The following is a 288,358-nucleotide window of genomic DNA, read 5'->3' on the forward strand; positions in this document are numbered from 1 at the left end:
CAATTTCATGATGGCAAACTAAGAAGAACCTAAGAGTTGCACCATCATTAACTAAAATACAAGAATGTTACATGAGAAGCAATTTAGCAAACAAGACTACTTATTACGCTGAAGATTCAACATGAAAACTCAACTATTATGTTTTTAGGTAACCAGAGTAAAATTCAACTGATTTTTTATGCAAGGACCAAGTACATCAAAGTTCATCATCTTTGTTTGAGAGAAGGTATAAGCAAGCCGTTGAAGACACTTTTACCAAGCCATCGAGTCAAGAAAGTTCACAATCTTCATGAATCTAGATTCTAGATTAATACCAAAGTCATTTGAATGACTTCAAATCTAAAATAGATTTGGGCACATTTATTTAATTAAACATGATATTGGAGTCAAATGAAGCCCGATTGACTAAAGAAACACCACTGTGCATTGCAAGACTAGTCAATGCCCTTAGATCGGACAATCCACGTGTCGTGGGGGATTTCAATGATTTCATCATGATCATGATCATACTTGAACGATGAAAACCTACTTTTAAAAAAAGTGTTCTTTTTAGTAAGGTAAAACTTAAGCAAATGAGGCTTTCATATTTAAGAGGGGAGGATATCGAAAATTAAGTTGCACCCTTGTGAATTCTCAAGTGAGCTATTCTCTTTTAAGACTTAACCCTAGATTCCAAGAATATTTTAATTATTACACTCATATATAAAATACCATTTGTGAATAAAATACAATATATATAGGATAACTTTGTGTGCAAATACATGTCACTCCCACCACATAAAGCCCCCCTAGAACATATTTTTGATTTAAAATCAAAATAGATTGGGTACTTTTCTTTCCAGAAAAATCAAAATAGATTGGATACTTTTGTTTAAAAGAGGAGGTGGATCCTTCAATCGACCTATAACCCCAAAAAAGGATTTTTTTGCATCGGCTACTCTGTGCCAGAGGAACCGATGCAAAAAAGGCTAGGAGACCTTGTTTTGGAGTACAATTTCTCGAATTGGGAATCGGTTGCCGCTGTGCTTTGAGTCTCTAATTTACCAAATTGGGACCTGATTAGAATACAATAATAATGCACAAAATCAATGATTCGTTAGTTGTTCCATGTAAGACAACAACACGCAACTGAGTAATGGCTATAATATATATTTCCATTGAAAAAACACATACAATTTCCATGGGTGCAGGTGTATGCTTGTGTGCATGTGCAAGTTTGTATTCTTGGAGAAATCTAATGTTTAAAAAACATTAATACACGTGCATTTCCATAAGGTTTTTCCTCACCAACCAGCGAGAGAGTGAATCGTTGCTCATGGGAGTGCAGAGGAGCACAGAGCATTTGGGTATCTTTACTCAACCTCTTGGGTAGATTGACAATTGATCCACTTGGGATGCTGTTGCATGGTTCACCCACGGCTTCTTTTTGAGGGCAGATCTTGTTATTATGGGGGAGTTGTCGTATGTGGATTTCAGTGGCTTGGATGTGCTTTTTGAGTATCTCGGTCTTGGGCGGACACAGAGGTAAGAGGACATCACCCTTCGATAGTCCCTCCGTCCTCTCCAGTCACTTCTCACTGGCTCCAGACAGGACATCGGGCAGCCACTTAGAGCTTTATCTTCTCATGATGGCAATATTATATTTTTAATACCCATCTTCTTTCATGATATATATATATATATATATATATATTCAATGTTAACGTGAATCAGTAAAGTCATCAATTCTGTTGCTGAATTATTGAGAGGGAGCCAGGTGTAGGCGAGGAAGCCGAGGATATAAATAGGGCCTGGAATTTATTTTTTGTTTTTCAAAAACGTCGATTACGGCAGTCAATAGATTTTTTTGCTATTGCTACTACTTCCAAGTACAAATAACTTGTTTGTTCATAATTGTTTTTACAATATGACTAATAACAAAAATCAAAAGGGAGGAGAACGCCTGTCGTCATAAATGGGATGACAAACATACCCTGTCTCCACATCGGATCAAGAACGGGATCGGATGTGTGTGTATATATATATATATATATATATATATATATATATATAGTGAAGATGTATTTTTATTAATAATAAGAAAAGAGTACATGTAAACTCTGGGATAGTCTTCTCAAACAATCAAGAGAAGAACTACCCACAGAAACTGCTCAATCCAAAATCCTCTCAGTGAGTAGTTTCATTGCAACTGACTCCAGTCTGTTTATACTCACCAGACTAGCAATGTTAGCTTTCACTAAACAAATAACTTTCTTAGGATCTACACTTTGCATGCCATCATTAACAAAGACCAGAGTGTTCCTCGTAGACCATATCTCCCACAGGCATGTAAATCTTGCAAATCCAAAAAGGCTATTACTCTCCTCTGCTGGACCAATCTTTTTACCCAAAACCCAATGGGACCATGTACATTGCAGCCCAACAATGTTCCGCCCCCATTTAGAGCTGTGTCCAAAAGAATCTTAATGCCGGGCAATCCCAAAAGGCATGCTTGAAATCCTCGATGGTTGTTTTGCATCTTGGGCATATCCCTGAGGCCATACTTCTGATCATCAGCTTACAGCCTAACGGAAGAGCCCCAACCATGATTCTCCACAAAAAAGTCTGAGCATGTGTTGGCAGTTTGGATCCCCAAATTCTTTTGCATCTGGATTCCCAACATTTGTCCGGCCAAGCTACTTTCCATATTGTATTGAAATGTTTAAAATCTCTCTCCTCTTGCATTAACATCTGATAAAACTTGGCGGTTGATTCCCGACCAAGGGGAAGTCCATCTGTCCACCCCCAATCTTTGATCCACCTTTCCGTAAGCTTAGAAGTATTGATAGTTAGCGTCTTGAGCTTACCAATAATTACATCCAGATGATTCTTATCAAATCTTGAGAGACCATACATGACAGATAGCTGATCCTCCTCTCGCCACCCTAGAAGAGGACCATCCCAGAAATCCTCAAATCTGCTTATCCCTTTGTTGTTGAGTCTTTTGCTCACTTTGGGCTCAATGAGGGCTAATGAGGGAAAAAAAACTGGGGACCACCAAACATTATACATGAATAATGAATTTCCTGTGATTCTGGGAGATCCCTGCCATTGAATGAGGGGAATGATCCTCTTCCATTTCTTAATCAGAAATTCAGCAAAGGGCATATTTTTAAAGACAAGTGGGAAAAGATCTTATCAATCCAAGAGAGTCCCCTCCATTTGCCTTGCCAACTCACAGTCATATTCAGAGAAAGCTCTTTAAGCATCCTAGTCCAAGGTTGACTCTGCTATAGAAAGGAGGTCAACATTTTTGGCATTCTCGCCATTGCATGTGTTTCCATGTCTAGGATGCCAATTCCCCCATCCTTCTTGGGTTTACACTCCTTCTGCCATGCCAAGAAGGAACATGGTCTCTTGCCCTGCTTATTCTTCCATAGAAAAGCTTTAGCATAGCTTAAAGCTCTCTTCCAAAGGCATGCTGTAAAATCTATACGAAAACATGCCAACAACACCATGTTTACTATTACTACCCTTGAATGAAAGGGAAGAAATACGTTGTCCCAAGCTCTAAATTTGGCTATGAATTTGTCCATAAGCCAGTCTGCTATGTCTTTACCTGAAACATCCACTCCCATGGGGCATCCCAAATGTCTAAAGATCTGGCCTTTGTTCACAACTTGGCATCCCCATCTGGTTACATCGAAGGATTCATCCTCGGTTAAACTGATTAACATTCGGAGCCAGAAGCATCTGCAAAGACTTGTACAATTGCCAAAGCCTTGCTAACATTATCATTGGATGCATCCAAGAAGAGAAGTGAGTCATCAGCAAAGCATTGAATCACCATCTGCAGTTCATCATTCACTAGTAAACCTTTTATTTGATTTTCAGCAGCTGCCAACTCAAGAGCTAGAATCAAAGGATAAGAAATTACAGCAAATAACAATGGAGCAAGAGGGCAGCCCTGTCTGATCGACCTTTTCAGGTTGAATGAGCCAACCACAAAGCCATTGAGCATAAGACTTGACTTAGCACCAAAGCTGAGCACATAAATAATGTTTGAGATTAAGGGTCCAAAACCCAACTTGGCAAGCACTCTGCTGAGAAATGACCAATGGACTCTGTCATATGCTTTCTCTAGGTCCAGTTGCAGCATGATGCATTTTTGCTTCTTCTTCTCTGCCAGCTGTCATGACCCTGTGAAAATGGAACAGCACGAGTGTGGGCATGGTGGTTGCTGAGCAAAATAAATATTAAATGATTCATATTTGGGTGCCCGGACAAATGGTATGATGTGTGGACATCCTCAAGTGTGAAGGGGGGACCAAGGACATTATTATTTGTAATGTTTGAACCTTGGGGTGGCCCCTAGGCCTAAGTGGCCCCTAGGAACTTTAATGAATATTAAAGTAAGGGGCCTAGGATATTTTTAGAGAGACGAAACTCCACTTTTGGAGTTACACGTTTCTCTCTCTCTTGCTTTTGGGAAAGCGTGCAAGCTGCATGCGTGGAGAAGGAGAAGAAAAGAACGCTGTCGATTGGTTGCTACTGGTGTTTGGCTACGTACAGAAGTGCCCGTACAGACAGGCCGTACAGTCCACGTGGAGGCTGCCCGTACAGTCGGCTGCTGCAAGTACAAGGTACGGCTGCTGCAAGTTCAGGCGGCGCTGACAGGGACTGAAAGTAGGTACAGACCGTGCTGCAGGTTTTGGCGTCGGCTGCTGTAGGTACAGGTGTACGGACAGGTACAAGTTCAGGCGGCGTTGGTTCAGGCTGCGCTGGCAGGAACAGACAGCAGGCGGCTACTGTGCAAGTGCTGATCTGTACAGTACAGGTGGCTGCAAAGATTGTACGGACTGGTACATTAGGGTTTTACTGACCTGTACGGACAGGTACAGCTGGCTTCCGTACTGTTCAGTCTAGACTGCAGTCTGTTCGGAAGTCCTGAACAAACTGCAAGTGGTGCATCTCCAGTAACAGGCGGTGTTTTATCAGAGCATAGTTGGTATATCAGTCAGGTGGTTGCAAGGAGGAAAGTACAGGCAGTCTTTGGCAAGTACAGACTGGTACATTCAGTTCCTCCGTTGCAAAATCACGCACTGAATCGGTAAGCTTTGAACTTGTCCATCTTTCTTTCTTTCCATTGGCTTATGTTTGTTGCAGAGTTGTGTTATCTGGCGCCTTGTGAGAGGAGGGGTATGGCAGTTTGAAAGGGTGGAAACAAAGATTGGATAGTGGATGTGTATGTGAACTGAGTTGTGGAACCATGTACATGGGATATGCCAGATGTGTGCTCAAGGCTGCCCTGCTAAATTGTCTTGGTTGATCAGAGGGAAGCACAGTGTGTTGCTTTTGTAGGACACAGATCTGTGTGTGAATCCTCTGTGCTAAGAGGTCTTGAGGGCTGCCAGATTGGACATACAGGTTTATTCTCCTGGCTGGTTTTGTTGTACTCAGCTTTACATCTCATTGAATTTGAATAAAGAAATACCGAAAGGGGCGCCAAGCTTTGGGGCCAACAGGTGTCGATTTCATTTCAGTTTTTGGGACATTCTAGCTCCAGTTAAATTTGTTATTTATTTGGACTACAAGTGGAAGGGTGACTGCTAGTCTACCGCACTTTCGTTTCTACCAGAGGCCGGTTTCAAGGTTCCGTTGCCGGGACCCATCATCAACTTTCTTAAGGGGGTGAGCTCGTGGTTGACTCGAGGAAAGTCATTGCTGAAAAATTCAACAACATGTCTGATACAGAAGACGAATATTTTTATAATGAAGAGGAAGAGCAAGAGACCTCTCCTGAGAGAAATGAATCTGAGGATACTCTTGCAGGAGAACAGGCTACAGATGATGAACAATATGAGGATGTAACACAGCCAGAAGATATGCCTAGTAAAGAGCAAGATGATGCTCAGTTTAAAAATCGTTTGGCCGGTGTAATGGATGTGTTTATGCAGCTCACACAAAGTGAGAAGTTTGCTGAATTTATGAGATCCCGTTCTGAGCCTGAAAAGAAGAAGAAGAAGGTGCGTTCTAAGAACCTTCCTCAGGGTCATAGTGGTGCCTTCCCACAGGATCCATCTTTGCCCTTTGGTTTGACAAATGCACCTGCCACATTTAACAGAATGATGGACAAGATTTTCCGGCCTCATAGAGCGTTTGTGGGCACATTCTTTGATGATATGATTGTGCATTCACAAATTGAGGAGGAGCATAGAAGACATTTGGCCATTGTGTTTGCAGAACTCCGGAACCATAGGCTGGTTATTAATGGCAAGAAGAGTGAATACACTTCTTGGGGCATATTGTGTCTAAGTATGGAGTCTGTATGGATCCATCGAAGGTGGAAGCAATTCTTAATTGGCCAAATTTGAGGACCGTGCATGATGTACGCAGCTTTTTGGGATTGTGTTCCTATTACAGGCGGTACATACGGTATTTTGCTGAAATTGCTTCGCCCCTTCATGCCTTAACAAAGAAGGCAACTCAGTTTAGATGGGCTGATCAGGAAATTACAGCCTTCAAAAAGCTTAAAGAAAAGCTTACTTCGGATCCAGTATTGGTATTACCGGACCTCCGAAAGGCTTTTGTTGTCCAATGTGATGCATGTGGAAATAGCATTGGGGCAGTTCTCATGCAGGAAGGACATGTGATAGCCTATGAGAGTCGAATATTGCAAGATGCCGAGAAGCATTTACAGGTTTATGAGAAAGAGATGTTGGCTATAATTCATGCTCTTTCTACTTGGAAACACTATTTGCTTGGGGCTGATTCACTGTGCAGACAGATCATCAGACTTTGCGTTATTTCAAGCTTTCAGAGAAGCATATGCGATGGGCAAACTTTTTGTCTATGTTCCACTTCCAGATTGTGCATGTGGAAGGCAAAAAGAATGTAGTGGCAGATGCTTTGTCACGCAAGCCACAGGTCTCAGCAGTTTCACTTGCTTATCATCATGAGCTTGATGAAATGAAAGAGCAGTATGCCCATGATGAGGATTTTGAAAGGTTGTATGATCAGATGTCTGAGGGTCAGCGGCATGATCATTATACTCTCAGAGATGGGTTTTTGTTGATGCATGGTAGACTGTGTGTTACCAGGCAATTGCGCCTCAAGGTTATGATTGAAAGTCATGCTCCACCGTATGCAGGTCATAGAGGTATTGACGCCACGGTAAAAGCAGTGGAGACTTTCTTTTATTGGCCAACCTTGAGAAGAGATGTTGATGCTTTTGTTAGGCAATGCATCGTATGTCAGAAGGTAAAGTTTGACCGTCAAAAGACACCAGGGTTACTTCAGCCTTTACCTATTCCTGATAGACCATGGGAGAGCATTGCCATGGATTTTATATTTGATCTTCCACGGACACAAACGGGAAATGATGGCATCTGGACTATCATATGCAGGTTCAGCAAACAGGCTTCATTCCCGTGCGTAAGACGATCAAAGTTGATCATATGGTGAAGTTGTTCATGGCGAACATCTTCAAGTATCATGGCTTGCCTACATCTATCATTAGTGACCGTGATCCACGGATGACGAGTTTATTCTAGAGAGGGTTGTTTGACAACATGGGTACAACTCTCAAGTTTTCATCTTCATTTCATCCACAAACAGATGGTCAATCGGAAGAGGCTAACTCCACAGTGTTAGATCTTCTTAAGTGTTATGTGTCAGAGCACAAGCAACAATGGGAAAAGTATCTTCCTTTGGTGGAGTTTGCATATAACAACACTGTCCATACCTCGACGGGCAAGGCGCCTTTTGAGATTGTGGAAGGCGGGAAGAAGGTACCACCCATTTTGCATACAAAGGATAAGATCTTTGAGGCTGATCAGTATGTGGAGAATATGGATGAAGCTTATCGGAGAGTTAAGTTGGCACTCCAGAAAACTCAGCAAAAGCAAAAGAAAGCAGCAGACCGTCACAGACGTGCATTAGAGTTTGCATTGCGTGATTGGGTTCTTTTGCGATTTGAAAAGGCTAGGCTCAAGAAGATGAAGGGTAAAGAGCGCTTATTCCCTAAGTTGAGCATGCACTATTATGGGCCTTTTCAGGTATTGGAAAAGATTGGTGAGGTGGCCTATCGCTTGAAGCTACCAGATCACTGGAGGATTCACAATGCATTTCATGTGAGTCTCCTTAGACCTTTCCATGGGGATGTGCCTGAGGATGTATCAGATGAGGCTTAGCCGGAAGTTGAGGAACTTGATGAGGTTCTTATTCCAGAGCAGATACTGGCACATAAGGAAAGAAAGGTACGAGGTAAAGTTTCCTGTCGCTATCTTGTGAAGTTCAAGAACTATTCACCGATGGATGCGAAGTGGATGGAGGAAGGTGACTTAACAGATTCACCTCAAGTTTTGCAGCTTTATCTCGATGCCTTTGAGTTGGAGCCGACTCTTGTTATGGCTGACTCAGGTTCAGCAGAGCATGGGTCTCGAGCATTACCTGATGCTCAAGAGGGGGGTAGCACCTCCACTCCCTTGATATAGACAGGCTCAGGTCGCTTGGTGCAGTTTTTATCTCACCCGAAGGTACTGATGGCTGACAGTACATCTGCTTATGGGACTTCTATGATATTTGTGTACTAGTCACATTGGATGTTGTGGTTGTGTATGGTTCACAGTGGTATACAACTTGGACTACTACTACGCCATTGGTTTGCAGTGAATGTTGTTACATGTGCATGGCTTAGAGAGATTGGGACGCTGATCTTGCCATATTATACATTTCACTTTGGCTATTTTGCTGTATCACCAGAATGCAATCGAGGACGCTTGCCATTTTTCAAGAGGGGGGTATGTCATGACCCTGTGAAAATGGAACAGCACAAGTGTGGGCATGGTGGTTGCTGAGCAAAATAAATATTAAATGATTCATATTTGGGGTGCCCGGACAAATGGTATGATGTGTGGACATCCTCAAGTGTGAAGGGGGGGACCAAGGACATTAATATTTGTAATGTTTGAACCTTGGGGTGGCCCCTAGGAACTTTAATGAATATTAAAGTAAGGGGCCTAGGATATTTTTAGAGAGAGGAAACTCCACTTTTGGAGTTACACGTTTCTCTCTCTCTCTCTCTCTCTCTCTCTCTCTCTCTCTTTTGGGAAAGCGTGCAAGCTGCATGCGTGGAGAAGGAGAAGAAAAGAACGCTGTTGACTGGTTGCTGCTGGTGTTTGGCTGCGTACAGAAGTGCCCGTACAGACAGGCCGTACAGTCCACGTGGAGGCTGCCCGTTCAGTCGGCTGCTGCAAGTACAGGGTACGGCTGCTGCAGGTTCAGGCGGCGCTGACAGGGACTGAAAGTAGGTACAGACCGTGCTGCAGGTTTTGGCGTCGGCTGCTGTAGGTACAGGTGTACGGACAGGTACAAGTTCAGGCGGCGCTGGTTCAGGCTGCGCTGGCAGGAACAGACAGCAGGCTGCTGCTGTGCAAGTGCTGACTTGTACGGTACAGGTGGCTGTAGAGACTGTATAGGGTTTTACTGACCTGTACGGACAAGTACAGCTGGCTTCCGTACTGTTCAGTCCTGAACAGACTGCAAGTGGTGCATCTCCAGTAACAGGCGGTGTTTTATCAGAGCATAGTTGGTATATCAGTCAGGTGGTTGCAGGGAGGAAAGTACGGACAGTCTTTGGCAAGTACAGACTGGTACATTCAGTTCCTCGGGTGCAGAACCACGCACTGAATTGGTAAGCTGTGAACTTGTCCATCTTTCTTTCTTTCCATTGGCTTATGTCTGCTGCAGAGTTGTGTTATCTGGCCCCTTGTGAGAGGAGGGGTATGGCAGTTTGAAAGGGTGGAAACAGAGATCGGACAGTGGATGTATATGTGAACTGAGTTGTGGAACCATGTACATGGGATATGCCAGATGTGTGCTGAAGGCTGCCCTACTAAATTGTCTTGGTTGATCAGAGGGAAGCACAGTGTGTTGCTTTTGTAGGACACAGATCTGTATGTGAATCCTCTATGCTAAGAGGTCTTGAGGGCTGCCAGATTGGACATACAGGTTTATTCTCCTGGCTGGTTTTGTTGTACTGAGCTTTACATCTCATTGAATTTGAATAAAGAAATACCGAAAGGCGCGCCAAGCTTTGGGGCCAACAGGTGTCAATTTCATTTCAGTTTTTGGGGCATTGTAGCTCCAGTTAAATTTGTTATTTATTTGGACTACAAGTGGAAGGGTGAGTGCTAGTCTACCGCACTTTGGTTTCTACCAGAGGCCGGTTTCACTAGCTCTTTCCCTAATAGAGCTGCATATATGTTGTCCATTATGGATCTCCCCTTAATAAAGCCATGTTGTCTGGGGGAAATCACCTTTTGCAATAATGGAGTCATTCTTGTTGCCACAACTTTAGCTATGATTTTATACAAGACTGTAAGCATGGTGATTGGCCTCCAATGTGAAAAACATTCGCAGGCCACCTGTTTAGGAATCAGTTTGATTAGCCCTTCCTTCACACTACTCTCCAATTGTTGATGCTTGAAGGCCTTATTCACAATGAAGGTGACTGGAACCTTGAGATATGACCAAAACTCAAGGAAAAACTCCACAGTAAGGCCATCCTAGCCAGGGGATTTATCCTTCCCCATTACTTTCAAAGCATTCAAGCATTCATCTTCCTGGATGTTCCTCTCAATCCATTTGGCTTGGTCCAGCTCCACTGCCTGAGGGATAATGTCAAGAAGCCAATTTTCAGCACGGAATCTTTCCGTGGACTCATCCTCCTTCAGGCTTAGAGTATCCCCAAGGAATGCGGTCCAGGCCGCAGCCAAGTCCTTGGGGTCTGAGATCATTTTACCATTGCTATCCCCAAGAAATGCGGTCCAGGCCGCAGCCAATTCTTAGAGTATCCCCAAGGAATGCGATCCAGGCCGCAGCCAAATCCTTGGGGTCTGAATCTCTAGCCTTGGAGATGTATTCTCTATCCCTCTTCTCTTTGAGAGCTTTGAAGAAGAATTTCGAAGGGGTTTGAGCTTGACCAAAGTACAGCTTTCTTGACAATAATCTCCCTTTTTGAGCTCTCCTGTTTTCTATCTCCTCCCACATACTTTTACATTTGATAAAATCTCTCAACTCTACTTGTGACAAGTGTCTGGACTGTCTAATCAAAATCAAAGCATCCCATTCCTCCTGCAGTGCTTCTTGTTCTTTTCTCCTCTTTGCTGCCATGTCCTTTCCCACTTTTCTGATTAAGCATTGCATCTCTCCCACAAATTTCACCCATGCTTGGACATCGTGATAAACCCTTACTTCCAACCTTGCAATTGCAGCTCTAGTTCCATCCACAAAGGCATCTTCCCTGATGAGAGAATTATTTACAATGAGTTTCCTCTTATGAAAAGGCAATCTATCCTCAGCCTAGCAATTATTGCTCTCCCAAACCCACCTCAGGGGAAAGTGATTAGAAGAAGTGGTTGCGTGGTCAACCCATGCCTTAAAGGTGTGAGGGATCCATTCCGCATCCTTGTTGAAATAAACTCTGTCAATCCTGGAAGAGCTAGAAATATACTGCAAGCTGAAATATGTATGTCCTGGTGTAGAACTCCAATCCCCAAGGTCCCAAGCATCCACCAGCCTCTTTTGCATAATAAGCTCTTCCCATTTGGTTTTCTCCGAACCCATAACTACATTGTTAGACCCTACCGATCCCTCTGTCTGACCACCATGTTAAAGTCCCCAGCCATGATCCATGCTTTCTGATTATCAAGACCACAAATCCATTCCCACATCTCCTTTCTTTCTTTAGATGAGTGTGTTCCGTACACATTAATCAGCCAGAATTGTTCATCTCCCTTGGACACTTCAATAACCAAGATTCTGCCCGAGGGATGGTTAGCTATCATTGTGGGCTTCCTGAATTATGTACAACTGTCATCACCCCACTGTAACCATACTCCAACCCCCCGTAAAAAATCTTTATTCTCTTGAATCTCTGCTTCCTCTTAGCTTTCTTACCATAGAGTTTATGCTCCTGCAACATACAAGCATCCAGCCCCCATTCATTTATGTGATCCCAAAATGCATCCCGCTTATGTCTAGCATTCAATCCTTTAACATTCCAAGACCATCCTGAAAGTCCCATACACTTTATTGTGGTTGAGAGTCCAGTACTCTCTCCTTTCCCTCCTATGAATCTCTCAGGACCTCCGTGCTATGCAGAACCTTTCTTGACATCTGAACATCAAGATTTGAGGGCATGTCCTGCATATCAGACTCCTCCTGACCAAGGATTTCAAATGCATTCCTCACATATATAGGGGAGGCAGAGTCGGTTCTATTTTTTATACTTCCCCTGTTGAAGATCTCATGCCATCTATCTTCTTGACTCTCCTGGACCATTTCCTCTAAGTGGGGCTGAAACTTATCCACCATCTTTGCTTTGCCTTTCTGTTCTCCTATCTTGCCAATATCCCTGCTGGATGATGGAACCTCAGAGGTAAGCAAAGAGGTCTCTCTTCTGCTGTAGTACGTTTGCTCTAATGTCGGAGATTGTGCTGTTTTATGTTGATCAGAGTTTTTCCTTTCCTTGTTCATTTGTCCTTGCTCTGGGGTTAAGTGCTTGCTTTGCGCAGCCTGCACTTGCCCAGTCTGCAATTGTTCTTTTGCTTTCATGTAGTCCCTGGCAAAATGACCAAATTTCCCACAATGGAAACAAGCCCTTGCAAATGAACCAAAATGTAAGCTAATTCTTAGCTTACCATATTGACCCAGGTTTATATTCATTTCTGAGGGGGTGGGAACCTCTGTATCCCAAGTAATGCAAACCTTGTTTGAGCCCTTTCCAAGGAATGGATTAGAGGGAACAAACAGGGGTCTGTCAAAACATGCAGCGGAAGTGATAACCAAACTTGCGTTCACAAGAGCAAGTAGAGTGCAAAAAATAGACAGCACAAGAGACAGAGAAATAGGCGTGTAAACTCTTCTCTATACACAAGATCCCGCACAAAACTGAATGATACAATGGTGAGGAGCATGGGGCCTATTTATATGCCCCATGGATGCAGTTGGCCAGTGCAGGAGGGCTCCACGACTGAAGAAAGCAGGTCAGCCAGCATAGAACATCTCCACGATTGTGTAAACAGGTCGGCCAGCCCCCAACCTTGGAGTCTGACTCCATCCCCTCCTGTGTTAAAGAGTTCTTGATCCTTCGTACTCTGCAGATACCGCAAGATCCGCAATCCTGCATCCCAATGAGACTTCAATGGTGTATGCATAAAAGAGCTCAACAGCCCCACGGAGAAGCTCAAGTCCAATCTGGTGTTCAGCAACCAGATCAATGAACCAACTAACTTCCGATACTGCGAGGCATCAACTGGCTCACAAGGATCAGTAACGGTTAACTTCGTGTTTGGGTCCATCGGCGAAGTAATAGGCTTGCAGTTCTCCATCCCAACGGCCTCAAGCAACTCATGAACATACCGCTGCTGAGAGATGAAAAACCCCCTTTGGGTCTGCCAGATCTCCAATCCCAAAAAGAAGTGGAGTAAGCCTAAGTCGGTCATCTCAAACTCTTTTGACAAGGCAGCCTTTGTTACGCCAATGTGCTCCACATGACCGCCGGTGAGAATGAGATCATCCACATAAAGGATGATAATCGTGACCATGCTGCGTTCCCGAAAGAGATACAGGTTAGGATCTGCAACCGATCTCTGAAATCCAATCCGAACAAAGGAATCAATCTTCTGATTCCAAGCCCTGGGAGCCTGTTTAAGACCATACAAGGCCTTACGTAACCTGTAAACCATCCCTTCTGATCCTGGAACAATAATGCCTGGAGGCTGCTCAACATACACCTCCTCCTGCAGGTCACCATTAAGGAACGCAGATTTTACATCCATTTGATACACGGGCCACCTCTGAGAAGAAGCAAGGGCAAGAATGGTCCGAATCGTGGACATCCGTGGTGTTGGTGCAAAGGTATCTTCGTAGTCGATGCCTGGCCGCTGAGCATAACCTTTAGCCACAAGTCTGGCTTTGTGTGTCATGTGCTTTACATGATTGATCACTTGTGGTGTGCCGTTGAGGAAAATAAATGACCAGATTCTGGCGTTGACACGATCCTACATGTGTGCCTGTGCCTCTCGGTCCTTCTTCATTGACAGTAACTCCCCTTCCTCTGCTTCCGGCCGTGGAACCCCAATGACGATGAAATCAGCAAGGTCATATGACTCCAGCACAGACTCCATCATAACCTTCCAGATGCCGTAATTGTTCCCGTCCAACTGACGGTCCACAGGGAACGTGGGGGGGAGAGTCGGAATCTTCACGTGCTTCTCAGCCATCTCTAGTAAATCTGCCATCTTGGGGATGAAACTGAAAAGGGTGGGTGGGTGGGAAAAAAAAAACTAAAACCTGCAAGTGGCTGTCCAGCACCTTAGCCCGCCTTCCTCTTGCACCTTCTCTTCCCGAACAGTCCAAAACAGTCCACCAATCAGCAATCTAACTAGTCCCCCTCTTGCTCAGAAAACTCCCAAGATCTATCACGAGCCTAGGGCTCTGATACCATGTCAAAATATGCAGCGAAAGTGATAACCAAACTTGCATCTGACTCGCCCAAAAACCTGCTCATATAATGCATAGATGCCCCATGTCATATTTGCTGGTATGCCAAGAGACTGCAGGCGCTGAAAAAGCCTCTCGTGGTACTGTGTCAAATGCCTTGCGAAAATCCACAAAGCAGCAATAGAGCTTTCTCTTCCTCACTTTGGCTTGATCAATCATACATCTCAAAGTGAATACATGGTCAGTGGTAGAGAAAGCTCTCCTGAAGCCTGCCTGCCCTACTGAGCGTAAACCTGCTTGCTCAGCATATAAGCTAAGCTCTTGCTCCAACACTGCACCATAGAGTTTGGCCAACACGTGGCCAACCATAACCGTCCTGTAGTTGCTCGAATCGAGCATATCCCCTGTTTTGTGGATCAGCACAATGGTGTGCATCGTCCACTCCGTAGGCAAACCCTCTGCTAGTGCCCTGTTAAACAGGTGTGCAAGAAAAGGAGCCAAAGAATCTACTGCATAAATGAGATGCTCACCCTGTAGGCCCATATGGTTGGCCGCCCGTCCATGCTGTAGGCAGCGGATAGCTTCCTTTACCATCGAGTGGGTAAAGAAGCTAGCTGTGGTAGGTCAAGGTTCCTGTGGCTGAGGTATAGGTGGCTGCTGTGGGGCGTGGTATAGGCCCTCTACAGATGTGTGCCATGTCTGTGGGTCTGCAATGGGTGTCAGTGTCCGGGGCTCTCTGAAGTGCTGCCATGAGATAGGGCTATCTCTACTCATGAAGAAATGGAAGATCTCTAGCTCCTGTATCTCTGCGAAGGCCCGCCGCAGTGTGGACTTGGAGCAAGGGCATGGAAGGCATCGGAGCTACTTTCATCTGCTTACACAAGGCGTCGGTTGTACCAGATAGCAAGGCGGCTGAAAGCGCATCAAGATATAGCAAGAAGACCAGGCGGCGCAGCTTTATGGATTTATGTGACGAGTCGGTTGGCCAGCACTCCAAGATGTCCAAAGGGGCTATAAAAGGGGCATGTGCTCATTGTAGGATTCATTCATTCCTTTAAGGAACGGGTCCAAGTTAGGGACTGTTTTGTGTGATGTTCACCTTTTTAGCAAGGCAGCCTAGGGCTGTAGACTAGAGTACCTTTTTGTACTATATGAAATATACTGAATTTCCAGCATCTCTCTCTCTCTCTCTCTCTCTACTCTCCCTTTTGTCTGCGTTTTTGCATCAGCATGTTCTAAGTGGTGTTTAGGGCTGAAAGAAGACTCCCAGAGCTTCCGCATGTTACAATATGATTCACACTCCATGCAATGGGTCTCTAGGTAACGAGACCAACCAATTTTTGTGTCCAGATGGCCAACACCCCCCCATAGACCTAGTGGAAGGCGTCACTATAGTAATCCAGGGAATCCCATTCTTGCTCAACTTTGTGGTGATCAAGCTCCCCTACTCATTACTCATTGGTCGATTGTGGCTTAGAGTACAGGAGTACTACATGACTGGGTTCTCACCATTTGTGGATTCCCCAAGAGCACAGATCACAGGAGCTGAAATTAGGAGGTCTACACCAAGGGATCTGTGGTGCCACAGTAGCCCCCACTTCATCTCCCAACCCTCAGCCGACCACGTCTCGGCCCATGTCTAAATAAGGCCTTGTCCCCATGGTGATGAGTCGGAACTACTTGACTGGCTCCAAGTGGCGGAAGGCCTGACATCCTACATGACATTACTGAGGTACCAAAGTGACTCAACCAACTCTCAATCAGAGCACTAAGAGGCAGTAGGTCTAGGGGAACTTGTCACGGGCCATCACAGAGGGCGCAAGGTGGTCAAAACCCCCTAAAATAAGGTCGAAAAGCACCCAACCGCAGGCCCTACCGCTCTCCCAATGCCCCAGGACAGAGGGCGCAGGGTGATCAAAACCGTCTCAAATAAGGTCGACAAGCACCCAACCGCAGCCCCTACCGATCTCCCAATGCCCCAACACAGAATCTACACTTGGAAGAACCTGCCACCCCCTGGGGGAGTGTCCTGAGTCTTGGATGGAAGAACAATACGGCACTTTTCCAATTTATCAACAACTGGCTCACAATCCCAATCTCCTCTCCAAAGCAACTAAGACAGGGAAACCCCTCTCCCTTCCCTCTTGCCAAAACCCTGTCCAGAACATATTGAAGACCTACATGTTAGGCTTGTGCATAACTCCTCCAGTGAGATGGGCTTGTTGATTGAGCTTCCTGGGAAGCAGGTCAGGCTCCCTTTCATCCAATCTAAATGGGTGGCCTTCTCTTCTCTACTAGACTTAGATTTCAGTTGGGAGGCTATTTGAGAGGGGTTTTTCAGCAGAACTGCAGAGGTGTTATGGAAGGCCTTGCACAGTCATGAGATGTATATTCATAAATAAGCATGTGGTGTACTCCTCTCTCGAATACTGTGCAGCTGGATAGATGCACATGGCCCTTGGCACGTTGGGTTTGTGGGATGCTTTGATTAAGATGTTGTAATCCAGTTCTGAAAGACATATTTATTATCTCCCGAAAACAAAACGGCTAGTGTTAATGCATCCTTGTTATAATCAATCATAAAGAGCCACATATAATTCAACCACCTGAATTTCATTTCTATTAGAGTAGAGACCCAGATAGTATGGCAGAGGATTGCATCAAAGAGAGCCATTTTATCTCCTTTGGGACACAGTAGCTTGGCTCATGGGAGATGGAGCCTCATGTCTTTTATAAAGGAAAACCCAAAAATCAAAGGAATAATGCAGATTGTTTCCTTAGATTTTGTACCAAAGTCATTCCAACCACATCAATCCAGACTGGACACTTACTGGGAGAGCATTGTTTGCAGATCTAGAGATCTTCCTATCTAGGGGGCAATGATTGCACTCGAAACTTCCATATCCAATAATTCTCAATTATGTGGTCAGATACTGTTCAATCCATCTGAAGTAGTGTTTAAGATACATCCAAAGAGGCTTTTAAGCATGTTTTGAGAGAGAGCTCCTTCTTGTCTACAGTCTAACACAGTAATGAGCATTCTTTGGAATAATTACATCCTAGAGGTGTGTATATCAGCCCCACCAAACCATTTGCACCTGTTTTGGAGAGTATCAGAAAGAAGTTGGTGTATTGCAACTCTATGAAGCTAGATCTAGTTTTTATGGTAGTTGTAGTAAATCAGGTCCTACTTGGTACAGCTTGGTGAATCACTTCTTACTGGTACTTTTCAATCTCGTGTTAGACAACTTAGGGGGCTGCTTCAATTATCTATGTTCTGGACTCTGGTTCTGATGGCCACACACGACTCCAGAGTGAGGATTACTTGGAGAATAGATCACTGTTAGCTAAACCAGTAGTTCACTGCCTTCTTTCAGGTGATCACTGATCATCCACGTTCCATTATGCATGGAGGATACTTAAAGAGTGGGGGTCTAGCTTGAGGACTTATATTATACCAGTATAAGTCTTTACCTCAATTGTTAAAGGTGTGGCACAGATTGAGGTGAGGACTTTGACATCTTGCTGCTACTCATAATTAAACATATGGACAACTTTTAATGAGTCTATCAAGGATGAGCATGGACAGCAGCTTGAAGAGAGTGGCTGTATGCAAGTGGTCCAGATATACAGATTTTCTTTTGGTGGAAAAATTATAGTCTGGTAAAAGTCCGAAAGTCACAAATTTCTTCTACTTCATAGCTAATGATGCTGCCAATTCATAGCCGTCATAGGTTCCGAACCATATTTCTTTAGATGTGGCGCCCCACATGGACTATGTGGTGCTCCACACAGTCCATTTAACAGTGGACTGGGGGATTAGTCAAATAGATACTGAGTAAGAAATTATTGGGGCCTGACTGCATTGCAGGGTTGGGATGTCCTTGTATGTATGCCATTGACAGAAACCACACCTTCCACACACAAGCATTATCACTATTTTCTCACTTATAAGCCATTTGGAAGAGTTCAGGAGTCTTCTAGGACCCCTTTTATAGACAAGAGGCATTCATGTGCCTATGTGGAGATATGGCCCCTTGCTGTCTGGTACAAGGTTTGGTTTTGTATTGAACCATCACATTCTTGATTAACCAGCAATGATCTTATTATTTGAGTGCATCCCTCCAGAAAGACCTTGGTTGTATGTGTTTTCTATTTCTTATGAAAAAGCTTCCTACTTTGGGAAAGTAGAACGTCATACAGTTAAAGTAAAGAATTATTGTTGGATAAGTGAAACATTACTTAGAAGTGATGTCTCAACTTGGAGACTTGAAGAATTTTTGTGTACCTGTCAAACTGTTGACATAGAAATCAAAAGGACCCCCGTCACCTTGGTACCCATCGATCATCTAAAAACCATAAAAATACACTTTAGTTCATACGACATTTTATGAATTTTTTTAAACAAGAATTAAAGTCTTTGCATTTGAGTTAAAGCACAAACATTGACTAAGAATGACGAATGAACAAAGCTCCACCTCTAGCGCCATGCATATCCAGTGGGCTGCCTGGGCGGTTCTTCTCCCTTTAGTGTTGGATTGGAAGAGGTTCATGAGTCTCATGGAGGATGAGAGAATGCTTCGCACCTAGCACTCGAGAGGCACTAGTTAGAGCATTATGCAAATGAATGTAGCCATACCCAACCACTGGATCACAGGGAACTTCGTGGAAGGGCCTCATCACTTATGGTTTGGGGTATTTTCAGGGATAGGGGTACCTCTTCAGGTCATGTGCCTTCACACTTCAGGTGAGGATGATGTACCGGTTTTTTACTCCATTCAGGATAGATGGCTCTTGGAGAGAAGTCTTGGGCAGGATATCATTGAGGGTCCGATGGTCCGGCCGGTGAGAGTGGTGGTGGGCAGGGCAGGGAAGCACATCTATATTGATCCCTCTCAAGGGATGATTACGGACTCTTGGAGCCTCTGACTATATGATGGGTATCTTATCAGAGATACCTGCACTGGGACCCCGGTGAGTGGGAGTGGAGGGATGCTTTTAGCCCCATAAAAAAAACATGCCCTTCTTCAGTTACACTGTGTGGAATGCCAGACACCTGGTTGTGGGACAAATCCAGGGAGTCCCTACTTTTAGACCTCATTGGGAGGCTTATGGGATCACCCTTGACATTCAGAGATTTTGGGTGGTGCTTGTGGCACGCGTACAGGGAAACAAAGATTTCCTCTTTTATTTAGCTTTCTCTATATGGTGGCCTTGCCACCAACCAGTGGAGATTGGTCATTGGTGCTAGCCCAGCTTGTCCGAGATGTGCACGAGCTTTAGAGACACTCTACCATTGCTTATGGGGGTGCAGGCATGCACAGAGCATTTGGATTGTAATAGCACACCTTTTTGGGAGGATGAGGAGGGATGCCTACATTTTTTGGGGTGCTATTTCTTGGTTGAAACAGTCGGGCCCACAACTCAGGTTTGAAGGGAACACGATAGAGATATGGTCATGCGGGTTACCCAGGGGGTGGGTCGGCGGTGCCGTCTTCAAGACATGACAGAGTCAGGCTACGTACCACCAGCACAAAGATTGGACACTGCATGGGAGATCATTGCTAGCATCATAGCTTGGCACATCTGCAAGGCTCGATGCACTGAGACCATGGAGGGCACTTTGGCTTATGATACACAGTGCATTTGTAGGATTCGGTATGATATTATCCACACGCTCATGGCCACTTTGGGCCAGGATTCATGGATCTTCGAGGGCTGTAGAGAGAAAACGTACCAATTCATGAGAGAATGGGATCATGGCATCTTTTTCACTCTCTCTCATATGGGACCTTGCTGGCAGGACATGGCAGAAGATTGGTTGAGATTTCCCCCTTGCTTGGTCTGAAATCTCCCTTCTTGTGAACTTTTTCATACTTAATAGAAGTCTCTTTTCCAGAAAAAAGTTACCAACCACCCCTCTTGGCAGCTCTGGGAGCACGGCCCAAAACTAAGACACAAAAAAAACTCCAATTCCCCTGAAGCAACATTACAAACACTTAAGGAGGCTTTGAAGAAAGACATGCTTAAGCCTATTGTTGTCCTATATTTACTTTGTTTTGAAAAAACTAAAAAATAACATAAATTCAGAATATAAGACCACTTTTGAGCTGAAAACGATGCTCACAAGAGATCCATAAAGTTGTCATGGTTGGTTGCACTCACAAATATATAAACATGACCTTTAAGGAGTGTAATCATAGACAGGGCAGATGCAGCCATGCAAAAGTCGTCGTTGCAAGCCACTTTTACAAGGTTTATTGAGCTTCCGCTTGTGGAGAGTTTCTTCTCATAAACAGCTAGCATTGAGTCGAATTGTGTATTTTCCCCACATAATGATACATTGACTATCTGTTCAAGGAAGCCATGTTAAGATTCAATAATAATGTTTTAAAAAAAGTCTAATAGCTATTCTTCCCAAGGTAAGAGCTTTGAAGTCATTTCAAGCCCATAAGTTCGTTACTTTTTACAATTAAGAGACTCGGTCTCATTGAAAGTTTAATTTAGTTAATGACTTCTAGTACAAATTATGATAAATATAGATGCTATATGATTTGAAAGAAAAAAGGCCACTAGAAATCTAAGGTATTGTGACAACCAGGGCTGTAATCAAGTATATAACCTCACATTAAGGTATGCATGCATAAGGTACTTTGACACCCATGGGTGTAATTGAGTGTATAACCTCATGTAACTTTACAAACTCTTTGCTAAATTCTGGTGCACCGTTTTCACCAAGTGCTTTATGAGGGTCTGCATCCCTTGCAATATGGCTTTGTTCCTAGGCGGCAGATCCATGATAATATTGGCAATGCTCTCATGGCTATTGAATATGCAAAATATTCTGACTAGGATGTTTTTATTATGCAAGTGGACTTTGCTAAAGCTTTTGACACGGTCAACTGGGATTTTATCTCACAGACAATGGCTCAGATGGGATTTGGGCCAAAAATGGCTAATGTCATCTACTGCTTGTATGCTGACTCTACAACCCAATGCATCCTTGGCAATCATCTTTCTCAATCTTGGTCCTTGGGTCGTTCGGTCAGACAAGGGTGTCCACTCAGTGCCCTCTTATATGCCATTGCCACTCACCCACTTCTCAGATACTTGGATCATCTTACCGCACAGGACCTTCTCATTGGTCTTCAGATTCCTGGAGCCCCTCCCTTTATGGCTCAGGCATATGCAGATGACTCCTTCTTTATGCAGCATAATTCTCCACAGCAGTTGAAGACTCTTATGGACACTCTCTCTATATATGGCATGGCTGCTGACCTGCATGTCAATTTTGACAAATCCAGCCTCATACCTCTGCATTTATATGATTGGCATGTTCTTTTATGGCCCGGACACATTATGCAGCCCTATGATGTGGTCCGCCATCTTGGTTACCCTATTGGCTGGTACATCACTAGGAAACAACAGTTAAAGTGGATTTTTGACAAACTTCATGCCAAGCTCCACTACTGGAAGCTCTCCACCTGGCCACTCCATGTTAGGCTCCGGATTGTCCAGTCGATTATCATGGCCTATGTTCAGTACTATTTGCCTTTGATACATTGGACCTCTCAGGACACTTCTGCTTTCATGTCTCAAGCTATGGAGCTGTTATGGAAAACAAAGTCTTCTGCTAAAGCTTTAAGACTTATGCGGATGGCAAAAGTTTGTTCCCCGAGGATGCATGGCGGATTGAATGTGCTGAATATTGCGCATCATGTCTTGGCAAGGAAAATTCCTCTCCTACTCACCTTTTTTCGTCAGACGCAGCCATGGACTCATATGCTTGCAACCATGTGCACGAACTTACGTACTTCTGCACATGGTGCATGGATCACTGATCACTGGGAGGTCATTTTGGGCAGATTTGTAGGTTCTATCCCGGGCTGCCCTTTTGCTACTTCACTTATTTGCGATTGGAAACAGGTCCTTTCGCATGCTCATTGGGCACCCTTCCTTTTGTCTCATGCCAATTCCCTTCGGCAGGAAAGCATTTACTAGAGTGCTGTTTTTGATTCTCCATTGGCCTTGCAAGAGCCGATTCGGGCATACAATCTTAGCAAATTGGGGACTAGGTGCATAAATGATGTTGTTGATGCTACTGGTCAAATGCTTTCCTTCCCTCAGGCTATGGCTTCCTATCCACTAGCCATGCATCATAGGTTCATTTGGAGGAAAATTGCTGACTTGCTGCAGCCTTTTCTTCCCATCCCTCCTTTATCTAACAGGGACAGATTACAGGATTGGCAGTTACACCCGGTGGGCTCAAATTCTCGTCCTGTTATTCTTTCTGACCTAACGGTTAGGACGACATACTCTTTCCTCCAGCCATCACCATGGATTCATTCACATGCTAATTCTCTTTGGCATATGACAAAATCACTTGCTTGGTGGCGAAAGAATCTTCGCAATTTATGGAGGAGTAAATTGCCTCTCAAGAAAAAGCTTTTCCTATGGTGTTGTCTTACAGGTTCCTTATCTGTGGGGGTCACTCTTGCTAAACGAAGGATTGCATCTGCTTCTTGTCTTCGATGCATGGCCCCTTCTGAAACGGTGCCTCATTTGTTTTGGACGTGCTCCAGCACTAAGGCCTTCATCCGCAAAATTTCCATGTTACTTCGCCTTCGTTTCCCTAACACTTTTTTTGGGAAACACTTTTGGCTTTTTGGCAGACTCCCTACAACCACGGTCCATTACTCTTTACTTTTGTACTGGGTCAGATATTGGGCTTTCTGGACCATATGGCAGGATCACAACATGAGATATTTTGGGAAACCTTTTTTGCAATCTTATCAGTATTTTAGAAGCTCCTTACGGCAATCTGTTTTTATGATGCTTGCCACCAAGGAGATCTTCATCAGTCATGCCTGGAAATAGTTTCTCTTTGCCTCTGATTTCCCGTTGAGGCTCTCCATTTTGGAGACTCTCATGTAAATTTCATTGATAATATACTGTTCATGGATTTACCAAAAAAAAAGTATAACCTCATGTAAGGCATGCGTGCATACGCTCAAAAGTTTGCTCTCAGCAGTAGAGTTTTTTTAAAAAGAAAAGGAGAAACTTAAAAAACGATAGCATGTTTTGATAAAGAACCATAGAAATCCTATTTTTCTCTTACTCTTAGCTCCTAAAAATGCAGGTAGTACACACACAATCTTCATTCTCTATCAGCATAAGCCTCCCATCTTAGTAGTTCCATAGTAGCCATCAAAGCTTCCTTTATAGGAGCACATAGGTGTGGGACTTAGCCATCTATCCATTGTATCACATCAATAATACAATATTGTTCTCCATCTCTGTTGTGCAATCTGAGTTGAAGTATTGTGCTATAAAAGATTCCCTTACAAGTTGATCATTTTCTTAATTAAAAAAAAACTCATAGAGAAAACAAACTACAGTTAAGGTAAAAGCAAGGCGGATTTTCCTTCCCTTACCTATGCGAGATGTACTTTCGTCTCTAAAGGGGGTCCTTCATTGACCATGAGATCTGGTCGTTCCTACTTTGAGTCCTTATGAGGATTTTCTCCTGGAACATCTAGGGTCTTGGGGGCTTTTTTCCATGTCGGCGGAAACAAATTGTCAAAACTCAGCTTCATTGTGCAGTTACAGTTACAGGTGGACCTATGGATGTATTGCTCTTGCAAGAGCATAAATTGGATGCTAGCCAGTATGGGAGATCAGACAAGCTTCTCTTGGGACACACCTTTTGGTCACCAGCTGTTGGTACCAAAGGTGGTGTCTGTATCTCTGTTTCAGCTTTGATCTTGCCTTGCATCATTGGACATGGTGTCATTTTGCCTGCGAGAGCTCAATGGATCCTCCTTATGCAGGGTACTACACGCATCGGTATTCTCAACCTTTAGGGTCCTAACCATAGAGGTGAGAGGATTGTCTTCTAGAAATCTCTCACTACGCTGATGCCTCTTGCCGACCACTAGATTATTGGTGGGGATTTTAACATGGTTGAGATGCCAATGGATAAAAGAGGTGGACATGAGGGCTTGGTGCATTCTCTTGAAAGAGCGTCTTGGGAGAGGTTTATACTCTCCATTCATGGCAAAGATTGTTGGCATGAGGATGACATTTCGAGGAGACCATCCACTCTTCTTTATTCATGGTATAACAGGAGAAGGGATGTAAGATGGATTTAAGAACGGTTAGAAAGATTTTATGTGGATGATTGGGTGCTAGACAGAGGGGGGCATACTTTTATTGCTACAGGCACCTCTAAATTGGATCACTTCTCAGTGGTTTTATGCATTCGAGATCCAAGTTACCATGGATCAGCACCCCATGTATGCATCCTTAATCATTTGTTCTCAGATGCAGAACTATCTCGTCGTATGCTTGGTATTTGGAGATCTCATGATTTCTTGCAGGCCTCGCAAAGTTTGGCCTCTGCTCTTTGTAATATTAGTGAATGTTATCACACATGTGCCTTGTCTAAGAGGCAAGAGGCCTTGGATTTAGAAAGGGCTATTAGACGTAGACTGGCTACTTTACAGAAAGAGCATGAGAAACATCCTCATGCTCAATGGGTTGCACATTCTTTATGTACTATTGGGGCGGAACTTCATCACTCTCTTGAGCAACGTGCGGAGTACCGTTACCATGCCCAGGAATCCTTTTGGACCCAGATGGGTGGCAGTTGCAACAAACATTTCTTTGCTACTCACGGTCCATCTCATGCAAGAGATAGTGTCAGGCAGTGCAGGATTCACATGGCACTCTTCACTCAGATTCTCTTATGGTTAGACGGATTGCAACTGATTTCTATCACCAGCTTCCTAGTGCTGAGCCGCATTATGATTTGAGACACAGGGCACAGAGGAAGGTTTGGAATGCGATGCCACATTTGATCATTGAGGAGATGCGTGCCGTTCTGGATGCCCCTCTTTCTATGCAGGAGTTCTGTCCTGCTCTTCATGCCATACCTCATGGTAAGTGTCCAAGGAAGGATGGCCTCTCCCCCGTTTTTTCATTACTTTTTGGGATGATATTAGGGGTGATATCACATTGGCTCTCCAGGAGATGTGGGACACAGGTTCTATGCCTTCTTCTCTCACTGAGGGGCTTATCTGTCTTATCCCTAAGAGTGGGGATAAGACATTGATTGGCCAGTGGAGACCTATCACCTTACTTGGGACTGCATATAAGATTGTTGCTAAGGCTGTGAGCATCAGATTGTAGCCAATTTTGTAGGATGTCATTCATGATACTCAGAATGGATTCTTACACGGAAGGAGCATCTTTGATAACATTTTCTCGTTTTGGGAGGCTGTGGAATGGGCCAAAGTGAGCAATCAATCTTTAGCCATTCTGCTCTTGGATTTTGAGAAGGCCTATGATATAGTTGATTGGGATTTCTTTGAGGGTACTCTTAGCCATATGGGTTTTTCTCAAAGATGGATCAAGGGAGTTTCATGCATGTATCGTGATGTCAATAGAGGAGAAAGGTTTCAGATTTCTTGCTCAGTATGGCAGGGTTGCCCTTTAGCCCCATTATTATATATTATAGTTGCAGAGGCCATGAGCATCTTCCTCCGCTCCACTGCTGGCATTTCTGGATTGAGGTTGCCTCTTCGTAGTCAAGAGGAGCTTGTTGACTTTGAGTTAGCTGATGACATAGCCATGTTCTTGGACGCCTTACACATGGTTATGTTCCTTCCCGGTAGCACAGGAAGAGTTTTGTTTGGCAGTAGGGGCACTCATTAATTGGCACATTTCTGTTGGTTTTTGGATTAGTGACTCACTGAGAGTTGCTTGGGGTGCAAAGCTTGGTTTTACTTGGATCAGTAGAGGATGCATTGCTAGATATTTGGGATGCTAGGTTGGTGTTGATATTACTCCTACAGAGCAGTTTGCTCCGGTACTTATGAGCATCCGGAAGAAGCTTCTTCATTGGAGCTCTAGGAGATTAGTTTTAGCCTCGAGCTTTGGTGGCTAATCAGGTATTGCTTGCCTCGGCTTGGTTTATTGCCTCTTGTTGGTGCTTCTCTGGTGCGTGCATTGGTCAGCTGTGGAGATTGATCCACAATTTTCTTTGGTTGGGTTTGGATGGCACCACATACACTCATGCCAGGGTAGCTTGGCTCATATTTATTCAGCCCAAACGAGAGGGGGGACTGGATATTATTGATCCGGATGTTCAGTGCAGGGCATTGCTCTGCAAACTTGTGGTGAGAGGTTTCCTACCAGGTACTAAGCCTTGGAAGGATTTTTTCTTGTCTCAGATTTCCGGATGTACACCTATGTTGGGAAAGACTGGCTGCCCAGCACATGGTTTTTGTTCACAGAGGCTGATATTAGGGCACTATCTTCCCTCTTATTGCAGCCATTGTCAGAGCATGGAGAAGCATAAGACCATTTTTGTGACAAAGGCTTCCTAGGTCTTTGGATGAGGCTGACCGACAACCTATTATGTGGAACGAGTTTATCAGGGATGTAGCCCGTCGGCCACTTGGTGCATCTCGTTACATGCAGTGGTCAAGATGGGAGAGATGTGCATACACAATTTTTGCTTGGAAGACCTTTAAGAGTCTTCTGGAGGATCGGAGAGCTATATCCATTCAGCATCTTAGGGGCTCTTGCATATGTATTGATTAGATTGATGCAGCTATTCCGCATGAGTGGCTCTCTGGGACCTTTCATGGAGACTATTATCCGAGTTGGCAGGGAGTCTTTTCGAGGATAGGCATACCTCTGCAGGTCATTGCTCTCCTAGTCCAGGAGGATTCAGATTGCATCATCTACTCTATCATGCCTAGAGGGAGATTGAGGAGATGCAGCATGGAGGGGATCATCCTAGATACTAGGCTTAGTCCAGTGAGGATTGTTGGTCATTCGGGGAAGCATTGGTTCATTGACCCTTCTCCTCAGATAGTGACTCATGGCTCTTGGTGTTTGTGGCTATATGGTGGTAGTCCTATCAGATATCTTCAGTGGGATCCAGGAGAGTGGGAGTGGATTGATGCTTTTGATCTATTGAAAAGCCTTTCAATTTCACGGTTCGGAATGCCAGCCTTCTCCTTGCTCGACAGATGCATAGAATCCCTACTCTTAGGCCTCATTGGGAGAGTTATGATATCTCTCCAGTGATACAATGCAGATATTGGCATAGGCTTTGGCATTCATACAGAAGGAGCCAGATCTCTCATTCTTTTGGTTATTTTTACATTATGGTCTCCCCACCAATCAGTGGAGATTGGTTTTCGGTGTAACACCTACCTACCCTAGATGTGCGGCAGATTTTGAGACTGTACAGCATTGTTTATGGGGATGTAGCATTGCATAGCAGATTTGGGTTTGTATAGCCCAACTTATGGGCAAATTGAGTGGCCACGCCATGCACGTGACTTGGGGGGCAGTTGCTTGGCTCTCCCTATCCAGTCCGCAGCTCCTACTGCCCGTATTGCCCTTTCCACTGCTGCCCATGCTGCCCGACCTCCTCTTTTGCCACCCGTCCTCTTCGCTACCCTTTCCTTCGCCTTGCTCAAGAACGGTAACTCTTAATTAGGTTTCAAGTCGGTCTTTTTTTTTAAAATTGGCATCATGGCTAATCAATCCCCTCTGGCCAGGCGAACCATCCAGTTTTTACAAGACGAGATTGTGACCTCTTCGCCGAAATTGAGAAAGACTCCAAGAAGACACGTATTGGAAAAATCTTTGGCTCTCACCCTTCTCGTGTCCAAGTCCGTGACTAGGTACTAGCGGTGTTGCCTTCCGATTTCGCGCTCCATTTTAAAGATGGAAGGCTACTTGGAAGAGGGTTCTTCCAAGTAGACTTTGACGTAGAGAAGGCAGCCTCAGAAGTGCTCAAGAACAGTCCCTTCCCTTTGGGCCCAAGGAAGATTTTCTTCCTACCCTACACCATCTACTGAAACCGGCCTCTGGTAGAAACCAAAGTGCGGTAGACTAGCAGTCACCCTTCCAATTGTAGTCCAAATAAATAACAAATTAACAGGAGCTAGAATGCTGTAGAACTAAAAGGAAATCGACACCTGTTGGCCCCAAAGCTTGGCGCCCCTTTCGGTATTTCTTTATTCAAATTCAACGAAATGTATAACTGAGTACAACAAAGCCAATCCAGGAGAGTAAACCTGCATGTCCAATCTGGCATCCCTCAAGACCTCTTAGCACAGAGGATTCACACACAGATTTGTGTCCCACAAAAGCAACACACTGTGCTTCCCTCTAATCAACCAAGACAATTCAACAGGGCAGCCTTGAGCACACATCTGGCTGTTCCATGAACATGGTTTCAAACTCAGCTCAAATACACATCCACTGTCCAATCTCTATTTCCACCCTTCAAACTGCCATACCCTTCCTCTCACAAAGGGCTAGATGAAACAACTCTGCAGCAGACATAAGCCAGTGGAAAGAAAGAAAGATTGATATGTTCAGAGCTTACCAATTTTAAGGCGTGGTTTTGCACCAGAGGGACTGACCGTACCAGTCTATACTTGCAACAGCTTGTCTGTAGGACTGAACAGGATTGTACCTGCCTGTACCAGTTCGTACAGCCTGTCTGTATCAAGGGAGTGGAGGTGCTACCCCCCTTTTGAGCATCAGGCAATGCTCCAGACCCGTGCTCTACTGAACCTGAATGAGCCATAACAAGAGTCGCTCCAACTCAAAGGCATCGAGATAAAGCTGCAAAACCTGAGGTGAATCTGTTAAGTCACCTTCCTCCATCCATTTCGCATCCATCGGTGAATAGTTCTTGAACCTCACAAGATAGCGACGGAAAACTTTACCTCGTACCTTTCGTTCCTTATGTGCCAGTATCTGCTCTGGAATAAGAACCTCATCAAGTTCCTCAACTTCCGGCTGAGCCTCATCTGATACATCCTCAGGTACATCCCCATGGAAAGGTCTAAGTAGACTCACATGAAATGCATTGTGAACTCTCCAGTGATCTGGTAGCTTCAAGCGATAGGCCACCTCACCAATCTTTTCCAATACCTGAAAAGGTCCATAATAGCGCATGCTCAACTTAGGGAATAAGCGCTCTTTACCCTTCATCTTCTTGAGCCTAACTTTTTCAAATCGCAAAAGAACCCAATCACCCAATGCAAACTCTAATGCACGTCTGTGACGGTCTGCTGCTTTCTTTTGCTTTTGTTGAGTTTTCTGGAGTGCCAACTTAACTCTCCGATACGCTTCATCCATGTTCTCCACATACTGATCAGCCTCAAAGATCTTATCCTTTGTGTGCAAAATGGGTGGTACTTTCTTCCCTCCTTCCACAATCTCAAAAGGCGCCTTGCCCGTCGAGGTATGGACAGTGTTGTTATAAGCAAACTCCACCAAAGGAAGATACTTTTCCCATTGTTGCTTGTGCTCTGACACATAACACTTAAGAAGATCTAACACTGTAGAATTAGCCTCTTTCGATTGACCATCTATTTGTGGATGAAATGAAGATGAAAACTTGAGAGTTGTATCCATGTTGTCAAACAACCCTCTCCAGAATAAACTCATCATCCGTGGATCATGGTCACTAATGATAGACGAAGGCAAGCCATGATACTTGAAGATGTTCGCCATGAACAACTTCACCATATGATCAACTTTGATCGTCTTACGCACGGGAATGAAATGAGCCTGCTTACTGAACCTGCATATGATAGTCCAAATGCCATCATTTCCCGTTTGTGTATGTGGAAGATCAAATATAAAATCCATGGCAATGCTCTCCCATGGTCTATCTGGAATAGGTAATCATACAACCTTCCAAAGTCCTCATCATGGGCATACTGCTCTTTCATCTCATCAAGCTCATGATGATAAGCAAGTGAAACTGCTGAGACCTGTGGCTTGAGTGACAAAGCATCTGCCACAACATTCTTTTTGCCTTCCACATGCACAATCTGGAAGTGGAACATAGACAAAAAGTTGGCCCATCGCATATGCTTCTCAGAAAGTTTAGTTTGCATGAGGAAATAACGCAAGGTCTGATGATCTGTCTGCACAGTGAAATCAGACCCAAGCAAATAGTGTTTCCATGTAGAAAGAGCATGAATTACAGCCAACATCTCTTTCTCATAAACTTGTAAATGCTTCTCGGCATGCTGCAATATTCGACTCTCATAGGCTATCACATGTCCTTCTTGCATGAGAACTACCCCAATGCTGTTTCCACATGCATCACATTGGACATGAGGCCGGAAAATCCTGTCCATCATTCTATTAAATGTGGCAGGTGCATTTGTCAAACCAAAGGGCATAACCAACAACTTATATAACCCAAAAGTGGTTCGAAATACTGTCTTATGCACATGCTCGGGTCTAATACGTATCTGATGATACCTGCTTTTCAAGTCTATCCGACTAAAGACTATGGAGCCCTGTAAGCGGTCCAAAATGTCATCGATCCTCGGAATAGGGAGTCGATTCTTGATGGTATTCTTGTTCAGCGCCTTGTAATCAATACACATGCGCCAAGAACCATCTTTCTTTTGCACTAAGAGCACAGGTGAGCAAAAGGGTGATGAGCTAGGCTGAATCGGCTCCTATACCTGACTCATAATTTCTTCTTGTTGGGCTGCACTAACACGGTACGGCGGTCTATTTGATGGAGCACTCCCCGGGATTAGATCAATAGCATGATCTTCTGGCCTTTCCGGAGGAAGTTTCCCTCGCAATGACTCGGAAAAACAATCTTGGAACTCACATAAGAAATCAGTCCTGTCTTTATCTAATGTAGACAAATTAGATTTAGACTCATTATCTTTTGCATCCTTTACAAAAATCAAGTACACGGAAAGATGCTTTTTCATTACTGATGAAATTGCCGAAGCTGATACAATAGGAACAGATTCCCCTTTTAGCTTTACATCCAAAATATGTTCTTTCCCTCTATGAGTCAAAGTAATCTTCGTATTGTATGTATCCACCACTGCATGTACTCTATGGCACCATGGCATACCCAACAAAACATCACATCCATCAAGTGGCATGATGAAAAACTTCTCGCTGTCCACATAACCCTGCACATGAAGCCTGAGCTTCCCAATAATAGGAGTGACGGGTTCTGCATACCCAAGACAAGCCATATTAGCCTCATACAAAGGCCCTATCTCCTCCGCACGAATCCCCAATCGGCCAGCCAAATCTGGTGAAATAAAGTTGGCTCTAGCACCTGTGTCAAAGAAAATCAAGGCATTTTGATCTCTCACTTTGCCCCATGCCCTGCACAAGTCAGTCTCTTCACCACCTGGCTGTTCCCCAACAAGATCGGGAACTAACCCTGCAGAAGGTTTTGGTTTCTTAGACTTGGGATCCCCTTTAGTGTCAGAGTCCTTTTGGGACTTTCGCTTGGGACAATTAAAAGACATATGTCCCTCCTCTGTACAGTAAAAACATTTCCGAGCATCCATCAAAGCTTGCCTCTCCTCAGGAGTTCTCTTGGGCATTGGTAACTTCTTATACCGCTTCTCTGTAGACCCTTTTACATCACGCGAAGCATGCCCTGACTTTTCAGATTTCTTGCTTGAGCTTTTACTTCCTTTAAATCCAGATGAGACCCCAGTGAGTAACGCATTTGCTGTCATAGCATTCTCTATCATCTGTGACATATTTGTTACTCGAGTCTTTATGCAATAGTCACGCACTTCCTTAGGCAGCCCACAACAATACTTCTCCACCTGCTCAGACAAAGGCACTGCACGATAAGAAGTAACTGGGAGTAAAGCTTCCCAAAACTTCTTATTATAATCCTCAAGATTTTCACACTTTGATGCATCCAACTTGTGCCATGTTGTCATTACATCCACCTCAAAAGTAGATGTGAGCCATACGGAAGAGAACACTTGCTTAAACTGTACCCAAGTAGATGGTGCTATGTCCTGTAAAAGAAGAGTGGACCACCACTGCAATGCATTGCCTTTGAGAAAAGTCGCGGCTTTTCTCACCTTAGAGGACTCCGTGTAATTACCACCAGAAAAAGCAGCATCAAACTGCTGTAAAAAGGTAAGTGCCTTTAGCTTATCTTTGGCCCCACTGAATGTGTCAAATTTCACAGCAGCTCCCCCTTCCTTATAATCCTTCGCCTTACCCATAGGCATTAGATTATCGTAAGGAAGTGGCTTCACAAGATTGCTACCCCCAGCATTCATGCCCATCATAGGATCAACATTACCAATTCCCACACCTGGCATTCCATACATTCCAGCCATGTTTCCAAACATACCACTATGCATACCGGGCTGCATGCCCCCATACATGTTTCCTTGCATTCCAAGCTGCATGCCCCCAAACGTGTTTCCTTGCATTCCGGACTGCATACCACCATACATATTCCCTTGCATACCAGGCTGAAAACTAGCTCCAAAATTCCCTGGAATACCCATCCCTCCCTGAGGATAACCCCCAGTCATGGATTGGAACACAGAGCCACCACCAAAATAGCCTGGATGCATAGACTGCTGTGGAATAGATGGCTGTCCAAAAAAGGAACTCTGTGAGTTGACACCAAAAGCATGTTGCATGTTCGGAAACTGTCCAAAAGATGGATCCTGCGGGAAGGCACCACTATTGCCCTGAGGTGGGTTCTTAGAATGCACTTTGTTCTTCTTCTTTTCAAGCTCAGAACGGGATCTCATAAATTCAGCAAACTTCTCACTTTGAGTGAGCTGCATAAACACATCCATTACACCTGCCAAACGATTTTTAAACTGAGCATCATCTTCCTCTTTACTAGGCATATCTTCTGGTTGTGTTACATCCTCATATTGTGCATCATCTGCAGCCTGTTCTCCTGCAAGAATATCCTCAGATTCATTTCTCTCAAGAGAGGTCTCTTGCTCTTCCTCTTCATCATAAAAATATTCGTGTTCTGTGTCTGACATGTTGCTGAATTTTTCAGCAATGACTTTCCTCGAGTCAACCACGAGCTCACCCCCTTAAGAAAGTTGATGATGTGTCCCGGCAGCGGAACCTTGAAACCGGCCTCTGGTAGAAACCAAAGTGCGGTAGACTAGCAGTCACCCTTCCAATTGTAGTCCAAATAAATAACAAATTAACACGAGCTAGAATGCTCCAGAACTGAAAGGAAATCGACACCTGTTGGCCCCAAATCTTGGTGCCCCTTTTGGTATTTCTTTATTTAAATTCAATGAAATGTATAACTGAGTACAACAAAGCCAGTCCAGGAGAGTAAATCTGCATGTCCAATCTGGCAGCCCTCAAGACCTCTTAGCACAGAGGATTCACACACAAATCTGTGTCCCACAAAAGCAACACACTGTGCTTCCCTCTAATCAACCAAGACAATTCAACAGGGTAGTCTTGAGCACACATCTGGCTGTTCCATGAGAACATGGTTTCAAACTCAGCTCAAATACACATCCACTGTCCAATCTTTGTTTCCACCCTTCAAACTGCCATACTCTTCCTCTCACAAAGGGCCAGATGAAACAACTCTGCAACAGACATAAGCCACTGGAAAGAAAGAAAGATTGATATGTTCAGAGCTGTGTGTACTTTTCTCTCTGCAGCTGCCTGACTGATGCACCGACTATACTCTGATGATGCGCCCCCTGCAGTTGATGATGTGCTGCCTACAACTGTTCAGGACTGAACAGGACTGTACCCGCCTGTACCTGTGCCTGTATAGCTGCCGCCTGTGTCAGCTGTCGTACAACAGCCGCCGCCTGTACCAACATTACGGAACTGTACATGCTGTCCGTACCTGCCAGCGCCGCCTGAACTAGCCGCCAAAATGCCTGTAGCCGCTTGCTCTGTACGGCCTACAACCACCTGCTCTGTACGGCCTGCAGCCACGTGGTCTGTACGGCCAGGCTCTGTACGGCCTGTATTCTGTACGGCCTGCTCTCCACGCAGCAAATCTAGCAGCCAAGCTCTATGCAGCCAGTCGACTCTTTTTCTCTTCTCCTCCACGCAGGTAGCTTCCACGACTCCTCCAAAAGCAAGAGAGAGAGAGAGAGAGAAGAGAGAGGCGTGTATCTCCAAAAGTAGAGTTGCCCCTTTCCCCAAAAATATCCTAGTGGCCCCTTGGAGTTTCTATTGCCATCTTGCATGGTACTACCAAATCAGATCATTGCGTGGTTGTCTTGTGTATCAAAGAACTTGGGAGACAGAAGGGTGTACCTCGTGTTCGCATCCCGGACTCTCTCTATCAGGATGCAGAGACCTCATTGGAGGTTAGAGAGATTTGGAGGCTTTGTGATGATTCTAACCCCCGGGAGAGACTTGCGTTGGCCTTGGAGTGGACTAGCCTGACACAATCACTTCGTTGCTTTGGCCAAGAAAGAAGAGGCTCTAGACAAAGAGTGAGCTATCACACGTAGGTTGGCTGTGCTTCAGAGGGAGCACGAGAAACATCTCGAGTCCCCTTGGATCTTAGATCTCTTGTCCACAGTTAGAGCTGAGTTACAAGTGGCCATGGACAGGTGGGCTGAGTTTGCATTTCATGCTAATCAGGCACTTTGGACATAGATGGGTGGTAGATACAACAAACCATTTTTCTCAGTGCATGGACGTATGCACGGTAGGGAAGGTTTGAGAAGCTTATAGGATTCTCAGGGAGAATTTCACAATGATCGAGATAAGGTGAGGAGTATTGCATGGCATTTTATCAAATATTGCTCTCTGTAGAGGCACACTATTTGGATAGAGATCTTAATACAGATGATATGTGCGCCATTTTGGATGCCCCCTTTTCGAAGGATGAGCTCAGACACGCTTTGTAGGCCCTCTCGAAAGGCAAATGCCTAGGGGATGATGGTATCTCTCCATCCTTCTTTTTGTAGTTTTGGGATTACATTGGTGATGATGTTACTACTGCTCTGCAAGAGATGTGGTGTACTGGTATGATTCCTCCTTTTCTCATCGAGGGTCTTATCGACCTTGTCCCGAAAGTTGGGGACAAGACCAATATTAGACAGTGGAGGCCCAGGATCTGCTTACAAAATCTTAGTGAAGGTAGTGAGTATGAGGCTTCAACCTATTCTTTAGAGGGTTATTCATGATACGAAGAATGGTTTCCTCCAAGGAAGGAGTATATTTGATAATATCTTTTCATTATGAGAAGCTGTGGAGTGGGCTAAATCTAGCCAACAACCCCGTGCCGTTCTCTTGCTCGACTTTGAAAAGCTTTAACAAAGTGGATTGGGACTTCTTGGAAGGCACGATGGCATAGATGGGTTTCTCCTAGGAGTGGATCAAAGGGGTCTCTTGCATGTATAGGGAGGCCCATAGCATAGTTTTGGCTTGCGGGGGACGTGTTGAGAGTGCTTGCAAATCTCCTGGTCCGTGAGGCTGGGATACACCTTGGCTCCACTAACTACTTTACCTTATAGTAACAGAGGCTATGAGCAAGTTTCTTAGTGTTACCCCAGGGGTTTCAGGCCTCATGCTACCTCTTCGCATAGAGGAAGAGTTATAGGACTCAGAGTTAGCACATGATACTGCTATGTTTTTGGAGGCCTCACAGGAATGCCTATGTGCTTTGCGCACTACCTTGGAGATGTTTTATTTGGTAGCAGGTGCCTCCATCAATTTGCACAAATCAGCTGGATTTTGGATCAGTGACACATTGGGGTTTGGATGTGGGGTTTACCTGGATTGAGAGAGGATGCACTGCCAAATACCTTGGCTGTCAAGTTGGCAAACTTCAGCATTGGAGTAGCAAGAAGCTTGATTTGGCCTCTAGAGCCTTGGTAGCTAACCAAGTGTTGCTGGCGACTACTTGGTTTTTCACACCGTGCTAGGTTTTTCATAAGGGATGCATTGGTCAGCTTCGTCAGCTTATTTGGAACTTTGGTCAAGGATTAGATGGCATGTACACACGAGGGTGAGAGTAGCTTGGGATACCATTATTATGCCTAAGCAAGAGGGAGGATTGAACATCATTGACATTGCGCTGCAATGTAAGGCTCTTTACTTTGTAAGCTAGTTGTCAAAGGATTTCTTCCTAGTACTTTCTTATGCAGCAGATTACGAGCTGCACTTTGATTAGGGGAGGTGATTGGATTTATTGCCCACGTTTTATCTTTTCGGATGCAAAGCACCGACCATCTTCTTCACCCTTGGTGAGATCTCTTCTGCAAGCTTGGGATTGCATGAGCAGATTCTTGGTTCATATTCCTCCGCAGTCAGTTCAGGAGGCTACCAAGCAGCCCATTGTGTGGAATGACTTGATTTTGGATGAATATGGTAGACCTCTTGGGGCAACCTGACATATCGAGTAGGCTACGTGGGTGACTTGTCTCTCCTTAGTGTTGGATTGAAAGAGGCTCATGAGCCCCATGGAGGATGAGAAAATTCTTCACGCACAACACTTGAGAGGCACTAGTGTTAGAGGATTATGCAGATATATGCAGCCATACCCAACCAATGGATCACACGGAACTTCATGGAAGGGCCTCATCACTTATGGTTTGGGGTGTTTTCAGGCACAAGGGTACCTCTTCAGGCCATGTGCCTTCCCAATTCGGGTAAGGACAATGTACCGGTAATTTACTCCATTAAGGATAGATGCCTCTTGAAGAAAAATCTTGGGCAGGATATCATTGAGAGTCCGATGGTCCAGCCGGTGAGAGAGGTGGGCAAATCATGGAAGCAGTTCTATATTGATCCTCCTCAAGGGATTATTATAGACTCTTGGAGCCTTCGGTTATATGATGGGTGTCCTGTCAAATACCTGCATTGGGACCCCGGTGAATGAGAGTGGAGGGATGCTTTTAACCCCGTGAAAAGCATGCCCTTCTTTAGTTACACTGTGTGGAACGCCAAACACCTGGTTTTGGAACAAATCCAAAGGGTCCCTACTTTAAGACCTCATTGTTGGGAGTGGGAGGCTTATGGGATCACCCTTGACATTTAGAGAGATTTTTGGCGGAGGTTTGTGGCACTCGTACACGGAAATGACGATTTCCTCTTTTATTTGACTTTCTCTACTTGGTGGTCTTGCCAGCGACCACCAGAGATCGGTCATTGGTGCTAGCCCAACTTGTCTGAAATGTGGAGGAGATTTATAGCAAGTATACCATTGCTTATGGGAGTGCAAGGAGGCACAAAGGATTTGGATTGCAATAGCACACCCTTCTAGAAGGATGAGGAGGGATGCCTACATTTGTTTTGGTGCTATTGCTTGGTTAACACAGTCAGACCTGCAACTCAAGTTTGAAGGGAACAAAAGAGATTTGATCATGAGGATTACCCAAGGAGTGGTTCGGTGGTGCCGTCTTCAAGACATGCCAGAGTCAGGCTACGTATCCCCATCACAAGGATTGGACACTGCATGGAAGATCATTGCTAGCATTAGAGCCTAGCGCATTTGGAAGGCTAAATGCACTAAGGCCATGGAGGGCACTTTGGTTTATGATACAGAGTGCATTTGTAGGATCTGGTGTGATATTATCCACAGCGGGTTTCTGTCAAAGATGTGGGTGAAACTCTGTTGCTCAGGGATCTAACTTGGCAGATCTCTGCACATGGGTAGGCTTCTCGCTAAATGGTGGCTATTAGGTCTTTGCATGTGAATCGTACTTCCCTTGGCTAGCCAGGGTACTCTTTCATAACCACTCTTTCTTGGTGACCACTTTCAAGAGTTGTTGAGGTTGAGGTTTTGGATCTCCATACTGGTTTGAGGGGGGGGTCGATGAAGCGAGGAGAGAGAGTTGTTGAGTGTTAGGGGTTAGTTGAGGTGATGGCTTGTAAGTGGAGAACCAAGCTTGGAATGTTGATAGCTTCGGAATGCTGTCATCCACCAAGGGTATAGTAACCATCCCACGAGGAAGCTCGAGTGTCGGAGTTCTTTTCTGCCAACTGATTTCACTTAGTTGAGGTGATGGCTTGTAAGTGGAGAACCAAGCTTGGAATGTTGATAGCTTCGGAATGCTGTCATCCACCAAGGGTATAGTAACCATCCCACGGGGAAGCTCGAGTGTCGGAGTTCTTTTCTGCCAACTGATTTCACAACCAATGGCTACAATCCATCCCCTCCCAACAAGGATGCGGGGGGTGACATAAAACTTGCAAGACGCACGTTTAGTTCGAATATAAAATTCTACTTCAAACAACTGATGGTCTTGGATTGGAAATTTTTTCCTGTCAAAATTATGGGAAGTATGCACAACAATAGCAATAGTTGATCGCAAGATAAGGCAACATATATGAGAGCGAGAAAGAACACAAGATGTATAGAAAGCTTCTATATTACCTTCTTTTTTTTTCTTTTTCCGAGAAAAGATCCTTTCATTAGTTAATAACAAACGCCCACTAGGCTACAAAAAACTCTCCTGCTCATAAGAAGGCAGAGCAGAGATCCAATCAGAGGCAGCTAGGGAGACTCTCCCTAGGTGCAAAAAGGTACAAAGATCAGTACAAATGACTGAGAGCTATATCATACAATAGGAGGGGGGAAAAGCCAAACAGGTGGCCTGTAATGCCAGCGGGGGGTACCCGCGTGTAGTGTATAGAAGGGGCCACTGCGCCAAGTGGTGTGGAAGGCCTGGCGCCGCAAGATTGCCGCATCCGCCGAGTCGCCCCGGATGCGGTCATACTGTCCGCACAGGGTGTGGATCAGCTCTTGCCAAATCCCCCGAACAGTCTCTGCTGGTGGCTCTAGTCTCCCCTCAAAGGCCCTGAAACACGGGGCTCTCCAGGTGAACCAAATGGTGAGGCTGCTGAGGAGCTCCCATCGTAAATTCCTCTCTTGTGTCCAGACGGCGGACGAGAAATCCGGTGAAGGAACAAGGCGAGGCTGGCCCCTAATGAATCTGATGGCCTGGCTATCCTGCTCCGTCTCATATCCCAAAGCAGGCCCGTCGGAAGACCACTGTAGACAAGCCAGGTGCCAACTGCAGAGTCCCTGTGGGCAACCAGCCACCACTGAAAAGTCGAGATCCTGCGTGCCTGTCGACTAGCCCAGAGCCTGGCCCAAAAATCCTCCAGGAACTCCTGTGAGAGTCCCTGAAGCCGCCAATGCTCCGCTGCGGCTGGAGAGACCATCCTCCTCGCAGTCAAAATATGCCTCCCCAGCCGAACAGTGTACTGGAAAAAGGTAATCTCTGTGGCCTCGGGGGACGCATAAGGATCATGCCACTCGTACTCGCCAGGGTCCCACTGGAGCTGGGCCAAGGGACGCGCAGCATATGCCCAAATGCGCCAATCAGAGTCCACATCTGCAAGGTCTGGATCAATATGCCACTTCCGGGAAGCGGCGGCCACTACCTGTATCCTCTGAAAGATGCACTCTGCAACCAAAGGCGACTCCGCCTCCACTCTCTGAAGTCTGCCCTCATCCTGGATCTCATAGTAGAGGCATCTGCCATCCTCAGTGCAAGCTCTGACAGCAATCAGGATCTCCATCTGTGTAAAGGCTCCCATCCACCGTGGGGCCGTTGGCTCAAAAGGCGTGAACCACTCCTCAGTGAGTGCCTCCTGAATGTCATCCCTCATAATCAGCCCCCCTCTGAAGTGACTCAGCCTCTCCACTTGGACCGCCTTTGGGAGACTGCAGAAGGCCTGCCAGTCTCCAAAACTGCGTGCTGGGCCTGCCGCCAATGGTCCTTAGGCTAGACGAGGCCGAGAACCCAGCATTTGACCCTGCTCAGTGTGTACCGTGGGGCTCCAAATGAGCGTGTATACCCATGGTGAACAAGTCTCATGCAGGGATCCTTATGTGAAAGCAAGTGTTGGGGGCCGCCTTTGCACAAGTCACCGTTGCATAGAGCACTTGCCCCCCGTGCCACATGTTTCTTGCAAGGGTCTTATGCATGCACCTATTGTTGCCCCATTGGATAAGGGGAAGAGAAAGATGGAAGATAAGGGTCACCATGCCAAGAGGCTTAAACAGTTTTTTTTTTTTTCCGAGAAAAGATCCTTTCATTAGTTAAATAAAAAAGCCCATAGGGCTACAAAAGATCCTCTCCTGCTCGTAAGAAAAACAGAGCAGAGAACAAAACAAGGCAGCCAGGGAGACTCTCCCTAGGTGCTGAAAAGTACAAGTATTAGTACAAAGAACTGAGGGGCTATATCATACAATAGGAGGGGGGAAAAGCCAAACAGGTGGCTTGTAGTGCCAACGGGGGGACCCCGCGTGTAGGGTATAGAAGGGGCTGCTGCGCCAAGTGGTGTGAAAAGCCTGGCGCCGCAAGATCGCCTCATCCGAGTCGCCCTGGATGCGGTCATACTGTCCTCGCAGGGTGTGGATCAACTCCTTCCGAATCCCCCGAACAGTCTTTGCTGGTGGCTCCAGTCTCCCCTCAAAGGCCCTGAAACACCGGGCCCTCCAAGTGAACCAGATGGTGAGGCTGCTGAGGAGCTCCCATCGTAGATCCCTCTCCTGTGTCCAGCTGGCGGACGAGAAATCCGGTGAAGGAACAAGGCGAGGCTGGCCCCTAATGAATCTGATGGCCTGGCTGTCCTGCTCCGTCTCATAGTCCATAGCAGGCCCTGACGAAGTCGACCAAGCAGCGGCTCCCCACGTATACATACCCTCTGGAGAGAGGGGGGCCAGAATGCGCAGCATCCGCAGCAAGAGACTTAAAGAGTTAAAAGCAGGTGACAAATATTTAAAGTTTGAAGCCTATCATGGTGATTATGATGCAAGCAAGGCAAAGGCTTTTATAGCCTGGTTTGACATTGCCTTCAGTGATGAGTTCTCTGAAAAATCAAAGATTCGCCATGTGAGCATGTTCCTAAAAGTGATCGGCTGCCCATTGGTGGATCATCGAAAAGCTCTCTAGCAGCCCCGTTCAAACATGGGAGGACTTTAAAGGGAGATTTTACGCACAATTCTTGCCTCCCAAAGCCGTGGAGAAGATCATGAGCAAGTGGGATAAGATTGAGTAGGACAATGAGTCCTTGCAGACATCTGTAAACAAGTTTTGGAATATCTACTTGGAGGTCTCACGATTCTTGTTTGTGGGTGAGCCCGAGAAAAAAAGGAAGTTCAAGTGTGGGATTCGGCCGGTCTGCAAGTCGGGTCTTGATACTCACACAGTGCTACCTTACAGGACTATATAGAAGCCGCTCTTGTTTGCCACCGAGCAATTTGAAATTTTATGCACAATTCTTGCTTTCCAATGCCATGGAGAAGATCATGAGCAAGTGGGATAAGATTGAGTAGAAGGACAATGAGTCCGTGCAGACATATGTAAACAAGGTCTTGCAATTCTTGTTTGTGGGTGAGCCCGAGAAGAAAAGGAAGTTCAAGTTTGGACTTCAACCGGTATACAAGTCCAGTCTTGATACTCACCACAATGCTACCGGTTGCAATGCTAGTTGCCTCACATGGGGACTTGTCTGCCATGCATGAACTGTACCATAGAGCTGTTGACTTTGGCCATATATGGGCTGATTTAGTGGCTGGACATGTACATGCCTCTTATGTAATCAAAGAGGGGTATCTGATGAAGGATAATTGCCTATGTGTTGTGTCAAACATGAGGCAAAAGGTCATTGATGAATGCCATGCTCCTCCGTATGTAGGACATAGAGGTATCATGCCTACTACGAGCATGATCGAGCGCTATTTTTCTTGGCACAGTATGCCCAAGGATATTGAGGCATACGTATGTCGATGAAACACATGCCAGAAGGTCAAGTTTGATAGGTAAAAGGCTCCAGGTTTGCTTTAGTCGTTGCCTATTCCCTCGTAGTCATGGGAAAGTATTGCAATGGACTTCAGCATGGATTTGCCTCGTACTCAATGATGCTCTTTGGACCATTGTTAACAGGTTTAGCAAGCAAGCACACTTCTTGCCAATCCAAAAGACCATTCAGCGTGAGCACATGGTCAAGATATTTGAGGCACAAGTGTTCAAACACCATGGTATGCCTAAGTCCATTATGGGAGATAGAGATCCCAAGACTACGAGCCTCTTTCTTTCTTTTTTTTCAGAAAGAGACTTCTATTAAGTATGAGAAAAACATACAACAATCACAGCTATAAGCCGGAAGAGAATAGAATCACCCCAATATGTGAGGTGATTTCAACCACTGAGGAGCATCATGATGCCATGTAAGACCTGTGGTACTAGAGGAAAAGAAGATGCCACAGTCCCATTCCCGCATAAATATCACACGCTTCGCCAGCGCAGAACGAGAGGGCCCCTGAATGCGAGCCCAAGTAGCCATAAGAGTGTGGATGATATCACCCCATATAGTACTAATGCACTGAGACCCAAAAATCTGGACACCCTCAATAGCCTCCGTGCATCTAGCTCTCCAGATCTGCCATCATGTTGTAATACTGGCAATAATCTCCCAACTGGTATCAATCCTCTGTCTAGGGGGTGTATAATCAGAGTGAGGAACATCGTGCAATAAACCATGCTGGGCAATACCTCCACAAATGAAAAAAAAAGAATCTATACCACTTCCCTCATAAAAAAGTTACGGACCGGACTGGGAGAGCCAAGCAACTGCCCCCCAAGTCACATGCATGGCTCGGCCACTCAATTTGCCCATAGGTTGTGCTACAGGACCCCAAATCTGTTGTGCAATGTTGGATCCCTATAGACAATGTTGTACAGACTCAGAATCTGCCGCACATCTAGGACAGGAAGGTGCTACATGTTGAGATATCGAGCTCGTCTAGTGAGGCGGTGGCCACTAATGACCCGCCTGGGGGATAGGCCCCACACTTACACCACTGGCATGGTTGGTGAGATCATGGGAGATATGCGGCCAGTGGGATGACAGGCTGTGTGACAGCCATTCTAGAGACTGGCATAGTTATAGCGCCAGCTCATTTAGTCGGGTTCACACTATAGAGAACCCGTGTATGTATTGGTTGAGTACCTTTCATATTATGTGTACTCTTATTCTTGTATATGGTGTGTTGAGTGTTGAGTAGAGAAGAAGAAGATTTTCAGCCTCTCACCTTGTGTGTTCTCTATTAGGGTTTTGTGAGTGTGTGTGTGTGCTTGCAAGAGCTCAAGCTCTCTTCCCTCCTGCATCTTTTCATGGTATCAGAGCCTGGTTCGTGCTAAGGGCTGAGCTGCAAGCAAGAGAACCACAAGAAGCGGTACGAGGGTAAGGGCTTCAACTACTCTTCCCTATTTGTGTTGGTGACTACACCCTTGTCGGGAGCTCTACGGGAGGCACCGGCAACGACCTCTGATTGAGGAGCTTTCTTCGCGGGAGTAAAGCCATAGGGCAACTATATTGTCCTATCGGACACAATTTTCTAGGCCGAAAACGCGTTTCGGCGCGTCTGGACCTCCGTTTTTCAGAAAGCAGGCGATTTCGAGCACTGCGGGTAAGTCATCGATTCTCTGCAGAACTCTGTTTTAAGTACTGCAGGAAGACAGATTGACTGTGCAGACACTGTGGGTGCTGCAAAGAGGTCTACAGTTGCCATTGGGTGTATGTATGTACATTGAGGTCACTAGTTGTGACATTTGAGTGGACTGCAGTACCGCTGTGCAGAAAATACAGCAGTTGTGCAGGAAAAACCAGAGTGCAGTTTCTGGTAAAATTGTGTGTTTGGCAAGATGTCTAATGATGGCATAACACAGATTGTGGCTGAGAAGCTGGATAAGAATAACTTCCATGCTTGGAGGTTCAGGTTGACTAATTTCTGATGGGAAAAGGTTATTGGGACTACATAGAAGGTGAACATGAAGAGGCACCGGAGATACCGGACATAAATCCTACTGCTGCAGATGTGAAAGAGTTTAAAGACTGGAACCAAGGAGCCAGGAAGGTTATGTATTGGCTATCCATTAGTATACAGGACACCATGATTGGGCACATTCAGGATGCCAAGTCCCCCAAGGAGGCGTGGGACACCTTGGTAAAGCTTTATGAAACAAATACCAAGGCACGTAAGATACAGTTGAAGAATGAACTTCATACTGTGGAGAAAAAGAGCATGTCTGTGAATGACTATGCGTTGAAGATAAAGGGTATTGTGGAATCCCTTGCATCTATTGGTGTGTCAGTAGATGATGATGACAAGGTGGAAGTCTGTCTACGTGGTCTCGGGCCACAATACAAGGCGTTTAAGACGTCTATTCAGACTCGAGAAAACATTCCCAACTTTACAGATTTGGTGTCTATGCTGATTATCGAAGAGAAGAACTAAGGTGAAGACCAACAGTCTTCACAAAGCAAAAACAGTTCAGAGCAACAGGCCTTCTACACGAGTTCAGGAAGAGGACGAGGTAGAGGAGGCCGTGGACGCGGTCAAGGAGGTGGCCGAACAGGTAATCAAAATTATGGCCAGCAGCAGCAGCAACAACAACAACAGTCCCAGAATCAACAACAACAACAACACGCAGGTGGAAGAGGCAAATTCAGAGGCAGGGGGAGTCAAAGAGGCCGTGGAAATTGGCAAAGGCAATATAATGATGCACGTGAATGCTATTATTGTGGTAAGCCTGGACATGTGCAGTCAGAATGTTATAAGAAGCAGGCTGACATGCAAAATGGGAAAGTGTAGCAAAACAACTATGCATCCTCAAGCAGAAATAATGAGGATAATGAAAGGTTGTTTGTTATGCAGCATGTTGTGAATGCCATGTCTGAAAATGTTGATGCAGCACAAAAAGATAATGTATGGTATGTGGATTCAGGCGCTTCGAACCACATGACGAGTCATGGGGAGTGGTTCAAGGAGATGAAAAACCCGGAAAGACCAAGTTTTGTGGAAACAGGGGATGACACTGCTCATCCAATTGCCCACGTTGGAGATGTGCCATTGTCTATGCAGGATGGCAAAGTGAAGTACCTTGCAGATGTACTTCATGTACCGAACATAACAAAGAATCTGGTTTCAGTTGGCCAGATGATTGAGCAGGGTTTGCAGGTTCAGTTTAACCCTGATGGATGTTATGTTGAAGATTTTAAAGACAAGTGCAGGTTGGTTGCAAAAGGCAACAGAGTGGGCAGAATGTTTACGTTGGATGTAGACATGCCTGAGATGAGTGCTGCGATGTTTGCAAATGCTTCAGGAATTGTTGCAGACACAGACATATGGCATAAAAGAATTGGACATGTGAATGTGCAGAGATTGAAGTCTATGCAGACAAAAGGAATTGTGACAGGGCTGCCAAAATTTAAAGTGGAAGGTATGCATAAAATCTGTGAAGCATGCCAATTTGGGAAGCAAACAAAGCATGTGTTTCCACGTAACAGATATGTGAGCAGAAATGCACTAGATGTTGTGCATTCAGATGTATGGGGTCCTACGAAGACTATATCTATGGGAGGCTGCAGGTATTATGTGACTTTCATTGATGACCACACAAGGAAAGTGTGGGTATATTTCATGAAGGAGAAGAGTGAGGTGTTCACTCACTTTCAGAATTTCAGAGTTTTGGTTAAAAAGCAAACAGGGAAATATGTGAAGTGCCTAAGGTCAGATGGAGGGGGAGAGTGCTTCTCCAATGAGTTCTCTGAATATTTGAAGAAGAATGGTATTCGGAGACAGTATACATGCAGATACACTCCGCAGCAAAATGGAGTTGCTGAGCGGAAAAACAGGCACATTGCTGAGATTGCGCGAGCATTGATGGAAGAGAAGAATATACCGCATTGCTATTGGACTGAGGCTGTTTCTACAGCAGTATACATCATGAACAGGACTCCAACTGCAGCCATACATGATGTAACTCCAGAGGAGAGGTTTACTGGCAGAAAACCAGATTTATCTCATCTGAAAGTCTTTGGATGCATTGCATACGTGCATGTGCCAGATGAGCTGAGAACTAAGCTGGATCCGAAAGCTGAAAAATGTGTGTTTATTGGATATTCCCTTGAGCAAAAGGGATACAGGTGTTATAACCCTGCTACACGTGAGTTGAGGGTAAGCAGGGATGTTGTCTTTGATGAGATGAGCAGCTGGTATACTGCTGAAAAAGAAGCTGTTGGGGCTGATATGAGTGGAAGTGTGGTTGCACAGAATGCAGGTCAGCAATCACAGTCTTTGAGTGGACCAGGAGAATCCTCATCTGGCAGCATGTGAGGTAGCTTGGTTGAGAAAGCTACTGGCAGATTTGGGTCTATCAGTGGATAGACAAGTTGTCATTTTCTGTGACAACATTAGCAGTATACAGTTGGCCAGGAACCCAGTCTTTCATGCTCGTACGAAGCACATAGAGGTCCACTACCACTTCGTCAGAGAGAAGGTCTTGGCAGGAGACCTTGACCTTGTTTATGTCAGCACAGAGGATCAGGTAGCTGACATCTTCACCAAAGCATTGGGTACAGAGAAGCTCCGCAGATTCAGGGCTTCGCTTGGTGTACATGAGATGGAGTTGAGCTCGAGGGGGAGTGTTGAGATATCGAGCTCGTCTAGTGAGGCGGTGGCCACTAATGACCCGCCTGGGGGATAGGCCCCACACTTACACCACTGGCATGGTTGGTGAGATCATGGGAGATATGCGGCCAGTGGGATGACACGCTGTGTGACAGCCATTCTAGAGACTGGCATAGTTATAGCGCCAGCTCATTTAGTCGGGTTCACACTATAGAGAACCCGTGTATGTATTGGTTGAGTACCTTTCATATTATGTGTACTCTTATTCTTGTATATGGTGTGTTGAGTGTTGAGTAGAGAAGAAGAAGATTTTCAGCCTCTCACCTTGTGTGTTCTCTATTAGGGTTTTGTGAGTGTGTGTGTGTGTGCTTGCAAGAGCTCAAGCTCTCTTCCCCCCTGCATCTTTTCACTACACTGAAAACTGATCTCCACTGATTGGTGGGGAGACCACCATGTAAGAATAACCAAAAGAAAGGAGAGATCTGTCTCCTTCTGTATGAGTGCCAAAGTCTATGCCAATATCTGCGCTGTATCACTAGAGAAATATCATAGCTCTCCCAATGAGACCTGAGAGTAGGGATGGTAACCCTATTGTACCTTCAGCACGTGATGGAAACCCTATTATACCTTCAGTACGTTTTGAGTATTTGCTATTGGAAACCGTGTCCTAGTACCTGTTTCTGTACTTGTACCTGTTCATGTGCAAGTACCAGTGTGTACTTGTACCTATTCATGTGCAAGTACCTGTGTGTACTTGTACCTATTCGTGTGCATGTACTTGTTTGCGCACTTGCGCGAGGGATTCTTGAGCCATGGTCTCTATGAAGGTGTGAGCTAGTCTCTAGTATGAGAGCGCTTGTTTGTGCGTGGTCTCAGAATGACAGTTCCACGTTCACTCCCCTCCAGGTGTATGAGACTGGTGGGCCAGGCTACTTTGACTCATTTAACGAGTCCAACATCGACAATCTACTCCAACACACTTTTGTTTGGGTAACTTGTCTTCGTATTTGCATTGCATTGGATTATCTAGCTGGCAAGCCCTTGGAACTTTGTACAAATTGAAATACTCCAATAATATACTTCAGTATTAAGGGGGGAGGGAGGGGGGTTGGTTGTTGGACTGTTCGCGGCCCTAGTGGTGGTGTACTGAGTAGTGCTTGTCTCTTGCAGATTATCTTGTGCAGTGATGTATCTTTAACTTGTTTGTGCATTGTGGCTATTACATTCTAAGTGTTGACATGCGTATTGTTAACGAGACGGTGCCCAAGGATGTTCACACATAGCTCGTGTAGTTACAAAAAAAACGCTTGCCTTGTGGCCCTGTACCCATGAATCTCCACCAAGGAGATAAGTTCCAACTCTAGCATAGATATATAAAGCTTAGCCAATGCGTGGCCAATCATGATAGCCCTATATTCACCGAAATCTGATGGGTTCTCCCGTTCTTCAGGATGGGGTGATGATGTTGGTGGATCGAGAAAATGAGAGACCATGGCATAAAGCTTGGTTGAACATGTGTGCCAACAAAGGGGCAAGAGTGTCACAACATATGCGTGTGCAAGTGCTCCACTAGTAAACCCTTATTATCCTGAGCACACTTGTTTCGGAGGTGTTTTTTTTTTTTTTTTTTCAAGCCAAGGTCTAACACAGCTTTAGAATGCTGCCCTCAGACAGAGAAACACTTTTGCCATGTGTATGGCTGTAGTGACATTAGAAACAGTGTAGAGGGTCGATGAGGTGGGGCGAGGGTCAGGTGGTGGGACAAGGGGTGGTTGGTTGGGCACATGGTGCTCGGAAAAAGTTGGTATACTTTATTCTCACGTTTAACTAAAAAGGCTCGCTTGTTACTTCGAGTGAGGCGTCAGAAAATCTGTTGCGCTTCATGTTTCACGATTTACCCCATCGCTTGCTCTTGCAGGAGGTGCAGGGAAGTGACCCAACAATCATATTATACCAACTGTTTTGAGGCATGCATCCACAAGGGGATCTGGTGGTAGAGCGGTGTGTTCAGGGAAGGAGTTTTTGGTGTACTTGTGCAACAAGCTAGGATGTGAGTGTAAGGAGCAGACTGAGTGATCAAGTTCAAAGAATTGGCGGTAGATGTTTTCCCTTTAATCCTTGCATGAATCTTCCTAATCTCGTTTATTAAACCAAGCACGTTGAAAGCTATCACAATCCTTATTTTGCCACCCCCCAAAAAAATGTACTATAACAAATTTCACTTTCATCAATGTACACCTTACCATTGTAGATGCTATCATCAAATAATATCTCCAATTAGGCTTTCAGGAATATTTACCATGTCCATACTTGCTGTATATTGGAACACAACGTCTGGACCTGAACTATGACAGTTATCAAATTGTGTATCATAGATATTTGTGTATTTTGTGGTGTCATCATAGTAAGCAAACGGAAGGGATGGAATGACTTTTGGATTGTCCTTTGTTTGCCCACAAGGATTGCTCGGGGTATACTTGCAAACATCTGTGGAGTTCCAATTTAAAGTAAAACAAAAAAACAAGAAAACAAGTCAATCATAAAAACCTTATGCAACATTCCACTGTACGAAGGGAGCAAATACTATCAAGCATGCCTGTAGTCAGCCCAAGTGGTGATCAGATCAAGGGGCACAAATTCGCACCCTCGGATCTAATATAATACATGCTCTTAAAACAAACAAGCATACTGTGAAAAGCCTTTCCATACCTGTATCTAATGATAGAAGGAAACCCTCAGGGCATATGACAAAGCTGCTATCTATACTTGTGAATGACCATTGTATCAAAGAGCTATGGTCCAAAAAATCTGTGAAGAGTAGAATATCATTGAGATTTCTTTATATGTACCTGTCCTTCATGCATATTTACAGTAACAAAAGGAGAAAGAAAGAAAGAAATTTTGAACGTCTATGAAAGACCTGACGGGACTATGAGACCAAAATGAGTTACAATGGTTCCATGAAATAATTAGATCATGGAAAAATAAATTGAAACAACTAGCTACATATGCTATGGTGTGATCCTATGAAGGGACAAGATAACCATATACGTACAAAAAGTAGCCACTGTCAAAAAACCACCACAGAGCCAACCAAGTACAAAGATCCCACCCCCACCTCCTAGCTGCTACCGGCCAAGGACGCTCAACCCCAAAACATGCACAGGGACTAGGACTCCTTATCTTCTCTACCCTTATCTCTTCACCAAGCTTTCCTTGTTTCACTTCTGGGATTATTCCCCAAATCACTTTTGCCATGTGTTCACCACGGAGGGGGTCAAGGTTACACTTTCAGCACACCCCCTTAACCTTTGAAACCCGACAATGGCCAACACTGATGACACACAAAGGCAGCCTGATGTAGCCCGTCAGTTTGCCCGGTGGAAACATCCAGCTGACAAGTGCCTGCTGTCCAGCCAACAAATGTCGAACTGACTAGTGCCATCCATCCAACCACAAGTGCTGGCCGGTTGTCAAGTGGCACTCCAAGCTGGTGATCCATTGATGGAAGTATCTACCTACAACCAACCTCTTCATTGGCTACGTGCACTCCGTGCCATTTACTAGGTCTACTCTAGTTTTGTTTGTGTTCCTTTTCCTCTCTTGTAGTGCAAAACCTACTTGTGCAACTCTTATATATACCAAGATACTTGGACTCATGATTATTATCTTGTCTTTCAAGTACAACCTATATTCGGGGTGGGGCATTGGCCATCTTGACTAGTGGCTCGAGCAATCTAGCCAAGGATGGTGCAAGTTCGAATCTCCCCCTCCTCTCACTCCACAAGATGGGGTAGTGTGAGTAATGTCTCTTCGCAAAAAAAAGTACAACCTATATTATTCGATTGACATATGCTTCCAAAAAAGATTTTTCACAAAGAAAGACTTTAATACAAGTTTGAGTAGATCATGGTTATCCCGACCACTCTATAAAGATGTGACTTTAATAACAAGGGAAAATGGTTGTTTGTTTTTGGGATGGCAGTAGGTATGAATCCCTGGCAACTGTGCTGGGACGTGTGAATGTCAAGCTGCCAACCTTCAAAGGAACTGCTACAGAGGACGCCGACAACCATCTGCTGGGTTTTTGCCAATGAGTAGAAGCAGAGGGTTGGAACAGGGAGGATGCCTATGTGTTACTCTTTCCTTCCACCTTGGAGGGGTCGTTTGACAAATGGTTCAGTCAGTTTCCCGTGAAAATTTTTGCCAACTTAACAGTGGTGTTGCAAGAACTCCACCACTTGTTGAAGCTACTTCTCAGTGAAACAGTTTCCGAGCACATGACACAAGCGACTGTCTTGGAGACCCGCTTGCCTGCCCATCCAAGTGACCTCATGGTGCATCAATGGGTAAACCAGACTCTCCATTAAGCCACTCAACAAAAGATTCTACAGAACCTTAGACCATGCGCTACCTTGCAGGAGTTCCAAGGACCTACCGCTCAACTTGACAATGCACGTCTCTTGTTCGAAGGTGATGGAAATGGAGGGTCTGGCACTCCGGGGTCCACCACCACTGCCAATGACAGTGTGACCAAGCTCCAAATGAACTTGGAAGCTATCAAACTCCAGAAGGCCCACAAGGAAGAAGATCAACTCAAGCATGAGCTAGAAGCTCTTGAGCTTCAAAAAGCTCAACAAGAAGAAGGTAGTCTTGCCAAGCTCCAGAAGGGGATAAAGAGCTCAAGGCTACACAGAAAGCCAAAAGAACAGTTTGGTGTGGCATCTGTCAAGCCGTCAGTCAAAGTCCATATAAGTGTCCGAGAAGGAAATATTGCAACACTATGAGGAAGGTGTGGTCATGACGACAAAGACCACTATCACTTTAAGGGGTTCCGCCAGTTACACCGCCAACAGCAGCCGTTCCCACCAGCAACCACAGCTGCCAGTCGCTTGGCAGGCCCCTACACTCCTATCTACTACCCACCAATCCCGGCACCCACCTACACCCACCAATCCCATCAACTCTTCCATGTCTCATCCCCAATCCTCCAGCTTCCACCCTAGCAGCAACAACTTGCCCACCTTGTCTGCCTTGACCCCGCACACAGCCAATACTCTGTTACAGATGTGGTGAGTATGGTCACTACCAAAGCAAATGCCCCCTGCCTGAAGGATCACCACCCTGCCACAGCTGCCCAGGCTCTAAGGATCACTATACCCGTGAGACTCTCCCACACAGAGAGCCGGCATTTGTGCTTCTCCATCCACAGACTACACTTTTCCACCTTGTCCCAATGGGAGGAGCGTACCCCTTGTCACCGCATCCATTCCTAATCACCTCCCCTCCTTCCTCAGGAGTCTCCCTCTCCAACCATCCGTGAAACGACCCCCCCCCCCCCCCCCCCCCCCCCGCCCCTCTTTTCACGGATGATCACCAGTGCCCAAAAGAAGGCTCTAGGAGACACTTCAATTGAAGAAAAGTCTGCAGATGCATCTCGTCTTTCCCGTAATATTGTGGACCATGCATTCCCACAAGCATACAGCATCTTATGACTACATCACCAGAGAAGATTGCCATACAACCTAGATCACCATCGCCACTGTCTATTCTGGAGCCTTTTTGAGAATCAACCATAGTCTCCACCATCCGCTTCAACGTAAAACTTTGGGATGGAGGCAACCACAAAGATGCATGAATAAACTGGTCTTGAGCATATTAAATTCTTAGAAGCACAACATGTGCTAGGTGCACAGATGGACACTAAAAAGAGCAAAGAAGCAGATGTAATGTAAGTGAAGGGTCGCAAGCCACAATACCACTCTCAACAATATCAGATATGATTATGCTGGTAAGTGTGCCAATGCCGCAGATATGCAGGTGAAGGGTTGCAAAATCTCTATAATATAAACAATGACTATGTTGGTAAGTGTGACAATGCCTATGCCTCAAACTGAATGCATGCCCATGGCGGCTATGGATGCATCTACCAATATGCCCGTTTGTAAGCAAATGCCATTGCCACACATAGATGTCATGCAAATCTCATATAGTGCAGATGCAAACATGTCAATAGCTATGCAATCATCACTAGGAGTAGATGTTAATGAGTTGGCACAGTGACTAAAGCATGCATTGATAGACATTGTAACAAAGGAACAGGTGCAAGTCACAACACCAATGCTAGCTCCTATCATGTTCGAGATGCAACTGTAAGCACTTCACGCAACCATAATCGAGAAGCAGGTAGCTCTGATGGGAGGAGGATGCTAAAATCCTGGACGACAGGGTCCTGGTCCACACATCATGCCTCCTCATGCTTCTGACAGCTGCTAATGCTCAAATCCTGATGTCTTATCTGCTGCAAATCAGAGATTAGCTTGAGCCTTGGGATTAGACATGTTCATGTGCATGCACATCTCTGTTGGCAACACTAGCTATCACAGGTGCTTTATCAGAATGTATGCTGACATTGCCTTGCCCCTCACCTGCCTCCTAGTGAGCCCTTCCACAACATTCCAGTGGTCCACTCCTGAGGCCACTACCTTTAACTATCTCAAGAAGCGCCTCACAGAAGTCCATCCTCATTCCACCAGATTGGTCTGCCACGTTCCATGTCAACATTGATGCCAGTCAAACTATGGTTGGTGATGTTCTTACCCAACCTAGCACTGAATTTCAGCTGGACAGGCCTGTCTACTATGCCAGCCGCTACTCAACCAAGCTGAGAGAAATAACAACACAAGGGAGTGTGAAGGCTTGGCAATCATCTATGCACTTCAAAAGTTTCAATCACAATCTCTTGGGTGTCCACTTCTCATCGTCATCATCGACCATCATGCCTTGAAATATCTTCTCAACAAGCACCAGGTGGCTAGCCGAGTCTGGAGATGGCTTCTCTTCCAAGAATTTGATTTTGACATCCTACTCCAACTACGCAAGCATCATGTCATGGTGGATCACCTTTCCCTCCATAAATAGTGGTGAACCCGCCACATCTGCAAGTATTGACGATGACCTTCCTGACAATGTGCTTTTGGCAATGTGCTTGCCCTGCTCTCTGTAGGCTCTTTTCCCACAGGTATGTCCCCAAAGGACAAAAAGGTGACTACTCCTCAAGAGCCAGCTGTACCCAACTCGTGGGTGCGCAAATCTGCAAAGCCAATCATGAGGGCATCCTGCAGTGCTGTGCCAGTCCTCATGAGGTTCCACACTTGGTGGAGGATGCTCATGTTGGACTTTCTGGTGGTCACTACAATGGAACACATATTTCTTTCTCGCATTTGGTGACCCAGCATGTTCAAAGACAGCAAAGCATATGTTCAGAGCTGCAACATTTGCCAACGATGTGGACCCAAACCCACCATCCAACCGCCCCTCGCTTGGGCTCCGTTTGAGTGATGGAAAATTGACTTCGTGGGAGAGGATCGTCACTGATTTCCAATGTGTTTTCCATCCTGCATAATGATAATCCACTGCACTCTAGCAGGTAGAATGACACCATGGCCAATGATGGCAAGGCAAGATAGGGGCTAACACTGAAATACATATACCACCTTTGGTCCCTACAGCTCCCGACCAAAAGCTGTGACTGGATAATAACTTGTCAGATCTACCACATTGGCTAGCATCAAGTTTATGCTCCTCCAAGAGCAAAATGTCCATAGAACCTTCCGTGACTGCAAAGTGAAGCTGGTTCTTGATAAGCTCTTTTCGACAACACCGAAAAACACCACCAAGCCGCTGTATGTTCCATGAGAATCCTCATGAAGACAAAAACTGAGAGCTGCAACCAGATCTCACGGTCAATGAAGGACCCCCTTTCAAGGTGGGAATGCGTCTTGCATCAGTGAGGGAGGGGAAATTCTCCAAGGAGAACCTTTTCTTCCCATTCCAGGGAGAAATACTTTCCCTTCTCAAGAATGGGAGAATGGGATCGTAATGTAGCATCATCATTACAATCCAGCTGCAATGCAAAATGTGACGTATCATCATCATTACATTCCTGCTACAATGCATCCACATCACCATGACAACCCAACTGCAAAGCATCCTCATCCTATGCAGAGTCATCATCATTTATAGCCAGGGATGCAACGGGGTAAGGGTGTTCCACTGAGTGCATAGGCGCCGGTGCAGGGATGGGGGTCCAGGGACGTCTGTCATCCCTAACCATCACCCATCATTGTGTAGTAGCTGAGGTGCAGGAGCGGCCGTAGGGCGAGACATCTGATGAACATGTCCACATTGCCTCCTAATGCGGCCCCTGGATCAAGGACAATCTCTAGCAATATGACCATTCTGGCAGCAAACACAACACTGATCTTGTCAGGACCCCAAAGGTTGTGGAAGCAGATGAGGGTAGCCTTGTAAGGATAGGTACTTCCAAGACTTCACCAAATTTAGCTCCTATGGAAGAAAAATCTTCCAAACAACCAGAGGAAGAGCGGGAAATCTGAGAGAAATTGGAGGGAAATTTGAGAGAGGGGGGGGGGGGTGATGATTAGTCATGATGCTAATCTGATCGAAAAAAGGCTGACTTGAACACTAGGAAAAACTTCCCAATGCTAAGGTTAAATGGGAAAAATGAGGAGGGAGGCTCAAAACCAAGGAAAAGCCATCACCCATCATTGCGTAGTATGCTGAGGTGCAGGAGCGGCAGTAGGGGGAGACATCTGATGAACATGTCCATGTTGCCTCCTAATGCGGCCTTTGGATCAAGGACAATCTCTAGCAATATGACCATTATGGCGGCAAATACAACACTGATCTTGTCAGGACCTCAAAGGTTGCGGAAGCAGATGAGGGTAGCCTTGGAAGGATAGGTACTTCCAAGCCTTCACCAAATGTAGCTCCTATGGAAGAGCGGGAAATCTGAGAGAAGTTGGAGGGAAATTTGAGAGGGGGGGGGGGGTGGTTGTGGTTTGTTGATAATTAGTCGTGATGCTAATCTGATCGAAAAAAGGTTGACTTGAACACTAGGAAAAACTTCCCGATGCTAAGGCTAAATGGGAAAATGAGGAGGGAGGCTCAAAACCATGGCCAAGCAGCAAGCGGAGGTAGGGAAGCAAGAAGGAAGAAGAGACAGGAAGGGCTAGAAGAAGGCACAACAGAAGGGGCTAATGGCAGGCAGCGTGCCACAGAGGGGGGGGGGGGGGGGGGGGGGGGGGGAAGAAGGGAAGGGTGGGGGGGGGGAGGGGGCTAATGGGCAGAAGAGGGCGAAGCAGGGGCACACAGAGGAGGGCGAGGCAGAGGAAGGTAGGCAACGAAAAGGGGGAAGGCCAACAGCAGAGGAGGGGAGGAGGCAGGTAGAGGAGGGAGAAGCAAGGGCACACAGAGGAGGAAAAGGTAGGGGGCGCAGTGTTCAGCAGCTGGGGAACGGGGGAGGAGGTGGGCAGAGGAGGGAGAAGCAAGGGCACACAGAGGAGGGCGAGGTAGGCGGTGCTGCATTCAGCAGCAGACGGGGAGCTCACAACCGTGGGCAGCCCTATTCGACCCCAATAATACCACATATCTCACCAAACATGCCCCCAGGCACTCATACCGTGCCTATACTGACTCATACACAATGTCATCACTCCCCATTTCATTTTTTGGGGAAACTACAATTCATATAGGTAAGCAAATAGCTGTGACCATGGAGCTGACTCAAAGGCTTTCGTGAAGTCCACAAAGCAACGATAGACTTGCTACCTCTGTGCTCTTGCCTCCTCAATGATCGCCTGGAGGGCGATAATGTGATCTAATGTGGATTAGTTCCTCCAGAAGCTTGCCTAGCCGGTGGCTCTTAATTGGTGTCCTCCCACCGACAAGCTGACATGACCCTCCAAAACTGCCCCATATAATTTGGCCAATGTGTGACACATGAGGATAGGCCGGTAGTTATTCCATAGGGGGTCTCCCACTTTACGGTATGGCTGGTCCAAGAAGGAAAAAAGAAATCTTCAACACCACCCCCCGCACCCCCGCACCCCAAATGGCCTTAGGCCCAAGATCCTCCCCTAGTTACCATTTTTTTTTTTCAGAAAGAGACTTCTATAAAGTATGAAAAAGACATACAACAATCACAGCTATGAGCCGGGAAAGGAATAGAATCACCCCAATATGTAAGGTGATTTCAACCAGTGAAGAGCATCATGATGCGATCTGGCTTCTTCTGTTACGAGTGCCAAAGTCTATGCCAATATCTGTGCTTTATCACTGTAGAAATATCATAGCTCTCCCAATGAGGCCTGAGACTAGGGATTCTATGCATCTGTCGAGTGAGGAGAAGCCTGGCATTCCAGATGGTGAAACTGACAAAAGGAAGTTTTTCAAAGGATCGAACGCATCAATCCACTCCCACTCTCCTGGACCCCACTGAAGATATCTGATAGGACTACCACCATTTAACCACAAACACCAAGAGTCATGAGTCACTATCTGAGGAGAAGGGTCAATGAACCAATGCTTTTCCCCGAACGACCAACAATCCTCACTGGACTAAGCCTAGTATCTGGGATGATCTCCTCCATACTACTTCTCCTCGATCTCCCTCCAGGCATGATAGAGTAAATGATGCAATCTGTAGCCTCCTGGCCCGGGAGAGCAATGACCTGCAGAGGTATGCCTATCCTCAAAAAAACACCCAGCCAACTCGGATGATAGTCTCCATGAAAGGTCCCAGAGAGACACTCATGTGGAATAGCTACATCAATCTGATCAATACGAACGCAAGAGCCCCTAAGATGCTGAATGGATGCAGCCTTCCAATCCGCCGGAAGACTCTTAAAGGTCTTCCAAGCAAGAACTGTGTATGCACATCTCTCCCATCCTGACCATTGCATATAACGAGATGCACCAAGTGGCTGACCGGCCTCATCCCTGATGAGCTCGTTCCGCATAAAAGGTTGTTGGTCAGCCTCATCCAAAGACCTAGGAAGCCTTTGTCGCAAAAAAAAAGATCTCATGCTCTGACAATGGCTGCAATAAGAGGGAAAGATGGTGCCCTGATATCAGCCTCTATGAACAAAAATCATGTGTTGGGCATCCAGTCTCTCCCAACCCGGGGTGTCTATCCAGAAATCTGAGACAAGAAAAAATCCTTCCAAGGCTCAGTGCCTGGTAGGAAACCTCTGACCACAATTTGCAGAGCATCGCCCTACACTGAACATCCGGATCGATAATTTTCAAGCCCCCTTCTCGTTTGGGCTAAATAACTGTGAGCGAAGCTACCCTAGCACGAGTGTCTAAGGTGCCATCCAAACCCGACCAAAGAAAATTGCGGATCAATCTCCGCAATTCACCAATGCACGCACGACAGAAGCACCAACAAGAGAAAATAAACTAAGCTGAGGCAAACAATACCTGATTAGCCACCAAAGCTCTAGAAGCTAAATCTAATCTCCTGGAGCTCCAATGGAGAAGCTTCTTCCCGATACTCATAAGTACCGAAGCAAACTGCTGTGCAGGAGAAATATCAATCCCAACTTGGCATCCCAAATATCTAGCAGTGCATCCTCTACTGATCCAAGTCAAACCAAGCTCTGCACCCCAAGCAACTCTCAGTGAACTACTAACTCAAAAACCAATAGATTTGTGCCAATTATTGAGTGCCCCTACTGCCAAACAGAACTCCTCTAGTGCTACCCGGAAGAAACATAAGCATATATGTAAAGCCTCCAAGAACATGGCTGTGTCATTAGCTAACTCATAGTCAACAAATTCCTCTTGACTACGAAGAGGCAACCTCAATCCAGAAATACTAGCAGCGGAGCAGAGAAAGATGCTCATGGCCTCTGCAACTATGATATATAATAATGGGGCTAAAGGGCAACCCTACCGTACTGAGTGACAATACTGAAAGCGCTCTCCTCTATCACCGCAAACGAGCACTCTACTGTGGGCATCACGATACATGCATGAAGCTCCGTTGATCCATCTCTGAGAGAAGCCCATATGGCAAAGAGTACCCTCAAGGAAGTCCCAATCCACTCTATCATAGGCCTTCTCAAAATCCAAGAGCAGAATGGCTAAGGGCTGATTGGTCGCTTTAGCCCATTTGACGGCCTCCCAAAACGAGGAAATGTTATCAAGGAAACTCCTGTTGTCTAAGAATCCATTCTGAGTATCATGAATGACATCCTACAAAATTGGCTGCAATCTGATGCTCATTGCCTTAGCTAGAATCTTATAAGCAGTCCCAAGTAAGGTGATAGGTCTCCACTGGCCAATCAATGTCATATCCCCACTCTTAGGAATAAGATAAATAAGCCCCTCAGTGAGAGAAGAAGGCATAGAACCTGTGTCCCACATCTCCTAGAGAAACAATGTGATCTTAGCCTGAATCTCATCTCAAAAAGTAATGAAAAAAACAGGGGAGAGGCCATCCTCCTTTGGACACTTACCATGAGGTAAGGCATGAAGAGAATGATTGAACTCCTACATAGAAAAAGGGGCATCCAAAGCAGCACACATCTCCTCAATGATCAAATGTGGCAATGCATTCCAAACCTTCCTCTGTGCTCTGTGTCTCGAATCAAAGTGCGGCTCAGCACTAAGAAGCTGGCGATAGAAATCAGTGGCAATCTGTCTAACCATAAGAGGATCTGAGTGAAGACTGCCGTGTGAATCTTGCAACTACCTGACACTATCTTTGGCATGAGATGGGCCCTGAGTAGCAAAGAAATGTTTGTTACATCTGCCACCCATCTGTGTCCAAAAGGATTCCTGGGCATGGAAACGGTACTCCGCACGCTGCTCAAGAGAGTGATGAAGTTCTTCCCTAACAATACATAAAGAATCTGCAACCCATTGAGCATGAGGATGTTTCTCTTGCTCTTTCTATAAGGCAGCCAATCTATGTCTAATAGTCCTTTTTATATCCAAGGCCTCTTGCCTCTTAGACAGGGCACGTGTGTGATAAAAGTCACCAACATCATAGAGAGCAGAGGCCAGGCTTTCAGAGGCCTGTGGTGAGAAATCATGAGATCTCCAAATATTAAGCATACGACGCGATAGCTCTGCATCTAAAAACAAATGATCAGGGATGCGTACATGGGCTGCTGATCCATGGCGATTCAGCTCTCTAATACATAAAACCACTGGGCAATGATCCGATTTAGAGGTGCCTGTAGCAATAAAAGTATGCCCAACTCTGTCAAGCACCCAATTATCCACACAAAATCTGTCAAGCACCCAATTATCCACACAAAATCTGTCTAACCGTGCATAAATACATCTTGCATCTCTTCTCCTGTTAGACCATCAATAAAGAAGAGTGGATGGTCTCCTTGAAATGTCATCCTCATGCCAACAATCTCAGCCATGAATGGAGAGTATAAACCTCTCCCAAGACGCTCTTTCCAGAGGACACACCAAGCCCTCTTGTCCACCTCTTTTATCCGTTGGCATCTCAACCATGTAAAAATCCCCACCAATAATCCAATGGTCGGCAAGAGGAATCAATGTAGTGAGAGATTTCCAAAAGGCAATCCTCTCACCTCTGTGGTTAGGAGCATAGAGGTTGAGAATACCAATGCATGTAGTACCCTGCATAAGACGGATCCACTGCACTCTCAAAGGCAAAATGACACCATGTCCAATGATGCAAGGCAAGATCAAAGCTGAAACAAAGATATTGACACCACCCTTGGTACCAACAGTTGGTGACCAAAAAGTGTGTCCCGAGAGAAGCTTGCCTGATCTCCCACACTAGCTAGCATCTAGTTTATGCTCTTGCAAGAGCAATACATCCATAGGTCCACCTGTGACTGCACAATGAAGCTGGGTTTTTACAATTTGTTTCCGCCGACGCGGAAAAAAACCCCAAAGACCTAGAATCTTCCAAGATACAATCCTCAGGACTTAAGAGTAGGAAGGACCACATGTCGTGGTCGACGAAGGACCTCCTTTAGAGGCAGAAGTATATCTCGCATAGGTAAGGGAGGGAAAATCTGACGATGTAAACCTTACCTCTCTCTCCCACTCCGGGGAAAAGCCAAGGCTAGTCCTCAAAACTGGAGAGGTGCCATGACAATGCGAATGCGCAACATCATCCTCAAGGATACAATCATCCTGTAACTGTAATAAAGCATCCACCTGGGAAGGATCCAGATCATGTGCCTGCAAAGCCTCATCCTCCAAAGAAAAATCAAAATTCTCTGGGGCAAGAGCTGCATAAGGGTTAGGGTGCTCCACAAGGGGTGTGGGTGAAGGGGCAGGTACGGGGGTCCGAGGGTGCCTGCCATCCCTAACCACAACCCAATGTTGTGTGGTCTGCTCTGGCCAAGGAGCAACTAGAGTCTCGGCAATTGCAGAAGGCATCTGATGGGTAGGACCACGCGGCCTTCTAGCACGGCTCCTCGATCTGGGACAATCTCTAGCAATGTGGCCCTGTCGACGATGAATCCGACACTCATCAGGTCTACCTGCAATCTCCATCCTCTAGGGGAAATGAGATCCTTCAAGTCTTTGAAGCATAACATGATCGTCAGTAATCAATGGATCAGGAACACGCACAAGGACCCAAGGTACACCATCAAGAGTGGCGGTTACAGCTGCGGAAGTTGAGGCGGGAGAGCTCGGAAGGTTCGGTACCTCTAGAATCTGGCCAAAGGATGCCCCTATGGAAGCTAAAAGCTTCCAATAGGACCAAGGAAGAGCAGGGAACCGCAGTGAGACCGGGGTAAGGCAGCGATTGGATCAAAGCCCACCTAGCACTAAAAGAAGAAAATCTTCCTAGGACCAAGAGGGAAGGGGCTCCCAACCAAAACCTCAGAATTAGCTTCTGAAGATTGAAGGTCCATCTGGAAGAAGCCTCGACCGAGCAAACGAGTATCCTGGAAGTGCACAATTAGCTCCGAAGGGAGAGCTGCTAGAAGCCATTCATGGCCGTGCTTGCGAACGAGAGGGGTGGGAACCATAAACTCTCGCCACAAGGGTGGTCTGGACCTCAAGATCAATGTCGTATTGAAGAGAGGTGAGCTCGTCTTGTGAAAAATTGATGATTCTCCCGACCAGTGGGGATGACGAAAGATTGGCTACAGAAAAAGAAGCCATAAAGCCAATCAAAAAAATGTGGGCGGCCGACTTGAATCCAGATAAATTGCTGCTGAAATAGAGGCGGGTGCAGAAGAACGTGGGCAGAGGCGGGAGCAGCTGGGGCAGAAAAGGGGCAAGCGGGGGTAGCAATGGGGCAGCAATGGGGCAGGCGGGGCTGCAGTCGGGCAGGCGGGCAGGCGGGGCTGCAAATGGGCAGGCGGGGGCAGCAGTGAGGCAGGCGGGTGCAGGAAACAATAGCGCAAGCTCACCTCAACCTTCGCACGTTTCCCTAGTTACCATTTTTTACCACCCCTGTGTGCTTTTTTGTCCACCCATTGGAGATGCTGCTGAGGAAGCACCATGTGGCGTTTTTGAACCTAGGACCACCTGGTCCTAGACAAACACCTCCACCACTTGAGCTATCACCTCATTGGCAACTTGTTTTAACATCTTGGAAAATCCAGAAGGGTCTATGAGACAAGGTAATACATCAATGTAGCAGGTTGGTCTGCCTGGCACACAAAGGAGTAAATGGTTCTCTCTGTACAATATGTTAAAGAGTCATGCGAAGGAGATCACACAGGTTAACACAAGAAGCTTTCTCACACGTCGAATAATGCAAACAATGACAAGACACAGAAAAGTAAACACAACTCAAAAGTCATCCATTAACCACTCACTCTGTTGCACCATGCGCACTCCGCAGTGGTCACAATGAGATAGGCCGACACAGACTTGCTAGACACCAAACAGAAGATTCACTGCTCAATAGAGAGTGGACTACTAGATTTAATGACTCTGCTCCCCACTCTGAAGAGTCCTTTTAGCTTGGAGCATCGGTAGGTGGAATCATGTAGGTGGTGCAGTGGGGAGTATCTTGCAATGACTTGCAGTGGAATAATTGATGTGTGCCGCTTGAAGTAGCCCTGGAGAAGGAAGTGAGAAAATTCGTACGAACCGCAAGCTCCCCGAACCCTGTTTCGCTCCCTTCCGCCTCTGATCCTTCCTCCGCCTCTGTTCCTCTGCCTTCGCTTCCTTCCTCCATTGTTGCGCCCCTCTTTCCTCTTTCGTCTCTTTCCTCCTTCGCTGCCTGAATCGCTCCCCTCCGCCTCTGCCTCTGTTCATCTGCCTTCGCTTCCTTCCTCCTTCGCTGCCCCCTCCTTCCTCCATCGTTTCCCTCCTGCTTCGCTGCTCTCTCCCTGCTCCGCCCCCCATCCTCCTCCGCCTCCCCTCCTTGCCTTTGCCCGCCCTATTTCGCCTTTCCCTCACTCTGCCCGCCCTTCTCTTCCCTCTGCACAGCACTGTTGTGCCATCCCCCGCCCCTATTCGTTCTTTCCAGCCTTTTCCCCTTGCTTCCCCTTTTTTTATTTTTTGGTTTTCCCTTTTCCACCCTCCTTTCCTTTCCTCCGCCTCAACGCCTCCCCCTTGGTTCGGATTGTTCCTCATCCGGGTTCAAGTCGGCCTTTTTCCTCGATTAGCATCATGGTTAATCATTCTCCCTCGGCCGGGCGAACCATTGTATTTTCCGAAGCCAAGCTCGCGGTCCTCTACGCGGAAATAGAAAAAGACTCCAAAATGACCCTCATTGCCAGAATCTTTGGATCTCACCCGCCCCGTCTCCAGGCTCAGGATTGGGTCCTAGCAGCTCTGCCCTCCAACCTCGCTCTACACTTTCGAGATGTCAGGTTGCTTGGAAGAGGTTTCTTCCAAGTGGATTTTGATTCTTAGGACGCAGCCTCAGAGGTTTTGAAGGGCAGCCCTTTGCCATTGGGCCCGAGGAAGATATTCTTTCTTCCCTACTCCAGCTATTTTGACGCTGTTGAGGAAGATCGCAACCGTTTCCCGATTACTCTCAGATTCCCAGGTCTTCCTCGCGCATATTGGCCTATGTTAGAGGCCATCGGGTCTGTGCAACAAAGAGTTTTTTTCAGCACACAGGCCTTCCCATAGTAGGGATTCTGTGAGGTACTTGCAGGATTCACAGGGTCAGGTTCAGATTGAGCCCGATAAGGTGAGGGGTATTGCTTCAGAATTTTATCGGTCTTTGTTGACTACAGAGGTGCCCTCTCCCCTCAGAGATGTGGCACGGCAGAAAATTTGAGAGTGCATGCCCAGTCTCATTTCAGATCCTATGTGTTCTTCCCTGGATGCCCCTTTCTTGAAGGATTAAATTCCTTCACACACTGCATGCTCTTTCAAGTGATTCATGCCTAGGAGATGATGGTCTTTCTCCCACATTCTTTATTCTTTTTTGGGATCATATTGGAGATGCTATCATTGTTGCCTTTCAGGAAATGTGGTTGTCGGGTATGATGCCTCCATACCTCACGGAGGGGCTGATTCACCTTATCCCCAAGAGTGGGGACAAGACTGACATCAAGCAATGGAAGCCATCACCCTCCTTGAATCTACATATAAAATCTTAGCTAAAGCCTTGAGTATAAGGTTGCAGCCGATTCTCCAACAAGGACTATCCAAGATACCCAGAATGGGTTCCTCCAAGGAAGGAGTATATTTGATAACGTCTTTTCTTTCTGGAAAGCTGTCGAGTGGGCAAAGTCTAGTCAGCAGCCTCTTGCCATCCTGACCATTGCATATAACGAGATGCACCAAGTGGCCGACCAGCCTCATCCCTAATGAACTTGTTCCACATAATAGGTTGTCGGTCAGCCTCGTCCAAAGACCTAGGAAGCCTTTGTCGCAAAAAATATCTCATGCTTCTCCATGCTCTGACAATGGCTACAATAAGAGGGGAAGATGGTGCCCTAATATCAGCCTCTCTGAACAAAAAACGTGTGTTGGGCATCCAGTCTCTCCCGACCTTGGGTGTACATCTGGAAATCTGACAAAAGAAAAAAACCTTCCAAGGCTCAGTGCCTGGTAGGAAACCTCTGACCACAAGTTTGCAAAGCAACGCCCTGCATTGAACATCCGGATCGATAATATTCAAGCCCCCCTCTCTTTTGGGCTGAATAACTGTGAGCCAGGCTACCCTGGCACGAGTGTCTGAGGTGCCATCCAAACCCGACCAGAGAAAATTGCGGATAAATCTCCACAATTGGCCAATGCACGCACGAGAGAAGCACCAACAAGAGGCAATAAACCAAGCTGAGGCAAGCAAAACCTGATTAGCCGCCAAAGCTCTGGAGCCTAAATCTAATCTCCTGGAGCTCCAATGGAGGAGTTTCTTCCGGATACTCATAAGTACCGGAGCAAACTGCTGTGCAGGAGAAATATCAATCCCAACTTGGCATCCCAAATACCTAGCAGTACATCCTCTGCTTATCCAAGTAAAACCAAGCTCTGCACCCCAGTCAACTCTCAGTGAATCACTAACCCAAAAACCAACAGATTTGTGCCAATTAACGAGTGCCCCTGCTGCCAAACAGAACTCCTCTAGTGCTACCCGGAAGGAACATAAGCATATATGTGAAGCCTCCAAAAACAAGGTTGTGTCATCAGCTAACTCAGAGTCAACCAACTCCTCATGACTACGAAGAGGCATTCTCAATCCTGAAATACCAGCAGTGGAGCGGACAAAGATGCTCATGGCCTCTGCAACTATGATATATAATAAAGGGGCTAATGGACAGCCCTGTCGTAATGAGCCAGAAATCTAAAACTGCTCTTCTCTATCACCGCAAGCAAGAACTCTACTATGGGCATCACGATACATGCATGAAACTCCCTTGATCCATCTCTGAGAGAAGCCCATATGACTAAGAGTACCCTCAAGAAAGTCCCAATCCACTCTATCATAGGCCTTCTCAAAATCCAAGAGCAGAATGTCTAAGGGCTGATTGCTCGCTTTAGCCCATTCGACGGCCTCCCAAAACGAGAAAATGTTATCAAAGATGCTCCTGCCGTCGTGTAAGAATCCATTCTGGGTATCATGAATAACATCCTGCGAAATTGCCTGCAATCTGATACTCACTGCCTTAGCAAGAATCTTATAGGCAATCCCAAGTAAGGTGATAGGTCTCCCCTGGCCAATCAATGTCTTATCCCCGCTCTTAGGAATAAGATAAATAAGCCCCTCCAGTGAACGAAGAAGGCATAGAACCTGTGTTCCACATCTCCTGCAAAACCCATGTTATCTCAGCCCCAATCTCATCCCAAAAAATAGTGGAAAAAGGGGCATCCAGAGCGGCACACATCTCCTCGGTGATCAAATGTGGCAATGCATTCCAAACCTTCCTCTGTGCCCCATGTCTCAGATCAGAATGCGGCTCAGCACTAAGAAGCTGGCAATAGAAATCGGTGGCAATTTGTCTAACCATGAGAGGATCTGAGTGAAGAGTGCCATGTGAATCCTGCAATTGCCTGGCACTATCTCTGGCATGAGATGGGCCGTGAGAAGAAAAGAAATGTTTGATACATCTACCACCCATCTGTGTCCAAAAGGATTCCTGGGCATGGAAACGATACTCCGCGCGTTGCTGAAGAGAGTGATGAAGTTTTGCTCTAATAGTACATAAAGAATATGCACCCCATTGAGCATGAGGATGTTTCTCGTGCTCTTTCTGCAAGGCAGCCAATCTACGTGCAATAGCGCTTTCTAAGTCCAAGGCCTCTTGCCTCTTAGACAAGGCACATGTGTGATAAAAGTCACTAATATCACAGAGAGCAGAGGCCAAGCTTTGAGAGACCTGTACGAAGTCATGAGATCTCCAAATATCAAGCATACGACGCTATAGTTTTGCATCTGAAAACAAATAATCAGGGATGCGTACAAGGGGTGCTGATCCATCGCAATTCGGATCTCTAATACATAAAACCACTGGGCAATGATCCGATTTGGAGGTGCCTGTAGCAATCAAAGTATGTCCACCTCTGTCAAGCACCCAATCATCCACATAAAATCTGTCTAACTGTGCATAGATACATCCTACATCTCTTCTCCTGTTAGACCATGAATAAAGAAGAGTGGATGGACTCCTCAAAATGTCATCCTCATGCCAACAATCTCTACCATGAATGGAGAGTATAAACCTCTCCCAAGATGCTGTTTCAAGAGGATGCACCAAGCCCTCATGTCCACCTCTTTTATCCGTTGGCATCTCAACCATGTTAAAATCCCCACCAATAATCCAATGGTCGGCAAGAGGCATCAATGTAGTGAGAGATTTCCAAAAGGCAATCCTCTCACCTCTATGGTTAGAAGCATAGAGATTGAGAATACCAATGCGTGTAGTACCCTGCATAAGAAGGATCCATTGCGCTCTCGCAGGCAAAATGACACCATGTCCAATGATGCAAGGCAAGATCAAAGCTGAAACAGAGATACAAACACCACCCTCGGTACCAACAGCCAGTGACCAAAAGGTGTGTCCCGAGAGAAGCTTGCCTAATCTCCCACACTGACTAGCATCCAGTTTATGCTCTTGCAAGAGCAATATATCCATAGGTCCACTTGTGACTGCACAATGAAGCTGGGTTTTTACAATTTGTTTCCGTCGACGCGGAAAAAAACCCCTAAGAATCCTCATAAAGACTCAGAGTAGGAATGACCAGATCTCGTGGTCGACGAAGGACCCCCTTTAGAGGCGGAAGTACGTCTCGCATAGGTAAGGGAGGGAAAATCTGACAATGTAAACCTTACCTCTTTTTCATTTTGTTGGGATGACAGAGGATACCCCACACAGGTACACTGATTTGTCTCATAGGCCGAGTTCGGTCTTTTGGAAGACGTTAATAAAATCTTTCTTTCTTTCTTTCTTTCTCCCACTTTGGGGAAAAGCCAGGGCTAGTTCTTAGAACTGGAGAGGTACCATGACAATGCAAATGTGCAACATCATCCTCAAGGGTGCAATCATCTCGTAACTGTAATGTAGCATCCTCCTGTGAGGGATCCAGATCATGTGCCTGCAAGGCCTCATCCTCCAAAAAAGGATCAACATCCTATGAGGCAAGCAAGAGTCTCGGCATCTGCAGAAGGCCTCTAATGGGTAGGACCACGCCACCTCCTAGCATGGCCCCTCGATCTAGGACAATCTCTAGCAATGTGACCCTGTCGACGACAAATCCGACACTGGTCAGGTCTGCCTGCAATTTCCATCCTCTGGCGAAAATGAGATCCGTCACGTCTCTGAAGCATAACATGATCATCAGTAATCGATGGATCAGGAACAAGCACAAGGACCCGCGGTACACCATCAAGAGTGGTGGTAATGGCCGCGGAAGCTCAGGCAGGAGAGCTCGGGAGGATTGGTACCTCTAGAACCTGGCCAAAGGATGCCCCTATGGAAGCTAAAAGCTTCCAATAGGACCGAGGAAGAGCAGGGAATTGTAGTGAGACCGGGGTAAGGCGCTGATCCTCCACCACTAGATCAAAGCCCACCTGGTACTGAAAGAAGAAAATCTTTCTAGGACCAAGAGGAAAGGGGCTGCTAGCCAAAGCTTGAGAAGTAGCTTCTGAAGAATGAAAGTCCACCTGGAAGAAGCCTCGACCAAGTAAACGAGTATCCTGAAAGTGCACAATCAGCTCCAAACGGAGAGCTGCTAGAAGCCACTTACGGGCCTGTGATGAACGAGAAGGGTGGGAACCATAAACTCTCGCAATAAGGATAATCTGGACCTCAAGGTCAATGTCGTGCTGAAGAGAGGTGAGCTCATCTTGTGAAAAATTGATGATTCTCCTGGCCAGTGGGGGTGATGAGAGATTGGCCGCGGCAGAAAAAGCCATAAGACCAATCCAGAAAAGTAGGCGGCTGACTTGAATCCAGATAAAATAGCTGCTGGGAAAACGGGAGCAGAGGAAGGGGGGCAAAGGTGGGGAGCAGCTGGGGAAGCAAGGGCAAAGGGGCAGGCGGGGGCAGCAGAGGGGCAGGCGGGGATTGAAGAAGGCAGGGGGCGGGCAGCAAAGGAGGAGGCGGGGCAGCAAAAGGGGGGCTGGCGGGGGCAGCAAAAGGGGGCAGGCGAAGGCAGGCGGGGGGCAGCAGAGGGGCTGACGGGGGCAGCTGAAGGGCAGGCCGGGCAGCAAAAGGGGGGCTGGCAGGGGCAGCAAAAGGGGCAGGCAAAGGCAGGTGGTGGGCAGCAGAGGGACTACCGGTGGTAGCTGAAGGGCAGGCGGGGACTGAAAAGCTAGTGAAGGGCAGAAGTTGGGCAGGCGAAGGGGGGTACGAAGGCAGCAGATGGGCAGGTGAAGGCAGCAGAGGCAAAGAAACAGGCGGGAGCAGCAAAGAAACAGGCGGGAGCAGCAACGAAACAGGCGGAGGCAACACAGGGCAGGCGGGGGCAGCAGCGCAGGTTCACGTCACTTCAGCACGTCGTCACTTCAGCAGCGCCTGTCCCCCTTTCTTTAAGAAAAGTATGGGTACTATTAGTCGTATGAAGGTGGCATTTGGAAGCTAAGAGAAGGCTCGTCAAATTAAACATTGCCTGCGTGAACATGGAGTTTCCTTCTCCGTGCTTCAATGAAACGCCCTCCCTGCCTTCAATGGCAAAGCCTCTACGTTTAAGGTCAATCTCATGACCAGCATCCATTCTGACGACCACGACATGGATGCCATGTACAAACATCGTATCCAGGATTTTTTTCCTCGTCGTGTCCAGTTTTTCTTTCCTACTTTTCTTGCACTAAAATAACACGAACTAGCATTACGATTCATTGAGAAGATGGTAGCGATTGATTGTTCCTCTGGTTTGTAAAGAAGCTATTCTCAGAAAAAGAAGAGGGTTCATAAAGAGCATATTCTCAGAAAAAGAAGAGGAGGAATTGAAATCCATAATAATTTTCCTCAGCATTTTTAAAAATATCTATGGAGAAAAATTTGTCATACCTGTAACTGTTTGGAAGAAGACTTTTCTGAGATAGTAGGAGCATTAGACATTAGACACAAACATTCAGGAAAAGAAAATGCAACCTATCAGTAAGCAAAGCAACTGTTTTTTATTCCTCGAGTAAAACCTTCTGTAGTTGTAATTCAGTCACGCCCGGAGGCATCTTGGTCTTCCCACTCCAAGGTGAATATGACCTCTTTTGTAGTCCAATTTAAGGGTAAAAAGCCAGCAAAGTCTGCTGAGAGCTGTTGGAAAAATGGGGGAGAGACAAAGCTAAAAACTGAAACTGAAATGAGAGCAAGACTAAAAAGAAACACAAAGCTTAAACATACCTTGAGATGAGTGTAGACAAGACACAAGATTGATACTTTCATTGATGTGACACCTACAATATATAGGTGAGAAGTACAAGATAGAGCATGAGTGCATATGGGATAAATCCCTGAGTGCCACGTGGCATACACTGAGATGACCAAGACTAAAAGTACTCCTAGTGAGCACTTATTTCCAACACCCTCCTTAAGTGGACACTAGGAGGAAGACAAAAAAGACAAGACTATGACATGACAAAAGATAAGACCAAGACAGAGAGACTAGACAAGGATTGAGAGACAAGCTAGAAGACTAGATGGACAAGACTAGAAGACAGACATAAAGACTGATCCACTGAGAGACAAGACATGAGAGACAAAAGATCCTGAGACACCCCTCCTCAAGTGATATCCTCATATGGGTCCACAAGGGTAGGGACAAGAGTGGATCATAGACAGACAGAGAGAGAGACAATCAGCCAGTAGAGTGGTCCCACAGAGAGAGAGACTTTCAGATAGACATGAGAGAGACTGACAAATAGAAGATAAATGGGGACAGAGACAAAAAATGCCAAGAGAATGTGGGTAGCTAATCCACAAAAGAGAGGCATATAGACTGATAGATAGAGTGTCAAAGACATGTGACAAGATAGACACACAGGATAGACACATAGACAGAGAGACTGACTGATTGTAGATAGACAGAGAGATGGACCTTGATTGATAATCCCTCCTCAAGGGCAATCCTCCTGCTAGAGTGGGTAATGCAGGGGTGCCTCTTGGATAGGGACAAAGATAAGTCCATGTAGACAAAAAGACATGATATTACCCCATGATCTACATCATTGGTGATCAATGGTGGTAGATAGCATGAAAGCATAGACAAATATGAGAGAGATGGCAAGGTCTTACCATATTTGGCAGTGTCTAATCCCGTACATGAGAGACAGATAGATGAAGGGAAGGTCTTACCACTTGCTGAAATGCAAGGGCAGTGTCTAATCCCGTACAAGATAGAGAAGTAAATGAAATTCAGTATTGAGATTTTTTTTATTTTTATTTTTTTTTAAGAGATAGAGAGTAGACTGAAAATAGAACACTTGATTTCTGCTTTAAATTTGCTGCTGCAGGTCTGGTTGGTCCAATGGACAGCTAACCCACATGTGAAGATGAAGAGGAAATGGGAAATAACAAAGGGGAAAATGCCTTTTGCACAGATGTTGCAAATCAGGTCCAAAATCAGCATTGGAGTTTACCTTCACAAAAGGAGGTGTCGAGCTGATGTCGAGAAGACCAGAGATCCAAAAATGACGAGTTGTTGCATGAGTTGAATATCCAGGAGGTCCACGACTTGAGAAGACATGTTGATGAAGAAGAGAGTGCGGGGGTAGCTGCTGCATGTGCAGTACTAGAGGACAGGCCGGTAAGCTCAAGTAGAGAGGCGGCAGCTTCATGATGACCCCCGCAGCAGCAAGAAGGAGAAGACGGGCAGTTGTTGGCGCAGATCTAGAGTTGCACGCTGGAGCAGAATCAACAGGCCGAGCAGAGACAGGAGAAGATGGCGCAGCTGACTGATATGACGGGCTGCAACAGCAGCAGGTCGACTACAAAAAGCAGGGCCAGCTAAGCGGCGGCCAACAGCAGAGGCAGGGCGGCCTATTCTGAACCAAGCGACTGCAGGCTGTCGCTTACAGGAAACAGGGCGAATAGGAATGGCAACGGCTGAGTTAGTATGGGTAGAGCTTGAGCTGCCGTGGACTGTGGAGAGCAAGAGCAGCAAGTAGATAGTCGATGAGCTGAGGCTATGATGGGTTGAAGGGAGCCAGGATAAACCTGCTCTGATACCATGTTGGAAAAATGGGGGAGAGACAAAGCTAAAAACTGAAACTGAAATGAGAGCAAGACTAAAATGAAACACAAAGCTTAAACATACCTTGAGATGAGTGTAGACAAGACACAAGATTGATACTTTCATTGATGTGACACCTACAATATATAGGTGAGAAGTACAAGATAGAGCATGAGTGCATATGGGATAAATCCCTGAGTGCCACGTGGCATACACTGAGATGACCAAGACTAAAAGTACTCCTAGTGAGCACTTATTTCCAACAAGAGCTTGGCTCTAAGCTTTGGGAAGGATTAAGGAAGGTAATTAACACAAGAAAATGGCCAATAACTGCACATACACAACTAAGCTATCTTCATCAACTTGCTTGATTTCACTCTAAATCATCACTAAATAGAGACATGGCTGCACAAGATAGAGCAAGAACAAGAACAAGAAGAGAAAGAGAAAGAGAGTTTGAAAAGAGTGTACTCTTCCCTTTTTGAAAGAGAGAATTAGCCGAGCAACTCCCTAAACCAACTTTTCTTGCCATATTTTATTAATTTCCAAAAAAACATACATCTTTCTTTATCCTGAGGTTCAAATTTGAGGCTTTATTCTTCTAGTTGACTAAGGTTCCCATGCTACCAAAGAAAGAAGCAAGTGTTTAAATGTGCATTGGCTTTTATATATTTGCGGACCCGCTAATAAGCCAATCACTTACAAAGTGGTAAAAAAATATTACAATAAGATTTTCACAAAGGCATAAATGCCACAGTTTATATGTACTCTTTTCTTATTATTAATATAAATACATCTTCACTAAAATAATAATAATAATAATAATTTTGCCGATCTAGAACATTTTGTTGATACTATTTTGGTACCAAAAATAGGGGTTATCAGAAGGCATTACAGGCCTGCAAGGATTTGAACTCGGCACCTCCCCTTTCCCAAGTCACAAGCCCACAGCGCTAGGCTACGCACCCATTGGCTAAGCAAAGCAAGACTTATATTATCACTGGAAACCAAAAACATGTTTCTCACTTGATTTCAAAACAGTTCACACTATGAATGATAAATACCCTCAATATGACACACATTTCATACTTCCTTATTATCAGGATCAAAAGCTATATATAATCCTACACGACAAACCTGGATTTTTGGCCACCACAATTTTGATAACTTGAGCGAAGGACCAAGTCGAATCCGTTTGAAAAACTAATCGACTGGGTGAAAAGTATCCTGTTAGAGAATTGTCCACATGTCACAGCTCATTATTATGCTTAGAGAGACCACACATACATCTAAAGGAATAACTAACAACAAAGAACAACTTGAAGGATAAAGAGACAAAGAACACCACCCCTTCATACTGACCTATATTGGGGTCAGAAAAGTAGGGAGTCATAGTCACTGCATAAGAAGGCTTTGTCTTCAAACTTACAACAACTGAGTAGGATAATCCTTCAGCTGCATTGTAAAGTGATCTAGGATGCACATTCACTGGAGGTGGTTGCATATTCACATTGAGTAATTTGCTTGTTGTGACTGGTTTCACATTTGCAACTGCATTAGGTTCAGAAGCATCAAGAATTCTCTGTCTCACTTCTGATGGCCTAGCATCTACATTTTGGGAGAGATACAAGGCCGCTGCTCCAGCCTGTGCCATAGCAAAAGGCCCAAGAGTTGTTGAGGAGAGCATAGGTCTCCACTCTTGTTGAGGAGAGCACAGGTCTCCACTCTTGTGATTCTAATTAGCATATAAAGATAGAAAATTCCATTTTCTTTAATTTTCAAGTGATGATATGAATATTATTTTGATTTTTTAGGATGTTAACTTCTGTTAAGTGTAACACAACATACAAGAATCAAAGAGCAATAATTGATCACTCATGGGAAAGCTGATCGTGAAGAAAAAGTAAGGAAGAAACCAGCACCCCAACTTCTGAAAGCAGATCTTCTGAGCACCACCAACTTCTGAAAGCAGATCTTCTGAGCACCACCAACTTAGAAAAGCCTTCAGTCTTCCTCTAAGTAGAAAAAGTAATGAGAATTATATCACAGAAAATGATAGATGGGGACTGCATACAAAATGCCTAAGCATGAATAATCTCAGGCAGCACTGAGCAGCTCTCATGAGTGCAGCCATTTCTCTGCACATGCCCTTGCCCACCTTAGCCCGCCTTCCTCTGCCCACCCTTCTGCCCATTTCCCTGCTTCCCACCTTCTCAGCCTACCTCTTCTGCCCACCCTGCTGGCTGTTTCCCTACTGGCCATTTTCCTCAGTCCCACTTTCTTAATCTGCCTTCCTCTTGGTACAGACAGCCTCATCAGCCAGGGTGAGGATACCGGACTTTACATGCATGGATGATGAGCTTTCAGAGCATGTCAAGAAAATCTAGAGGAGCCAAGATTTTAGCATCAGAAACGGCTGCATAGGCCTTCCTATAGCACTTCAGCTTACCAGCAGTGACCACTACCATCAAGTAGCAACTGAGAGGGGACAGGGGAGACTTCGACATAATCAAGGCTCCAGAGGCCATAGTGGTGACAATATTCACGCCACAGTAGCTAGGGCTGATGGATCTGCGTCGGAGGAACTGATTTTTGTAATGAGGGACCAAGATGCTCAACACTTCCTCAGTTTACAGCTCTCCAGATCGGATTGCCATGTTCATGCCCTAACCTAGCCCGCCTAGACCGTTATTATGTGTGGATGAGTGGTGAAACACCCCAAGTAAGAAGTCCACTTACCTGTGTGTCCACCCAAGACTGATACTCACAATTGATAGCCTAAGAAGTACATCCAAGCCACTGAAATCCACATACAACAGCTCCATAAGTGTACACACGTCATGAGAACATAGGTGGGTTCTCAGCTAGCACTCACCACCTAACCGTAGGCTCCAAACTAAGTATATGGTAAGGCACTCCCAAGCTAGAGAACAAGGCACCATGGTATAGCCAGCACCCTCAAAGCCTAGTTATCCACATAGACTGCAAAAGAAGAGCCATGCAAATAATGTCTCCACTTCTTCAAAGCAAGAATCATGAAAAAATCTCTTTTTCATGCATTGGCCATTTAATTTATGGGTCAGTTAGCTTTTTACTTTCAAAAGAAACTGGCCTACCATCCTAGAATAATGCCGCTCCAATACCATAATCATTGGCATCCATTTCAACCACAAAGGTTTTACTTGGAGCCACAATTTGGAGCATAGGAGCTCAAGTAGTCTCATGCTTCAGCTCATTGAAACATTTATCCAATTCTTCAGTCCATTCCACAGGTTTGTACTCACTATACTTGCCTTTCTCCACCCCTTTAGAAAGATTCGAAAGAAAAAAAGAAATGTTTGTATAATTCCAAATGAATGTTTGAAAAAAAATCACAAATCCTAAGTAGGATTTGACTTGGGTGATGGTCTTTAAAATTGGCCATTCACACCTTTCTGATTCTTTCTTTTTTTTTTTCAGAAAGAGACTTCTATTAAGTATGAGAAAAACATACAACAATCACAGCTCTATAAGCCGGAAGAGAATAGAATTGCCCCAATATGTAAGGTGATTTCAACCATTGAGGAGCATCATGATGCCATGTAAGACCTGTGGTACTAGAGGAAAAGAAGATGCCATGGTCCCATTCCCGCATAAATATCACACGCTTCACCTGCGTAGAACGAGAGGGCCTCTTTCTGATTCTTTCATAATCAATATGGGATCCATTAACCATAATAACATGTCCAAGGTACATCAACTCTTGCTTAAAGAAATCACATTTGCTTTCTTTTGCAAATAAGACTTCTCTTTCGAACATGTCTAACACAATCCTTTTTTTCTTTTGCAGAAAGCAGACTTCTACTAAGAATAGACCATACAAAATCACGGCTGGAAGCTAAAACAAAACAAGACCTCATCCCATGTAGGGTGATCTCAGCCAATATGGGGCACAAAGGTGCCAAGACAGTCCTATGGGGATCGTTTTGAGAAAAGGATCCCTTGATCCCACTCCCTCATGAGAACAAGGGTTTTGCTTACGCAGATCTGAATGGTCCCTATATACGAGCCCATGTCGCCATAAGAGTGTGAATGATCCCATGAGGTAATCCACCGCACTAGTGCCTCCCCCATGCGGAAAAGATGTAAGACTTCGGCCATCTGGACAAGCCATTATATATAACCAGCTCATGCATAGCCCCCATCTCCAAGAAGTGTCTACCATATCCTGGTTGGCCCTCTAGAAAGCTATCGAGTCAATTTCTAAGAAGCTGTCGAGTGGGCAAAGTCTAGTCAGAAATTACTTTTCCATATCTCAGCCAAGTCAATTTCTGGGAAGCTATCGAGTGGGCAAAGTCTAGTCAGCAGCCTATTGCCATTCTTTTGCTTGATTTTGAAAAAGCTTATGACAGAGTGGATTTGGATTTTTTGGAGGGCACTATGGCACATATGGGGTTTTCCCCAAATTGGATCAAAGGGGTGTCATGCCTATACAGGGAGGCTCATAGCACTGTCTTAGCTTGTGGGGGGCGCGGCGAGCGTTTTCAGATTTCCCGTTCGATGAGGCAGGGCTGTCCCCTCGCCCCTTTACTGTACCTCATTGTAGCTGAGGCTATGAGCAGGTTTCTTCGGGCTGCCCCTGGTGTTGTGGGTCTCAGGCTGCCTTTATGCACGGAGGAAGAGTTTTTGGACTCTGAGTTAGCAGATGATACGGCATTGTTCCTTGAGGCTTCACATGCTTGTTTATGTGCTTTCCAGACAGCCTTGGAGGCCTTTCATTTGGCAGCAGGAGCTACTATCAATTGGCATAAATCAGTTGGTTTTTGGATCAGTGATTCTCCTCTTGCAGATTGGGGTACAGATGTTGCTTTCACTTGGATTGAGAGAGGATGCTCTGCCAGATACCTTGGCTGTCAGGTGGGCGTTGACATCTCCCCTGCACAACAATTTGCTCCAGTGCTCTTAAGCATTAAAAGCAAACTTCATCTCACTAGAGTAGGAGGAAGCTCGGCTTGGCCTCTAGAGCTTTGATGGTTAACCAAGTTTTGCTAGCCACGTCTTGGTTTATTGCTTCGTGTTGGATTTTATTCGAAACTTTCTTTGGTCAGGGCTTGATGGAAATGCACACACCAAGGCCAGAGTTGCTTGGGAAACCATTATCAGGCCTAAGCAGGAAGGGGGATTGAATATCATTGACCCCAAGGTGCAATGTAAAGCTTTGCTCTGTAAGCTTGTTGTTAGGGGCTTTCTTCCATGCACTGAGCCGTGGAAGGACTTTCTCATGCAGCAGATTACGAAGTGTGTCTCTGTTTGCAGAGGTGACTGGACTCTCAGCTCACGCTTTATTTTTTCTGATGCAGTTCACTGCTCCCTTTCATCCCCCCTTGTTAGATCCCTCCTATGGGCCTGGGATTGCCTGAGGAGTTTTTTGGTACACATCCCCTCGTGTTCAACAAAGGAAGCTAACCAGCAACCCATTCTATGGAATGATTTGATCTTAGATGGGCATGGTAGGCCTCTTGGGGCAGCTATGCATATTCTCTGGGCTGGCTGGGAGACCCTTTGCCCCATAGTGCTGGCTTGGAAGAGGTTTCAGAGCCTTATCGAGGTGCAGAGATTGGATATCACGCAGCACTTGAGAGGTTCTAGCCGGAGGATTGCACAGATTCATGCAGCCATTCCCAACCACTGGATTACTGGATCTTTTTTGGAAGGTCATCATCATTCTTGGTTTGCTGTTTTCTCTGGGACAGGTGTTCCTCTTAAGGTTATGAGTATCTCCTCGCCTAGGGAGGATGATGTACCGGTCTTTTTTTCTGTACAGGATGGATGGCGGCTAGAGAGATGTGATGTGCAAGACCTTATTGAGGGCCCCCAGATTCCTCCAGTCAGAGTTGTTGGTAGGTTAGGGAAGCATGTCTTTGTTGACCCCCCCAAGGGATGATCACAGAGAGTGTTAGCCTTTGGTTGTATGGTGGTTGCCCTATCAGACATTTGCCTTGGGACCCCGGTGAGTGTGAGTGGAAGGATGCTTATAATCCTTTGAAAAGCATGCCTTTTTTCAGTTATACGGTGCGGAATGCCAGACATCTTATCTTGGGACACATTCAGAGTGTCCCTACTCTTACACCCCATTGGGAGTCTTACGGCATTTCGATTGACATTCGGAGGGCATTTTGGCAGAGATTGTGGCACTCTTATAGGAAGCCACATATTTCCTCCTTTATCTGGGTTTCCCTTCATGGTGGTCTGGCCACCAATCAGTGGAGGTCTGTTACTGGTGCTTGCCTAGCATGCCCTAGATGTGCAAGAGTTTTGAAGTCAGTTTACCATTGTTTATGGGAATGCAAGGAAGCACAAAGGGTTTGGTCTGCGATTGCACACCTCTTTGGTAGGATTAAGAGGGATGCTATCATTTCTTTTGGTTCTATCATTTGGTTGACACAGTCTGGGCCTCAGCTAAGGTTCGAGGAGAGTGACAGGAGCTTGGCCATTTTGGTTAGACAAGAGTTGCTCGACAATGTTGTCTTCAGGATTTGCCACTTTCACACTTTGTCCCTCCGGCACAATGGTTAGACAGTTCTTGGGAGATTATTGCTAGCATCTCAGCTTGGAATATCCGGAAGGCTAGATGCACTGAGGCCATTGAGGATACTCCCGTTCTTGTTTCTCAGTGTCTTTGCAGGATTTGGAGTGATATTATTCACACCATTATGGCTACCTGGGCTAGAATCCACGGATCTTCGAGGGCTAGGAGAGGAAGCGCGCCCAGTTTATGAGAGAGTGGGACATTGGTATCTTTTTCACATCCTCTCATTCTGGACCCTATTGGCAGCACAGGGTTCCTGATTGGTTGAGATCTCCACCTTGCTTGGTGTGAAATCTCCATTTTGTAAAATTTTTCATACTTAATAGAAGTCTCGTTTCTGGAAAAAAAGAAGAAAAAAAAAATCTGAAAACATAATGGCATCTCCCTAGAAGTCATATGTCTGCACTTGTTCCCCTTTAGAGGCCTCTCCCTCGTCAAGTCGTTCCCGGCTTCCCAAGCATCTACAAAAGGGGTGGTAGTGAGGCCCATCTGTCTACATATCGTCTCACCGTGCTCTTTTGGTAAGTTGGCCACTTGCAAGCCTGTTACTCGCACATGTAGAGCCCTACATTGGCGACGCTTCTCTTCCTCAAGCATGGCCGTCATGATGGGTGTGGCATTCGGAGTGTGGACTGTTTTTGCTTTTTCACAACCTCAACCCATCTGGAGGTTTCTCCAACCTCTTCTTTGATTGCTTCCATGTCTTTTCAGAGGCCTGCATGCTCCTACCGGAATCCTGATTTGGCCTCTTGAATCTTTGATGTGATTGCCTTCTTAGCCTTCTCTAGCTCCGCCTCAAGTTTGGCATTGGCATCTCACAACTGGGCAATCTCTAGAGCAAGGGCTTCGTGTGTAGCTATTTCTCCTTCCTCTTTGCCATGCTTGTGCATCTATTCCTTGCATAATTCCATACATTTCTCCATGCATGCACCCAGGCATGCGTCCTTCCAGGCTTCCATCTCTTGTCGCATCTCAGCTTGCAGCTGTTTGTACATTTCCTCTTTGCCCTGAATCTCCGTCCTGACAACATGAATCTCCTTTTGATGCCAGATCAATGTCTTGTCTATCAGTTTCTTTTGGTCTGAAAGGGCCTTCTGAGCCTGTTCTTCGATCTTGTTCACTCTGTCTTCAAGAGGGAGCACCATCGTCACAGTTACCCAACTCAAGTTGTGGTCAAGGACACGGGAGAAGACAGGAGCCAGCCCGATGCGCGATGAGGTAATGGCGGGAGTGGCTTCTGGCTGAGGGTTCGACCATTAGTCCGGGGTAGGGGCGTTCTACGTTACTGCACACAGAGAGAGGGCGGCGACAGCGGGCGCATAGAGAGAGGGCAGAAGCAGGGCGGCGGCAGTTACTGCGCACAGAGCAGAGGGCGAAGGGCGAGAGAGAGACTCTACATGTCTGCCTTAAAGTGGCCCAGTCTATTATGATACTGATGGTCTCTTTCTTCCTTCATTTGATACCATGGAGTAAAAAGTCATTGGGTGAGTTAATGCAACCTGTGTGATTTATGCAACCTTTGATACCTGTTTGATAAGGCTGGACAGACTTGGGTCTCTTGGATGCATATTACCACGCCTAAGAGATTAGGGGGAGGAGCTCTGTTGGATGTGCGCATTCAACTTCTAGCTCACCATTGGTCCTTGTTTCATGACTTGTGTCTTGAGACGAGCCTTGGGTATATATGCCCTGCAAACTTATTGTAGAAGTGGATATTCATCAGGGTAAGACAAGAATTGCTGCATCATGGTGGGAGATTTTGAATGGGGCACAAGCGGTCAAGGTGCCTGCTTCTGAGTTGCTTTCACATTTGTTGATCTCTTGGCAAGAAGTCTTATCGCATACTCGTTGGAATCCACCACAGAATAGGCTTCATGCAAACTCCTTGCAGACAGAGCCTTTTATTACCACACAGGTTGTGACTTGGCTAGGGGGTGATGATTCCCGCAAGCAGCTGAACCGTATAACTAGGTTGCACTTGGTGCGGGTGGGTGATGCATTGATACCGAGGCAGGGCCGGGTTTTCTCCTTCCATCGCATTCGGTCAGCATTTCAGGATTCCCAAGTCTTATAGTTTACTATGGAGTGTGATTAAGAAGAAATTAGATTCGTTTCGGAATATTTCGGCCCTCGAGGCTGCTACACCATGGGCTGATTGGATGCTTAAAAAGCCTGGGGATCTTGTGCTAGTGTCTGCTAACCAAGTCTACCATTTCTTGGTTGAGGATAAGCAACAAAGTCTAGCAGGTAGCTCGAAGACACTCGTGGTGGAAGCATACATTGATGGGTGTTCGGCGTTCCAAGATCCCTTTTCAACGGTAAGTGTTTGTTTGGCGGGTGTTAGTGGGAGGTTTACCTACAGGGGATCAATTGTGCAGGAGGAAGCTTGCAGAGCAGGCCTTTGTGTTTTCTGCACCACTCGCGCAGAGAATAGCCACCATTTATTTATGCATTGCCAGATAGCTAAACGTGTTTGGGATTTTGTTTCCCAAGCTTCGTGGTCCATTGCACACACACATGTTTCGGTCGGGGATTCAGTTTTCGGCAATCTTCTAGGTGCAATAGTGGAGGTTAGACTTGTGGATTTGTTTCATTTCTCTAGGTGCAATAGTGGAGGTTAGACTTGTGGCACATATGGCTCACCCGAAATGCATTCATCTTCGATAGCCAGTAGGGTATACAGGGCCATATTCGACCAATTCAGGGCTTGCTGTTGTGGCAGCTTTCTGTCATGGCTTCCGCGCATGTGATAGGCCGAGAGTTGGCCGCTTCTTGGATTCAGATCATCCGCACAGCTCCATTGCATGCATAGTTGATAGAGGTTTTTTTCCCAGCGGCATCGTCACTGTTTGGGAAAATGTATCAGTTGTCTCGACTGTCTACTATTTTTGTCCCCCCTTTTCCTAAGTTTGTCTGTGTTCTAGCCTAGCTGTTAGCCATGAGACCTGTGTACATTACCTTTGCATAATATTACGTTCTTACCTTTACAAAAATAGAGAGAGAGAGAGAGAGAGAGAGAGAGAGAGAGAGAGAAAGAAAGAAAGAAAGAAAGATTTTATTAATGTCTTCCAAAAGACCGAACTCGGCCTATGAGACAAATCGGAGTACCTGTATGGGGTATCCTCTGTCATCCCAACAAAATGAAAAAGTACTGAATAAAAAAGCTGAATCTGGGTGTGCAGGGGATGGAGCTCTATTACTAGGAGAATGCAAAGCTATATGCATGGAGTATACAATCATGATATGCAACCTAGCTAGCTCCATCCTGTACCATACTGGGGGTATAAGATGGTATACATCAGTGAAGGGGGTGTCCACAGCTCCCTGAAGAACATGCCTGGGTGTGCTCTAAAGCGAGCCAGTCGCTCCGCACCCTCTCTGTGAAACTGAGCTCTGATCTCTGTCATCTGTCTCTGGTATACGTCTACGAGAGGCCAAAGTCGGACTATGAGACAAAAAATAATACAACTGTGTTCTTCCGGTCATCGGAAGAAAAGAAAGAAAAGAAAAAGTGTGCATGTGTCTGGATACAACTGTGAATCATCATGATCGGTGGAGCCCATATACAAACAATATAAGGGGGGGTGGGGATGTGGATGGAGTGCTAAGGCAAGATGCATCTCTATATGCTGAAGGGGTAGTACAAGCATGCTATGCAGATCTATGTCTAACTCCATCCAGTGCCATAAGAGGGATATAAGATATCATACATCGCCGATGCTGACGCTGTGAATGGCGTGAGCATGTACCCTGAGTCTGAATGAAAGCGAGCTAGCCTCTCCTGTGTCTCCATCTGGTGTCTCATTCGGATAGCTGCTATCTCTCGGTGAGACGAAGTCGGAGTGCTCTATGTCCAGTCTGTCTAGGTCTCCTGCTGGCTCTCAATTCTTCTCCTCTCTGTGCGGTCACCCCACGTGGTACATCAGCTGGCACTAGCATAGCTCTCCGGAAGAAATCTGTGAGCTGGGACTGTCTCCCACCCCTAGTGGGAGCGGGTGTCTGGAGGAGTCTCTCTCGAGAACTATGAAGCTCTAGTAGTAGTCTGCCAAGCTGTCGCTGGTCCGAGGCCTCCATCAACTGATGTAGTGAAGAGTGCTCCTCAAACAATCCTGCATATCTATCTCTGACCCCCTGGTGGACTCTACATCTACATACAAAGTGATCCTCAGTCTCCACCTCCTCGCGGCATAATCTGCATATCCGCTCAGCTCTGGGAACCCGTGCCGCTCTCCCTGTCTCTATCTCTAGCTGATGTGATAAGACTCGTAGCTGGCCAATAGCAACGCGAGAGCTGTGTGGCATGTATACATCCATGTACCGCGGTCGATGTATAAACCCATCCCCTGAGATGCTCATAAAGTGGTCTCTGTAATACAACATCTTCGGTGGTAGTGGGCTCTCTGGTGCTGTCCATGTCTCCTGTATGTAGTGCTGCCATATGTCCTGTCTCATCACTCTGTTCCTCTCATTGAGAGAGAGGTAACCCCGTGGAGCAGACTGATCATACTGAAAAGGTGGCAACTGCTCAATGTCTATCCCATGATGTGAGAACCACTGTAGCATCTGTGCATACCAAGATCTAGTGTGTCCAGCCTTGGCCATCTGTCTGGATGCCTCAAAAGCTCAGCGGGATAATCTCTCCGTGGGCCTCTCCCTCATCCTGTATATAAAGGAGATCGTCTGGAACAATGCCTCCACTGCCATAGGTGGTGCAGCAAACTCAGCTCGAACAATGTCGTGCGGGATGGATGGTTTGCTGCGTATCATCCTCGAGAGCATCAAGATCTGTGGTCTCTCCAGCTGTACCCATGTGGAGGCTGCAAGCCCTGGTGCCCAAACCGCTGCTGCATACATCAAGGCTGGTGTCACTAATGTATCAAAGAGCCACCCTTTCGTGCGGGGTTCCTGAAAATGTGCCTGATGACATTGACGCTCAAGGCCAGCAAGAGCTGCATACCCCCGGGTCACTCTGTCTTGGACTGCCTGAGCCATGGAGAAGCGTCTAGCTGAGCTAGTAAATGTGATGCCAAGGTAAACATAAGAGCTCACCACCTCGACCCGCCCTCCTGCTAATGTGAGAGTAGTGTGGCTCCTGACTGCGGGTGAGGGGTGGAAGATCATAACCTTGGTTTTCCCAAGGTTCACTGTGAGCCCCTGCTGTGCGCAGAAGTCATCAAGAGCCTTAAGGTGTCTTTGAAGCCCAACCTGCGCGTCGGATACCAAGATGATGTCATCAACATAAAGCATAACATGGACAGTAATACCTGATAGCTCAACCCCAGAGCCTCCTCCCTGTGTGATGTAATCGACCACCTCATCAATATAGAGCCCAAAGAGCGTGGGGGAGAGCGGGCACCCCTGCTTCACACCAATGGTGCTAGCAACTGTGTCAGACAAGCCTCCTAGGCATCGGACTCTCCCAAAGACCTGCTCACATAGCCTGTATATGCCCCACATCATGTCTGAAGGTATGCCTAGTGTTTGTAGTCGCCAAAAGAGGCGCTCTCTGGGCACAGTATCAAATGCCTTGCACAAATCCACAAAGCAACGATAGAGCCGTTGCCTCCGTGCCTTGGCCTGATCAATCAGGCACCTCGATGTAAAAATGTGGTCGATGGTCGAGAAGGCTCGTCGGAAGCCTGCCTGGCCTGCTGCTCTCAATCCCCCATCCTCTGCATGAGTGCTCAGCTCTGCCTCCAAAATTTCCCTATATAGTTTGGCCAATATATGGCCAATCATGATGGTCTTGTAGTTCTCGGGGTCTAGTACATCTCCCGCTTTATGGATCGGCACAATAGTGTGCATCGTCCACTCAGCCGGAAACCCCTCTGACAGAGCTCTGTTGAAGAGATGAGCAAGAAATGGTGCCAATGTATCAATAGCAATGATGAGATGCTCTCCCTGTAATCTTGTATGATCTGTCGCCCGTCCATGTTGGAGTCGGCATATGGCCCTCCTAACCATAGGTGGGGTGAAGAAGGTGGAGACCGTGGAGCATGGCTCTGTGGGCTGTGGTATAGGGGGCTGTGCAGGCACATCATAAAGTCTCTCTGCATGTGTCTGCCAGGTCTGAGGATCGGCAATAGGTGTGGGAGGACGGGGCTCTTTGAGTCTCCTCCAAGTAGCAGCAGCATCTCTGCTCATGAGCATGTGATATGTGTCCCAATACTGAGCCTCCTCATAAGCTCGCTGCTTACGGCGGGTGAGAGTATGCATCCTCCTGCCTGCCTGCCTCTGGGTGATCTCCCCGCGAGCCCTCTGCACTCGGAGATTGCGGTAAAGTTTTCTGCACTAATCATCATACCATCGGTTTTGGGGCATGCTCCCAGATGTAGGTGGCCATCCTGTCTGTATGTGGTATGGGAAACTCCTCGCGGCTGCGGAGTGCAGTACATGTGAGAGCTGGGAGGTGAGCATGGCCATGGGTGCCGATGGATCTAAGGCAAATAGCTGATCATGAACATGATAGTCATACACCTCGGCTAGGTCCTAAGTGAAGTGAAACATAGTGCGTGGTGGCTGTATGATGGGTGGGTGGGTCTCCAGTAAGCTCCTGAAAGTGAGGGATAGGTATGTATGATCCGCCCCAGTGGGGCATGGTGGTACGGTCAAGTGAGACACCATATCTCCTGCCTCCCGGGATCCCATCACATAATCCACTGTACTGCCGCCGCCTCCCACTGGAAAGCAAGTCAACCCACCTGAATCTGGCCACTGAGTCATCCTGTTATAAATAACGAGATGGTGTCGGGCCCCAAGCTCCAGCAAATGTTGCCCATATCCAGTGCTGTCAACTCCTCCATCAGCGGAGATCCAAGTGGTCCCTGTATCCTCTGTAGCTAGCGGCTCTAGTCTCAGGGGATCCTCAAAGTCATAGATCTCGCATTGTCTGCTCTGAGTCCGTGCATTGAAGTCCCCCATCAAGAAGACTTCTCCCAGTGTCGAATAGTGTAAGATCTCCTCAGATAAGACAGAGTATGGAGACTCACTAGCCTCTCCTCCACCCTGCTCCTCGGTGGTGGCAAACCGCGACCCCTTCGGAGGAAAGTAGCAAAGGGCGATATAAATCCATCTGGTCTCTGAGAGGCGTAAGCTAATCCACATGTATCTCGCCTCCGAGTCTCGTGCTACGACTCGAACATGCTCATGTAACCCATGTCTGAAAAGCACTGCAATACCTCCTGAACCTCGGGAGGTGGCCTGTCTCATCCCCTGTCGGTGAGCTGACTCCCACTGATAACCCTCAACCCGTGGTAAGCCCCTCTCCGGGGTCTCATGTGTCTCTGTCATCAAGATGATATCCCGGCCCTCCATCACCTCCTCAAGTCTCCCTGGATGTGTCCATAGGACTCCATTACAGTTCCAGATTGCTATGTGTATCTCTTTGTCTTCATGCTGTTTCCTCCGTGTCTCATAGGCCAGATGGCGCTATTCGACCCTCTTCCCATCAATGTAGATGTGACCATCCCTATAATGTGCCTTCTTCCCTTCTTTGCGTGCCGCCTTGATCTTCGGCATGCATAATCTTCTGTGCTCCAGCTGCATCCATGTGAGGTCATCATCAAAGTAGATGGGGTCCCCTGCTGGCAAGCTCCTCAAGATAGCCCGTCTTCTCATAAAGCTCATCCTACTCTCCTCGTCCGGGAACTGTAGCACTAAGGCCTTGCCTTTGGTGGAGTCCTTTGGGGTTGTCCTCCATACTCTAGTGAATGGGAGCGGCTCATCCTCCTTTAGTCCTACCTTGGTACATAGGTTCCGCCCGTCGATCTCGGGCGTGGAGGTAGTGCTCTCTGGTATCCCTGTGACTCGGATGTTGAGGCGCCGGATCCGTCGCATCTTCTCTTCATCAAGAGTAGACTGCATCATGTGTACATCTTCTTGTACCTCCTTCTTGATATTCTTCTTCATCACTTGTACATCTTCTTGCACCTCCTTTTTGATGTTCTTCTTCATCACTTCTACCCATCCTTCGCGGGCCGCCTCCATTTTCCCCTCGATTGTGTGGGTGAGGGTTTTGGTGATCTCTTCTTTGATTGCCTCTTTGTCCACCTCAAGAGTCTCTCCTTCCTCCCGTGGACGATCGCGTAAGGATGCCACTTCGCCCTTCAAAAGGTTGATTTCCTCCTGCATGGCGAGCTTTTCCTTCTCCCACTCCTCTTGCATGGTAAGCTTCTCTTCCTTCCATATTTCCGCTTCGGCCTCCAGCTTCCCCATGCGCGTCAATAAGTCCTTCTTGATGGCGGTGATGGTGCTGTCCAATGTCTTCTTCTGGTCCTTGATAAGATCCCTAAGGATATGATCAAGCTGGCTGATTTTGTCATCTACAGACCCTCCCATTGTAGAGGGAGGAATGTTTGAAAGGAGCAGGTAAATATGTGGGAGAGAAAGAGAAGAAATGGATGAGTTCAAGTTTCCATTATGTTGCTGCCTTGGGGGCCTGAGCAAGGGTGGGTGAGAAAAGGGCAAGCGAACAGGTGTGATGGAGAGAGAGAGACGGGCTACACAAGCAATGGAGGGTAGGCCAGCACAGCGCGAGCTGGGCAGTGCCAGGCGCAGCACAGCAAGCGTGCGCAGCGAATCAGTGACAGAGAGAGATGGGGGACGCAGGCAGGCAGTGCGAGGGGAGAGCGAAGAGCGAAGAGGGCAGCGGGAGGGGGGGGAGGGGGGGGGCGTAGGTAGGCAGCGGGAGGGGAGAGCGAAGAGTGAAGGGGGCAGCGGGAGGGGTGGGCGCAGGAAATGAAATGAAATGATATATTAACGTCTTCAGAAGGCCAAAATGACCTATGAGACCAAAAAGGTTACAACAATTGGTGGATCTGATACAATGTCTGTGTAAGAAAAGCTAAAAACAACTAAACAACTAACTGAAACTGAAACAACTATGAGGAAAAGTATGGTACCAGGAGCTCCCAATGGATAACATCTGGGAGGAAAACTCCAGCAACAAAAGTAAGCATCATACACATCACTATCCAAAGATGTCTCTCATCGGTCGATGGCGGATATCCTCAATGTCCTCCATGGTGAGTACTCTGACTGGACGTCTCCCATGCCGTGCCAGTATGGTCCTGATCCTCTGTTGTAGTCTCCGCCGGTGTCGAGATGGGCCTCTCATCTTGGGGTGCCTGGACCGCCCCAGCTCTATAGCCTGATCAATCAGTGTACCTCTAGTGCGGCTATACTCTGGGGCTAGCTGCAATGCCTGCTGGCTTGACTGCTCAATCTCTGGTCGAAAGAAGTCTGTAATCTGCCTCTGTAGGTGTCTCTCCCTCTCTGATCCCCTCCCTCTCAAGAGACCCTCTCTATGTCTACGCAGCTCCAACAAGTATAAACCGAGGCATCTCTGATCCTAGTATCTCATGACTCTAGAAAGTGGTCCGAAACCCGCTCTAAACAGGCAATGGAAACGGCCTCGTATCTCATAATATACTGGACAGTGACATATGTAATGTAACTCTGTCTCTGGCTCCATCTGGCACAGCTGACAAATCCTGGCCTCAGCTGGTACTCCTCTGAATCTGCCAGTCTCAATCTCTAGCTGGTGTGAGGATGTGTGCATCTGACCAATAGCACACCGTACCCCTTGAGAAAGATGAGTATCCATGTAGCTGGGTCTAATCACAAACCTATCCTGCGTGAGCTGGAGAAGATGATCTCTATAGAAAGCCATCTTCGTACCAAGCGGCTGTATCCATGTCCTCCTAGTGTCCAGCTGAATCAAGTCCTGCCTGATAAGTCTGGTAATCTCTGCCTGTGTGAGAGAGAGGGAGGGTGCATCCAGGGAGTACTGAAATGGAGGTAGCCTGTCCATACTAAAGCCATGCAACTGGAACCAAGCTGTCATCTGTGCATACCAACATGATCCGTCACCCTGTGATGCCAACTGTCATGAAGACTCCAGGGCTAAGCGAGCATGAAGCGTCTCTATCAATATCTGAGTGAGCTCATCTAATGGCCGTCCCGGCTCCTCGGCACATAAGCATCTGTATATCTCATCCGTGTACACGGTGTCAGTCTCCCTCGTAAAGGTATAACGAGTGTGTGTGGAGACCTGTCCCAATGGAGCGGTGCTGAACTGAAATGTGAGAGTGAAGGACAAGATAGCATGATCCACTGCTATTCCAACCGGCCTAGTGCCTACCATAAAATCCTGAAAAGAGGGAATGAGACTGGGCTAAGCCATAACATAGTCCACTGTACTAGCACCATGCCTATGTGGAAAGCAAGTGAAACCGCCCGATGTCGGGAATCTCTGTAGGCCATTCAGGATGGCCAATCCATGTGCAGTCCCCATGTCTATCAAATACCGCCCATACACTGTATGTTCCTCATCCTATGAGAGTCTAGATAGGCCCATATCCCTAACATCAAGCTCCTCAACATCTCCTCTGAGGTATCATAAAATACTGTCTGGTTATGGGTTAATGTCTACGAGAGGCCAAAATGGCCTATGAGACCAAAAAATGATATATTAACGTCTTCAGAAGGCCAAAATGACCTATGAGAGAGAGAGAGCGAGAGAAAGAAAGAAAGAAAGAAAGATTTTATTAACGTCTTCCAAAAGACCGAACTCGGCCTATGAGACAAATCGGAGTACATGTATGGGGTATCCTCTGTCATCCCAACAAAATGAAAAAGTACTGAATAAAAAAGCTGAATCTGGATGTGTAGGGGATGGAGCTCTATTACTAGGAGAATGCAAAGCTATATGCATGGAGTATACAATCATGATATGCAACCTAGCTAGCTCCATCCTGTACCATACTGGGGGTATAAAATGGTATACATCAGTGAAGGGGGTGTCCACAGCTCCCTGAAGAACATGCCTGGGTGTGCTCTGAAGCGAGCCAGTCGCTCCTCACCCTCTCTGTGAAACTGAGCTCTGATCTCTGTCATCTCTCTCTGGTATAGGCGTGGTGTCCGAAAGCCAGGTGTCCTCTGTCTCCTGCGGGCTCTAAGTGTCTCTGCTCTCTGGAGAGTAATTCCCTGCCGTGTAGGGGCTGGGAGGGGTATGGATCTCTGAAAAAATGTAGTAATCTGTGTCTGTCGCCCCCCCTCTGGAGCTGTCTGAGCCTGTAATAATGTCTCTCTGTGGCGCTGTATGTCTAGAATGTATCTCCCCAGTATGCGCTGGTCTACTGCCTCAAAGATCTGGCGTAGGGAATGTGGCTCTCTGAATAAAATGGGATATCTCTCTCTGATGGCTGTATATGCTCTGCATCTGCATACATAATGCTCCTCACTCTCCACCTCCTCTCTGCACAATCTGCATACCCTCTCCTCTCGGGGGATCCGTGCTGCTCTGCCAGTCTCAATCTCCAATCGGTGTGATGAAACTCTGAGCTGACCAATAGCCACTCGGGAGCCGTGTGGTAAAAAGCCCTCCATGTATCTAGGCCTCTCTATAAATCCATCATCAGTGATACTCATGAAGTGATCTCTGTAGTATAGCATCTTCGGTGGAAGAGGCTGTGTAGGCGATATCCATGTCTCTCGTGTATAGAGCTGCCATAGATCCTCTCTCAATACTCTGTTCCTCTCACTATGAGAGAGACGGATATGTGGTGCATCCCTGTCATACTGGAATGGTGGTAGATGATCCATGTCTAGGCCATGCTGTGAGAACCAATGTGTGACCTGTGCATACCATGATCCTCTGTCTCCTGCCTCAGCCAACTGTCTAGATGCCTGAAAAGCTCTGTATGATAATCTGTCCTGTGGCATCTCTCTGAATCTGTCTAGCAGGCATATAGTCTGAAATATGGCCTCTACCATCATAGGAGGCGCAACAAACTCTGCTCGGGTAATGTCATGAGGTACTGACGGTTTGCTGCGTATCATGCGTGCCATCATGAGTGCCTGTGGTCTCTCTATCTGTGTCCACCAATGGGTAGCAAGGCCTGGCGCCCATACTGCTGCTCCATACATCAATGCCGGTGTGACTAATGTGTCAAATAGCCACCCCTTCGTCCGGGGCTCCTGAAAATGCGCCTGGTGGCACTGTCTCTCTAGCATAGCCAATGCTGCATATCCCCGTGTCAATCTAGCTCTGGCTGCGGAACCCATGGTAAAGCGTGTGGCTGCTGCAGAGAAGGTAACCCCTAGGTACACGTATGATGTCACCACCTCCACCTGGCATCCTGCGAGAGTGAATGTCAGCTGACTCCTGCCCTGTCTCGATGTATGAAAGACCATAACCTTGGTTTTCCCAAGGTTCACAGTAAGACCCCTCTGTGTGCAGAAATCATGGAGTGCATGTAGATGCTGTTGTAGACCACCGGGGGACTCAGACACTAATACAATATCATCAGCATAGAGCATAATATGTACTGAGGTACCTGCTAAATCAACTCCATCTCCGCCTCCCCGTGTAATGAAGTCAGCCACCTCATCAATGTATAACCCAAATAGCGTGGGGGAAAGTGGGCATCCTTGCTTCACACCAATGGTGCTAGCAATAGTCTCGGACATACCTCCTGGACATCTGACTCGCCCAAAAACCTGCTCATATAATGCATAGATGCCCCATGTCATATCTGCTGGTATGCCAAGAGACTGCAGGCGCTGAAAGAGCCTCTCTCGTGGTACTGTGTCAAATGCCTTGCGGAAATCCACAAAGCAGCAATAGAGCTTTCTCTTCCTCACTCTGGCCTGATCAATCATACATCTCAAAGTGAATACATGGTCAGTGGTAGAGAAAGCTCTCCTGAAGCCTGCCTGCCCTGATGAGCGTAAACCTGCTCGCTCAGCATATAAGCTAAGCTCCTGCTCCAGCACTGCACCATAGAGTTTGGCCAGCACGTGGCCAACCATAACCGTCCTGTAGTTGCTCGGATCGAGCATATCCCCTGTTTTGTGAATCGGCACAATGGTGTGCATCGTCCACTCCGCAGGCAAACCCTCTGCTAGTGCCCTGTTAAACAGGTGTGCAAGAAAAGGAGCTAAAGAATCTACTGCATATATGAGATGCTCACCCTGCAGGCCCATATGGTCGGCGGCCCGTCCATGCTGTAGGCGGCGGATAGCTTCCTGTACCATCGAGTGGGTAAAGAAGCTAGCTGTGGTAGGTCGAGGCTCCTGTGGCTGAGGTATAGGTGGCTGCTGTGGGGCATGGTATAGACCCTCTGCATATGTGTGCCATGTCTGTGGGTCTGCAATAGGTGTCGGGGTCCGGGGCTCTCTGAAGTGCCGCCATGAGACAGGGCTATCTCTACTCATGAAGAAATGAAAGATCTCTAGCTCCTGTATCTCTGCGAAGGCCCGCCTTTTGCGGCGAGTAAGTCTCCTCATCTCTCTCCTCGACTCCTGCTCTGTGATGGCTCCCAAGGCTCTCTGTATGCGGAGTCGTGAGTATAGGGCTCTGCACTCGTCATCATACCATCTGTTCTGGGGCATAGTCCCAGGTCTCGCAGGCTCTCCTGAGTGTACACGATGTGGGAAGCTCTGTAATGCAGCCGTGTGTAGTAGTGATGCGAGCTGGGCTGTAATGGTATCCATAGATGCCAGGGGATCCATGAGTAGGAGCCCATCCTCTACTCTGCCAGTGTATATGTCTGCCATGTCATGTGTGAAGTAGATGGTAGTGTGTGGCGTCGGTATGTGGGGGGCTGGTGATACTGGTGATCCGGCTAGTGAAAATGCCAAGTATGTATGATCTGCCCCAATAGGACGAGGTGGAATGGAGAATGAGGTGACAAGCTGTGATGCCTCCAAAGACCCCATAATGTAGTCTACCACCGTGCCTCCGGTCCGTGTATGACCCCCATGTGGAAAGCATGTCAGCCCTCCTGATCCCGGCCACTGTAGCATCCCGTTATAAATAACGAGACGATGCCTGGCTCCCAACTCTAGTAAGTGGTCCCCATAATGTCCTCTGTCTGGTCCAGTGTCCTCTGATGCCCGACTAGCCCCTATCTCCTCTGGATCCACAGGGTGGAGGATCTCCATGTCATCATAGTCATACACCTCACACTGTCTGCTCTGTGTGTGGGCATTGAAGTCGCCCGTAAGAAATACTTCTCCTAGTGTAGAATAATGCATAATCTCCTCTGACAGACAAGTGTATGGCGAGGCTCCTATCTCCTCCTCCTGTGGCATGTCCTCTGTAATGACATAAGAGGATCCTGATGGAGAAAAGTAACATAGAGCTATGTATATAACCCTGTCCTGTGAGAGCTGTAAGCTGATCCACATGTATCTGGCCTCTGGATCCTGTGCTACCACTCTCAGTCTCCCCTGTAGCTCTCGTCTGAATAGGACTGCTACTCCCCCCGACCCTCTCGAGGTACCCTGGCGTGTGGTCCTCCTGTATGCTGACTCCCACTGGAATCCCTCTACTCGAGGTAGCCCTCTCTCTGGGCTCTGATGTGTCTCTGTCAGAAGTATGATGTCTCTCCCCACCATAACATGCTCCAGTCGTCCAGGCTGCACCCATAGTGAACCATTACAGTTCCATACTGCTATGTGTATCTCTGTCAGTGGCCTGGTCTGTGTCCCATAGGCCCCAAACCGCTAATCCATGGGCCGGCCATCAATGATGACCCGACCATCTCGATAGAAGGCCTTCTTGCCTTCTCTCCTCGCGTGTAAGACTCGTGGCATGCAAGTTCTCCTATGCTCAAGCTGCATCCTCGTGAGATCATCATCCAAGAAAATAGGAGCTCCCTCTAAACCCCGTAGTATAACCCTCTTCCTCATGAAGGTGACCCTCTCCGTCTCTCCTGCAAACTGTAGGATGAGGGCTCGCTTGCGTGTTGAGTCTTTCCCGGCTCTCCATGCTTTGGTGAAGGGGAGAGGGTGCTCTTCCTTGTAGCCGAGCTTCATGCATAGAAGCTGTCCATCTTTCTCGGGAGTGGAGTCGGGTGTCTCGGCTATACCTGTGACTCGAATGTTGAGGCGGCGGGCATGCCTCATCTTCTCCTCCTCAATGGTGGTGTGAATGATTTGGTTTTCTTCCCTTTGAGTTTCCTCTCTCACTTCTTTACGGATGTTCTTCTTCACCACCTCGACCCATCCTGACTGCTTGGCTTCGAGCTTTCCTTCCATGTCCTTTGTGATCTCCTTGGAGATCTCTTCTTTGATGGCCGTGAGAGTGTTGTCATTGATCTCCCCTTCTTCCTTCTCAGCATTCTTGATGGCTACCATTTCCACTTTCAATGCACTCACCTTCTCCTTGAGTGCCGTGTTCTCTTGTTCGAGGTTCGTGACCCGTGCTTCGAGAGCTATGATGTGCTTGTGTAGTTTGTTTTCCACCTCATTGAGGTTGGAATCGGATGTCTTCTTGTTCTCCTTGATTAATGCCTTCATTGCCATCTCGCGGGCCTCGAGTTTCTCTTGGAGACTCGGGGCCATTCCTCCAAATCACTCTGCAGTCCTTCCCACAGGCAGGGAGGAGAGAGAGAGAGAGAGAGAGTTATGTTTCTGCCTTGGGGGCCTGAGCAAGGGTGGGTGGGGAAAGGGGGCCAGAGAGGCGAACTGGGCAAAAATGCGAAATGGCGGGGACAGAGAGGCGAACTGGCCAGCGGGGCCAGAAGGGCGAAAATGCGAAATGGCGGGGGTCAGAGAGGCGAACTGGGCAAAAATGCGAAATGGCGGGGGCAGAGAGGCGAACTGGGCAGCGGGGGCAGAGAGGCGAAAATGCGAAATGGCGGGGGGCAGAGAGGCGAACTGGGCAAAAATGCGAAATGGCGGGGGCAGAGAGGCGAACTGGGCAGCGGGGCAGAGAGAAAGAAAGAGAGAAAGAAAGAAAGATTTTATTAACGTCTTCCAAAAGACCGAACTCGGCCTATGAGACAAATCGGAGTACATGTATGGGGTATCCTCTGTCATCCCAACAAAATGAAAAAGTACTGAATAAAAAAGCTGAATCTCGGTGTGCAGGGGATGGAGCTCTATTACTAGGAGAATGCAAAGCTATATGCATGGAGTATACAATCATGATATGCAACCTAGCTAGCTCCATCCTGTACCATACTGGGGGTATAAAATGGTATACATCAGTGAAGGGGGTGTCCACAGCTCCCTGAAGAACATGCCTGGGTGTGCTCTGAAGCGAGCCAGTCGCTCCGCACCCTCTTTGTGAAACTGAGCTCTGATCTCTGTCATCTCTCTCTGGTATAGGCGTGGTGTCCGAAAGCCAGGTGTCCTCTGTCTCCTGCGGGCTCTAAGTGTCTCTGCTCTCTGGAGAGTAATTCCCTGCCGTGTAGGGGCTGGGAGGGGTATGGATCTCTGAAAAAATGTAGTAATCTGTGTCTGTCGCCCCCCCTCTGGAGCTGTCTGAGCCTGTAATAATGTCTCTCTGTGGCGCTGTATGTCTAGAATGTATCTCCCCAGTATGCGCTGGTCTACTGCCTCAAAGATCTGGCGTAGGGAATGTGGCTCTCTGAATAAAATGGGATATCTCTCTCTGATGGCTGTATATGCTCTGCATCTGCATACATAATGCTCCTCACTCTCCACCTCCTCTCTGCACAATCTGCATACCCTCTCCTCTCGGGGGATCCGTGCTGCTCTGCCAGTCTCAATCTCCAATCGGTGTGATGAAACTCTGAGCTGACCAATAGCCACTCGGGAGCCGTGTGGTAAAAAGCCCTCCATGTATCTAGGCCTCTCTATAAATCCATCATCAGTGATACTCATGAAGTGATCTCTGTAGTATAGCATCTTCGGTGGAAGAGGCTGTGTAGGCGATATCCATGTCTCTCGTGTATAGAGCTGCCATAGATCCTCTCTCAATACTCTGTTCCTCTCACTATGAGAGAGACGGATATGTGGTGCATCCCTGTCATACTGGAATGGTGGTAGATGATCCATGTCTAGGCCATGCTGTGAGAACCAATGTGTGACCTGTGCATACCATGATCCTCTGTCTCCTGCCTCAGCCAACTGTCTAGATGCCTGAAAAGCTCTGTATGATAATCTGTCCTGTGGCATCTCTCTGAATCTGTCTAGCAGGCATATAGTTTGAAATATGGCCTCTACCATCATAGGAGGCGCAGCAAACTCTGCTCGGATAATGTCATGAGGTACTGACGGTTTGCTGCGTATCATGCGTGCCATCATGAGGGCCTGTGGTCTCTCTATCTGTGTCCACCAATGGGTAGCAAGGCCTGGCGCCCATACTGCTGCTCCATACATCAATGCCGGTGTGACTAATGTGTCAAATAGCCACCCTTCGTCCGGGGCTCCTGAAAATGCGCCTGGTGGCACTGTCTCTCTAGCATAGCCAATGCTGCATATCCCCGTGTCAATCTAGCTCTGGCTGCTGAACCCATGGTAAAGCGTGTGGCTGCTGCAGAGAAGGTAACCCCTAGGTACACGTATGATGTCACCACCTCCACCTGGCATCCTGCGAGAGTGAATGTCCGCTGACTCCTGCCCTGTCTCGATGTATGAAAGACCATAACCTTGGTTTTCCCAAGGTTCACAGTAAGACCCCTCTGTGTGCAGAAATCATGGAGTGCATGTAGATGCTGCTGTAGACCACCTGGGGACTCAGACACTAATACAATATCATCAGCATAGAGCATAATATGTACTGAGGTACCTGCTAAATCAACTCCATCTCCGCCTCCCCGTGTAATGAAGTCAGCCACCTCATCAATGTATAACCCAAATAGCGTGGGGGAAAGTGGGCATCCTTGCTTCACACCAATGGTGCTAGCAATAGTCTCGGACATACCTCCTGGACATCTGACTCGCCCAAAAACCTGCTCATATAATGCATAGATGCCCCATGTCATATCTGCTGGTATGCCAAGAGACTGCAGGCGCTGAAAGAGCCTCTCTAGTGGTACTGTGTCAAATGCCTTGCGGAAATCCACAAAGCAGCACTAGAGCTTTCTCTTCCTCACTCTGGCCTGATCAATCATACATCTCAAAGTGAATACATGGTCAGTGGTAGAGAAAGCTCTCCTGAAGCCTGCCTGCCCGGATGAGCGTAAACCTGCTCGCTCAGCATATAAGCTAAGCTCCTGCTCCAGCACTGCACCATAGAGTTTGGCCAGCACGTGGCCAACCATAACCGTCCTGTAGTTGCTCGGATCGAGCATATCCCCTGTTTTGTGAATCGGCACAATGGTGTGCATCGTCCACTCCGCAGGCAAACACTCTGCTAGTGCCCTGTTAAACAGGTGTGCAAGAAAAGGAGCTAAAGAATCTACTGCATATATGAGATGCTCACCCTGCAGGCCCATATGGTCGGCGGCCCGTCCATGCTGTAGGCGGCGGATAGCTTCCTGTACCATCGAGTGGGTAAAGAAGCTAGCTGTGGTAGGTCGAGGCTCCTGTGGCTGAGGTATAGGTGGCTGCTGTGGGGCATGGTATAGACCCTCTGCATATGTGTGCCATGTCTGTGGGTCTGCAATAGGTGTCGGGGTCCGGGGCTCTCTGAAGTGCCGCCATGAGACAGGGCTATCTCTACTCATGAAGAAATGAAAGATCTCTAGCTCCTATATCTCTGCGAAGGCCCGCCTTTTGCGGCGAGTAAGTCTCCTCATCTCTCTCCTCGACTCCTGCTCTGTGATGGCTCCCAAGGCTCTCTGTATGCGGAGTCGTGAGTATAGGGCTCTGCACTCGTCATCATACCATCTGTTCTGGGGCATAGTCCCAAGTCTCGCAGGCTCTCCTGAGTGTACACGATGTGGGAAGCTCTGTAATGCAGCCGTGTGTAGGAGTGATGCGAGCTGGGCTGTAATGGTATCCATAGATGCTAGGGGATCCATGAGTAGGAGCCCATCCTCTACTCTGCCAGTGTATATGTCTGCCATGTCATGTGTGAAGTAGATGGTAGTGTGTGGCGTCGGTATGTGGGGGGCTGGTGATACTGGTGATCCGGCTAGTGAAAATGCCAAGTATGTATGATCTGCCCCAATAGGACGAGGTGGAATGGAGAATGAGGTGACAAGTTGTGATGCCTCCAAAGACCCCATAATGTAGTCTACCACCGTGCCTCCGGTCCGTGTATGACCCCCATGTGGGAAGCATGTCAGTCCTCCTGATCCCGGCCACTGTAGCATCCCGTTATAAATAACGAGACGATGCCTGGCTCCCAACTCTAGTAAGTGGTCCCCATAATGTCCTCTGTCTGGTCCAGTGTCCTCCGATGCCCGACTAGCCCCTATCTCCTCTGGATCCACAGGGTGGAGGATCTCCATGTCATCATAGTCATACACCTCACACTGTCTGCTCTGTGTGTGGGCATTGAAGTCGCCCGTAAGAAATACTTCCCCTAGTGTAGAATAATGCATAATCTCCTCTCACAGACAAGTGTATGGCGAGGCTCCTATCTCCTCCTCCTGTGGCATGTCCTCTGTAATGACATAGGAGGATCCTGATGGAGAAAAGTAACATAGAGCTATGTATATAACCCTGTCCTGTGAGAGCTGTAAGCTGATCCACATGTATCTGGCCTCTGGATCCTATGCTACCACTCTCAGTCTCCCCTGTAGCTCTGGTCTGAATAGGACTGCTACTCCCCCCGACCCTCTCGAGGTACCCTGGCGTGTGGTCCTCCTGTATGCTGACTCCCACTGGAATCCCTCTACTCGAGGTAGCCCTCTCTCTGGGCTCTGATGTGTCTCTGTTAGAAGTATGATGTCTCTCCCCACCATAACATGCTCCAGTCGTCCAGGCTGCACCCATAGTGAACCATTACAGTTCCATACTACTATGTGTATCTCTGTCAGTGGCCTGGTCTGTGTCCCATAGGCCCCAAACCGCTAATCCATGGGCCGGCCATCAATGATGACCCGACAATCTCGATAGAAGGCCTTCTTGCCTTCTCTCCTCGCGTGTAAGACTCGTGGCATGCAAGTTCTCCTATGCTCAAGCTGCATCCTCGTGAGATCATCATCCAAGAAAATAGGAGCTCCCTCTAAACCCCGTAGTATAACCCTCTTCCTCATGAAGGTGACCCTCTCCGTCTCTCCTGCAAACTGTAGGATGAGGGCTCGCTTGCGTGTTGAGTCTTTCCCGGCTCTCCATGCTTTGGTGAAGGGGAGAGGGTGCTCTTCCTTGTAGCCGAGCTTCATGCATAGAAGCTGTCCATCTTTCTCGGGAGTGGAGTCGGGTGTCTCGGCTATACCTGTGACTCGAATGTTGAGGCGGCGGGCATGCCTCATCTTCTCCTCCTCAATGGTGGTGTGAATGATTTGGTTTTCTTCCCTTTGAGTTTCCTCTCTCACTTCTTTACGGATGTTCTTCTTCACCACCTCGACCCATCCTGACTGCTTGGCTTCGAGCTTTCCTTCCATGTCCTTTGTGATCTCCTTGGAGATCTCTTCTTTGATGGCCGTGAGAGTGTTGTCATTGATCTCCCCTTCTTCCTTCTCAGCATTCTTGATGGCTACCATTTCCACTTTCAATGCACTCACCTCCTCCTTGAGTGCCGTGTTCTCTTGTTCGAGGTTCGTGACCCGTGCTTCGAGAGCTATGATGTGCTTGTGTAGTTTGTTTTCCACCTCATTGAGGTTGGAATCGGATGTCTTCTTGTTCTCCTTGATTAATGCCTTCATTGCCATCTCGAGGGCCTCGAGTTTCTCTTGGAGACTCAGGGCCATTCCTCCAAATCACTCTGCAGTCCTTCCCACAGGCAGGGAGGAGAGAGAGAGAGAGAGTTATGTTTCTGCCTTGGGGGCCTGAGCAAGGGTGGGTGGGGAAAGGGGGCACAGCGGCGAACTGGCGAAAGGCGAACTGGTGGGGAAAGGGGGCACAGCGGCGAACTGGCGAAAGGCGAACTGGTGGGGAAAGGGGGCATAGAGGCGAAATGGGCAGCGAACTGGCGGGCAGACAGGCGAAATGACGCCTAACGCGAACTGTGGGGAAAGGGCGCAGAGAGGCGAAATGGGCAGAGTGGCGAAAGGCGAACTGGTGGGGAAAGGGGGCAGAGAGGCGAAGTGGCGAAAGGCGAACTGGTGGGGAAAGGGGGCACAGCGGCGAACTGGCGAGAGAGAGAGAAATGAAATGATATATTAACGTCTTCAGAAGGCCAAAATGACTCTAAGCTGAACAATAGCCACTCGCGAGCCGTGTGGTAAAAAGCCCTCCATGTATCTAGGCCTCCTATAAATCCATCATCAGTGATACTCATGAAGTGATCTCTGTAGTATAGCATCTTCGGTGGAAGAGGCTGTGTAGGTGATATCCATGTCTCTCGTGTATAGAGCTGCCATAGGTCCTCTCTCAATACTCTGTTACTCTCACTATGAGAGAGATGGATATGTAGTGCATCCCTGTCATACTGGAATGGTGGTAGATGATCCATGTCTAGGCCATGCTGTGAGAACCAATGTGTGACCTGTGCATACCATGATCCTCTGTCTCCTGCCTCAGCCAGCTGTCTAGATGCCTCAAAAGCTCTGTATGACAATCTGTCCTGTGGCATCTCTCTGAATCTGTCTAGTAGGCATATAGTCTGGAATATGGCCTCCACCATCATAGGAGGCGCAGCAAACACTGCTCGGATAATGTCATGAGGTACTGACGGTTTGCTACGTATCATGCGTGCCATCATGAGGACCTGTGGTCTCTCTATCTGTGTCCACCAATGGCTAGCAAGTCCTAGCGCCCATACCGCTACTCCATATATCAGTGCCAGTGTGACTAATGTGTCAAATAGCCATCCCTTCGTCCGGGGCTCCTGAAAATGCGCTGTCTCTCTAGCATAGCCAATGCTGCATATCCCCGTGTCAATCTGGCTCTGGCTGCTGAACCCATGGTGAAGCGCGTGGCTACTGCAGAGAAGGTAACCCCTAGGTACACGTATGATGTCACCACCTCCACCTGGCATCCTGCGAGGGTGAATGTCAGCTGACTTCTGCCGCCCTGTCTCGATGTATGAAAGACCATAACCTTGGTTTTCCCAAGGTTCACAGTAAGATCCCTCTGTGTGCAGAAAACATCAAGTGCATGTAGATGCTGCTATAGACCTCCTGGAGACTCAAACACTAATACAATATCATCAGCATAAAGCATAATATGTACTGAGGTACCTGCTAGATCAACTCCATCTCCCCCTCCCCGTGTAATGAAGTCAGCCACCTCATCAATGTATAACCCAAATAGTGTGAGGGAAAGTGGGCATCCTTGCTTCACACCAATGGTGCTAGCAATAGTCTCGGACATACCTCCTGGGCATCTGACTCGCCCAAAAACCTGCTCATATAATGCATAGATGCCCCATGTCATATCTGCTGGTATGCCAAGAGAGTGCAAGCGCCAAAAGAGCCTCTCTCAAGGTACGGTGTCAAATGCCTTGCGGAAATCCACAAAGCAGCAACAGAGCTTTCTCTTCCTCACTCTTGCCTAATCAATCATATATCTCAAAGTGAATGCATGGTCAGTGGTAGAGAAAGCTCTCCTTAAGCCTGCCTGCCCTGATGAGCGTGAACCTGCTCGCTCAGCATATAAGCTAAGCTCTTGCTCCAACACTGCACCATAGAGTTTAACCGTCCTGTAGTTGCTCGGATCGAGCATATCCCCTGTTTTGTGGATCGGCACAATGGTGTGCATCGTCCACTCCGTAGGCAAACCCTCTGCTAGTGCCCTGTTAAACAGGTGTGCAAGAAAAGGAGCCAAAGAATCTACTACATATATGAGATGCTCACCCTACAGGCCCATATGGTCGGCGGCCCGTCCATGCTGTAGGCGGCGGATAGCTTCCTTTATCGAGTGGGTAAAGAAGCTAGCTATGGTAGGTTCAGGCTCCTGTGGCTGAGGTATAGGTGGCTGCTGTGGGGCGTGGTATAGGCCCTCTGCATATGTGTGCCATGTTTGTGGGTCTGCAATGGGTGTCAGTGTCCGCGGCTCTCTGAAGTGCCTCCATGAGATAGGGCTATCTCTACTCATGAGGAAATGAAAGATCTCTAGCTCCTTTATCTCTACGAAGGCCCGCCTTTTGCGGCGAGTAAGTCTCCTCATCTCTCTCCTCGACTCCTGCTCTCTGATGGCTCCCAAGGCTCTCTGTATGCGGAGCCGTGAGTATAGGGCTCTACACTCGTCATCATACCATCTGTTCTGGGGCATAGTCCCAGATCTCAGAGGCTCTCCTAAGTGGACACGATGTGGGAAGCTCTGTGATGCAGCCGTGTCTAGGAGTGATGCCAGCTGGGCTGTAATGGTATCCATATGTGCCAGGGGATCCATGAGTAGGAGCCCATCCTCTACTCTGCCAATGTATATGTCTGCCATGTCATGTGTGAAGTAGATGGTAGTGTGTGGCGTCAGTATGTGGGGGGGCTGGTGATACTGGTGATCCGGCTAGTGAAAATGCCAAGTATGTATGATCTGCCCCAATAGGATGAGGTGGGATGGAGAATGAGGTGACAAGCTGTGATGCCTCCAAAGATCTCATAATGTAGTCCACCACTGTGCCTCTGGTCCGTGTATGACCCCCATGTGGGAAGCATGTAAGCCCTCCTGATCCCGGCCACTGTAGCATCCCGTTATAAATAACAAGACGATGCCTGGCTCCCAACTCTAGTAAGTGGTCCCCATAATGTCCTCTGTCTGGTCCAGTGTCCTCTGATGCCCGACTAGCCCCTATCTCCTCTAGATCCACAGGGTGGAGGATCTCCATGTCATCATAGTCATACACCTCACACTGTGTGCTCTGTGTGTGGCCATTGAAGTCACCCGTAAGAAATACTTCCCCTAGTGTAGGATAATGCATAATCTCCTCTGACAGACAAGTGTATGGCGAGGCTCCTGTCTCCTCCTCCTATGGCATGTCCTCTGTAATGACATAGGACGATCCCCGCCTTGAAAGCCTAAGGTTTCACGCAGCAAAAAAAAATGAATTTAATATCTCATGAAGTTCGGGTTGCAGAGCGTGAAACACTAAACGATTCAAGGCATGAAAGTCAAAGATTTCACTCGAAAAAAAGATCGAATTTAATATGCTGTGGAGTCCAATTTCACAGGAAATTTTTTATTATTATAAAACTCCTTAACTCCATTGACATGAAAAGGGGAACGTCCGGTAAAAAATAAATAAATCAAATTTAATATTTCGTGAAGTCCAATTTCAAGGTGCGTGAATCACTTAAAGTTTCATGGCGTGAAAGCCTAAGGTTTCACGCAAAAAAAAAAAACAATTTTAATAGTCCATGGAGTCCGATCCTGATGGAGGAAAGTAACATAGGGCTATGTATATAACCCTGTCCTGTGAGAGCTGTAAGCTGATCCACATGTATCTGGCCTCCGGATCTTGTGCTACCACTCTTAGTCTCCCCTGTAGCTCCCGTCTGAATAGAACTGCTACTCCCCCCGACCCTCTCGAGGTACCCTGGCGTGTGGTCCTCCTGTATGCTGACTCCCACTGGAATCCCTCTACTCGAGGTAGCCCTCTCTCTGGGCTCTGATGTGTCTCTGTCAGAAGTATGATGTCTCTTCCCACCATAACATGCTCCAGTCGTCCAGGCTGCACCCATAGTGAACCATTACAGTTCCATACTGCCATGTGTATCTCTGTCAGTGGCCTGGTTTGTATCCCATAGGTCCCAAACCGCTAATCCATGGGCCAGCCATCAATGATGACCCGACCATCTCGATAGAAGGCCTTCTTGCCTTCTCTCCTCGCGTGTAAGACTCGTGGCATGTACCTATGTGGGGTATCCTCTGTCATCCCAACAAAATGAAAAAGTACTGAACTAAAAAGCTGAATCTGGGTGTGCAATAAGTACAATGAGTGGGGGAGAGAGAAATGAAATGAAACAAAATGTTATCTTAACGTCTTCAAAAGGCCAAAGTGACCTATGAGACCAAAGTTACAACCATGTGACATCTGATACACTGTCTGGAAAAGAAAAGAAAGAACTGAAGGTAAGTATCTAGCCCTACAATACATCAGTAAAGGAAGCATCCAGAAGCAGCAACTAGGGAGAGTGGGAAGCTAATGCTACTAGCCAAAATGGGGTACATGGTACATGGATACATGACTACATGAATATGAGGGGGTACGAAAGTGACAGTGAGTACAATAGTATGTGGCTGATCATCCTAGGAGCTCTAGCATGGGTCTCTGCCAGATGGCTTGGATATCTGCCATAGTGAGATGCCTCATTGGATGAGCCCGATGCCTTGCAATGATGCTCTGAATCCTCCGGTGTAGGCATCGTCTCCGATGTGAGGATCCGCGAACCCTCGGGCGTCTGGATCTGCACAACTGGATAGCTCTCTCAACTAGAGTCCCACCGGGTGCCCACTCCTGGGCTGTCGGCTGTGTGTCCTCCCGAGTAGTCCCTCTAAAGAAGTCAGTAATCTGTCTCTGTGTGGACTCCCTGCCAGTCGAGCGTCTGCTCCTGATAATGGACTCTCTGAGCCTGCGGATCTCCAAGAGATAAAAACCCAAGCATCGTTGATCACAATACTCCACGACTCTAGCCAGTGGTCAAAATCCCTCTCTGAAAAGGCAATGGTAGACCCTCGAATATCATAATATGCTGTGCAGCGACAAATGTAGTGCTCCTCCGTCTCTGGCTCTATCCAACAAATCTGACAAATCCTGTCCCCTAGAGGTATGCCTCTAAATCTGCCTGTCTCCATCTCTAACTGATGTGAAGAGGTGCGGATCTGGCCAATGGCGCACCTCAATCCATGAGACACATGGGTATCCATGTAGCTCGGTCTAAGTATAAAGCCATCCTCAGTGGTGCGGAGAAGATGGTCTCTATAGAAAGCCCAACTCCTGTGAGGGCTCTAGCCATGTCCTCCTAGTGGATAGAGGAGCCCAGTTGGCTGGCACTTGGATACCTCTGCTCTTATATGCTGATGATTTGTGCTTATAGAGCAGACTCACCAGAGGGTATGCAGAGGCACTTGGATACTTTGATTATATTGGGACACAAGTGGATAGAGGAGCCCAGTTGGCTGGCAGTTGGATACCTCTGCTCTTATATGCTGATGATATTGTGCTTATAGAGCAGACTCACCAGAGGGTATGTAGAGGAACTTGGATAGTTTACATGCTTATGCACAGGACAATGGGCTCTTAGTTAACCTTGGTAAGACCAAGGTTATGGTGTTTAACACTACAGCTCAGTGGGTCTGGAGATCAGCGCCTATTTTCACATATGGGCAGGAGACAGTGGAGTATGTTGACTCATACACATATCTTGGAGTGGTGTTCACTGGGCCCACATTTTCCATGAGGGGGGCAGCAGAGGCCAGATTGACTAGAGGATGTGCAGCACTAGGAGGTCTAGAGAGGATGTGCTCACAGGTACAGTTTCAGGAGCCACACACTAAGCTGTGGCTTTTTGACACGCTGGTCACATCGGCGATGCTATATGGAGTACAGATCTGGGGGCCTAGCCTAGATCGTCACAGTCGATCAGGACGCACATACGATGGATGGAGATCGATGGAGAGACCACTTGTGTCCATGATCTCCAGGATGATTCGGACTAAGGCCTCGGTACCCCATGAGATTATCAGAGCCGAGATGGAAGCACCACCGATCGTAGTCGAGGCTCTTGCCAGATGAGTGTCCTTCATTCATAGCACGTGGGAGCTTCCCCGACACCGGTATGCACGACTTGCTTGAGTCCTCTCATCAGCTAGCCATGGAGGGAGACGCTTCATGTTGGTATGCGCAGATAGCATCCTGGTTTGAGCTCCACAGGTTCAGTTTAGACAGACTTCCACCCTTCCAGTACTCTTTGGAGGCACCCTCTCTCACCTTGACACATTCTGAGATTGGTAGAGTCATCAGACAAGACCTCATTCAGTTGTCCCAATATAATCAAAGATCTCATTAATGTATAGTCCAAATAGAGTTGGAGAGAGCGGGCAGCCCTATTTCACCCCTATAGTGGAGTGTACTGGCTAGGAGAGACCCTCTGAAGTCTGCACCTGCCCAACTACTGTCTCATAAAGTGCCATAATACCCCAAATAGAGAGAGAGAGAGAAATGAAAATGAAATGATATATTAACGTCTTCAGAAGGCCAAAATGACCTATGAGACAAAAAGGTTACAACAATTGGTGGATCTGATACAATGACTGTGTAAGAAAAGCTAAAAACAACTAAACAACTAACTGCTGAAACTGAAACAACTATGAGGAAAAGTACGTTACTAGGAGCTCCTAATGGATAACATCTGGGAGGAAAACTCCAGCAACAAAGGTAAGCATCATACACATCATAGAGAGAGAGAGAGAGAGAGAGAGAGAAAGAAAGAAAGAAAAAAAGAAAGTTATATTAACGTCCACGGGAGGCCGAATCCGACCTATGGGACAGATCAGGTACATCCATTTACATTCCACTCTGGGTATCGATGCCAAAGAGGCATAAAACTGGAAAAAAAATAACTCAAAATGAACTCTTAAGACTCTTAAGAGTTTAAATTACAATGGGTTCTATTGCATCTAGTTCGAAATTGAGGTTCAAAATAAAAATAGCTATATTTCATCCATGGATGGATTTGCTCTTGAGAGGGGTGGGGTACTGAATTCTTTAATGATTGCTTGTCCTCCTCTGTATATTGCCCATTTGCCATTCTTTCTTGCTTCTTTAACTTTATTCAGCTCTGCCGATTTGTTCTTGAGTTGTAGCGGGGTGAGTTCATTAGCTATCCATACCTTTGTCCCTTGGAGAGACCTTGTTTGCTTCATCACTGCTATTTTCTCATTGTTGTCCATATAGGAGACTTTTGCCTGTGTACCCTTTACTATAATAGAGATAGGGTCTCCTAAGTCCACGAAGGGGACTACTTTGCTCAGTTGTGCTGTAAGTACATCTGTATCTAATATGTAGTCTTCTCGAAGCTCTTGAGCTATGTCTGCCCTATCCCAGCCTGAAAGAAAGATATATTAACGTCTACGAGAGAGAGAAATGAAATGAAATGTTATATTAACGTCTTCAAAAGGCCAAAGTGACCTATGAGACCAAAGTTACAACCATGTGACATCTGATACACTGTCTGGAAAAGAAAAGAAAGAACTGAAGGTAAGTATCTAGCCCTACAATACATCAGTAAAGGAAGCATCCAGAAGCAGCAACTAGGGAGAGTGGGAAGCTAATGCTACTAGCCAAAATGGGGTACATGGTACATGGATACATGACTACATGAATATGAGGGGGTACGAAAGTGACAGTGAGTACAATAGTATGTGGCTGATCATCCTAGGAGCTCTAGCATGGGTCTCTGCCAGATGGCTTGGATATCTGCCATAGTGAGATGCCTCATTGGATGAGCCCGATGCCTTGCAATGATGCTCTGAATCCTCCGGTGTAGGCATCGTCTCCGATGTGAGGATCCGCGAACCCTCGGGCGTCTGGATCTGCACAACTGGATAGCTCTCTCAACTAGAGTCCCACCGGGTGCCCACTCCTGGGCTGTCGGCTGTGTGTCCTCCCGAGTAGTCCCTCTAAAGAAGTCAGTAATCTGTCTCTGTGTGGACTCCCTGCCAGTCGAGCGTCTGCTCCTGATAATGGACTCTCTGAGCCTGCGGATCTCCAAGAGATAAAAACCCAAGCATCGTTGATCACAATACTCCACGACTCTAGCCAGTGGTCAAAATCCCTCTCTGAAAAGGCAATGGTAGACCCTCGAATATCATAATATGCTGTGCAGCGACAAATGTAGTGCTCCTCCGTCTCTGGCTCTATCCAACAAATCTGACAAATCCTGTCCCCTAGAGGTATGCCTCTAAATCTGCCTGTCTCCATCTCTAACTGATGTGAAGAGGTGCGGATCTGGCCAATGGCGCACCTCAATCCATGAGACACATGGGTATCCATGTAGCTCGGTCTAAGTATAAAGCCATCCTCAGTGGTGCGGAGAAGATGGTCTCTATAGAAAGCCCAACTCCTGTGAGGGCTCTAGCCATGTCCTCCTAGTGGATAGAGGAGCCCAGTTGGCTGGCACTTGGATACCTCTGCTCTTATATGCTGATGATTTGTGCTTATAGAGCAGACTCACCAGAGGGTATGCAGAGGCACTTGGATACTTTGATTATATTGGGACACAAGTGGATAGAGGAGCCCAGTTGGCTGGCAGTTGGATACCTCTGCTCTTATATGCTGATGATATTGTGCTTATAGAGCAGACTCACCAGAGGGTATGTAGAGGAACTTGGATAGTTTACATGCTTATGCACAGGACAATGGGCTCTTAGTTAACCTTGGTAAGACCAAGGTTATGGTGTTTAACACTACAGCTCAGTGGGTCTGGAGATCAGCGCCTATTTTCACATATGGGCAGGAGACAGTGGAGTATGTTGACTCATACACATATCTTGGAGTGGTGTTCACTGGGCCCACATTTTCCATGAGGGGGGCAGCAGAGGCCAGATTGACTAGAGGATGTGCAGCACTAGGAGGTCTAGAGAGGATGTGCTCACAGGTACAGTTTCAGGAGCCACACACTAAGCTGTGGCTTTTTGACACGCTGGTCACATCGGCGATGCTATATGGAGTACAGATCTGGGGGCCTAGCCTAGATCGTCACAGTCGATCAGGACGCACATACGATGGATGGAGATCGATGGAGAGACCACTTGTGTCCATGATCTCCAGGATGATTCGGACTAAGGCCTCGGTACCCCATGAGATTATCAGAGCCGAGATGGAAGCACCACCGATCGTAGTCGAGGCTCTTGCCAGATGAGTGTCCTTCATTCATAGCACGTGGGAGCTTCCCCGACACCGGTATGCACGACTTGCTTGAGTCCTCTCATCAGCTAGCCATGGAGGGAGACGCTTCATGTTGGTATGCGCAGATAGCATCCTGGTTTGAGCTCCACAGGTTCAGTTTAGACAGACTTCCACCCTTCCAGTACTCTTTGGAGGCACCCTCTCTCACCTTGACACATTCTGAGATTGGTAGAGTCATCAGACAAGACCTCATTCAGTTGTCCCAATATAATCAAAGATCTCATTAATGTATAGTCCAAATAGAGTTGGAGAGAGCGGGCAGCCCTATTTCACCCCTATAGTGGAGTGTACTGGCTAGGAGAGACCCTCTGAAGTCTGCACCTGCCCAACTACTGTCTCATAAAGTGCCATAATACCCCAAATAGAGAGAGAGAGAGAAATGAAAATGAAATGATATATTAACGTCTTCAGAAGGCCAAAATGACCTATGAGACAAAAAGGTTACAACAATTGGTGGATCTGATACAATGACTGTGTAAGAAAAGCTAAAAACAACTAAACAACTAACTGCTGAAACTGAAACAACTATGAGGAAAAGTACGTTACTAGGAGCTCCTAATGGATAACATCTGGGAGGAAAACTCCAGCAACAAAGGTAAGCATCATACACATCATAGAGAGAGAGAGAGAGAGAGAGAGAGAAAGAAAGAAAGAAAAAAAGAAAGTTATATTAACGTCCACGGGAGGCCGAATCCGACCTATGGGACAGATCAGGTACATCCATTTACATTCCACTCTGGGTATCGATGCCAAAGAGGCATAAAACTGGAAAAAAAATAACTCAAAATGAACTCTTAAGACTCTTAAGAGTTTAAATTACAATGGGTTCTATTGCATCTAGTTCGAAATTGAGGTTCAAAATAAAAATAGCTATATTTCATCCATGGATGGATTTGCTCTTGAGAGGGGTGGGGTACTGAATTCTTTAATGATTGCTTGTCCTCCTCTGTATATTGCCCATTTGCCATTCTTTCTTGCTTCTTTAACTTTATTCAGCTCTGCCGATTTGTTCTTGAGTTGTAGCGGGGTGAGTTCATTAGCTATCCATACCTTTGTCCCTTGGAGAGACCTTGTTTGCTTCATCACTGCTATTTTCTCATTGTTGTCCATATAGGAGACTTTTGCCTGTGTACCCTTTACTATAATAGAGATAGGGTCTCCTAAGTCCACGAAGGGGACTACTTTGCTCAGTTGTGCTGTAAGTACATCTGTATCTAATATGTAGTCTTCTCGAAGCTCTTGAGCTATGTCTGCCCTATCCCAGCCTGAAAGAAAGATATATTAACGTCTACGAGAGAGAGAAATGAAATGAAATGTTATATTAACGTCTTCAAAAGGCCATAATGACCTATGAGACCAAAAGTTACATCATGGTGGATCTGATACAATGTCTGGATAAAAAAACCCAGAAAATGAAAAATAAAGATGATACTACAGGCACCTAGAAAATGAAACTGGAAATGGAAGGTAAACAGAAACCCTTATAGGGTGTGAATATAGTGAGGGGGGGGGTACGCTATGGAGGTGAGTGGAATATAGTGAGGGGATACAATATCATGTGGGACGGAGGGGTACACTATGGAGGTGCCTCCATCTCATAATATGTGCCGCATCGGACGCTGGCGGATCTCCTCAATATCCTCCATGGTGAGTACTCTGACTGGACGTCTCCCATGCCGTGCTAGTATGGTCCTGATCCTCTGTTGTAGTCTCCGCCGGTGTCGAGATGGGCCTCTCATCTTGGGGCGCCTGGACCGCCCCAGCTCTATAGCCCGATCAATCAGTGTACCTCTGGTGCGGCTATGCTCTGGGGCTAGCTGCAATGCCTGCTGACCTGACTGCTCAATCTCTGGTCGAAAGAAGTCTGTAATCTGCCTCTATAGGTGTCTCTCCCTCTCTGATCCCCTCCCTCTCAGGAGACCCTCTCTATGTCTACGCAGCTCCAGCAAGTACAATCCAAGGCATCTCTGATCCTAGTATCTCATGACTCTAGAAAGTGGTCCAAAGCCCTCTCTGAACAGGCAGTGGAAACGGCCTCGTATCTCATAATATACTGGACAGTGACATATGTAATGTAACTCTGTCTCTGGCTCCATCTGGCACAGCTAACAAATCCTGGCCTCAGCTGGTACTCCTCTGAATCTGCCAGTCTCAATCTCTAGCTGGTGTGAGGATGTGCGCATCTGACCAATAGCACACCGTACCCCATGAGAAAGATGAGTATCCATGTAGCTGGGTCTAATCACAAACCCATCCTCCGTGAGCTGGAGAAGATGATCTCTATAGAAAGCCATCTTCGTACCAAGCTCGTGTGTCGGCTGTATCCATGTCCTCCTAGTGTCCAGCTGAGTCAAGTCCTGCCTGATAAGCCTGGTAATCTCTGCCCGTGTGAGAGAGAGGGAGGGTGCATCCAGGGAGTACTGAAATGGAGGTAGCCTGTCCATACTAAAGCCATGCAGTTGGAACCAATCTGTCATCTGTGCATACCAACATGATCCGTCTCCCTGTGATGCCAACTGTCGTGAAGACTCCAGGGCTAAGCGAGCATATCTGTCTCTAGGGAGAGCCCAAGTGCTATGTATAAAGGAGACTGATCGAGTGAGTGCCTCTACTACCAATGGGGGGGCAGCCATCTCTGCACGGATAATATCATGTGGTACGGAGGCCTTGGCCCTAATCATCCGGGAAATCATAGAAACCAAGGGCCTCTCCATACGTCTCCATCCATCAGTGCTACCAGCTCGGCTGTGGTGATCCACTGAGGGTCCCCATATCTCCACTCCATACAGCATGGCTGAAGTGACCAAAGTGTCAAAGAGCCAGAGCTTTGTTCGAGGTTCCTGAAACTGAACCTGCGAACACATCCTCTCTAGTCTCCCCAATGCTGCATAAGCTCTGGTCAATCTGGTCTCCGCTGCTCTCCTCAAGGAAAAAAGTGGGCCACTAAAAACCACACCAAGGTAAGTATATGCATCTGTATACTCCACTGTCTCCTGACCATATGTAAGAGAGAGAGAGAGAGAGAGAGAGAGAAAGAAAGAAAGATATACTAACGTCTACGAGAGGCCAAAGTCGGCCTATGAGACAAAAAATAATACAACTGTGTTCTTCCGGTCATCGGGAGAAAAGAAAGAAAAGAAAAAGTGTGCATGTGTCTGGATACAACTGTGAATCATCATGGATCGGTGGAGCCCATATACAAACAATATAAGGGTGGGTGGTGATGTGGATGGAGTGCTCAGGCAAGATGCATCTCTATATGCTGAAGGGGTAGTACAAGCATGCTATGCAGATCTATGGCTAACTCCATCCAGTGCCATAAGAGGGATATAAGATATCATACATCGCCGATGCTGAGGCTGTGAATGGCGTGAACATGTACCCTGAGTCTGAATGAAAGCGAGCTAGCCTCTCCTGTGTCTCCATCTGGTGTCTCATTCGGATAGCTGCTATCTCTCGGTGACGGAGTCGGGGTGCTCTATGTCTAGTCTGTCTAGGTCTCCTCCTAGCTCTCAATTCCTCTGCTCTCTTTGCGGTCACCCCACGTGGTACATCAGCTGGCACTGGCATAGCTCTCTGGAAGAAATCTGTGAGCCGGGACTGTCTCCCACCCCTAGTGGGAGCCGGTGTCTGGAGGAGTCTCTCTCGAGAACTATGAAGCTCTAGTAGTAGTCTGCCAAGCTGTCGCTGGTCCGAGGCCTCCATCAACTGATGTGGTGAAGAGTGCTCCTCAAACAATCCTGCATATCTATCTCTGACCCCCTGGTGGGCACTACATCTACATACAAAGTGATCCTCAGTCTCCACCTCCTCACGGCATAATCTGCATATCCGCTCAGCTCTGCGAACCCGTGCCGCTCTCCCAGCCTCTATCTCTAGCTGATGTGATGAGACTCGTAGCTGTCCGATAGCAACGCAAGAGCTGTGAGGCATGTATACATCCATGTACCGCGGTCGATGTATAAACCCATCCCCTGAGATGCTCATAAAGTTGTCTCTGTAATACCGCATCTTGGGTGGTAGTGGGCTCTCTGGTGCTGTTAATGTCTCCTGTATGTAGTGCTGCCATATGTCCTGTCTCATCACTCTGTTCCTCTCATTGAGAGAGAGGTAACCCCGTGGAGCAGACTGATCATGCTGAAAAGGTGGCAACCGCTCAATGTCTATCCCATGATGTGAGAACCACTGTAGCATCTGTGCATACCAAGATCCAGTGTGTCCAGCCTCGGCCAACTGTCTGGATGCCTCAAAAGCTCGGCGGGATATGAGACCAAAGTTACAACCATGTGACATCTTATACACTGTCTGGAAAAGAAAAGAGATAGCCCCACAATACATCAGTAGGGGGGAAGCTAATGCCACTAGTCAAAATGGGGTACATGAGTACATGGATACATGAATACATGAATATGGGGGGGTACAAAACTGACTGTGAGTACAACAGTATGTGGCTGGAGTGGTAATCATCCTAGGAGCTCTAGCATGGGTCTCTGGTGGATGGCTTGGATATCTGCCATAGTGAGATGCCTGGTCGGACGAGCCCGATGCCTCGCAATGATGCTCGGAATCCTCCGGTGTAGGCACCGTCTCCGATGTGAGGATCCACGAACCCACGGGGTGCCCACTGGTGGGTGTCGGCTGTGTGTCCTCCCAGGTAGTCCCTCTAAAGAAGTCAGTAATTTGTCTCTGTGTGGACTCCCTGCCAGTCGAGTGTTTGCTCCTAATAATGGACTCTCTGAGGCTGCGGATCTCCAGGAGATAAAAACCCAAGCATCGCTGATCACAATACTCCATGACTCTAGCCAGTGGTCCAAATCCCTCTCTGAAAAGGCAATGGTAGCGCCCTCGAATCTCATAATATGCTGTGCAGCGACAGATGTAATGCTCCTCCGTCTCTCGCTCTATCCAACAAATCTGACAAATCGTGTCCCCTGGTGGTATGCCTCTAAATATGCCTGTCTCTATCTCTAACTAATGTGAAGAGGTGCGGATCTGCCCAATGGCACACCTCAATCCATGAGACAGATGAGTATCCATGTAGCTCGGTCTAAGTATAAAGCCATCCTCAGTGGTGCGGAGAAGATGGTCTCTATAGAAAGCCATCTTCGTCCCCAACTCCTGTGAGGGCCCTAGCCATGTCCTCCTAGTGTCCAACTGAATGAGGCCTTGTCTAATGACTCTACTAATCTCAGAATGTGTCAAGGTGAGAGAGGGTGCCTCCAGAGAGTACTGAAAGGGTGGAAGTCTGTCTAAACTGAACCCGTGGAGGTCAAACCAGGATGCTATCTGCGCATACCAACATGAAGTGTCTCCCTTCATGGCTAGGTGATGAGAGGACTCTAAAGCAAGTCGTGCATACCGGTGTCGGGGAAGCTCCCAGGTGCTATGAATGAAGGACACTAATCTGGCAAGAGCCTCGACTACGATCGGTGGTGCTCCCATCTCGGCTCTGATAATCTCATGGGGTACCGAGGCCTTAGTCCGAATCATCCTGGAGATCATGGACACAAGTGGTCTCTTCATCGATCTCTATCCATCGTATGTGCATCCTGATGGACTGTGACGATCTAGGCTAGGCCCCCAGATCTGTACTCCATATAGCATAGCCAATGTGTCCAGCGTGTCAAAAAGCCGCAGCTTAGTGTGTGGCTCCTCAAACTGTACCTGTGAACACATCCTCTCTAGACCTCCTAGTGCTGCATATCCTCTCGTCAATTTAGCCTCTGCTGCCCCCCTCATGGAAAATGTGGGCCCAGTGATGAACACCACTCCAAGATATGTGTATGAATCATCATACTCCACTGGGCGCTGATCTCCAGACCCACTGAGCTGTAGTGTTAAACACCATAACCTTGGTCTTACCAAGGTTGACTGAGAGCCCACTGTCCTGTGCATAAGCATGTAAAGTATCCAAGTGCCTCTGCATACCCTCTGGTGAGTCTGCTATAAGCACAATATCATCAGCATATAAGAGCAGAGGTATCCAAGTGCCCGCCAACTGGGCTCCTCTATCCCCTCGTGTCCCAATAAAATCAGAGATCTCATCAATGTATAGTCCAAATAGAGTCGGAGAGAGCGGGCAGCCCTGTTTCACCCCTATAGTGGAGTGTACTGTCAAGTCTGCACCTGCCCAACTAGTGTCTCATAAAGTGCCATATTACCCCAAATGAGCTCACATGGAACCCCCAAGTCTTGCAGCCTGCGCATCAGTCTAGCTCTAGGCACTGTATCAAAGGCCTCGCGGAAATCCACAAAGCCACAATACATCCTCCTCCCATGTGCTCTGCCCTCCTCAATGATAGCCCTGAGGGTAAAGATATGATCCAAAGTAGAGAATCTCTTCCTGAAACCGGCATGTCCCTGAGCTCGGACCCCTTGTCTCTCTCCCCATCTGCTCAACTCCTGCTCAAGAATAGAGGCATATAGCTTGGCCAGCGAGTGACCAATCATAATGGTGCGGTAGTTAGTCGTCAGGCTCGGATCTCCAGACTTGAGTACCGGCACAATCGTGGAAGTACTCCAAGTCCCAGGAAACCCCTCACACATGGCTCTATTAAACATGAGAGCTAGCAAGTCTACAATCATATCTCTAGCATGTATGAAATGCTCGGCTACAATGCCCTCATGATCATGTGCCCTCCCTGTATGCAATCTATTGATGGCCCTCCTCACCATCTCTGCTATGAAGAAGGTAGAAGTGGGTGGACAAGGCTCTGGAGGGTTCGGTAGTGGTGGCTGCCATGGTACTGTGTAGAGGGAGGCTGCATACTCACCCCATGTATTTGGAGAGGTAATGGCCGGAGGCGGGGGGTGCTCTCTAAGCAATCTCCAAGCCTCCCCAGAATCCTGACTCAAAAACAACTGATAGATGTCTCTCTCCAGCCGAGCTAAGAATGCTCTCTTCTTCCGCCGAATGAGGGATCGGAAGATGATGCGTGACTGTCTATATGTAGTAACACCTGTGGCCACCTCTCTCTATAGCCGGGCTCTGAGCTCCCTACCAACTATTCTGGGGCATGCTCCCAGGACGTGGTCGTACTGTGGGCTGCGTGTGTGGGAAGGCCGTCGCTGCAGCTGTATGTAAAGCCTCTGTCAGGATCTGTGTGAGCTCTACTAATGGCCTCTGTGGATCCTCTGCACTCAACAAGCTGTAGATCTCTATGGTGTATACTCCATCAGTCTCTCTACAGAAGGTATATCTCGGGTGATAGGAGGACTGCCCAACCTGGCGGGTACCGTAGTGGAAATCCACCGTAAAGGAGAGAATTGCATGATACACCGTAATTCCAAAGGGCCTGGGGCCTATCGCAAAATCCAAGATACTCGGGATGAAGATTGGCGAGGCTAGAACATAATCCACTGTGCTGGCCCCATGTCTGTGTGGAAAGCAAGTAAAGCCACTGGCAAGTGGATACCTCTCTAGGCCATTTAAAATGGCCAGCCCATGTGCAATCCCCATCTCCAAGAGGTATCTCCCATACTCAGTACACTCCACCTCATCTTGTGATCTCCGAGTCAAACACATCTCCTCCACATCAATCTCTCTCAACATCTCCTCCCAAGTGTCAAAGAAGGAGGTCTGGTACTGAGCCGTTCGAGCATTAAAGTCCCCAAGTATGATAACATCTCACTCCCTGGAGAACTCCCATATGTCCTCATCTAGAATCATATATGGAGATTGCCCCTTGGGCGCTGCATAATGAGATGTGCTGGGTGGAAAGTAACATATAGCAATGTATAGGGGTCTACCCTCATCTGCCCTCACTCTGACCCACATGTACCTCGCGCTCTCATCACCGCGCATAACATGGATGAGTGGCTGAAGCTCCTCTCTAAAAAGAACTGCAACTCCTCCAGATCCGTGACCACATGCTTCGAACGGGCCTCCTGTCTACAAGTTGTCTCCCATCTGTATCCTGCCACTCTCGGTAATGTGCTTCCTGGGGCCTGATGTGTCTCCGAGTACAAGATGATGTCCCTATCTCTGAAGCTGTCCTCAAAGGCCCCCACATCCAGTCTCAATGCTCCGTTGCAGTTCCATACTGCAAGTCTCAGACTGGTCCCATAGGTCTCGCACCGTCAGGTGGTGCGTCTCTCTAGTATCACCACTCTGCCTCCTCTGTAAAATGTGAGGTCATCTCCTAAAAAGATGCCCGTTTTCTTAAGGGCGGAGCGCTTGGCCAAGAAATCCTTCTTGGCCTCCAAGGTGGGAAAGCGTAAAATGAGAGCTCTCTCCTTCGAGCTCTCTCCTCCATTCTTGTCTCTCTTGCCCACTCTCCAAGCCCCCGTGTGTGTAGGCCTCGAAATGCCCATGCGTGTGTATAAGTCTTTGGCTTCCTCCTCTACATTGTCACCGTCCTTAAGCCCCGTGATCCACACATGAAGTTCCCTTGTCTTTCTTCTTTGTTCCTCCTCAATGGTTAGGTTGATAATCTTTGAGGTAGATGTGCTTTCGGCCTCCTTGTTCTTACCTTTCTTGACCACTTCTATCCATTTTTCCATTTCATCTACTTGTTTTTGCGTCTTCGTGAGCACCTCCACCCACGAGGAGGTCTCCCGGGCCTTCTTTTCTTCTCCCTCTTGAAGTGTTCTCACTTGGGCCTTGATGGTGTTCAGCTCCTCCATCATGATGGGCTGAATTTCACCTTCCTCGAGCTTATGTTGAGAACGTGCTTCTTCTATCTCTATCTTGAAATTTGCGATCTCTGCATCTTGGGCTGCTATCCGCGCTTCAAGTTTCTTGACTTTGTCAAGAAGGCTCTGGTTGACCATATTAATTGCATTGTCCGTCTCTTTCTTGTGTTGTTGGAGGGCTGCCTTGATCAGGTCTTCAATGTCAATCCTCTCCATCTTGTCTTGGGCTGAAAAAGGCTGGTTTCAGGTTAAAAATTAATTAACCCTTGGCCATAGGAAGAGCTCTGTGCGTGTCTGCAGCGCTTCCCACAGAGAGAGAGGCCAGAGGCGGCTACACGAGAGAGCGAAGGAGGCGAGGCGAAGGAAGCGAAGTAAGAGAGAGAGAGAGAGAGAGAGAGAGAGTCAGCAGGCGGGGCAGCAGGCGGGAGAGGGAGGCGACACAAGTTCAAAGAGAGAGAGGGAGGCGACAGAGGTTCGAAGAGAGATAGAGGCGGGGCAGCAGGCGGCAGGGAGGTGACACAGGCTCGAAGAGAAAGAAAGAAAGAAAGATTTTATTAACGTCTTCCAAAAGACCGAACTCGGCCTATGAGACAAATCGGAGTATCTGTATGGGGTATCCTCTGTCAGCAGGCAGGAGAGAGGTCAGCAGGCAGGAGAGAGGTCAGTAGGCAGGAGAGAGGGCAGTAGGCGGGAGGCGACAGGTTCGAAGAGAGAGAGGGAGGCGACAGGTTCGAAGAGAGAGAAAGTTGGGTGACTGTGCGACTGCAGGCGAGAGAGAGGGCAGCAGGCGAGAGGCGGCAGGTTCGAAGAGAGAGAGATGGGGAGGCGACAAGTTTGAAGAGAGAGAGGGAGGCGACAGAGGTCAGCAGGCGGGAGAGAGGGCGAAGAAATGAGAGAAATGAAATGTTATATTAACGTCTTCAAAAGGCCATAATGACCTATGAGACCAAAAAGTTACATCATGGTGGATCTAATACAATGTATGGATAAAAAAACCAGAAAATGAAAAATAAAGATGATACTACTGGCACCTAGAAAATGAAACTGGAACTGGAAGGTAAATAGAAACCCTTATAGGGTGTGAATATAGTGGGGGGGGGGGGTACGCTATGGAGGTGAGTGGAGTACAGTGAGGGGATACAATATCATGTGGGACGGGGGGGTACACTATGGAGGTGCCTCCATCTCATAATATGTGCCGCATCGGACGCTAGCGGATCTCCTCAATATCCTCTGTGGTCAGCACCCTGACTAGGTATTCCGCATGTCTCGCAAGAATAATCCGAATCCGCCGCTGCAACCTCCGTCTATGCTGGGATGCCCTCCTCCGTAGTCGTGGGCGTCTGGACCGCCCGAGCTCAATCGCACGATCAATCAGTGTACCGCTGGTGTGGGCGGTATCCATGTCCTGCTGCTGCTGTGGTCCATCTGGCGCAGTGATGGCTGGACTAAAGAAGTCTGTAATGTGCCTCTGAGTCTGGCTCTCTTTGCGCCTAAGCAGGCTATCTCTATATCTCCGCAGCTCAAGCAAGAACAATCCCAAACACCTCTGGTCCTGGTACCCCATGACTCTGGAAAGTGGTCCCAAACCCTCTCTGAATAAACAGTGGAAACGACCACGTATCTCATAGTATGCAGTACAATGGCATATATAATGCAGCTCTGTCTCTGGCTCCCCATGGCATACTCGACATATCCTGGCCTCAGCTGGTATACCTCTATATCGGCCAATCTCAATCTCAAGCTGGTGTGAGGATGTGCGAATCTGACCAATCGCACATCATACTGCGTGAGACAAGTATACATCCATGTAACTGGGTCTGATCACAAAACCATCTGCTGTGAGCTGAAGAAAATGCTCTCTGTAGAAATCCATCTTCGTGCCCAGCTCCTCAATCGGCTGTATCCATGTCCTCCTAATGTCCAGCTGAGACGGATGAGTCTGGTAATCTCTATCCGTGTAAGAGTGAGAGAGGGTGCCTCCAGAGAATACTGGAAGGGAGACAATCTGTCCATGCTAAAACCATGTGCCTGGAACCAAGATGTCATCTATCCATACCAACAAGCCGTGTCTCCCTGTAAAGCTAACTGTCGGGAGGACTCAAGGGCGAGGCGTGCATATCTGTCTCGGGGGAGATCCCACAAGCCATGTAGATCTCGTAAGAGCCTCAATCACCAAAGGGGCAGCCGCCAGCTCTGCTCGAATAATCTCATGAGGTACCGAGGCCTTGGCTCTAATAATCCTAGCAATCATAGATACCAAAGGCCTCTCCATACCTCTCCACCCGCCTGCGCTGTGATGGCCCACTGAAGGTCCCCATATCTGCACTCCATAAAGCATAGCTGATGTCACTAGAGTGTCAAAAAGCCAAAGTTTCGTTCGAGGTTCCTGAAATTGAACCTGCGAACACATCCTCTCAAAACCACCCAGGGCTGCATGTGCTCTAGTCAATTTAGTCTCTGCTGCTCTCCTCATCGAAAACACTGGCCCACTGAATACTACCCCAAGATATGTATATGCATCTGTATACTCCCCAATCTCCTGCCCATATGTAAATGTGGGAGCTGATCGCCTAACCCACTGTGGCGTGGTGTTAAACACCATAACCGTGGTTTTGCCAAGGTTGACAGACAATCCACTAGCATGTGCAAACTCATGTAAAGCATCCAGATGACGCTGCATACCCTCAGGGGAGTTAGAGATCAACACAATATCATCAGCATATAACAATAGTGGGATCCATGTACCTGCTAGCTGGGCTCCTCTGTCCCCCAATCTCTCAATGTAGTCAGAAGCCTCATCCACATACATACCAAACAATGAAGGAGATAACGGGCAACCCTGCTTCACTCCTATAGTGGAGTGAACCAAAGTAGAGACCCCCTTTGGGGTGCGTACCTGTCCTGCAAACAACTGATCTATATAAAGCCATAATCCCTTCTTCAAGTCCACCATATGCCTTAGCCTCTGCAAGCTCCCTCAAAAGAGCTAAAATTACGCCTTTCAGCGTGTTGACTTCCCCATGAAGGTCTTTGACTTCTGCTATGAGGTCCTCCTCCTCCTCTTTCCACCGCTTACCCTCATTGAATACCATTTGGAGAAAGTTGGCTTTCTCCTTCCACCATCCCTCCATCTATGCCTTCCATTCCTTCATCTCCTTTTCCACATTTGTTATCCTCTTGTTTGTGATCATAAAGGTCGCCTTCGTCGGGTTGCGCAAGGGGGAAGCCATGGAAGAAGCCAGAAAGAAAGAAAGAAAGAAAGATATATTAACGTCTACGAGAGGCCAAAGTCGGCCTATGAGACAAAAAATAATACAACTATGTTCTTCCGGTCATCGGAAGAAAAGAAAGAAAAGAAAAAGTGTGCATGTGTCTGGATACAACTGTGAATCATCATGGATCGGTGGAGCCCATATACAAACAATATAAGGGTGGGTGGTGATGTGGATGGAGTGCTAAGGCAAGATGCATCTCTATATGCTGAAGGGGTAGTACAAGCATGCTATGCAGATCTATGGCTAACTCCATCCAGTGCCATAAGAGGGATATAAGATATCATACATCGCCGATGCTGAGGCTGTGAATGGCGTGAACATGTACCCTGAGTCTGAATGAAAGTGAGCTAGCCTCTCCTGTGTCTCCATCTGGTGTCTCATTCGGATAGCTGCTATCTCTCGGTGACGGAGTCGGGGTGCTCTATGTCTAGTCTGTCTAGGTCTCCTCCTGGCTCTCAATTCCTCTGCTCTCTTTGCGGTCACCCCACGTGGTACATCAGTTGGCACTGGCATAGCTCTCTGGAAGAAATCTGTGAGCTGGGACTGTCTCCCACCCCTAGTGGGAGCCGGTGTCTGGAGGAGTCTCTCTCGAGAACTATGAAGCTCTAGTAGTAGTCTGCCAAGCTGTCGCTGGTCCGAGGCCTCCATCAACTGATGTGGTGAAGAGTGCTCCTCAAACAATCCTGCATATCTATCTCTGACCCCCTGGTGGGCTCTACATCTACATACAAAGTGATCCTCAGTCTCCACCTCCTCGCGGCACGATCTGCATATCCGCTCAGCTCTGGGAACCCGTGCCGCTCTCCCAGCCTCTATCTCTAGCTGATGTGATGAGACTCGTAGCTGTCCCATAGCAACGCGAGAGTTGTGTGGCATGTATACATCCATGTACCGTGGTCGATGTATAAACCCATCCCTTGAGATGCTCATAAAGTGGTCTCTGTAATACCACATCTTCGGTGGTAGTGGGCTCTCTGGTGCTGTGCATGGCTCCTGTATGTAGTGATGCCATATGTCCTGTCTCATCACTCTGTTCCTCTCATTGAGAGAGAGGTAACCCCGTGGAGCAGACTGATCATACTAAAAAGGTGGCAACCGCTCAATGTCTATCCCATGATGTGAGAACCACTGTAGCATCTGTGCATACCAAGATCCAGTGTGTCCAGCCTCGGCCAGCTGTCTGGATGCCTCAAAAGCTCGGCGGGATAATCTCTCCGTGGGCCTCTCCCTCATCCTGTATATAAAGGAGATCGTCTGGAATAATGCCTCCACTGCCGTAGGTGGTGCAGCAAACTCAGCTCGAACAATGTCGTGCGGGACGGATAATTTGCTGCGTATCATCCTCGAGAGCATCAAGATCTGTGGTCTCTCTAGCTGTACCCATGTGGAGGCTGCAAGCCCTGGTGCCCAAACCACTGCTGCATACATCAAGGCTGGTGTCACTAATGTATCAAAGAGCCACCCCTTCCTGCGGGGTTCCTAAAAGTGTGCCTCATGACACTGACGCTCAAGGCCAGCAAGAGCTGCATACCCCCAGGTCACTCTATCTCGGACACCTTGAGCCATGGAGAAGCGTCCAGCTGAGCTAGTAAATGTGATGCCAAGGTAAACATAAGAGCTCACCACCTCGACCAGCCCTCTTGCTAATGTGAGAGTAGTGTGGCTCCTGACTGCGGGTGAGATGTGGAAGATCATAACCTTGGTTTTCCCAAGGTTCAGTGTGAACCCATGTGGTGCGCAGAAGTCATCAAGAGCCACCAGGTGTCTTTGAAGCCCAACCTGCATGTCGGATACCAAGACGATGTCATCAGCATAAAGCATAACATGGACAGTAATACCTGATAGCTCAACCCCAAAGCCTCCTCCCTGTGTGATGTAATCGACCACCTCATCAATATAGAGCCCAAAGAGCGTAGGGGAGAGCGGGCACCCCTGCTTCACACCAATGGTGCTATCAACTGCGTCGGACAAGCCTCCTGGGCATCGGACTCTCCAAAAGACCTGCTCATATAGCCTGTATATGCCCCACATCATGTCTGAAGGTATGTCTAGTGTTTGTAGTCGCCGAAAGAGGCGCTCTCTGGGCACAGTATCAAATGCCTTGCGGAAATCCACAAAGCAACAATAGAGCCGTTGCCTTCGTGCCTTGGCCTGATCAATCAGGCACCTCAATGTAAAAATGTGGTCGGGGCGGCTGTCCTGCTGCTGTGTACAGGGATGCTGCATAGTCGCCCCAAATCTCTGTGGAGGTAATGGCTGGTGATGCTGAATGCTCATGGAATAGTCTCCATGCCTCGCCTGAGTCCTGACTCATAAATAACTGATACAAATCCCTCTCTAACTGAGCAAGATAAGCCCTCTTCTTCCGTCGCACTAGGTGCCGGAAGGTAATCCGTGACTGTCTGTGAGTGGTAACACCCATGAGCACCTCTCTCTGTAATCTGATCCTCATCTCTCTACAATCCTCATCATACCAACTATTCTGGGGCATGTTCCTAGATCGTCTCGATGCTGCAGCATGAAGCGTCTCTATCAATATCTGAGTGAGCTCATCTAATGGCCATCCCGGCTCCTCGGCGCATAAGCGTCTGTATATCTCATCCATGTACACGGTGTCAGTCTCCCTCGTAAAGGTATAACGAGTGTGTGTGGAGACCTATCCCAATGGAGCTGTGCTGAACTGAAATGTGAGAGTGAAGGACAAGATAGCATGATCCACTGCTATTCCAACCATCCTAGTGCCTACCATAAAATCGTGAAAAGAGGGAATGAGACTGGGCTGAGCCATAACATAGTCCACTGTACTAGCACCATGCCTATTTGGAAAGCTAGTGAAACTGCCCGATGTCGGGAATCTCTGTAGGCCATTCAGAATGGCCAATCCATGTGCAGTCCCCATGTCTATCAAATACCGCCCATACCCTGTATGTTCCTCATCCTGTGAGAGTCTAGATAGGCCCATATCCCTAACATCAAGCTCCCTCAACATCTCCTCTGAGGTATCATAAAATACTCTCTGGTTATGGGCGGTCCTGGCATTGAAGTCCCCCAAGAGAATGATGTCACCATCCCTAGAGAACTTCCAAATGTCATCATCCAAAATAGAAAAGGGAGACTGCCCGCTAGGTGATGCATACACTGATGTACTAGGAGCAAAATAGCATATAGCAATGTAGAGATATCTGCCCATCTCTGCCCTCAGTCTAACCCACATGTACCTAGCCTGCTCATCTCTGCGGACTATATGTATCAGTGGCTGTAGCTCCTCTCTAAACAATACTGCCACTCCTCCTGAGCCCCGTCCTCTATGTTGTGAATGAGTCTCCTGACTACAAACTGTCTCCCATCGGTATCCACTAACATGTGGCATGGACTGTCCAGGAGCCTGATGCGTCTCACAGTAGAAGATGATGTCCCTCCCAGTGAAACTATCCTCAAAAGCCCCTACATCAAGGCGTAGAGATCCATTGCAATTCTAAGTAGCAACTTTGAGTATAGTCCCATAGGTCTCGCGCCGTCATGAAGAGCGCCTCTAATCACCACTCTACCATCTCTATAGAAGGCCACTTTCCCTTTCTCTCGGGCTACCCTTATCTCTGGCATAACTTCTTTCATGTGGGCAAGTTGCGAGAGTGTGAGGTCATCTCCAAGAAATATTCCCATCTTCTTGAGTGTAGGACGTCACTTCAAGAAGTCCTTCTTCGCTTCCATGGAGGGGAAACGAATGATAAGTGCTCTCTCCTTAGAAGATTCGCCACTACCTTCTCTCTTCTTTCCCACTCTCCATGCCTTTGTGTGTGTGGCTTCAATGCCCATCATAGAGAAGAACTCCTTGGTTTCCCCTTCCGCATCATCACGGTCTTTTAGACCGGACACTCGTACATGTAAGGCCCGCCCGGTCTTCCTCCTTTGCTCCTCTTCAAGGGTCATGTTGATGATGGTGGGAGTGGGGATGGGTGGCGATTCTTTACCTTTCCCTTTCTTGGCGACCTCGATCCATTTCTCCGCCTCGTCCATCTTCTTTTGTGTCTTTGTGATCACCTCCACCCATGAAGATGTCTTCTCTTTATGTTGCTCCTCCTCCTCTCGAATGATCCTCATTTGTTCCTTGATGGTATTCAGCTCTTCAATAGAGGGCTGAAATTTTCCATCCTCAAGCTTGCTTTTTGAAGTGGCTTCCAACTCAATTTTGAGGGCTGAGATTTCAGCCGCTTGACTTTTAGCATGCAAATTGGCCTCCACTAGTTCCTCCTTTAAGGCTGAAATCTCAGCCTCTTGCTTGGAAGATCTCTCTTCGAGCTCTTGGATTTTGTCTAATCCCTTCTCGAGTTTGGAGAGGTGGTTTATGATTGCGGTAACGGAAGAGTCGACCATCTTCTTGTTTTCTTTGATAATTGTGCCGAGCTTGTCCTCCACCTTCACGAGTTCCTCTTTAAACCCGGTCTTGGCCATGACTTTTCACAAAACTTCCCACGGCCAATGGACTGAAAATTAATCCATGACACCAACGCAAAACAGCAGCAACAGGGAAGGGGGGAGAACAAGTCATGTAGGGGGAAAGGGAAAGAGAGGAGATTCAGCAGAGAGAGAGAGTTATGTTGCTGCCTTGGGGGCCTGAGGAAGGGTGAGTGGGGAAAGGGAGCCGGAGGGATGGGCCAGCCCAGGCGGGAAAGAGAGGCAGCCGAACAGCGAAACAGCGAAAAGGGAGAGGGGCGGGGCAGCGCAGAAAGCCAAGGGGGGCAGGGCGGGGCGGCGCAGGGGCAAAGGGGGGCAGGGCGGCGTAGAGGCGAAGGGGGGCAAGGTAGGTCAGCGCAGGGGGGCAGGTCGGCGCAGAGGCGAAGGGGGTAGGGCAGGGCAGCGCAGAAGGCGAAGGGGAGGGGGGAGGGGGCAGGGCGGCAGAAAGCGAAAAGAGAGAGAGAGAGAGAGAAAGAAACAAAGATAGATATATTAACGTCTACGAGAGCCCAAAGTCGGCCTATGAGACAAAAAATAATACAATTGTGTTCTTCCGGTCATCGGAAGAAAAGAAACAAAAGAAAAAGTGTGCATGTGTCTGGATACAACTGTGAATCATCATGGATCGGTGAAGCCCACATACAAACAATATAAGGGGGGGTGGGGAGTGCTAAGGCAAGATGCATCTCTATATGCTGAAGGGGTAGTACAAGCATGCTATGCAGATCTATGTCTAACTCCATCCAGTGCCGTAAGAGGGATATAAGATAATATACATCGCCGATGCTGAGGCTGTGAATGGCATGAACATGTACCCTGAGTCTGAATGAAAGCGAGCTAGCCTCTCCTGTGTCTCCATCTGGTGTCTCATTCGGATAGCTGCTATCTCTCGGTGACGGAGTCGAGGTGCTCTATGTCCAGTCTGTCTAGGTCTCCTCCTGGCTCTCAATTCCTCTGCTCTCTGTGCGATCACCCCACGTGGTACATCAGCTGGCACTGGCATAGCTCTCTGGAAGAAATCTGTGAGCTGGGACTGTCTCCCACACCTAGTGGGAGCGGGTGTCTGGAGGAGTCTCTCTCGAGAACTATGAAGCTCTAGTAGTAGTCTGCCAAGCTGTCGCTGGTTCGAGGCCTCCATCAACTGATGTAGTGAAGAGTGCTTCTCAAACAATCTTGCATATCTATCTCTGACCCCCTGGTGGGCTCTACATCTACATACAAAGTGATCCTCAGTCTCCACCTCCTCGCAGCACAATCTGCATATCCGCTCAGCTCTAGGAACCCGTGCCGCTCTCCCAGCCTCTATCTCTAGCTGATCTGATGAGACCCGTAGCTGTCCAATAGCAACGCGAGAGCTGTGTGGCATGTATACATCCATGTACCGCGGTCGATGTATAAACCCATCCCCTGAGATGCTCATAAAGTGGTCTCTGTAATACAGCATCTTCGGTGGTAGTGGGCTCGCTGGTGCTGTCCATGTCTCCTGTATGTAGTGCTGCCATATGTCCTGTCTCATCACTCTGTTCCTCTCATTGAGAGAGAGGTAACCCCGTGGAGCAAACTAATCATACTTATCTATACCATCATGTGAGAACCACTGTAGCATCTGTGCATACCAAGATCCAGTGTGTCCAGCCTCGGCCAGCTGTCTGGATGCCTCAAAAGCTCGGCGGGATAATCTCTCCATGGGCATTTCCCTCATCCTGTATATAAAGGAGATCGTCTGGAACAATGCCTCCACTGCCATAGGTGGTGCAGCAAACTCAGCTCGAACAATGTCGTGCGGGACGGATGGTTTGCTGCGTATCATCCTCGAGAGCATCAAGATCTGTGGTCTCTCCAGCTGTACCCATGTGGAGGCTGCAAGCCCTGGTGCCCAAACCGCTGCTACATACATCAAGGCTGGTGTCACTAATGTATCAAAGAGCCACCCCTTCGTGCGGGGTTCCTGAAAATGTGCCTGATCACACTGACGCTCAAGGCCAGCAAGAGCTGCATACCCCCGGGTCACTCTGTCTCGGACTGCCTGAGCTGTCTGCTCTGAGTCTGTGCATTGAAGTTCCCCATCAAGAAGACTTCTCCCAGTGTCAAATAGTGTAAGATCTCCTCAGATAAGACAGAGTATGGAGACTCACTAGCCTCTCCTCCACCCGGCTCCTCGGTGGTGGCAAACCGTGACCCCTTCGGAGGAAAGTAGCAAAGGGCGATATAAATCCATCTGGTCTCCGAGAGGCGTAAGCTAATCCACATGTATCTCGCCTCCGAGTCTCATGCTACGACTCGAACATGCTCATGTAACCCATGCCTGAAAAGCACTGCAACACCTCCTGAACCTCGGGAGGTGGCCTGTCTCATCCCCTGTCGGTGAGCTGACTCCCACTGATAACCCTCAACCCGTGGTAAGCCCCTCTCCGGGCTTTCATGTGTCTCTGTCATCAAGATGATATCCCGGCCCTTCATCACCTCCTCAAGTCTCCCTGGATGTGTCCATAGGACTCCATTATAGTTCCAGATTGCTATGGGTATCTCTTTGTCTTCATGTTGTTTCCTCCGTGTCTCATAGGCCAGATGGCGCTATTCAACCCTCTTCCCATCAATGTAGATGTGACCGTCCCTATAATGTGCCTTCTTTCCTTCTTTGCGTGCCGCCTTGATCTTCGGCATGCATAATCTTCTGTGCTCCAGTTGCATCCATGTGAGGTCATCATCGAAGTAGATGGGGTCCCCTGGCAAGCTCCTCAAGATAGCCCGTCTTCTCATAAAGCTCATCCTACTCTCCTCGTCCAGGAACTGTAGCACTAAGGCCTTGCCTTTGGTGGAGTCCTTTGGGGTTGTCCTCCATATTCTAGTGAATGGGACAGAGAGAAAGAAAGAAAGAAAGATATATTAAGCATCTACTAAAGACCCAATGGGCCTATGAGACCAAAGTGGTACAATAATGTCCATGGCATATCTCATCATGGAATGGAAAATAAAACAGAATGAAAACATAAATATAGCTATCTCACTGGGGTGATACAAAACTGTCCATGGAAACTCGTCATGGAATACTAAGAACATAAAAACATGGGAGCAACATCAGCTCCGAGTAGATGGTATACCACTCTCCAAAATGTCAAGCATGGGGTTGACGAGTATGGCCGAGAGGTCTCCCTTAGCTATGTCACGTGGAAAGGTAGCTCGATGGCGGTGGAGCATGTCCTGAATGTGGAGCTGATGAGGTGATCGTGGCCGCCGGGGGGTCAAGGGCATCGGGCATGCTAGAGTGCAGAGGCTCGGTCCGAGGTAACTCCTCTCGGGCAAGGCAGGTCCAGAGTAGCTCATGGAGGGTCCACAAGATCCACTGCGGCGGTGTCCTCCACTTAGTGGGTCCGAAAGAAACTGGTGATGGTTGACTGCTGAGGGAGAGGGCGGGGTGTCTGGGGCATGTCTCTCAAGAAGGTGTTCCTGTGTCTGCGGAGGTGTCCCAGGCAACGCTGGTCGAGAGAGAGAGAAAGAAAGAAAGAAAGAAAGAGAGATATATTAACGTCTACAAGAGGCCAAAGTCGCCCCATGAAACAAAAAATAATACAACTGTGTTCTTCCAGTCATCGGAAGAAGAAAGAAAGAAAGAAAGATATATTAACGTCTACGAGAGGACAAAGTCGGCCTATGAAACAAAAAATAATACAACTGTGTTCTTCCGGTCATCGGAAGAAAAGGAAAAGAAGAAAAGAAAAAGTGTGCATGTGTCTGGATACAACTCTGAATCATCATGGATCGGTGGAGCCCATATACAAACAATATAAATGGGGCTGGGGATGTGGATGGAGTGCTAAGGCAAGATGCACCTCTATATGCTGAAGGGGTAGTACAAGCATGCTATGCAGATCCATCTAGTGCCATAAGAGGGATATAAGATATCATACATCGTCGATGCTGAGGCTGTGAGTGGCATGAACATGTACCCTGAGTCTGAATGAAAGCGCGCTAGCCTCTCCTGTGTCTCCATCTGGTGTCTCATCCGGATAGCTGCTATCTCTCGGTGACGGAATCAGGGTGCTCTGTGTCCAATCTATCTAGGTCTCCTCCTGGCTCTCAATTCCTCTGCACTCTGTCCAGTCACCCCACGTGGTACATCAGCTGGCACTGGCATAGCTCTCTGAAAGAAATCTGTGAGCTGGGACTATCTCCCACCCCTAGTGGGAGCCGGTGTCTGGAGGAGTCTCTCTCGAGAACTATGAAGCTCTAGTAGTAGTCTGTCAAGCTGTCGGCTGGTCCAAGGCCTCCATCAACTGATGTAGTGAAGAGTGCTCCTCAAACAATCCTGCATAACTATCTCTAACCCCCTGGTGGGCTCTACATCTACATACAAAGTGATCCTCAGTCTCCACCTCCTCGTGGCACAATCTGCATATCCGCTCGGCTCTGGGAACCCGTGCCGCTCCCCCAGCCTCTATCTCTAGCTGATGTGATGAGACTCGTAGCTCTCCAATAGCAACGCGAGAGCTGTGTGGCATGTATACATCCATATACGGCGGTCGCTATATAAACCCATCCCTTGAGATGCTCATAAAGTGGTCTCTATAATACAGCATCTTCGGTGGTAGTGGTCTCTCTGGTGCTATCCATGTATCCTGTATGTAGCGCTGCCATATGTCCTGTCTCATCACTCTATTCCTCTCATTGAGAGAGAGGTAACCCCATGGAGCAGACTGATCATACTGAAAAGGTGGCAACCCCTCAATGTCTATCCCATGATGTGAGATGCTCATAAAGTGGTCTCTGTAATACAGCATCTTCGGTGGTAGTGGGCTCCCTGGTGCTATCCATGTCTCCTGTATGTAGCGCTGCCATATGTCCTATCTCATCACTCTGTTCCTCTCATTGAGAGAGAGGTAACCCCGTGGAGCAGACTGATCATACTGAAAAGGTGGCAACCGCTCAATGTCTATCCCATGATGTGAGAACCACTGTAGCATCTGTGCATACCAAGATCCAGTGTGTCCAGCCTCAAAAGCTCGGCGGGATAATCTCTCCGTGGGCATCTCCCTCATCCTGTATATAAAGGAGATCGTCTGGAACAATGCCTCCACTGCCATAGGTGGTGCAACAAACTCAGCTCGAACAATGTCGTGCGGGACGGATGGTTTGCTGCATATCATCCTCGAGAGCATCAAGATCTGTGGTCTCTCCAGCTATACCCATGTGGTCTCCCCAGCTATACCCATGTGGAGGCTGCAAGCCCTGGTGTCCAAACCGCTGCTGCATACATCAAGGCTGGTCTCACTAATGTATCAAAGAGACACCCCTTTGTGCGGGGTTCTTGAAAATGTGCCTGATGACACTGACGCTCAAGGCCAGCAAGAGCTGCATACCCCCGGGTCACTCTGTTTTGGACTGCCTGAGCCATGGAGAAGCGTCGAGCTGAGCTAGTAAATGTGATGCCAAGGTAAACATAAGAGCTCACCACCTCGACCCGCCCTCCTGCTAATGTGAGAGTAGTGTGGCTCCTGACTGCGGGTGAGGTGTGGAAGATCATAACCTTGGTTTTCCCAAGGTTCACTGTGAGACCCTACTGTGCGCAGAAGTCATCAAGAGCCACAAGGTGTATTTGAAGCCCGACCTGCGTATCGGATACCAAGACGATGTCATCAGCATAAAGCATAACATGGACAGTAATACTTGATAGCTCAACCCCAAAGCCTCCTCCCTCTGTGATGTAATCGATCACCTCATCAATATCGAGCCCAAAGAGCGTGGGGGAGAGCGGGCACCCTTGCTTCACACCAATGGTGCTAGCAACTGTGTCGGACAAGCCTCCTAGGCATCGGACTCTATATAGCCTGTATATGCCCCACATCATGTTTGAGGGTATGCCAAGTGTCTGTAGTCACCGAAAGAGGCGCTCTCTGGGCACAGTACATCAAATGCCTTGCAGAAATCCACAAAGCAACGATAGAGCCGTTGCCTCCGTGCCTTGGCCTGATCAATCAGGCACCTCGATGTAAAAATGTGGTCGATGGTCGAGAAGGCTCGTCGGAAGCCTGCCTGGCCTGCTGCTCTCAATCCCCCATCCTCTGCATGAGTGCTCAGCTCTGCCTCCAAAATTTCCCCGTATAGTTTGGCCAATATATGGCCAATCATGATGGTCCTGTAGTTCCCGGGGTCTAGTACATTTCCCGCTTTATGGATCGGCACAATAGTGTGCATCGTCCACTCAGCCGGAAACCCCTTTGACAGAGCTCTGTTGAAGAGATGAGCAAGAAATGGTGCCAATGTATCAATAGCATAGATGAGATGCTCTCCCTGTAATCCTGTACGATCTGTCGCCCATCCATGTTGGAGTCGGCATATGGCCCTCCTAACCATAGGTGGGGTGAAGAAGGCGGAGACTGTGGAGCATGGCTCTGTGGGCTATGGTATAGGGGGCTGTGCAGGCACATCATAGAGTCTCTCTGCGTATGTCTACCAAGTCTGAGGATCGGTAATAGGTGTGGGAGGATGGGGCTCTCTGAGTCTCCTCCAAGCAGCAGCAGCATCTCTGCTCATGAGCATGTGATATGTGTCCCAGTACTGAGCCTCCTCATAAGCTCGCTGCTTACGGCGGGTGAGAGTATTCATCCTCCTGCCTATCTCTGGGTGATCTCCCTCGCGAGCCCTCTGCACTCGGAGACTGGGTAAAGGTTTCTGCACTCATCATCATACCATCGGTTCAGGGGCATGCTCCCAGATGTAGGTGGCTGTCCTATCTGTATGCGGTATGGGAGACTCCTCGCGGCTGCGAAGTGCAGTACATGTGAGAGCTGGGAGGTGAGCACAGCCATGGGTGCCGATGGGTCTAAGGCAAATAGCTGATCATGAACATGATAGTCATACACATTGGCTAGGTCCTGAGTCAAGATGAAAATAGTGCGTGGTCGCTGTATGATGGGTGGGTGGGTCTCCTGCAAGCTCCTGAAAGTGAGGGATAGATATGTATGATCCGCCCCAATGGGGCATGGTGGTACGGTAAAGTGAGACACCATATCTGCTGCCTCCCGGGATCCCATCACATAGTCCACTGTACTGCTGCCACCCCCCACAAGAAAGCAAGTCAACCCACCTGAATCTGGCCACTAAGTCATCCCGTTATAAATAACGAGATGGTGTCGGGCCCCAAGCTCCAGCAAATGTTGCCCATATCCAGTGCTGTCAGCTCCTCCGTCAGCGGAGATCCGAGTGGTCCCTATATCCTCTGTAGCTAGCGGCTCTAGTCTCAAGGGATCCTCAAAGTCATAGATCTCGCACTGTCTGCTCTGAGTCCGTGCATTTTCCCCATCAAGAAGACTTCTCCCAGTATCGAATCGTGTAACATCTCCTCAGATAAGACATAGTATGGAGACTCACTAGCCTCTCCTCCACCCGGCTCCTCGGTGGTGGCAAACCGCGACCCCTTCAGAGGAAAGTAGCAAAGGGGGATATAAATCCATCTGGTCTCCGAGAGGCGTAAACTAATCCACATGTATCTCGCCTCCGAGTCTCGTGCTACAACTCGAACATGCTCATGTAACCCATGTCTAAAAAGCACTGCAATACCTCCTGAACCTCGGGAGGTGGCCTGTCTCATCCCCTATCGGTAAGCTGACTCCCACTGATAACCCTCAACCCGTGGTAAGCCCCTCTCCGGGCTCTCATGTGTCTCTGTCATCAAGATGATATCTCGGCCCTCCATCACCTCCTCAAGTCTCCCTGGATGTGTCCATAGGACTCTATTACAGTTCCAGACTGCTATGTGTGTCTCTTTGTCTTAATGTTGTTTCCTCCGTGTCTCATAGGCCAGATGGTGCTATTCGACCCTCTTCCTATCAATGTAGATGTGACCATCCCTATAATGTGCCTTCTTCCCTTCTTTGCGTGTCGCCTTGATCTTCGGCATGCATAATCTTATGTGCTTCAGTTGCATCCATGTGAGGTCATCATCGAAGTAGATGGGGTCCCCTGGCTCAAGTTAGTCTTCTCATAAAGCTCATCCTACTCTCCTCATCCGGGAACTGTAGCACTAAGGCCTTGCCTTTGGTGGAGTCCTTTGGGGTTGTCCTCCATACTCTAGTGACTGGGAGCGACTCATCCTCCTTTAGTCCCAGCTTGGTACATAGGTTCCGCCCGTCAATCTCGGGCGTGGAGGCAGTGCTCTCTGGTATCGCTGTGACTCGGATGTTTAGGCGCCGGATCCGTCGCATCTTCTCTTCATAAAGAGTAGACTACATCATGTGTACATCTTCTTGTACCTCCTTCTTGATGTTCTTCTTCATCACTTGTACATCTTCTTGTACCTCCTCCTTGATGTTCTTCTTCATCACTTGTACATCTTCTTGCACCTCCTTCTTGATGTTCTTCTTCATCACTTCTACCCATTCTTCGCGGGCCGCCTCCATTTTCCCCTCGATTGTGTGGGTGAGGGTTTTGGTGATCTCTTCTTTGATTGCCTCTTTGTCCACCTCAAGAATCTCTCCTTCCTCCCGTGGGACGATCGCGTAAGGATGCCACTTCGCCCTTCAAAAGGTTGATTTCCTCCTGCATGGCGAGCTTTTCCTTCTCCCACTCCTCTTGCATGGTAAGCTTCTCTTCCTTCCATGTTTCCACTTCGGACTCCAGCTCTCCCATGCGCGTCAATAAGTCCTTCTTGATGGCCGGTGATGGTGCTGTCCAATGTCTTCTTCAGATCCTTGATAAGATCCCTAAGGATATGATCAAGCTGGCTGATTTTGTCATCTACAGACCATCCCATTGTGGAGGGAGGGATGTTTGAAAGGAGCAAGTAAATATGTGGGAGAGAAAGAGAAGAAATGGTGAGATGAAATAGGGTGGGGGGTTCAAGTCCCCATTAGGGCCCTATGGAAGGTGATCGGGGTTCACAGGCAGGGAGGGGGACTAGAAAAATGAAGATGAATGTGAGAGAGAGAGAGAGAGAGAGAGAGAGAGAAGAAAGAAAGAAAGTTATATTAACGTCCACGGGAGGCCGAATCCGACCTATGGGATAGATCAGGTACATCCATTTACATTCCACTCTGGGTATCGATGCCAAAGAGGCATAAAACTGGAAAAAAAATAACTCAAAATGAACTCTTAAGACTCTTAAGAGTTTAAATTACAATGGGTTCTATTGCATTTAGTTCGAAATTGAGGTTCAAAATAAAAATAGCTATATTTCATCCATGGATGGATTTGCTCTTGAGGGGGGTGGGGTACGGAGAGAGAAAGAAAGAAAGAAAGAAAGAAAGATATATTAACGTCTATGAGAGGCCAAAGTCGGCCTATGAGACAAAAAAATAATACAACTCTGTTCTTCCGGTCATCGGAAGAAAAGAAACAAAAGAAAAAGTGTGCATGTGTCTGGATACAACTGTGAATCATCATGGATCGGTGGAGCCCATATACAAACAATGTAAGGGGGGGTGGGGATGTGGATAGAGTGCTAAGGCAAGATGCATCTCTATATGCTGAAGGGGTGGTACAAGCATGCTATGCAGATCTATGTCTAACTCCATCCAGTGCCATAAGAGGGATATAAGATATCATACATCGCCGATGCTGAGGCTGTGAATGGCATGAACATGTACCCTGAGTCTGAATGAAAGCGAGCTAGCCTCTCCTGTGTCTCCATCTGGTGTCTCATTCGGATAGCTGCTATCTCTCGGTGACGGAGTCGGGGTGCTCTATGTCCAGTCTGTCTAGGTCTCCTCCTGGCTCTCAATTCCTCTGCTCTCTGTGCGGTCACCCCACGTGGTACATCAGCTGGCACTGGCATAGCTCTCTGAAAGAAATCTGTGAGCTGGGACTGTCTCCCACCCCTAGTGGGAGCGGGTGTCTGGAGGAGTCTCTCTCGAGAACTATGAAGCTCTAGTAGTAGTCTGCCAAGCTGTCGCTGGTCCGAGGCCTCCATCAACTGATGTAGTGAAGAGTGCTCCTCAAACAATCCTGCATATCTATCTCTGACCCCCTGGTGGGCTCTACATCTACATACAAAGTGATCCTCAGTCTCCACCTCCTCGCGGCACAATCTGCATATCCGCTCAGCTCTAGGAACCCGTGCCGCTCTCCCAGCCTCTATCTCTAGCTGATGTGATGAGACTTGTAGCTGTCCAATAGCAACGCGAGAGCTGTGTGGCATGTATACATCCATGTACCGGGGTCGATGTATAAACCCATCCCCTGAGATGCTCATAAAGTGGTCTCTGTAGTACAGCATCTTCGGTGGTAGTGGGCTCTCTGGTGCTGTCCATGTCTCCTGTATGTAGTGCTGCCATATGTCCTGTCTCATCACTCTGTTCCTCTCATTGAGAGAGAGGTAACCCCGTGGAGCAGACTGATCATACTGAAAAGGTGGCAACCGCGAAATGTCTATACCATGATGTGAGAACCACTGTAGCATCTGTGCATACCAAGATCCAGTGTGTCCAGCCTCGGCCAGCTGTCTGGATGCCTCAAAAGCTCGGCGGGATAATCTCTCCATGGGCATCTCCCTCATCCTGTATATAAAGGAGATCGTCTGGAACAATGCCTCCACTGCCATAGGTGGTGCAGCAAACTCAGCTCGAACAATGTCGTGCGGGACGGATGGTTTGCTGCGTATCATCCTCGAGAGCATCAAGATCTGTGGTCTCTCCAGCTGTACCCATGTGGAGGCTGCAAGCCCTGGTGCCCAAACCGCTGCTGCATACATCAAGGCTGGTGTCACTAATGTATCAAAGAGCCACCCCTTCGTGCGGGGTTCCTGAAAATGTGCCTGAGAAAGAAAGAAAGATTTTATTAACGTCTTCCAAAAGACCGAACTCGGCCTATGAGACAAATCGGAGTACCTGTATGGGGTATCCTCTGTCATCCCAACAAAATGAAAAAGTACTGAACAAAAAAAAAAAGCTGAATCTGGGTGTGCAGGGGATGGAGCTCTACTACTAGGAGAATGCAAAGCTATATGCATGGAGTATACAATCATGATATGCAACCTAGCTAGCTCCATCCTGTACCATACTGGGGGTATAAAATGGTATACATCAGTGAAGGGGGTGTCCACAGCTCCCTGAAGAACATGCCTGGGTGTGCTCTGAAGCGAGCCAGTCGCTTCGCACCCTCTCTGTGAAACTGAGCTCTGATCTCTGTCATCTCTCTCTGGTATAGGCGTGGTGTCCAAAAGCCAGGTGTCCTCTATCTCCTGCGGGCTCTAAGTGTCTCTGCTCTCTGGAGAGTAATTCCCTGCCGTGTAGGGGCTGGGAGGGGGATGGATCTCTGAAAAAATGTAGTAATCTGTGTCTGTCACCCCCCCTCTAGAGCTGTCTAAGCCTGTAATAATGTCTCTCTGTGGCGCTGTATGTCTAGAATGTATCTCCCCAGTATGCGCTGGTCTGCTGCCTCAAAGATCTGGCGTAGGGAATGTGGCTCTCTCAATAAAATGGGATATCTCTCTCTGATGGCTGTATATGCTCTGCATCTGCATACATAATGCTCCTCACTCTCCACCTCCTCTCTGCACAATCTGCATACCCTCTCCTCTCGGGGGATCCGTGCTGCTCTACCAGTCTCAATCTCCAATCGGTGTGATGAAACTCTGAGCTGACCAATAGCCACTCGGGAGCCGTGTGGTAAAAAGCCCTCCATGTATCTAGGCCTCTCTATAAATCCATCATCAGTGATACTCATGAAGTGATCTCTGTAGTATAGCATCTTCGGTGGAAGAGGCTGTGTAGGCGATATCCATGTCTCTCGTGTATAGAGTTGCCATAGATCCTGTCTCAATACTCTGTTCCTCTCACTATGAGAGAGATGGATATGTGGTGCATCCCTGTCATACTGGAATGGTGGTAGATGATCCATGTCTAGGCCATGCTGTGAGAACCAATGTGTGACCTGTGCATACCATGATCCTCTGTCTCCTGCCTCAGCCAACTGTCTAGATGCCTCAAAAGCTCTGTATGACAATCTGTCCTGTGGCATCTCTCTGAATCTGTCTAGCAGGCATATAGTCTGAAATATGGCCTCTACCATCATAGGAGGCGCAGCAAACTCTGCTCGGATAATGTCATGAGGTACTGACGGTTTGCTGCGTATCATGCGTGCCATCATGAGCGCCTGTGGTCTCTCTATCTGTGTCCACCAATGGGTAGCAAGGCCTGGCACCCATACTGCTGCTCCATACATCAATGCCGGTGTGACTAATGTGTCAAATAGCCACCCCTTCGTCCGGGGCTCCTGAAAATGTGCCTGGTGGCACTGTCTCTCTAGCATAGCCAATGCTGCATATCCCCGTGTCAATCTAGCTCTGGCTGCTGAACCCATGGTGAAGCGTGTGGCTGCTGCAGAGAAGGTAACCCCTAGGTACACGTATGATGTCACCACCTCCACCTGGCATCCTGCGAGAGTGAATGTCAGCTGACTCCTGCCCTGTCTCGATGTATGGAAGACCATAACCTTGGTTTTTCCAAGGTTCACAGTAAGACTCCTCTATGTGCAGAAATCATCGAGTGCATGTAGATGCTGCTGTAGACCACTTGGAGACTCAGACACTAATACAATATCATCAGCATAGAGCATAATATGTACTGAGGTACCTGCTAAATCAACTCCATCTCCGCCTCCCCGTGTAATGAAGTCAGCCACCTCATCAATGTATAACCCAAATAGCGTGGGGGAAAGTGGGCATTCTTGCTTCACACCAATGGTGCTAGCAATAGTCTCGGACATACCTCCTGGACATCTGACTCGCCCAAAAACCTGCTCATATAATGCATAGATGCCCCATGTCATATCTGCTGGTATGCCAAGAGACTGCAGGCCCTGAAAGAGCCTCTCTCGTGGTACTGTGTCAAATGCCTTGCAGAAATCCACAAAGCAGCAATAGAGCTTGTGAATGATTTGGTGTTCTTCCCTTTGAGTCTCCTTCCTCACTTCTTTGCGGATGTTCTTCTTCACCACCTCGACCCATCCTGACTGCTTGGCTTCGAGCTTTCCCTCCATGTCCTTTGTGATCTCCTTGGAGATCTCTTCTTTGATGGCCGTGAGAGTGTTGTCATTGATCTCCCCTTCTTCCTTCTCAGCATTCTTGATGGCTACCATTTCCACTTTCAATGCACTCACCTCCTCCTTGAGTGCCGTGTTCTCTTGTTCGAGGTTCGTGACCCGTGCTTCGAGAGCTATGATGTGCAGGTAAAGTTTGTTTTCCACGTCATTGAGGTTGGAATCGGATGTCTTCTTGTTCTCCTTGATTAGTGCCTTCATTGCCATCTCGAGGGCCTCGAGTTTCTCCTGGAGACTCGGGGCCATTCCTCCAGATCACTCTGCAGTCCTTCCCACAGGCAGGGAGGAGAGAGAGAGAGAGAGAGAGAGTTATGTTGCTGCCTTGGGGGCCTGAGCAAGGGTGGGTGGGGAAAGGAGGCAGAGCAGAGGCGAAATGTTGGGCACAGGCGAAATGGCGGAAAGGGAGGCCAAATGGGGAAAGGGGGCACAGGCGAAATGGCGGGGAGGGAGGCAGAGGCGAAATGCTGGGCAGAGGCAAAATGGCGGAAAGGGAGGCACAGGCGAAATGGCGGGGAGGGAGGCAGAGGCGAAATGTTGGGCAGAGGCGAAATGCAAGGGTGGGTGGGGAAAGGGGGCAGAGCAGAGGCGAAATGCTGGGCACAGGCGAAATGGCGGAAAGGGAGGCCAAATGGAGAAAGGGGGCACAGGCGAAATGGCAGGGAGGGAGGCAGAGGCGAAATGCTGGGCAGAGGAAGGAGGCACAGGCGAAATGCTGGGCAGAGGCGAAATGCTGGGCAGAGGCGAAATGCAAGGGTGGGTGGGGAAAGGGGGCAGAGCAGAGGCGAAATGCTGGGCACAGGCGAAATGGCGGAAAGGGAGGCCAAATGGGGAAAGGGGGCACATGCAAAATGGCGGGGAGGGAGGCAGAGGCGAAATGCTGGGCAGGGAGAGAGAGAGAGAGAGAAACGAAAGAAAGATTTTATTAACGTCTTCCAAAAGACCAAACTCCACCTATGAGACAAATCAGTGTACGTGTGTGGGATATCCTCTATCATCCCAACAAAATGAAAAAGTACTCAACTAAAAAGCTGAATCTGGTGTGCAATAAGTACAATGAGTGGGGGAGGGGATGGAGCTCTACTACTAGGAGAATGCAAAGCTATATGCATGGAGTATACAATCATGATATGCAACCTAGCTAGCTCCATCCTATACCATACTGGGGGTATAAAATGGTATACATCAATGAAGGGGGTGTCCACAGCTCCCTGAAGAACGTGCCTGTGTCTGCTCTGAAGCGAGCCAGTCGCTCCGCACCCTCTCTATGAACCTGAACTCTGATCTTTGTCATCTCTCTCTGGTATAGGCGTGGTTTCTGAAAGCCACGTGTCCTTTGTCTCCTGCGGGCTCTGAGTGTCTCTGCTCTTTGGAGAGTAAATCCCTCCTGTGTAGGGGCTGGGAGTGGCGTGGATCTCTGGAAAAATGTACTAATCTCTGTCTATCGTCCCCCCTCTAGAGCTGTCTGAGCCTATAATGATGTCTCTCTGTGACGCTGTAGGTCTAGAATGAATCCCCCACCAGTATGCGCTAGTCTGCTGCCTCAAAGAGCTGGCGTAGGGAATGTGGCTCTCTCAATAAAATGGGATCTCTCTCTCTGATGGCTGTATATGCTCTGCATCTGCATACATAATGCTCCTCACTCTCCACCTCCTCTCTGCACAATCTACATACCCTCTCCTCTCGGGGGATCCGTGCTGCTCTGCTAGTCTCGATCTCCAATCGATGTGATGAGACTCTAAGCTGACCAATAGCTACTCCGGAGCCGTGTGGTAAAAAAGCCCTCCATGTATCTAGGCCTCTCTATAAATCCATCATCAATGATACTCATGAAGTGATCTCTATAGTACAGCATCTTCAGTGGAAGAGGCTGTGTAGGCGATATCCATGTCTCTCATGTATAGAGCTGCCATAGGTTCTGTCTCAATACTCTGTTCCTCTCACTATGAGAGAGACAGATATGTGGTGCATCCCCGTCATACTGGAATGGTGGTAGATGATCCATGTCTAGGGCATGCTGTGAAAACCAATGTGTGACCTGTGCATACCATGATCCTCTGTCTCCTGCCTTAGCCAGCTGTCTAGATGCCGCAAAAGCTCTCTATGACAATCTGTCCTGTGGCATCTCTCTGAATCTGTCTAGCAGGCATATAGTCTGGAATATGGCCTCTACAATCATAGGAGGCGCAAGAAACTCTGCTCGGATAATGTCATGAGGTACTGACGGTTTGTTGCGTATCATGCGTGCCATCATGAGGGCCTGTGGTCTCTCTATCTGCGTCCACCAATGCGTAGCAAGGCCTGGCGCCCATAACCCCGTGTCAATCTAGCTCTGGCTGCTCAACCCATGCTAAAGCGCGTGGCTGCTACAGAGAAGGTAACCCCTAGGTACACGTATGATGTCACCACCTCCACCTGGCGTCCTGCGAGAGTGAATGTCAACTGACTCTTGCCCTGTCTCGATGTATGAAAGACCATAACCTTGGTTTTCCCAAAGTTCACAGTAAGAGCCCTATGTGTGCAGAAATCATTGAGTGCATTTACATGCTGCTGTTGACCTCCTGGAGACTCACACACTAATACAATATCATCAACATAAAGCATAATATGTACTGAGGTACCTGCTAGATCAACTCCATCTCCGCCTCCCCGTGTAATGAAGTCAACCACCTCATCAATGTATAACCCAAATAGCGTGGGGGAAAGTGGGCATCCTTGCTTCACACCAATGGTGCTAGCAATAGTCTCGGACATACCTCTTGGGCATCTGACTCGCCCAAAAACCTGCTCGTATAATGCATAGATGCTCCACGTCATATCTGCTCGTATGCCAAGAGACCGCACGCGCTGAAAGAGCCTCTCTCGTGGTACTATGTCAAATGCCTTGCGGAAACCCACAAAGCAACAATAGAGCTTTCTCTTCCTCACTCTGGCCTGATCAATCATACATCTCAAAGTGAATACATGGTCAGTGGTAGAGAAAGCTCTCCTGAAGCCTGCCTGTCCTACTGAGCGTAAACCTGCTCGCTCAGCATATAAGCTAAGCTCTTGCTCCAACACTGCACCATAGAGTTTGGCCAACACATGGCCAACCATAACCGTCCTGTAGTTGCTCGGATCGAGCATATCCCCTGTCTTGTGGATCGGCGCAATGGTGTGCATCGTCCAGTCCGCAGGCAAACCCTCTGCTAGTGCCCTGTTAAACAGGTGTGCAAGAAAAGGAGCCAAAGAATCTACTGCATATATGGGATGCTCACCCTGTAGGCCCATATGGTCGGCAGCCCATCCATGCTATAGGCGGCGGATAGCTTCCTTTACCATCGAGTGGGTAAAGAAGCTAGCCGTGGGGTCAAGGCTCCTGTGGCTGAGGTATAGGTGGCTGCTGTGGGGCGTGGTATAGGCCCTCTGCATATGTGTGCCATGTCTGTGGGTCTGCAATGGGTGTCGGTGTCCGGGGCTCTCTCAAGTGCCGCCATGAGATAGGGCTATCTCTACTCATAAAGAAATGGAAGATCTCTAGCTCTTGTATCTCTGCGAAGGCGTGCCTTTTGCGGCGAGTAAGTCTCCTCATCTCTCTCCTCGACTCCTGCTCTATGATGGCTCCCAAGGCTCTCTGTATGCGGAGCCGTGAGTATAGGGCTCTGCACTCGTCATCATACCATCTATTCTGAGGCATAGTCCCAGATCTCGCAAGCTTTCCTGAGTGGACACGATGTGGGAAGCTCTATAATGCAGCTGTGTGTAGGAGTGATGCCAGCTGGGCTGTAATGGTATCCATAGGTGCCATGGGATCCATGAGTAGGAGCCCATCCTCTACTCTGCCAGTGTATATGTCTGCCATGTCATGTGTGAAGTAGATGGTAGTGTGTGGCGTCGGTATGTGGGGGGCTCGTGATACTGGTGATCCGGCTAGTGAAAATGCCCCAATAGGACAAGCTGGGATGGAGAATGAGGTGACAAGTTGTGATGCCTCCAAAGACCCCATAATGTAGTCTACCACCGTGCCTCCGGTCCGTGTATGACCCCTATGTGGGAAGCATGTCAACCCTCCTGATCCCGGCCACTGTAGCATCCCGTTATAAATAACGAGATGATGCCTGGCTCCTAACTCTAGTAAGTGGTCCCCATAATGTCCTCTGTCTGGTCCAGTGTCCTCTGATGCCCGACTAGCCCCTATCTCCTCTAGATCCACAGGGTGGAGGATCTCCATGTCATCATAGTCATATACCTCACACTGTCTGCTCTGTGTGTGGGCATTGAAGTCACCCGTAAGAAATACCTCCCCTAGTGTAGAATAATGCATAATCTCCTCTGACAGACAAGTGTATGGCCAAGCTCCTGTCTCCTCCTCCTGTGGCATGTCCTCTATAATGACATAGGAGGATCCTAATGGAGGAAAGTAACATAGGGCTATGTATATAACCCTGTCCTGTGAGAGCTGTAAGCTGATCCACATGTATCTGGCCTCTGGATCCTGTGCTACCACTCTCAGTCTCCCCTGTAGCTCCCGTCTGAATAGAACTGCTACTCCCCCCGACCCTCTCAAGGTACCCTGGCGTGTGGTCCTCCCGTATGCTGACTCCCACTGGAATCCCTCTACTCGAGGTAACCCTCTCTTTGGGCTGTGATGTGTCTCTGTCAGAAGTATGATGTCTCTTCCCACCATAACATGCTCCAGTCGTCCAGGCTGCACCCATAGTGAACCATTACAGTTCCATACTGCCATGTGTATCTCTGTCAGTGGCCTGGTCTGTGTCCCATAGGCCCCAAATCGCTAATCCATGGGCCGGCCATCAATGATGACCCGACCATCTCGATAGAAGGCCTTCTTGCCTTCTCTCCTCGCGTGTAAGACTCGTGGCATGCAAGCTCTCCTATGCTCTAGCTGCATCCTTGTGAGATCATCATCCAAGAAAATAGGAGCTCCCTCTAAGCCTCGTAGTATGACCCTCTTCCTCATGAAGATGGTGCGTGCCTCCACATCCCGAAACTGTATGATGAGATCTCTCTTCTTTGTCATGTCTTTCCCGGCCGTCCAAGCTTTGAGGAAGGGGGGGAGTCCCTCATGTGAGTATCCAAGTCGTGTTCATAGTGTCCGCCCATCCCCCTCAGGGGTAGAGTCAGCTACCTCGAGAAGAGAGAGAGAGAAAATGAAATGAAATGAAATGATATATTAACGTCTTCAAAAGGCCAAAATGACCTATGAGACCAAAAAGGTTACAACAATTGGTGGATCTGATACAATGTCTGTGTAAGAAAAGCTAAAAACAACTAACTGAAACTGAAATAACTGTGAGGAAAAGTACGGTACTAGGAGCTCCTAATGGATAACATCTGGGAGGAAAACTCTAACAACAAAGGTAAGCATCATACACATCACTATCCAAAGATGTCTCTCATCGGTCGATGGCGGATATCCTCAATGTCCTCCATGGTGAGTACTCTCACTGGACGTCTCCCATGCCGTGCTAGAGAGAGAGAGAGAGAGAGAGAGAGAGAGAGAGAGAAGGTTGCAATGTAGAGAGAGAATGAGCTATGGAGATTTAAGGTTTGGGGTGAAGAGGATGATGTTGGAGGGAAGAATAATGTGTAGGGAGAGAAATTTGAGGTGAAAAAAGAAGTTTTTGATATAATATGGTTTGGATTGGGTTTGGAGAGGGAAAATGCACTTTTGAAATTTTCCTGAAAAAATCTATTTTTTAGGGTTTTTTGACCCACGAGATTGATGGGGCTGAAATTGGTGGAGCCCCCTACTTTTTAGAAGTTACCCCCTTACTATATGGCAACCTGCTACTTTTTGCACTCCACCTCCCTAATTTATAAAGGCCACTCCGTACTTTTTGAACCCCACAAATGTAGTAATGAGGGAGACAAGCCTAGTTGCCCCCTACTTTTGGAGGAGACCAAATGTGCACACTCCTCTTTTCCTATTGGTCCATTGCTAATGAAGGTCATTAGCAAAGGGCCCAAAAGATGTCCAAAGGTTTCCTTATATTGGATTTTGAGAAGGCTTATGATAGAGTGGATTGGGACTTCCTTGAGGGTACTCTTAGTAGCCATATGGGTTTCTCTTAGATATGGATCAAGGGAGTTTCATGCATGTATCATGATTCCCACAGTAGTTTGCTCGCTTGCGGTGATAGAGGAGAGCGGTTTCAGATCTCTCGCTCAGTACGGCAAGGATGCCCTTTAGCCCCATTATTATATATCATAATTGCAGAGACCATGACCATCTTCCTGTAGAAAATATGAAAGCAAGAGCAAAACTAGAAATGAAACAAGAACAAATGAAAGACAAAGAGTTACCTTGAGATGAGTGTAGACAAGACACAAGATTGATTCTTTCATTGATGTGACACCTACAATATATAGGTGAGAAGTACAAGATTGAGTAGACTGACTTATGGGATAAATGTAGAGGTGCCACATGGCACTAGACTCAAGACACAAAGACTCAACTGAAACTAGACTAGAGAAATAGTACACCTAGTGTGCACTTATTTCCAACACCCTCCTTAAGTGGACACTAGGAGGAAGACAAAAGACAAGACTATGACATGACAAAAGATAAGACCAAGACAGAGAGACTAGACAAGGATTGAGAGACAAGCTAGAAGACAAGATGGACAATACTAGAAGACAGATATAAAGACTGAGACAAGACATGAGAGACAAAAGATCCTGAGACACCCCTCCTCAAGTGATATCCTCATATGGGTCCACAAGGATAGGGACAAGATGGATCTTAAAACAAGACACAGTCAGATTGATACACAGATAGACAGACAACAGATAGACAGATAGACAAGACTAGATAGACAGAAGACTGACTGCAGACAAAGAGATGGACCTTGAAGACATCCCCTCCTCAAGGGCAATCTCTGCCTCTTGGGTAGGGACAAGAGAGAGGTCAAAAAAAGCATAATAAGTAAGACACTAGAACCCCTTGACCTACATCATCGGTGGTCAAAGTGGTAGACAAGAAAGGTGAAGTAATCAGACAGCCCATTCCTCATCATGTGAGGAATGAACAGCAAGATCTGCTGATGTAGATGCTGCAGCAACATGGGCTGAGGTAGATGCAGGGGCTGATGTAGAGGTTTTAGAGTAGCAGTCCTTCTCCCGGTGATTATCACGGCCACAAATGGTGCATGGATGAGCCTTGAAGCAGTCCTTCTCCATATGATTAGTTTTCCCACAATGGGTGCAAGGCTTTCTTACCTTAGAACCTCCTTTCTTTGCTAAAAATGCAGTGTCAGTTACCTTTTGTTGTTTTGTTCTTTCCTCTTCTTGGAGAGCATTGATGATACCTTCAAGAGTAGGATTATTGTGATACTTGAAGGTAGTGACAAGAGTAGCATAGGTGTCAGGTAAGCTTTTGAGAAGCACAGCAATAGCAATATCTTCGGAGATGGGGGACTTCACTGAAGCAAGCTGAACCATAAGACTGCGAAAATAATTGACATGAGAGGCTATAGTAGCTCCCTCCTGCATATATAGATCAAAGAATGAGATCATAAGTGCAATCTTAGAGTTTTTAGAACGGGGTCCAAAAAGGGTATCCAAAGTGATCCATGCTCGAGAAGCAGACTGTATGTCGGAGATGTGATGAATGTAATCATCTCCAAGACCGAGCAGGATGATAGCATAGGCTTTATCATTCTTGGCAGTGGGAGCATAAGTGATAACTTGCTCAATGTCTGAATCTTCGGGAGCAGCATGGTGAACAACGTCCCAAAGACCTTTCATAAGATGGCACTTGATTTTGATTTGCCAAGTATGAAAGTTGGAGCCATTGAATTTGTCGATAGACATGAGAGAATGAGTAGAAGAGGCCATGTGGGAAGGTCTTACCTCTTGCTAAAATGCAAGGGCAGTGTCTATTCCCTTACAAGATTGCAGAAATGAATGAAAGAAGAGATCCAAACTGTTTTTAGAAGCCGGCTCTCTCACCACTTGTCAAGGCCATAGCATGTGACAGCCCATCAAAGCATGAGGAACTAGCAGTTTGCAGATATGAGGATAAGAAAAGGACTGACCAGCAAACTGAAGGAGACAATGCACAGTACCTTGTAGATTCTTCAAGAAGAAGCGATGGCAGAACTGAACTGCCTATAGATGATGCGTAGCCTGTAGATGAAGAAACACCGCCTCCAGCAGATAGACGTAGGCTGCTGCAGAGGTGTAATACAGCTCCTGTGAATAAGCAGTACAAGTGCTGCTCATCCAGAGAGGGAGGCCGACAGTGGCTGCAGGTATGGAGTGATGCGCAGCCTGTAGAGGGTGAAGCGCAGGCAGCAGCAACTGTAAACAGGCCAGCGCAGGCAGCAGCAACTGTAAACAGGCCGGCGCAGGACAGCAGAAACTGGCGCAGAAAATTCAGGCCGGCGCAGCCTGTTCAGAATGTGTATAGGCTAGTCCTACAAGCTGAGCGCAGCTAGGGAGATGATGGCCTGAAGTTATGGCAGGTAGCACAGGGCAGGAGCAGCATGCTCTGATACCATGTAGAAAATATGAAAGCAAGAGCAAAACTAGAAATGAAACAAGAACAAATGAAAGACAAAGAGTTACCTTGAGATGAGTGTAGACAAGACACAAGATTGATACTTTCATTGATGTGACACCTACAATATATAGGTGAGAAGTACAAGATTGAGTAGACTCACTTATGGGATAAATGTAGAGGTGCCACATGGCACTAGACTCAAGACACAAAGACTCAACTGAAACTAGACTAGAGAAATAGTACACCTAGTGTGCACTTATTTCCAACACTTCCTCCACTCCACTCTTGGTAATTCTGGATTGAGGTTGCCTCTTCGCAGTCAGGAGGAGCTGGTTGACTCTGAGTTAACTAATGACACATCCATGTTCTTGGAGGCCTCACACATGTTTCTCTTCTGTTCAAGTGGCACTGGCAGAGTTTTGCTTGGCAGCCGGGCCCGCATTAATTGGCACAAATATGTTGGTTTTGAGATTAGCGACTCGCCAAGAGTTGAGTGGAGTGCAGAGCTTGGTTTTACTTGGATTAGTAGAGGATGCATTGCTAGATATTTGGGATGTTAGGTTGGGGTTGATATTTCTCCTGCACAGCAGTTTGCTCCAGTACTTATGAGTATTGCGAAGAAGCTTCTTCATTGGAGCTCCATGAGATTGGATTTAGCCTCCAAGAGCATTGATGGCTAATCAGGTATTGCTTGCCTCGGCTTGGTTTATTGCCTCTTGTTGGTGCTTCTCTCGTGCGTGCATTTGTCAATTGAAGAGGTTGATCCACAATTTTCTTTGGTCGGGTTTGGATAGCACCACAGACACACGTGCCAGGGTAGCTTCGCTCATAGTTATTCAGCCGAGACAAGATCCGGATGTTCATTGCAGGGCGTTGCTTTGCAAACTTGTGGCTAGAGGTTTCCTACCATGCGTTGAGCCTTAGAAGGATTTTTTCTTATCTCAGATTTCTGGGTGTACACCCTGTGTTGGTAGAGATTGGCTACTCAACACGGTTTTTGTTCATGGAGGCAAATATCAAGGCACCATCTTCCCCTTTTATTGTAGCCATTTTCAGAGCATGGAGAAGTATGAGACCATTCTTACGACAAAGGCTTCCTAGGTCTTTGGATGTGGCTGACCGACAACCTATTATTTGGAATGAGTTCATTAGGGATGAGGCCGGTTTGTGCATCTCGTTACATGCAGTGGTCAGGATGGGAGAGGTGCATATACAGTTCTTGCTTGGGAGGAGAGAGGTGCATATACAGTTCTTGCTTGGAAGACCTTTAAGAGTCTTCCGATAGATTGGAGAGCTGCATCCATGCAGATACAGTTCTTGCTTGGGAGAGAGGTGCATATACAGTTCTTGCTTGGAAGACCTTTAAGAGTCTTCCGGTAGATTGGAGAGCTGCATCCATTCAGCACATTAGGGGCTCTCACATACGTATTGATCAAATTGATGCAGCTATACCGCATGAGTGGCTCTCTGGACCTTTCATGGAGATTATCATCCAAGATGGCTGGGAAATTTTTCTAGGATAGGCATTCACATGTCCCCTCCATGACCATATGATGCAAAGTAGCCCAAACCTTATGTCGTGCTCTATCCCTCTAGGGGGTATGGGGCTCAGCACTAAGAAGCTAACAATAAAAGCCAGAGGCAATCCACCTCCCCATAGCAAGATCCGAGTGAAGTGTGCCCTAAGCATCCTTCAACTAACACTTTCTCTGCTATGAGATGAGCCATGAGTAGCAAAGAAGTGTTTATTGCATCTGCCTCCCATCTGAATCAAAAATGATTCCTAGGCATGGTAACGGTACTCCGCTCTTTGCTCCTAGGAGTACTGAAGCTCAGCCCTAACAATACATAAAGTATTTGCAATCCATTGGGCATCGGGGTGCTTTTCATGTTCCCTCTGTTGCACAGCTCAGCTTTGGCGCTTAATACCAAACAGGTTGCGGCTTGCTGGTGCTGGAGCTGCCTTCACAGATCAAACTGTGATGATGACCACTATGCCTTGTAGAGCGCCACAATAAGTGCGCCCCGACTGGATACTGTTGAGCCCGGACCAATCACAGTCTGTGCAGTACAAGCCGCCAAGCACAAAGCAGCCAGCCCTTCAAGTCGATCACCAGTTCAATGGTGTTGCACCACCAGAAGCATCATCTCTGACTAGGCTTTTGATGGTAGCCCAATTAAGCTCCACATCAAGCACTAAGCATAGATAAATGTTCTATTGTTGCACTTGCTTAAACAGATTGTGGCTTCTTGTCATCATTTTGGTCTCATAGACTCTTTAGGTCTTTTGAAGAAATTAATATAACTTTCTTTCTTTCTCTCTCAAAGAGGTATAGTATGTAGGAGCTCCTCTCTTTCTCACTTAGATTTTGTAACTCACACAGAGTTTGTAAAAGGTTTATCTATTGATGGAGGATGTTTACAAAGTGCTCTCTCCTTCAAAGAGGTCGATTTTACTCCCACTCTCTTGCTCCAAAATGTCACTCTATGAAGCAACAAAATAACGACACTAAGTGATGCAATCCACCCACAAGCACAAAGATGCTTCCACTCAACACATAGTGGAGAGCATTCGCATGGAAGGGAGCTCTGATACCATGTTCAGAGTTCGGGAGCTTTGCACAAAGCTTAAGCTAGTCCAAACTTAATCACAAAATAAAGCACTAAGCTGAAAATGTAATGGAACCAATGTTCTTAGAAGAGACCTCCACAAGATCCACCACATGCTCTCCTATCACCTGATCCATACAATTTAACCTTGGGTTATCTTCATAGACTCTTATGGCTACTTGGGCTCGCATTCAAGGGCCCTCTCGTTCTGCGCAGGCGAAGGGCGTGATATTTATGCGGGAATGGGACCATGGCATCTTCTTTTCCTCTAGTACCACAGGTCTTACATGGCATCCTAATGCTCCTCAGTGGTTGAAATCACCTTACATATTGGGGTGATTCTACTCTTTTCCAGCTTGTAGCTCTGAGTGTTGTATGTTTTTCTCATACTTAATAGAAGTCTCTTTCTATTAAAAATAAATAAATAAATAAAATAAAATAAAAAACCCACCTTCACTAAGGTTCTCCATACAACACATCATGGAGACCAACATTATTCTCAACACTCCAGAGTGTGCACCCAAGCCACTACGGTTCTCCATACAAAACAGCATGGAGACCAACATTATTCTCAACACTCCATAGTGTGCACCCAGAGAGTCTTTATAGAGCCTCAAGACTTGCAAGGCACTCACAGATGCACTCTACACATTGATGCAGCTATATCCCACAATTGGCTTCATGGGGCAAGGCAGATATGTCCATTAGCTGGCCATCTTCTCACACGCACGTTGCCCCAAAAAGGTGACTTGTATCCTCCAAGGAGGAGAGACATGCCTTTACGAGGTGGCGGAGGGTTGGAGACTAGTCAAACTGACAGACCAAGAGCCGATGGAGGATGCTATTCTTCATACAATCAGAATGGTTGGCATTAAGGATGACCGTTGGTACATAGATCCTCAGTCCCCCTTGTCATGGGTAATCCATGGCATCTTTGGATTTATGGTGGATGTTCTCTCTAGCACCTATCATTGGATCCAGGAAAATGGCAATGAGTTGATGCAATATCTCGCCATAGGACACTCCCCATCTTTACAGTCAGGAGGAACACTAGAGGATCCTAGATCTAGAGCTTGAAGTGGGGTCCGTACTCGTAGAGCGCGCTCGGAGACCTTAGGCATTGCATTACCCACACATGCTCTTTTTTGGAGATGACTATGCAGATCGTACCAAAAGAGACAAATCTTAATGTTCTTTTGGCTCTTCCAACATGGTGGACTCCAGATCAACACTTGGAGACGTACCTTTGGTGCAGATCCAAGATGCCCGCATTGTTTCATAGCTTTAAAGTTCACTTAGCATTGCATATGCAGTTGCAAAGAGGCCCCAAAGATCTGGTAAGGCCTTGCACGCTTGATTGGTGGGATGAGGAGAGGGACTTGAAACATCACTTTGGAATCTCTAACATGGCTTAGACAATCATGTACTCTAGTTCCGGACAAGGGAGCAGATTTGGGTCAGTGAGGTGATAGCTCAAGTGGTAGAGATGTTTGTCTAGGACAAGGAGGTCCTGGGTTCAAAACGTCTCATGGTACTTCCTTGGTGGCATCGCCCTGCAGGCGGATAAAAAAGCACTTCCAGGCAGTGAAAAAATGGTAACTACAGGAGGATCTTGGGCTTAATGCCAATCAGGGACGGGGAGGATCTTGGGCTTAATGCCAATCAGGGAGGGGGAGGGCGCGGGGGGGGGGGGGGGGGTGGGGGGGGGTGGGGAAGGGAGGAGGAAGGGGGTGTGTGCAGACTTTGAGAGGACCATCAAAAAAGTCCCTCAACCTATCACTACCAGTCTTAAGGCATAGCAGATCTGGAGCTCTGTATGCAGAGAGGCTCTAGATGGAACCTAGACTTATGCCTCACAATCACTTTCATGAATGTGGATGGATATTGTACACACCCTCTTGGCTACCTGGGGCTGGAATCAAGACTCGCATGCTACAGTGACCAGGAGAGCTTCCTTCATGAGAGAGTAGGACCGTGCCCTTTTTTTTCACATATATACAACCACAAGGCCTTAAAGGCATTTCCACTGTACAAATTGGGTACAATAACCTCACTTCTTTTTTTTCTTTTCTCTTTTCCCGGCTAGCTTTAGGCCCAAGATCCTCCCATAGTTACAGTTCTTGCTTGGAAGACCTTTAAGAATCTTCCGATGGATCGGAGAGCTACATCTATTCAGCATCTTAGGGGTTCTCGCATACGTATAGATCAAATTGATGCAGCTATACCACATGAGTGGCTCTCTGGGACCTTTCATGGAGATTATCATCCAAGATGGCTAGGAGTTTTTTCTAGGATAGGCGTACCTCTGCAGGTCATTTCTCTCCCGGGCTAGAAGGCTACAGATTGCATCATCTATTCTATCATGCCTGGATGGAGACTGAGGAGATGTAGCATGGAGGGAATCATCCCAGATACAAGGCTTAGTCCAATGAGGATTGTTGGTCGTTCAAGGAAGCACTGGTTCTTTGATCCTTCTCCTCAGATCGTGACTCATGGCTCTTGGCGTTTGTGACTGTATGGTGCCAGTCCTATCAGATATCTTCAGTGGGATCTAGGTGAGTGGGAGTGGATTAATGCCTCTGACCCATTGAAAAGCCTTCCTTTTTTCAGTTTCAAAGTCCAAAATGCCAAGCTTCTCATCACTCAACTGACGCATAGGATCCCTATGCTCAGGCCTCATTGGGAGAGTTATGACATCTCTCAAGTGATATAGTGTAGATATTGGCATAGGCTTTGGCATTCATATAGAAGAAGCCAGATCTCTCATTTCTTTTGGTTATTATTTCATGGTGGTCTACCCACCAATCAGTGGAGATCGATTTTCAATGTAGCACCTACCTGCCGGAGATGTGCAGCAAATTCCGAGACTGTACAACATTGTTTATGGGGATGCAGCACTGCACAGTGCATTTGGGGTTCTATAGCCCAATTTATGGAAAATTGAGTGGCCGCACCATGTATGTTACTTGCAGGGCAGTTGCTTGGCTTTCCTAGTCTGGTCCGCAAGTTTTCTACGAGGGCAATGATACAAACATCGCTATTTTCATTCGTAGAGGTATTGCCCAGCATGGTTTGTTGCACGATGTCCTCGCTCACATTATACACCTCTCAAACAGAGGATTGACACCAGTTGGTGGGAGATTGTTGCCAATATTACATGGCATATCTGGAGAGCTAGATGCACGGAGGCTATTGAGGGCGTTCAAATTTTTGAGTCTCAGTGCATTAGCAGTATATGGGGTGATATCATCCATACTCTCATGGCTACTTGGGCTTGTATTCAAGGGTCCTCTCGTTCCGCACAGGCAAAGCGCGTTGTGTTTATACGGGAGTGGGAACATGGCATTTTCTTTTCCTCTAGTCCCACAGCTCTTTCATGACACCATGATGCTCCTCAGTGGTTGAGATCACCTTACATATTGGGTTGATTCTATTCTATTCCGGCTTACACCCATGATTTTTCTATGCCTTTTTCATACTTGATAGAAGTATCTTCCTAGGAAAAAAAAAAGTGCCCTCCATGGCGTCAGTGCATCTAGCCTTCCACACGTGCCAGGCTATGATGCTAGCAATGATCTCCCATGTGGTGTCCAATCTTTGTGCTAGAGGTACGTAGCCTGACTCTAGCATGTCTTCAAGATGGCACCATTGACCAATAACCCGCATGACCATATCTCTATCGTTCCCTTCAAACCTGATTTGTGGACCCAACTGTGTCAACCAAAAAATAGCAGCAAAACAAATGAAGCCATCCCTCCTAATCCTTTCAAAAAGGTGTGCTATTGCAATCCAAATCCTCTATGCCTCCCTGCATTCCCATAAGCAATGGTTCTCTAAACCTCCTGCACATCTCGGACAAGCTAGACAGATCTCCACTGGTTGGTGGTCGCAAGGGTAAAAAGCACCTACATAGTTTTGTTTTTCGCCGCATATAGGCGCTTTTTATCCACCCATAGGCGATGCCGCTGAGGAAGCACCTTGTGGGGTTTTGAACCTAGGACCTCGTGATTGTGGGCAAACACCCTCACCGACGTCACTTCTTTTCCGCATGATTTGTATGAGGCTCCTTGATTTATTTAGTAATAGATGTTCATTTTCTTGGAAACAGAAATTGATGATAACCTTCCAATCCTGAATAAAATTATAATTAAGCCAACAATTGTAGATTAAAAGGGCCCAAGTTTAGGCCATAACTCTGGTGGATGATAAACAAGGTTGTATTCATCATTGTCTTGATCAAGCTTGCGAAGGCACAAAAAGTAAGTTGCAAGAGGGAATCAGGACAATGCAGATATGATACTGGTTGGTCAAGTTCAGAGTTGGGCAGCACAGGTGAGGGAGAGAAGCTGCTGTCATCAAAGCTTTGAGAGCTCAGAGAAGGACCAAGAGCGAAGATGAGACCAAAATACCTGAAAGGAGTGTAGAGGAAGAAAAAAGCGCTAGCAGAGATTGAAGGGAGTCACTGGCAGAGGGAGGACTGAGAGACAGATGTCACACATTATGTCAATTCAATGCTGCTCATCCATTACTTTTAATATTACAATTTCCAAAAGAGAGAACGCAGTTCTTGATTTGAAGAAAAAAGTAAAGCTTAATTCTTGGTAAAGTGGCACTGTACCACATGTGGGCAAGCCATCGAAGTGCCCGAAAGTGTGGTAAAAGAAGTGTCATTATCCTTATATGCACTTGAAATCAGCTCACCCTGATGCCACAAACGTACATGTAAGAGATTAGAACTTGAGGAGTTTACAATGTTAAGCCTGGTAGCTAATTCCAAGGTAAATTAAGCAACTAATTATTTGGGAGCACGGTGGAGTATAACTCCAGGGAGCCTGAATAGCTTGGCATCAAGTGCATCCAATCAATGTTTGCATACCGGTGCAAATATAGTCGTACAATTCCCAAAATTGGAGAACCAGCTCATTGAGTTGGCACTATTTGAAGAAGCTACTGATAAAACACCACTTGCTCTGGAAGGTGAGTAATTGCATGCGGACTCAAGAAAATTCCCAGCAGCTGCTACCTGTAGATTCTTAGAAAAATTCTTACTCGCAGGAAAACCCTTTATGGAAGTTTCAACTGTGTTTACAATCATCACATTACCCACTTGCCATGCCATGTCTTCTCTCAAGAACCATTAGTTTTCCTTAAGAGTTATTAAGGTGAAGTACCAATGTCATTATCATATTGCAACATCCACATTAGTCGAGCGCCCAATGGCTTGTTTTTCCCCATGACAGAAATCCGATCACAAACCCAACCGAATCAAACCCAGAAACTGTTAGATTCTGGTTGAGTAGCTACATTTTTTGCAAATTTTGATCGGAGTTAAAGAGCTCACTTCTTTACATATGTTTTAAGAAGACTTACAGCAAGAATTCCTGTAGAATTCACAAGGTTATTGACAGCTTGATCAATGCTTATGGAGGCTTGAGTTGCTATAGACATAGAAAGTACTGCTGGCATGATAATGTTATCACTTATCCATTCCAATGCAGCCAAAATTGCCCCAAAATTTCCAGTCCCATCACATGCCATTGCACGAACTGGATGGACAAAGGAGCTCTTCGCAACACCACTTTTGAGACCGGCAACAATTCCTATAACAGTCAATAAATATTCTTATTTTTAACACTTTTCTATCAATACACTCAAGCTTCGATGACCTCCTTTGGTAGTGACTACCAAAGTGAGTTGACAAACAGTGTGAATCATGCCATTAAGATTTTAAATGACTCTCCTGGTAGTAGTAAATGTTGATGCTAAAGCTTTGACTAGTAGCTCTTCAAATGTTGATGCATCCGATGAGGTGTCTTGTTACAAGAAGGTTCTTGTGGCTTCTTTGTTTTGGGGAGAGGATTCTTGTGGTACACTTGATGTTTCTTTGGGGCCGGCAACACCATTTCAGACGTGGGTGTGCTTCTTCTTCACACAAAGTTGGTGGTAAGGGATGGTCCAGATAGGCTGAGCTCACACTGCTGAACCCCTGTCGCCTCCTTCCTTGCCCCCACCTCTGTCCCTTCTACTCCTGCCTGCCCCTTCCTCCACTGCCCCAGCTGCTGTCGCTTTCTTCCTTGCCCCGCCTCTGTCCCTTCTGCTCCAGCCTTCCCCTTCCGCCTCTGCCCCAGCCCTGCCCCGTCCACCTCTGCCATTGCTGCTCCCGTTTTGCCATTGCTGCTCCCGCTTCTGCCCCTTCTGCTCACACTTGCCCTTCTGCTCCTGCCTCTGCCCCAGCTTCTCCCGCCTTGCCCACCCTCCATTTGCTCCCACCTTTGCTGCACCCGCCTTGTCCTCGCCCCTGTTGCCCTTTTTCCTTCAGCAGCATTTTTATTTGTATTCAAGTCGGCCATCCATTGTCGATTGGTTATGCCGCAGCAAATCTTTCATCACCCCCACAGGCAGGGAGAATCATCAATTTTTCGCAAGACAAGCTCACCTCTCTTCAGCACGACATTGACATTGAGGTCCACACCACCCTCGTTGCAAGGGTAGTATGAGGGCAAGTATGATGGGTATGTAGTTGGAGGGGGTGAGGGCCGGCCATGAAATTGAGGGGGGTGTATGAAGGCATGCAGGGGAAGTAAGGAAGAGGTGTGAAGGGCAAGGATGAGAAGGTGTGAATGGGGCGAGTACAAGGGATGGGAGATGGGGCGAGCAGGTGTGCAGGGGCAAGTATGAGCAGATCGGGGGATTATGAAACTCAGCTAAACTCGAGATCTTGCATGAAAAAAATAGGGGGAGGCAAATGAAGAGTGACCATGGGGGAGGCGCGTATGAAAGTCACCATGTGGAGGGAGGCGAGTATGAAAGTTGCCATGTGGAGGGAGGCGAGTATGAAAGTGTTTGTGGAGGGAAGCGAGTAGGAAACGTGCAAGGCGGGGGGCGAGTATGAGATATGGGCCATCAGCAAGAGTCGTCGAGGCTGTGTGAAAAGAGGAACATTGCAGGGGCAAGTATGAAAAGCATGTGGGGGAGGCACGTAGAATGGAGCCATGAGGCGAGTATGAGAAATGACCGTGGGAGGGCGAGTGGGCAACACGGGAGGTGAGTAAGAACAGGCTGATGGGGTGAGCATAAGAATTGCCTAGTGTCTTGCCTGCACTCAATTTCTCCTTTCACGAACCCAAGTGACTACTTTCAAGATTGAAGAGAAATTTCTTGCTTGGAGATTAAAACGGGATTCATGTCGGCCGCCCACTGTCGATTGGCTCTATGGCTTCTGCCGCAACCAATCTTTCGCAAGACGAGCTCCCTCTCTTCAGCACAACATTGACATTGAGATCCAAACCACCCTTGTTGCGAGGGTTTATGGCTCCCACCCCTCTCATTCGCAAGCCTGTGAATGGCTCCTAGCAACTCTCCCTTTGGAGCTAATTGTGCACTTCCAGCATACTCGTTTGCTTGGTCGAGCCTTCTTCGAGGTGGACTTTCATTCTCCAGAAGCTACTTCTCACGTTTTGGCTAGCAGCCCCTTCCCTCTTGGCGCTAGGAAGATTTTCTTTGTTTAGCACCAGGTGGGCTTTGATCCAGTGGCGGAGGATCAGCGCTTACCCCAGTCTCACTGCGGTTCCCTGCTCTTCCTCGGTCTTATTGGAAGCTATTAGCTTCCATAGGGGCATCCTTTATCTGAATTCTAGAGGTACAGGCTGTTCCGGGCTCTCCCGCCTCAGCTTCCACGGCTGTTACTGCCACTTCTGATGGTGTGCCCCAAGTCCTTGTGCTTGTTCCTAATCCATCGATTACTGACGACCATATTATGCTTCAAAGAACTGACGCCTCTCATTTCTGCAAGAGGATCGCAATTGCAGGCCTGCCCATGTCGGATTTGTCGTCGAGAAGGCCACATTGCTAGAGATTGTCCCTAATCGAGGAGCCATGCTAGGAGGCGGCATGGTCCGACCCATCAGATGCCTTGTGCAGTTGCCCCTATGCCACAACAGACCACACAGCGTTGGGTTATGGTTAGAGATGGCACGCACCCTTGGACCCCCGTACCTGCCCCTTCATCCCCGCACCCCTACTGGAGCACCCCAACCCTTACGCAGCTCTTGCCTCATAGGATGTTTATCCTTCTTTGGAGGATGAGGCTCTGCAAGCACCCTTGGACCCCCGTACCTGCCCCTTCACCCGCACCCCTACTGGAGCACCCCAATTCTAACACAACTCTTGCCTCACACGATGTTTATCCTTCTTTGGAGGATGAGGCTCTCCAAGCACGGGATTTGGATGCCTCACAGAAGGATGTTGCATTACAGTTACAGGATGATTGCACCCTTGAGGATAATGTTGCGCAGTCGCATCCCTCCCTTACCTATGCAAGACGTACTTCCGTCTCTAAAGGGGGTCCTTCGTCGACCACGAAATCTAGTCGTTCCTACTCTGAGTCCTTATGAGGATTGTCTCATCGAACATTCAGGGTCTTGGGGGCTTTTTTCCACGTTCGCGGAAACAAATTGTCAAAACTCAGCTTGATTGTGCAGTTACAAGCTGACCTATGGATGTATTGCTCTTGCAGAGTATAAATTGGATGCTAGCCAGTGTGGGAGATCATGCAAACTTCTCTAGGGACACACCTCTTGGTCACCAGCTATTGGTACCAAAGGTGGTGTCTGTATCTCTATTTCAGCTTTGATCTTGCCGTGCATCATTGGACATGGTGTCATTTTGCATGCGAGAGCACAGTGGATCCTTCTTATGCAGGGTACTACATGCATTGGTATTCTCAACCTCTGCTCCTAACCATAGAGGTGAGAGGATAGTCTTTTGGAAATCTCTCACTACGTTGATGCCTCTTGCCGACCATTGGATTATTGGTGGAAAATTTAACAAATACCTTGCTTATAACTTTAGCCATTCTTAAGTGGTACAAGCACGCCCAGATTTTGTCTTGGGTTTGGTCTTCCTTGCCCCTTGTCTTAAATTAGGTATAAATTTGGTCTGGGTTCTAAGTTGCAAATCATAGGAGTATAAGCATTTGTATCTCCAATGTTGTCAACTGGAGTTTCCTCTCAAGAATATTGTTTGCATGTGTGCAAGAAGCTTAGGGTCATCCAACCAATTTTGCAGGATGTCATTCATGATAGTCAAAATGTATTCTTGCACAGAAGGAGCATCTTGGACAACATTTTCCTGTTTTGGGAGGCCGTGGAATGAGCCAAAGCGAGCAATCAGCCCTTAGCCATTCTGCTCTTGGATTTTGAGTAGGCCTATGATAGTGGATTGGGACGTCCTTGAGGGTACTCTTAGCCATATGGGGTTCTCTCAGAGATGGATCAAGGGAGTTTCATGCATGTATCGTGATGCCCACTGTAGTGTGCTCGCTTGCGGTGATATAGGAGAGCAGTTCCAGATATCTCCCTCAGTACGGCAGGGTTGCTCTTTAGCCCCATTATTATATATCATAGTTGCAAAGGCCATCAGCATCTTCCTCCGCTCCACTATTGATATTTCTGGATTGAGGTTGCCTCTTCGTAGTCAAGAGGAGATAGTTGACTCTGCGTTAGCTGATGACATAGCCATGTTCTTGGAGGCCTCACACATATGCTTATGTTCCTTTCGGATAGCAGTGGAAGAGTTTTGTTTGGGAGCACGAGCACTCATTAATTGCCACAAATCTGTTGGTTTTTGGATTAGTGACTCACCGAGAGTTGCTTGGGGGTGGGTGACTAGGCTTATGAGACTTAATAAACTCCCGTAAGTCTGGAATTTCTTTTTCGTTTATAGTGGGATACTCTATATAGGTAGCATCAAAAGTGTATTGTACAATTGTCAACATGGCTTCTAAATGTTTATCAATATTACTGTAGAGTTTTAGAATGGCAAAGGATGATAGAGAGTGGCACTGCTAGATATTTTTGGGATGTCAGTTTGGGGTTGATATTTCTCTTGCACAGTAGTTTGCTCCAGTACTTATGAATATCCACAAGAAGCTTCTTCATTGGATCTCCAGGAGATTAGATTTAGCCTCTAGAGCTTTGGTGGCTAATTAGGTATTGTAGAAAATATGAAAGCAAGAGCAAAACTAGAAATGAAACAAGAACAAATGAAAGACAAAGAGTTACCTTGAGATGAGTGTAGACAAGACACAAGATTGATACTTTCATTGATGTGACACCTACAATTTATAGGTGAGAAGTACAAGATTGAGTAGACTCACTTATGGGATAAATGTAGAGGTGCCACATGGCACTAGACTCAAGACACAAAGACTGAAACTAGACTAGAGAAATAGTACACCTAGTGTGCACTTATATGAAAGCAAGAGCAAAACTAGAAATGAAACAAGAACAAATGAAAGACAAAGAGTTACCTTGAGATGAGTGTAGACAAGACACAAGATTGATACTTTCATTGATGTGACACCTACAATTTATAGGTGAGAAGTACAAGATTGAGTAGACTCACTTATGGGATAAATGTAGAGGTGCCACATGGCACTAGACTCAAGACACAAAGACTGAAACTAGACTAGAGAAATAGTACACCTAGTGTGCACTTATTTCCAACACCCTCCTTAAGTGGACACTAGGAGGAAGACAAAAGACAAGGCTATAACATGACAAAAGATAAGACCAAGACAGAGAGACTAGACAAGGATTGAGAGACAAGCTAGAAGACAAGATGGACAAGACTAGAAGACAGACATAAAGACTGATAGACTGAGAGACAAGACATGAGAGACAAAAGATCCTGAGACACCCCTCCTCAAGTGATATCCTCATATGGGTCCACAAGGATAGGGACAAGATGGATCTAAAACAAGACACAGTCAGATTTGATAGACAGATAGACAGACAGACAAGACTAGATAGACAGAAGACTGACTGTAGACAAACAGATGGACCTTGAAGACATCCCCTCCTCAAGGGCAATCTCTGCCTCTTGGGTAGGGACAAGAGAGAGGTCAAAAAGCATAATGAGTAAGACACTAGAACCCCTTGACCTACATCATCGGTGGTCAAAGTGGTAGACAAGAAAAGGTGAAGTAATCAGAAAGCCCACTCCTCATCATGTGAGGAATGAACAGCAAGATCTGCTGATGTAGATGCTGCAGCAACATGGGCTGAGGTAGATGTAGGGGCTGATGTAGAGGTTTTAGAGTAGCAGTCCTTCTCCCGGTGATTATCACGGCCACAAATGGTGCATGGATGAGCCTTGAAGCAGTCCTTCTCCATATGATTAGTTTTCCCACAATGTGTGCAAGGCTTTCTTACCTTAGAACCTTTCTTTGCTAAAAATGCAGTGTCAGTTACCTTTTGTTGTTTTGTTCTTTCCTCTTCTTGGAGAGCATTGATGATACCTTCAAGAGTAGGATTATTGTGATACTTGAAGGTAGTGACAAGAGTAGCATAGGTGTCAGGTAAGCTTTTGAGAAGCACAGCAATAGCAATATCTTCGGAGATGGGGGACTTCACTGAAGCAAGCTGAACCATAAGACTGCGAAAATAATTGACATGAGAGGCTATAGTAGCTCCCTCCTGCATATATAGATCAAAGAATGAGATCATAAGTGCAATCTTAGAGTTTTTAGAACGGGGTCCAAAAAGGGTATCCGAAGTGATCCATGCTCGAGAAGCAGACTGTATGTCGGAGATGTGATGAATGTAATCATCTCCAAGACCGAGCAGGATGATAGCATAGGCTTTGTCATTCTTGGCAGTGGGAGCATAAGTGATGACTTGCTCAATGTCGGAATCTTCGGGAGCAGCTTGGTGAACAACGTCCCAAAGACCTTCTTTCATAAGATGGCACTTGATTTTGATTTGCCAAGTATGAAAGTTGGAGCCATTGAATTTGTCGATAGACATGAGAGAATGAGTAGAAGAGGCCATGTGGGAAGGTCTTACCTCTTGCTAAAATGCAAGGGCAGTGTCTATTCCCTTACAAGATTGCAGAAATGAATGAAAGAAGAGATCCAAACTGTTTTTAGAAGCCGGCTCTCTCACCACTTGTAAAGGCCATAGCATGTGACAGCCCATCGAAGCATGAGGAACTAGCAGTTTGCAGATATGAGGATAAGAAAAGGACTGACCAGCAAACTGAAGGAGACAATGCACAGTACCTTGTAGATTCTTCAAGAGGAAGCGATGGCAGAACTGAACTGCCTTTAGATGATGCGTAGCCTGTAGATGAAGAAACACCGCCTCCAGCAGATAGACGTAGACTGCTGCAGAGGTGTAATACAGCTCCTGTGAATAAGCAATACAAGTGCTACTCATCCAGAGAGGGAGGCCGACAGTAGCTGCAGGTATGGAGTGATGCGCAACCTGTAGAGGATGAAGCGCCAGCAGAGCAGCAACTGAAAACAGGCCTGCGCAGGGCGGACAGCAAAAAAACTGGCGCAAAAAATTCAGGCCTGCGCAGCCTGTGCAGAATTTGTATAGGCTGGTCCTACAAGCTGAGCGCAGCTAGGGAGATGGTGGCCTGAAGCTGTGGCGGGCAACACAGGGCAGGAGCAGCATGCTCTGATACCATGTAGAAAATATGAAAGCAAGAGCAAAACTAGAAATGAAACAAGAACAAATGAAAGACAAAGAGTTACCTTGAGATGAGTGTAGACAAGACACAAGATTGATACTTTCATTGATGTGACACCTACAATTTATAGGTGAGAAGTACAAGATTGAGTAGACTCACTTATGGGATAAATGTAGAGGTGCCACATGGCACTAGACTCAAGACACAAAGACTGAAACTAGACTAGAGAAATAGTACACCTAGTGTGCACTTATTTCCAACAGGTATTGCTTGCCTCAGCTTGGTTTATTGCCTCTTGTTGGTGCTTCTAACATGCGTGCATTAGTCAATTGTGGAGATTGATCCGCAATTTTCTTTGGTCGGGTTTGAATGGCACCGCAGACACTCGTGCCATGGGTAGCTTGGCTGACAGTTATTCAACCCAGATGAGAGAAGGGGCTAAATATTATTGATCCAGATGTTCAGTCCAAATCGTTGCTTTGCAAACTTGTGGTCAGATGTTTCCTACCAAGCACTGAGCCTTGGAAGGATTTTTTCTTGTCTCAAATTTCCGGATATACACCCCGTGTTGGGAGAGATTGGCTGCCCAGCACACGGTTTTTGTTCATAGAGGATTATATCAGCGCACCATCCTCCCCTCTTATTGTAGCCATTGTCAGAGCATGGAGAAGCATGAGACCATTTTTGCGACAAAGGCTTCCTAGGTCTTTGGATGAGAGTGACCGACAACCTATTATATGAAACGAGTTCATCAGGGATGAGGCCAGTCGGCCACTTGGTGAATCTCATTACATGCAGTGGTCAGCATGGGAGAGATGTGCATACATAGTTCTTGCTTGGAAGACCCTTAAGAGTCTTCCAGCGGAGGATCGCAGATCTGCATCCCTTCAGCATCTTGGGGGCTCTCGCATACGTATTGATCAGATTGAGGCAACTATTCCGCATGAGTGGATCTTTGGGACCTTTCATGGAGACTATCATCCAAGTTGGCTGGGAGTGTTTCCGAGGATAGGCATACCTCTGCAGGTCATTGCTCTCCCGGGCCAGGAGGCTACAGATTTCATCGTTTATTCTATCATGCCTGGAAGGACATTGTCACGTGCATCCCGCACTTGGATACCAAGTAGACATATTTGTACACAAGGTGCATGTAATATGCGGAAGCTTCGGAGAAGGATCGGTACTTCAAAACTCAGAAAACAGCACTCTTTTCGCGACGGAATTAACGCACAAAACAGAAAGACGATGTGCAGAAAATAGAGAGAGAAGGGGGAGATGGAGAGGACACAGTATTGGGTCCCAATTACCCTCTGTAGGGCCCCCACCACGGATGGTGTATTTGCTTTATTAGAATGATGTAAATCTGAAACAAATACAAAGTACTTGACCTTTTCTTGGCTGGAAAACCTGCCCTTGACCTTCAGTCCTTCACCCCTTTGCTTTAGCAAACCCTTGGCTGTCCTGGCCCTTGAATGCTTGGAGCTCTTGGTGAAATATGAGATAAATGATGGGATTATGGGCTGGGGTATTTATACCCCCTCTTTCATCCAGTCGGCCAGCTACTAAAAGCTCCACGACTGAGTTTATTCCCATAAAATGCTTGCACACTAAAAATAAATGTATTCACACTAGGCCAGCCTGCTGTCCAGCCTGCGCATGCTTCTGGGACAGCCCCTGGCTGCTGGGCATGCTGCGCATAGGTGTGGGGACTGCCCCTACACCTGGCCGACTTGCATATTAGGGCTTTGGACCCAGTCGGCTGCCTGTCCAGTAGTAGTACAGCTGGCCGACAGCCCCTCCAGCCCTTGCCTTGGCTGGTGGGCAAGGCTTGGGCCCTCCTGGCCCCTTGGGGGTGGTTCTACACCTCCCCCATGCCCAGACTAAGTATGCAAGCTGCAAATCCTTGCACTGGGGTAGCCCTATGGGCTGTCCCCATCTCTACATGCAAACTACATGCCTACAGATGTCTGGCATCCAGTAGCAAACCAGATACGCAGCACATCTGACATCATTCCAGAGGGAGACTCACAGCGCGGACTGGCACTGCTTCATGTGCAGGACAATGCACACCTGACCTTGGACTCATGTGCAGGACAATGCACACCTGACCTCGGACGACTGAGATGGATCCCTGGCTGACTCGTCCCGGACTGGGCTCACATGGGACCAGTTCACCATCCCAGGTCCTGCACCTTCTGTACAGAAATGTCTACGTGGCATCCAAGTGCGGGATGCACGTGACAGTGCAGGACCTGGGGTGGAAAACTGGTCCCAAGTGAGCCCAGTCCGGGACGAGTCAGCCAGGGTTCCACTCCAGTCGTCCGAGTTGAGGTGTGCATTGTCCTCCACATGAAACAGTGCCGGTCCGCGCTGTGAGTCTCTCTCTGGAATGATGTCAGTGGTTCTGTGTATCTGGTATGACACCGGATGCCAAACCACTGTGTAGACATTTAGGGTTTGTATATAGGAATGGGGCCAGCCCATAGGGCTGCCCCAAGAATAGATATGTGGGCATGGGGGAGGTGTAGAACCACCCCCATAGGGGCGAGGAAGGCCTTGGCTGTGCCCTCCAGCCATGGGATGGGTTGGAAGGGCTGTAGGCCAGCCCTAGGGCCCCTGGACAGGCAGCCGACAGGGCATCCAGCCCTTAGAGGGCTGTAGGCCAAGTGTGGGGCAGCCCACACAGGCTGCCCAGCAGCCAGAAACACAAGCGTATGGTGGCCAGCCCCATTTATGTGATGCACAGGTTTATTAGCATTAAATGCTGATTATTAAGGTCGTGAGACTATTTTCAGTCAGCCGCCTAGGTTTTATCCAGCAGACCAGCACCCTGGAGGGGTATAAATACCCATGGCATATATTCAGTCCATTCATCTCAGTTTTTCACCAAGTGTTGAAGCCAATCAAAGGGCCTTCAATCTTTTATTTCAGTTTTGCATCATTCTAATTAAAGCAAATACACCATCCGTGGTGGGGGTCCTACATAGGGTATTCGGGACCCAATATTGTGTCCTCTTCTCCCTCTCTCTCTCGTAGACGTTAATATGTTGTATTATTTTTTGTCTCATAGGCCGACTTTGGCCTCTTCTCCCTCTCTCTCTCGTAGACGTTAATATGTTGTATTATTTTTTGTCTCATAGGCCAACTTTGGCCTCTCGTAGACGTTAATATATCTTTCTTTCTTTCTTTCTTTCTCTTTCTCTATTTTTCTGCACTTCTACATTCAGTTTTGTGCGTTAATTTTGTCACGACAAGTGTGATGTTTTTCTGAGCATTGAAGTTACCAATCTCCCCCGAAGCTTCTGCATGTTAGAGTGGTCTCAGAGCCTACTTCAAGTGTAAAGATTCAGCAAGAAACCAAAAAATATTTCTCACTCGTGTGGTTGGTTTTCGAACTCCGGTGGACCACCCCTTTCCGAATGACTCCTGTCCCTCAAAGGACAGTTGGTTTTCAGCCTACGGAAGTCTCCCGCACACATAGTGGATGGTCAGCTTGCGCTCCGGAAAGGAAGTGCGTTTTCCTTCTATGGTGAGCTTGGACAACGAGAGAGACCAAGAACCTTGGGACCAAAGTGCACCACGCAACCGAGCTAGGGCATCAGGCATGAGTGTTAAAGAGATGTTCCAACAGATGATGCGAGCAATCACAAACCAGAGTACCAAGTTGGAAGAGCAGAACGCACAGATACTGGCTCTGGAAGAGCGCACCCATTCTCCAACGCCACGTTTTCCATCTCCTCCTCCCTCTCCTTCCGTATCCCATATTCCAGATCCTCTACACAGGGACCCTCTCGACAGGTCACGATCCCAGCTCAGTTCGATGCTTGAGTTGCAAATGCGTGCATTGGAGATCCGACAACACAAAGACAAGGCCATGCGATGTGTGGAACATGAGCGTTACCTTGCGGCTTTGAACGCAAGATTGACACCAACGGCTTTCTCGAATCATTTTCCCAAGAAAATGAACTTCAGTAAGTATAATGGTAAGCTCGACCCCACAACTCTTTATTCATGGTTGCATCAATTTGAAGCTTACTTTGCCGTAGTTAGAAAGAATGATACTGATAGAGTCTTGCGTGTCGTATAAACTCGCTGAAGCTTTCACCCCCCCCCCCTGCTCGAGCTGCCTTCGCCATTCCCCGCCTGCTTGCACCCCCCTCCCCGCCCTCGTGTTTTTGCCTCTCCCCGCCTAACCCCCCCCCCCCCCCCCCCCCGTTCGCGCCCCTGTGCTTCTTGCGCCCCCCGCCCTCCCTTTTGTGCCCATCGCCCCATGCCCGCCTGCCCTCGTCTCCTTCGTGCCCCCCGCTCCCCCCCCTTCCTCCGCGTCCTGCCCCCCTGCCTGCCCCCCCCCCCCTTCGCGCTTTCCCCGTCCCCCCCCTTCGTTCCCGACTGCCCGCCCCCTTTCTTCTCCGCCTCTGCCTTGCCCCTCCCCCTCCGTTTTTTTTTTTTTCCGCCCCCCTCTGTTTTCCGCCCCTCCCCCTCTGTCTTCCACCCCTCCCCCTTTGTCTTCCGCCCTTCCCCACAGCAGCTTCAGTGGTGGCTAGAGCAGCTGGCCTACCTTCGATCAGAGTTTTGGTTCCTGACATCTCCTCCCTTCCGAAGGTCATTCAGTTACCTAGGATAAAGAAGGGATGGATCAATCAGAGAGTGGAGTTTTTGGGGCTCCCAAATTAGTGTTTTATATGCAGGCAGGACGGCCACCTGGCCAAGGCCTGCCCTTGCAGGAGACCCCGACCTTCACTGCAGCAGCAGACCCCCGATGGCCCGCCCACAGATGCGGCTCGGCAGGCAGCCTCTAGGACACCTGCTCAGCCCACAAAGACCTCGGATTGGCAACCTGGACAGGGGCGCCGTCGCGGGAGACAGCCACAGCAACATGCCTAGAGACCGACGCAGCAGCAGTCACAGCCTCAGCATCACTGGGTTCCTGTGAGGTACAGCTTTGCTCCCCTCCAGGAGGAGACCCCAGCACAGATTGAGTTTCAAGAGATGCCAGCACCCCCCCCCTTCACCCCCACCCCCCCCCTCCCTCGTCCCCCCCTCCCGCCTCGCTTCCACCTTCGCCTCCTCCCGTTCCCGCTCCTGCTTTTTCAGCGGCTCCGTCCCCACCCCCTTCTCCCCCCCCTCCTCCCCCTCCGCTCGCCTCGGCTCCCCGGGAGGCACTGGCAGTACCGTGGCGCTCACCTGCAGCCCGGCCGGCACTGAGCACCGACCTTGCTCGAGCACCGCAGAGGAGACCTACCATGCCGATTCGTGCTTCACGGATATCCTCTATCCGCAATCGGCTGAGTAGTCTCAACACTAGACAGCGCTCAGAGGCTTTCAACTACTCCTTACGCCTTTTTGGAGCAGAGGACCCCCATGAGCCAGCACCCATCAGAGTTCATGTGGTGATACCTCCGGCCTGAGGGGAGGAGGCACTTGATTCAGTGGTGGCCTTCTCCTTTCCTCTCTGCGGCACTAGCGACCGGGAGTGGACTCTGGATCTCGCTCTTAGTATTTTGAAGACTCAGGCAGTTGAGTTTTCTCACCATGTGAGCGATTTGGAGATGACAGACGTGATAGGCCGACTCTGGGAGTTGGCACATTTCTTTGATACCGAGAGTGCGGATGCCTCCGGGAATCGACATTTGGTGGTTCACATAGTGGCAGACCTAGCACGAGACCATGGCTATGTATGCATACATGAGGTTTCTCTCTCCGAGCGGGAGGCAGTCGCTATGGGACATAGCCAGTAGCACCTGGTCCGAGACTCTTTGCACCACACTGGGTGGGCAGATTCGTAGCCGCTCGGATGGGGATTACTCTCCATCCAAGCCGCTTGTGAAGGCCCGCCGTATGGCTGAGACAGCCTCCACCTCAACAGGTCATCCATGAGGATCATCTCATGGAATGTACAGGGCCTTGGCGGCGCACACTATGTACGTTATCGTGGTTGCTTGAGGCAGAGCTTCAAAGATGCCTGGTTGGGGGCAGTATTGATATTCTGATGATGCCGAAGCACCATTTGACTGAGAGCAGGATTCGGAGATATGGTTCGGTGATGCCTGGTAGATGGGACACATTTTGGTCTGCAGGTTTTGGCCCCTTGGGTGGGCAGGGAGGAGTATGTATGGTCATTGCGGATGTATGGCAGCATGCCATTGTGGATCACGGAATCATTGTGCCTGGTAGAGCGCAGTATGTTATTCTGAGGGCATTGCCCGAGGCCGCACATTGGTGTGTCGGGGGAGACTTCAACATGCTTGAGGACTCGACCGATAGGGTGGGAGGCAATCATGTTACAGTGCACGGCAAGGAGCGATTTTGTATGACACTGCGGATCACTGATGCATGGCAGCATGAGGCTTTCTCCCGTTCTGAGGACAGTCTTAGTTTTTCTCAGTCGGATCGCCGGCAGGGAGGGACTAATCTATCACGGATTGATCGCTTCTATATGGGCGACAAGTTTGGGGAGCGTGGTGGCTCCGTTGGCATTCTCGCTAGCACCTCGTTTTCAGACCATGCGCCAGTTATTTTGACACTTAAGGAGAGGACACGGGAGACCAGCTTGCAGTTGAGGATCCCAGAGAGGATACTTACAGATCCCAGTCTTTCTGAGGACATTGAGAGGATATGGCATGCTAGCCAGAGCTCTGACCTGGATGCAGCAGGTAGTGCCCAGGGACTCATCGAGCTCAGCTCTTTTTTGCACGCTACAACCTTGACAAGGCTGGGAGAGACACGAGAGCGGGAGAGTCGCTTGAGACGTAGCCTTGCTTCGCTCCAGCGTCTTCAGGAGCAGCTGCCTACATGTGAGTGGGTGCCGTCCCAGCTGAGCCAGGCACGCCAAGAGGTTAGAGATGCAGAGGAGCAGAGACACGATTTCTACTATCATCGCCAGGCCTCTCAGTGGACGCAGCTTGGTGATAGAGTGACTGGGGAGTTTTTTGAGATCACCGGATCCCGCCATGCTCGAGCAGGAGTACGCCACCTCAGGAGGCAGGACGGATCGTTAGCCCCACTGAGCTCGGGGAGATTAGAGCTATTGCCACTGAGTTCTATAGAGACCTGCTTTTAGCGAGCCAACCACTGAGCCCGGGGAGATTAGAGCTATTGCCTTTGAGTTCTATAGAGACCTGCTTTCAGCGGAGCCAACCATGGAGGCACGTGATGCTTGCAGACATACTGCGTGAGCCCATGTGCAGAGGAGGGTCACAGATCGTATGTGCACAGTTTTGGGTGAGCCCCTTTCAGAGGATGAGCTTGTTGAGGCTTTGAGGGTCCTTCCGCGTCATAGTTGCCCTGGGGAGGATGGATTGACGCCTGCCTTTTTTATGCGCTATTGGGACCTTTTGGGGCCAGGCCTCCGCAGGGGCTTTCAGTATGTTTTGGACACTGGGGCGATGCCACAGAGTTTTTCAGAGGGCTTGATCTTTCTTATTCCCAAGGGGGAGGGAGTGTCAGATGATATTCGGCATTGGAGGCCTATTACGATCCTCAATACTGTCTACAAGGTCCTAGCAAAGGCCTTGAGTTTGAGGATCCAGCCCTTCCTTGGGGAGTTGATTCATGCTACCCAGACAGGATTCGTCAAGGAGCGTAGTATCCTTGACAACATTTTCACCTTCTGGGAGGCGACGGCTCGAGCTAGATTTCTTGGTGAGGACTTGGTCGTGATGCTTCTCAATTTTGAGAAGGCATACGATAGAGTCAATTGGGGTTTCCTAGAGGGCACTATGCTTCGCCTGGGTTTTGAGCCAGACTGGATTCGAGGAATAACGGCTCTATATTCCACAGCTCGTAGCCAGGTGTTGATGGCAGGAGGACGGGGGCCGAGTTTTGAGTTGACCAGATCAGTCTGTCAGGGATGCCCTCTCGCCTCGTTCCTTTTTCTTTTCTTTGCAGAGGCTATGAGCATGTATCTGACAGCAGAGGAGGTTGGTTTGAGAGGACTCCAGCTTCCAGTCCAGGGTGAGGACTTGCTCGATTCTGAGTTTGCTAATGACACGGGATTGTTTCTGCATGGCCAGGAGGCCAATCTACAGGAGCAGAGCAGTCGCTACAGGTTTTTGGTGTGGCTTCGGGAGCATTGATCAATTGGCGCAAGATAGTGGCTTTTTGGATCAGTAGCGCTCCCGTTCCGGCATGGAGCCCAGACCTGGGTTTTAGATGGATTCCTCCTGGCACAGCAGTTCGGTATCTGGGATGCCAGATTGGACTTGATTTGTCACCTGAGCAGCAGATCACCCCGCTTCTTCTGAGCATTCGGAAGAAGCTTTTATATTGGAGTACAGCTCGGCTATCCTTGGCTGGGAGGGTGGTGGTGACAAATCAGGTGCTTTTAGCGACTATGTCGTACATCACGTTGTGTGAAGATTTTTGAAAACCCCAAACTCAACTTGTACATGTGTACATGAGTGATGTTCTGTATTGTGGTAAAGTCATGGGAGCACTCATTGACTCAGTGTGGGCGTCATGGATGTGTGGTTATATGTGGCAATCAAGCTTTAGGCTTTGATGGAAGTGTATGTGCAAGGAAAATGATGAGATCTTGGAAGCATAGACTTGTCCAGAGCGTGGTCTGCTTGAGATGGTGTCAGTCATTCGGTTGCTCTGTATGTGTGCGTGTCCCAAAAATAAAAATGGGTACTTGTAAATTGTATTCGAAAATGTGCAAGTGCATGGGAGCAATTAATTGTTGGGGGTGCCAATTTAATGTGTGTATGAGGGGCGAAAATGTCCAAGATTAAAGAGAAGCATGTGGAAGGGTGATGTGGCTGTGCATGGCTACGTGTGCGCATGAGCTGGTTCTGGAAGGGGAAGGCAAAAAGAAGGTGATGGACATGTGCATGACGGGAAAGAGATGGCGCAGGGAGCATTCGACAGAAGGGAGAATGCCGATTCGGGCCATGGGAGCAGGTTTTTCCAAAGCGGAAGGAGTAGAACGCAAGGGAGAGCGAGCAGCTCGAAGAGATTCGAGGAGGGCTGAACGAAACAGAACAGCAGAGAAGAGGAGAGGAAGGCATACGGAAGAGAGGTGATTTGAATGCATAGCGGGTGGCAGCAGAAGAAGAGCAAGGGGGAGATGGGCAACAGAGGGGGAGCGTGGCGATGAAGAGGCGCCTGTTTTTTTTTTTTTTGGAACTTGGAAAAGCTGCGAAGCTGCGGGTTCAGAGGATCCCTCAGAGGAGCTTGGGGAAGAGTCCTCGTGGGTTGATGGTGGCGTCGACTGCAGGCCAGGAGGGAGAGAGGAGGCAGTATCCGACGGGCTAGCTGGGAGACTAAAGCCAGGGACGTAGGCTTCCTTTGCTGGCGCTTCTCTCTTGTGAACTGTTGCTTTGGTGAGCTCTCGGGTTTAGAGGTCGCTACTGCAAGTCGGGAGATCCGTAAGAGGGGCACCATCAGTAGGAGAGGGGAAGGGAAAAGGCAAGCTGGGAATGGTCCTCGGAGGACTGTCGTGGACTAAAGGAGAAGGATTGGGAGCGACCAGAAGCTAGAGTGAGCTGATTATGAATGGGTGTTAGATGAAGATGGTTCTGAGGATGTAATGGATGTTCAACTCTGTAAAGACGAAGACTTGAATTGACATAAAGTTTTGTACATACTCTTGGTTCTGGTGTTCTGGGTGTGTTTGTATTAGTGTGTGGCAGTGTGACACTCTATAAAGGCATATATAGCTATACCGCTTCCGTGTCATCACTTTTTGGTGCCTCCACAGAGGAAGAAATTTCCTTCGGTTTGTGAAAGAAGACAAGGGTTTGTGTGAAGAAAGATTGAAAAGATGGCTCGGGACTTTCCAGAATATTGGGGATTACCGCATCAAAGTGCATTTAAATTTCTGGAAAAGATGCAATTTACAGCTTTGATGAAAGACAGGGCAACCTCGGAGATCCTCTCTCAGATTTTGACTTATTGCTTACAGGGTGATGCAAAAGCATGGCTACAGATGTTTGTGACTACACACAGGAATGCTCATCAACAGGACCCTGAGTACCATGCAGCTAGAACTGCATTTTTGACACAGTTTGCCCGTGTAAGAAGTCCAAATGATGTGTGGAAAGAGTTGTGTAAAATTCAGCAGAAGGATGGTCAGGATGTGGATCAGTATTTGATTGAGTTTGGTAGACTATGGAGTCTATGGTGTGAGGCTTTGATTCCTGAAGTACCCCTGCAGATGATTAAGGGAGACCTGTTTGTGGCTGGTCTAGAGCCAACCCTCCGTCTGAAGGTGGAGCTGAAGAATCTGGATAGCTTTGAGGAGGCTGTCAGAGATGCTCATTAGAAGGAGTGGAAGGTGAAACGTCTGAGGCAGTTGGGAATACAGGAAGAACCGAAGAAGTATGTGAATGTTCCAGAGATGGTGAATGTACATCCTGAGAAAGAAGCTATAGCAATTCCTAAACAGGAGGATTCATTGAAGAAAGATGTTCATGAAGCAGTGGAGCTCATGAAGTCTTTAAGCTTGAATTGGATAGAGTCTGCAAGAAGAGGAAGAGGCATAGGCGTTATAGGAAGGAAGACTGATGCATCATCTGGTTCTGAAGGAAATTCAACAGATATTGGAAGAGGGAGACGGTATCCGAGTAATGTGCAATGCTGGAATTGTGGTGAGTTGGGTCATATCAGTCCGCAATGTGAGAAACCAGCCAAAGCTAATGGTGGTATGTGTCGATTGTCTATAGGAATGAATGATAGGGTGATTGACCCTAGTATGCAGATGAAGGATGCAATTCAGCCCAATGTTCATGAAGTCCGTAAGGTCACATTTGCAGAGCAGGATATGGGACAGATTAACCTGTTGGAAATGGAGAAGGGTAAGGTTTTTGGAATCAGCCCTGAAGAGTTTTCAGAAGATGAGGAGGAGGAGGATGGAAGTATTGATGATGTGCAGCCAATTATGATTCAGCCTATGATTAGGGAAGTGATGAAGACTCCAGTGTGCTATCTACCATGTGAACAGTTTACTATTTTTTCCTTGCATGTTATCAGGGATGAGGATAAGGGTTCCTGTATGTCTGTTTGTCATGATTTTAATGTGGAAGAGACTGCTGGTCATACTATTAAACAGGCTGAAACTGATTATGAGCTTGTTGATTGTACTTCTTACTTTTGGCAAAGAAATCCTGATATGTTGTTTATGAAGATTATTGATGATGCTGGAGATTGTGAAAGTGATGTTAATGCTAAGGAACCTGATGTGTTTGAGTATGGATATGACTTGGATGATCTCTTTGATTCAGAAATGAGTAATGACTTGCATGTGCATGTACTTCAGGCAGTCAAGGTAGAATGTGATGATCAAAATGTTACTAATGAAGATACTATGGATGAAGTACATATTGATGATCCGGGTGATGAGTTGGATATTGTAATCTGGATGATGAGCTGAACTGTATTCTTGATAATGCATTGGATGATCTGTTGGAATTGGCTTCCTTGGAGTTGGATGATGACGTGATAGATTTTGCATGTGCGGTTGCTAATCATAAGGTGTGTGTTTCTTGTCATGCCCAAGAGAATGAGTCAGTTGTCAGTAGTGAGAATGCATGTGAGGTTATTGTTGTTGGTCAAATGGACCAACATGCTTTGCTTGGCAGTTTAGGAAGCTTAGACTTGGTACAGATGCCTGTGCAAGATGAGGAGAATCTTGAAGGATCACCAATGGTCTTGAAGCTGGAGAAACTACAAGGAAGTGGCAATGATGAGTCTACAGTGCATGAAGTTGCTATGTTTGATGTTGATGGGCTGAAGGGAAATGAGTTTATGGTGGATACACCTCATGTTGATGCTCAACATATGGATGAGTGGTTTGGCTATAGTTAGTTTGGCAGTTTGTCCAGAGGAAGAGTTGGAAACCAATGATGTAGGTTGCAAATTGGATGACCATGAGATGGAAGTTGATGATCAGATCTTTGTTAATTCAGTATATGATTATGAGTGGGATTCAGATGTGTTAGAGAGGAGTAGAGGTGAGGAATGGTTGTTTCCATCACAAGATTATGCGAGCTGGTATGGAGGAGGAAATGCGATAGTATATATTGATGATGCCATATATAAAGGACCCAGGGGGTTGCTGAAAATGGAAGATCATGACAGAATGTATCAATGGTTATTTGACAGAGGAAAATGCTTGAAGAATTGGAAGGTGTATGCACCGAGATTTCTGTTTGATCCGGGAGGATAAATAGTCTCTGTTTGTACAGCTGTTGGACATTAATGTCACAGCAGAAGAGTGGGGTTGCTAAATATGTGTCAAGATTTTTGAAAACCCCAAACTCAACTTGTACATGTGTACATGAGTGATGTTCCGTATTGTGGTAAAGTCATGGGAGCACTCATTGACTCAGTGTGGGCGTCATGGATGTGTGGTTATATGTGGCAATCAAGCTTTAGGCTTTGATGGAAGTGTATGTGCAAGGAAAATGATGAGATCTTGGAAGCATAGACTTGTCCAGAGCGCGGTCTGCTTGAGATGGTGTCAGTCATTCGGTTGCTCTGTATGTGTGCGTGTCCCAAAAATAAAAATGGGTACTTGTAAATTGTATTCGAAAATGTGCAAGTGCATGGGAGCAATTAATTGTTGGGGGTGCCAATTTAATGTGTGTATGAGGGGCGAAAATGTCCAAGATTAAAGAAGCATGTGGAAGGGTGATGTGGCTATGCATGTCTACGTGTGCGCATGAGCCGGTTCTAAAAGGGAAAGGGGAAAAGAAGGTATGGACATGTGCATGACAGAAAAGAGATGGCGCAGGAAGCATTCGATAGAAGGGAGGATACCGATTCGGGCCATGGGAGCGGGTTTTTCCAGAGCGGAAGGAGTAGAACACAAGGGAGAGCGAGCAGCTGGAAGAGATTCGAGGAGGGCTGAATGAAGCAAAACAGCAGAGAGCAGGAGAGGAAGGCATACGGAAGAGAGATGATTTGAATGCATAGCGGGTGGCAGCAGAAGAAGAGCAGGGGGGAGATGGGCAACAGAGGGGGAGCATGGCGATGAAGAGGTGCCTGTTTTTTTTTTTTTTTTGGAACTTGGAAAAGCTGCGAAGCTGCGGGTTCAGAGGATCCCTCAGAGGAGCTTGGGGAAGAGTCCTCGTAGGTTGATGGTGGTGTCGACTGCAGGCCAGGAGGGAGAGAGGAGGCAGTATCCGACGGGCTAGCTGGGAGACTAAAGCCAGGGACGTAGGCTTCCTTTGCTGGCGCTTCTCTCTTGTGAACTGTTGCATTGGCGAGCTCTCGGGTTCAGAGGTCGCTACTGCAAGTCGGGAGATCCGTAGGAGGGGCGCCATTAGTAGGAGAGGGGAAGGGAGAGGGCAGGCTGGGAATGGTCCTGGGAGGACTGTCGTGGGCTAAAGGAGAAGGATTGGGAGCGACCAGGAGCTGGAGCGAGCTGATTATGAATGGGTGTTAGATGAAGATGGTTCTGAGGATGTAATGGATGTTCAACTCTGTAAAGACGAAGACTTGAATTGAAATAAAGTTTTGTACATACTCTTGGGTCTGGTGTTCTGGGTGTGTTTGTATCAGTGTGTGGAAGTGTGACACTCTATAAAGGCATATATAGCTATACCGCTTCCGTGTCATCAACGTCTTGCTGGATCTTCTCGAGCCCTTGCATCAGCCAGGTACAGAGGCTGATCAGGAACTTTCTTTGGTCTGGGCGGAATGGTCAGCTGGCCCGGGCTAAGGTTGCTTGGGCAGTTATTATTCTTCCGCTGGCCCAGGGGGGCTTGGGCATTATAGATCCAGCTGATCAGAGTAGAGCCTTGTTGGGGAAGCTTATTGTTCGGGGACTGCTTCCAGGTGCTGAGCCTTGGAAGGAGCTTCTTTTTCAGCGCGGCTACAGGCTAGAGCTCCCCCAGCAGGGGGCACTTGGGCACCAGAGATACGGTGGAGCTTCATAGAGATGAGGAGGACAGGCCTCAGTAGAGGATGGGAGGACAGATTTGCCTTGAGCATCCTGCGAGCTTGGGAGCTCCTGAGACCGGGGCTTTCTCAAAGACCTGTGGTACTAGAGGAAAAGAAGATGCCAAGGTCCCATTCCCGCATAAATATCACACGCTTCGCCTGCGCAGAACGAGAGGGCCCTTGAATGCGAGCCCAAGTAGCCATAAGAGTGTGGATGATATCACCCCATATAGTACTAATGCACTGAGACCCAAAAATCTAGACACCCTCAATAGCCTCCGTGCATCTAGCTCTCCAGATCTGCCATGCAATAATACTGGCAATAATCTCCCAACTGGTATCAATCCTCCGTCTAGGGGGTGTATAATCAGAGTGAGAAACATCCTGCAATAGACCATGGTGGTGGGCAATACCTCTACGAATGAAAAAAACAGAATCTGTACCACTGCCCTCATAAAAAAGTTGTGGACCGGACTGGGAGAGCCAAGCAACTGCCCCCCAAGTCACATGCATGGCTCGGCCACTCAATTTGCCCATAAGTTGGGCTACAGGACCCCAAATCTGCTGTGCAATGCTACACCCCCATAGACTATGTTGTACGGACTCAGAATCTACCGCACATCTAGGACAGGAAGGTGCTACACCGAAAACTAATCTCCACTGATTGGTGGGGAGACCACCATGTAAGAATAACCAAAAGAAATGAGAGATATGGCTCCTTCTGTATGAGTGCCAAAGTCTATGCCAATATCTGTGCTGTATCACTGGAGAAATATCATAGCTCTCCCAATGAGGCCTGAGAGTAGGGATCCTATGCATCTTTTGAGTGAGGAGAAACCTGGCATTCCGAACAGTGAAACTGAAAAAAGGAAGGCTTTTCAAAGGATCGAAGGCATCAATCCACTCCCACTCTCCTGGATCCCACTGAAGATATTTGATAGGACTGCCACCATATAGCCACAAACACCAAGAGCCATGAGTCACTATCTGAGGAGAAGGGTCAATGAACCAGTGCTTCCCCGAGCCACCAACAATCCTCACCGGACTAAGCCTAGTGTTTGGTATGATCTCCTCCATACTACATCTCCTCAATCTCCCACCACGCATGATAGAATACATAAGGAAATCTGTATCCTCCTAGCCTGGCAGAGCAATGACCTCCAGAGGTATGCCTATCCTCGAAAAAACTCCCAACCAACTCGGATGATAGTCTCCGTGAAAGGTCCCAGAAAGCCACTCATGCGGAATAGCTGCATCAATCTGATCAATACGAATGAGAGAGCCCCTAAGATGCTAAGTGGATGCAACTGTCCGATCCTCCAGAAGACTCTTAAAGGTCTTCCAAGCAAGAACTATGTATGCGCATCTCTCCCATCCTGACCATTGCATATAACGAGATGCACCAAGTGGCCGACCAGCCTCATCCCTAATGAACTCGTTCCACATAATAGGTTGTCGGTCAGCCTCATCCAAAGATCTAGGAAGCCTTTATCGCAAAAAATATCTCATGCTTCTCCATGCTCTGACAATGGCTGCAATAAGAGGGGAAGATGGTGCCCTAATATCAGCCTCTCTGAACAAAAAACGTGTGTTGGGCATCCAGTCTCTCCCGACCCTGGGTGTACATCTGGATATCTGAGATAAGAAAAAATCCTTCCAAGGCTCAGTGCCTGGTAGGAAACCTCTGACCACAAGTTTGCAAAGCAACACCCTGCATTGAACATCCGGATCGATAATATTCAAGCCCCCCTCTCTTTTGGGCTGAATAATTGTGAGCCAAGCTACCCTAGCACGAGTGTCTGAGGTACCATCCAAGCCCGACCAGAGAAAATATCGAATCAATCTCCGCAATTGGCCAATGCACGCACGAGAGAAGCACCAACAAGAGGCAATAAACCAAGCTGAGGCTAGCAAAACCTGATTAGCCACCAAAACTCTGGAGGCTAAATCTAATCTCTTGGAGCTACAATGGAGGAGCTTCTTCCGGATACTCATAAGTACCGGAGCAAACTGCTGTGCAGGAGAAATATCAATCCCAACTTGGCATCCCAAATATCTAGCAGTACATCCTCTGCTGATCCAAGTAAAACCAAGCTCTGCACCCCAATCAACTCTCGGTGAATCACTAACCCAAAAACCAACAGATTTGTGCCAATTAATGAGTGCCCCTGCTGCCAAACAGATTCCTCTAGTGCTACCCGGAAGGAACATAAGCATATATGTGTGTCATCAGCTAACTCAGAGTCAACCAGCTCCTCATGACTACAAAGAGGCAACCTCAATCCTGAAATACCAGCAGTGGAGCAGAGAAAGATGCTCATGGCCTCTGCAACTATGATATATAATAAAGGGGCTAATGGGCAGCCCTGTCGTACGGAGCGTGAAACTGCTCTCCTCTATCACCGCAAGCAAGAACTCTACTGTGGGCATCACGATACATGCATGAAACTCCCTTGATCCATCTCTGAGAGAAGCCCATATGACTAAGAGTACCCTCAAGAAAGTCCCAATCCACTCTATCATAGGCCTTCTCAAAATCCAAGAGCAGAATGGCTAAGGGCTGATTGCTCGCTTTAGCCCATTCGACGGCCTTCCAAAACGAGAAAATGTTATCAAAGATGCTTCTGCCGTGTAAGAATCCATTCTGGGTATCATGAATAACATCCTACAAAATTGGCATCCTGCAATCTGATGCTCACTACCTTAGCAAGAATCTTATAGGCAGTCCCAAGTAAGGTGATAGGTCTCCACTAGCCAATCAATGTCTTATCCCAGCTCTTAGGAATAAGATAAATAAGCCCCTCAGTAAAAGAAGAAGGCATAGAACCTGTGTCCCACATCTCCTGCAAAGCCGATGTTATCTCAGCCCCAATCTCATCCCAAAAAGTAGTGCAAAAAAACAAGGGAGAGGCCATCCTCCCTTGCACACTTACCATGAGGTAAGGCATGAAGAGCATGACTGAACTCCTGCATAGAAAAAGGGGCATCCAGAGTGGCACACATCTCCTCGGTGATCAAATGTGGCAATGCATACCAAAACCTTCCTCTATGCCCTGTGTCTCAGATCAAATGCGGCTCAGCACTAAGAAGCTAGCAATGGAAATCGGTGGCAATCTGTCTAACCATGAGAGGATCTGAGTGAAGAGTGCCATGTGAATCCTGCAACTACCTGACACTATCTCTGGCATGAGATGGGCCGTGAGAAGCAAAGAAATGTTTGTTACATCTGCCACCCATCTGTGTCCAAAAGGATTCCTGGGCATGGAAACGATACTCTGGGCGTTGCTCAAGAGAGTGATGAAGTTCTGCTCTAATAGTACATAAAGAATCTGCAATCCATTGAGCATGAGGATGTTTCTCGTGCTCTTTCTACAAGGCAGCCAATCTACGTCTAATAGCCCTTTCTAAGTCCAAGGCCTCTTGCCTCTTAGACAGGGCACATGTGTGATAAAAGTCACTAATATCACAGAGAGCAGAGGCCAGGCTTTGAGAGGCCTGTACGAAGTCATGAGATCTCCGAATATCAAGCATACGACGAGATAGTTCTGCATCTGAAAACAAATGATCAGGGATGCGTACATGGGGTGCTGATCCATGGCATTCGGATCTCTAATACATAAAACCACTGGGCAATGATCCGATTTGGAGGTGCCTGTAGCAATCAAAGTATGTCCACCTCTGTCAACAAGCACCCAATCATCCACATAAAATCTGTCTAACCGTGCATAGATACATCCTACATCTCTTCTCCTGTTAGACCATGAATAAAGAAGAGTGGATGGACTCCTCAAAATGTCATCCTCATGCCAACAATCTCTACCATGAATGGAGAGTATAAACCTCTCCCAAGATGCTGTTTCAAGAGGATGCACCAAGCCCTCATGTCCACCTCTTTTATCCGTTGGCATCTCAACCATGTTAAAATCCCCACCAATAATCCAATGGTCGGCAAGAGGCATCAATGTAGTGAGAGATTTCCAAAAGGCAATCCTCTCACCTCTATGCTTAGGAGCATAGAGATTGAGAATACCAATGCGTGTAGTACCCTGCATAAGAAGGATCCACTGTGCTCTCGCAGGCAAAATGACACCATGTCCAATGATGCAAGGCAAGATCAAAGCTGAAATAGAGATACAAACACCACCCTTGGTACCAACAGCCGGTGACCAAAAGGTGTGTCCCGAGAGACGCTTGCTTGATCTCCCACACTGACTAGCATCCAGTTTATGCTCTTGCAAGAGCAATATATCCATAGGTCCACCTGTGCCTGCACAATGAAGCTGGGTTTTTACAATTTGTTTCCGTCAACGTGGAAAAAAACCCCCAAGACCCTGAATGTTCCAAGAGACAATCCTCATAAAGACTCAGAGTAGGAAAGACCAGATCTCGTGGTCGACGAAGGACCCCCTTTAGAGGCGGAAGTACGTCTCGCATAGGTAAGGGAGGGAAAATCTGACGATGTAAACCTTACCTCTCTCTCCTACTCCGGGGAAAAGCCAGGGCTAGTCCTCAGAACTGGAGAGGTACCATGACAATGCGAATGTGCAACATCATCCTCAAGCGTGCAATCATCCTGTAACTGTAATGCAGCATCCTCCTGTGAGGGATCCAGATCATGTGCCTGCAAGGCCTCATCCTCCAAAAAAGGATCAACATCCTGTGAGGCAAGAGCTGCATAGGGGTTAGGGTGCTCCACAGGCAGTGGGTGAAGGGGCAGGTACAGGGGTCCGAGGGTGCCTGCCATCCCTAACCACAACCCAATGCTGTGTGGTCTGCTGTGTCAAAGGAGCAGCTAGAGTCTCGGCATCTGCAGAAGGCCTCTGAGGGCAGGACCACACCGCCTCCTAGCATGGCCCCTCGATCTAGGACAATCTCTAGCAATGTGACCCTGTCGACGACAAATCCGACACTGATCACGTCTGCCTATAATCTCCATCCTCTAGCGGAAATGAGATCCGTCAGGTCTCTGAAGCATAACATGATCATCAGTAATCGATGGATCAGGAACAAGCACAAGGACCCAGGGTACACCATCAAGAGTGGCGGCATGGTTGTCACGGTACGAAAATACGATACCGTACACGGGAATTTTTGGTACGATATGAAATTTTCGGATACCGTACGATAAAATACGGTTTTTATTTTTTACACTTACAACCTATGGAGCTTCAAGCTTGTATGTGAGGGAAGGTTGGGAGGGGAGGAGTCTACAGTGCTTGAGGAACCAGAACATGGATATGTGTCTCTCCCGGTTGGATCTCCCGATTGTCTCCAAAAAAGAACCTAGATGGGTAATGCAATACCAAAGGTCTCCCAGTGTAGCGTTTATGACTAAGGGACCGTCCTTGCACAAATACGAGGAGTGCATCTAGGGTGATAAGTTTAGGGACTCCTCTCTAGATCAAAATGGCCATGTCCAAATCTTCTCCCTCATACATAACTTGAGAATCTAATTGTCTAGCCTACCTATACCAAGGATCCCCAAGTGATGTAGCAAGATTCTCTCATCCTACCAATCAAGTGTACACTACCAGTCTACCTCGCCAGATTTTTAAGGTCTCTCAACAACCCCATATGGAATACTGAGTGGACACAAAAGTTGCGAAGTATTGCGAGCATTTGGGATCTTCGTAAAGCAGGGTTTCTATATTTTTTTTAAGCATTTGGAAAAAAAAATTCAAGGAAAAATAATTTTTTTGGAAAAAAAAATTACTCGTACCATACGATACGGTACGATACGATATCGTACGGTATCGTACCGTACGAACCGTACCATACGAACCCATTAGTACCGGTACGAGAAACAACTATGAGTGGCGGTAACGGCCACAGAAGCTGACGCAGGAGAGCTCGGGAGGATTGGTACCTCTAGAGCCTGGCCAAAGGATGCCCCTATGGAAGCTAAAAGCTTCCAATAGGACCGAGGAAGAGCAGGGAACCGTAGTGAGACCAGGGTAAGGCGCTGATCCTCCACCACTGGATCAAAGCCCACCTGGTACTGAAAGAAGAAAATCTTCCTAGGACCAAGAGGAAAGGGGCTGCTAGCCAAAGCCTAAGAAGTAGCTTCTGAAGAATGAGAGTCCACCTGGAAGAAGCCTCGACCAAGTAAACGAGTATCCTGAAAGTGCACAATCAGCTCCGAAGGGAGAGCTGCTAGAAGCCATTCACGGGCCTGTGAACGAGAAGGGTGGGAACCATAAACTCTCGCAACAAGGGTAGTCTAGACCTCAAGGTCAATGTCGTGCTGAAGAGAGGTGAGCTCGTCTTGTGAAAAATTGATGATTCTCCCAGCCAGTGGGGGTGATGAGCCATTGGCTGCGGCAAAAAAAGCCATAAGACCAATCAAGAAAAGTGAGCGGCCGACTTGAATCCAGATAAAATAGCTGCTGGGAAAACCGGAGCAGAGGAAGGGGGGCAAAGGTGGGGAGCAGCTGGGGAAGCAAGGGCAAAGGGGCAGGCAGGGGCAGCAGAGGGGTAGGCGGGGACTGAAGAAGGCAGGGGGCGGGCAGCAAAGGGGAGGCAGGGCAGCAAAAGGGGGGCTGGCGGGGGCAGCAAAAGGGGGCAGGCGAAGGCAGGCAGGGGGCAGCAGAGGGGCTGACGGGGGTAGACGGGGGCAGCTGAAGGGCAGGCAGGGCAGCAAAAGGGGGGCTGGCGGGGACAGCAAAAGGGGCAAGCGAAGGCAGGTGGTGGGCAGTAGAGGGGCTAGCGGGGGTAGCTGAAGGGCAGGCGGGGACTGAAAAGCTAGTGAGGGGGAGAAGTTGGGCAGGCAAAGGGGGGTGCGAAGGCAGCAGATGGGCAGGCGAAGGCGGCAGAGGCAGGCGGGAGCAGCAAAGAAACAGGCGGAGGCAACAGAGGGCAGGCGGGGGCAGGAGCGCAGGTTGACGTCACTTCAGCACGTCGTCCCAGGAAATATTTTTCAAAATTTCCAGCAGTTGGGAAGATCTACACAACAGGTTTGGGGTTCTATAGCCCAACTTATGGGAAACTTGAGTGGCCACGCCATGCATGTGACTTGGGGGGTAGTTGCTTGACTCTCCCTGTCCGGTCCGCAGCTTTTTTTTGAGGACAGTGGTACAGACTCTGCTATTTTCATTCATAGAGGTATTGCTCAGCATGGTTTATTGCAGGATGTCCCTCACTCTGATTATACACCCCCCAGACAAAGGATTGACACCAGTTGGGAGATTGTTGCCAATATTACAACATGGCAGATCCAGAGAGCTAGATGCACGGAGGCTATTGAGGGTGTCCAGATCTTTGGGTCTCAGTGCATTAGTACTATATGGGGTGATATCATCCATACTCTCATGGCTACTTGGGCTCGTATTCAGGGGTCCTCTCGTTCCGTGAAGACAAAGCGCGTTATATTTATGCGGGAGTGGGACCATGGCATTTTCTTTTCCTCTAGTCCCACATGTCTCTCATGGCATCATGATGCTCCTCAATGGTTGAAATCACCTTACATATTGGGGTGATTCTATTGTATTCCGGCTTATAGCCGTGATTGTTGTATGCCTTTTTCATACTTAATAGAAGTCTCTTTCTTGGGATTAAAAAAAAAGGCATGGAGGAAGCTAGCAGGAGGTGTGTAGGGGCAGGTAGGAGGATGTGTGTAGGGGCAGGTAGGAGGATGTGTGAAGGGGGCAAGTATAATAAGACATGGGGGATGCAGTTATGAAAAGTGGACTGAGAGTTGGGTGGCATCCCCCAAATGGATTTTTCTTTTTCTTTTTTCCATTTTGCCTTGGGAACGTCTAGTTGAGTAACGATGACCAGAGACAAGGCTTTCTTTTTTTTTTTGGGTGATCGAAGAGGTTTAAGGAGAGGCTCCAGGAGGGCACACTAAAGTGGTGGTTCTCCTTTGGACAGAATGTCCCGAGTCCTCAATGCTCACGGCACAGTGCACACATGAATAGAAATTTTAGATACAAGCGGAGCACAATGACAAGAATGTTGAAAATAAAGTGAATTTACCATCCTAAGACAGCATTAGGCATTGCAGCAGCCATAGGAGCAAGGGCAAGGGCAAGGGCAGGCAACAATATGAAGCAAGAGAAATCAGCTGCACTTTGCACAGTAAATAGAGGTGCATTTCAGCCCAAAGGTGCTAGGATAAAGCCTCCACATGGTTGAACCAAGAGATAGGGCCCTGAACTAAAACTCCGGGGGACTTTTATAAGTGAACGGACTTCAGTTCTAGTGCAGCCCACAACCTTGCAAAGTTTCCATGCTTCAACTCCGGACTACTGGGTCACTCTAATCAGACTTCAGTTCTAGTGCAGCCCACAACCTTGCAAAGCTTCCATGCTTCAACTCCAGCCTTTATATAGTGAAGCCAGAAAATGAGCTCTCGTCTCCAGTCCTACTTAAGTGCACAAAGAGAAATTCAGCAATAAGTTGTAAACCCTCCTGTAAACAAGTGGCATAATCTTGCCTTTGGGATATTAAGGTGAAATGAAGCCTAAAGAACAATAGAAGTCCTTTCTAAGAACATTTGCTAAGGAATTCCGACCTTCTGAAAGAAACTTGATTTGATGGAAGTTCCCAAGGATACAGATTGAGGTTTGCATACCTGCACAGTGTGTGCCATGTCCATTGCAGTCATTAACTCCCTGTCCATCTTGTATGCCATCAAAGCCATCAAGGCATCTACTTAAGCGTCTGCCTTTTGAATCAGCCCGTCCATCTGCGTACCAGAATTCCTGATGAGTGCATCTGATCCCCTGTGCAAGTCCAGAATCTTTGTTGAGATCTGAATTAATGAGAAAGGCCAAGATAGTGTGCGTTAAAAGGCTTTAATAATTTGCTATCTTCACAGCTTATAAAATCAGTCCTTTTATCCTTCATACCGTGTCCAGAACATACACATGGACGCCATCACCCCCTGAAACCACATTGTAGAGCTGATTGAGTAAGCTTTGACCAGGCTTATGATCAATCCTGTCAAGACCCCATGGAGGATTTTTTTGTGTGATACTAATCCTCACGGTGCCTTCGACCTCAACATGATCAATTGCATGTGCTTCCTTTAGAATAAGCTGTGTCAAGTGACGCCCAGGTATCATCATAAGCATCCCCAGCCACACTTTCTTGTATCTGTCACATTCATCTCTAATAAAGTTCTTAACCTCCTTTCAACGTCAGAGTTATTAAGCTTAGACCATACACAACACCTATGCATGTTATAATGACAAGAAGCATGAAAGTTGAATTATACCTATAAACACAATACCCAGGATATGCGTCAGTTGTCTCTGCCTTGTCACAAATATGATCAATCATGGTTGAGTTAAAGTGATCCTTAAGCTTTACAAGGTACCTAAAAAACCACCAAAGCACAATCAGATCATGTGATGCCACCTAACTTTGTCAACAACAAGCCTCCAACACCTCCAGCATAGGCTAGAAAGAGTGTGCAAATGCTAGAAACTGAGCACTTTAAAGCAAGTCCCAAATTCAAAGAGCTTCAAGCCATAGAGAGAAAACCCTAGCAATGTTGCAAACCCTAAAAGAGAGCCTTCCAAGAAAGGCATTTCAGCTTCTATCAAAGTAGATCCTTTTGTAGTAGCAACTTGAGTGCCCACCCAAAGGTGGCTTGGTCTTCTGGCCAAAGGCAGTACAGTTGTTAACCATGTTTCTATGGCAACTATGTCCGCACACTTATGTAGCGAGCACGTTTTTTCCCCTGAGAAAAGATCCTTTCATTAGTTATAAAAAAAACTCCCGCTGGGCTACAAAAAAAAAAAACTCTCCTACTCATAAGAAGGCAGAGCAGAGATCCAATCAAGGCAGCTAGGGAGACTCTCCCTAGGTGCAAAAAGGTACAAATATCAGTACAAATAACTGAGAGCTATATCATACAATAGGAGGGGGGAAAAGCCAAACAGGTGGCCTGTAATGCCAGCGGCGGGGGGTACCCGCGTGTAGTGTATAGAAGGGGCCGCTGCGCCAAGTGGTGTGGAAGGCCTGGCGCCGCAAGATCGCCGCATCCGAGTCGCCCCGACGAATGCGGTCATACATCCTCGCAGGGTGTGGATCAGCTCCTGCCAAATCCCCCGAACAGTCTCTGCTGGTGGCTCCAGTCTCCCCTCAAGGGCCCTGAAACACCGGGCTTTCCAGGTGAACCAGATGGTGAGGCTGCTGAGGAGCTCCCATCGTAGATCCCTCTCCTGTGTCCAGTCGGCGGACGAGAAATCCGGTGAAGGAACAAGGCGAGGCTGGCCCCTAATGAATCTGATGGCCTGGCTGTCCTCCTCCGTCTCGTATCCCAGAGCAGGCCCTAATGAAGTCGACCAAGCAGCGGCACCCCACGTATACATGCCCTCTGGAGAGAGGGGGGCCAAAATGCGCAACATCCTCAGCCAAATCTGCTGCGCCTGTGGACAATCCCATAGGCAGTGTCTCCGTGTCTCCAATGGGTGGCCGCATCGGACGCAGGCCGCCGGAAGACCACTGTAGACAAGCCAGGTGCCAGGTGCCAACTGCAGAGCCCCTGTGGGCAACCAGCCACTGGAAAGTCGAGATCCTACGTGCCTGTCGACTAGCCCAGAGCCTGGCCCAAAAATTCTCCAGGAACTCCTGTGTGAGTCCCTGTAGCCGCCAATGCTCCGATGCGGCTGGAGAGACCATCCTCCTCGCAGTCAAAATATGCCTCCCCAACCCAACAGTGTACTGGAAAAAGGTAATCTCTGTGGCCTCGGGGGACGCATAAGGATCATGCCACTCATACTCGCCAGGGTCCTACTGGAGCCGGGCCAAGGGGCGCACAGCATATGCCCAAATGCGCCAATCAGAGTCCACATCTGCAGGGTCTGGATCAATATGCCACTTCCGGGAAGCGGCGTCCACTACCCGTATCCTCTGAAAGATGCACTCTGCAACCAAAGGCGACTCCGCCTCCACTCTCTGAAGTCTGCCCTCATCCTGGATCTCATAGTAGAGGCATCTACCATCCTCAGTGCAAGCTCTGACAGCAATCAGGATCTCCAACTGTGTAAAGGCTCCCATCCACCGTGGGGCCGCTGGCTCGAAAGGCGTGAACCACTCCTCAGTGAGTGCCTCCTGAATGTCATCCCTCATAATCAGCCCCCCTCTGAAGTGACTCAGCCTCTCCACTTGGACCTCCTCTGGGAGACTGCAAAAGGCCTGCCAGTCTCCAAAACTGCGTGCTAGGCCTGCCGCCAATGGTCCCCAAGCTAGACAAGGCCGAGAACCCAGCATATGACCCTGCTCAATGCGTACCGCGGGGCTCCAGATGAGCGGCTGTCTGGCCCGCTCCTCATCACAAGTAGGAGGTCTCTGAGAAAGCCCCGGTCTCAACAGCTCCCAAGCTCGCAGGATGCTCAAGGCAAATCTATCCTCCCATCCTCTACTGAGGCCTGTCCTCCATCCTCTACTGAGGCCTGTCCTCCTCATCTCTATGAAGATCCATCGTATCTCTGGTGCCCAAGTGCCCCCTGCTGGAGGAGCCCTAGCCTGCAGTCGCTGAAAAAGAAGCTCCTTCCAAGGCTCAGTGCCTGGAAGCAGCCCCCGAACAATAAGCTTTCCCAATAAGGCTCTACTCTGATCAACTGGATCTATAATGCCCAAGCCCCCCTGGGCCAGCGGAAGAGTAATAACTGCCCAAGCAACCTTAGCCCGGGCTGGCTGACCGTCCCGCCCAGACCAAAGAAAGTTCCTGATCAGCCTCTATACCTGGCTGATGCAAGAGCTCGAGAAGATCCAGCAAGACGTGATGTACCACATGGTCGCTAAAAGCACCTGATTTGTCACCACCACCCTCCCAGCCAAGGATAGCCGAGCTGTATTCCAATACAAAAGCTTCTTCCGAATGCTCAGAAGAAGCGGGGCGATCTGCTGCTCAGGTGACAAATCAAGTCCAATCTGGCATCCCAAATACCGCACTGCTGTGCCGGGAGGAATCCATCTAAAACCCGGGGCTGGGCTCCATCCCGGAGTGGGAGCGCTACTGATCCAAAAGGCCACTGTCTTGCGCCAATTGATCAAAGCTCCCGAAGCTGCGCCAAAAACCTATAGCGACTGCTCTGCCCTCTGAAGATTGGCCTCCTGGCCATGCAAAAAAAATCCCGTGTCATCACGACCAGGTCCTCGCCGAGAAATCTAGCTCGGGCCGTCGCCTCCCAGAAGGTGAAAATGTTGTCAAGGATACTGCGCTCCTTGACAAAACCTCTCTGGGTAGCATGAATCAGCTCCCCAAGGAAGGGCTGGATCCTCAAACTCAAGGCCTTGGCCAGGACCTTGTAGACAGTATTGAGAATCGTAATAGGTCTCCACTGCCGAATATCATCAGACACTCCCTCCCCCTTGGGGATAAGAAAGATCAAGCCCTCTGAAAAGCTCTGTGGCATCACCCCAATGTCCAAAACATACTGAAAGTCCCTGCGGAGGCCTGGCCCCAAAATGTCCCAATAGCGCATAAAAAAGGCAGGCGTCAATCCGTCCTCCCCAGGGCAACTATGGCGTGGAAGGACCCTCAAAGCCTCAACAAGCTCATCCTCTGAAAGAGGCTCACCCAGAACTGTGCGCATACGATCTGTGACCCTCCTCTGCACATGGGCCCACACAGTCTGTCTGCAAGCATCACGTGCCTCCGTGGCTGGCTCCGCTGAAAGCAGATCTCTATAGAACTCAATGGCAATGGCTCTAATCTCCCCGGGCTCAGTGGCTAACGAGCCGTCGTGTCTCCTGAGCTGGCGTACACCTGCTCGAGCATGGCGGGGTCCTGTAATCTCAAAGAACTCCCCAGTCACTCTATCACCAAGCTGCGTCCACTGTGAGGCCTGGCGATGATAGTAGAACTCATGTCTCTGCTCCTCTGCCTCTCTAACCTCCTTGCGTGCCTGGCTCAGCTGGGACGCCACCCACTCACATGTGGGCTGCTGCTCCTGAAGGCGCTGGAGCGAAGCAAGGCTACGTCTCAAGCGACGCTCCCGCTCTCGTGTCTCTCCCAGCCATGTCAAGGCTACGGCGTGCAAAAAAGAGCTGAGCTCGATGAGTCCCTGGGCACACTGGCCTGCTGCATCCAGGTCAGAGCTCTGGCTATCATGCCATATCCTCTCAATGTCCTCAGAAAGACTAGAATCTGTAAGTATCCTCTCCCCTGTCCTCTCCTCAAGTGTCAAAATAGCTGGCGCGTGGTCTGAAAAAGAAGTGCCAGCAAGAATGCCAACGGAGCCCCCACGCTCCCCGAACCTGTCGCCCACATAGAAGCGATCAATCCATGATAGATTAGTCCCTCCCTCACTCCCAAGCTGCAAGCTCCGTGCCGTGCACTGTAACATGACTGCCTCCCACCCTATCGGCCGGGTCCTCAAGCATGTTGAAGTCTCCTCCGACACACCAATGTGCGGCCTCGGGCAATGCATCTGTAGCAAGGGTCCAGAGCTCTGCTCTAGCACTAGCATGGTTGGGCGCATAGACATTGAGCACGCCAAAGAGTACATCGTGCATCCTCAGAATAACATACTGTGCTCTACCAAGCACAATGACCCCGAGATCCACAATGGCCTGCCGCCATACATCCGCAATGACCATACATACTCCTCCCTGCCCACCCAAGGGGCCAAACCCTACAGACCAAAATGTGTCCCATCTGCCAAGCATCACGGATCCATATCTCCGAATCCTGCTCTCACTCAAATGGTGGTCCTGCATCATCAGAATATCAATACTGCCCCCAACCAGGCATCTCTGCAGCTCCTGCCTCAAGCAGCCACAATAACGTACATAGTGTGTACATAGTGTGCGCCGCCAAGGCCCTGTACATTCCATGAGATGATCCTCATGGATGACCTGCTGAGGTGGAGGCTGTCTCAGCCATACGGCGGGCCTTCGCAAGCGGCTTGGATGGAGAATAGTCCCCATCCGAGCGGCTACGAATCTGCCCACCCAGTGTGCTGCAAGAATCTCAAATCAAGTGGCTGTGTCCCATGGCGACTGCCTCCCGCTCAGAGAGAGCAACCTCGTGTATACAAACATATCCAGGGTCGCGTGCTAGGTTTGCCACTATGCGAACCACCAAGTGGCGAACCCCGGAGGGATCCGCACTCCCGGAATCAAAGAAATGAGCCAGCTCCCAGAGTCGGCCTATCACGTCTGTCACCTCCAGATCGCTCACATGGTGAGAAAACTCAACTGCCTAAGTCTTCAAAATGCTAAGAGCGAGATCCACAGTCCACTCCCGGTCACTAGTGCCACAGAGAGGGAAGAAGAAGGCCACCGCTGAATCAAGTGCCTCCTCCCCTCGGGCCGGAGGTATCACCACATGAACTCTGATGGGTGCTGGCTCATGGGGGCCCTCCGCTCCAAAAAGCCGTGTGAAGGACTAGTCAAAAGCCTCCGAGTGATGTCTAGTGTCAAGACTACTCAGCCGACTACGGATAGAGGATATCCGTGAAGCCCGAATCGGCATGGTAGGTCTCCTCTGCGGTGCTCGAGCAAAGTCGGTGCTCAGTGCCCGCCGGACAGCAGGTGAGCGCCAAGGTATTGCCAGGGCCTCCCAAGGAGCTGAGGCGAGCGGAGGGGGAGGGGGGGGGGGGGGGGGGAAGGAGCCGCTGATAAAACGGGAGCAGGAACGGGAGGGGGCGAAGGTGGAAGCGAGGCGGGAGGGGGGGACGGGGGAGGGGGAGGGGGAGGGGGGAAGGAGGGGGTGTTGGCGTCTCCTGATCCTCAGGCTGCGCTGGGGTCTCCTCCTGGAGGGGAGCAAAGCTGTTCCTCACTGAAACCCAGTGATGCTGAGACTGTGACTGCTGCTGCATCGGTCTCTGGGCATGCTGCTGTGGATGTCTCCCTCTACGGCGCCCCTGTCCAAGCTGCCAATCCGAGGTCTCTGTGCGTTGAGCAGGTGTCCCGGAGGCTGACTGCCGAGCTGCATCTGTGGGCGGGCCATCGGAGGCCTGCTGTTGCAGTGAAGGTCAGGGTCTCCTGCGAGGGCAGGCCTTGGCCACGTGGCCGACTTGCCTGCATATAAAACACTGATTCGGGAGTCCCGAAAACTCCACTCTCTTATCTATCCATCCCCCCCCTATCCTAGGTAGCTGAATGACCTTCGGAAGGGAGGAGATGTCAAGAACCAAAACTCTGACCGAAGGCAGAACAGCTGCTCTAGCCACCACTGAAGCTGCTGTGGGGCCAGTCTCAAGCACCGAGCCCACCAATGCTCCTATCGTAGAAAGGAGCGAAAGGTACTCGCGGCAGAGTCCAGGGAAGCAAACTGTGACATGGAATAGGCGCTCTCCCTGCTCGGCCGCTACTGGGTCGAAGCCATGCTGCCAAGGTCTCAAGAAGGCCCGAGCGCCCCTGATGTCAAGGGGACTCATGGTTAGGACGTGGGCCACGCTCTGGTCTGTCTCGAACTCAATCTGGTAGTGTCCGCGGCCCAGTTACTGAACGTCCATGATCTTGCCCACATCTGCAAGAAGGCGGGCCTGGAGAAGATCCCAGATCTCCCCTCTGCTGGGGCGAGTGCCGACTATACGGCAGATGGTGGAATGTGCTTGGAGGTGTTCCACCTCTGCGGCGAGGCTCGCTTCCTCTTCTGGCGAAAGAGAAAGCCTGATGGGGGTATCCTCAGGGGCGGGCGAGGGGGCTGTGGAAGAGTCCCTTTGAGGTGGGGCGGGAGAAGCCTCCATCAGTGTCTGAAGCTTACTCGAAGGCGAAGCAAAAACGGAGTGTCCTGCAAGAACCGAGCTACACAAAAGGCAGAGCGGGGAGGGGTGGAAGGCAGAGGCGACAAAAGGGCAGGGGGGGCGGAGGAAACGCGAAAGGGAGGGGGGGGAGATGGTGCAGGCAAGCGGAGGGGGCGGGTCGCGGAGGAAGGGGAGAGGGCGAAGGAAAAGCGAAAAGGCGAGGGGGAGAGGGCAGAGGCAGGCGAAGGGGCAGGGGGGGCGGAGGAAAACCCACGAAAAAGGGGGGGAGGAGAAGGCACAGGCAGGCGGAGGGGGCTGGTCGCAGAGGAAGGGGAGGGAGCAGGGGGGCGCGAAGGAGATGGGCAGGGGGGCGGCGTGCGCTGAAGAGAAGGAGGAGAGGCGGGGGGAGCAGATGTGAGGGCGGAGAAGAGGCGGGGGGGAGCAGACGCAAGGGCGGGGAGGGGGGTGTGCGTGCAGGCAGCAGCGCGAGTAGGGAGGGAGCGAAAGCTTCAGCGAGCGATCTCTCTCCATGTAATCAGTTATTTCTAGGGAGCACCTGTACTATATTGTAAATCCCATCATTTGATGAGAAAAACGCCCTAAAGATATTCCCAAGTCTTGAGCTTCAAAGGACAGATAAGAGAATCTCGGCTAATTGGCCAAAACATAAAGAAAAGCCTTGTAACTATGTTCCGCGCGCCTCAGGTCACCTACTCCCAGGCGGCCTAGTAGGAAAAGGCTTGGAACTATAAAAGCCAATTTCTCTTGTTTGTAATTGATTCTCTCATTTATGCAATAGAATTGGAGTTTTCTCTCTCAATCTCTGTCTTGCAACTCTAATCTAGCATGTGTGGTATGCTTAGGGTTAGGGTTTGGATCTGATTAGCGCTAATCGCTCGTTCTCTCTTGCTTCCCTCTTGCTTCTTCTCTCTCTCTTGCTTGAGTGATTAGGCTATCACCACAATCAGCTTCCGTGGAGATCCCACACGATCTTCGCGAGAGCGAATGCACCACCCGTAGGATCAGGAACCACCTTGGTGTGACAACGACGACTGCAAGCGGATCGCGCCGACGAGGGGCTATCCACATGCGACGGTGGAGCTCTTGAGCACGGCTCGAGCTCGACAGATTAGCAACTTTTCCACAACAAGTTTTGGTTAGGTTACCACCTTTGGTGCCCCTACCAGGTAGTGTCAATCCGCTTCTTGTCGAAGCCTTCCTTGTTCAAGTCCTACGGAGTCTCCATTGCCCGATGTCAAGTAAGTAACTATGGCATTCGGTTTTGTGTGGTTTGATTTGTTTGGTTGATTATTTTGGTTGTTTTTGTTTTGATTTTGGGGTAGGATTAGTAAGTGTTTAAGCTAAAAAACTAGAGATTTGAGTGATTAAAGAGCTCAAAAGAGAGGGTTTTTGCTTAAACCTAGAGTGTTTTATGCTAATTTTTAACTTTCAATCATGTTTTTTTGTAAGATTTGTATACATAGGTAGGTTAGCAATGTAAGAGAGAATCTTAATCAATCAAAAAACACACAAAAAATCACAAACAATCTCTTAATTTTTACTAATTATCACTGATCTATTGGTGAGCTTAAAGAGAGAAAAAACCAAAAAAATAGCCTAGTTACTTACAATTGGACTAATTGGAGTAGCATTAGTGTTCTAAATACTTGCCTTGACCTAAATCCTTGCTTAGACCACTTCCATTAGGTCACAATTAGTGAGAATTAGCACTAATTGGACCTCATTTGCCTAATTTTCTCTTTTGAGTAGGTTATTTGGAAGCTTAATTAGAAGGATTAATTGAAAATAATCACATTATTAGATTCTCCTTAACATTGCTAATCCACCTACCAAATCTCCATTTCAAAACTCCTTACCATTAAGGAGTAATTAGAGTGCAAAGAAAGAGGGTTAAAGGGTGATTAACAATGAGATTAGTATAGATTAATTTTTAGTCAAGTTAGAGAATCTCTAGATTAGTTGAAAACCACTAATTTGGAGTTGACCTCGAATTTTAGCCTCTTCCCACCTACTTGTCATTAAGAGGGAATCTTAGTTGTCCCCCACTCAAAAATTCAAATCTCGGGTGGCCTGCCTCTTCCCCTTGGTTCGGAATGCTCCTCATCCGGGTTCAAGTCGGCCTTTTTCTTCGATTAGCATCATGGCTAATCATTCTCCCTCGCCCAGGCGAGCCATTGTTTTTTCCGAAGCCGAGCTCTCGATCCTCTACGCTGAAATAGAGAAAGACTCCAAAACGACCCTCATTGCCAGAATCTTTAAATCTAACCCGTCCCGTCTCTAGGCTCGGGATTGGGTCCTAGCGGCTCTGCCCTCTGACCTCGCTCTACACTTTCAAGATGTGTCAGGTTGCTTGGAAGAGGTTTCTTCCAAGTGGATTTTGATTTTGAGGACGTAGCCTCAGAGGTTTTGAAGGGCAGCCCTTTGCCATTGGGCCTAAGGAAGATATTCTTTATTCCCTACTCCAGCTATTTTGACCCTGTTAAGGAAGACAGAAACCGTTTCCCGATTACTCTCAGATTCCCAGGTCTTCCTCGCACATATTGGCCTATGTTAGAGACCATCGGGTCTGCCTTTGGGCTGGTTCTTCAAGTGCCCCCCCTCCACGCCTTGCCGACATCTTCTGCCCAAGTAAGTGGTCACTGCCTCGGCAGATGCTGTCCCCAGGGTCATGGTTCTTGCCCATGACATTGAGCTCTTTGAGGACTATGTTTTGCTTCCAAAACCTTGTGGCCCTTTGAAGCAACGTATGGAGATTGCAGGTAAACCCGATCAATGCCGGGTTTGTCACCAACAGGGTCACTTTGCTCGAGATTGTCCTCGGGCTCGAGGTCGCAGGAGGCCTCGTAAGCGTGCTTCTCAGGCGCCACCTCCCTTGGTTCCTTCCCGTCCTTCAGTCCGCCAGGTGTCGCGAGCTCTCTCTCATGCCCGCCACCTTGGTGCGATTGATGGGAAGGCCTCCTCGGATCATGTACAGATAGATGATGTTTCTGGTCAGAGGGATGTGTCAGCTGATGCATCTTTGCAGAGAGATGATATCTCAGATCAGGATGATTTTGTTCAGTCCTCTCTACTTGGAGGGGGCAATATGCAGGATGTTTAGTGCAGTAGGGATCATGTATTGCAGGATTTTCAGCATGATGCCATTGCCCTTGATGCCCCGCAGGGCGAACAGGTTTCTCGTACATATGCAGGTACTGTGCAAGGCCTCGGACAAGGGCATGTCAGTGGACTTTGCCCCGTGGATTTTCCCGTCCTCCAGCATTATGAGAGGCATCCTCAGGCTGCCCATCGTCTTCTTAGATTGGGGGTCAAACCTCTTCTCTTCCATGAGAATCGTCTCATGGAATGTTCAGGGCCTTGGAGGGCTTCCCACCCGTGGTAGGAAGCGCCTTCTGAAGGACCAGCTTCACCCTGCTGTTACAGCAAGGGTCTATGGATGTACTTTTGTTGCAAGAACACAAATTGGATAGATCTCAGTGTGGAAAAACTGGTAAGATGCTTTCTGGCCACACCTTCTGGTCCTCGGCAGTTGGGACTAGAGGGGCTGTTTGCATTTCAATGGCAACATCTGTTATGCCTCATGTTATTGGGCACGGTGTTATCATCACTGCTAGAGCGGAGTGGATCTTGATCATGCATGAGGGTCAGAAATTGGGAATCTTGAATATCTATGCACCTAACGTGAGAGGTGAAAGGGTGGCCTTTTGGGACACCATTACAAATGTCATTCCCCAAGTTGATCATTGGATAGTGGGAGGAGATTTTAATATGGTTGAGCAACCTTCTGACAAGAAGGGTGGACGCGAAGGGGGTTTACACCCTTTGGAGCAGCGAACCTCATGGGAGAGGTTCACGCTTTCCTTTTTTGGCAGGGATTGCTGGACTGAGGATGACTTCCAGAGAAGGCCAAATTCCTTATCTTTCTCTTGGCATAACCGCAGGAGCGGGGATGAGAGCATCTTTGCACGTCTGGACAGGTTTTATGTGGATGATTGGTCCTTGGACAGAGGAGGCACCATTGCTATTATGCCTGGTGTGAGGTGAGAAAAAGAAAGAAAGAACCTGCCTCTATAGCCCTTCCACCTCGCAAACTTGGAAACACTACCACGAACGGGGCACCACCAGCCACCGGCTGGAACACTCTCTCACTTCACCACCCAACCCACGCCAGACAGACAGCAAAAACAGGGGCACCATAGACAGAAGCAAACACCCAGCAATTATATTCCCAGATCAAAACATTATACAAGCTTCTCCCGACACAGAAGCCTTACTCACACAACCCACAAACAAAACACTCAGGCCTGTCAGCCGAGGATACACCACATCCCCAATCACCACATAATCCACTCGCCTGCCTGCTGTACCAATCACACCAGAAAGAACCCGGCCACTCTCACTTCAGAAGGCGCCCACACCAGCTAACCTTCAACACTCTCTGCAGCCCATCTACTCTGCATGTGTCATCAGCAGCAGCTCGACCATCATCTCTCTCTCTCTCTCCTCCCTGCCCGCCAGCCCCTACGCGCACCCTCCTCCTGCCTGCCAGTCCCTCGCCTCCTCTCTCTCTCTCTCTCTCAGTTCGCCAGTTCGCCTCTCTGCCCAGTTCGCCCCTTTCGCCTCTCTGCCCAGTTCGCCCCTTTCACCCCTCTGCCCAGTTCGCCTAAGGTTTGGCATTTCGCCAGTTCGCCTCAGGCCTGGCCCCCCCCTCTGCCCAGTTCGCCTAAGGTTTGGCATTTCGCCAGTTCGCCTAAGTCGCCTGTCTGCCCAGTTCGCCAGTTCGCCCCTTTCGCCCCTCTACCCAGTTCGCCTAAGGTTTGACATTTCGCCAGTTCGCCTCAGGCCTGGCCCCCGCTGTCCGCACCCACCCTTACTCAGGCCCCCAAGGCAGCAACATAACTCTCTCTCTCTCTCTCTCTCCTCCCTGCCTGTGGGAAGGACTGCAGAGTGATTTGGAGGAATGGACCCGAGTCTCCAAGAGAAACTCGAGGCCCTCGAGATGGCAATGAAGGCCCTAATCAAGGAGAACAAGAAGACATCCGATTCCAACCTCAATGAGGTGGAAAACAAACTACATAGGCACATCATAGCTCTCGAAGCACGGGTCACGAACCTCGAACAAGAGAACACGGCACTCAAGGAGGAGGTGAGTGCATTGAAAGTGGAAATGGTAGCCATCAAGAATGCTGAGAAGGAAGAAGGGGAGATCAATGACCACTCTCACGGCCATCAAAGAAGAGATCTCCAAGGAGATTGACATGGAGGGAAAGCTCGAAGCCAAGCAGTCGGGATGGGTCGAGGTGGTGAAGAAGAACATCCGTAAAGAAGTGAGGGAGGAGACTCAAAGGGAAGAAAACCAAATCATTCACACCACCATTGAGGAGGAGAAGATGAGGCATGCCCGCCGCCTCAACATTCGAGTCACAGGTATAGTCGAGACACCCGACTCCACTCCCGAGAAAGATGGACAGCTTCTATGCATGAAGCTCGGCTACAAGGAAGAGCACCCTCTCCCCTTCACCAAAGCATGGAGAGCCGGGAAAGACTCAACACGCAAGCGAGCCCTCATCCTACAGTTTGCAGGAGAGACGGAGAGGGTCACCTTCATGAGGAAGAGGGTCATACTACGGGGTTTAGAGGGAGCTCCTATTTTCTTGGATGATGATCTCACGAGGATGCAGCTTGAGCATAGGAGAACTTGCATGCCACGAGTCTTACACGCGAGGAGAGAAGGCAACAAGGCCTTCTATCGAGATGGTCGGGTCATCATTGATGGCCGGCCCATGGATTAGCGGTTTGGGGCCTATGGGACACAGACCACGCCACTGACAGAGGTACACATAGCAGTATGGAACTGTAATGGTTCACTATGGGTGCAGCCAGGACGCCTGGAGCATGTTATGGTGGGGAGAGACATCATACTTCTGACAGAGACACATCAGAGCCCAGAGAGAGGGCTACCTCAAGTAGAGGGATTCCAGTGGGAGTCAGCATACAGTAGGACCACACGCCAGGGTACCTCGAGAGGGTCGGGGGAGTAGCAGTCCTATTCAGACGGGAGCTACAGGAGAGACTGAGAGTGGTAGCACAGGATCCAGAGGCCACATACATGTGGATCAGCTTACAGCTCTCACAGGACAGGGTTATATACATAGCTCTATGTTACTTTTCTCCGTCAGGATCCTCCTATGTCATTACACAGGACATGCCACAGGAGGAGGAGACAGGAGCCTCGCCATACACTTGTCTGTCAGAGGAGATTATGCATTATTCTACACTAGGGGAAGTATTTCTTACGGGCGACTTCAATGCCCACACACATAGCAGACAGTGTGAGGTGTATGACTATGATGACATGGAGATCCTCCACCCTGTGGATCCAGAGGAGATAGGGGCTAGTCGGGCATCAGAGGACACTGGACCAGACAGAGGACATTATGGGGACCACTTACTAGAGTTGGGAGCCAGGCATCGTCTCGTTATTTATAACGGGATGCTACAGTGGCCGGGATCAGGAGGGCTGACATGCTTCCCACATGGGGGTCATACACGGACCGGAGGCACGGTGGTAGACTACATTATGGGGTCTTTGGAGGCATCACAGCTTGTCACCTCATTCTCCATTCCACCTCGTCCTATTGGGGCAGATCATACATACTTGGCATTTTCACTAGCCGGATCACCAGTATCACCAGCCCCCCACATACCGACGCCACACACTACCATCTACTTCACACATGACATGGCAAACATATACACTGGCAGAGTAGAGGATGGGCTCCTACTCATGGATCCCCTGGCATCTATGGATACCATTACAGCCCAGCTCGCATCACTCCTACACACGGCTGCATTACAGAGCTTCCCACATCGTGTACACTCAGGAGAGCCTGCGAGACCTGGGACTATGCCCCAGAACAGATGGTATGATGACGAGTGCAGAGCCCTATACTCACGGCTCCGCATACAGAGAGCCTTGGGAGCCATCACAGAGCAGGAGTCGAGGAGAGAGATGAGGAGACTTACTCGCCGCAAAGGGCGGGCCTTCGCAGAGATACAGGAGCTAGAGATCTTTCATTTCTTCATGAGTAGAGATAGCCCTGTCTCATGGCGGCACTTCAGAGAGCCCCGGACCCCAACACCTATTGCAGACCCACAGACATGGCACACATATGCAGAGGGTCTATACCATGCCCCACAGCAGCCACCTATACCTCAGCCACAGGAGCCTCGACCTACCACAACTAGCTTCTTTACCCACTCGATGGTACAGGAAGCTATCCGCCGCCTACAGCATGGACAGGCCGCCGACCATATGGGCCTGTAGGGTGAGCATCTCATATATGTAGTAGATTCTTTAGCTCCTTTTCTTGCACACCTGTTTAACAGGGCACTAGCAGAGGGTTTGCCTGCGGAGTGGACGATGCACACCATTGTGCCGATTCACAAAACAGGGGATATGCTCGATCCGAGCAACTACAGGACGGTTATGGTTGGCCACGTGCTGGCCAAACTCTATGGTGCAGTGCTAGAGCAAGAGCTTAGCTTATATGCTGAGCGAGCAGGTTTACGCTCATCAGGGCAGGCAGGCTTCAGGAGGGCTTTCTCTACCACTGACCATGTATTCACTTTGAGATGTATGATTGATCAGGCCAGAGTGAGGAAGAGAAAGCTCTATTGCTGCTTTGTGGATTTCCGCAAGGCATTTGACACAGTACCACGAGAGAGGCTCTTTCAGCGCCTGCAGTCTCTTGGCATACCAGCAGATATGACATGGGGCATCTATGCATTATATGAGCAGGTTTTTGGGCGAGTCAGATGTCCAGGAGGTATGTCCGAGACTATTGCTAGCACCATTGGTGTGAAGCAAGGATGCCCACTTTCCCCCACGCTATTTGGGTTATACATTGATGAGGTGGCTGACTTCATTACACGGGGAGGCGGAGATGGAGTTGATTTAGCAGGTACCTCAGTACATATTATGCTCTATACTGATGATTTTGTATTAGTGTCTGAGTCCCCAGGTCAGAGGGGTCTTACTTTGAACCTTGGGAAAACCAAGGTTATGGTCTTTCATACATCGAGACAGGGCAGGAGTCAGCTGACAGTCACTCTCGCAGGATGCCAGGTGGAGGTGGTGACATCATACGTGTACCTAGGGGTTACCTTCTCTGCAGCAGCCACACGCTTTACCATGGGTTTAGCAGCCAGAGCTAGATTGACACGGGGATATGCAGCATTGGCTATGCTAGAGAGACAGTGCCACCAGGCGCATTTTCAGAAGCCTCGGACGAAGGGGTGGCTATTTGACACATTAGTCACACCGGCATTGATGTGTGGAGCAGCAGTATGGGCGCCAGGCCTTGCTACCCATTGGTGGACACAGATAGAGAGACCACAGGCCCTCATGATGGCACGCATGATACGCAGCAAACCGTCAGTACCTCATGACATTATCTGAGCAGAGTTTGCTGCGCCTCCTATGATGGTAGAGGCCATATTCCAGACTATATGCCTGCTAGACAGATTCAGAGAGATGCCACAGGACAGATTATCATACAGAGCTTTTCAGGCATCTAGACAGTTGGCTGAGGCAGGAGACAGAGGATCATGGTATGCACAGGTCACACATTGGTTCTCACAGCATGGCCTAGACATGGATCATCTACCACCATTCCAGTATGACAGGGATGCACCACATATCCCTCTCTCATAGTGAGAGGAACAGAGTATTGAGACAGGATCTATGGCAGCTCTATACACGAGAGACATGGATATCGCCTACACAGCCTCTTCCACCGAAGATGCTATACTACAGAGATCACTTCATGAGTATCACTGATGATGGATTTATAGAGAGGCCTAGATACATGGAGGGCTTTTTACCACACGGCTCCCGAGTGGCTATTGGTCAGCTCAGAGTTTCATCACACTGATTGGAGATTGAGACTGGCAGAGCAGCACGGATCCCCCGAGAGGAGAGGGTATGCAGATTATGCAGAGAGGAGGTGGAGAGTGAGGAGCATTATGTATGCAGATGCAGAGCATATACAGCCATGAGAGAGAGAGATCCCATTTTATTCAGAGAGCCACATTCCCTACGCCAGATCTTTGAGGCAGCAGACCAGCGCATACTGGGGAGATACATTCTAGACATACAGCGCCACAGAGAGACATTATTACAGGCTCAGACAGCTCCAGAGGGGGGGTGACAGACACAGATTACTACATTTTTTCAGAGATCCATACCCCTCCCACCCCCTACACGGCAGGGAATTACTCTCCGGAGAGCAGAGACACTTAGAGCCCGCAGGAGACAGAGGACACCTGGCTTTCGGACACCACGCCTATACCAGAGAGAGATGACAGAGATCAGAGCTCAGTTTCACAGAGAGGGTGCGGAGCGACTGGCTCACTTCAGAGCACACCCAGGCATGTTCTTCAGGGAGCTGTGGACACCCCCTTCACTGATGTATACCATTTTATACCCCCAGTATGGTACAGGATGGAGCTAGCTAGGTTGCATATCATGATTGTATACTCCATGCATATAGCTTTGCATTCTCCTAGTAGTAGAGCTCCATCCCCTGCACACCCAGATTCAGCTTTTTTATTCAGTACTTTTTCATTTTGTTGGGATGACAGAGGATACCCCATACAGGTACTCCGATTTGTCTCATAGGCCGAGTTCGGTCTTTTGGAAGACGTTAATAAAATCTTTCTTTCTTTCTTTCTTTCTCTCTCCTGCAGCTTATCTGCAGTGCTACCGGCCCCACCACCAAGCAGCAACACCCGTCTCTGTCTTCTCTTCACTCGGCACCTTGCACAAGCTGTCCACTGTCCTGTCTCCAGCATCTACCTGTGCTTCCGCATCCGGCTTCACCTACGCGGCCCTCTCTGCCTCTGCGTCGAAGCCCTCTTCACTTACTTGCCAGCCTGTCTTCCAGTCGACCAGCAGCCCTCCACGCTCACAGCCCAAAAACCTGCCAGAGAAGCATCACTACTCCAAGGTGGCCGCCTTCAAAACGACCCGGCTGCCAACCAAAGCAGCCCTCTGGCTTCGCTCCAGTCACCAGCGTCCTCTTTGTTCAGCTGATCACTTTTGACGCCAGCTCCTGCCCGTCGGCTTCTATACTTGGCGCCCTCCACGCTTGCCACTGCACTTCACTCACACGTCGGCGTCCACTCGCCTTCACACGGGAGGCTGCACTTCACAAAGGAGGACCCCTAGCGTTACACAACGGCTTTCTCCACTTTTTTGTCTGCGCCAGCCACCGCACTCAAGCCTGCAGCCACACTACCTTTGTCTCACCTCTGTGACGTCGCCTCACACAGTTTGCAGACCTGCAGCAGCGCCCTGCTTGCGCTGGCAGCACACGCCCAAGAGTCCCCCCAGTCGCCAACTCTTGTACCTGGCGGCTGCCTTCAGCATCTCCAAAGTGTCTGCCTGCAGCTCTTCTCTCTGCTGCTCTCTGCTGTGCCAATCACCAGGCACTCAACTCCTTCGCCTCTAGCTTTCTGCCGCGCCTGCCTGGCCCTTCTCACTTACGAGGCGGCCTACCAGTCCTTCACGCTCTCGTCTCCCAACACCTGCTACTCTGCCTCGATCACCTTCGCCAGCCACCTCCTTTAACGCCAGCTCCCACACGTCTCACACCAGCTACGTAGCCACACTCTGCGCCCCATCGCCTTCCCTTGGCTTCGTCTTGCAGCTTCGCCAGCTCCCACACGCGGCTCTCCTGCGCCCGTCTCGCTCTTCAGAATGACCAGAACCGTCACCTCTTGTCACGCGTGCCCTCCACGCTCACAGCTTGCTCTTCACAAGGGAGGTCCAACCTCTGCTCCTCGTACCCAGGGCGTGCACCCTTCGCCACAGCGCCTTGCGCCTACACGCTCAACGAGACCCCCCGAAAACAACACGGCGACGGCCTCTTCAATCCTCCTTTCCTCGCCAGCTTCGCCGTCTTTCCAGAAGAGGCGCTGGCAGCATCGTTAACTTCCACGTGGTCATTCTTATTAATGGCCACGTTTACTATTATTATTTTCTTTATTTTTCTTGGAATATAGCCACAATGCTTAGAGCCTCCGATTTCACACCATGTTTCAAGGCTACCTTGGTCCCGTAATCTTTAATTACCCCCCAGGCTTCCACACCCTTTTCAAATGCAACTCTCCAGTGCCCACTCTATTTTTGACGCGCCATCGAACGGCTGATAGCACATGCAGCTTATCTCATTTCGGACAGGCCTGCAACAAGCTCAACACAAAACCGTTCACCCTGTACACCTCAAGATGCATTCAAAGCCAACCTCTTCACACCTGCCATGCACACGTATGTACACAAGCCCAGAATACTTCTCAGAAAAACGCCTGACATACTTTGCCAACCCCGGGCACCAGAAAGATGTGAGGCGGCTCAAGAACACAAGAAGGCCACTATAGCTCGCCGACTCACCACCTTCAGAACACTCACAAGCACAAGGGGCACCACCAGCTTCTCTAGCTGGAAAGAAAAATCTCTCTCTCTCTCTCTCTCTACCACCCAGAGATACCCAAAGAAAGGCAGTTTCAACAGCTCACATATCTTATTATAAAAGCCTTTTATCTGTCAGCAAGGCTAAGCCATTCACATATCATCAACACAAACCCTATTGTCCATTTACAAAGGGTTACATGAATTTTAACAATTTATAAGCTTCAACCCACTCTTCCTCGCACTCTCCTTTTATCACACACTCACAGCAAACAAACTCACACACACACTGCCCAAAGCTTGCTCTTGATCTCACACCAGAATTCTCAAAACAAGGCAGCCACCTCCCAGTAGGAAACCAGCAGTTTTGCTGGTTACCAACATTAACCCTGGCCTCTGCTTTCCACGCCTGCAGAGCAGCTCGACCAGCAGCCTCAAACTCACCAGCCTCAGCTTCCTTTCACACTGCTCTCGACAGTTTCCCTGGCGTCTCTGCAGAACCAGCCCGGCTTCTCAATTGCCAGCCTTACCTGTATCGCCAACTCTTGCAGCCCTTCGCACCACCCACGTGGCTCGAAATCATTGCCTGCAGTCAGCCTTTTACAGCTCACACCTAGCTTTTATAAGGTGGCCAACCCTCTGGCTCTTTTCGCACATCTGGCTGCGCTCCCTTCACACCATACGTAGCTGCAGCCCTCTGCAAGCTTCTGCACTCTCTAGGCGTCTTCCTTTCTTCCTACTGCTCTCCACAAGGCGCCCACGTCCTTACGCTGCTACCTTTTCTTTGATGACCAAGGCGCTTCCCCAGTCGCCAACCAGCATCTGCTTCACACAAGCCCAATCGCCGCCAGTAGAGCAGCCCTTTATACACTGCGCCTCTCCCACACAAACTGTCTCTCCTCACTCACACCAGAGTCTCTGCTCCTCCACGTGGTAACCTCCTCTACTGCAGCTCTGCCCGCTCACTGTGGCTTCGAAGGCGGCTATCTTAAGGCGGCTCTCCTGCTGCTGCTGCGTCCCTCCAGGCTTCCTCACCTTCACGCCAGCTACTGCAGCACCACGCCAGCCAAGCTTGGCTTCCTGCAACACCAGCCCTTTCGTTTAATGCCAGTAGCTACCTTTTTCGCCCCTCACAGCTGCGCCCTCTTCACTCTTTACACGGGCCACCCTCTCTTTTTTTTCAGCGACCCCTTTTTCTCTGCCTTCGAAACGGCCACCATTCTCTCGCATCTTCTAGACGTTGAGGTGGCAGCCCATAAGGCCTCCACATGGTCCCTTAATAGGGTGGCCACCATTACATATTTATTTTTTATTATTTTAAAAGCCTCAAGGCCACAAAATGATGGCCACCATCTCTTCTTTATTACCTTATTTTCCTCAACTTCACGTGCGGCGCCCATACGTCCAGTACAAGAGCTGCCCACGGGCACCCTCATCAGCATCATCATTACCAAGACGACCATTCCAAACCTGAAAGACTCTCCAAACTTAAGCATAAAAGCAATTTATATTTTGCTGGCGTCCTTTGTAAATTTCCATATTTACAGTCCAAATTGGGCTCTCTCCACATAACTTTTTTTTTTTTTTTTTGGTAAAACTTTATATCATGAATGTACAAAAGGGTTAGGCATCAGGAGGATGTCTAAACCCTAGAACTCAAAAAACAGCAGTAAAAAAGTTCTATGCAAGAGCAGGGCAGTGCTCAAGAAAAGAGCCTATGCCCTATCTATCAGAAACAGTAAAAGAAAAGCTGAACACAAGAAACATCCAAATCTCCCTCATGTACGGCATCATATAAAGACTGCCGCAACGAGGCTCGGAAGAACTCATAAGGCTGCTGAAGGGGTGAATTCAGATATGTATAATTTCGCTGTAGCCAGAGGGTCCACAAGGCCCAATATCTGATCCAATGGAAGAAAAGAGAATACTGTGACAATGAAGCTGATAAGGTGCCAAACATCCAGAAAAACTTGTAGAATCTGTGTGCAGGAAATCTGAGAGATAAAAAATAGGAGATCTTGTCTAGAAGGATTCTGGAACATGAACAAGACCACAATAAATGCGGAACACTCTCAGTAGTATGATGACATCTTGGACAAATAGGAGAGGCAATCCTTCTTTGAGCCAATTTCACTCCCACTGGAAAAATACCAACAATGCATCTCCAGAGAAAGAGTCTCTGTTTCAATGGCATTTTCAACTTCCATATCAAAGTCAGTTTTGCTTTCCACCAAGCTAAAGACTTATCCAGATGCCAAAGAGAATTAGCATGTTGAGCAATCCATGGAGGAGGTAATATCAATCGATAAGCCTGTATAGAAGTCAACTAATGCAAAGATTGAGAGGATAATCTTGAGCCTGAAGACCGAAGATGCCAATCTTGAAGCCTGTCTCTTACATCCAATGTTGGAATCGGAATGAAAGGGTGTAAGAGATCTGCAATAACTTTCCATATAGATCTATGATGCATCCCAAGATTGTATTGTTGGCAAGCTGCCGGAAAAGAAAGAATTTGCCCTGTAGTATCCACCACATCATCGATGAACCGGATGCCCAATTTCATAAGATTGTAAGCTCTGATTGGTTGTTGTACAGCAAGGGGAGAGTAAAAAACAGCACTCCAATGTATGCTTTCCATTCGAAGCGAGGAAGCTATAGAAGCAGGATGGGGAGACCATTTGATGCGGGAGAGCACTTTCTTCCAATCCTGAATCAAGGAAGTAGAAAATGGACAACCAGGGATTTTACCTTGAAATTTGCCAAGCACTACTTCCGATGGATCAACCAACCAGCGACCATAAGCATTTGTGCGCATACGACCACACAGAATAGCCAACATGATAGACCAAGGCTATTCTTGCTGAAAGAAGGTTTTGAGCATAGTGATCTTTCTTGCCAGCACATGAAATTTGATGTTTATAATATTCAAACCACCATGCATTTTTGGCGAGCAAAGCAGGTCCATTTTGAGCAACCTTAAAGCTTTTTTATGAAGCTTAGTTTTCCAAAAAATTTCCATGGCTTGAGACATAAAAGAAGAAAGATCTCGAGATGACCAATGTAATAGAGGAAGGTAGAATTGGACATAAGCCAGAACAATGGACTGAACAATTCGAAGCCGTACATGTAATGGCCAAGTGGAGATCTTCCAATATTCTAATTTGTCCTTAATTTTGTTTAGCACCCAAGATATTTGTTGCTTATTTCTGATTTTCCAGCCAATGGGATAGCCCAAGTGTCTTACTATGCTTTCCGGATAAATAATCTGGCCGGGCCACAGGATAGCATGCCAATCACAATGCATGAGAGGTAAGAGTTTCGATTTCTGAAAATTAATCTTTAAACCAGCTGCCAACCCAAAATCTGAAAGAGTATCCATCAATAGACGAAGCTCCACAGGACTGTTCTTTGGCATGAAGAATGAATCATCTGCATAAGCCTGTGCAATGAAAGGCCGTGAACCAGAAATCTGAAGCCCCTCTAACTGTCTAGTATCAACCAGATGATCCATGTAAAGAAGCAAAGGATGCGAAGCAATAGCATAGAACAGAGCACTGAGAGGGCATCCCTGTTGAACTGATCGTTCTAGAGTCCAAGACTCAGATAAATGTTTCCCTATAAAGCATTGAGCAGTGGAATCTGAGTAAAGCCAGTATATGACATTAACTAGCTTTGGCCCAAAACCAAGTTTAGACATGATTTGAGAAACATAATCCCACTGCACCGTATCAAATGCCTTTGCCACATCCACCTGCATGACCAAGACATCTTGAGCAGAGTATTTTGCATATTCCATTGCAATGAGAGTATTGGAGATATTATCATGTATATGCCTTCTTGGAACAAAACCATATTGCCTGGGATGAAGTCCATCTCATGAAGGATATCCTTTATCGGTGTACCAGCATTTTAGCAATAAGTTTATATATAACAGGCATCAAAGTGATAGGCCTCCAGTCATCCATTGTTTCACACAGAGGTTTTTTGGGCAGAAGCTTAACCAGACCATGTTTCCAAGCTGAGGGAAGATGTTGATGCTGCCAGGCTACATTAACGAGCTTCAAGATTGGACCCTTCAATTCAGCCCAGAAGGCTACAAAAAATTCAACTGTCAAACCATCCCAACCTGGGGATTTATGTTTACCCAAATGCTTGAGGGCTTCATCCAATTCTGTATCCAAAAAGGACATTTCCAGCATTGAAGCTTTTTGCAAAGAAACAATAGGAGAAACAAGCTCAATAAATTTGCTCCGAGCCAATGCAGCCTGAGATGTAGAAGAAGATGGTAGAGAAAAAAGAAGCCGAAAATGATCCAAGCATTGTTTTTCTAACTGAGATAGAGACTGGGTCCAAAGACCATCCGATTTCCTGACTCTCATGATAGATTGACTTTGTCTGTACGTGTGTAAATTTTGAAAGAAAGATTTCGAGGAGCAGCCCTTATCCAGCATAGGTTTAACTCTAGCCCTTGTCTGCCATTTGGAAAGCTTGCGTTTATCATTAGCATCAATTATGGAAGAAGCACAAGACAATGAATTCTATTCAGAAGCAGAAAGAGACCTTTGATGGCTAATCTGTACCAAGGACTGCTTGTATGATTTTGCCCACTGGATATGCTGTCTAGTTTCTGCCATGTACCATCTTCCATATTCCTTAATGACATTTTGAATACGATGTACAAAGGAGTTCCAAGCAAAATCCAGATCCTCCCGAGCATGAGCTAACAATGGCTTACAAGCCAATCTGATCATTTGCTGGAATTTTTCATGAGAAAGATATAATTGATTAACCTGCAAGTGTCTGACTAAAGAGAGCTGAATGTCGTCCAGAGGCATACCAAAAGAAAGGTTGAGCCAGAGTGGAGTATGATCAGATAGTTGCTGAGAATAATCAGTCCACATTTGACATGTATAATCATCATATTGCTGAGAATGAATAAGATACCATCTATCAAGCCTGGCCCAATATTCTGTAAAAGCATTATGATGATATGTGAATCCCAAAACCGAAGGGTGAATTGCTGTCCATAAATCTGCAGTATGAAGAGAAGAATTCATATGTTCCCATCGCTGGATTTCAGAGGGAATCATATGGGATTTATGTGTGGTATTGTCTTTCCAGTGAGGGGAATTATTAAAATCACCACAAAGTAGAGCATTTGAAGACCAAGGATATTGGTTAATGGAGTCCCACATTTGAGCTCTGGAAGCTGAAATTTGATAAGCATACAAGGAGCCTATTTCAAAAATCTCTCCATTGATCATGCATTGGATAATCATCCATCGGCCATAAGGATCATTAAATGCTACACATGGCTGCAGATCATGTCTGGCTAAAATGCACAGCCCAGAGAATTGTCCAGATCCTGCATAAAATATATCATAGCCTGAAAAGAACCCATGCTGGCCAGCAAAAGAATGCTGATTATGCTCTTGCAGACACACCACATCAGGATGAGTATTGTTTATATAATGCCATAGGAGTCTCCATTTGTGCTGATTACAGAGGCCCTGTATATTATAAGAAAAACATTTAAGAGAAGTACGCATGAAAATATGTACAAGAGATGAGCAATCCTCAAAGAGAAAGGGAGGCATCAAGCCTCTGCCATTGCCACAGGGTCTTGCTGACCCTCAAAATCCAATTCCCTGACTAAATCATCTTCTTCACAAAGTGGAATACCCTTCTTAACTGCATTGACCCATGCTTCTGAGATGGGGCTGTCCGAAGAGGTAGAAGGTTGGCCAGGAGATGGAGCAGAAGCATCCCAATTGCGAGATTGGAGAGGTCTTTGTTTGAGAGGCACCGTCTTCTTTGCATTCTGCCAACCCTCGTGAGAAGATGAAATATTTTCCACTAGCTTGCTTTTTCCTTTATCCTTATTTTGGGCTAAATTGGCTTGGTTCCCTGTAGGAAGTGAAGGCTTTGCTCCTTTAGCTTCAATCTTTTCCACATAAGTCTTTTGACCTCCTTTATTAGATGGTGGAGGAATGGCAGCTGGAGGAGGCGGATGAAGGATTGAGAGACACTCCGAAGCTAGATGCCCGAACTTGTGACAAGAGAAACAAGCTCCGGCAAAAATGCCCCATTTCAAAGTGAAATATTTCTTTCCCAAATTAACACCCTCAATCTCAACTGCAATAGAAGAGGGGGTTGGTCTATCAGTATCCCATAAAATGCAAAAACGATTTTTGTTACCTGTGGGACGAGGGGGACAAATCACTTGTCCCAAAGTCATCGCTAAGCCTGGAAGCTCTGTTCTCATATAATCTGGGAAATCAACAACTTCAACCCATACAGGGCAGTGATGTTTGATGAGATTCTGATAATCCTTGTTAGGAGACCAGGGCATGACGTGCACCATTTGACGACCAAAAAATAAAGGGGACATTTCCAGCATCTTTTGTTTTGTCAATACATCCAAGAGATGAACTTCATAAAATCCTCTGGAGGCAAAATAGACTCCTTCTACATAGCATCCACCTAGGAGAGAATTCACCCATTGTCCCACATCATTAGCCGAGGGTATTTTACCTGGAAAAAAGATGATGACTGCAGTTTGAGAGAGCTTCTTCAGAGGATGCACAAGAGAAGGTAACTTCATCTTGTAAGTGAGTTCCGGAGCAGGTAGTATCCATTCTCTTCTACTTTGTTGAAAATCCTCATTCAACATGTCAAACACATCGGAAGCATCTTCAGATGAAGGAGCTATGGGGAGCAGAGATTCCCTTGATTGTCTTTTAGGTTCAGGAGAAAGAGCTCTCTTGACATAATACTTGCTTGATTCTGCCATCGAGACCAATCGATTCAGCAGGAAGACACAGATCAGGAAAAAAGGGGGAACAGCACTATTGGAATGCAATCTTACAAGGAGAGGAAAAACGGAGAGCTGAAGCGACTTATACAGAAGGGGAAAAACAGAGAGCTGAAGCGACTTATACAGAAGGGGAAAAATAGACCTGTAGCGAGGCACAGCACATACGCACACACACACACACACTCCTATACACGCACTCAGGTCGAGGAAGAGATGAAAAAGAGCAGATTGGCGATGAGAAAAAAGAGCATCTGGGTAGCCTCAGAAGGTCGCGTAGATTACTGCAGGGCTGACACAGTATAGGCTACAGGGCCGATACAGTCCTGGGACAATCGCCTCACCACATGTGCTCTCACACGAGCAGGCGAACAGGATGAGGGAGCAGACGAGCAGGTCGACAGAGCAAGGGAGCAAGTCGAGAGCAGTCGAGCCAAATCTCTCTCCACATAACCTGCACACCATATTGTTGCCATAAAACTCCCAGACTCCAGCATCTGCTCTCAAAAAAACACGTGCATATACCAGCTTACAACAAAACCACTCGGCCTGTACATTTGCCAGGGCATTCAGGGCAAAGTTTTATTGCACACCACGCATCCCATATGTACACGGACTCGAAACACCTTTACAGAAAAAAACCTGACACCTGGCACTACCAAATCCGATCATTGCCCCATCGTTTTGTGTCTCAGGGAGCTTGGGGCTCGCTCGGCCTCTCCCCGTGTCCATATCCCTGACTCTCACAGAGGAGGCACCATTGCTATTATGCCTGGCACCACCAAATCCGATCATTGCCCCGTCGTTTTGTGTCTCAGGGAGCCTGGGGCTCGCTTGGCCTCTCCCCGTGTCCGTATTCCTGACTCTCTTTATCTAGATGTTGACATCTCCCTTGAGATCAGAGAGATATGGAGATCTTGTGACGGTCCTGATCCTCGTCATAATATTGCGCTAGCTCTTGAGAGGACCAGCCATCATTATCATAGCACTGCCTTGTCCAAGAAGAAGGAGGCTCTGGGCAAGGAGAGAGCTATTAGGCGTAGGATTGCTGCTCTTTAGAGGGAACATGAAAAGCATCCACATGCGTCTTGGATTACATACCTCTTGACCACAGTTAGAGCAGAGCTGCAGTTGGGCATGGATAGGAGGGCTGAGTTCGCCTTTCATGCGAACAAGGCTTTTTGGACTCAAATGGGTGGCAGATGCAACAAAGAGTTTTTTTCAGCACACAGGCCTTCCCATAGCAGGGATTCTGTGAGGTACTTGCAGGATTCATAGGGTGAGGTTCAGATTGAGCCTGATAAGGTGAGGGGTATTGCTTCAGATTTTTATCGGTCTTTGTTGACTGCAGAGGTGCCCTCACCTCAGAGAGATGTGGCACGGCAGAAAGTTTGGGAGTGCACGCCCAGGCTCATTACAGATGCTATGTGTTCTTCCCTGGATGCCCCTTTCTCGAAGGATGAATTCCTTCACACACTGCATGCTCTTTCCAGTCGTTCATGCGCCCAGGGGATGATGGTCTTTCTCCCGCCTTCTTTATTCTTTTTTGGGATCATATTGGAGATGCTATCACTGTTGCCCTTCAGGAAATGTGGTTGTCGGGTATGATGCCTCCATACCTCACGGAGGGGCTGATTCACCTTATCCCCAAGAGTGGGGACAAGATTGACATCAAGCAATGGAGGCCCATCACCCTCCTTGGATCTGCATATAAAATCTTAGCTAAAGCCTTGAGTATAAGGTTGCAGCCGATTCTCCAAAGGACTATCCATGATACCCAGAATGGGTTCCTCCAAGGAAGGAGTATATTTGATAACATCTTTTCTTTCTGGAAAGCTGTCGAGTGGGCAAAGTCTAGCCAGCTTTTGCCTCTTGCCATTCTTTTGCTTGATTTTGAAAAAGCTTATGATAGAGTGGATTGGGATTTTTTGGAGGGCAACACATGGGGTTTTCCGAAAACTGGATCAGAGGGGTGTCCTGCCTATACAGGGAGGCTCATAGCACTGTCTTAGCTTGTGGGGGGCGCGGCGAGCGTTTTCAGATTTCCCGTTTGATGAGGCAGGGTTGTCCCCTCGGCCCTTTACTGTACCTTATTGTAGCTGAGGCTATGAGCAGGTTTCTTCGGGCTGCCCCTGGTGTTGTGGGTCTCAGGCTGCCTTTATACACGGAGGAAGAGTTTTTGGACTCTGAGTTAGCAGATGATACAGCATTGTTCCTTGAGGCTTCACATGCTTGTTTATGTGCTTTCCGGACAGCATTGGAGGCCTTTCATTTGGCAGCAGGAGCTACTATCAATTGACATAAATCAGTTGGTTTTTGGATCAGTGATTCTCCTCTTGCAGATTGGGATACAGATGTTGCTTTTACTTGGATTGAGAGAGGATGCTCTGCCAGATACCTTGGCTGTCAGGTGGGCGTTGACATCTCCCCTGCACAACAATTTGCTCCAGTGCTCTTAAGCATTAAAAGCAAACTTCATCTCACTAGAGTAGGAGGAAGCTCGACTTGGCCTCTAGAGCTTTGATGGTTAACCAAGTTTTGCTAGCCACGTCTTGGTTTATTGCTTCGTGTTGGATTTTTCATAAGGGCTGCATTGGCCAGCTTCGTCGCCTTATTCGAAACTTTCTTTGGTCATGTGGATGTGAAAATGGATGTATGGATGTAGATGTGAATGTGGATGTATGGATGTAGATATGGATGTGGATGTGGATGTGGATGTGGATGTGGATGTGAATGTATGAATGTGGATATGGATGTGGATGTATGAATGTGGATGTGGAAATGGATATATAGATGTGGATGTGGATGTGGATATATGAATGTGAATGTGAATGTGGATGTGAAAATGGATGTATGGATGTAGATGTGAATGTGGATGTATGGATGTAGATATGGATGTGGATGTGGATGTATGAATGTGAATGTGGATGTGAAAATGGCACTGAGCCGTGGAAGGACTTTCTCATGCAGCAAATCATGAATTGTGTCCCTATTCGCGGAGGTGATTGGACTCTCAGCTCACGCTTTATTTTTTTGGATGCAGTTCATCGCTCCCCTTCATCCCCCCTGGTTAGGTCCCTCCTACGGGCCTGGCACTGCCGGAGGAGTTTTCTGGTACACATCCCCCCACGTTCAGCGGTGGAAGTTAACCGGCAGCAGCCCATTCTGTGGAATGATTTGATCTTAGATGTGCATGGTAGGCCTCTTGGGGCAGCTATGTATATTCTTTGGGCTGGATGGGAGACCCTATGTCCCAGAGTGCTGGCTTGGAAGAGGCTTCAGAGCCTCATTGAGGTACAGAGATTGGATTTCACGCAGCATTTGATAGGCTCTAGCCGGAGGATTGGACAAATTGATGCAGCCATTCCCAACCACTGGATTACTGGATCTTTCTTGGAAGGCCGTCATCATTCTTGGTTTGGGGTTTTTTCTGGGACAGGTGTTCCGCTTCCGGTTATGGGTCTCCCCTTGCCTAGGGAGGATGATGTACCGGTCTTTTTTTCTATACAGGATGGATGGCAGCTAGAGAGATGTGACGTGCAGGACCTTATTGAGGGCCCCTAGATTCGTCCAGTCAGAGTTGTTGGCAGGTTAGGGAAGCACGTCTTTGTTGACCCCCGCCCCCCCCCCCCTTCCCCCAAGGATGATCATAGAGAGCGTTAGCCTTTGGTTGTATGGTGGCTACCCTATCAAACATTTGCATTGGGACTCCGGTGAGTGGGAGTGGAAGGATGCTTGTAACCCTTTGAAAAGCATGCCTTTTTTCAGTTATATGGTGCAGAATGCCAGACATCTTATCTTGGGACACATTCAGAGTGTCCCTACTCTTATACCCCATTGGGAATCTTATGGCATTTCGACTGACATTCAGAGGGTATTTTGGCAGAGATTGTGGCATTCTTATAGGAAGCCACAGATTTCCTCCTTTATCTGGGTTTCTATTCATGGTGATTTGGCCACCAATGAATGGAGGTCTGTTACTGGTGCTTGCCCAGCATGCCCTAGATGTGCAGGAGTTTCGGAGTCAGTTTACCATTGTTTATGGAATATCTGGAAGGCTAGATGCACTGAGGCCATTGAGGGTACTCCCGTTCTTGTTTCTCAGTGTCTTTGCAGGATTTGGAGTGATATTATTCACACCATTATGGCTACCTGGGCCAGAATCCAAGGATCTTCAAGGGCTGGGGAGAGGAAGCGCGGCCAGTTTATGAGAGAGTGGGACATTGGTATCTTTTTCACATCCTCTCATTCAGGACCCTATTGGCACCACAGGGCTCCTGATTGGTTGAGATCTCCACCTTGCTTGGTGTGAAATCTCCATTTTCTAAAAAATTTTCATACTTTAATAGAAGTCTCCTTTCTGGAAAAAAAAAAATCAAATCTCCACCTACCCCCCAAATTCAAAATCGTGCGGCCATTCACTCATAAGCGTATGGAAGTACCTACATAAGCGTACGGACATACCTACTCTAAAAAAAAAATATTCACTCACAAAGCCACGGCCGTTCACTCACGAAGCCACGATCGTCCCTTCACTGAGCAAGGACCATTCACGTTCACTCATAAGCCACATCTCTTCCTTTGCTAAGCCATAGCCGTTCACTCCTAAGCGTATGGACATACCTAGATAAGCGTATGGACGTTCCTACCTGGAAAAAAAAAACTCAAAAAAAATTTAACATTTTCAAATCTTTAGAGGTGATTAGGGTCTACCTCCCCGACCCACTAGGGTGGTTTTTACACACACGAAACACCTAAAAAGACCTTATTTCACCTTAAGGAGACATTCACGTGCAAGGAAAAAGAGAACAAAAACTTTTACTTTTAATCCGCGTGCGCACCATTGAAGCTTTTCTAAGCCTCAACGCACACCATGGACACCTTTCCGTAGGGCAAAACGTACCACCTCTCCTTGATCCCCAAATTGACATTCTGAGCTTAGCACAAGCTATAGGAAGGGGAGTGGCTCAACGATTGCACACATGCACGACCAATGTGGGTGGAAATCTTCAAATTCACGCCAAAATTCCACGGCATTGGAGACCCCGTATCCCACCTAGAGGTCTTCAACCAAATCTATAACGCTTTTAAAGATTTAGATGATGCAACAAAGGTCCACATCTTTGGACTAAGACTTGAAGGCAAGGTGGTGCAATGGTTCCAATCCTTGGATCCTCGGCACAAAGGCACTTTCAAAGCAATGAGAAAGGCCTTCACTCTTGAAAAAGCACCATCTGGGCCAAATGGAGCCCCGTTATCCAATTGTTCTACCTGGAACAAAAGCCAAAGGAAACCTTATGCGACTACATTACACACATTAAGTACCTCGATTCGCGTTGCGAAGAAAGGGAAAGATTGAGTGACAAGCAATTAATGGACCATTTCCTCTTGGGTTTACACAATCCAAAGCTTCACAACCATCCGTTAGTGAAGGACCCCTTAACCTTTGATCAAGCCTGCGAATGGGTGATCTTTCTCGATGACAATGTAGCACACCTCTTTGCCCAGCATGCCTAAGACAGTGTAGACCACAGTGAACACAAGGTCCCCTCTAGGATAGTATGCCCTCAGGAGTTGTCACAAGCTAGGAGAGACGTGAGCTATGGGATGCACACATAGCTCACTAGCACAAAGAACACACACATGAGTAAGAACACAAATGATCAAGAACACAGATGAGCAAAAGCACGCAGATAGGCAAGAACAGAGATAATTTGATCAACATGTTCTGAGATATATATACAATGAAATGAAATAAAATCCGACAAACTAAATTGTTAATGTAACAGTAACCAAAACTGAACCAGGGTTTTTAGGTGTGAGGAGGAGTAGTAGAGCCATTCTACCCTGTAGATGGGGGTCCACTAGTAGCTGCGCTCTGACTCTGGGTGGGACCAACAAAAAAAGGTGTGGTCATGAGGCCTCCAAAAGCAAGCTACAGACTCTATCACACAGCCTGAAACTGAGCGGCCTACTCCTTGAGAGAGGGAAGCTGTGCAAGATCCATATCGGCAAAGGAAGAAGTAAGTGGGCGAGAGTGGGTAGGTAAGTCACGAAATAGAAAGAAGTAATGAAAAAGTGCGAAGAGGGACAACTGGCAAGGAGAAGCTCTATCTCCTGTAATAAGAGAAAGAGTAGAGGTGCTCAATTATGCCAGTGATGAGGATGGACCGGCACCCATGAACGAAAGGGTTAGGGGGGCCAACTATATTTGCAATAGCCATGGCAGAGAGACGACAGGTGAGGTTATTGGCAAGACCAAAGTGAGGAAAGTTGCGGATGAGGGAGGCGCAAAATGCGAGATTGCAGGAGGAAGTTGGATGGTAGCCAAGCCTGTCAGGTTGATTGTGGTGAGCTCGAGGGAGTGAAGAGGGAATGCAAAAGGGGGCTCGGGAATGGGTTAGGCTCAAGGAAGTTAATATAAAAAGTGTACTGGTTAGAGTTGCAGTAGGGGGGGTGATTCAGAAAAGGGCAATGAGAAGATTTGAAGGAGGTGGGGTAGCCTATGGCAAGTGGTTTGGTGGTTCAGCTTCCTCATTTGATGGTACGTAGGTTGGGCCGTTCTTTTCAGGCCCAACTGAGGGGCTAGAGTAGGGGGATCCTTCAGGGGTGGTGGTACAAGAAGATAAATCAATGTTATCCACCGGAACATCATCATCCATGGCAATGGCAATGAAGTTCTCTGCCCTCGGCCTTGTGGAGCGGAAGAGGTAGACATGTTCCGGTTTTGGGTGAGGCTGTAGTGCACGCCCTTCGGTCCGAAGTGGAGACGAGGATGGTGAAGAAACTAAAGTGCAGATTTCGGGCCGGAGCTGCAAGTTGTCAACATTTGAAGCTGGTGGAGAGGTCGAACGAAGAGGTAGTGTGGTGGTGGTAAAAGTGGGACCGGCAAGTGAGCCTGAGCCTGTGCTTACAAGAGGTGTGCCAAAGTGTAAGCTTGTACCTACTGGTCCCCCAAATATGAAGCTTTGGTTGGGAGAAAAACTTGGACTTGTAGGTGGCCAGAAGGGGCTTGGGTTGGCAAACAATCGCAGACCAACAAGGGTACCAAAGATGTAGCTCGAGAAAAAATCATGTGTGTGGATTGAAGCTCGGTCTTGCAAATGGAAGTGTGCCAACCTATAGACCGCCAAGAGCAAGTGTTCCAAATTGAACGGCAAATGGAGATGGAACCTATGGACCGACAGGAGTCGATGTTCCAAATTCGCCAGAGCAAATGGAGATGGAAAAAAGGTCAGACCTCCAATAGGTGCACCCGCATGAGGAGTCGTTGGGATGTATGTATGGGTGGTGGACACCTCCTTCCAATCTTCTCATCACCCCTTTCCAACGCCCCCTACCACAACTCTAACCAGTACACTTTTTATATTAACCTCCATGAGTCTAACCCATTCCAAAGCAAATCGTCCTGACACACTTGGCTACCATCCAACTTCCTCCTGCCGATCCCGCCTTGTGTGCCTCCCTCATCCACAATTTCCCTCACTTTGGTCTTGCCAATAACCTCACCAGTCGTCTCTCTGCCATAGCTATTTCCGACATGGTTGGCCGCCCTAACCCTTCCGTTCATAGGCGCCGTTCCAACATCCTCATCCCCGGCTTTCCCACCACTAAATTGAGTACCTCTACTCTTTCTCTTATTACAAGTGATAGAGCTTCTCCTCGCCACTTGTCCCTCTTTGCCCTTTTTCATTACTTCTTTCTATTCCGTGACTTACCCACCAACCCTCGCCCACTTACTTCCTCCTTTGCCATAGAGGCCTTCTATTCCTTGTGCACAGGCAGACCATACCCCTTTGGCCACTTCATCTACGAGACAATTCGCAATAAATGCCGTAGATTCCGTGCCCAGCACCAGCTTCTATCCATCTCCAACTTTGCTTGGCCCAGTGTCCGCTTCCTTATATTCTACACCGAGTATTAAGCAGTCATCATGTGCCCCTTCCGCCCCCACCTGCTCGGTGCTAGTGAGTTTGTGCACGTGTCCGCAAAGACCAGTCCCACATCCTCGCCAACGTCGCCGATAATGCACCTTCGTCCACAAGTATCCCGGTAACCTTTGCCCCCTTTAGCTCATCCACAACTTCATCCACCATACTTCTTGGGTGACCACACCAATGGTTTCCCTCACTCAGGAGAGAAATGCAGCTCATCAACTTGCCAATCTCACTACACTGCCTTCTGCCGGTCTCACTTCCTCACCCCTCTCCCCACTTGCTCTTCTTGCACCCATCACTTCAACATAGGACTCTTTTCCTCTTCAATTTCATCTTGACTTGGAGCACACCCCGCCGTTCAGCCCACAAGTCCTTGATGCTTCTCTTGCAGGGTGAATACCTCTCTAGGCCTTGCTAGACACCCACCATCTTCATCTCCATCCTCACCATCGGCATCTTCTTCAGATTCTGGAGATGACTCCACATCTCAGGATCCCCGAGAATCTCCTTTCACAAATGCTACTCCTGATCCCTTATGGGAAGAGCTACCCTTCACCAAGCTTCCTCACACCTTGGATCTTCCGCATGCCGCCCGTGCCCAAAGTCTGGTGCGCAACTTCGACAGTGTCTCCCTCGAGGCACACATCTACTCTGAGTACCTCACAGATTATTTCATCCTACTATCAGAGGAGTTGTCCCGGTTACATGGAGAGCTGCGCCGCGCCAACCACACCATCCAGCAACTACGCTCTCAAGAAGTGACCTAGCTTCAGGAGGGGATGACACAGGCTACTACTATTATTACACAACTTCGTGCAAAAGTTGCTACTCCCGCATCCCAGCATCATGCTGTCACGCTGGAGATGGAGCTTCAGTTTGCTAGGTCACACCTTGCTACAGTGGATATGGATCTTGCACAGCTTCCCTCTCTCAAGGAGCAAGCCGCTCAGTTTTAAGCTGTGTGACAGACTCTGCAATTTGCTTTTGGAGGCCTCATGGCCACACCTATTGCAAGTCCCAACCAGAGTCAAAGTGCAGCTCTACTAGTGGACCCCCATCTATAGGGAAAAATTACTCTACCGCTCCTCCTCACACCTAAAACCTCTAGTTAACTTTTGGTTACTGTTACATTCGAAGTTAAGTATGTAGGATTTTATTTCATTTCATTGTGTATATCAATGAACATGTTGATCAAATTATTCTATTGTAATCTCTATTTTGAACTCATGAATATCACCCAATGTCTTGGCAGCCTCTCCATCCTCTACATCGGCTTTTCTCTGCCATTCACCAACGGCAAACAGCAAAGGAGCCTAGCCGGGCTGGCAGCACATGGTGCTAAATGAGGTGACGGTGCGCCAATATTTAAGCAAGGGAAGTGGCACCAAAAAAATTCGTGGTGGGAGGGAAGATGGTGCGCCAAAAAAAATGTGGGTTAGAGGGAAGATGGTGCGCCAAAAAAAACGTGGGTGAGAGGGAAGATGGTGCGCCAAAAAAAAAAGGTGGGTGAGAGGTAAGATGGTGCACCAAAAAAAATAGTAGGGTGTGACGGTGTGGCATTGCACCCAAAAAAAGAGTAGAGTTATGAGGGTGTGGCGGTGCGCCCAAAGAAAAGAGTAGGGTGATGAGGGTGTGGCGGTGTGGCATGCGCCCAAAAAAAAGAGTAGGGTGATGAGGGTGTGGCGGTGTGCCAAAAAGGGTGTGTAGGTTGACACATGGATTACAAATACCCTGCATGAAAAAGGTGAAAGGAAAGCGCACGGCCTCAGCATGTATAGCATAAAACGCAAGTGGTGCAAGGAGATGGACATCTTTCAAATATAAAAGAATTCAAAACCAAATGAAAATAAATCGTGAAAGTGTGTTACAGAGTGCAAAAAAAAAACAAAAGCTTGACCAACATGGCAGGTGGGATGAATGGGTGGCCCATCAGTGGGAAGTGGACATCTTTTTTTTGGGGGGTTTTCTTCCTTTTTCTTTTTTTTTTGGGGGGGGAGGGGGGGGGGGGGTGGTATGTGTGTGGGGATAAGTGAACACAAAAGATGAGGATAAAGAATGGAACAAAAAGGGGTAGGACTTGCCCGAAGATTGGCATAGGGTGGGCAAGTGGGGAGGTGAAGAATAGGTTTAAGTTGGTGTTGGAGGGTCTAACTGGTGGTACCGTTTTATCCGTGATCCATTGACCAATGGGCGAGGTTGACCATCCATGGTGGTGAGTTGAACAACTCTGTGATCCAAGATTTTCTGAATGATGAATGTTCCTTCCCATGCTGGTACTCACTTTTTTGTCCTTTTAAGGTACCGCGCTTGGTACACCAGTACTAGATCACCTGTGCCAAAGTGTGGCCGGCGCACATGACAGTCATGCCATGCTTTTCGTCTATGTTGCTCCGCTTGCAGTGCTTGAGAGGCTCTTGCCCTTGTTTCCTCCAAAACGAGAGACGGAGGATGTTGGCAGTGTGCATGGCCATGGGTTGAGTGAGTCGTGTGAGGAACCCACTTGAGTGAGTCGTGAGGAACCCACCTGGAGTGATCCACTGTTAAATTCAAAAGGAGAGACTGCCTCCAAGCCAAAAGCCAATTGAAAAGGGCTATGTTGAGTTGTGGCTTTAAAAGCGGTGCGGTATGCCCAAAGTGTAACATGCGTTGCGGAAGCGTGTTCATGATTAACGCTAAGCAAAGAAGATAACGCTAATCCTATGTTTAGCAAAGACACAAAAGAGAAGAAGAGAGAGACCTAATCTACCATATATTGCCAAAACATGCTATATATACAATGATCTTGCTGATTCACAGCTTCATGATGCATACCAAAGATCCTTGCAACCCTCTACTTGCAATCGAACAAGAGAAGCTCCTGTTGATCCACCACTGTGTCCTTGCTGCCTTGCAAACTCTGACAAATGGATCCTCTTGATCTTTGAATGATGATTCTAATGAATGCCTAATGATCCTATTTATAGGAAAAAGGAATGAATTCGTAATCAAGTCGGTTTTGCCTATTTTTCCCACAAAACATTGTCCAAACAGTCATATTTTGTGTCCAAACTATGCCCAAAAGGTGTCCCAACCATTGGGCTATGTCTTGGGCACTTCCGGGAGCTTGTAGGGCTGCAAAATCTGCTCTAAATCTGCCCCTAAATCTACCCATATATTTGCTTATGAGAATATACATGTCTATGAGCATTGGCATGAACGGATGCACATGACATCCCCTTTTGCTAAGCTTGGAGCACTGGGGTAATCCATACACCTTTGCTCCGTTTTCCTTCTGGTCCAATTGAAGATTGCACTTCATATCCATTGGCTCAATCCCCAAGCTCTCTAACTTGGTCTTCAAGTTCTCTGGCTTGGTCTTTAGATCTTCTGAAAACTCCTCTGAAATTGTCGAGATGACCTCATCCTTCACCAAATAGGATTTGGAGAGATCCACCTCCTTGGGAACTATCGGGTTGACCTCATCCTCCTCCAAATAGGATTTGGAAAGATCCACTTGCGCGAGCTGTGGTTCTGGTTTTGGTTTGGCTTCTGGCTCTAGCTTTGGCTTTGGTTCTAGTTCTGGCATGTGCATCCCGGGTAATGGCACCTCCTCGGAAACACCTCTTTCTGTGATCACGTCTCCCGAGAACTCGTCTTAGGAGCTCTCTTTTCGTTGGGTAAACGCTCTCGGTCATGGGCTGCTTTACAACCCTAGGTGATTCCTTCTTGGCCTTTGTTGATGCTGCCATGAATTGTGCCCATGTCTCCTTGAGTTGTGTCCATCTTTGCTCGTATAGAAGTGGGTCTTGACGCATCTCTTCTTGAAGCTCTTCTATGAGTTGTTGCCTAAACCTGGCCCCAACGATGATTTGTTCATACTGAGCATAGCGTTCTTGTTCCCTTTTGTATCGTTCATCTTCCTGTCTTCGACGACTCTGCAAAGTCATGAGAAAGTCATCGTCCATGGCCTCTGAACTCATGATATTATTTTGCTGTTTTTCCTGTTGTAATCAGCCCAAAAACCCTAACTCTAGAGTTCTACATGCTTTCTAAACTCCCTAGGATCATGCTAGGCTGAAAACTAGACTTTCTAGCACTATACTATGCTGAAAATGAGCAAAAAGTTGATGCAAAAATGCAGATTTAACGCAAAAAACCTAAGCTCTGATACCAATGTAACATGCGTTGCGGAAGCGTGTTCATGATTAACGCTAAGCAAAGAAGATAACGCTAATCCTATGTTTAGCAAAGACACAAAAGAGAAGAAGAGAGAGACCTAATCTACCATATATTGCCAAAACATGCTATATATACAATGATCTTGCTGATTCACAGCTTCATGATGCATACCAAAGATCCTTGCAACCCTCTACTTGCAATCGAACAAGAGAAGCTCCTGTTGATCCACCACTGTGTCCTTGCTGCCTTGCAGACTCTGACAAATGGATCCTCTTGATCTTTGAATGATGATTCTAATGAATGCCTAATGATCCTATTTATAGGAAAAAGGAATGAATTCGTAATCAAGTCGGTTTTGCCTATTTTTCCCACAAAACATTGTCCAAACAGTCATATTTTGTGTCCAAACTATGCCCAAAAGGTGTCCCAACCATTGGGCTATGTCTTGGGCACTTCCGGGAGCTTGTAGGGCTGCAAAATTTGCTCTAAATCTGCCCCTAAATCTACCCATATATTTGCTTATGAGAATATACATGTCTATGAGCATTGGCATGAACGGATGCACATGACACAAAGGGTGCCGAGGAGAGCCTCCGACCATTTGTTTCGGTGCTGGTGACACATCTTCTTTAAAAGCTGGCACAAACTTTGTTGGTGCTCTCGACTTGTCCATTGGCTCAGGGGTAGTAGGCACCATGATTTTCTATGGAAGATTTGGTAGTTGGCTAGAAGTGTGGAGATAAGCTCATTGACAAAGTGAACCTCTGTCTCGCTGGTGATTTGAAGTTCTAGCTGCAAATTCAGTAAGGGCATCAATTCTTTGGAAGGTTCTTGAAGGATATTTTTGCCAGACAAGTGGCACATCAGCTCTTCTCCCTCCAAGATCCCCTTCCTCTTTCGGTAGGAGGTTCCCGGTGGTGCATTTTGGGTTTCTTTTGCTGCTGTCCAGCCTACATCTTCAGAGGGGGCTATTAGTCCCTAATTGGATCCTGTGGAAAGCTGCTTGAGAGACCACGTGAATTGCTTAGCTACTGAGGTTGTTTGAGACATAGCTTCTTTGAGACAGATATGAGTCCCCCTTGCATGAACAAGGAGGACAAGCTCAGTGGTTCTAACTATGATCATTGGAAGCTACGGATGAAGGTCTGGTTCACACACAAGGGACTCTAGGAGATTGTTCAGGGCCACGAACGAAAGCCCGAACGCCCTACCAGCTCTAGGAAGTGGACTCAGGACCAGGAGGATGCCTTTCTTTGCAGAACTTACAGTTTGGGAGAATCAAGACTCAAAAGCTCACTCTGCACTTGTATGAGCCATCTCACCAGAGGTCTCCCCCACCATGCAAACATTAAATTGTGCTGCTTCTGTTTGGAGAAAGCTGACAGATCTATATGCACGGGACTCTACAATGCGGTCTGTCAACCTATTGGGTCAGCTCTTTTCTCTGGAGTTTACAGCAAGGACTTCCAAGCAATCGTTTGTGATGAAGGTTAAGGTAAGAGTGTGCACAAGCGGAAGTAAATAAACATGAGAGAGAAAGATTGCAAGCAAGAATAAGAGCTTTATTAGCTTGAGGTTATAGAGTACAAGAGCCAACAAATAGGGCACCGACACAGACTTGTCTAGTGATAACCCCAACTCTCCCAAGGCCTTACAGACTGTAGTGAACATGACTGGTGTCTTGCTCTGTTCCTAAGGGCTTCCCCCTGCGTGCTGTCTTCCAGAAACGGCTTGTGGGCGGGGACGGGGGCTTTCAAAAGCTCTCTTATATTAAATTTGGAGCATGGGACCCATGTGTCAGAGTTCCAAGTATAAAGACAGGCAAGTTCACTTGATGGTCCGGATGAGTTCCAGGATCAACCAAGTTTCCTTCATGGTTCGGATGAGTTCCATAACTATTGGTCAGCAGAGACTATGGACAGGATGTGTTTCATGTTCATTTGTTCGAGATTATTAGATGTGATGTGTTCACAGTTCTACTTTGAGTTTGGAGCCAAGCAAATTTTCTTTTGCTCTTTACAGTGACATTATGTTTCTGAAGACAACAAGCTGACATGTGCATTTTCCGAGGTGTACTCAGTACTGGCCATGTTGAGGTGTCCATGGTCGTACCTTCATCCTCATCAATTTTCTTCTGACTTTTTTGCACACTTCAAGATGCAGAGGGGGTGTAAAATAAGGCATCTTCATATGTTGTCGTGGAGGTCCTGTCGGCCTGTTTCTATAGTCAACCTGGTTCATGCACAAGTATATAAGAGTTGCTCTCTTTTATTCATTCAATCATCCAACAGTGTCCTATTTGCTGGCTCTTGTACTCTGTAACCTCAAGCTAATAAAGCTCTTGTTCTTGCTCGTAATCTTTCTCTCTCTCATGTTTATTTGCTTCCGCTTGTGCACACTCTTTCAACTGCTTCCTAAGCAGTTTCTACCCTTTGGACTGTTTCTGTTTGGTGTACATGAGATGAGGTTTTGAGTCAATTGTGGATGAAGTGGGACACTTTTTAGTATCATGGTCAAAGGTTTTACAATATATGCAGTATAGAAGAACAGATGCCTTGTATGCACAATGAGAATTGGGATGATCGTAGTGATTGCACTCAACACAAGGCATTTCGTTCCTCACTTTTAAAGGTATTAAGGATGTCTGGTTTTGAAGGTTTTCATCCTCTCTTAGAGATGTTGGTTGTCGGGTTTTAAGCAAGGCTGCATAAAATTCTAGGAATGTCAATTCCGAGATCGATCTTTCTTTTGCCATTGCTTCACTTGGTTAGATGAGGAACACCTCGTAGCATGATCATCTTCTAGCATGTTGTCATCTAAACGTATTGCTTCTTTACAACATTGATCGAATGTTTTCGGATTAAATACAATGATCAAGTTGTGTAAGCTGTTATTCTTCAAGTCCATCACGAAACATCTCTTCAATTGAACATCGTTTAATTTTTCCCATGACTCACAACGTGAGTCCAAGAGTTTTATACTAAGGATAAAATCTCTAATGGATTCATTTGGTTGACGCTCAATTGAATAGAGTTCTCTTACTACACTCCACCGATCACCTTGTCTGGAAAAGCCATGTATAAAGGCTAATTTCAAGGTTTTGAAGTTAGTCTTGATCGCAGGCATCAATGTGATGAACCATCGACTAGCTTTTCCCTCTAAGCATAAGTTCAACACATGTATCTTAGTGAGACAATTGGAATTTCCAAAGGCTACACATCTCTGTTCAAATATTTGAATGAATTGAACAGGGTCTGTTGTTCCGTCGTATTTGCCCATAATTTTGAAAATTTGTATGGCGGTATTTTTGTATGAATCACTGAGGCCGTATGTGAGTGTCCTTGTTGTAAGAGACTCACTGAGTCCTTGGGCCATCCCCCTTCCTGGACTAGTCAGGATGTCCAAGGTATGGGCATCCAGGAAAGGGTTGGTACTTATAGGATTTGTGGGAATGTTAGGGAAGGGACTAAAGCCCGGTGGGATCGAAGTGATAGGGAGTGTAAAACCTGATGACACGCTTATTATAGGCATGGACAATGGTATTGGGAGGTGAATTTGTGGCATAGATCTCAATGGCTCGAAGATGTCGGTCATTGGGTTCAGTCCTTGTGTGATCCTAGCAATCTCTCTATAGTGGCCATGTCAGAGTACCTAAATGCTCCTTAATGAGCAAACACAGTTTTTTTTTTTTTAATATTCTCCCACAACCCGTTACAACCTCAGGAGGCTTGGCGCTCTCTTCGTTGGGTCAAACGGATGTCCGTTTGCCCTAATTAGCTTAAGCGCTATACGTACGTAAATGACCTCTTAGAGATATTTTTCCAGAAAAAGCGTATGCTAGGAACTTCCTAGATGGAACAGGAGACCCTAAAACCTATTTTTCATCATTGTCTTAAGACGAAAAAAAAATCGAGAATTTTTTCCCTGTTTTGCAACACGTTTTTGAGAGTGTTCCAAAAGGAATTTTGAAAAACTTTGTATAAGGAAGTTGTAGTATTTTTGGAGTACTATAACTTTTTTTTCCTGAGTCGTCTGTGATTTTGTCGTTTAGACCTTCAAAAAGTAGCCCGAATATAGCTCATCGTCGTTTCCACGCTGTTTTTTACGATTTTTCGTGGTTTTTGAGCTGTTTTTTACCTCGATTTCTGGGCCAAATTTTGAGACTACTGGTCGGAGGCCAAAATGGTCGATTTTGACTTTGGATGGCTTGTCCAAAGTCGAAGAGCTCGATGTCAGCTTTTCAATGAGCCCTAAAGCGCCTTCATCGGATATATGGTTTAGGAGATACGAGCCTCCAAACAAGGGTGTTTTCTAGAGTCTTTTTTTTTTGTGTGCTGATGTACCCCTTTTCACGTCAACGGACTTCACGAGTTTTATAAATTTTATTTTATTTTTTTTTTGCCGTAAACTCTAGTTCCGTAAAATTACAGAAAATGATTCACGTCGTGAACCGAACTTCACAGAATATTAAATTCGATTTTTTTTTTTGCGTGAACTCTAGTTCCGTGAAAATGCAGAAAATGATTCACGTCATAAATCGGACTTCACGGAATATTAAATTCGATTTTTTTTTTGGGCATGAACTCTAGTTTCGTGAAATTGCAGAAAATGGTTCAGGCCGTGAACTCCGACTTCACGGAATATTAAATTCGATTTTTTCTTGCGTGGTTCCCGAAAACGTGAATCTTTTGGACGTAAAAAAATGATTCACACCGTGAACCTTTTGGATGTGAAAAAATAGCTCACGTTGTGATTTTTTTTTTTTGCGAGCGCGCGGTTCCCGAAAACATGAATCTTTTGGGTATGAAAAAATGGTTCACGCCGTGATTTTTTTTTTTGAGTTTAGTGGGTTACGAATTTTTCTTTTTGGGAGGGAAAAATTCGTACTTAAAATGAAAGGGATATAGACATTTTCTCAAAAAAAGTAAGTGGGAATCAAAAAAGTCAACCTTTTAATGATACCCCTTAAGTCCTTCAATCATAAATGATCCCCAAAATAGACAATTAACAACTCATGCGTATCTACTAATTAAATACTCATTAACCTTAATGAGTTATGTAAAAAAGTCATTAAAGATTAATCCTTTCACTAATCTTTTCCTCTTTACACTAATCAAGAGCTCTAATTAACCACTAATTTCTAATTAATTCACACAATTGAGCACATCATTGAATAGAGCAAAGGAATGCTAATCTTTGTGCATCAACAATTATGTAAATTAATTTAAAATAAAAGATTAATTAAACTCTTAATTATGGTCTCCTCTTTTAAGGCAAAATTAAGCAAAGAGAGTCAAATTTCTCCAATTGATGAAAAAATTGATGTGATTAGGTATTTTGATGCACCTAGATGCTCTCAAAACACTCAAAATACCAATTTCGACTACTGATATAGTCAATTTAGACCCCAATAAACACATTTTTTAATTTTTTGGCCTCTTGAACAAGATTAATCATCCTGAATGACAAAAACCAGTCCATTAAGAGAAATTAGTCAAATTCAAGGATTTTTTGATAGTTTTAAGAAATTTTTTGAAAGATTAAGCTACTTCTAATACTTGCTAACACTCTAATCCAAACAATTTCAACAACAAACACACAATTAAACTAAAATTCATGATCTTAGTTCTATATTTAACACTAAAGAGAGCTAACATTCACTAAAAATTGTATTCTATTACATTGTTTGATGCAATAGATACAAACTAAGCCTAATACAAACTATGTGCAAGCCCTAAGAACATGAAAAACCACAAAAACAACAACAAAAATAAGAAATTAATCTAAAAATTAAACAAAAAACATTCTTTTCAAAAATAAAAAAGAGAGCTATTCTACACCAAATCTCACATAAATCACCATCAAATCCATATCTTTTTCATGGGAAACCATTAATCAAGATAATGGACAATGAGTTATACGTAGATTAGAGGCAAAACGATGGAAAAACGCAAGGGATGGCTCCCGAGGCGACAATAGCGCCAAAAATATTATGGCTCACTCTAACCCTCCTGGAAACACATCCAAAAAGAGATTACCTGGTAAACCGCAACTATCGTGAGAATCTTTCCAATGGCCGAGCTCGTAACCCTTGAGGTCTCCAAGCTCTACAACTCCTTGAGAAGCAATTCCACCGCGTCTCCCGCGCAAGCGTTATCACACCGCCGCATTGCACTACGGGTAGTCGTCCCTCCTCTCACCTCACTTCACCCACACACACTCACTAGCATGCATTAGGAAAAGAGATTAGCAAGAGGATTAGCAAGAGCAAGACTCAATTGCACAATGGGAGAGTATGTTATATTATGAGAAAAATTCACTTATATACATGGCCATAAGTGTTCACACTCACTTAAACTGTAGCCGGCCGGGCACTTTAGGCTCATAAGAGGCCTAATGCTATTACAACGACTACTCTCATAATATATCCATGAAGTACATCACTTAGAACCTCATCCTAACTTGCTACCACACACTCTTGAAGCGAGAATCATTATAAATACTCCATCATATCATTACGGACGCCCGTCCAAGTTGTAGCTTTAGACACTATTGCTTCATATCTTGAATGTATGACTCTTTGGTGTATCTACCGTGACTCCTTGATGTACGATAATGGCGGTAGCTCTTGTTAATCCTAGAATTGGATTAACATTTTGGTTAGGTTACCAACAGTTATGGCTGCAATCGCCCCAGATTCCACTAGAAAGCCTGCAAGGATTTGAACCTCCCCTTTCCCGGTCACAAACCCACACCACTTGGCAAGGCATTTCGAGCTTTGGAGGAGCAAACCCTAAGAGTGTGTGCAAAAGTAACTCTAATAGTGTCTGAAAACCTAACAATGACCATTTCAAGAATAGAGACAATAGAGAAAACCCTTACATGTCTCTGCAAAATGTATAAAAATTATCATTTCAACAAACATGGACATTTCAAGCTATGGAGAGGAAACCCTAACGGTGTTTGCAAAAGTGACCCTACCAAGCTATGGAGAGGAAACCCTAACGGTGTTTGTAGAAGTGACCTTACCAGTGTCTGAGAACCCTAAAAGATAACCATTTGAAGAACAAGGTCATTTCAAGATGTGAGGAGGAAACTGTAAAGGTGTCTGCAAAACCTAAAAAATGATCATTTTCAAAGCAGGCAAACTCTAACAGTGCCTGCAGAAAACCCTTACGGTGTGTCCAAACCATAGAAAATGGACATAGACAGTTCAAGCTACATGGAGAGGAAACTCTGATACACATTTGAAGCGATGGAGAAGAGGGAGTAGGGCGGGAGGGTTACCTGTTTGGGGAGGAAAGGTCGGAGATGTTGGCGTAGCCGTGGAGGGATCTAAACTTGTCGTGGCAGTTGTAGAGCTTGAGGAATCCTTTGCCGAAGCAGCAATGGCTGTAGGCCGCGTTAGGGTTGTATCCGGCGTTGAGGGAGTGCGCGCACCTGCACGTACACAACACCACCATAACAACGACATGGCATAGGTTCACAATACGGCGTGCCATTCTGTGTCTGTGCAGGTCTCTTTCTACTCTCTTTTCTTTTCTGGCTCAAATCGTAATTTCCATGGAAGCATCGTCATCCTTCATTCGGACACAAATGTCACATTCCCATGCTCGCCGAAGGTCGTTAGCCGTTGGCATCTTTTGAGAGCTTAAGAGCCCCAGGGTGGTGACCCTACGACCGCGGGGTTCTTGTCGTAGGGATAGTGGGATTTTTGAAAACCTGCTGACTCTAGTAGCTCCTCTCAAAAATGAGGGTGATGAATGATGTGAGGGTGTCCAACAACCATAGCCAATCAAAACTATGCTTGCTTTTCTTTTCCACTTGTTTCCTCTCTCTTGAATTTCCTTGGCATCCTCTAAATTTGTGGAATAGCCATCCGATTCGTGTGAAGGATGCTTCTTCCCATCCTTTGCTAGCATGGCCATGGAAGCAGCCCCTTATAGTCATCCCCTACACATATTTTGCATATCTTTAGAGGCCCTTAAGGTCTTTACAATGCATCCCATGAATAGGGGCTTGGATATGCGCAAACTTCCATCCATTGATTGTGTGTTTGCCTCATTAATTAGAGCTATCTTGAAAGAATGAAAGATCTTTATTAGGAGCTTGCCTTTTTTTTCCCAGGAAAGAGATTTTAAACTAAACAAGGTGAAATCTCAGCCAACAATCAAATGCCTTGTGCTACCAACAAGGTCCCATATGAGTGAGAGTGAAAAAAGATGCAATACTCTCACTCTCTCATAAATTGGCCACACTTTCTCTGCATCCCTCAAAGATCCTTGGATTCTAGCCCAAGTGGCCGTGAGGGTGTGGACGATATCACTCCAAATCCTACAAATACACTGTGACTCATAAATCAAAGTGCCCTCAATGGCCTCAATGCATCTGGCCTTCCAAATGTGCCAAGCTCAGCTATCATGCTAGCAGTAATCTCCCATGCAATGTCCAACCTCTGTGCAGATGGGAAGTATGCTCACTCAGACATGTCCTAAAGATGGCACCGCCGAACAATTCCCTAACTAATCATAATGACCAGATCCTTGTCATTCCCCTCATACCTAAGTTGTGGGCCCGATTGTGTCAGCCAAAATGATCACACCAAAAGAAATATAAGCATCCTTCCTCATCCTTCTAAAATGAGATGTGCTTTCACAGTACAAATCCTATGTTCTTGCTTGCACTCCCATAAGCAATGGTAGACTATCTCCTAAGCTCCTACACATCTCGGGCATGATGAGCTTGACGACCATCTCCACTGGTGGTGAGGCCACCAAGTAGAGTAAGCCAAATAAAGGAGAATATATGTGTCCTCCTCCTATAAGAATACCACAACCTCCTCCAAAAATTTATTTGAGTGTCACGTGTAATACCATAAGCCTCCCAATGAGGTCTAAGAGTAGGGACTTTGTGGATCTGTCCCACAACAAGATGCCTAGCATTCCACACTATATAACTGAAGAAAGGCATGCTTTTCTGGTTGGTAGTGTCCCTCTACACCCACTTACTGGGAGTCCTAATGCAAATACCTAATAGGGCATCCACCATACAACCAAAGGCTCCAAGTACCTGTGATCATCCCTCGGGTGGGACAATATAAAAGTGCTTCCCTTCTTTACCAACAACTCTCACAGAGGATGCACCATTGGGCGCTCAGTGATAACCTACATGTCTCCAAATCCATCATGTATAGAGAAAAAGGTTGGTGTATTATCCACCCCTCATGTGGGGAGGCCCATAACCTATAGAGGTATAATTGCCCCCGAGAAAACTTCAAACCATGAGAGATGAAGCCCTTCCAAGAAGGTCATGTGATCCACCAAACAATGGTTGGGAATGTTAGCATCAATTTGCACAATCCTCTGGCTAATACCCCGATGCTTCATAATAAGCACCCCTCTTTGATCCTTCATGAGGCTTTTAAGCCTCTTCCAATCTAACATTGTGGGGAAGGGAGTCTCCTAGCAAGCCCAGTGAATATGTGTAGTTGCACCAAGACGTCTACTACCATACTCATCGAAGATCAAGTCATTCCACATACTGGGTTGACTATTAGCCTCCTCAACTGATCGTGGAGATATGTAAATCATGAACCTCCTCATGCAATCCCAAGCCAGAAGAAGGAATAACCAAAGGGGAGGATGGGGGTTATATCCATCACCTTCCCTAAATAGAGTACACCTCATAACCTATTGCATGAGAAAGTTCTTCCATGGCTCAGTGCCAAGAGGAAATCCTCTCACAATCATCTTATAAAGGATATAGCCTCCTTCGTTTGTGACCGTGGAGGTATGTGAACCATGAACCTCCTCATGCAATCCCAAGCCAAAAGGAGGAATAACTAGAGGGGAGGATGGGGGCTATATCGAGTTACCTCCCCTAACTAAATAACATGTTGCATGAGAAAGTCCTTCCATGGTTCTCAGTGCCAACAAAAAGAACTCATTTAATAATCATCTTAAAAGCAATGCCTTACACTGCAAATCTAGGTCTATAATGTTCAATTCCCCCTCTTGCTTGGGTAGGATAATGGTTTCCCAATAAACTCTAGCCTTGGTGTGCATGCCATCTAATCCCTGACCAAAGGAAATTCCGAATGTGGATGTAACTAGCCAATGCATCCCCTATGAAGAACCCAACAAGAAGTGATGAACCAAGCAATTGGTAGCCTTGCCACCAAGTCTCTAGATGCCAAATCAAGCTTCCTACTACTCCAATGTTGAAGTTTGCTTTTTAATGTTCATGAGAGCACATGTGCAAACTGTTGTACTAGGGAGATGTCATTGCCAACCTGGTAGAAGTGTATGGCAGTGTACATCCTCTAACGATTCAAATATTCAAACCCCAATCTGCCTATGGAGAATCATTGATTCAAAATCATACTAACTTGTGCCATTACATGACTTGGAAAACTAGGCTTGGGAGTGGTTCATTCTATTTGAAATCCTTCTTAAACTAATATTAAGAAAATGGCAAGAACTCTTTCAAAAAAGGTTAAAAAAGTAAAAGAAAGAGATAGTTTAAAAATCTTGCTTGATCTAGTATATTTTACACTTGGTTAGCCGAGGCTATAGAAGGTCATCATGAAAGAGATAGTTTAAAAATCTTGCTTGATCTAGTATATTTTACACTTGGTTAGCCGAGGCTATAGAAGGTCATCATGAAAAATTTGACAAAATCTTTCAACAATGACATTATGTGCACTTAATATTTAGGTAAGTAGTTGGATTTACCTCATTCTTCTAACGAAAGTTGCTACACATGATATGTTTGTTGTCCAAGAGTGTGTTAGAGGGGTGTATAATAGAAAAACTTTTTTAAAAAAGTGTATAATGTAACGACTAAGATTTATTAGAAACATAAACAATTCAACAAATAAATAATTAGGATATTGATTATTTTTTTGAAAAATTTGAATTTATTATCTACTAACCTTCTTAATATTCTAGCCTTACCCCTGAGAATAGCGTCCACATTTTCCCATCCAACATTTTAAACCATTTCTAGTTAACCATTGATAGGTTGTGCGACATGGCATTAGAATGTTGTCTTGCAACTAGGTTGTCACCTTAATCCCTATCTTTACATTTGAGAACTGAATCCTCATCCCCCAATGCATCATTTCAAAAAATGCATGGTTAGATGAGTGCATAGGAGATGGTTTTGCAACTTAGTTTTACTTACAACATCATAGTTATGAGAGGTTGTTAACCAGTGGTGGTTAACGTGACCTTTGTACGCATGGTCATTCCATTTTGTTCCTTATCTTTGTATGCTTTGATCACACTATTTTGTACTTATATTTTGTAACTACGCTAAGTGCCCACCATATGATTATAGGATCTAGCTGAGCCAACAACATGTGTATATACATAGAGCTTGGGATAGCTAGCTTTTTGGCCCCCCTAAACATTCCATGGGTGACTGGACATTGTATTAATGAGGCCATGAATACAAGTCATTTTTAATAATGAGAAAGGGGAAATCCCATGAATCACAATTGAGCCTTGCATAATCTCCCTCTTTCTCTCATACATGCTTGTGGATTGTGGGTATTTTTTTGATGTTGTTTCATGATGTTCTCTATGAGATGTAAATTCTTCTAACAAAAATTAATAAATATAACCAAGTCTTGCCTACTAGATGTAAAGTTTGGTAAAGTTCTAAGTTGATGAACTTGCATTGCCTTCACACATTTTTAATAATGAATTAGCAAATCCAAGCACATTTATTCTGGTTGCATCAGAAAGGCATGTTTTCTTCTGGTTGTACTTCTTACATTTGCACATCCACTTTGTCACCCGAGAGATCCTACACTACATTATGCTCTGGGGATGGTATGCCAGCCCACTTTCTCACATTTGTACTACTTGATGCATTTGCCACACATATAGCATCCACAACCTGTGAATCTTGAGTAGTTAACACACCAAAGCAACAACCCTTCTTTTCTTCCTTATGGACCTTTGTTGAAGCAATAGCCTTTTCTTCCCTATGGCCCTTGTTGAAACAATACGCTTTGTAAAGACATCAAAGACATATTCATGTTCTCTACAATAACTGTCAATGAGTTTGGAAATTAGTACATTTGTTTTTTTGCATCCAAAATCATTTTGTGTTTCCTATTCTTCATCACCACTTTCATCCGAATTCTCATTTGACATATTAGTGATGTAAGGTGTGTTCTCACTGGGCATGTACCTATCCTTATCATTGATCTCACATGATTTGCTCACTAGTATTGTCACAATAAAGTTGGCAATGTCATCCTCCACAAAAGTGTGTTTTTCATCTTCAAACAAATAATTTGCTCCAAAGATACAAAAACCAATAGCAAAAATTGAGCTAGCTCTGAGGTTATACCATGTAAGCCCTTGATTAATCTTTTAAACATCGAAGAGTCCCATTTCAATATACATTTTTGACCAATGGACATGGGCTCTTGGTATCTAGTGTGGATTAATTCCATGCCCTCAAGGTTCATTTCCCACTTGATAAATGTTCCATGGATACTTGGACAAGCTCTTGAATACACCAAATTTAATGTCATGTGTCCCCACTTAAGGCAACACCACCTAGCAATTTAGGGTTCTCTTTTTCGCGTTGAAGGGAAGAGTCACAACATCCCAAAATCTTGTTATAAATGTCATCCGTGATGTTGTAGTACATACCACTCATCCCAAGTCTTGTTAATGCCATCACTTGATTTCAAATAGAAGAATTTCACAGTCTTCTCTTGGAGTACTTTGTTTTGGTTAAGTTATAGTGCCCGCTCGGCCATGTCAATACAACTAAATTTGTTACTCTATGATTTTACTTGAATTTGCCTTTAAGGTTTGGCAATGTGCCCTACATGTACTCTCTCATGAAGATGAGCATCCAATTGTCAAAGATGTTGTTTGAACATGTGATCGTGTGAACAAATTTATTTCTTTTAATTGTCTCCCTACCACCATATTACAAGGTTGCTATCTCCATAAAATCCCAAAAGAATTTCAAAAAAACCATTAAAATCATAGACAATTATTACTTCCATGTATTTTATTTTAAGCAAGATGATTAAAGAATAGCTACAACAATAAGTTTTTTAGCTTTGTTTAGGAATGAGTTATGCATATTAATTTAGATTTGTGGCCTCAAGGCTACTAGAACTAAGAAGCAAGCTCTCAGAAAACCAGCTCATAAACACATAAACTCTCAAAAAACCATCTCACAAACATACAACAAAGTAATGACAAACGAATTCAAAGTCTAAACATGAATTCTATACATATTAGAATTTAAAAAAATTATACTCATTTTATAAAAATCATCATTATAAATAATATCATTAATACACAAAATCTAAAATTTATTTTTGATAATCATAATAATAAAGATCTCTCCTTTAAGTTTACAAAGTTATGCTTAAAAAGTCAATTCGTGAAAGACAACAAGTGGAAACTCCTCATCATTAGAAATGATGAAAGAAAATAATGTATTGCCTAACCCTTAAGTACATGTTAAGCTGACACACACAAGGAAGGTGGACTACATGTTAAGCTTGCCCACTAAGGGCAACCGTGGGCAAAAGCTTGCCCACTAAAGGCGACTTGATCACCCTTAGTGGGTTACCCACTAAGGGCTTGCCCACTAAGCGCTTGCCCATTAAGGGTGGATGTCACTACACTAAGCGCTTGCCCACTAAGGGTGGACATCACTACACTAAAGGCAACTCAATCGCCCCTTAGTGGGCAAGCCCCACTAAGGGCAACCATGGGCAAAAGCTTGCCCACTAAAGGCGACTCGATCACCCTTAGTGGGTTACCCACTGCCCACTAAGCGCTTGCCCACTAAGGGTGGACGTCACTACACTAAAGGCAACTCAATCGCCCCTTAGTGGGCAAGCCCCACTAAGGGCTTGCCCACTAAGGATGGATGTCACTATTACTTACATATAGATGTCTTGAACTTCAATTTTTTTAAGGTTTTGTAGATGCTTTAAATAAATCAAGAGAATGTAAAGGAGGTCCATAGTTACCACTTGTTTTTTATCAAGATCCCTACATGGCATCGTGGAACGCGTGTTATTTGGAAGGAGGGGAGTGAGAACATTATTTGGGGGAGAGAGAGAGAGAGAGAGAGAGAGAGAGAGAGAGCGTTATTTGGGGGGGTTGCCCCACTAAGGGCAACCGAGTCGCCCTTAGTGGGGCATCCCCCCCCCAAATAATGCGCTCTCCCTCCCCCTTCCAATAGGCTAGCGTTCCATGCGTTCTCTCTCTCTCTCTCTCTCTCTCTCTCTCTCTCTCTCCCCCCAAATTCAAAACGTGCTCACCCCCCTTCCCTCCCCTTAAAAAAAACAAAGCGCTCTCTCCCTCCCCCCAAAACAAAACGCTTTCCTTCCTTCCCCCAAACAAAACCCTTCTCTCTTTTCAAAACAACTTTTTTTTCTTTCCCAAAACCCTTGTCCTCTCTCTCAGAGAGAATCTCTCCTTTTCTAAATCCTAAGCTTTCTCTCTTTCTCTCTCTCACCAGTTCTTTCTTCACTCTCTTCTTTCCTCTCTCTCTATACCTTTTTCTCTCCTCTTTTTTTAATTATTTTTTCTCTTCTTCTTTGTTTGTTCCTTCTTTCTCTTCTTTCAAAATCCTAATTTTAATACCTCTATTTATATCACCTCTATTTATATCCATTGCTTTTTTGCTCTATTTTGCTTTTATATCTTTTAGGGATCTTTCTTTCTTGTTTATTCTCCTTCCGTGTTACTCCTCACAGCATCTCCCCAATTCCAAAGAGGGACACAACTATCCTTGATGTTTAGTGATAACTCCTACAAGACAGTCTTAATAAAGTGAAGGTAATTATTAATCACTTTTTATCAAATCTTACATAAGGTATCTTTTGGATTACCAATCATATCATGTGTATATGCGTGCATTTACAGGTGGTGAAATCCACTCCTCTGCCACCTATTCCCTTGTACAAACTTATACCTAACCCCTCTATACGAAGAGTGCAATTTAGGTACAAGAAGATGGCAAGGGAAGTTTATATAAGTGGCTATGTATCTGATAGATGCAGGTTCATTTGCTTTATCTCCTCATCTCGTAATCCTATTAGAGAAGTGACTCAAGATGATGTTATTACATGGGATGACATGTGGTGATTGAAAAATGAGGAGTTCAAGAATTTGATCAAAGGCACATAGTGGGAATTCATGAGCAACAAGATGTTATATATGTGGGACAGTAATCATCGAGTTGTGGCATGGATGGAGGAGATTAATAAATGTGAGTCTACTTAAACTGCGGTCTTTTGTTTTATAAAATAGTTTTAGGATTAGATTTGCACTAACTATAGCATTCAAGAATGTCGCATCAAGACATCCTTGTGTTGATGCTATCTTTATTTAATGCGGTCTTTTGTTTTATAAAATAGTTTTGGGACTGATTAGATTTGCAGTATCTAACTGTAGCATTCAAGAATGTAGCATTCAAGGCATCCTTGTGTTGATGCTATCCTTATTGAATTTAATGAGGATAGTGAACGAGAGGTTCTCACAGTGATCGCTCGCTTAAATATGTAAGAGAATATATGTTTTAAGACTCTTTGAATTAGGAATATTCGACGTACTATATTTCAATCTTTTATCATAACTTTAAATTTTGTTACCCGTAGTAGGATGTAGGAAGTGGGCTATGTTTCTTCTTCCCTTGTGGACAAAGTGTGCCTCATTAGGGCACTTGGGCTAGCAAACAAATAAACAATTATGAAGCACACTAGAGAGATAAACAAGGCATAGATGGACAAGCATGCCTCGACATAGAAAAAAAAAGGCCGCCCATCTTGGTATAATTGTGAGCTTTCAAAACTTTCCCAAATAGTATTCCAAGTAAACCTTCAATCTTTAGACACTTGCAATACATGATAAACATTTACATATCATCCACTAATGTGGCATTTCGTGAATAATAGGATGAGTACCTTGTAGCCACCCGAGATATTGACCCCCTAGTAGATAGTTTTTCTGCACAAGAGTTTAAAAAGAGATGGAGAACAAAATTTTATAAAGATGAGAGAAAGTGGAGGCATGCTACAAGGCGGCTGGCGGTGATTGCAAACCCTGCACAAGGGGAAGGTTTCTTTAAGTAAGAAATCCTACACTATTTCCTCTATCTATTTCATAGGCAACAACATTTTATGGTTTTAATGTTGCTGTTTAATTATGGTGTTGTGTTACAAACGACTAGTGCAAGTTAATTAGGATGAGAAATTAGATGGTTTGATAGAAGATAGGCTATACAACTTAGCAGCTAGCTTGTTTCCAAATGACCACAAAGCACAGGTTTTGGATATTTTGATAGATGATGATTTGCAGAGGCTGAAGGATTCACAAATCCCTAAAAGTATGTAATAATAACTTTTCGTATCTTTTTGATATTTACAAAGTACTCTATTTTATTTAAATAAAAATTTCAATGGTAATGCAGCAAATGCAAGTTTATTTAGGGATTGGCTTCAAAGAGAAGTCGTATGGCATGAGATTGGAGCGTAAGGTGTAACCGTCCTTGCAGTATAAATATCAAAAAAGTAAAAGGTAATTTTTCTAGATACATTCCTTGATGACTTCACCGATCTTAAGAGATTGTATTTTGGAAAGCTGTTCAAGGAAATTGTGGGATCCCTAAAGAAACAAGGTGTGGTAGCTTTGAGCCCTGCTGTCGTGAAGGCTACCAAGCGTGCTGTGTTCATGTGCATAACATCCCATAAAGCATACTTACTACTTGGTTGTACTCTTATATTCGTAAACTAAACGGATGTAATAATGTGTAGATGGATTTGTAAGTGCCATTGCGGAGAGATATATTGTGCAGATGTGCCTACAATCCTAAAAGAGTGGGGAATCCAAAACATGTATACACAGTAACAACTTTGAGACCTTTGGGATACAAAGATATACAAGAGATGCCCATTGTTCCTTGACTTTCCAAGTGGCATATTTCCCAAGAGCGAGAAGGAGTATACTTGGGCTTGTAAAGCAAATCAATCAACCGTGGTATGAACTATACAATTAGATATTTCACTTTAATTTAAATATTGCTTCTTATATCTTTTGGAATGGTGAATTCTATTATGAAGCCTAGAAGTCTACGTGACAAATCACATGTTCAAGGCAAAGGTAAAGGTCTTTGAAAGATGAAGGGGATTATGAAGATGAAGAGGATGATGATGAGGATGAGGATGAGGATGATAATGATGACGGGAAAAAAGCGCCAAAAAATTTATGCAACAAAGGGAAAAAGAAAGTCACTACAAGAAGAGGACGACTCTGATACCTCTCTATCAGAATATGACGAAAGTGATTCTGATGATAGGACACGCAAGATTGAGGCAACCCCGAAAACATGTCTTTGATATATTGTTGAAGGCCAACATGGGAGACATGACCTTTACTATTAAAGATGACAATAAAAACACAGCAGCATGTGATTGTATTGTAGTGAGGTTGCCCACAGGAGGTTCTGTTTATGCTTTCCCCAATGACATTGTCCCAACATGGAATCTCTACACATGTGAGTGATGAGATTATTTTCCCTTCATTAAGACCTTGTGTGTTGTTGTGCATATGTTGCGTGTGTGCATATCATGCTTACATTTTTTATGTATGTCATTCTAATTGATGCCACATAAATGGAGAGGAGCATGCATTGCTTCATATTTGTGAGACGATCTTAGACGACAATGGCTCTATTATTATCATCGGTACTGTGTATCAAGTGGCAACCATTACAGTTCATGCAAGCGTTCTGACTTCTCTTTGGACACCTTGGTGAATGTGTGATGTACAACATAGATTGGAAGGGCCTTTGGATAAGACGTAAGCAACATTAACCATAGAGGTTTCCATTGAGCATCACTTTTTGCTACAAAAAAATATTCTCATACTCTTGTAGAGATACATACCCTCGTCGCGTTGCTACCTTCACGAGCATACTTGGACAAAACTATACACAACCTTTCTCACCTGATTATATAATTGATCCTTGCAACATGATGCACTAGGGCAAATGCCCAGATGGGACAACATGGCGAGGTATGGAGTTACATCTTCATGTGCTCCTAAATAAGGGCCTTACATTTTTTGGTGGAATTAAGAGGTGTTTTCTTTGTAGGTGGATCTCAGCGTGGATATGACTTTTAGGATAGCTTGTTGAAAGTGTTAGTAGAGCTTTATGCTATATGTGGGGATTGTGCTATGGTAGCAAAAAAATTAGGCATGAACATTTTTTGTATTGATCCCGATCAGGATGTAGTGGAGAGTGTCTTGATGAAGATTTCACTGTAGTGCAGTAAACATATTTATTTGTGAATATTTAAGTAACTAGGTCATGATCTTATTTGTGAATATTTAAGTAACTAGGTCATGATCTTATTTGTGCATATTTAAGTAACTAGGTCATGATCTTATTTGTAAAAATTGTTTATGATTGTGTCATGATCTTATAATTGTGTCAAGAGAAAGAGGGTGAGAGAAATGCATGTTGGGTTTTGCAACAATGTTTATATACGTACAAACCAATAAAGAATCGACATTTTCTGTATTGTGTGGATGAATAAGGTAGTGAAGCGTTTGTAGACTTTAGGATCTGTGTACACAAAACATAAGTTAAGTAAGCTTTGTTGGGAAATGAGAACGAAATATAAAAAGAGTAAGCAAAGAGAAGGACAAAAAGAGAGAGAGAGAGAGAGAGAGAGAGAGAGAGAGAGAGAGAGAGAGAGAGCAAAGAGAGGGGAAGAGAGAGAGGGAGGATAAAGAGAGCGAGCAACAGAAGGGACTGCAAGAGTGAGAGAGAAGGGTAGAGAGGAAAGATAGAGAGAGATCTTGTCTTTTGAGGAGGTTCCTGAGCAAGCAAGAACAAAATGAGGAGTTCGAGAAAATGAGAGAGAGAGAGAGAGAGAGAGAGAGAGAGAGAGAGAGAGAGAAGGGTAGAGAGAGAGAGAGAGAGGAGGGGAGGGCGAGAGTGAGCAAAGAGAAGGACTGAAAGAGTGAGAGACTCAGAGAGAGAGAGAGCAAAGATAAGGGTAAAGAGAGAGCGGAGGTAGGTGTTATATGTACATTATGTGTGCTATGTTATATACACATTATGTGTGCATATACTAGGAGGCTAACCCATATTAGGCTTGTGAGCATGGGAGCATGGGAACAAGCTCTAGTGGAGGGTTAGGACTAACCTTAAGGGTTAAGGTTAGGGTCAGGCATCCAAGGGTCACACATGGGAAATGGAAACTCAAGAGTCACTTGAGGGCCCTCCATATCTACTCATCTACCATTTCACACTATAGCTACATGCTATTGGATTGGAGTTATACCATGGGACATCAAGGTAGAGGTATGATGTATTTCATTTATTATTCATGTGTGCATCCCTTGGGCTCGGGGCTGGTTGGGTGGTTGAGTTTATGCCTGATTTATGCATGTTTATGCATAACAATTATCTAGAGAGATCTTAGGGTTTTAACAGTGGTATCAGAGCAATCTCTATTTAATTGTTGTTGATTTTTTTAAGTAAATTTTAATATTTACTAATAAAAATATTATTTTGTTGATTTGCACGTGGATCATCAATATGGTGATTGGAACGTGTGTTACTACAATTCAATGGGCGAATCGACGTTGCGGGGGAATTCCGTGAATTTTTGGTAGAATGGATTCCCTGAATTTCTAGAAATTTTAGAAATTTTTTCTAAATTTTTAGGATTTTTTGAGCATTTTTATGATTAAAAATATATTTTTATACATTTTTGCGGGTTTTTTCCGCGGGAATGCGATCAAATTTCTGTCAATTTTCTACTGAAATTCAGTAGGGGGCAGCGTGTTGATGCATGAGATGCTCTCCCGTGTGCGTGGGACTCTCTCCGCCTCTCAAATCTGATTTTTCCTTCCTTTTTCCGTGAGAATTTCTCTTAAAAATGATTTTTTAAACATTAATCATAATTAATGCTAATTATGATTAAGTGAAGTTTAATTAAAAACTTTAATAAAGGGATTAAAGTTAATCTCCCTCTGGTTAACAGAGGAGAGATAGGAGAGGAGGATTGTGTTTTGGATGGAGAAAGGAGAGAGGGGAGAGGGAGGATTCCCTCTCCCTATGATCCATCAGGCGCAACGCGAGGGGGGGGCTGCGCTGCAGCGCCAGCTAGCGAAAAATCACTCCCCCTTAAAAAATCAAAACCCTTAATAAGCTAAAAAGCTTATTATTTTTTATTTTTTTTAAATGAGTTTTTTTATTATTAAAAAAAGCTTTTGGAGATTTTTCAAAAAAAAAGCCTGAGAAATCTGGGATTTGAGATAAAAATTTTGAAAATTTCTTCGAGAGGAAATTATCCCATAGAGTGAGTCGGGCTTTTCATCTTCCGGAAAACCTTTGGCTTTCCATTTTCCCGAAACCTTTTGGCTTTCCGAATTCCGAAAAAAATTTTGACCTTCTGTATTCCGGAATTGTTTGACCTTTCACATTCCGATCTTTTTTGTCTTTTCATTTTCCCAAAACTTTTGGCTTTCCGTATTCCGGGAAAACCGTTGGAGTTCCGAAATTTTTTGACCGTTCGTATTCTAAATGCGATTGGGGTAATTTAAATTTTTTTAAAAATTCCTGAAAATTAGTGGAAAATTAGACAAAGGTTATTTTAAATTTCGAAAAAATGTGGGGTTGGTGTTTGGCATGTGGTGTGTCCATTCGGGCGCCCGTGACCATTCAAATTTCTTTAAAAATATATTTTTTGACCCAAAAATTTAGAAAAATTCATTAAAATTATAAATTTTCATTGGATTTAAGAATTGTTGGGCCAGAATTGAAAATTTCGTGAACGATGGGATTCTCCAAAAAAAATTTAGGAAATTTCTAGAAATTATTTTTTGAAATCCTAAAAATTGGTATTTTTAAAATATCAATGGTATTTTGACAAAATTAATTGCTAAAAAATTTCTAAAAAAATATAGGTTTGGAATGCCATAAGATAGGTTTGGTGGAATTCAAAATTATCATATTTTGAGGCCCTATAAAATTAGAAAAAATTAGAAAAAAATCATGATAATTCTTTTTCTCGAGGATTTAATATTTTCGAGGGTTATTTAATATTGAAGTACGTTTTCTCGTACTGACATTAGATAGATGCACGTTATTCGCATATTATTAATACGATTATACCTCGTATTAATGTATATTTATGTTTGGATTAATTCTAAACGATGTATTCATGATTTTTTATTGCTTAGCCATTCTTTTTGGACATGTTCCTTAATTTCTTTTGATGGCTATAATTTGCGTTCAAAGTGTGTTTCACCTTTGACACTTTACCATGATAATTTATTTTGCACTTATTTAAGTGTGGATTGTGCTTAATTTCTTAAGCCTAAGACAAATTCTATCATGGGTTAGTTGATCGGTTTGTTTTGGTGGATTTTTCTTGGATGTTTTCCAAGTTTTATATGGACTCATCAGGTTCTGCCTAGATCACTTGTGTCTAGGGGTTTTTTATTGAGTGCTACACACATGTGTTTCACTTGTTTACTTTGGAGTTTTGCTTGAACGACACCAGTTCATATACTCCGGGAATTGATGAGTTGGCCACCAATTTTAACACTTCTTTTGGCATGATTAATGTCCATTAGATGTTATGCATTGATTTTTATGATCAACTATGGTCTCTATGGATTGGAGGAGCTTCTATGCTTTTATCCATGGTTTTATAAGGATCTTTTGATCTTTTGCATAATTTCATGTGCTTTGAAGGTAGCACTTGCCTTCATTTTTTACACGTAATTTTGGACTATGTTCCTTGTACTCTTGTACATATTCCAACTCGGATACCTAGTTGCTTATATATCTAGGTGAGTATTTTTCTACCCTAACTTTATTGTGTTTTAGGTAGTTATCATTAGAAAGGCACCAATAATTCAATTTCTTTTCTAATGATGTACTCAGAAGGAGTTATTCCTTGATGTAGTCTCAAGTATATAGAGACAGGTTTAGTATGTGAAAGTCTGGATAAGGCCATCTTATTCCTTTTATACAGGATTTTATTCATATTTCCTAGACGGCATACTAGAGAGTTTCAAATTGTTAAGGTATGTATGGGTGGTATCATGGTGGTATGGGACGCTAGTGATCCCTCACATATATTATCTTATGGGATAATTTGGGCTCAAGATTGTTGCTTTGCTTACATCACTTAGCATGTTGACCTCAACATTCAAAGACAATCTTATTTTCTAAATTCACTAGAAGTTATAGTATGGGCATTCTCTAGATAAACTACTTTTATCTATAGCCTGCATGTTTTGATGAGGGTAATCTCGTCGGCATTTTCACTTGTTGAAATCTCTTTCTTTAGAGTTCAAACAAGTTTATCTTGTTGTGTTCGGACAAGGAAATTTGGATTCTTCCTTTGTTGGCATTTCTTTCTCTAGTTTTGTACTTTAGGTGATTTATATAGTCAACTTGATTGTTTACGGATGGGCATATGTGACTCATCGAGACGTTGATGACTCTCTATGTTGATATGGGTAACTCGGGACGTCGATTATTCCATATGCAGATGTGGGTATGTCGGGGCGCCGATGAATCCCTGGTTTCTGATGTTATAATGCCATGCTTTCCTACTTTATTCCGAAAGGTTTACAACGAGGAAGTTACTTGGAATGTGAATTGCTCTGATCATCTGCAGTCTGATGGGCAAACAGAGCGTATGAATTAGATTATAATGTATATGCTTCATGCATGTCTCTAGAAAATCATCATATTGCGAAAAATATCTTCTAATGATGGAATTTGCCTATAACAGTTTTAAATTTACGGCTATTGTTTTTTAGTCCGTGCATACTTATGTATGGGTATCAACTCAGGGCACCTATTGATGTCGGTCTTAAGGACATCGAGCTTGATGCATCGAGGGATTTCTTGCGTGATATGCAGGAAATGCTGACCGAAGCTTGGGATTCTATCAGGAGTGCTCAAGATAGGACACGGTTTTATGCTGATAGGGGATGCTCATCTCGGTCTTTTGAACCAGGAGCGTTGGTTTATTTTAATGTTCCTAAAGATTTTTAGACTTTGTCAATGGGAAAATGCTCAAATTTATCTCCTAGATATTGTGGTCCGTTTTCAAGTTATACATTGGATTGGCACGGTTGCGTTTGAACTTAAAACTACCTCCACATGTTAGAGTTCATCTAGTCTTTCATATCAATAGGTTGAAAGGGAAACTAGGAGGTGAGGATAACACAGTTACTCCTCAAGAACTCGTTGAAGTCGAAAATTTATCCTATGTTCCACATGAACCTGATAAGGTTTTTGAATTCCGGGAAAGGAAACTTTGTAGTTGACTAATCCCTGAGGTTAAAATTAGGTGGAAAGATAGGAAAATTGAGGATTCGACTTGGGAGTCGGTTGAGATTGTTCAGCGCAGTTCTCCTTCTTTTCATTGCAAGAGTGCAATGTTTTGAGAGAGGAAAGTATGTTATATGTACATTATGTGTGCTATGTTATATACACATTATGTGTGCATATACTAGGAGGTTAACCCACATTAGGCTTGTGAGCATGGGAGCATGGGAACAAGCTCTAGTGGAGCATGGGTTAGGACTAACCTTAAGGGTTAAGGTTAGGGTCAGGCATCCAAGGGTCACACATGGGAAATGGAAAATCAAGAGTCACTTGAGGGCCCTCCCATATAATAGGGGCATGGGGCACACTCAATGGAGCTTGGAGCTTGGAAGCTTGGAGGCTTGGAGGCTTATGCTATGGTCGCTTGTGTAGAGGTCCATATCTACTCATCTACCATTTCACACTATAGCTACATGCTATTGGATTGGAGTTATACCTCTTTTGATGGTATGGGACATCAAGGTAGAGGTATGATGTATTTCGTTTATTATTCATGTGTGCATCCCTTGGGCTCTGGGGTGGTTGGGTGGTTGAGGTTATGCCTGATTTATGCATGTTTATGCATAAAAATTATCTAGAGAGATCTTAGGGTTTTAACAGTAGGCGAGAGTGAGCAAAGAGAAGGACTGAAGAGTTAGCAAAGAGAATGATAGATAAGGATAGAGAGAGAGAAGGAGAGCCAGGAGGAGGATAAAGAGAGAGAAGGAGAGCCAGGAGGAGGATGATAGAGCGAGAGTTAGCAAGGAGAAGGAGAGAGAGAGAGAGAGAGAGAGAGAGAGAGAGAGATGAGGATATAGAGAGCGAAAGAGGGAAGAAGGATAGGAGGTAAGAGAAGGATAGAGAGGGATATAGAGAGCGAAATAGGGAAGGAGGATAGGAGGTAAGAGAGGGATAGAGATGAGGATATAGAGAGCGAAATAGGGAAGGAGGATAGGAGGTAAGAGAAGGATAGAGAGGGAGAGAGAGAGATACAGAAGAGAGAAGGATAGAGAGAGTTAGCAAAGAGAAGGATAGAGAGAGAGAGAGAGAGAGAGAGAGAGAGAGAGAGGGATAGGGGGAGAGAGAGAGAGAGTGAGAGCCAAGAGAAGGATAAAGAGAGGGGGAGGATAAAGAGAGAGAGAGAGAGAGAGAGAGAGTAAAGAGAAGGAGAGAGAGTGAGCAAAGAGATGAATAGAGAGAGAGAGAGAGAGAGAGAGAGAGAGGGGAAGGATATATATATATATATATATATATATAGAGAGAGAGAGAGAGAGAGAGAGAGAGAGAAGGATAGAGAGAGTGAGCAAAGAGATCGAGATCGAGAGAGAGAGAGAGAGAGAGAGGGAAGGGGCATAAGAGGTAAGAGAGAGAGAGGAGGATATAGAGAGCAAGAGAGGGAAGGGGCATAAGAGGTAAGAGAGAGAGAGAGAGAGAGAGGTGGATATAGAGAGCGAGAGAGGGAAGGAGGATAGGAGGTAAGAGAAGGATAGAGATGGAGGTGGGAGAGTATAAGGGAGGGACGGAGGGTGGGGAGGGAGAGAAATGGACAGTGGTAATAGAAGAGAGAGAGTGTGTTAGCAAAGAGAGAGAAGGATAGAGAGAGTGAGAGAAGGAGGGTGGGAGAGGGAAAGGGAGGAAAGATAGAGGGGGAGGGAAGAGGGTGGGAGAAGGAGAGAGAGGGAAGGTGGGAGAGTGAAAGGGAGGGAGAGAGTGGAGAGAGAAGGAGGGTGGGAGAGTGAAAGGGAGAGAGGGAGAGGGAGGGTGGATAAGGAGAGAGGAGGATCTCCTAGAGAGAGTGAGGGAGGGAAGAGAGGTGGGAGAAGGAGAGAGTGAAAGGGAGAGAGGGAGAGGGAGGGTGGATAAGGAGAGAGGAGGATCTCCTAGAGAGAGTGAGGGAGGGAAGAGAGAGAGAGTGGGGGAGGGAAGAGGGTGGGAGAAGGAGAGAGAGGGTGGTGTGGGCTGAGCTGGGTTGGGCGGAGATGGTGGTAGAAATAGTTAGAGAGAGATTGTTCAAGTAGAGAGAGAGGGAAGGCAAGAAAAGCTCCCTCCACCAAGCTCGCCATCCTCAATCTGTAGGAAGGAAAATAGGCATAAAAGTACTCGCATGTCATATGTGTGAACACTGTCAAGACGAATCTCCCAATCTAAAAAAATGTGTATGATCACCACTCAAACCCGAACCTCAAAAAAAACATGTGAACAAAAACTATGTGTACCCAATGCATATGAACATGTGCGAATGCTCAAATCTACCCCCAAATAACATTTAAGGTTGGAGGTGTGAATGGGCAAACCCTAGGTTTAATAAAGTAGTCCTCTTCTCTTTTTTTAAACTCAATTTTTTCTTTTTCACTTCTCCTCCTTTATATGTTGGTGGTGGCTAGTTTTTTTTTTTAATTCCTTCCTTCCTCTCTCCTTCCTTCATCTCCTTGCTCAGTGAAGCCTGCCCCTTTTTTTTGTTTTGTTTTTTTTTTTAAATTTGATGATTCTACATGTCTGTTGTGTAGCGCTACTTGACGAGCCCACTAGGCGATGAACGTGTCTATTACGCTCGAGCGCACTAGGCGATGAACACATCTTCTCTCATGCTCGAGCTGAGCTGCAATTTAATGTTGCAATGTTGAACGACCAGAGAGACAGAACGTGAACTGTAAGCTCTATGATGTCAGAAACAACCCCTTCTGACAGAGAGTGCTGCACTTTAATGTTGCAATGATCTTACCACAATTAGAGTCTTGACAAAGAAAGATCTGCATCCCACCACAGAGACACATGACCAGGTGGAGGGTGGACTGTTTCTGGATGTCGTAGTTAACCAAAGTCCGCCAGTCTTCAAGCTGTTTACCAGCAAAGATCAGGTTATTGCAAAAGGTGTGATGTAAGGCAAACATTTTAGGCTTGTAAACGAGGTGATTGCAAAAGATGTGAAATAAGTCAAGCTCTTTAGGGTTGTATCCATCATTCCAAGAGTTCAAAAAATGTTTGCCAACCATGAATCCTTGTTATGTATTACAGTTATAGCATAAAATGTATGGACATTTAATTTCAAATCCTTGGTTCAGCTAAAACAACAAAAGTAAGGCAAGCTCTTTAGGCTTGTAACCATCTTTCCAAGAGTTCAACAATGTTTGCCAACCATAAATCCTTGTTGTGTACAATTACAACATAAAGTTTATGGACATTTAGTTTCAAATCTTTGGTTTAGCCAAAATAACAAAAGATGGTGATTGGAATGACTTTACGAAAAATTGTGGGTAAAGTAGTATGTCAAGTGTGCTACATGGGCAAACATGCAAGAGCTAGATTCAATCATAATGAAGTGTGCTACAACATGGGAAAACATGCAACAACAAGATTCAATCATAATAAAGTGTTCTACATGGGAAAACATGCAACAACAAGATTCAATCATAATGAATTTGGATCAAGAGGTCCATTAGGCCTCATATATTTGGGGGCCGTCCAAAATATATGAGGTCCATTAGGCCTCTTACATTTGGGGGCCGTCCCAAATATATGAGGTCCATTAGGCCTCTTACATATGGAGACTATCCCAAGCCCCATCCATAGGTGTAATGTATTTCAATAGTTTAAAATCATGGTTAAGAAGAAAATTGGGAGATGTATAAGGGTATTAAGAACTGATTTACATCTTATGAGTTTTGTAGAGAAGCATGGCATTCACCCACCGATAAGTGACATGTCCACATATCCCTTGGCAAAATGGGGTGGTTGAAAGGAAAAACAGAAATTTGGAAGAAAGTGCAAGATGTATGCTAATATTAGAAGAAGTTATCACATCTATATTAGGTAAAAGCAATCACTACTGATAGTTATATCTCATGAACATGATGTCTACGTAAGCTATTCATAAGATACCTTATGAAGCGTTGTATAGAAGGAAGCTTGTTATTTCACATTTTGAGGATATTTGGATGCCCAAATACTAGAGAATAATAGAAAAATGCTTGATGTAAAGTCAATGGCTCTAATGGTGGGATACATAGAGCATAGCCATGCTTACAAGTTGTCATAAAAGCACTTTATGTGGTTGTAGAATTTGATAAAGAAGGTGTTTGGGATTCCCAACTTCATCATCCCATTACCCTTAATCCAAAATAGCCTTTTATTGATTATATTCAAAAATTATTTCAGCTTAGAAGTGCAACTTAGAAGATAGAAAAAGATTAGGCCACCCTTTAACTAGGTTGACATATCAGAGAGTTGGTAACCAACAACACAAGTTGAGAAAACAAACTATGCATTGATGATGACTAGTATGCTATAGGTACATGAGCCATGTTTTTGTGAGGATGTATGCAATAATCTTCAATGGCAAGCAACCATGGGCGATGAAATGGTAACAAAGACATGGAACATGGGATTTGAATCCCTTGCAGCAGGAAATCGATAAGTGTAAGTGGCTTTATAAAGTCAATACAACACTACACATGTATAAGGCCCATGGCCATAGCCAGAAATATGGAATTGATATAATGTGTGAAGTAGATATGGCTTAACCTATAACAAAATCCCCTCAAGCATAATCATTGGCATGAAAAGTAGATTTGGCCAGATATAGTGTGGGAGTCTTGGCTTAGTTTATGTCTAATACAAAGGATGCCCATTGGAGTGCATCAAAGATGGTACTTAGGTACCTCAATGGAACAATGAAATTTGGTCTTACATACGGGGAGTTTGATCAACTTAGATGGATTTTTAGATTTTGATTCTGCAGGTGATCCCAACAGTAGAGGGAGTACTCATGGAAATGCTTTCTCTAGTGGAGCCATACCTTAGCTTTCCAAGAATTTCTTTATCCTCTATTGAAGCTAACTATAAAGCCTTAAGTGCAGTTCCAATGCATTTAACTTTGAAAGCTACTTTCTATTCTTGGTTTTCTTGATGTTACTCAATACACACAACCCAATTCATCATGTAAGAGCTGAACACATTGATACAAAGAAGCATTATAATAAATAGAGTACTTTTGGGAGAGATAATTTTGTATCATGTGGATACAAAAACAACTTAGCAAATATCTTCACAAAGCCTTTGGGTTGCACTTAGCCTTCATTCAAGAAAGCATTATAAGCAATAGAGTACTTTTGGGAGAGATAATTTTGCACCATGTGGATACTTAGCAAATATCTTCACAAAGCCTTTGGGATTAGATTTGTTTACAAAACACATGGTATCACTTGTTGGCCTTCATTCAAGAAAGGATGTTTCCCTAAATGGGGGATGATTTAGCACAATAAGTGTAATCCATTCCCTCACTTTACCGCATCATGTAATTGAAATTGTCTATTGAGGGTGTTAAACTCGAGGGGGGATGTTGAGGATGCAAGTGTCAACTCAATCACATAGCATTCTTAACACATGCATAAAGGTGGACAATTCATGATATTGATATTAGTTCACGATCATCATACGACATGTTTAATCACATGGTTAGATTGGATGGTAAACATGATTTTTGAGAGTACTATTCACACCAATAAAATGTTTACTATTATAGTAAGTATATTGTTTACAACGCTGATAGAGACAAGAGTGGTCCTCTACCATGTCCTTTTGCCTCAAAACATATATTGTTTTTCCTCTTGATGTTACACCATAGGTTGCTTAGATTCCTTGAGAGATTATGTTTTGTTGAGAGGACTAGGCACCATGACCATTGACCATTTACCAATATTGACCATCAACCATTGCCATTGATTCATGTTTACTATGAGAAGATCTTCTTCCTACATTTTATAAAATTGGGTGTGTAAGGCCCTTTGGTTCTGTACCTTTAATAAAAAAAACCAAAGGTGTAGTGGTATCAATGGTCATTGGTTAAGTGTGGAGTCAAGCATTCACTCATTAACCATTTATTATTGAATACAATCCATTTATTATTTGATGGTGAGCAATGATTGTTTGACTTGTTATGAAAAGCGCTTTTTTTATCTCTTGATGCAACTGTTTTTGCGTCCGTGTCGCCGGCTAAGAGCGGTCCTGTGTGTAACCGGCACGGCACCGTCGCCGAGTCTAGACCGCATGAAATGTTAGGGTTCTCTAGAACGGCAAACTGTTGCAGTGTGTCTTGTGGTGGGGTAACGGGTTGAGCGACGAACTGAAGCGGTACCGCCATAGCCGGACTGCGAGAAAGCTCCTTCGGCGATCTCCATCACCAGGTGTGCCCTTTCTCTGCTGTTTTACCTCTCTACGCAGAGGTGGCCCTCTTCTTTGATCTGAATTGATTGCTATGGCCGCGTCTGCGGTGGATGTCGTATCGGCCATCGAATCCCTTCTTGAGCGAAAGGAGAGGCTTCACAAAGCTTTTTCCGAACTTGAGAGCAAGAAAGCCGTGCTGAGCAAGCTCGGAGCCAACTGGAAAGATGTGGAAGATTATCTTATGGGGGTGGAGAAGCGCCTGCGCAGCACGCTGGAAGAGTTAAGCGCCAAGGAAGGGGCCCTGGAGGTCAAGATGAAGGAGGCCAACGAGGCCCTTGACAAGAGAGACGCAGACGTATCTTTCAGAGAGCAGGCCTCTCTTGCTCTCGTTCAGGAGCAGAAGGACGCTGCCGTTGCTGTCATCCTCGAGCTGAAGCGCAAGTGGTCCGAAGAACGGCAACAGCTAGAAGCTTCCAAGGAGGAGGAGGATACTTCCAAGAAAGAAGAAAAGTCTAGCACAGAGGAGGTGAAGGGGGAAAACCCTAATTCTAATTCTAATATTGCTAATGGCTTGGCTTCCCAGACCATGGATGTAGGTGCCAAGCCCGCTGCAGGAAACAGCGGTAAAGTGGCCCCTGATCACACCCTGAGCCTCAGTGGCCTTCTTGCCAAAGAAGCTAGCGCCTCCACTTTGAAAGCCAGTGAGGTGAAGCCCCGCTTGCTACTGAAATCTCTGTGCGAGGCCATGGACTCAGACAAATTGCGGCTGTTTATTGCAGAATGTAGGAAAGACTTGAATGCCATAAGTGCCGAGCTTCCCTTTGCACTCAAGTGTGCAGATGACCCTGCACAACTCGTGCTCAAAGCCTTGGAAGGCTACTATCCTTCAGACCAGAATGCCGGCCATGGCACCAAGAAGAATGTATCTTTACCGGCCAACAAACGTGCTTGTGTCATAATGTTGGAAGCCCTTGCTGACGTGCTAGCAGATCCTGTCCTGGGAGCTGACCACCCCATTGTCTCAGAAGATCTCAAGAAGTCAGCTAAGCAGATTGCTGACTTGTGGAAGTCTAAGATCAACCTGGAAGTTGACTTAACATCCAACCTTTCAATTGATGCCCAGAGCTTTTTGCAACTGCTGGCGACATTTGGACTGGCTTCTGAGTATGACCAGGATGAGCTTTGCAAGCTTATTTTACCTATTGCACGGCGCAAGCAGACTCCGTCTCTCTGCCGATCCCTTGATTTATTCACGAAAGTTCCAGGTTTGTTTTCTAAGCAATCAATTCCAGGATCTTGCAGACTAAATGTACTGCTGTGGTTTTGGATACTCTAGCATCCTTCCTTACGTAGGGGGTACATGTTGGCATGGTTGTTTGCGAACTCTGTGCTTCATATGCAATGCTCTTCTAGATAGTTCTTTTGTTTTTGTTTGTGATTTAAGTGCCTTTTTGTTTGGTGTATCCTCCTTCAAAGGGTGCCTAGGAAGATTTGTTGTTGACAATTTATTTAGGAGCCTTCTTGAGCTCCTTCTGTGAGCTTCTACTCCCACTGATGCTTGTGTTGAATTGACAGATGTGATTGAGAGCCTGATAAAAGATGGCAAACAGATGGAAGCTATCTCATTCGCTACTGAGTTTGAGCTTTTGGAGCGCTTTCAACCTGTGCCATTGCTTAAGTCCTACCTGAAAGATGCCAGAAAAGCTGTGCAGAATACTCTTAAGGGTGGTAATAACAGCACATCAGCACAGGTAGGGGAACTACTTTTTGACAGGGATTTCTGTTTGAGCATGGTCTCATAATGTTGAGGCTGTGATTAAAGAACAATTTATCTTGTTAACAGAATGATGCCAATCAGAAGGAATTGTCAGCTCTGAAGGTTGTTCTGAAGGCAATCAATGATCTCAAGTTGGAAGAGAAATTTGCACCTGCCCCTCTTGAGAAAAGAGTTGCGCAGCTAGAAAAAGCCAAAGCAGACAGAAAGCGGTCTGCTGCATCTGGAAAACCACAGCAGATGAAGAGGCCTCGAATCAATAATAGTATTGGTGCTGCAGGTGGAATGGCCCATGAAAAATCTTACTACCGTCCTCCTGACAGCAGGGCTCAATACAGTGATGCAGTATTACCTTTCAGTGCAGTAGCCCAACCTGGCTATGATCGTCATCCCCTGAGTGGTTACAGCTCTGCCTATGGTGGAGCTACCAGAAGCCCTGTTTCACTATCAAGTTCTTACATATATCCTTCTGATGGTCTTGGATCTCTTGGTTATGGATCCTCTGCATATACTACCACTCCCTCTGCAGCATATAGTGGCTATGGCTTTGGAACGGGTCTACCATCCGGGTATCAATCATACCACTAGAAAGTTCTATAGATTAAGTCAAGAAAACAGAGTTTTATCAGTACAAGTAAAGGTTTAAAGCACTGTGGAATGTGCTCCTGTCCATCTTCAGTGACCCTTTTTGTAAACTTGACTGGCTGTATGAGGATTCTTGGAAGCTATTACCAGTTATACGCCTGAGCAGTGTACGAAGGGCAAGATTTGAGTTGGTAGCTTAGTGTTTTCCTCTTTCTATATGTTTTTGTTTGTCCAGCCTTCTATGAAGGCAAGTGTGGCGTCCTGTCTGGTAGTTCAGTAACTTCGTGGTTGTCTTTTGGCATGCTCAATAACATCCAGACTCCACCCCATGATGTGTGTAGTGGTCTACCATCTGAGTATCAATCATACCACTATAAAGTTCTACAAATTTTAGTCATAATTGTTCTAGAAATTGAAGTTTTCAGTACAAGTAAAGGTGTAAAGCACAGTGGAATGTGCTCCTGTCCATCTTCAGTGACCCTTTTTGTAAACATGACTGGCTGTATGTGATGGACTGGGCGAAATCCTTGCATACATTGGCCAACCACACTAGAGGAGTCTTCCCCAACATAAACCGTGAAGGTGATAAGCCTGGGGGATTCAAAGTTTGACAGACGACATAGAAACTTCCCCTCTCTTCCAAAATAAACTACACACCGATGGGGATCCATGACTGATCTTAGTGGCAGCATGGGTATGGGAGGATCCTGTTATTAGGGATGGGCTTTTCACCTTCTGCAAGGAAAATTGGGATGTCTTTGCATGGACATATAAGGACATTGATCCAACCATTGGCACTCACAGGATCCCGCTCAAGGAAGGTGCAGAAGGGTATCTACAAGATGAGCCCCAAGTATTTAGAAGTGGTGAAAAAAGAGCTAGACAAGATGGAAGAGGCCAGGATCATTGTACCCATTGAGCACACGGAATGGTTATCCCCCATAGTGGTCATCCCCACGAAGAAGACCAATAAGATCAACATTTGCATGGATTTTAGACCACTAAATGAGTGCACCATCAAGGAAGGTTTCCCCCTCCCCTTCATCTTGAAGATGTGGCAAGACGTGTGCTTTACTCATTCATGGATGGCTTCATAGTGGCTATAACTAGCTCATAATAGATTAGAGAGATTGGCTCAAAACCACATTGCACACAATGGGGTATCTATGTTATGTCATGCCCGACATCCTTCCAGCGGATAGCCACCAAGATCTTGGAGGAGTACTTAAATGACTTCTTTCGTATCTTCTTGGATAACTTATCCAACTTCAGTGGGAAGAGGGGTACTCCTAGGATCATTACATTGGGAGAGCACTTGCCTTAGCTTACATTGGTGTTTGGGAAGGGTAGGCACTCAGGCCTCAAGCTTAACACCTTAAATTGTCATTTCTTAGTGGGCCATGGTGCCTTATTGGGGCACATGATCTTGGTAGAAGGACTCTCTCTAGATCTAAAGAAGATCATTATTATTCTTCGACTCACTCCACCGACCAATCCCAAGGGGGTGTAGGAGCTCTTGGGGCACACCGGCTATTAGAGGAGGTTTGTAAGGATGTTTCATGTAGATGTGCCATATCATTGGGGTCGAGACCAAGAAAAGGCCCTTGCTTTCCTATAGCATATACTGGTACATGGCCCGATACTAGTTACCCCTAATTGGGAGCTCATTTTTCATGTGCACATTGATGCTAGTGGGGTGGTAATAGGAGCAATGCTGGCCTAGCCAGTTGCAACTTTGAAGATGGACCGACTAATGGATTGTACGAGTAGACAATTCAATAGGGTAACTACTCCACCACCAAGCAAAAAGGTTTGGCCATTGTCTACTCATTTCAGAAATTTAGGCACTACTTAATGGGCCACCACCACTTTGTGGTGATTATAGATCACCAAGATCACCAACCCTTAAAGTATCTCCTCAAGAAGGTCGAGGTCTCCGGATGAGTGTGGCAGTGGCTACTTCTCTTTTAGGAATTCGACTTTGAGATTATGGTAGGACCAAGAAAAGAACATGTCTTGGCAGATCACTTATCAAAGGATTCCAAGTGGAGATCCATCCTCACAAGAGGCCATATGTGATGACCTCCGTGATAGCATGCTTTTTGCAGTTGATGCTACACCCACTTGGTATGGTGCAGGATATTGTCATGTTTCTCAGTACTGCGAGCAGGTTCCCTCTCTTTGTTGATGCCAGGGCTAAGAGGAGGTGGTTGCTAAAGAGCAAGCCATACCAGCAGTTGATAGCAGGTCAACTTTACAAAATGGGTAAAGATGTAATAAGGTGGTGTGTTAATTCACATGAGGTTCTCATGATAATGAAAGATGCCCACTCCGGACCAGGTGGTGGACATGCAACATGACACATCATAGCTAGACAAATTATGCAGTCAAGTCTATGGTGGCCCTCCCTCTTTTTAGATTGCAAGAAACATCTGAAGGAATGTGATGTGTGTCAAAGGATTGAGCCCTCATAATCATCTCCCCTTCACTCTTCACCTCCATGGAAACCCTTTGAGCCTTGGGACATAGATTTTGTGGCCCCCATCACAGTTAAGTCACATCTAAGAGGCTACGAGTACATCTTGGTGTTGCAACGGATTATGTAACAAAGTGGACAGAAGCAAGGGCCACAAGAGATAACACTCCTCTCACAGTAGCCAAGTTCCTGTACGAGCACATATTCACTCGATTTGGGTGCCGCATTGTGTTGGTGAGTGATAGGCGTAAACACTTTATCAATGAGGTAATTGACACACTGTTGGCTCGTTATCAAATCTTCCATTGGTTTATCTTGTGCATACTACCCCCAAGCCAACGGGCAAGTGGAAAGCAATAATAAAGTATTGTGCAAGCTGTTGCTCTGAGTGGCCAAGGAGCACTCTCACCAATGGGACCAAGCCTTATTGAGGGTACTTTGGGCTTACCACATTGCTTACAAGGCCACTACCCAACACCCCCCCTTTTAGCTCGCTTTTGGCCTAGAGGCCATGTTAACCTTTGAATTTAATGTAGGGTTAGCTAGGGTGGGAAAGTCAAAAGACATGAACTTCGGAGTAGCCTATGAAGCCTGACATATGCAACTAAAAGGAAAAGACCCGACAACTTGCCCACATGACTACCAAAGAAGAGCAGTGCCGCTACAAAGCCTTGCACAACTGCCTTCTTCTTTGGCCATAGTTCAAAGAAGGCTCTCTCTCGATCGTGGTTTTTTGCTTCTACGATCACTCAGTGAGCCATCAGACACTTTTTGCTTTGGCGGTGGCAAATGAGACCCTCTTCGTGTGTCTATTTATGCTTGGGTTATCTCGCCAGACGCTTTTCCGAGGAGGTCGTGTGAGAAAACTTGTGTTCTTTTTATACCTAGGTTATCTTGCTAGTTGGTTTGTCGCATAGGTATCTCCAAAGGAGTTGTCTCAGGTACAAGGTTCATATCTGGGTGTTGTCATTAGGGAAAAAGGGAGCTCATTTTGGGGCCTTTTACGGTTTGGAAAAATAAGCTCTCAACCAATGAACAGAGGGCCAACGTAACGTTGGAAATTCACAAAAATAAGAGAAAATAGATAAAAGAAACGCGTGCTACATTAATGTGGAGATTGGTTTTTTATTCTCACAAGATCTTTGGACATGAAGATAGAATCTAGTCTGACATTTTCTCTGACAAGGGCCTTCCCGCTTCCACCTTCCTTTGAACTTTGAAATGTTGTTGTGCCTTTCCTTCGAAAGGTCTACCATTCTACACCACTGCCTCATTGTGCAGCAGCCTCTTCTTTTCCAAAACTGCTCCCTTAATCCTGTTTGGCTTAGAGCAAGATGTTTCTTGTCAACTATCTGTCTGCCCACTTTCTCTTTCTTGAAACTTCACTTTGTTATCTTGTTTACATTACTTTGCTGTGGTTACAGATTCACAAGGTCTCCATGGTGAATAAAAACTATGGCCGTTCTTGTGGAAGACGCTCTGTGGATGATAATGCTATGAAGGCAGAATTATACCACACATCCTTACCCCGTCGACCTGCTTCTTCTATTTCTTCGGTAGAGAATTCAAGTACAGTCAAAACGGAAGGAACTTGGGAAAGGTTTACTGTTTTGAAAGGAGCATGGGTGCTCATGCAACCTAGCAAAAGAAAGAGACCCCAGACAAAAAACATTTTCTTGGCATCATGGAAGGGAAGAGTATGAGATTTTAAAATCACCAGAGGGAAGATATCGGTGAAAGAAGTTTTGATTCAGCATGTGTACATGCATAAAGAACTTGTCTTGCGAGACTATCCAAATGATCTTCCGCAACACAGGCCTAATTGTATATTTTTCTATTGTGGTTTTGTTCTTTATGAGGTGTATGGATTTTTAAGACAAAGCTTTCTTTCTTTGCTTATTGACATTCTTGTGTTATTTTATTTCAGATTTATACCCTTCATCGTATGAGACATGGCAAAACATCGATTGTATTCTGGGATTTATAGATGTTTTGCATGGATCGATAGGAGAACAACAATACCAAGGTCGATGTGCAACAGAGCTAGCTCAATCCGGTATATTTTTTACTGATCATTTTTATCAGTTGTTGCTGGACAATGCAAACACACATGGTGTGTTAAGAAAACAAGACCTTCCGGCATGGAATTTAGTGGATTGGCCTCTCCCACATTTTAGTGTTACAGAGGCATATAGGGCCAAGCTTTTCAAAGAAGTACAGAAAGCTCTGAGGATCAATATTGCCACAAGGATAATAAAAATTTCTTTATGCATGCCTCTCACAGTTTTTGTAGACTTGTTTAATACCTTTCCAGTGAAGGTTTCAAAAACAATGTTCACAGTTAAAGCAACAAGTCTGGCATGCATGCCACAATTTTTGGATAAAGGTTGGGATAAGAAGACATGTAGTTCAGTGTTTTGTGAGGTTGTCCAACCTTCTATGCAACTGAAGTACATGGTTGCATCACAAAATTTCATTTTTTCTTTTTATTATAAGCGCAGTCGAATGCTAGGTACAAAACTAGTCCCAATGGATCAAGATGAAGATTCTTTTGGTGCAGAAAATAAACTTCTTGATATTGATGTTGTTGAGAATGGTGATGTGCTAGTCAATATCTCATTAAGACAATATTGCTCCCTAGCTCAATTGCGCAATGACATTCTATTTAAGACAGAAGGTTCTATTTCAAAGGACTTTTTATTTATCTACAACAATAAGAAGGTATACCATGTGACTTATCCTAGTCTCATTAAGCATTGCTATTAGTTTACTTTACCCTATTGTTTCATATTGCGTTTTTGCAGGTGCTCAAAAGAAGAGAGAGTTCAATAAAATGCAAAGACATTGAAAATTTGAAAATTGAGATAACACAGACTCCATAAACAAAGGTATTATATTCAATAAAGTAGAATTCTGTACAGAAGTGTTTAATTATATATGTAGAACATATTCTTGACAACTATTTTCTATTTATCTACAGGCTGCTCTTCATGGTCCAAGCTCACCGTATCATCTTTATTTGGAGAATCTATTTTCTGCTGCTCCATCCTGTCGTGTACAGTCTCTTGGTGCTGCTCCATTGTCTCCTCTACTGCCCCTGGAGCATCTGTTTGCTGCTGCTCCATCATCTCCTCAATAACATCAGCACAGCAGGTCCTTGTTCTTGTGGCTTCTCCTCTTCAGCACTAGGTCCTTGTTCCTGTGGCACCACATCTCCATCATCTGTGTCATCAAGGTGTATGACACCTTCTCGGACTTTAGAGCTCTCACCCAACTCGACAGTAGCTAGTACAATAGGTTTGGGGGAGGCATACTTCAAAAACTTCCAAATTATATCAGCTCTGAAACTATATACATAGTTCGAGCTTATAACTATAAACAATATGGATTGAGTTTATGCAAGGAGTATACAGCCTTGAATAGCCTAGAAAGATACAAAATCACAATGAAAGGGGTGGATGAAGAAGCAGTTTCAAATTTGCAACAAAATGCGATTTGGGCTGTTTGAGATTTCTAAAGCCCTCTCCTCGCGTTTTACTGCAAATTCTTGAGGCAGCATACTGGAGCATGCCTTTAGTCATTTCAGTGTGTATACAGCTTGGTGCAACATGGATTGTGTCTATAGAAAGCAAGAAGTGATCAAGCTCTCACTCAACAAGCCCAAATAAAAAGTCTTCCTGCTTCTACTTGCAGTGGAAAAATTTTAACACGTGTGGGTCCCACCCAGATCTTTTGGAATTTAAAATTTGACACGTGTGAAAGTCACTTTTTACCTTGGAAATTGTGCCAATCATGATTTCATAATCAGATCCATTAACACTCTTCCCTCCCCGTCTTCCATCCCTGCCATCATCCTTTTCCTTCCCCCTCTAATCACTTCCTACCCAACACACTCCATCCACTCTCTGCAACCTGTCTGAAGACTACTACCACTGCCAGATCTCCAGGTTACCTGTGCTGCAGCTCAAGTTTGGAAGAGAGCAAGAGAATCACCAGGGTAACTCCAACAGTATGGAAGAGGAAAAGAAAGGTCAGAGATCTATACTCTTTTCAATGTTTTCTGATATATATTTCTTCCATCTATAGAATTCTTGAATCTCAGTGCATAGGAATCTGGTACATCACCCTAGGATTTGATTAGAGATGGATATGAATAGGACTTAGAATTTTGCAACAAAATGCGAGGAGAGTGCTTTACATTTTTCAAATGGTCCAAATCGCGTTTTCCTACAAATTCTGATATTAGTTTCAGTTTTTATTTCTTCCTCTTTGTTTTGCTCTCTTTTGCCCTGGGGAATTCCTCCTAGTGTCATTTACTGTCCAGAACATTGTGAGATGTCCCTAGCATTTGATTGGAGATGGATGTCAATAGAAATGCAGAATTTGCAACAAAATGCGAGGAGAGTACTTGACATTTTTCAAATGGTTCTGCATCGCGTTTTCTTGCAAATTCTTGTGTCCCTTTTGGTTTTCACTGTTTCCTCATTGTTTTGCTTTCTATGTCCCTGGGGATTTCTTTCTTGATGATGAGAAAAGTTTTTGCTTTGGAACAGTTGATTCTCAGGCCATTACCTGATTGCATATGTCAGCATATAGAATTCATGGTATATAAATTTTTGTTCAGGCAAAAGCAAGAGACTAGAGCAGAAAGGTGAGTCTTCCCTTTCAAAAGAAAGGGAACCAGAAGAGGACAAATCTCCAGATTTGCTCCTATTTGACTTTCTTCACAAGTGCAAGGCTCAGCGGAACTTCCACATATACCACAGTATTTTCAACAGGGAGTTCACTATGAGCTCTGTTTTGGAGCATCACAGAGATTTTCTTTCAGACCATTGGGATACCTTCAAACAATTGACAGAGGCAGGAAGGATTGTGGAAGGTGAAAAGGTTTTTGTGCATATAAATCATATTGTCTCCATTGACAGGCTTAGGTACCATGTGAATAGAAGGTTTGACAGCCTGCCTGAGGAATATAAATTCAGCTGTAACTTGCACACTAGAAAGTGTAGAGTGCTTGAGGAAAACATGGCATTCCTTATGTACATTGTCTTCCATCAGCAATCTCTAGAAGAGCAAGGGCACGAGGCTGAAGAAGAAGATATATCTGTAGCGGAGGTAAAAGAGGATATTCCTGTGGCAACAGATATAGCAGAGCAGGAAGAAGATATCAACCTCGAGGATGAGGGGTTGCAAGTGGCTGCTCTTGACCTTGTTCAACTGAGGACTGAAACTCTTAGGGCAGCACAGCCAGTTGAAGATTTTGATGTTCAGAGCAGCAACTATGCAGTGCCCATGCTTCCAGGTGTCTTGATTGGTGGTAAAGATTATGTTTTCCTCCATGATATAGAGTGTATGTTCAATTTGAGGGAGGACTATGCCATTTCCCTTATTGCCCAGGCTTCAAGGCTTGACAAGGAGGTTGGCATAGAGGATGACCATTCACTACTGGCTTTGGAAACAACTTTTGATCCTGCAGAGACCCTTACTATTTGTTTCAAAGAGGCTAAAAATTTCCAAGAGCCAGATGAAGCTGCCTTCCAGCTCACCCAAGAAGCTATGAATCTCTCAGCACTTCATAAGGAAAAAATTAAAGAAGAGGCTGGACTGGAGGGGAGAGGAGTAAATCTTTGGAAAGATGAACTTCTTGTTGCTGATGAAAATGAGAAGGTATGATATTATTACTTTAAATCAAATACTTTATCTTGTGTTTAAATGTTTTGTAGTTATGTATTATTGTCTCACTCCAATCTTTTGATACATGGCAGCTACAAATTGAGGATGACACATTCCTCCAAAGAACAAGTGGAAGCAGGCCGGCTGGGTTTGGCAAAATGTCAAGCCTAGCTCATTATATTCATGATCTAGGCAGTGCTAAGATCTTGATTTACCATAGGCAGTTGAGCAACAATGGAGAAGCCATTGTTTACTTCTTTAAATGTTTGTCTAGGGTTTTAGGTGGACATGATCTTCCATGGCAAAAGGAAAAGATCATTTTAATAGAGAGGTTGTCCGCCATAGATATATTTGGGGATTATGCTTACTTTTTGTCTTATACTTCTTATGCATTAGCATGTGGTGTTAAGGAGCCCAAATGTCTGGAGGGCTATGGAAAACACAAGCTCATAAGGTTTCGAGAGCCACCCATGATTGCATCAGGCCACACAATCCAAGAAGAAGAACACGTGGAGATAGCTGAAGACAAGGATACCCCTCTCAGACAAGCAACAGAGGCAAGCATTGATAAACAGAAAGTCGACATCAAGCCAACAAGGAAGAAAAAGAGTCCAATCAAGTTCAAAAAGAGAGTTCCGACTGGCAGGCCTTGGGAGTAATAGGATTTAGTCATCAAATATAGCACAAACATTATGTTGAAGTTGAACTGATTTGTACAAAGTCTTTGATCCTCACCAGTTCCTTGTCCGTACGGATGATCAGTACCCTTTTGCATTTGTCCCATCACCGTACGACACTTCAGTACTCTTCCCACACTCAGTAGCGTCTAAAAGCATTTGACACTCAGTACCTTATTGGTAAGGATCAATAGTGTGTCTAGCATAATTAAGTAGTATTGATTGAATTTTTTGTGTGTAGCTCATGGATGTATTGATGCTTGTTAATATAGATCACATGTTTCACAAAAGAAATACTTTTGATGGAGTCTCAAAACATATAGGCATAACACCAAGAGTCACTTGTTCCACAGAATAAAAATCTATTGATTGAGTTTGAAAACATGTGGACATAACACCAATAAGTTACAAACTGCTATTCATGTTTACTTGTCCATTTATGGTTTCTAAATATCTTCGAATCCCTCCATTGTCTATGTCTCTCTGCTGCCATTGAATTGTCCAAAGTTTGTCTTCGTCTTTGCTTTTGGGCTAGAATAAAAGCAAGCTTGACTTTGGAACTAGCAACTTTTCTTTTAGCATGCAGCCTTTGTACAATGCCTCGGTAAAACCATTGGAAGACTTCCTTCAGACTCTTTGCCTTTTGACTCCCTCCATAGTGTTGTGTGTGTCTGAAAAATGCATTACGTGCCATGTAGTGAGACTTCTCCATGCCTTGGGTAGACTAAATTGCTGGGCATCCATACTTTTTGACAAAATAGGGAAGGTGGTTGTAGATGATATGCTGTTTTCACAGAGACATAAGAATGCATAGTAAGTTATAAAAGAAAAGAGGATCACACTTAAGTAAAAGAAGAAGACATCACTTTACCATGTAGTGAGTTATATTGCAGGCTGTCCACGCGTCTTTCATTGACTTCCCAAAATGTTTAATTGCCTCTTCAAATTTCTTGTAATCACTCTTTGTCCATGTTACATTGTCACAGAACATGAAGAGTTGATCAAGAGATCTCCACACCTCTGCCTTCACATTTCGTGCTTCCCCATCTGCCTCATGATCTTTCACGCCTGAAACTGTTCTACCTTGCCTTACTTGCTTACTACTGTGTTTGGGTCGAGAGAAGAATCTTCTTGCCTTAACACCACCAATAGAGGGCTTGATTAGTATCTCCTTGCCATTGGTAGACTTTTTAAAATCCTTTGTGATATGAACATCACCTCCATGCAGACCTATATCAGATAACACTTTTTCCAATGCATGAAGAGCATCCTTTCTATTTCTTTCGGGACGGAGTTTCCAAGCAAATCCAATATACAAAAATACCAATTTCTCAATAATTCGACATAGAGCATGCAATGTGCATATGTGAACATTACATAGTGGAATGTCAAGAATGGCCTTGAAGTCAGGGTCAACTTTATCTCTATTAGGTGCTCTCTTCCACCATTTGGAATCCATTACTTGAGCTGATTCTTTGCAGTAAAGACAAGGAGACTTTGAGTTACCTCCTTTACTAACGTTATACATGTACTTAAGTGTTTTAAGATCCCCCGCCATGTGCCACTCTACTTGAAAATCACCTTTTCCTGCAACATGGAGATTCTCTCCTTGCACTTGTCTTTTAATTATTCTTGGTATTTCCGTGTGGTGAAACACCCAATCTAGTGTTTCATGGTCTTCTGTCTTTACCTGTGATTATACAAAACAAAAGTCTTACTATTAAAGATTTGAAAACATTGACTAAAATCAAGTACGAAATAAAAAATGATCATACCTAGAACGAGCCCAACCACCATATGTGTTTCTCCGACTGCACACTAAAATACTTCGAACTCGCTTCAGTCAATGATGTATCAAGTGCTCCATTCATCAATGTGATAGTAATCCTTTCAATTTCTTTTCCTTTACAACCTCACACTCATCCAGTTTGATAACAAATTTCAAAATGCCTCGCACTCTTCAAATGTTATTCCATAAAACTCGACCATTCTTCTTTGAAGTTGTTGTAGATCTACAAATATATTGTTCCAAGGGTCATACACAGTGGTTCCTTTACCACCATGAAATATTTCTTCAATATGGATATATTGTCCAATAAACTCATCTATACTTTCATTCAAATGACCTCTTATCTTCCACACTGGTTCTGGATTTGGCAGTAAAACTCATTTAATCCTTTGATCTCTCAAAGTTGAGGATATCGCATGGAAAATCGAACTATATCCCTTCCTGCTAACTCCACTAACATCAAGAGCCTCTTGGATTGTAGTACCATCAACTTGATTATTGGATATAAAGTCCTCTACAACATTGCGTTTGATTGTTTTGTATTTTTTTTCTTCAATCAAACCTTTTGCTACACCACAAGAAAGCAATCCTTTCATTTGTTTAACTGGAAGAAGGTTGGGATCCATATTTTCTTTTGCAGGCTCCAATAGTTTCCTATAGTAACAACACAATATGCCTATATTATTCAACACTTAGAGGCTATATTTTTTTCAACAAGGGGAGGCTTCTATTTATAGGAAAATTTGAGCTCCTAACCAAACAAACTGATTCTAAATTTTATACATTCTTGTTAAAACCTTTAAAATTTTGGTCTTGAGTCTAAAACTTGGGATTAGCATGGCACCTTAGCTTTGGCATATTACCTTTACTTAAATAAAAATTAGATTTTCAACTAGTAAATTCTCTCCACAAAATTGACAAAGATTTTGACCAAATTTTGTAAATTCTTATTAAAATCTTTAAAACTTTGGACTCAAGTTTGAAACTTGGGATTAGCATGGCACATTAGCTTTGGAATATTATCTTTACTTAAATAAAAAATAGATTTCCAACTAGAACTTTAAGTAAAGTTGGCTTCATTTGCTTATAGTTTAGAATGAAATGAGCTTTTCATATTTAAGTGGGTTGCTCAATAATCAAATTGTGTCCAAGGGCTTATAAGAATTTCTCTCTTTTACAATTTATATACATTTTTAAATTAAAAATAGAAATTGTTTTTAAGATCTGGACTTTAGTCCAAATATTGGAACCAATTTCTATTTTGGAATCTTGTGGGAATTTGGTCTCTCTAGCGGGAAGAGTCCTTTTATGGATAAAAACTCTTGAGGGAGAGGAGATCGATTACGACCACCCCTAAAAAATTTGAGATGTTGGCTCCAAGTATTACCACAACACACCCGCAAAAAATTTGAGATGTTACCTTCGAGTATTACCACACCCCCTACCCTCTGAGCTAGACTCCTCCCAACATGAGAAGGCCCGTCTCAATGGCTTTAGCACCACATTCAGCCTCACATTCTAGATTCCCTTTGAACATCATTGATTTTTCCTTTCTCCTCAAATGAGCTTCTGCTTGCCCTTGTTGCAAGAAGGGCCTTCGGGAGGATGGACTCCTAGTTTCTCTCTTCATGCAACATTAGGACCTCATTAAGGCTCGTAGGAAGTGCCCCTGGGAGGATGGACTCAAGTTTCTCTGGTCATGTGGCATTGGGACCTCACATGAATGTTGGCCTCTAGGTAGCTTTCAACGAGGTCATGTAGTCTAGCTCACTTCCCAAAGTATATGTTCTAGAAAGCATGGCGGAGAGTCTTATTTGCCTCGTAACAAAAAAGAGGGAGGCAACAGAATCAAGATTCACACTACCCATCACCCTCTTTAGAGATGGCTTGTAAGATCCTGACCAAGGCACTCAGCCTCCCCCTTCAGCTATACCTCTCGAATTTGATCCACTCAACAGTGATTTATCTAGGACAGGAGCATCTTGGGCATCATCTTCACTTTTTGGGAGGCTATCACAAAACAGCTAGGATGTGGTGGGGAAAGGACCTTGTTGTTCTCCTCCTCGATTTTGATTTTTACAAGACATATGCCAGAGTGGATTGGGCCTTCTTGGAGGGTACTATGATCCACCTAGGATTTTCACCAATTCGAGGCATCTCTACCTTATACTCCATGGTGCCCATAGCTTGATCTTCATATTAGGAGCATGGAGGGAAAGTATAATGCTTTATCATTTTGTAGTTTGTAGTTTCCTCTTCCTCACAAAAGGTGATGCATTTTTACCTCTAGGCCTAGGACACATGACTCTAGGGTCCACGCTCCTCAATTTCGAGTTTGCCGATGACACAAATGCATCCCTTCAGGGTTTGGAGAGTAACCTTACTCAACTTGCAGCAATAATACCTCATGTGAGGAGCTAAAATCAACAAGCACAAGTCCTGTGGTTTTTGGGATAGTAGGGTAACATCGAGCCCCACTTGGATGCTAATTGACAGTTTTCAATGGATCCCCCCTAGCACTTCAGTACGTTACCTTGGTTGTCATGTGGTACTTGACATTACGTTGGAGTAGCAAAGCGCCCCTCTCCTCCTGAGCATTTAGAGGACCTCCCACCTCTCTCTTGCCAGCTAAGCTGTCGTGGCCAACAAAGTTTTCCTTGCCACCATGTGGTACATCAACTCATGTTGGGTCTTACATTAGCCATGTACAATAGCTGATCTTGAACTTTCATTTGTAAGGAGGAGATGATAGGTCCACAAGTGCCAAGGTGGTGAGCTTGGGGAGTACTTATTTAGCCATTGCTGTAGGGGGGCTTTGATCTCATAGACCCCGAATAGTACAGAGAAAAGCCCTTCTAGGCAAGTTGATAGTTCACGCTCTCTAGCCAAGGTAGAGCCCTGGAAGGATATTCTCTTGAGTCACATTTCATCTTAGCTCCCATCTCGGGGTGGCCCTTGGTCAACTTTTGGTGTGCCCTTCACCTGACATTTACCTAGGCCCCCCACTCTCATCAAGGGGGACTAAGAGCGTAAATTTAAGGCCTCTCTTTTGACCACGTGATTTGGACTCAATCTCACTTCTCCTGGGTCAGAATCTACTTTGGTGTAGTCCGGACTCTAGGGACTTGGAGGCGTTTATATCATCTTCTCAACAAGCAAAAGCCCAGTAGGAGCACCTCGTGGGTCTAAGTAGCAGAGATGACTCCGCAGCTCTTGGCTCACTCACAGCTACCAAGAGGAGGAATAGAGGAAGAGGAAGAGGAAGAGGGAATGGGATTCTCTCTAGAAAGTGTACCTGCTAGACGTGCAAACCTTCTGGTTACTACCATCGACTGTGCCAGAGGACTAGTCCCACTCACTCTAGCTTACCACCATTCATTGTGCTAGACTATCTTGTGTTGCATAACCCTTGGAGTCAGCCACACTCTCTCACTCACACCGCACTACTCTAGCAACTCATAGTAAGACAAAAAAGATACAAGCCAATAACATATGCATTCTTCATAAGCTTATCCAATACATGGAATATCTTCCTCTCCTCTGTTCATGGAGGAGATGCAACCTACATAATATAATACTCTTTTGCCCTTAGGGTGGAGTCCAACCCCTTACAATGCACTCTCTACATCAAATAGGTTACAACAACTATATCGGAGGCTACCTCAATATCCACGTTATCATGATATCAATTACCAGCAAGATATTCTGATCTAGAGTTTATCGGGAAGGAGAGAGAGTGCTCAACAAGATCTCCCCTCACCTTGAGAAGGAGAGGATGATAATGCTCTAGAGAGAACTCTACTCACCTTGGGAAAGGGAGGGAGATGTGTGAGCCATAAGTAGCCTAGCCCAAGGTGGCCATGCACATCATGAGTGCACACGGTCATTCGTGGACTTAGAGGTCGGAGAAGTCTAAGGCCACTAATGGTGATGACTGTGGAGGTGAGGGATGGCAGTGAGGTCGGGGCCCAGAGAGTGACAGTGGGGTCATTGAGTCAGAGAGAACTAACGATGATGGCAGCAAGCCAGTGAGGCACCCCAACCTCATTGGCACTAGTGAGGTTTGGGAGGTTTAGGAGCGACAGGGGCCAGTGAGGTCCGGGAGCTCGGAGAGCACCGGCGATGTGACGACGGTCGGTGAAATCAAGGAGCACCGGTGATGATGATGGGACTAATGAGGTTGGGGAACTTGGAGAGCATAGGCAATAATGATGGCGGTCAGGGAGGTTGGCTCGGAGAGATGGCAGAGACAAGGACGAAGTGTGGAGGGCATGGCTAGCCAGCTATAGGTTGCCCACCACTACTCCATTCACACCATCTTGGGGTGAATGCTGAAATAAGAAGATATACCTACTCCTTGGGCAAGCTTATCCCCCATGCATATGCCATGGCAAGCATTAGGGAAAAAGGGAGCTCATTTTGGGGCCCTATAAGAAATTCACTATTTTTCGATTTATTTCTCTCCTAAAAGATCTCAAAAATAATAAAATATGGAAACGTGGCTCAGAACTGTCAGTAAGGACTACTGAACTGTTAGTTCAGAAAAGAATAAGATAATCTTTTGTCTAACAAACACGATTTTGCATTAAATATCTCCTTTTTTTTTGTTTCTCGAAGATTCCGCATCTCTTTTGACGACGTGTGCAGGCCTCTCATAAAGAATCCATCACTGAACTTAATGATTGTATGGATACTGCCACACTTCCACAATTCATGTTACAAAAAGACTATAAGATTGACAAGCAAACTTTGCAACCTCAGAAGCACAAAAAATGGCCGATACTAGTGAGTTACAATCTCAGAAGAAGCGATTACACCATCTTCACATCGACTTAGAAGAACAATATGCTCCAGCACAAAAAGGACGAAAGGATACGGTGCTGAATGCTCAACAACGGGAAAATATGAGAAGAGAAGGGCTCCAACATATTGACTTATGGTGTGATGGAAGTATATATCCAAAATGTCTAGTAAAAAACTCTACACCTCCATTTGTCAATCCAACCACACTACTGAGGTTTACGGGCGATGGACAAAATGGACTTCTTGGTTATATTTCACCACAGTCTGCATTTGCAAAAACATATAAAATAATGTACCTACAAGAAAAGGGGGCCAGGATTCAAGAGATAGCTATTCGTGCAAAATTGGAGCAGCAGTTGCAGAATGAAATTGAGGAGCATTCAAAGAGTAAAAAAGAGTTGACAAGATCAAGAAGGAAGAGAACCGTGCTTGGAGACAGACAACGAAGTAGGAAGATTAAAAACATTACAAATTTGAAGGCTGGGACTGGTGGATGCAAGCGAAGAATTCAGGAAGCAAGGTTAAAAATAATATTTAAATTAGGAAATTTGGTCCAAATCTTTGTAACATGGGAATTGAGATTTTATCGATATCTTGATATGGTCTCATGCAATACAAACATATAATATTGCTTCTACCGGTGATGCACAAGTTGATGATGCATGAACCAACTCTCTTCAGTTTCCATGATACCTCATCTTGAGAAGCATCCTGAGGAGTGTCTTCTCCTTGTTGATGAACAACTACTGCTAAGGTGTCAAAAGGAGCATATGGATTTTGACATTGCTAAGGATGCTTCTATGTCCCTTAAGGCCTCCCATATTTGCAATGGGGGAATCTTTGTCCATACTAGCCTATGCAATTTGCATGCATTAATTGTCACAAATCATTTGGTTTTTTTATTAGTGATTTAGGCATGTTGTTAGCCACTCCATTGGTCAACATGGTTTTGGTTGCTCGACCTATGCTTTGCCATATTACCCACGTGAACGAGCACTTATCTTTTATAAGATGACGCTGGAACATATAAGCGACCTTAGCTTGTGGTTAATGTCAAATAGATAAGTCTATGGACTCTATGTACATAGTTTCTTCAGAATCATCATAGAGGTTGGACCATTTTCAAGTTTGGCTAGCATAATGTGAGAATTATTCATTTGCATATAAGTCATTTTTTATAATAAGCAATACATAAGCATTGCCTTGCGATAGTTTTCATAGAGGTTAGACCATTTCAAGTTTGGCTAGCATAGTGTGAGAATTAGTCATTTGTGTATGTCATTTTTTATAATAAACAATACATAATCATTCCCTTGCCATAGTTTTCTTGTGAGCTCTCATTCTTTCCTTCTTACTTGCTTTCATGCTATTGAATATTGCTTGCTTGATGGATGTATGCTAGATAGGCTTGATTGTAGGTTGTCTTCTTCCATTAGCTTCTTCTTCTCCCACCTTTTGTGAGAGAGAACCACCGTAAAGAGGGATCTCTTGTTGCCTCCATCAAGGCATAGAGAGCTCTCCCTTCACCCCTTTGGCAAGGAGCATTCCAGTGTACAGAGTGAGGACATGTCAAGCTAGCACATCCACAATAGGAAGTAGGATTTTGCAACTCAAAGGTAAGACCCAAAAAAGGTAATCTCGGCAAGACGAACATATTTGGCATCCCTACCGGGGGAATAACCTAGGGCTTAGCTCTATCCATTCCAAGCTATTGGGATTATCTAATATTTCCTAGTGTTGATAAGCAAGTCACACTTTGAAAAACATATAAATTTGGAGCCATTGGATGTGTGTTTGATATTGATTTGGAGTGAGTTCCATTACGGCATTCTATTTTTCATATATTGTAACTCCCATTTTTTGGTGATTTGTATGAGACAAGGTTGGACACGTGAGTTGTGAGCCTAGACATGTGAGCTGTGAGTCTAGACACATGAGCTATGAGTCTGAACATGTGAACTTGTAGACATGAGTCTAGAGGTAGGTGTACCTAATATAGTACTGACTAATTCTTACTATCATAAAGACTTGTACGGACACACCTACCCATGTCCTTGGAAGATTTTCTTGTCATATAATTTGTACCAGCTGAAAATTCCAAGGAAAATTCTTTTCCTTTGTAATTATTAGGGAATCAAATATACTTATTTTCAAAATTGTACACCGACCCTATCATAGGCCCAGTTCCTAAATTTTCATACCTAAGGTGTAGGCTCATTTCATACAAGGGAAATATGTGAACTGACTTCATACAAAAAGGTGTGAGCCTATATATATGAGCTTGGAGATGTAAACCTAGATACATGACCCTAAAGACACATAAACCTAGATACGTGAGCCTAAAGACATGAGGCTAGAGGTGTGAACCTAGATACGTGAGCCTAAAGACATGAGGCTAGAGGTGTGAACCTAGACACATAAACCTACATACAACACGAACCTACATATAGGAGCTTGGAGATAAGTCTAGAGGTGTGAACTTGGAGACGTGAACCTAGACATGTGTGGATTATGTTCTTTGTGGATGAAACCCCTAGACACCATCATGTCAGATCTCTTGCTTTCATTCATCCTGTCACTCCTTTGACTTTGACTTGGACTTGACACTTATGCTTCCTGATCCCACATAGGTGGCTTGACTCGACTTTTATGTTTGCCTCCCACAAGCGACTTGACTTCGAAAATTCCATGAGGGACATGATGTGGCATGCTTAGGATTTACACCTGGGAATTTTTCAGCCTTGCACAACCCTCAATTCTTATGCTCTTGGCATGTTTTGACCTTTGTCTAGTTGACACTATAGCAGATTACACTCGTACCTTTCTTTTCTTCTTCATGTTGCTATTGGTGAGCAAGGGCTTCTTTTATCCTTTAGTTTGAGGTGTAGATGACAATAACCTCTCCACCATAAGCCCATGTAACAAATGAAGACTTGAGAGCCTTGGGGCTTCCAAAGACTTGAGAGTCTTAGAGCTTCCCAAGAATGAGGTTTTTTTTCCAACATGCTTTTTTGATCCTATCATTAGTGTAGGGATCACTAGGATATGCTCCAAAAGGGATCTCCTTTAAACTACAGGTCAATGGGAGTCCTTGGATTTGCTTTTGAAGATGTTCACTTTTTTCCTTGGTCCATGGCTCTTCTACTTTGGCCTTGCCTTTGTCGATCTTTTTAAGCACCCATATTTGCTTGGGTGCAGCTTGTTGGTGTATCTTTTTTGAGCACAATGATGATTTTTGATACCCTTACGTTTCTCGCACGCTTGAGCTCGCATCATTTTTAATACCCAAATATGTCTTAATCCTTGGTAGTATATTTGGGTTTTTAAAGAGATTTATGTGGTCATCCATCCTTGTGTGGTTAGATCTTAGGTTTGTGGATTCTTCCTTTCTTCTCCCTATCTTTAAGATCCATACCAGCTTCTTATCTTTTACTGTATGTTTGCAGGCTTAGAATATCAACTTTTGGGATCAACACATGCTTTGGCCTTGTGATTGTGGTCTTTGGAGAAGCAGAGGATACTCATTGAGGCTTTTGGTACTACCCACACTTGTCGTTTTTGACCTTTGGGTATTCTCTAGGAAGTGGAGGTAGTAGGGACTGGCATTCTCGGTAGTTCTTTAGTTTCTTCTATGGTTCCTCCTTGGTACTAAACTTGGTTTCACATCCTTAGCTTTATCTTTTGGTGGCTTATCCTTGGCTCTTGATAAGACTAGGAAAGATTGTCTTAGTGAGGTTGGAGCTTGTGGATGATTGTACTTACCATCTCAATAAGACTTGTTCGTAATAGAATGAGCAGTTTCTAGATCTTAAAGGATATTTTTCCATGTTTTCCTTCTACAAGAAGAATATTCATTGTCCTTTTCTTAAGTTGGATGGTTGCAATCCTTGTTATCCAATCATGCTAAAATCATTGCCATATCCACGGAATGTTGGAGTCATGTTTGGCAATCCATCCTATTCCAAGGATGATGTCTTTTGGCATTGTTCATGCAGTCATGATAAAAAAAACTGCCTTCCCCATGGGATAAGAGTCGATGTCAAAATTAAGCTTTACTAATCCTTTATATTCATTATATAATTGTGAAATAGTTTTTACACTAATTTCTTTGTAGGCTTAAGGATTGTTTTGTCTAACAAAATTGGTTTTTAGGCTCACACAAGACTGGTTTACCTAATGAGATCTAAGTCTCATAGGACATCAAGTTCCTTCCTGCTCTCCTATGTGTATAACAAAGCAAGTTTGGTTATATTCTTTTCATTTTTCTTAAAGTCAAAGCAAATTATTATGAGATTCTTCTCCATCATAATTAACCATTGTAGCCATATGGATAGGCACAATGCCTTTCCTCAAATTTTTTCTTTCTTCACCAGCCTTAGTTTCTTGTTGAGCTTGTTTCTTCATGAGGTCCTTCCAACTACCCACCATAGGTAGCTCCTAAAGCATCGACATATGGCAAATAGCATTCTTTGGCCTTTGAGTCTAGGTGGGTCCCTTGTTCTAATTTGGATTCTTAGTTTTTTTAGAAATTTTTAAAATATTATCTTCTTTTTCAAGGGATTCTTTGAGGAGTGCCTAATGTTCCACCAACACTTCCTTGTCCTCATCATCATGATTGTCTACCAGCCTCGAGATATAGTTAGGTTTGAAACTTACACAAAAGCCTCTGAGTGGTATGACTGTGTCCTCCTCCTTGGAAAGAATTTCTTCACCCTTTGGATCCATCATTGCTCCTTGTTTTTTTGGTTATGTAATCCCTTTAGTATTTGATACTTTGAAAGATATGGTCCTAATAGGAATGATTTCATTTCCTACTCGTCACACAAAGCTGGTGCTTCTTATGGTTCTTGGACATGTTTCCATTGTATCCAAAAGATGCATCCAACTTTCCTCGTCATCATGGTTAGGTATTAAAGCAATGGAATTTTCCTCCTCAAGCTCACAACCTTTATAGCTATGTTTGTTATATGACATGTTTATGATTTTCTAATGTGTTTTTGTATCTGACCCTAATTTAGGCATCTTGGTCACATCTTTGTATGAATGATTCTTCAGGTTCACCTTGATGGTACTATCATCTTGTTAGAGGTAGATGTTATGAATGGCCATCCCAGAATCACATTGTAATTTGTAGGCTTCCAAAGTTAACAATGGCAAATGTATGCTCATAGGCTAGGCCACATGACATTACTTCTATCCATTTCAAAATTCATATAGGTGTTCCTAGATTGCCTAGCTTTATGAAAATTTTTTGGAGGTTTAAAGGGCTTGCTTCCCCATCTTCACCACATGTATTTGGTAGCATGCTCACTCTTACTCCCCCATCTAGGATCACAGTGCCATCCAATTTGTTTGGAATGGTAACATTCATGTCATCACCTTCAAAATAATGATTGGAATGGTTGCATTCATGTCATCACCTTCAAAATATTTACTGACTACATTGACTACTTTGGTACATCCTTTGTACAGCTTACTGACTGCATTGACTACTTTGGTACATCCGAGTCTATGGGTTTTCTTGTTATCCTAGTTAGTTGCATCTATGTACCCTAGTGGCTTGAGTTGATTTCTCATCCATTTATGGGCTTACTTCCAATTTGATTGGGATATTTACCCACTACATTGATTGCTGGTACATCTTTGTATAGCTTTCGTGGGCTCTTCTTGCTATCCTAGTCAATTGCATCTATGTACCCTGAAGGCTTGAGTTGATTTCTCATACATTGATAGACTTGATTCCAAGCTTGTGGTCACATTAAGTATTCAATCATAGAGATAGTCACAGGGACTAAGGATTGCTTTCAAAGCTCTCATTTCTTCCTTAGGCTTTGGCCTTATCTAAGGCACATTGGTTATGGTCACTGACTCATTGTTTAAACTAATATATGAAGGCATGGTCTGTAATGAGTTTTGTTTTGAGTTTCTTGACACCCACATTCATTTAGACACATTCGTTTTTGAGTTCTCTCCTAACATTGTTTCTCCAAGTGAAAGTTGCATCTCACGAATCATCCATTCTCTTAAGATATGGTCATGTAATGCTCTCAAGATCTCCGCATCTTCAAATAAAAGGATGTGTTTAAATGTGAATGCACTTATGTCCTTAGCACTTGTAAGTTTGGGGACACATATAGGTATGGAGAAACCATTTAAAAATAAAAAATGATGTAAGTTTTGATTTAGAGAACACCCAAGCCATGCTTTGGTAGTGTAAGACATGTCCCCTCTCATTTTATTCTAAATGGTTAGACAAAGTCTATTCTAAGTGGTAGGAAATCCTTCACTTGTTGGGGCCTCTCCTACAATTATATCTACCACTAGCTATCCCGACGGCTCCTCGAGTCTCAAATAGAAACAATCTTATAATAGAGAGACCATGTGATTCCTCCAAATGTTTGATCTACAAGCTTAGTCATTTTTTCCCTTTAACTCTCACATCTATGAAGCAGATCCCTAGGATTGCTATTGGGATCCTCCTCATCCACTAGACATATGCAAGTTATTGCATGAAACTTTTCATTTTGTTTAAGTGAGCTTAAAGTGACTCACTTTCTATGATTTTCAATCCAAAAAAAATGAATTTTCAAACTAATTTTTCAGTTCTTTTGTTAGGCACCAAACAAATTCTAGTTCATCCCGTGCTTCTTTTGAATTTTCTTTCAATACAATATGATGAATGAAACTATCTCTTAGTCCCAATTCACTAATGGCTAGGAATCTCTCCTCTCTTCCAAGTCAAAAACTTTTCTCTTCTCCTTTCAATCTAGGACACTTCTCCCTTCCACTCACAATCCCCCAAATCCTATCCTTCATGAGTTAAACTTTAAGCTTTACTTGCCATGTATGGAAATTATCACCATTAAAATTTTCAACTATGAGTGGAGTTGTCATTATTTCCCTATGGGGATGGGAAGGACTTAGTAATGGAGTGAACCAATGCCAATGTCTAGTTCATTACAGAGGTAGAGAGCTGCAATGTGAGTAATTTTATATGATTAACTCTTCCCAATTTTAAAATTGTCAAACTAGAGAATATCATATTTTGGGAGAGAAAATTAGAGCATTAAACCAAGGGGGAAAATAGTTTTGATGGTACACCATGACTTTAGAAAGCACCCCAATGGTAGAGTTGAACCCTTAATGGCTTCAAAAATTGACAATGATTAGCACTAATCACTCTATTTAACAACAAAGGTAAATTTTAGCTATAGCAAACCAAAAAGTGATTTGAAGATTAAAGCTCTTGTTAGTTTTTGTGCTCAACAAATAACCATGTGCATCCTCCACATAATATATGATGAAAACATGACTCAAAACTCTATATCTAATCTCATGTAAATCACAAAAAAAACGAGCGTTTTTTCCTAACAATAAATGGACATAGAATACCCTAATGCAAAATAACTAATGGAAATCAAAATCAACAAACAAACACATCCAATGCTCCAAAACCGTATGTTTTTCAAAGTGTTACCTCCTAATCAACATCGGATAATATTCCAATAGCTTGGAATGAACGAAAAAATGGAGCCAAGCCCTTGGCTAGTTCTAGGGAGTGGTGCCAAATATGTTTAAGTTAAGAGCTTACCTTAGCCTTGCTGAAGCATGTGTCTTTGGGTTTGTTGACCTTTGAGGTGTAAATAGAACTTCCCATTGTGGGTGTGCTAGCTCACCAGTCGAGTCCTCACTTCATTGTCACACACTAGAATGCTCCTTGCCAAAGGGGTGAAGAGAGAGCTCTCAATGCCTAGATGGAGGCAAGAAGATATGGTACTTCGCACGATGATTCTCCCTCACATGGACGGGGGAAGAAGAAGAAGCTTTTGCAAGAAGAAAACCTATAATCAATACTATCTAGCATGCATCCATCAAGCAAGCAAGATTTAAAAACATACAAGCAAGCAAGAAGAGGGAAGAGGGAGAGCTCACTTGTAAACTATTACAAGGGAATGATTCTCCATTACTTATTGTAAAAAATGACTTATATACAAGTGAGTAGTTTTCACACTAGGCCAGCCAAACTTAAAAATGCTCCAGCCATTATTACTAAACTTAACCAACTATGTGTACACTAAGTCCAAATACTTTCCCTATTCGGCATTATAAGGCCACTTTATATGTTCCAGCATCTTATAAAAATCAAGTGCCCATTGGCGTGGGTCACATGGTAAAACACCTTACGATAGGTCTTCACAGAGAAAGATTATATATTTTTATGCTTTTCCTATTTTGTTAGCCATTTTTAGAGCATGGAGTAGAATGAGATTTTTTTAAAGATAGAAATTACCAAGTACATATGGTGTTCATTGCTTGGGTCAACATGTATATTTATCGTTCTCAAGAGCATCTTAACCATATTATAATTCCATGTTTTCTATGTTTTAAGCACTATAATAGTACTCTCACGTCTTGTACATCTAAGTTGGTTAGAACTTGAGGAGCTTGGGTTAGAATGTCAATTCATTGGAAGAGCTAGTGTGTCATGAGATCAGTTTCAAGAAACTAAAAAAATTCACCCAAAAAAATTCCCTCCACTTCGTGTTCCTAACTCCTTATCATCACCCCCCCATACTCTCCTTATCCTAATACCATAATTGCTTGCACTCTCTTTTTCCCTCTTGAAATACATCGAAGCCCATTATTTGAGTCTAAAACCAAATCTTGAGAGTCTTGGTAGCGTGTTGAATTGGGAAATCTCTCAAAATCAAAGCACATTATTTGAGTCTATAACCAAATCTTGAGGATCTTGGTAACGTGTTGAATTGGGAAATCTCTCTAAATCAAAACCTTTCTCCGAGAAATCCACTAAAATCTATGTAATAGGGGATCAAAGTGAGTGAAAAATGTTAAATTGATTAATTAGTTCCAATATAACACTTCTAAACCATCAGGTTTTGGCTAAGGTTTTCCAAACCTAAAATTAGTTTTAAAAAATCAAGTGTCAAGGAGGTCCAAGAATCATTTTCATATGAACAAGCAATTTCCCCTTTCCTCATGCATGAACCATATACACAAACAGAAGGCATCACAAAAGCCATAGATGGCAGGAAAGAGGTTTCCCCACCTCTACAGTAGTGATAGAAAAAATATCTACAATGTAGTAGAATGAAAATATATGCGCGTGGTATTGCATGAGAGGGGCATGTTTATGTCTATGGAATCTCTCTACAAAGGAAAGAGGCAGGTCTCTCTTTCAATCTCTCTCAACAAATTCTCTCTCTTTCTCTCTCTCAACAAATAATAAATCTATATTGCTTACACGTTTAGATCATCAGACCATGAAACAACATGGCGAAGGGCTTCTTCTATTCCATAGCACTTTTTACCACAATTTATAGAAAAGCTTTATGGTAATAGATTTCTCTTTGTTCTTGTCTCCTTGAGGTTTAGATTTTTAGAAGAAGTAGAGCCATTAGAAGGATAATATCAGTATATATGAATATTAGTAGCATTTTCCACATTATCTTGATAAATAAATTAAAAAATACCAAAAGTACAAGTATGTTATATCAAGCCGCTTGGGATGCTAGCCAACAAGTGCATGGTGAAGTGGCCAACCCTGACTATCTCTATGCCTTCTTTAATGCTTACGATGAGGGGATCGATATTGCACGGAAGTGGGGCACAAAAAAAGAGGGAATCACATGCATACACATGGCATCAAGCTTGGGTTTACGTTTTTTGTAAACTCGGGCAAGGGGAGCTCACCGAAAAAAGCAGGAGGATATCAAAAAGTGGGGCTCAACCCACCATGCTACTAGTGGTGGGTGGCGATATGCGTAATTTGAAATGGAATCTATACTAATGGGCGTTAATTTGAAATGATATTTACAGTGGCGCGTGAGGGTGGCTGAATTAATCTCTCTCCTCCAAGAGGCTACATGCACTAGGCATTGCCAACCCCAAATCAAAAAGGCATTGGTGCTTGCATATAGGTGGCCCAAATGTAAACCTAGGCATGTCGTGTATTAACACCTTGGTCAAGGGTTGGGTCAAGGGTTGGGTCAAGGGTTGGCGGCTATGCAAGGATTCACACAGCCTACTTGCAGGGTCGCATGGCAAGGTCATATGAAGGGGGAGTAAAACAAAGAAGGGCACACACTCACCCTTTGATTAAGCCAAGGTGCCATGCCTCAAGGTGTGCCATACCCGGTGTGTTTGCATACCAATCAATCAAGGAGGCGGACAAGGTGGAAAACGCAACCACACTATGATAACTAGGATTTGAATGAGACTCCATGCAAAGAAGCCATAGAAGATAATTTGTAATTGGGAAGTATTGGGGATTGAATAGATGTTGATTTTCACCTCGTTAACAGATGATAACAATTTTTTCTCTTTGCATGATTCCTTTAGTGAGTCTGACCAGTACGAAGATGCCCCTAGTGATAACATGGACATGGAGGATCTTTTTAATGGCAATGGCTTTTGGTTGGAATTGCAGTCCATTTAGGAAATTGACCCATTCGCCTTTGCGTCTCCAAGGTTTTTTTCATTTGACAGAGCAACCTACACCTTGATGATAGCATGCATTGAGGATGGGTCCTCGGTGACTTTGGACATGCTCAAAAACCCTGACACATGGGGCCTCTTGGAATTCAAGAGGTGGGCAAGAATGAAAGATTGTCTATGCATTGTGGTTAGTGAAGGTGATTTGAGGTATCTTGCATTGAGGGATAATTTGAGGAGGATTGCATGTGTAGAAGACTAGGAGGGCATTATCATGGCATGTCACTCAAGTGCACACGTTGGACTAAAAGAAACAATTGCCAAGATTAAGTCATCACGGTGCACTAATGTGAAGAAACACGACATCCCTTTGCCATATGCCATATAGTTGATCTGTGCATGTGGGTGTGTAGCTTGCCCTGATTTACAGAAGAGTCATTCCCCAAGTTTACATCAGAGCTGTTACCTTGGTTTACAACAAGATCATTGCCCTGGTTTACATCTAAGTGAAGTCAAGAGTGACAAGAATGAAAATCCTATTAAGAAACATTTTGTGAACATGGCTGACGTTGATGGCACGCTGGAGAATATAATTATCAGCACAAGGTTAGGCTTGTTACACAAAGATCAAGCAAGTGTTTCTTGACATCCGGCTAAAAGGTGGTTCTGGAATATATATGCCATCGTGGAGGTAGGGTGGGGAGAAATGTAGGTGACCACCAAAGATTGTGCACATCAAAGAAGTGCGGATGCCCTTTTAAGGTAGTGGTCCCCTATCTGCAACTTGGCATGAAGGATGTGGCCATCATAGTGCAAGAAGGTCATGAGGGACATGCCAGGATCATGTAATGACCTGTACCACTTGTTGGTGCAATCACGGGTTATCAGGCGGCATTGCACGAAGGACTTATTTGATGTGGGGACATGTCATCATGAGTGTGTCAAAGGAGGCATTTCACATTGAGAGTTCATCCTCGATAGATCGAGTGGCATATAGATTCTTCATGATTCTAAAAGAGATAAAAAAAATGTCATACAAATTGCACATCGAAGGATGTATGGCTAGATTGTGCTACATTGTGTTGCATGTCTTGAATGTGCATAGCTTATTTTTAACATCAACCACTTATTGCAAGGCAGCTCGTAGGTGAAGATTGGACATCCATGTACATGGAGGCTCTACAATTGAGGGCACAAAAAAGGTGTTGTACTGCCAAACCATACAACCTACATGCTTTGAATGAATGGGATAGACCCTTCATCCTTGTTATCCAGAATGTCCCTGCACTTCTTAAGGAACAACTCTTGGGCCATAGACTCTACATTCAAGGAAAATGTGTTTGGGATGCCATTATATGCAACAGTTCTACCAAATCAACATGGGATCGGCATGCCTATATGGTTCATGCTTTGCACGCATGATGCACATAAAAGATAAGAGAGTGTTGCCTTATAGACCGCAATGAGGGTGGTGTTTGGAAGAATGAATGAAGTTCCCTTGTAGCACTAGTCATTTTGACAAGTGTCGCACATAGTCACCAGCAATCATGCAAGTTGTCAAGAACGATCCTCATTGTTGGGTCATTGATGGGGATGGAGTTCATTTTCAAATTGCGTGCAAGGTGCTTGTTTGCTAGTTTCACACCAAAAAGGCATGGGTAGAGCATTTGCTTCCACAAGTACATTTCAACTTGAGTTTACATAGTAGCCTGGGTTGCAGATTGGGCAAGCATTGATTTCAGCAAACTAATATGTTGCCTCTTCATAGGTTCCAAAGGAGATGCGTGATAATGTGTACACATTAGTGTCAAACCTCATGCACGCTCCCACTGAGGTAGAGTTTAAGCATATGTATGAGCAACTCATCCAAGAGTATTCAACACATAACAATGTCATGCATTACATCAACAATGGGTGGTGTAGAAAGACATACATTTGGCGACACATGTGGCCAAAATTTGGTCGCCTTTTTTCGCATGGCAATGTGGGCACAACAAACCTAGTTTTTGAGAGACTTTGGAAATTTGTTAAATATACGCTCTTGGATGCATGATTCAACATGTCAACTTTGGATCTTCTGTATGCTCTAGTGGGTGACTCAAGAAAAGGCACATGGATGGGGGGCACAACACTAGGATTTTAGGCAAAAGCAAGAAATAGGTAAAGATAAATGCTATGGGTGGGTTTATTTCTTTTATTGGGTTTAGAAATGTGCCAAGGTTTCTTTCTCTTGCCAAGTCTTATCGTAATCGATTCTGGACGATATAACATTTATAGCAACAACAAGTCACAAATAACTACGCTTGCAGGTGTGGAGAAAGTATACTTTGGAGGTACGACGGTGACTCGTCCACACTTCAAATGAATGGTGATTCAGAATTGCTCTTTAAGGTCTTGAGTACCTCAAGTTCAGAGCAATGGTACCATGTGAGCATCCAATTGACATATTGTGATTGACCGGATTGGTCAAGTGATTGCAAGCCCCTCTATGCAGTCTTCTCATCTTGAAAGATTATTTCTCGCACCTTCATGCCACTCTTCTCATCATTGACACGACACGGGGGATTTTTTTTGGCGAGCAATTATGGGCGAGCAATTATGGGCGAGCATAAACCCAAATATGGCGAGCAAGTTTTTAATAATGGGGGGTTTGTCGGCATATTCTCTCTCTCTCTCTCCTCTCTCTCTCTCTCTCTCTCTCTCTCTCTATTTCACACTTGTCTCCTTATCTCTTTGTCACCAAGGCTGGTCATCCACCAAGGATGGATTCATGGAAAGATGTTTGATTTTTAAGACAAATTATGCACCAAACCATATATCTTTGCGAGAATAGATGTGGGGTGTCTAGCTTGAGGTACGCCTTAAGGTTACCCTTGGGGCTATCCCTATCTCATTACTAGCCTAGACGGTTTAACGGATTCTTTGCTAACTCGTTCATGCTCAACTAGGGCTCTAGTTGTGTGCCTCTCTCTCTCTCTCTCTCTCTCTCTCTCTCTATTTCACACTTGTCTCCTTATCTCTTTATCACCAAGGCTGGTCGTCCACCAAGGATGGATCCATGGAAAGATGTATGATTTTTAAGACAAATTATGCACCAAACCATATATCTTTGCGAGAATAGATGTGGGGTGTCTAGCTTGAGGTACTGGCTAGGGTGTGCCTTAAGGTTACCCTTGGGGCTATCCCTATCTCATTACTAGCCTAGACGATTTAATGGATTCTTTGCTAACTCGTTCATGCTCAACTAGGGCTCTAGTTGTCTCTCTCTCTCTCTCTCTCTCTCTCTCTCTCTCTCTCTCTCTCTCTCTCTCTCTCTCTCTCTCTCTCTCTCTTTCTCTCTCTGTCTTTGTCTATCCCTCTCTTTCTCTTTCTCTCTCTCTCTCTCTCTCTCTCTCTCTCTCTCTCTCTCTCTCTCTCTCTCTCTCTCTCTCTCTCTCTCTCTCTCTCTCTCTCTCTCTCTCTCTCTATTTTTGTCAATAGCAAAATAAATTAACTACAATAAAATGATACATCCTGATAAAATGAGAGAAACTCAAATAAGCATTACTCCATTTAAATTGTTCCAATAAACTGAAACCCCAAAACATTTTGCACATCCCATACATAGAAACTCAAATAAGCATTACTCCATTGAAATTGTTCCAATAAAATGAAACCCCAAAACATTTTTGCACATCCCATACATCTTTGAAGTTAAATTAGGAACATGAGTTGTCCACTAATCCAATTCAGGGTAGGTTCATTCTCTGCATAGACATTCAGATACCTCCCTTTCTGTCAAAATTGGTTTATGAATAAACATATTTTCATTTTGACTCAATCCCATGACCCTCATGTACACAAAGTACAAGTGCTTGCATGCCAAGTAGGGTTTTTGTTGGTTGACCCTTCCCAAAAAATCTAGACATGAGCATGATGGATGTATTTTGATATGCACATCATAACTTCCCACATGAGACCCTTCTCCAAAAGTCTCAATGGTGAAAGCCTCATGTTTGGAAGATTGAAACACCTGCACTTGTGTAACTTGTGTATTTATGTCTAGTGCTTTCTTGATCCTTTTTGCACCTTCTGAAATTCTTGTTATGTATCTTGTGCGACAACCATCTCGTGACATATCATTTTTTAATGTGTTTGTCTCTTCTCTAGGCACTTCTGGTTAACTTGAGCTCAATGGAGTTTGTTACTCCCTTTCCAATGGCTTACTCTCTGTAAGTTATACCCTGCAAACACCAATACATTCACCTCCTCAACTGTCAGATTTGTGCCTTCAACCACTGGCCATATAGTAGGCACATTGTATGGGGGATGGTCAATGTTCTTGTCCACAACCCATGTATGCATGATGTCATTATTACAAAACCACATCATTTGACTAGTTTTCCCAGCAGCATGGGATTTTGTTGAAAAAAAAGACGGTGTAGGTACTCCTTTTGCACATCGTACAATCATGCGACCACACTTATTACTACCTATATAACCCAAACACTTTACTCTACTGCCCTTTACAGTTCTCCTAATTGCTCAAAATGTCGTGTATGGGTGCTTCCTTTATGTTTTTGTCACTTAATTCATTTCTTGTGTCCACATCTTCATCCATGAAGGCTATTTTCTTGCGACAACCTGCACACTTCCTATCTCTCATGTGCGCGTTGTACTCAGGTGTTGTACTCAGGTCTGTGACTAGCATCATCATCCACATCAATTATATTACATTGTTGTCTCTTGTGTCGGGCTGATTCCCAATCACCTACCAAAGGTGTTGGGGCCTTGTACATAGGTGTGCCTGTAGTGTTACTCTTTACTATCCTTACAACTTGTGCTAGGCTTGGAGTATGTGCATTTGCCCTCTCAATGAGCTTTTCAAGACTTGGACCTACTTCGATATGCTTGCTCATCATGTATGAATTTTTCTTTGCACTCTGTAATAAAGCATTAGCCATGTCTGATACACATGCACTGTAGAGTGTTATTTTTTGTTTGAAACCCTCCCCCAGCTAAAACCAGCTTCCATGTTTAGACTTTGACAAGTTTGTTTGTGGTGTACATGACTGATCACTGCTCTTCTCCACCTATGAATTAGTTAGAGACATATTAGAAACATTAATAAAAGACACTGGTTTTAAAGACAAGTTTATTCGTGGTGTACATTACTGATCACTGCTCTTCTCCACCTATGAATTAGTTAGAGACATATTAGAAACATTAATAAAAGACACTGGTTTTAAAGACAAAGGTTCTTATACATATTGAAATCATTACATTTCCCCAATGTGCAATGCGCACTTCCCACTAGCTCAGCCAAAGATCCATGGTAGGTATATCTGAATCTTTTACATTTTCACTATGCCACCATTGTTAGATTAATCGCCCTTGAGCTAGTGTAGCCTTTTTTGTTGACTCGGTCCACCACTTCTCGCACATGCTCTTATGCACGCCCACGCCTTGGAAGGCCTTTTTTGTTGACTCGGTCCACCACTTCTCGCACATGCTCTTATGCACGCCCATGCCTTGGAAGGCCTTTATAACATACTTTGCACTATGTATATTTAGGCTTTGTGCCCAATGAAATAAATAGTGTGAGCGTTCCCCGACCTTTCATTTCTTGTCCTTCATTGTAGACTTATCTAATGGCATTCCAATTTGCTTGGGCTTTATCTGCCCACCCATGAAACCAAAGAAGTCTGCCTTTTCAAATCCATGTGCCACCATGACCTTATTTATGCACTCCCAAAACAATACTTAGGAAGTCTTGTCCTCCTCCTTCATCTCACAAGTTGCAATAGTTAGAAGCTCTTGCAGGTTGCAACTAAAAGTCCATATGCTAAAAGAGGTAATAACAAAAAACTATTTTTTTTTTTCAAAATAGCAACAAGCCATTGTTACCTTGGATCATAAATGTGGCAAGCCATTGTTACCCAATCCATGATGCATCTAGTGTGGTCAAATTGGATCCAAGCTCTTCTTAGATCACCACTCCCTGAACGCCTCATTCTATTGAGACGAGTTCGACAATTGAGGCTGGTCCCTTAGTAGACATCTTGAAAATAAAACAACATCAGTTTCATTCCGTTGACCTGGAAATCGGTTCCCATGGAAGAAGTCATAATTGCAATCCCTCTTCAAACGTAGCAAATCACCATAGCCAAATGATGACTTAGGTGGTCCTTGTCGTGCGTGAGCTACTGACCTTCAAAACCTAAAAGAAAGCAAAGTTTAATCATTTTATATATATGGTCTTTACAAATGCTTCTCTAATTTAACTCACCAGTTGTTCTCAACTAGCGGGCCGAGTTCTCCTAGCACATTATTGAATCCTTTATCACCAAGCTCATGTCCTTGATCTAAGTTAACCTCGTTGGCACACACATCTGCACCTTCCTTGGACCAGCACCTGCATCTACTATAATTACTCTTTGAAGCATTTCTTTAGTCTTATCAACAAGAAATGCCTTTGATGTTTCGGCCTGGACACCATGTGAATGAGCTTCTGTGTATCAGAAGTCATGTTAGGCTATCATCAGTAGGCATGACATAATACACATAGCACGCACAAGATTCCTTGCAAGTTGCTAGCTTTTTGCAATAGTGACAATTGAGCTTTCCATCATTAATGGCTAGGACACCAACTACACAAGTTTTCTTTAGGCACCCTTTAAAACTAATGTCATTAGGGAAGCCATTGTTCAAATACGAAGGGCATGTGTTGTGCAAACAATGCATTTCACCAATGTAATGGCTTATCCTATACACCCCTGGAAAGTTGACATTTGATGTAGCTGCCTTTGTCCACGTGGCCATCATACTTATGATCCATACCATCCATGCCTACTGCAAAACCCATGGTGGGAAGAAACTCAAATATTACATCCCCATCATAGAACCTAGGAAGCTTATTCACCTTAAACACCCATGGTATACGCCTCACCAACTTTTTCAAAGTGTTCTCTTTCCTCATGTTCAATAAGAACTCTATAGTGCTTTTGGATTTCAAGGGTGAAATTACTTCATGTTTGGGTAACTGGGTGTATAGAGGCACTGCATCTAATACAGCTGTCTTCTGTAACACACTATCATCAGAATTTGTTGAATGTCTTTGTGGACTTCATTTGGAGTATTCTATTGTCCTCCCTGTAGTGCTTATACCAAGGAAACATAAGCCATTGCTAAAACATTGGAAATAACTTCCCCTAAGTCATCTTGTTGTAGTGTAGTCCTATGTAAAAGAAATTCTTTAAGTCAAGAATATGTTTTTTTTTCTTGATAACAAGTGTACTTAGTGAGGAAATATTTCTTGCAATATTGCCTAAAGATTCTGTGGATGCCATGGAACTACTTGCATTTTTTAAAAACGAAGAGGGAACTTTGTGAGGAGCACAAAAAAAAAAGGATGACTCGCATCGTAAGACATATATTCTAATAGATAACTATTAAAAGGCTCTTTATTTTGAGCTCAATTAAAAAAAAAGAATGGCTCTCTCCTCCACCAATAGATAACTATGCAAAGGCTCTTTGTTTTTTAATTGTGAGGAGAAAAAAAATCATAGAATGGCTTGGATCATAAGACATACTCTAGTGATTTGGTGAGGTCATTGTTTCTACGGTCAAGCATAACATAGAATGGCTTGGATCATAAGACATACTCTAGTGATTTGGTGAGGTCATTGTTGCTACGGTCAAGCATAACATATGATGATTAGCAAGGACAGAAAGAGACTCATTCCCTTAAGCCCACAACCTTTTGAATGTCATTAAGAGAAAAAGGACCCAAAACAATAGGGCTTAAGATCTTGTTGTCAAGCTTTAAGAGAAGCTCTTTGACCTCCTCCTACTCCAACACATGATCTTGTTTCATTAGTTCTTCATCATTCTCTTAAAAGTAACGGGATAGTGCTAGCTCGGCTACATGATCCATAGGCTCCAGCAAGTTCACCATCTTTACATCATAAAATAGGTGGGTTGTTGATTAAAGCTTAGCTTTCTTTAAAGAAATCCCAACCTTTTCTTCACCATCTTGATTAATCATCTAAGTTGGCCATGCTAAATTTTGCAAGGCACTGCGAGCATTCCCACACCTCGGAGCTGCTATGCTATCTTCTCCGTTATTCACTTAAACATTAGGCACAAGTCTACCACACAGTCTTGCAAGCCACCTCCACCTACTCCCACAATATCGTCACATGACGATGATCGTCAAACAACAGAAGTAGTGCTAGTCGAGAGCTGGAGCATGAATGCCTTGTGTGATGTGGCCTTGTGTGCCACATCATATTGTCGAGGCTCGGCAATATGATGTGGCACACGGGGCCACATCAACACACACAAGGCCACATCAATGCACACATAGGGCCACGTCAACACAACACTCAAACCCAGAGTGACGACGTCGGACTGCGGTGTGATGTGGTGATGGCAATCGTTTTTCGCTTGGGTTGCGGCGTGCTGTGGCAGCGGCGATCATTGTTTTCTTGGGATGCGGCGTGATGAGGCGATCATTTTTTTCTTGGGATGCGATGTGATGAGGTGGCTAATTTTGGTCTTTGGCGGCAACGTGGAGGATGATGTGGCATATGCCTGCCACATCATACTGTCAAAGTTCAACAATATGATATGGTAATTTTGTGCCACATCATATTGCCAACTTCGGCAATATCACGTGGCACGTTGTCGTGCCACGGCACGTCTATGGTGTGAAACCATGCATGTGAGGCCATCAAATACAAATCCAGATGCATGAGTTAAGTGCCATGATGAGTCATTATATGATGCCTGAGTATATATGTTCATATTGTAGATAAGGTTCAATAAGATGAGCTGAGGCTCAGCCAGGTCTCGAAGCTTCTGACAGTGTGGTGTGAATTGTGGAGGATTTTTTTTATGCTTATGGAGAATTTTGGAGCTAGCAGACACCTTGTGCCTTGATAGGACTGGATTATGCTTGTGGGTTTGACTGCTTTATTGATTCCATGAGATGGTGAAATGCTCATAAGCTGTGCCTATCATGGTTGAGTTGATATTAACACTGAGACAGAGGACTTTATGGTACATAATGGTTGCGGTCTTGATCGTATGCTTTAGATGGCAAGGTTGTATATGCAGTAAGGATACCGAATGAAGCCTACTTTGATGTGGTGTGGGAAACCTTAGCAAGGATATGATGTGAGAAGGTTGATTTTTTTTAATATGGTTATTACTTGAAATACATAAGCGTGGAATGGTAGGCGCAGTGGAAAATTTAAAATGGGAAAAGCGCGATTATAGCTGCAAAAGGTGGTATGGGCGCCGACTTCCTCGCGGGAAAGAGCAGAATGATGAGGACTATGAGAATGAGGATTTTTGGCCATCAACAATGGAATTAATTGCGTCAAAGAAAGTCTCAAAGCAAGCTTTGCATGAGGCAGGTGATTGTATACGTCTTGAGACTGGCTGGGAGGAGCCTGTGGATTCTTTATCTATTCATGCCTATATTGCCAAATGCCAAAATAATGAGGCACAGGTAGAGGAGAAGCGTAAAAGGGAAAATGAGGAAGGAGGGCCATCAAAAAGAGTTACACGTGGAAGTGAAAAGAAGGATCCTGGGCCATCACATATGCCTCCACAGCATAGCAGACCTCCACAGGATGTTTCAATGGAAGAAGTGCCAGCAAAAATGAAGGAGAAGGGTAAAGGGAAAAGTCCACTCTACAAGCTTCAATCTGATATTGAAGCTGCCAACAAATCTCAAAAAGGTGCTTGAAGAGAGGATTCTAAACAGCAGGGTGAAATTCACACTAGGGGAAGTCTTG

At 46.0% G+C, this 288,358-nt stretch overlaps 3 protein-coding genes across 3 annotated transcripts; 1 reads left to right on the forward strand and 2 right to left on the reverse strand.

The window, feature by feature from the left end:
• Positions 1-713: 713 nt before the first annotated feature.
• Positions 714-228,559, reverse strand: LOC147605212 (uncharacterized). Its single transcript, XM_086794043.1, has 14 exons — positions 228,067-228,559; positions 183,947-184,048; positions 183,579-183,825; positions 183,302-183,452; positions 153,739-153,968; positions 153,245-153,391; positions 152,987-153,070; positions 72,995-73,277; positions 72,770-72,859; positions 49,439-49,537; positions 49,029-49,216; positions 20,653-20,838; positions 18,776-18,836; positions 714-1,055 (listed from the first exon to the last, which is right to left on the reverse strand). The coding sequence occupies exons 1-14, from the start codon at positions 228,279-228,281 to the stop codon at positions 1,036-1,038; spliced, it is 2,103 nt and encodes a 700-aa protein (XP_086650169.1). The 5' UTR covers positions 228,282-228,559; the 3' UTR covers positions 714-1,035.
• On the reverse strand, positions 85,509-86,543 carry LOC147605213 (uncharacterized). Its single transcript, XM_086794164.1, has 2 exons — positions 86,130-86,543; positions 85,509-86,084 (listed from the first exon to the last, which is right to left on the reverse strand). The coding sequence occupies exons 1-2, from the start codon at positions 86,535-86,537 to the stop codon at positions 85,629-85,631; spliced, it is 864 nt and encodes a 287-aa protein (XP_086650290.1). The 5' UTR covers positions 86,538-86,543; the 3' UTR covers positions 85,509-85,628.
• A 21,651-nt stretch (positions 228,560-250,210) lies between the features above and the next one.
• On the forward strand, positions 250,211-252,862 carry LOC147605214 (inactive FRIGIDA-like protein 2). Its single transcript, XM_086793789.1, has 3 exons — positions 250,211-251,609; positions 251,920-252,095; positions 252,188-252,862. Exons 1-3 carry the CDS (start codon positions 250,436-250,438, stop codon positions 252,704-252,706), a joined length of 1,869 nt encoding a protein of 622 aa, XP_086649915.1. The 5' UTR covers positions 250,211-250,435; the 3' UTR covers positions 252,707-252,862.
• The last annotated feature ends 35,496 nt before the right edge of the window (positions 252,863-288,358 follow it).

The sequence above is a fragment of the Cibotium barometz genome, chromosome 60, assembly GCF_041138505.1.
Source record: "Cibotium barometz isolate CiBa-2024 chromosome 60, ASM4113850v1, whole genome shotgun sequence".
Taxonomy (NCBI): domain Eukaryota; kingdom Viridiplantae; phylum Streptophyta; class Polypodiopsida; order Cyatheales; family Cibotiaceae; genus Cibotium; species Cibotium barometz.

What these genes read in the sequence shown, in the direction of transcription:
- LOC147605213 (XM_086794164.1), bottom strand. Translation starts at nt 86,537, where the DNA reads ATGGGAGGGTCTGTAGATGACAAAATCAGCCAGCTTGATCATATCCTT. An exon ending in AGAAGAACATCAAAAAGGAG is followed by an intron (nt 86,085 to 86,129) that starts GTGCAAGAAGAT and finishes ATCAAGAAGGAG; the next exon opens with GTACAAGAAGATGTACACAT.
- LOC147605212 (XM_086794043.1), bottom strand. Translation starts at nt 228,281, where the DNA reads ATGGCACGCCGTATTGTGAACCTATGCCATGTCGTTGTTATGGTGGTG. An exon ending in GACCTTTCCTCCCCAAACAG is followed by an intron (nt 184,049 to 228,066) that starts GTAACCCTCCCG and finishes GTGGTTTTTTAG; the next exon opens with GTACCTTGTAAAGCTTAAGG. An exon ending in CGATGGCTTGCCCACATGTG is followed by an intron (nt 73,278 to 152,986) that starts GTACAGTGCCAC and finishes GCTATGGCACAG; the next exon opens with GCTGGAGCAGCGGCCTTGTA.
- LOC147605214 (XM_086793789.1), top strand. Translation starts at nt 250,436, where the DNA reads ATGGCCGCGTCTGCGGTGGATGTCGTATCGGCCATCGAATCCCTTCTT. An exon ending in TTTATTCACGAAAGTTCCAG is followed by an intron (nt 251,610 to 251,919) that starts GTTTGTTTTCTA and finishes TTGAATTGACAG; the next exon opens with ATGTGATTGAGAGCCTGATA. An exon ending in ATAACAGCACATCAGCACAG is followed by an intron (nt 252,096 to 252,187) that starts GTAGGGGAACTA and finishes TCTTGTTAACAG; the next exon opens with AATGATGCCAATCAGAAGGA.